Source organism: Pongo pygmaeus, chromosome 10 (assembly GCF_028885625.2).
Source record: "Pongo pygmaeus isolate AG05252 chromosome 10, NHGRI_mPonPyg2-v2.0_pri, whole genome shotgun sequence".
In the NCBI taxonomy this organism is placed as follows: domain Eukaryota; kingdom Metazoa; phylum Chordata; class Mammalia; order Primates; family Hominidae; genus Pongo; species Pongo pygmaeus.
In genome coordinates, this window is record NC_072383.2 from 3,633,527 (window position 1) to 3,921,884 (window position 288,358).

The window sequence follows — 288,358 nt, forward strand, 5'->3', positions numbered from 1 at the left end:
AGATTCCCCATGGTGTCCTAGACTAAGGACCCAGAATGACCTGAGATAAGAATAAGCACAGGACCCTGGAGCCGGAGGAGCATATTCAAACCCTGATTCTCCCACTTCTGGCTGCGTAACCTTGAGCAAGTCATTCAGCCTCTCTCTGCCTCAGTTTCCTTTCCTACAAATGGTGGTAACCGTATTATCTACCCTGTGGCATTGTGGTAAGAGTTAAATGAGAAGCATGCCGGGTATGTGATGAATAGGTATAGAATAGCTGCTCCTCCTAGGAATTATTATACCTCCTCCAGGTATGGAATAGCTGCTCCTCCCAGGAATTATGCCAGGCTTTGCACACCTCCAGGACTTGGGCACATTGACCCTTCTGAGCCCCACAACCTGGCTCCCAGGCTCTCTGGAGGTGAGCAAAGCCCACCGTCTGTGCTCCACACTCGCCATGCTGCATTTTCAGCATCTGTTTTTGTGTCTGTCTCCCCAGCAGACTGTGATCTCCTTGAGGGCAGGCTCTGCATCCCACTTATGCTGCATGTCAGTGGCAAGTACAAGTCCCTAGCCCATCCTAGGTGCTTAATAAATCTTTGCTAAATGAGCGAATGCTGACTTGATGCCATGGCACCCATGGCAGTCTCCAACCTGCCTGCTGCTCCTAATCTCCGAACCTACTCTCTCCCCTACCCTGGGCCTCGGTGTTCTCATTTATGGGAGGAAGCTATTCACCTAGAATTAACTTCAGGTCCCCACCCAACTTAAAGAAACTGTGATTTTTGTGATTCTACAGCTCTTATTTTGTGACCCTGGGCTCAGAGCTTTCTAAGAAGATCCCGCCTCCAACTGTGTAGTGGAGGAGAGTAGAATGGCTTATTTTTGGTGGAAGTTGGGGGTAGGAGTGAGAAGTAAATGCTCGAGGAGGAAAAGAAGTTCCTGCCCGGGCTGCAGAAAGATACCGTGGAGGCTTTGCCGGTGAGGAGCCGGAGGAATGGAGGCTTAAACCGCCAAGATGTGGGGTTTCTCAGTTGCTTGATGGCCGTTCATGAGTGTGCGACTCTACAGAGATGGGCCATTCCTTGGAAAACCGTTTTAATAACTGAGAGCAAATGGGATTAAGGATGCTGGCTGACATCTGGCCAGGACCGCGTGGCTCTCATCCACACGGGGAGTTAATTTGTCTCTGCTAATGTTGCCTATTGATTGTCTCTGATAAGATTTTCTTTCAGGTGTTTCTCTGCAAAGTGTTTCTATTGAGTGGGCCTCTGGAAATGTGGCTTCTGGGGGCTCTGTGAGGGGAGAGGAGTGGGGAGCAGAGCTGGGTAGTGTCTAGGATCAAGGGAGGCCTGGGGAGCGATGGCCAGTCGAGAAGGCAAACCTCGTGCCGAGTCTGCACAAAGTGACTATGGCCCTGAATCCAGGGGTCCTGGGTCCAGATAAGCCCTGGCCCTGCCATCCCCAACCTTGCCCTGGTCGTCAGTCTCCCTTGGTCTGTTTCCACAGGGCGTGCTGCAGAAGTGACTTGTGAACTCTACACAGCTGTACACACGTAGCTTTTTGTGTTATTCCTTCCCAGTCCACAAGCCACGGCTGGCTTTGAATATTCACATTCATGGAGAAAACTATGACCTGGAGAATTTCAAGTAATGGATAATCCAAAAATTTAATTTGACTTGAAGCTTGTAGTGTGCAATCCCCATGCCCTCACCTCATTCTGAGAAATCCTATTTTCAGAAATCAGAGGCTGTCTGGATTTAAGTTTTAAAAACTCAGTGTTTGAGATTTAATGACTTGAAGTCTGGGATGGGGGAAGTACAACTGGGCAGCCTGGAAGCACGCCGGACTGTGGGAAGACTGAGATTAAAGGTATGGCCTGGCTGGTAGAATAAACACGTAACGCATTAGAGCTGAGGTTGTTGCTTATGCGGTTTCTTGCTTTACCTCCATCCTCACGCACACTGGCCGCCCCCACTACTCTGTGCTGGCCTGAGGAAGCTGGCCAGAGGGTGATGCTCGAAGTGCCTCCAGCCTTCCATCCCGCCCCATCCTTACACTCCTTTTTCTTCAGGCACAACTGCAAATCTGCTCCTGTCACTCTCCTGTTTAAATGCCACCCCACCCCCACCACCACCGGTGGTTCCTTGTGACCCACAGGCTGATACTGAAACTCCTGCTTGCCCAGGGTAGGCTGTCTGGCTCTGATCTCCCATCTCCCATTCACTGTCGAAGCCCCAGCTCTGTCCCCCACCCCCGGAGTCCTCATCCTATGCACTGCCCTGGCCATACAAGCCGTGTGTCCCACACGCCTGGGCCCTGTCAGCTTTCACCATCCTGCTTCCCTGGTTTCCTTCTGTTATTTCCCCCCACCAATCATGAACCCCTTTGTTGGAACTAGGAGTCCCCCCCACCCCCGTTCCTCCACCCAGAGGCAACTGGGTGTCCAGTTCTCAATGTCCATAGCACAGGGTGAATATTCCTGATCGAAAATGCTTGCAACCAGAAGCATTTTAGGTTTTGGATTTTTTTGGATTTTGGATTTTTTTGGATTTTGGAATATTTGCGTACACATAATGAGATATCTTGGGGATGGGACCTAAGTCTAAAAATGAAATTTATTTATGTTTCCTATACACCTTCCACACAGAGCAGGAAGGTGATTTTATATAGATTGATAATTGTGTGCATGAAACAAATTTTTGGCTGTGTTTTGACTGTGGCTCATCACACGATGTCAGGTGTGGAATTTCCACCTGTGGCGTCATGCCAATGCTCAAAACGTTTCAGACTTTGGAGGATTATGGATTTTCCAACTAGGGATGCTCATCCTGTATTCTGCATCATCCCTCTCTTATTGTTTTCTATGTGTTTGCTGATATAGATCCTTCACCAACTTGGAGCTCCTTGATTCTTGATTTCTTTATTTTCATATTCTAAGAGCATAGGGTATGGCATGGCACCTCAGCACATATTGAAACTTGGGTGGAAAGTATTTAAGGCCATTAACAGAAGGACTAAAGAGGAGAGAGTCAGGGATGAAATCAGAATGGGTAGTGTGCGTGGTTTCATCTGTGTGTGTGTGTGTGTGTGTGTGTGTGTGTTGTACACCCACAGACACAGGATGAGTCAGTGTAGCCCCTAAGCCCACCTCCTTCCTGGGTGTAGACAATCAGCACTGACCACTGTCCCGGCCACTGAGAGGGTCTGGCAGTACTCTGGAGGCCTCAGCACCCTGTTGGGACCTCTGCTTTACTAATAACCTGCCGTGTGGCACTAAGCAAGTCATCAACATTATCTTAAAGAATTCAGAGAGTGCAGGCAGTGTGGTCAAAGAGGAAGAGGCATCAAAGAGCTGATCTAAGGTCAAGAAAATTCTTGCGAGCTTGTGAGATTTTTCGCTATTATTCCATTCCATTACTATTGGTGCTAATAATAGTGATGTTAAACAATTGAAAAATAAAGGTCTTCCAGCTTCTAATTAAATCAGAATTTCCAGCGGCAGTTGGGGGTGGGGGGCAAGAGTTGATATTATTATTTTTAGGGACAGGATCTTGCTCTGTCACCCAGGCTGGAGTGCAATGGTGCAATCATAGCTTACTGCAGCCTTGAACTCCTGGCCTCAAGTGATCCTCCCACCTGGGCCAGGAATTACAAGTGTGAGCCACTGCACCTGACCTATTTTTAAAAAATAAAATAAACTGCCAAAAATAAAGAAAAGCCCCCCAGGTGATTTGAACCTGCATCCACGGTTGAGAACCCGAAGTAGCCCCTTCACCTAGGTTCATGTGGGCTGGGACACAGTGCAGTCAGGCCAGGGCAGTACTGCCACATCTAGGGGGCTGCTCTCCTGATTCCAGCGACTGCAGTGCTGGCCAGGCAGCCGGCCACCTGCCAGGAGATGGGGCATATGAAAGACCACTTAGCAAGTCTCAAAGGGATGATGCTCAGGGATTAGAGGGAATGTGGCTTAATTTACAGCAGGAGAAGATTGGGTTAGATCAAAGCCCCAGAAGGGTTCCCAGTGAATATCCGTCCTTTGTGATGTGGGGAACCCTGCTGCCATGGAATCTGTGAGACTCTCACAAATGCCTTACTGGAGTTGTAGGGTTCTGGGTGCAGTGAACCCCCTTCCCAGCACTGAGTGGGAAGAAGTTGCAAGGCTTGTGTGGAGCCAGCTGTGGACAGCAAGGGCAATGAGCCAGGGACCAGCTTGGCTGCTCACTGACCTCAAACCCTGGGTGCATCCCTCCTCCTGCCGGGGCCACAGTCTCCTTACTGTGTGTGATTTGAGGAGGGAGCGTAGTGAGCATAGTGAGCCAATTCGCAGCCAGCCTGGTGCTTGTTTGTACACACTAGTCAATGCAGAAGACCCTGTTGGCTGGGGTGGGGGTAAGGGGAGCATTGGCTAGAGTGAGGGTGCCCAGCATTCACCCTGGGGGGTGGAGCAGAGGTTAGGGGTACTTACTGGTCTCTGGCAGAGTTGAGGGAACCCAGACCCCTGTGCTCCCAGCCGCTGCTCAGACTAAAGGCTTCCTGTGCCACTGAGTGGGCTGGAGGGAAGGGGAGAGCAGAGGAGATGGGCCTTATGAATGAAAGTTGCTTTGGGAGGGGGAAGGAGAGAGGGGGAAGGAAGGGGAGAGGGAGTGGGGAGGGCACAGAGGAAGGAAAAATGCAGCTTCATCTGCTTGTTTGTGTTTCTTGTATTTAAGATGCCGACTCCTAGCATATTTTTAAATCCATCAGACATGAAAGGCTGATTTAAATAGACCCGCAGTGTGAAGCTGATGATTTCACTTGCCACAATAGGGAAGCTGGCAGGGCTCTGGCCAGGATCCAGCACCTCCCTCCTCGCCAGGGAAGCTGCGGAGCAAATCGCTCTGGGCTAGATAGACTTCCAAGCCAGGTGCTTTCCCCTCCCTGATGGGGACGTAGAGCGAGGAGGAGGGATGGAGGGAGCAAATCACTCTGGGCTACATAGACTTCCAAGCCAGGTGCTTTCCCCTCCCTGATGGGGACGTAGAGCGAGGAGGAGGGATGGAGGGAGCAAATCGCTCTGGGCTAGATAGACTTCCAAGCCAGGTGCTTTCCCCTCCCTGATGGGGACGTAGAGCGAGGAGGAGGGATGGAGGGAGCAAATCGCTCTGGGCTAGATAGACTTCCAAGCCAGGTGCTTTCCCCTCCCTGATGGGGACGTAGAGCGAGGAGGAGGGATGGCGGGGAAGAGGAGGAAGAAGTAGGGCAGGGAGGAAAGTGAAGAAGAGACGGGTTAAAGGAGGGAAACTGAACTTGAGAAATGAACTAGCTCCCCGTCCTCCTGGGCCTGGAAAGCTTCCTAGCTCAGGTCATCCTGACTCCCCATACCACCTGTGCTATATCCTCTCATTTCGCCCTCAGATCCAGGGCTGTGGGTGTAGACGGGGGCCTTGTAATCCTTTGTACCTAATTTCCCACCTGCATTTCTAAGACCAGAGCTTCAGAAAGTTCACCCTGTGAGGCAGCCTGTTTCCTTGCTGGACAGCACTGTTGGAGATAAACTCCTCCATTGGGATAAATTGAAATCCTTTCGCTCTGCCATCACCAGTTCTAATCCGGCCCTCCTGAGTCCCTCAGAATAAGCTTCAAGCCAAAGTCAGCCCTTCATCCCTGAACTGCATACTCAGGCTCCCTCTTCAGCGCCAATCCTTCTATGCTGATTTCTAGTCTTTACTGTAAATTATTACAATGCAAATTTCTGCAAAACCAACATATTTCTGGGTGTTAATTAATGTATCTCCTGCTATAGTCAATGCAACAAAACTCCAGGAACCACATAAGATTTTTGCCACTTGTTTTTGTTGTTGTTGTTGTCATTCAACATACTCTGACGATCTACTCTGGGGCTAGGCGAGGGGCTCCTGTTGGCATACAGGATGTGAAGGTCTGTCGACCAGAAGCTTGTCTACAGGTGGTGGGGCCACACTCACAGAGAAACGTGTTCATGGGCAGGGGCAGAAGGTTCAGGAGCACTGAGCACCCTCCTGCTGCGGAGCTGAGAGTCGGGTGAGGTGGGGTGAGGCCCTCAGGGGAAGGAAGGTGGGAGTTATGGTAGAGGCATTTGTACGGCATGTTAATTTATGCTTGTGCATTTCTAGCTGTTTCCTCCCCTCAAGCACAGTGAAGCACCAAAGGCTGTACGTGAGCTTGTCTTCCTTTCCAGCTCTCTCATCTCTTAATATAACTTGAGACAAACACTGAGTGTCTTACAGCTTCAGTTGCTGGGGATCAAAGAGAATTGAATCCTTCCTTCATTCATGGAACATAAATGTTTGTGACAGTGTTTCTTCTTAAAATTTTTTATTGTGGTAAAATATACATAACATAAAATTTACAATTTTAACCATCTAAAAACGTACAATTCAACGTCATTAAGTATATTCCCAATAGTGTGTGCAACCATCACCACCATCCATCTCCAGAACTCTGTCATCATCCCAGTGTGAAAATGTTTTAGAAACCATATATGTAAAGGCAGGTCAATTAGGAATGTGCTAGCTGAAGTCTTGACTGGACAACAAATTCATCCATCCACCTACCTACTGTGTTTATGTACCAGGCTTGATAGATACAAAAACGAATGAGACCAGAACTACAAGGTAAGAACCTTGTAGTCTGTGATGCTGGGCCCCCTGTCCTACTTCAAAACAGAGTGGGAAGATAGAAAGTGTTCTTAGATGAGTCTCTAATTGAAGGAATTCAAGTTTTACTTATTCTCCTTTCCCAGGGAAATGGGGGGTGCTGTCACCCATGGCCTCAGCCTTTCCAGTTACCAAGAAGTGTGGGATTTTCTCTCTCTTTTGCATATTGTTTTGTTTTGGTCTCTTGCATGGGGAGAGAGAGGACAATGTAATAACTATCATTTGTTTAGAGCCTTTCAGCTGACTAAGCTCTTTCCCAGGAGTTCTCTTTTGACCTTCACACTAGCCTGTGAGGGAGTAAGGCAGAGAGCACTATTTTGCAGATTTGAAAGCAGGCTCAGAACATCAAGCAGCTCCAGGTTTTGCCCAGGGCCACACAACTTGTGTGCAGGTCCTTATTCTGAGCAGGCCTTTGGGGCTAGAGGAAGCGGTTGAGAGAGCCACAGCTGGGTAAGGGCAAGGAAGGCTGCTTTCACAACAGGAAGGAGAAGAACAGGGCAGGGAAGCATCTTTTGTTTAGGGGCGTGGAGCCCAAGTCAAATTGAGTTGTTGAGCTGCCTGCGGGTAATGGATTGCTACTAGTGGCAGCTGGGGAGGCCGCGGGGTGTTGAGACGGATGCTTTGTTGGGCACCACACTGTCTGAAAGGCAATTGAATCGCAGCAGCTGGAACATGCCAACACTTTGTTTCAAAAGCAAGCAGCAGCAACTCATTTGCATCAGTGAGGCAAATCCTAAGGTCTACCTAGGCCACAGGTTAGGGACCTACGACTCCAGTGGAGCGGCTCACCAGGGGGTGGGCCTTGTTCCTGAGAAAGGATGCTCTGCTCTCACGTGTTCCTACAAGGTAAATGTTATTTGTCAGACACTGTACCAAACATGTGGCTACAGAGATGAATGCTCCTGCCCTCAGGAGCTCAGTCCAGTGCCTCTAAATCATTAGAGCCCTGTGGGCCGTATGTATGACTAAACACCATACAGAATGGCGCAATTTGCTTCAGTGCAGAGTGGCCTGGAGAGCCCATGCACCTGATGTTGGGCCACACCCTGACACTCTGCCCTTGACCTAGTGCGACACGTGCTCAGTGAATCCCAGTTCCAATCATGTTTCCCAAATTCATTCTGAGCTTCACGTTTTGATTTCTATTTATAAATTTTTCTTTAAAAATCCCATTCTCTCTGTCTATGTTCTTCAGGCATTTTTGCTTAGCACTGCAGTGTTGTTTATCGGTGGTATTTGTTTTTATAGTTCAGATGGATCCACTCATAATTCATTATGATAGCACAGACCTCACTGGTCCTAGGAGTCCTTATTTGCTGGGAGAGGAGTCTCCTGGTGCAACAAGAGCCTGCAAGTACCACGTTCGAACCAGAGCCAAAGCCTTGATGAAGTCCCAGCTCTGAGAGGGGGTCAGTTCTTGGACCTGACTCAGCCCTAGCCCCAGAATGATAAATGACACACTTTGCCCAAGCTCCTCAGTGTCTGCATTGATTTCGGGTCCTCTGCCAAGCACCATATGGTTTCCCAATCCCTGTCATTTCTAGCAATGTTCTCCCTAAGTAGGGCACTTTGATTAAATTGGTTCCACTGAATTGTGTAAAAGGTGGAGTTATGATGTTCTTTGTCACTGCTATTGTTAGTAATTAATATGTCTATTAATAGAAACATCAACAGAGTTAGGAAGTGGGGCAGGAGGTTTAGAAGGTGGTTGTATCCTGTTAACCCTCTCCTCTGCCAGATAAGAAGGGACAGAATAACCAATAAAGTAAAAATCCTATGGCTTTTGACTAAACTTTGTTGGAATTTGTGCAGCCTCTTTCTGCTCCCCGGAGGAAGGGAGGGGAGGTGGCAGTGCTCCTAGGGCCAGCTCAGAAACCAAGCTCGGGCTTTGATCACAACCAGCAACAACAGGCTACTTAAGTCTTGGGTTTTGTATGCATGTGTGCCCATAATTTCATTATTTTGAAGTAATTAAGCTGGCTTTTTTAAAGAAAAGCTTCAGATTTGCCGTGATTTGCAGTCTTCCCCCGCAATCCCTTTTGAGTAAAGCTTTGCAGGATGACTGAATTCTTAGAAGGACAGGGAAGATTGTCTGAGCATGTCTGGCCTCTCTTTACTTCCCCTGAGAGACTGGGTAACTCCTTGGGCAGCTTACCTCCTCCAGAAGGGCAATAGAAGCTCAGGAAGAGGGGAGGCGTTCTCAGACCTGAAGGGCCTCCTCCTTAGAATCCAGAAGAAAGGAGAGACCTTAGAGAGGAGGGTAAAGGTCAAGCTAAAGAAAAAGGCCAGAGTCCTAGCTGGGTTGTGTGAAGTATGAGAAAGAAAGCAGAGATTGGCAAGCAGAATTTGGTTTGTGCACAGGACAGGTGGCTACCAATGTAAGCTCTTTGAGACTTTAAGCTATTTTAAATATGTTTAAAGACCTAAAGTAAATCATGTCTAAAGAACTAAAGGAAAGTGTGAGGATAATGTCTCACCAAATAGAGAATACTGATGAAGACAGAGAAATTATAATAAGGAACCAGACAAATTCTGGAAATGAAAAGTACAATAATGGAAAAGAAAAATTCACTAGACAGGCCCAACAGCATATTTGAACAGGCAGAAGAAAGAACTAGTGAGCCTAAAGATCAGTCAACTGAGATTACCCAATCTGAGGAACATAAAGAAAAAAGAATGAATAATAATAAACAGAGCCTCGGAAACCTGTGAGACACCATCAAGCGTGTCAAACGCACATAATGGGAACCCCAGAAGGAAAGGAGAGAAAGAAGTAGAGAGAATATTTGAAGAAATAAGGACCAAAATCTCCCCCAATTTCATGAAAACTATTAATCTGCACATTCAAGAAGCTCAGCAATCTCCAAGTGGGATAAACTTAAAAAGATCCATAGCTGCACACGTCAAAATGAAACCATTGAAAAACAAAGACAATTTTGAAAGCACAAAGAGAGAAACAATTCATCAAATGCAAGCGTTCCTCAATGATACCAACAGCTAATTTTACATCAGAAACCATGAAGGCTGGAAACAGTGGGATGGTACAGTCAAAGTTCTTCAAAAAAAAAAAAAAAAAGCTGTCAATCAAAAATTCTATATCTGGCAAAACTATCCTTCAAAAATGAAGGATAAATTAAGACATTTCCAGATAAACTGAGAAAATTTGTCTCTAACAAGAGAGTTTGTCTATGACAAGCCTGCCCCACAAAAAATAGTAAAAGTAATCCTTCAGGCTGAAATGAAAAGGCACAAGATAGTAATGTGAATCAACATGAAGAAATAAAGAGCACTAGTAAAAGAAATTATGAAGTCAGATATAAAACAATACAAATTTATTTTTTGTTGGTAACTTTTTTCTGATTTAAATAAAAAACTGAATATGGCAATAATTATAAATGCATGTTGATGGGCACAAAATGTATAAAGATGAAATCTGTGACAATAATAGCATAAGGGAGGGGAAAATGGGACCACTTTAGAGCAACATTTTTGTATACTTGAAATTAAGCTGGTATTAACACGGACAGATGGTTATAAATTCAGATATTAATGGTAATCCCCAGGGCAACTACCAAGAGAATAATTCAAAAATATATAGTAAATGAAACAAGAGAATGAAAGAAAATATCTATTTAACATAAAAGAAGGCAGTAATGAAAGAACACAAGATTTAAAAAGACATATGATGTATAGAAAATAAATAGCAAAGTGGCAGACAAATCTTACTTTTTCAATTATATTAAATGCAAATAAATTAAACTTTCCAATTAAGAGATTGGAAGAACAGATTTAAAAAACATGATCCAACTATACGCTGTCTCCAAGAGACTCACTTTAGATTTAAAAGGACAACTAGATTGAAATTAAAAGGATGTAAAAGATAAAGATATACAATGCAAACAGCAATAAAAAGAGAGCTGAAGTGGCTACACTAATATCAGACAAAATTGGCTCGGTGGCTCACACCTGTAATCCCAGCACTTTGGGAGGCCAAGGCAGGCAGATCACCTGAGGTCAAGAGTTCAAGACCAGCCTGGCCAACACGGTGAAACCCCATCTCTACTAAAAATACAAAAAAATTAGCCAGGTATGGTGGTGGGTGCCTGTAGTCCCAGCTACTCGGGAGGCTGAGGCAGGAGAATGGCGTGAACCCGGGAGGCACAGGTTGTGGTGAGCCGAGATCACGCCACTGCACTCCAGCCTGGGCAACAAGAGGGAAATTGCATCTCAAAAATAAAATAAAATAAAATAAATCAAGTTTGAGACAAAAATTGTTACTAAAGACAAACAAGGACACTTTATAATGATAAAGGGTCAATCCATCCAGAAGAAATCACTATTATAAATATATTTCAACCTAGAGATAAAGCCCCAAAATACATGAAGCAAACTGAGGTCTTTGAGAATAGAGAAGGCAGCTTTGTCCTAAATATTTGACTTCCATAACCCATTATAGTGGTTAATATCCGATCACTAGGGACTCATTCCTTTGAGTTAAAGGTTTGCCTCCCCTACAGTTCTCTGTTAAAGTATAAATATGTCCCTGGAAGCCACCAATTGTGTTGCAATTCCATTTAGCTGAAGTCGGTTTAAGCTCCGTTGGAGCAGTGACTGCTAGTGACAGAGACAAACGGTTGAGCCATTTTTGATAGACTATATAGGTATGGCCTGGCCTGGGCCCAGGAGGAAAGCAGGGAGAAGAAGCATCTCAGAGTGGGTAGAAGTATTAAGAGTAGAGAAAGAGTATAAGATGAGGAGCAGGGAGAAAGCTAAGGCATTACAGGGGAACAAAAGAAGTCCCACAGAGAGTGTGGGGTGAAACAAATGCTAGACAAGGAGCAAAGCAACTGGGGCATTGCGTTGTGATGAGGTTCTTGGTTTGGCAATTCAGCGCTGAGGGCAGCATCAGCCCCTAGAAGAAGCAAAAGGTATAAGAACAGGGGAGCAGGCAAGAGCCAGGGATGGCAATGAGCACAGGCCATTCATTGGTAAATACCCAGGAGTTGTGACCAGGTCTGAGCTGCCGAGTGATTCCTGGACCACCACAGAGACGGAGGGAGAGAGGACTGGGTGCTGAGATCAGGCAACAGGCACTGGAATGCATAGGCACTGATAGGAAAACCAGGAAACTAGGAAACTCAGGAACAAAGAACAGCAAGAGGCAAGTCAGATATGAGCTCAGAACTCAGGCAAACGGGCTGGGCAAACAGATGCTCAAACGAGGTTGTGTTTGTGAAAGTGCCCAGTTCTGGGCAGATGCTTAGTAACTGTTAGCTGGTTCTAAATATAAAACTGAAGCAAGGCAAGTGGCCAGGACAGCAACTCAATGTTGACAACAAAAATAGCCCCTACTTATTAACACCTCTTATATTCTGGGCACGTTGCTAGGTACTTTACATACATTACCTCATCTAATACTAAAATGACCCTGTGAGGTACACATCGAAAATTCCAGTCTATAGATGAATGTGGATCCTGGTTAAGTGACTTGCTCAAGGCCATTACAACGATGTGAATGACACAGAGCCAGAAGTTTTCTCTGGCAGCCTCTGGGCCAGAGTGACAGCCCAGGGTGGCTCTGATCAACATGGTGACTTAAAAGGAATGGGAGGAGGGGAGCTGAGAGCTGGGGACAAGGAACTTCTTAGAGTTCCTCTGGAGTCCCAATCCTCCACTTTTTTTAAAGACAGAATCTCACTCTGTCCCTCAGGCTGGAGTGCAGTGGCACCATCATAGCTCACTTTAACCTCAAACTCCTGGGCTCAAGTGATCCTCTTGGCTCAGCCTCCTGAGTAGCTAAATAAAGCTACAGGCTCATGCCACCATGCTCTGCTAATTTTCAATTTTTTTTTTTTTTTTTTTTTTTTTTTTGTAGTGGTAGGGTCTTGGTATGTTACTCAGGCTGGTGTCAAACTTCTGGTCTCAAATGATCCTCTGGCTCAGCTGGGATTACAGGTGTGAGCCACCACACTTGGCCCTCTCCTCTTTTTAAAAGGGGGGTTGGGGAAGAGAGCATCAGAGGCCTGAAGACCCTCCCTGCTCCTTTCTCTCTCCTTTGAAGAATCATGGTGATTTACCCCACATGCCAGAAGGCCAGGCACTAGGTCACTAGGGCCACCCTTCCCTGCCTTAAACCTTGCATGGCCTGTTTCTAAATGGAAGAATGCAGCGGAAAGCAGGGGCAAGGAATTAGGAATAAAGACATTTGTGGGGTTAGGGAACCCCAGGAATGGTCTGCTTGCCCCATAAATCCCAATAGCTATATCTGCTTTTTGTCAAAAGCAGAAGAGTGAGTTGACTTCCTCCATGGCCACCATGATCTTCTATCCTTCCTTTCCCTTCCCGTACATGACACACACAACACACATGTGCGTGCACGCACACACACACACACACAATTGGAGGGCCACCTCTGGGTGACCCATGCATCCCCTCTCCCTGCCTCATCCTATTAATGGGACCACCACCACTCCCCTTCCCTAGGGGAAGGGAGTTTCCTGCGAATTCTCTTTAACCTTGGACTGGGGTCCAGGGCCAGCCTATGATGGAAAATAAATATGTCATCCTGTGCATCTGAGCAAGAGCTCAAAGCATCAAATATCCCACCCCCTCATTTTACTGATGTGGTGGGGGCCAAGGAGGGAGCAGGCTTGCTTAGGATCATGGAGCACCTCCTGGTACCCAGTCCTCATTTTTGTTCAGCACCCTCAATGGGCTCTCTGGTTCCTGCAAGTGCTCAATGAAAGAGAGGAGTCTGCAAAAAAGAGGTAGGTACTTGCCTGGTGACCCAGAGAGCCTCTGACTGTTTTGGGAGTCTGGAAGGAGGCTATTGGAATGCCTTGAGAACTCTGGCCAGTACCCTCTCCCCCATCCATGTGGCTGTGTGGGGTTGTCTTCAACTATCTTGTTGGAACCTGTGGACACTTTCTGCCCCTGTCCCTCTCTGTGTGCCCCACTTGGGTGTGGACCACCCACTTTCCTGTGGGGGCCTGGGTCTGCAGGCCCAGTGATTGGCAGTTGTCTTTGTAATAACTTTCATTCGACTTCCTACTCCGGGCAAGAGTGCTGTAACAGCTGGCTAGTGATGCCGGAGCTGGCTGGGAACTCACCACCACCCAGCTGCAGGAATCCCACGGGACCCAGATCATTCCCCCAGTCCAAATGCCCTGTGCTATTGCAATCGGGGGTGCTGAAGCCAGCAGCTACATTCTGTTCACTTCTCAAACGCCAGCAAAATGTCAACATCACAGCCACACTGAAAAAAAAATACAGTGTTCTGAAATAAAGTAAAAGAAAATAAAATGAAGTCAGTAACTATGGCCCTCGCACTGAGCCCCATGGCCTGCATGCCACTCCACCCTGTTAATCATCACGTATGATTTTTCAAAGAGCTATTTTGAGAAACATTTAGAAAATGGCTTTTATATAGCTATATATACCTCATTTATACCCTCCAGAAATGGTCACTCTGTTTAGCAGCAGATGGCTTTTTTCCACTAGTTTTCTTTTCATTTCTCAGTCAAAGTTAAGTAGGAAGTCAACCTACTCCCTAACCCCAGGCATACACTTATCACCCACAGTCCACCCCGGAGTCAGGGTTGTAGGTGGGGGGTGAGAAGGAAAGGCTGTGGGTTCTCCCTAAGGCACTGTTCCACAACAGCCAAGGGGACAAAGGCAGCAGGCATGGTGCTGAGAGGGAAGGCTCAAAGCTGGGATTAAGGAAACAGCAGAGACCCGGGCAGGGGTTAGAATAGAATGTGGCTGCCCTGGTTTGCTGCAGTCAACAACTCGGGTATCTCAAGGTCCACGAAGCACGTATAAGACTCTCCCTCTGGCCGCCGCAGAACAGTGGCCAAGTAAGATTAACTACCCTGTCGGCACCTGAGTGCTGTACCTTTGGCCTGCAGGAAGCCGCAAGTCGGGCCCTGCGTGGTTGCCATGGCAACAGCAGTGCCGAGGCTCCTAAGGGCAAGGGGAGGAGAAGGGGGGTGGAGAAGGCACGTGGTGGCTTTTCTGGAAAAGCCCATCTGTTTCTTTCCCCTAGGAAACTAAGTCGGGGAAAACAACAACAACAACAACAAAGGAGGCACGGGCATCTGGGGTCTAGAAAGAGAAAGGAGAGAAAACACTCTGAGATGCTCCAAGAGCAGCTCTCCTGATGGGATGTGCTTTCCTTCCTTTTGGGGGAGGCAAGTGACTGACAAAGAAAAGGACTGGGCGGGCCCCGGTGGGCGGCATCTGTGCAGGAGCTGTGTGCAGGATCAGGGCAGGCTCTGTGACCTCAGGTTTGCTGGGGGCAATCCTTGTAGGACCCTATCAGCCACAGCAGGATTTCTTCTTAGCAGGGTGGCCGACCTGAATGGTGTCCTCTCTCACTGTGTCTTCTTGCTCCTTGAGGAACCTGGGAGAGGGGAATAGATCGTGTCAGTGATGGGGAAGTTGATAGGCCCAGGGGCTGGCAACCTGGACAAGTCACCCTCAGGTTACAGGTCATCTGGGCCATATGGAGAGAACCCACCCTCACCACGGCATCAGAGAGAGTCCTGAACATCTCTCACTGGACAGTACAGGTGCACAGCTGTAATTGTAAAGCCAGAGAGTTTAGTTGACATGGACCCTTCAAGACACCTCCTCCAGGAAGCCTCTCCTGATCCTCTAGGTAAGCCTAAGTGCCCCTGACAGCATCTGACCCTTCCTCCGTTATGACCCCATCACCCAGCGTCACAATGCGTGGCTTCCCTGACTGTCTCCCACGGCAGAAAATGAGTTGCTTGGGACCGAGACTTATCTTTTGTCTCTGTGCCTCTGCAGCCTATCACAGTAACCAGCACACAGGTGAGGCTCCAAAATATACTGATGGGTTGTGACCTCTGCAGTAGGGCTGTGCCATGTGGCCACAGCTCCAGATTAACTGTAGGAGGTGAGGAATTAAAAATAATGGTAAACACCTTGTCTCTGCTTTATACTTTCAAAACGCTTTTGCATTACGCACCTCCTTTGATTCTCTCAACAACCTGTGTTGAGAGTGGGCGGGGACGGAAGGTGTGATTGATGTTCCCACCTTCCTGACAAAGTTGAGAGAGGCAGGGCATTTGCCCAGGGAGTCAGGGGCAGAGAAAAGCCTAGAATGTTTCCTTGTGATACTCCATAACCCCATAACCTCACCAATACATAGAGGAGTTGTTCTGGGCTCTTAATTACTCAAAGAAAAATATTTTTAAATGCCCCAGAATGAGTGCTGAGCACAAAATGGGCTCTGTTAAGTATTTGCTGGATGGATGAATAGATGGAATGAAATGAAGGCCTAGATGGATGAATGAATGAGTGAATGCTTAAGTATTGGAAATGAGTCCCAGCATGGTTTTGTTGTTTAAATTTTTGGTGTAGGCAGGGCCTTCAGAAACCAGTCTTTTCATGCTACCAGCACCATTACCTTGGTTACCTCCCATTGATTTCCCATCACAGCCCCTCTTCTTTCTGGTTTCTACACCCACTCCTTCCTCCCACACCCAGGAACTCATATTATAAACCATTCTTGCCTCCAGCTGGCTTCCAGCTAGTCCCTGCTAAGACATCAGCCAGTGCTGAGGGGCCTCTGATCTGACCTTTCCCAGAAGGATTTGCATTTAAAAAGAGCATCCCTAGGAAAAGGCAGCCTTTAAGACTCAGAAGAAGACTGCAATGGGGGTGACAGGCAGGGATACCTTCTTTCCCAACATCATTGTTTCAGAAAGCTGCTCCTGATGTTGCAATCCCATACAAAGGCCTAGGACCCCGTTGCCTATACTCAGAGGGCTCTGGCCAATGGGGAGGAAGGGGGGGTCAGAGGTGTGGCCTGGGTGGAGGGAAACACGGTGCCTCCCTGAAGGCAGACACAGCTGGACACAGCAGTTACTGCACCTGGGAAGCACATCTCTTTACCTGGCCAGATGGAGCAGGGATTCTTTGGTGTTGTGACCAGAGTAGGCGCTGCATTCATAGAAGATCAGATTGTTCTCCTAGAATCATAAAACAGAGCGAATACAAGAGTAATGGAGTGAGAGGGGATTGTGGGGGGTGGCGGGAGAGCCCCCTTATGCATCTACCTACAGCCTTCGCATCCTCTCGCAGGCCCCTTGACCTCCTCATAATCCTTCCCCACTCTGTACGTGGCTGATTTCTGTCTCCACAGGCTCCCTGACTGATGCAAGCTCTGTAACCATCTCCCAGGTGAGCTATAACAACTGCAAAACAACGAAACCATACGCTGTCTTAGTGTCTCTTTACACTTTCCCAAATTACTCTCGAGTACACACATGCTCATTCCAGGTTACACCAGCCCTGTGATTCAGGCAAAGACACAAAGGCCAGGGCGGGCAATATTCTTCCCCCTTTCACAGGCAGATAAGCTGCAGTGAGAGAGGGCACTTGGCTGGCTTGTTCAGTCCCACATTGAGTTAATGGCAGAGCTCCTTGCAGCATGCTTTTCCCAAGACAGTGGCATTCCACAGGCCTTGGGGACAGGTGTCATGAGGCACTCCAGTAGGAATTCTCTTTGGCACCAGTTAATTAGTACTCTAGCTGCCCTGGCTGTCAGCACTGGTGCACCAGACCAGCCGTCAGCTCATTAGGATGAGGTTGTTCTGCCTGCGTGGTGCAGGAGCCCTTGGTTAAGGCTCATCATATTCCATTGATCACTCCCATTAATAGATTACTGGTGTCATTATGACAATGCTGATGGCACAGGGCCCTGGCTTTTAGATGGCCTGTTCTTGGAGGCTGATGCCCTGAGGGGATGCAGGCCAGTTGAGTGAGGACAGTTCTGTGACTGTAGCTCAGGAGGCTCTGCCATGCTCCCAGTGCAGCTTTCCCCACCTACACCCACAGGCCAGCTCCACCCTCTGCCCTTTTCACCAAGCCCCATGGGCTCTGTCTCTCCCTGTCTGTATTTCTCTCAGATCTGCAATCTCTTGGGTCAGTCTGTCAAACAGTAGAAGTTCCATGGGGTGGAAATAGTGGGGAGAGAAGGACATAGGACTTAGAACTGGAAGACATGATTTGCCTTCCTGCTTTGAGTTCTGACCCCACCTCGGGTAAGCTGTGATAATACGAATGTATCACTTAACTCCTGAGTCTTAGTTTTTTTTTCACTAACACAAAAAAGAAAAAAAGAAAAGAAAATGGATAGAATCTTTGGGTCCAGGTATATTTCGAAATCCAGAATTTTCTGAATCTTAGAAAGGTAATACATGTATATACCATATATTATATAATACCCTCAATGGATTTCAGACAGCACTCTATAATCAAACATATTACTATTTCTTCAGTGAAACCTTTGAATATTCACTCAAAGTGAGGTTACAACCATGAATAGCCTCATGTCATTTCTGGTCAGATTTTTCTGCCAGATAAAATACAAAACAACCCTTTCTGTTTTCAGAGCTTTTTGGATTTTGGAATTGTGGACATGTAACTGTCTAGTGACCCTCCATGAAGACACCTGCCAGGCCCTTCCTCCTCCTTTTCCCTTGAGTCGTACCATCTGTGCTCGTTCTCCCAGGCTCTGAAATCATGAAACACTGTTTAGGACGAGCAAGCGAAGAATTACAGAATCATGGGGCTGGTAAGCACCCCATCCTCCCAGACACACAGTTCCATGAAAACCAAACTCTGAGGCAGTAGAATAAGCCAAGGAACCACGTTTTGTTGCCTGATTTCCATTAAGCCCCATTGATTCCATTTTTGAGCAAGGGGCTCCATGCTTATTTTAACGGTAGGTTTTCCAGTGTGTCTCCTGAGTTTATCCTGAGTTCACGACTTTGAGGCTCAATCCTGACAGAAAGGATGAACTCTCTAACACAGTGGTCTGCAGAAGAACACACTGCTTTGCAGAGTGTGAGTTTTTCATCCCTGGGGGTGATCAAGTGGAAATGCAGATTGGAGGGGGATTGAAATAAGTAAACTATTGCTATCTTTGAATTTATAATTCTGAGTTACAAGGAAGGGACTTTAGGATAATTCCCCATACCCTAGTGGTCCCTAACCAGCTCCATCTTGCAACCTGTGGCTTTCTATGCAAAGTTCTACATGCACATGAGCTGGGCCATTCCCAGGATACCAAGACACCCATCTTTTCCAGTTGACTCCTTCCCATGGCACTTCCAGAGAAAGTCCCCACCAAGGCTTTTGGGCATTTGCCCGACTTCCCTCGGGGTCACACTCTGTCCAGAGAGATGGAAATGCTTGCTCTTTACCTTGGCAAGCTGCTCTCCGAGGCCCCGGGGGACTTCCCGCTCCTTCTCGTTGTCAAGCTTATTACCCAGCAGAAGAACAGGAACCCGGTCTCCCACAGCTTCCTGCAGAACAGAAAATGTTCTCAACTGAGAGGAGTGTCATAGGATTGCCCAGAGGGCAGGCTGACAATGTCGGCTGGACAGATGGGACCTGGCTTGAGAATCCCTTGCTGCCATAAAAGGTGAGGCCGTAACAGAGTCATCCTGAAAGCAGAAAACAGCCGCCTTCTCCAAGAGCCTCAGTTTATCATGCTTCCGCAAGGTGCCTGAGGCCTGCCTGTGGTGTCTCCTAGTCCCTGTGTGTGCCATGACCACTCCCCCTTCACGATGCTCCTTGGATCTTAGATGGAACAGCAGGCCCCCCAAGGTGTGCTGGATGAGGGGACAGTTGATGCCAACAGGCCACATGCCCCCTTCCAGAGCTTACCGTGCCCTGAGGGCGTTCCTAACTGGCCAGGCTTAGCCCGTTGGACCAAGGCCAGGAATGCCCCATGGTTCGGAGTTGTTCTGGAGGCTGCTTTGACTAGAAACTGCATCACCAGAGGCCTCCTGATAGCACATAAGCTTCCGAGGGTTGGATCCAAATCTGCCTCATGGTCTTGAGCCCACAAGGCTCCATAAATGACTACCATGTGCCTCGCTGGAGGCGGGCACCACAGACCCCTGTCACTGGGTGCTTTGGCTCTGAAGAAAGCCCTGTGTAAGAAGGAACATTGTGGCCATAGCAGCTGCACTGCTTGGGCCAGAAGTCACAGGTTCATTCAAGGTATCACATTGTTCACTTCCCCAATGGCTGTGGCTTCCCAGCCAGGGGCCTGCTTCCCGGGTCTCCACCTCCTCCCTGGGGAAAGGGGCACTGTATGTGTCTCTCCTGAGGGCGCCCAAAGGGCCCGGGACCACCGACTGCCATTCAGTGAGTAAATGTGGTAATGTGCACATTGAAGAAGGTTGTTATTTTTACTTAAATATTTAATTAGGGGCTTTTAATCACAATTTAGTAACAAATAGTTATTCATTGTAGCTAAATGTTTTACTAAATAGAGGGACCTGTGGGATAACAGAAGCTAATAAGCAGTTACAGTTTTGCTGATACTTTAGCGGCTTTACTTGAGCATTTCAAATAAATGTCCAAAGTCCATCTTACAGGTATACCAATTTTAATTTTAAATGCTATTATGTTTGAAATTAAGCCTCAATGTTTCCTTAATCTGTGCATTCGTTTTTACTGCAGTTTAATAGGGGAAAAAAAATTCTTATTTACCAAATGAGAAAGTTAAGGCTCAGAGAATCAAAAAGAACATTCAACACCATAAGCACTGAATTATGAGAACTCTTTAGTATATGGGTCCTCACTTCTCCAACCTTTTCCTCTAGATTCTTATTTCCAATCAAGTCTCTGCTACTTAGTGTCTTATTAACTGGAACTCTCTAAAAATGGTATCTATTGGTGAGATGGTAACTTGTGTTTGCAATGATGACTCAAAGGCACTACAAGATCTTACAGTGTCTTCTGACCCATCAAAAATAGATTAAATTCTGGACACTGCAGTTGATGTGCTAAGTGGATTGTACATATTCCAACCACTTGAAAGTGAGAAAGCCACTGATGGCATATATGGAATCCTGTGGCCCCCATTAGCTAGAGCGTTTGCTAATGGGAACACCCCCTCCTCCGACCGTGCTGTGCCACAGGATACTTGTGCGAAGAGCTTTTCACGGAAAGGGAAGAAAGGAGGAGGAAGCAGGGAAATGGGCCAAGCAGCTTGCTGTTTAGAGCACATGGGAGAGAGATATTTGTAGATTTATGTGTGAGGAATGATTAAGGCTTGTGGGATTTCTTGACATAGAAACTCTGAAAATATGAGCATCAGACTTGAAATCCCAGGGCAGAATTCTACCCCAGGTTTTGCTATTATTTGGAATGGGCGATGACTTCTGTTTCCTCGCTTGCAGAGGGGATGATGGATGCTGAATGACCCAATGGAATGAGGCAGGGAATGGTTCATAAGCCCAACATCTGGGTCCTATGCACCATAAACAGCAATGGTGCCTCTGGCCTCCTGGGAAAAGAAAGGGAGGGTTTCTTCTTCTTTTTTTTTTGGGAGGCTGAGGTGGGTGGATCACGAGGTCAGGAGTTCAAGACCAGGCTGGCCAAGATGGTGAAACCCTGTCTCTACTAAAAATACAAAATTTTGCCAGGTGTGGTGGCGGGCGCCTGTAGTCCCAGCTACTTGGGAGGCTGAGGCAGATAATTGCTTGAACCCGGGAGGCGGAGCTTGCAGTGAGCCAAGATTGTGCCACTGCACTCCAGCCTCGGTGACAGAGAGAGACTCTGTCTCAAAACAAAACAAAACAAAACAAACAAACAAACCAAAGCAATTCCTGGATATAAAAATAAAGGAGCTTAGAAGGAGCAGAAAAAAAAATTTAAAAGCAAAGCACCCAGCAGGAGCTGCGGTTTCTGTTCTTTGTATTGTTCCTCTCTTACACAGCCACTCTGGACAACTCGCTTCCCTCCAGGGACCCTGGCCTGTCACCGATAAAGGAGAAACAGACTCATCTCCAAATATTTGGCAAAAATAAATGAGAATACCCATAAGACCTGGGAGTGTGCTAACTATCACAGTCAGTCACCATCACCACGGCCCAAGATCATCAGTCTCTGGCACAGGGGCAGGGAGAGGAGCTGGTATTGGGGTAGGTATCTCATGGTCCTCTCTGACTTTGACCCCAAAAGTCTTGAACTATCTATCTAAACTTTATACCTTTCTCATACCTAACTAGGTTTTCAGCCTGCATACCACTTAGCACGAGATGTTCAAAATTACCTCCTAGATGAAGCAACACCTCCTTCAAGCCCCTAGGGCTTTGGTGAACAGGTCTCAGGTCTACTCAAACTCTGTTGTCTTGAGACTGTGAGAGATGTTGGTAAAAATCCCATCAGCGTGACAGGTTGGAGTGAAGTCATCTTAGCTCCTTCATCAGGCACACAATCTCTCTTTAGGAGACGTGGGTTCTGCCCTAGCTCTGTCACCACCTCTCCATGTGACTCATCTGAGTCTCTCCTCTTTTCTGTGTCTCTCTGTTCTAAAGCCAGGTTCTGTTCTATGACCCTCTAACAGAGAGCCTTCCCTCCACCTTCAGTTATTTCAGCTGCCTTTCTGTGAACTTGAGCTTGTTGGAAGACAGACTTGTTGAAATTCAAAAGATCACCCATCTCTGACTTTAAATAACAAGAGCTGTCAACTTGGAGCAGTGGATTGGCATTCAGCTCAGAATGTGCAGCTGTTGGGTTTGGTTGGTTGTTGCCTATGTGCATGTGTGTGTGTGCGTGTGTGTATGTTTTAATATCTATTTGCTTTGCTAGGAGGCATGAAAAAGCACTTAGCTGGGATAGTGCTGCTATTTCTCTGGAGCCAGAGCAAAAATTTTTTCAGCACATTAAAGCATGCAGTTATGCTAAGAAAAAAAATGACTGCAAAATTATATCTTGGGGGTTTCCATATTTATCCATCCCCTGGACTATGAGTCAAAACAAGATTTATTTGTGTGGTTCATTTTAAACTGCCAGCACTTCAAGCTCAACTTGGAACGTGGAGAAAAAAAATCAAACTGCTATTTTTTGCACCATGCTGTACATTGTCACCAACGACAAAGATTGCAGAATGAGGTTTAGCGAGCAGCCCAGGAAGGGAGAGGGAAGTGGGCCAGGACCCCTTGAGCTGAAGAACTGTTCTGCTTTGAGAGAGAAGCAAGAAGGACTGAAAAGTAAATGAACACCTGCTTTTCAGGAGCAGATTTCAGCCATGGACCACAGGACGAGAGAGAAGCAGTGCAGTGTGGCAAAGCCCTCGCTTCTAGATCGGGCGGTGCTGCTGGCAAGTGTGGGCGCCTTTGGGAAAGTCACTTCCTCTTTTTGGATCATAGTTTTTCTTACTTATAAAACAAGAGGTTGCATTAGATTAATCTCCACGTTTTTTTCCAGCTCAGAAACACTGGTCTATTCGGCTGAACTCCGCCAATTCTATTTAACTTCCTCGACTTTTATGCCTAACAATCTAGTGCTATCAGAACGGCAAGAGGCTCTAAACAAGAAGCTCAGCATCCCAGGACTGCAGACACTGGAGGCCAGCAATCTGGCTCTGGGGGAAATACCAGCCCATTCAGGCTTGTACAGGCTGGCGTTCTAAATTCTATTTTCTCTACCCGAAACAGGCCCCACAGTCTTCTGATGTCCAGTTTGTCCCATGGTCACACATGGGGCCTTAGAGCCTGACTAGTTTCTTTTCCAGATTGGAATGGTTAAACCAATTCTACCCAATGGAGATAAGAAATTGGGGGTGGGTAGGAAATGCCGCGTTGGCTGAAAGACTGCCTGCGGTGACTTCCTATGAGGCACTCAGGAGAATCGGCACACAGTGCATCTGTTTGGGCCTCTTCTGCAGAAGGCCTGCAGGCAAGGTAAAGTTGCCTAGACTAGGTGAAATAGCAGAACAAGGGCAAGGCCACAGCCTTCCCACCTCATCAAGCAGTGCTGGTGCTCTCTTGCACCAAAGGATTTTGGTTCCCTCTGGGCTGGAAGGACCCTCCAGAATCTTCTCATCCACACACATTCCTGCTCCGTCTTGGCCTCCCAGAGACAGAGTCAAATGCCATCATACACTGTAGAATTTGGGGGCCAGGAGGGAGCATTTGGTCTGCTCCCTCGCGGAATGATTTGCCAAAGTCTCACGGCCAGGAAGTGACCAAGATGGGATAGTAAGAACTTCCTTTCAGGGAGCTCCACTACCTCCCCCGAGCATCTGTTCCCACCCCACACAACCTCTTCCAAGAGTCTTTCCCATGCAGGCACGTACAGCAACTGAAGCCCTTTTTTCTTGTATGCTTTTCAGGTTGAGGGAGGAAGGGGGACTGTGAACAGCTGGCCACCATTCACTTACTAATAAGGCTTCAGAACCTTGAAGACTGTTATTAAAGCTCCCCCTCCACCCTCCCTTCTCCAGGCGAGGGAGTTGGTAAAGTGCTTGGAGCTCTTTGGAAAAATAAGGTGCTCCACAAATATAAGGTACTTATTATTTTCAGTTCCCCTCAGATCAAATTAGGTGTCAAGTTTTAATCTATCACCTGACACCTCTGATTGCTGGTTGCCAAGGCAGAATGACTTAGCTTTTCAAGAATCTAGAGAATAATTGCATTTATGATGCCACCGTTCCACACCTTCAACACACACTCTGCCATTTGACACAGCCTCCTGCACTTGTTTCTGAAACTCTGTGCTGCTGAACTGAATGTGTTGCCTGGTCTATCATACTGAGTCCCAGAGCTCCTAGTATGTGCTGGACATGCTGTAGATGCGTAGTAAATTCTTGGTGAGGGGTCACAGGCATCTTTGGAAATGATTCAGAGCTCTTCTACTCACAGGGTCATCCCTGGACCACCAGCATCAGCCTCACATGAGAACTTGCTAGAAACACAGAATCTCAGACCCCAGCCCCGACTTGCTGAAGCAGAGACTGCATTTTAAGAAGGTCCCCAGGAGAGTCCTATATATGCTAGGGTTCAAGGAGCACTTGTGTAGGCCGGGAACAGTGGTGGCTGAGAATCAAAATTCCCTGGGGAGCTGTTCGTTTTATTTTTTATTTTTTATTTGCAGGCCCTGAATCACTCTGGGAGAGAAGGCCCTGGCCTCTGTTCCCTTTAAAAGCTCCACATGTGATCCTGATGTTCACCCAGGTTTAGAATAATCAATTAGAGCTTAAATGTATCTTTGGCTAATATCCAAAAAAAGGAAAAACTCAAACTACAAATCATATAGAAAAGCCCTGTTTACACATAAGCAATTCTGATTTAACTATGTATAGATTTGCCATCTCAGCCGGGCTTCCCGAGCCCACAGATACACCAAGGCTTCTGTGGGCCTCTTAGCAGCCACACACCGCTGATGCATTTCAGCCCCGTCCCACAAAGCAACGTTTCTGGAGGATGACTAAACTGATGCTTCAAGCTGTGATGATGACCTTCTGAGATTTCTTCACCTCCACCACCAAACTGTTCCATCTCTTCTTCTAGATCCCAGGCTCTGTGCAAAACAGGAGCCTTAGAAACGACACCCCCTAATGACAGCAGAGAGCATAGTTCCACGAATTTGTCACCATCCATTCCCATTAATCCCAGACCACCTGGAGGCTTAGCCCTAGCACACACCAAAATTTAGATATGGGGGGACAACTAAATGTCGGTGAAAAGGACAGGTGACCCTGGAAAAGTTAGGCCTTCCCTTTCTTCACTTTTGAATGAGATGGCCATACTAGATGGGATATTTTCAAAGGGAAACTCTTTTGTCTAACAAAATTGTACCTGACTTCCAATATGCTGAAAAAGGCAAGGCAGCTGTGACGGAGATGGGAGATGAGGGACCCGGATCCATGACCACTAAACCTTCCCCTGCCGCTCCCCAATCTCTGGGGAATGTCAGTCTGATTCCAGGGCTCCAAGGAAGAAAGTCTGGAAACCCCTGGATTAGGTAATCCCTAACATCCCTCCTGGTGCTTAACTTCTGCAAAGAAGATAAATCTGCTTGGTGCTGCCAACAACAACAACAGAAGTAAAAAAAGAAAAGAAGAGAAAGATCGTGTCATGAACTCCAAAGTTTAGAAAGGAATTACTGCCGGATTCACCCATACCATTTGCTTCCATTATTAGTTTGGTGTACAGGCAATCCACTACCTACATTTCAAACTTGCATTTTCTCATTTGTGTGTTCAGCACAGTAATTTTGAGAAATAATAGGTATTAGGCAAATTCTTGAGAAACCCTTGAATCTGGCTTCCATTTTATTCCTTATTTTTCTTGGTAATCAGAAGGATACAGATTAACAAAAGACAGACGGGTGACCCAGACATGCAAAACTACAGAGAAACAGGCAAAACTACAGAGAAACTACAGGCAAAACTACAGAGAAACAGACTGGGTGAAAGGGATCATGGATCTTAGGGCCAAAAGGGTCAAAGAAATGGACAACTCCAAGAGTCTGCCTTCATAGCAATGTGGTATCCATTCATTCATCCAGGAGTTGTTGGTCTCATGCAAAGCATCCAGGTTATAGCAACGAAGATGCAGCTTCTGTTCTTAGGCAGCACGGAGTCCAGTGGGAGACACAGGCCGGTAAATAAGCGATTTGTAGCAGCATGATAAGTATGTGATGGGATATGCAAAGTTTTACGGGCTTGGAGCAGAGAGCTGAACATAAGCTTCATGAGGGCAGGAGCTTTGTCTTTTATTCACTGCTAGGATTCCCAGGCCCTAGAATAGTGCCTGCCAGTGTTTTGAACAAATAAATGAACAAACCCTGAATCCTGCTGGTGGAAGGGGTGGGACATCCTACTTGGCTGTTCTGTGAAGGAATCAGCCGAGTCCTGGCAAAAAGCAATTTGTAGCTTGTCCACACTGGCACCGGCCTTCAGAAGCCTGCATTGGAGTGGTGGAAACACTAAAAAAAAGCATGTACAAAAAGACATATTGCCAGTAGGAATCATAAACGTAGAGTCCCCAGATAATTCAGAATGCAAAGATAACACAGTTGCTCTTGGGCCCTGCCAAGACTCTTGATTTTGAGGTGAGCCTGGAGCCCTCACATTCTGGATCAACCTCCCCTTGCGTGAAGAGCTGTGACAGAGGCCCCCAAACATTGCATGGTGTGGCTCCTGGGCAGGGCATAGCTGGGCCTACTGGAGCTGGAAAGACTCAGGGGGTAGGGAGAGGTGCTGGTGAGAATGAGGGAAGAATCTGATTGTGACTCAAACACTGATTTCTCCAGGACCCTTCCTTGACACTCCACTGTGTCCCCTCCCCCAGTCCAGTCCCACTCAATCATGGCCCAGCAATGACACAGCTGCTGGCATAATCTGGATTTTCCGTGTCCCTCTCTCCATGAGGGCAGGGACTGTGTTTGTCTTGTTCACTTCTGGGTCCCCAGTAACTAGTCTGGTACTGGGAACCCAGATGAACAGAGGAACAAATGCCTGCATCAGTTTGTTCCTGGAAAAGGCAAGTTCCGAATCAGATTTTGAAAATGCAGAGGCCCGCATGGGAGATGGACGGAGAAGAAAAGAGAAGCCACGATCAAGCCTAAATGCTCCTAGGAAGGTCGCCAGCTCACCTCCACGCTGCTCAGCCACCGCCGGACCGACAGGAACGACTGCTTGTCTGTGAGATCGTACATGACGATGACACCATCGGCCTTTCTGAAGAACTGCTGGGTGATGCACCGGTACCTGCCACAGAAGGGCCACGGGTCAGGCACACATGGCCTTCCCTCTGGAGCCCAGAACTTCGGGCAGCTCCTCACCTCTCCTGCCCAGCCGTGTCCCACAGCTGCAGGGCCACCTGAGAGTCGTCCACATTCAACGTCTTCACACGGTAATCAATGCCTGCAGGGTGAAACGGGCCTGTCAGGGCTGCCCTGGGCCAGGGGCACCTCACTTCCAAATCAGGAAACCATGCTTCCAATGTCTGAAATCACATCAGGCCCAAGGTGACAACCCTCCCTGTGCAGCTTATGGAAGGCAAAATGGAGAAAAGAACAGAGCACTGGACGGGGAGGCATGGGACCTCAGCTCTGGTCCTGTCTCTGCCACTTATTAGCTGTGGAACATTGATCATATCACTTAACCACTCTGAACTGCGGGCTCTTCACTGTAATACAAGCCATACGCTCTTTCTTTCCCTCCCTCCCTCCCTCTCTCCTTCCCTCCCTCTCTCCTTCCTTCTCTCTTTCCCTCCCTCCCTCCGTTCTTTCCTTCCCCCTTCCTCCCTCCCTCTCCAACTCTCTCTTTCTTTCTTTCTCTCTCTTTCTCTCTTTCTGTCTTTCTTTCTTTCTTTCTCACCTAAAATTCTTTCAGAGGCCCCCTAGTAAAATTCAAATGTCCTAGGGGTATGGCCTCCATCAACCAACCCAAAGGTATGTGGAGGAGCAGGAAGAAGGAGGGGAGGAGGAATAGGAGGAGGAGGGTAGGAACTGGCAGGTAGAGGAAAGGACAGAACAGAAGGGGTAAGAGAAAAAATCACAGGCAATGTTCACCCTTGAAATGGGTTAGAGCTCCTAATCTTACCACTGGGCTGTTCACAACCATCTCTCCAGGGGTGTGACCCTACCTGGGGTCCTCAACCCCAGAGAGAGGGGGCAAGGTCAGTGAAGTGCATTTTGCACCCCACAGCAGCCCTCAGAGGTCAGGACCTCAACACAGATATTTTGATACAGGTATTCCCCACTCCTGCATCCTGTAAGAATGTTTGCAAAGGCATAAAGAGGTTCGAAAGTACAACCCCCCACCACCACCATAAGTTCCAGATCTTAGAACTTTAGGGCATCTCCCACAACCTTCAGAAAGGCCTCTGGAGGGCTCAGGAAGACAAACAGCAACAGCAGCTTGGACAGATAGAGACAGAAGAGACCAAACAGATAACAAAGAGGCAGTAAATGGAAAAAGTCATCCCAGCCACTGCTGCTGGGCAAAGGCTAGTGCATTAAGGACCCACGAGTGAGGAGACGTGGGAGGATCATCCACTTCCAGAATGTCAGGGGCAGCAGGGAGTCTAGAGGCCCTCTGCTTCACAGATGAGGGCCAGAGAGCAGTGCAATCGTCTGGGCTGAGAAAGAGTGATTTCTCCCATTAATAGAATGCTTTCTATTTCCAGAGTTTCTATGTGCTGCCTCTCCACCTTCACAGAGTCCCACTGTGACATCCATGTGAGTTATCTGCACACACATGCGCACATATGCATATGTACTCATACATACACATTCACACACACACCGAGAGATGAAGCAGGAGTCACGAGACGTCGTGCCTTGCCTGAGCTGGTCGGTAGCAAGGTGAGCTGCAATCCCAGCTCTGAGGTTCACTGCTCCTCCTGTAGCCAGACTCAGGGCACAGGACACAGGCAGCTTTGTTTCACCTAGAAGGCCCAGGGCTAAGTGCTCCCAGCAAAACAGATTACAGTGGCTGGGAGGTGAATCCAAGGGTGAGTTTTCTTCCTGGCTAGAAGTAGAGGGGCTGTCCCAGTCTGTGCTCTGGGAGACAGAAGGGGCTGCCTGTTTTCTGGTAACAACTCAGGGGAAAGGCATCCATGGTCATACAGCTTCGGGCCAGATCCGAAACCAGCCAGTGCTGCCTGAGGACAGAGGCCTCTGCCTGCTGGTAAGGCTCGCAGGTAGACGGGCAGGGAGTTGGCTGGGGCAGCTGGGTCCCAGCTGCCCTCAGCTCCTGCTCCACCTCACGGGCTAGGTGCTTTGCTGGAGGACAGGCAGCTGTCTCTGGCAGGGAGTGAGACGGGCAAAAGAGTGTGCTGGAAAAATGTGTTCTGTGCGTGGTGAGCTTGGTGAGACTCCCTGCTGGACACGCGATGTGTTTCTGTCTGCAGCCTCAGACGGGCAGGCCAAGGAAGCAGATAAACAGGCTCTTGGGGGCTGGGTGTGAAGGACACAAGGAGAAGACAAGGGGGGTGGGGATGAAGAGGTGGCATGTGCAAACAGGAGGCCAGAGAACACAAGTCCAACAGGATAGGCAACACGGAATAACTGGGGACCAGAGGGCCTGGATTAAACTGATTTTAAGACTACTACCAGTTCTGAAATCCCGGGAGTCAGGAGACCCGTGTGGTGCATTCCTGTCTCAGCTCTGCCACTGACCAGCAACGTGACCTTGATGGCATTGCTGCAGCTCATTTTGGGAGGTTCTCTCTCCTCATCGGTAGACAGCAGTGAGATGGAGGTATGAAGGGATGAAGGGGCTAAGTTGGATGCTCACAATCTTTAAGTGCAGCTGGAGCATTCAACCCTCACATCGAGGTGACCCGTTGGCAAACGAATTGCTTCCCAAAGGATGGCTCAAGTCAGGAGCCTCCTGGCACCTTGAAAGGTGCTATGGAGATGGTGTGGGTTAGCGCTGGGCTGATGGTTGCCAGGAGGGTGACCTTAACCTTTCTCGAGGTGACAGCCCTGAGCTGTCATAAGGCAGGAGCGATGGGGAGCAGTGGCAGCAAGTTGCTCTGGAGAAATACCCTAGGGGGCTGCTGCAGGGATTTCTCTGTACAGATGTGCAGTGGGACAGACACTGGACTGGTGACCAAGAAAGGGCAGGGGCATTCTTCCAGAAACAGCTTCTGGAAGAAACACCTTGGATTCTGGCCTGTGATTTAATGCAGGGAGGTTGTGAACCAAAGTGGAGAAGTGGGAAGAACGCTGGACTCGGAGTCCTGGGTTCCAGGGAGTTTGGCTAACTCAAATGATCACTCTATGGTGGAACTCAATTTTCTCACTTACAACACGAGAGGATGTAATTAGACCATTCCCAAGGTTCCTTCCAGACCTAGCATTCTGCTAAAACCATCAGTGCTGTCTCCAGGATGCCTGCAGGGCTCAAGCACCTGCTCTTGAAGAAGCAGGCCGGGCCCTAGGTGGGGCAGGCAGGATGCCCCAGTCACCAGTTGCACTGGAGCAACTGGCATTTCACGCAAGCCACTGGTCCAGTACAAAACATGCTCTTATGAGGGAGTAGGAGACCAGGAAGTTGGAGGACCCCTTGGAGGATGGAGGTGAGCTGGAAGAACAGCCAAAGCCCTGCCACTGTGCTGTAGCTGCTGCCCTTGACAGGAGATGGGCCGGAGCCCTGTTCTGGGGTTAGATAGCTTTGGCCCGAGAGGCTGTGACTCTGTGGCTGTTATATCTCTTTAAAGGGGGCAGCCTGCAGGTGGCTGGTGTGACATCTGCTTCCTGACATGTGTCCCAGAGCAGGGCCTGCAGTGTGGCAGGGAAACTAATTTGAGCTGCTGCTCGAGCATGTGTGGAGCGGTGTGATGAAGGGCATCCTGATTTGGAACCTTTGATATTTTTTCCCCTTCCTAAACTGTAGGGTGTTTCCATAATTGGCCTCCCGGGAAGTGCAAATGAGTCTGATTTTCTATTTTTCACAGCCTTCCATCTCAGGGCCACAAGTTGAAAATGTAAACGGACCCTGATTTTGTTGTCAGGAGAGGCAGACCACATGCACACTGCTCAGGGGACATGGCTCTGAGGCCTGCAGGCTGGGCACCCTCTCCCTGCCTCCCCCAGGCCTGTGCCAGAGCCGACACTGTAGGGCCTCCCCAACGGAATGCCCTCAGGGAGGGCAAGTCCACCTCCCGGGCGCCATCTCCTATGTTACCACGCTCGGCACACTCCCAGCTGCCCCTCCCTCAAGGCCAGACAAGGCCAGGCTCTTCTGGGCTTGGTTTGCAGGCTCCACGCTTCTTCCCATCTGGGTCCCAATTTTTGTCTTGGGATGCTCTCAGTCTCTGGGTGAAGCTGAGCAGAAGGAAAGGCTTGGGAAGATATTCCAGCTGTGATAACAGTTTAAGAAAAGGCCCAGCAATAAGGATGAGACACCTGAAGCAAGGACAGGACACCTGAAGCACATAGGCAGAGAGCCCTCTCTGGGAGAAATGTTAGAAGGGCCAGTTTAGGGTAAGAGAAAGAAAATGGAGTCTCCCCAGGCAGGACTCTGGGCCACTCAGAGTTGGTCTTGTAGAACCAGCTTGTCACACAGCCAAAGGTCGAAGATGGTTGAGTCAGAGACCCAGGCTTGGAGGCAGTCTTAGGATGCTGATATAGTTTGGATTTGTGTCCCCACCCAGACCTCATGCTCAATTATAATCCCCAATGTTTGAGGTGGGGCCTGGGCGGAGGTGATTGGATCATGGGGGTGGATCCTTCATGAATGGTTTAGCACCATCCCTTTGGTGCTGTCCTCATGATAGAGTTCTCATGAGATCTGGTTGTTTAAAAGTTTGTAGCACCTCCCCTGTTCTCTCTTCCTCCTGCTCTGGCCATGTAAGATGTGCCTGCTTTCCCTTTACCTTCCGCCGTAACTGTAAGTTTCCCGAGGCCTCCCCAGCCATGCTTCCTGTACAGCCTGCAGAACCATGAGCCAATTAAACCTCTTTTCTTTATAAATTACCCAGTCTCAGGTATTTCTTTATAGCAGTGCAAGAATAGACTAATACAGGTACCCAGTTACAACCTCTCATTTTTCAAATGAGAGAAAACTGAAGCCCTAAGAGGCACCACATCCTCTTGAGGTCACACAGCTTGTCAGTGGCAGGGCCCAGATGAGGACTCAGGACTTCTGATGTCTCACTGAACCTCCGCAGCCCCTCCTGCCTGCACCAACCTCTGCCCACCTCCAGAGGCAGAAAAGCATCCTCACCTCTCATGGGGTGCTAACTGCATACAACTCAATTTAGGGACACTATGGCATGGAAGAGAAGGTAGTTGAGGGGAAGGTATCAGCACCAACCAACTGAAGGGAATGTGAACAAGCCTCTAACCTCTCTGGACCTCAGTTTCCTGATCTGTTGACTGTGCTGAACAGTACCTGTCCCCCAGGGTTGTTGTGGACATAGATGGAAAGGATGACTATAAAAGCTTCTGGTAAATATTCAGGTCATACAAATACATTTTCAAGTACAGTTGACTTATCAGCTCAGTGAAATAGGCATGCAATGTATTTGTTTTTGTTGAGTGATTCACCTTTCTGTTGAGTGACTCAAGCTGAAAGGTCCGTATGCCCTTGGGTCTCACCACATATTCCAATGCAACCCTCAACTGTGGGTGAAGGGATTAAAGGCCTCTATTTAAATAAAATATCACCCAGAGTGGGAATACATTAAGCCATGATCATCCATTAATAGCTGAGCCTAATGAGCTTCTACATTTAAGTCCAGCTGTCACCCAGCAGGCTGGGGACTTAGGGCAGATACAATGTGATGGGTAAAAGAAGCCATCCAGGAGCAAGGCCAGGATGTAGCAGGCCCTCAGGAAGGCAGGGGGAGGTGTGGCAGGATGTGGGTCTCGGGAGCAGTCCCGGTCAGTTCAGGTGGGGCAGGAAGACCCAGGGCCCTGCTGACAGTGGGGAGGAGTGGTCAAAAGGAGGGGGTACTCATTGAAGGGGGGAAGGGGATCCAAATCTACCTTTACCAAATTTAGTTCCATAAACCCAGGGTTGGACTTACGGAGTACTCAGGGGTCCCATCACACACAGGATGAGCTTAACAGCTAGCAGCATGAGGGGAGGTGGCATCATCTTGCCCCTCCCAGCCTCTCTGTTGAACAGAGCAGACACCAGTATCCCTACTGGCCAATCCCCCATGGCCCTTCCCATGGGCTTCTAATGCCTCCTGCCCTGGGTCCCCTTCTCACAAACTCCCTTCCCAGAGATGGGCCTAGGACCCACCTCAGGGATGAGAACTCACCCACAGTGGCCGCCATGCCTGGGGAGAACCGGTCCTCACAGAATCTCCTCAAGAAGGATGTCTTCCCCACTGCGGAATTGCCCACGAACACAATCTTGAAGAGCCGGTCAGGGGCAGAGGGAGAACTTTCCTCCTGTGGATGGCACACAGTCTGACCAACTGCAGGGAATGGTCTTGCCAGCCCCTGCCCCAGCCACCAGAGGCCCTTTACCCATCCCTACAGTGGCCCTCAGGGGGTGCAGACTGGCCTCCAGACCTGCACCAGGAGGCTGCCACAGCCTCAGAATGCAGTGAGCATAGTCGGTCTTGGGGCATGGAGGCTTTTTCCAGCATCCACAGGAGGGAGGAGAAACAGCCACCCAAGCGACATTTGCTGTCCACCTCCCGTGGCAGGGAGGCAGAGGCCAACCCTGGATTCCGGTGGGGTGGAGGAGGCAGCACGCTCACGGATAAGGACAACTCGGTGCTCCAAGTGTGACAGGGCACAGAGGAGGGGATCTGAGCGGGGGCTTCAAGAGGGGGCAGGAATTCTTTCTGTGGGGAAGGACAAGGTGGGGCGTTTGCACGGAGAAGGAGAGAAGGATGAAAGAAGGCTTATCCACATCACAGGGACAGAGACGTCCCAGGTTGGGACAGGGAGCTGCTTATTTCTGCCCTATCCTTGGAAGCCTGGACTAAATGGAGGATGCTCTTGCCTCCCTGAATATTGCTCTCCGTCCATCTCATCAGCTCCCATCGAGGCATTGCCATCTTCCTTGGGTAACCGAGGCACGAGGGTCTCCACTTAGGAAGCTGGGAAATGCTAGGCTGCTGGGCAAAGTTTCCCAGAGTCAGCCAGTCACTGCTGCCCTGTCTCTTGGGCCCAGCAGAGGGAAAGGGCTGGGACAGGAAAGCCCAGAGGGGAGCGAATTTGCTCTAGGACAAAAAGCAAGTAGGAAGTAGAGTAAGGAGCCACCTTCCAGCACAGCATCCTTCTGAGGAATGATCATTCATTCCAGGGAGCTGCCGCTCAACTGCAGGCATCTTGCCTTCAGGTCCAGCTCAGCATTGCCTGGTCACATGGGGAGGCTCTTTTGAATCTATTTAAAAGTGAATTTGGGGGAATTAGCTCCTCTCATTGAGCAAATACTATAATGTAGTGGCAGTTGTATTAGCAGTACTTGAGTTTCAGATAAAAAGCCATTAACTGCCTTTTGGAGAGAAATCAATTCCATGCAGTATTTAGGAGAGAATTCAAGGTCATCCACAAAAATTTAAACTAAAAGTTAAAAAAAAAAATAACAACCAACGTGCACTCAAAAACTATGCCTCCTGCCCCATTTTCTTTATTCATGCAATGCACAAGGGCACCAACTCTCTGCTGGTCCCTGTACTTTTAATTGTTATTTGTTTGAGACTAAAACTCAGTGTATCTATCTAACATACCCAAGCACAGTACAGGATAGGGAAGGTGAAACCCAGGATGGCAGGAAATGGTCCTGGTGGTAGAGGTGTTGCCTGATCCTTAGCCCTGTGGCCACCGCCCCTCCCCAGGCAGAGCACTTTTATTTTGAAAGGCAAAAGTACATAGACACATCAATGGCTCAGCGTCAGGCAGGACTCACCTCACAGGGGCAGCAAATTCTCAGGTATGTTCATGCACTTAACCCGCTGTCCCCTCTGGGGGACAGGCCACTTGCCACAGGACAATAAGATGGCTGGATTGCGGGAGGGGGCTGGAGAAGGAGTACCTGGCTGGCAAGTCAGAAGATCTCTTCTCACCCTCCCTCCCTTCATGCTTTTTAATTTAAAAAATAAGGCTTTAAGAAATAAAATGTATGCTAATTTTTAAAATTAGGAAATACACAAAAGTAGAGAGGAAATTAATTCTTCATAGTCTACCATCCTGAAACAGTCACTATTCATATCTTTTTATTTTTATTTTTTAAGAGGCAGGGCCACACTCTGTTGCCCAGGCTGGAGTGCAGTGGTGTAATCATAGCTCACTGCAGCTTTGAACTCCTGGGCTCAGAACTCCTCCTGCCTCAGCCCCTGGAGTAGCTATGACTACAGGTATGCATCAACACGCCTGGCTAATTTTCTTATTTTTTGTAAAGACTGGGTCTTGCCACTTAGGCTTAGGCTGGTCTTGAACTCCTGGCCTCAAGCTATCCACCCAACGTGGCCTCCCAAAGTGCTGGGATTACCACCATTTTACCAATTCATATCTTGATGCATTCCTTCCAACTTTTCTTTATATCATCTTTGTTTTATTTACAGAAATTTGAGATATATAAAATTTTATCCTACTTTATCATATATTATTAACTTACAAATTGTTTTAGTCACTAAAGAGTTTTGAAAATACTTTTAACAGCTGTATAATATTCTAGTGAATTAACATACTATGCCTTATGTCCCTATTATTGGACATTTTTTTTTTCAACTGTTTGCTATTATAAATAACTCTTGCATTCTTGAGTTAAATCTTTGTCTGATTTTGGTTATTTCCTTACGAAGAATTCCCAGCAGAAGTGCTGGTTCAAAGGATATGGTATTTTTCAGTTTTTGATTCATATTACCAAATGGGTTTCCAGAAGGGTTATACCAATTTACACCTCACCAGCCTTGTATGGGAGGACCTGCCTTGCAGTAGCCTTCAAACGAGCGTACCTTCTCTCCCTGGAGCTGTTATGTGGCTGCTAGTAAATCATACTTCTTCCCTGCTGCAGTTTCTGTTCCCAGCAAAACGGCAGCAGGAGCTCGTGGAGTGGGCACAGACATGAGAGAGATCGGTGAGGAGGGCTGGGCTCCCCATCACGGTGGGGCTGGCCTCTCCCCTCTGAGCTCCGACTTTCCCATCTGTCAATGGGGAGAATACATTTCTGACCTGACTCATCAGATAGCGGTGAGGATAAGATGCCATAGCAGATGTTTGAGCAGATGCTTAAGCCTTTTTCTTCAACCCCAGCTCCTACGGACCTCATGATACTTCTTTCACATTTCAGGGGGACATCTTGGAGTTATATAAGACCCCGTTTGTACCCACTGCCAGCAAGTGTAGGTCTGTGCATTGAAGGGGTTGTGGAAGGACATGCAGGAGGGAGGGGGACCCCGCATTGGTACCACCCAGCTCTCCGCTCTCCCCTGCACCAGGGCCCTTGAGGAGTGATCTGCAGGCATGAGTCTTAATCCTGGCCTGAGAATGGTAACCTATGCCAGGAAGTCCATTAGACAGCTCACACCCTAATGCAGCCACTGGGAAAAGTTCAAGGCGGCAAAGGCTCAGTTCTCAACGGCTGCCTCGGCATGCAGGGCGGAGCCTCTTTCACACTGTTGTAGATCGTTCTGAACTGTTTCAGAAGGCTGAGCGCAGGACGAGGGCTCAAGGGGCCTATTCCGAGGCCTGAGTCTCAAAAGAGGCAAAGAACATCTATCACCATGAGCCAGGGGAGCCGCTTTTCATGTGGTCTCCCTTTTCCTACAGAATTTAGCAGGAAGACCTGATGGGAAGTACAGGGTCACACTGAAGGGAGGAGCAGGCAGGGAATGTCGGAATGAAAGTGTGATTAGCTGATTAAGAATCAAGAGAAAAATGATGGTATGCAAACTTTCTAAAGCAGGGCCTGGTTCTGCTAAGAGCAGTTACAAAGCATGCAACTTTAAAAGCACATGAAATTGTACGCTAGGAGCTTAGCATACAGTCTTAAGTAGGTGCTCAATTAATGCCTTTGAATCTGAATCAGAAGAGAGAGCACAGGGTCGGGAAGGGGGCAAACAACTGTGGGATATGATGAGATTTCCCTTCAAATAATCTGATCAATCTTTTATTCTTTAATTCAATTTTCTCAATCCCCAATTTTCTCCTTTTCTTCCTTCTTGCCTTTGTTAAATGCCCAGGCATGCCACAGTACCAAGCGTTAGCAGTACCAGCTCACATTTCTTTCCTTATTTGGAAAGGGGACTAACTTTCTGGCTCATTACAGACACCCCTTCCCCTTTCCCTCCACTTTCTTTTACGTGCCCACCCTATCTGAAAAAATCAAATGTTTAGCCAGCCAGGATTAGTTTAGATTGTATGACCCGACCCCGGCCAGTGGGGAAGGACTTGCATCGGAAATAAAGGCTGCGTGCCCCTTTGTTGAGGGGTGCTCTCATGGCAACTGGCCAAGAAGGCACCCTTCTGCGCAGAAGTAAAATTGCTTTGCTAAGAATCCTTTGTTCAAATGTTCAGTCTCCTTAGGATTTTGAGCGTTATTACAAACACAACAGAGGTTTAAGGAGAATTTATCAGGACCCCTGAGTCTCCCTCCATGACACTCAGCTAAGCAGGGGAAAGTGGTATTTGGAGGACACATATGTGGTGAATCACAAGACCTGCAGCATCTGACCTCCTGAGCTGCCTCTCTGGGCGCTTGGCCTCAAATGCAAGAGACAGATCATAGAAGTGATGTCCATGAACCAAGGTAGGCTGCGCCCTTACCTTATATAGGGCTTCTTTTCCAACAGGCTGCTCTCGGGGGGATGTGGGGGTGAGTTTCAAGGGTGGGGCCTCCGGGATTTTTCCCTGTACCCCCTGGTCAGAGACCTCTTCCTCTTCTGGGCATTTGCTCAGGGGTTGCTCAAAGCCACCATCCAGGAGCTGGGGCAGAGGGTCTTCTTCAATGGAGATGATTCTGCGGAGCGGCCGGGGGTATGGACCCCCCGGCCCTGGCTCCCCGGTTCCTGGCTCCTCTTCTGTTAGGGGATATCCACTCAGGCCCAGGGAGCTTCTCCTTCGGATGCCAAACACCTCCTCCTCCTCCTCTGACTGGCTACTGAGGCGGGGAAGAGAGAAGAGTTGGGAGGATTTCACAAAATATTTCAATACGGGCTGCATAACAGATTTTGTGACAAACAGATGACCAAGGAGCATCACACCTTTGGAGAGGGAAAAACAAACCAGCCAGCATTCTGCAGCTCATTCATTCAACATGCTTCCACTAAGTGCCTGCTGCCACTGCTGCAACAGATGATGACAAAGATGATGATGATGATGATGACCAAGTATTAAGATGCCATTTACAGATGGACATAATCCCTGTCCTCACGGAATACTTGATTTAGTGGGGGACTAAAGCAATAATGACACAAATAAATACATCGTTTACAAATTGTGAGACTGCTATGAAGGAGAAGGAAAGGTTGTGAAGAAAGATGTCTCAGACTCAGATATAAAGCACCCCGATTAACATTAGCAGGTGGCCTTGGCTCTGTTCCCAGAGCCAACCCTTACTGTGTGTCCTTAGGTAAGACACTTCAACTCTTCAGGCCTTGCTGTAAAATGTGGCCCATCTGCTCTATTCCCAAGTAAGTCAATGCATAAAAACAGACATGTGTGCAAAACATCCTCAGCAGTGGGAGGGGTGCTGTTGCTTTGCGAGGGCCCCCCACCTCCAGACATAGCAGGTCTACTGGCTCACAGGCAGCTGCCCCCGGACAAGAGGCTCTGGGTCAGAAGAAAGCCAGGCAGAGCATCTCCATCCACCTCTCCTTCCTCTCTCTTTCTCTTCCCCTTTCTGTATCCCTAGAAGTCAGAATCAGGAGTAAGTGGCTTAGAGGCCTAAATGTCTTCTAGAAGCATTTGAGCACTAAGGGCAAGGAGAAGCTGTAGGCAGTGCAGGGAATCGGGGAACTGGATGTGGCGGTCAATGCAGAGTCTGTATTTTCAGTAGGTTTTGAGAGCAAAGGCCTCACAGAAATTGTCTTAAAGGAAGTTTGACAGGGAGGACCTTAAGTCCAGAATTGAAACACACACACACGCACGCAGACTAGAAAAGACAATGGAATAGGGATGAAGCAATGGGGTGATAGGGCCAAAGGAGAAAGGAACTAAATGAAGGACACATAATATGCAGAACAGAGAAATACATTTTCTTTTGCTCCCTGATTTAAAATATGTATTACTCTTAAAGATCAACAGTAGAAAGGAAAAAGAAAAAAAAATGCAGGTATCACCATCCTGAAATTAACTGCGATTCTGCAAGATAAATTACGATATAGTGCTTGCTTGAAGAAAGGGTGAATTAGCTTGGATTCCTTGATATAAAAAATAAAGGATTTGCAGCAATTAAAGCACCTTTCCCTTGACTTATAAAAACAGTTTTAAAAAAGCCAAATGTCTTCTTTCCAGCAAACTTCCTATATATTGCATCAAGCTTATTAAGTGCTTATTTGTTTAAGAACACAATTGGTATTCCCACCTACTTTTACTCTGCTTACACACACACAAGTGAATATTTGTACGTACACATGAGCAACTATGTATACACAAACACAGAGCATGTTTTTTCAAAGGCTTTGCAAGCAGAAAAGAAATAGTCACTTAAACAGGCCTTAAAACAAAGCATTTCTTGGAAAAAGCTTTCTATCTGGGAAATTCTCAAGCACTACTGCCATTCTGTAACACCTGCATTACGGCATGACTGAGTTCATTTTTGGTATTACCACCAAGTGCTCTCTGCCATCAGTAGGGACAGCAGCTACTTTTGTCAAAGTCTGCATTAGAATTCAGGGCTCACAATTTGTTGCTTACTTGATTGTTGTCTGCTTCTTCCACTCAACCAGAAATTCAATGACACAGAGGTAGGTCCATTTGGCTCAATACTGTATATCCAGCAAAGAGCACAGCACCTCACACATAGTAGACACTCAATAAATATTTATTAAGTGAGCATTTAATAATGGAGATTAATGGTAGGACCCATGTCTAATTTATTTTTGGAGGCTTTACAGAACTCAAAAGAATGTCTGGTACACAGTAGGTAATCAGTAAACGTCTGTTGAATCAATCAATCAATCCATTCCATTCTGAGGAACCAACAGGCCAACCACTATTGCAGAGATTTGGCTCCCAAATTGTATCTCATTATTCAGCTATTTAGAACAAGAATTCATGATGATCAGGCCCAAAGGTTTTACTGATGAGCTGATTTACATCTCCAGAGTCACTTCCCCTTTGCATATCTTTTTCATTTCATGCTTGCAGTCTTCAAGTTCTCTCTGGATCTGATACTGAAGGGTCGGGATGCCTCTGTCTCTCTGTGGCCATCTATGGGCACACAGCACATGCCAAAATGAAGAGTGGGCAGGGGACTGGTTTGTCTCTGAATGAGCTATGAGCCAACCCTTGGGTACTCAAGCTCAATCATGTGCTGCCCGAGAGCAACAAAATGCGTTATGTTTGAGTTAATTAAATATAAGTCATTGAAACGATCTGTCAAGCACAGGACCCAGCCTTGTCTGTAAAAGGAGTTAACTATTGGAGATTCTATTTGACAGTTTAATTAACCTTCATAGCCAATATAGTCATGTTCCTAAAAAACCAAGTGCATCGGCCGGGCACGGTGGCTCACGCCTGTAATCCTAGCACTTTGAGAGGCTAAGGCGGGCAGATCACAAGGTCAGGAGTTCAAGACCAGCCTGGCCAACATGGAGAAATCCCGTCTTTACTAAAAATACAAAAATTAGATGGGCGTGGTGGTGCACCTCTGTAATCCCAGCTACTTGGGAGGCTGAGGCAGGAGAATCACTTGAACCTGGGAGGCAGAGGTTGCAGTGAGCTGAGAGTGCACCACTGCACTCCAGCCTGGGCGACAGAGCAAGACTCTGTCTCAAAAAACAACAACAACAAAAACCCCAAAACTGAGTGCATCCATTCTGCTCAGCAGACAACAGTGTAGTGTTACCCAGCTACACACTCCATCCCTCTCCCTTGACCCTTCTCCTCTGCTGCTGTGCAGTCCCTCTCTGCAAACACACAGTAGGGTGGGGCAGCCTCAGAAGACAATGGTCTGTCCTGTGGGGTTTGCTCTGCACAGCTTGGATGTCAGAACAGGGAGGGGCATGTGTTCCAAGATTTGAGGGGAATGAGTGCAGCTGACCTCAGTTTCCTCACCTCTCAAGGGGTCAGCAGGCACTGAGTGTGGGCCCAGAGCCAGCTCCCAATGAGCCTGAGAGGAATGAAGGGATGAGCAAGTGGAGATGACTTACCTCCTAAGAATCCCTCTGCTGTCCACATATTTGCCTATCACGGAGCCAGATCTCTTTTTCCAACTTGCCCCGGAAGAAGCTGTGTTTGCCTTGGCTGCCTTATTTTTCTGTAGAAACACAAAATGTCCTCAGATCCATGCCTATTTGCACAGAATGTTTGAACAGAAAAGGGCTCATGGTTCCCACCTCATAGACTAGGCTCTACACAAAACTCTGAAGGAAGTAGGCAGTGTTCTGGTCTCCCTGTTGGCATTTAGCCACTCTTCCCTTTTGCCATCATCCCTTACCAGAATCCCTCCATCTCCTTTCCAGTTATCTAATCAAATGAACAAGTACACAATTTACAGCCTGGGGTCCATCATGCTATTCACAGGAGCACTGATGATTTGTAAAAGGAAAAGAAGATATAAGTGTTTAATGCATATTTTCTATACATATTTCTAATGCATATAGAAAATATAAACACTCATCTCTTCTGAAAAAATATATCTATATTTTTGAAACAGGGTCTTGCTCTGTCTCCCAGGTCAGAGTGCAATGGCATGATCACAGCTCACTGCAGCCTCAAACTCCTGCACTCAAGCAATCCTCTAGCCTCAGCCTCTTGGGTAGCTAGGATTATAGGCGCCCTACCATGCCTGGCTAATTTTCTCATTTTTTGTGGAGATGGAATCTTGCTATGTTGTCCAGGCTGGTCTTGAATTCTTGGCCTTAAGTGATCCTCCTGTCTTACTCTCCCAAAGTGTTGGGATTACAGGAGTGAGCCACCATGCCTGGTCAGGCAGAAAAAAGAAAAAATATTTACAGGCATAAAAATCTCTGTGAATCTTTAATTCACACTCTTCCGTCTGGCTCCAATCCCTTTTTATTTCTAAAGCCTCAGATGTAATGAGAAAGTAACTAGCCAGGAGGGTCAATTAACTCAGTGTTCTGTCCATATAGCTGCTGAGCTAGCATAAGGTAGTTCAGCTCTTTGGTGGAAGTAGGCTGGGTGTAGATAAATTACTAACATCTGTAACACAGAACCTGGGTGGAGCAGGGGTTTACAACCCCCTTTGCCTATGCTCCCTGACAGATGTCTTCCAGGAGATGAGGAGGGGGAGTTAGACTGCAGGAAATCTCTCTCGTTAATTGCCATCCCATGATTCCCAATGATCCTTAATGAGAGGAGGGGCTGCAATGCTCCCAGAGCCCCTGAAGGTACGGCTATGCTGATTCCAAATCAACCTTCAATTCTTATTGAATTTGTCCCTCTTTCTTTGATTCCCCACGGAAGTTCTTAATTCCATGCCCCTTTCAAAGCAGAATGAGTTTGGCGGGTAAAGGGAAGGGAGGTGAAGGGATTCGGGTGACATTTGGTTGGAAGTTTTAAAATAAATTCAATGATACTTCTAAAACAATTATAACCATTATCATTATCAAACAAACATGTGTAGGCTTAAGTCTTGCTCTAATAGTACACATAGGTGGGTGGCAGAGATGTTTGCTGCCAGTCAGCAATGGAAAAGAAACTGTGGCGTAATGCAGTCCCTCAGGGATTTGCAATTATAAAGCAGGTCAGATCTAATTTAGGGCAAACCAGCTGCCTTCTGCTGACCATATCTAGGTCACCGTTCAGCTAAGGGTCCAATCCACATCATCCCCTTTCCAAGAATCTTTCTCAAAGATTCCTATCGTATGGAGGGGGGATGGGAATTCACTTTCCTCGTGTGACAGCAGAGGTCATGGTCCAAAGTGGTAAATGACTTGCCCAGGGACACACATGAAATTCATAGGATGGTAACCCTGATAATTAGGAAGTCACATCAATCAATTTGGCCTTCATTTTTCTTCCTTTCAGAGCACCCAGTGGCTCCTGTCTAAAGGGGAAGATGAGTAAGAACATGGAATCCTAGGTTTTGGCCAACGTGGTCCACAGTGAAGACTTTTAAATAAATACAGGATTTCATGTCGTTTAGGAAAGTGTGTGTATATATACACATATGTATGTACATGCATATACACACACATATACACATACATATATACACATGCATATATATACACACACTATATATATATATATATATATATATATATATATATATATACACATGCACTACATATAGAGAAAGAGAGAGAGAGAGAGAGAGAGAGAGACATGGTACTCAGGTATGGAAGAGTAGGGGTCCCTACAGGATAGAGAAAAACTGTTCATAAAATCAACTATGAAAACAGTGAAATACACATTTCTAATGTGGTCTATGACAGTATAAAATGCAAAATTTTCATCGAGATAAAAATTTAAATGAAGAAGAAAGCTGTGAGCATTTTGGTTTAGAAGTGATAACGACATTTCAACTGCGCCATCTCATGGATAGAACTATCATTTCTGCATCCAAGAAATGTGCGACCCTCCCAAATATTTTAGTCTTGTTGTGCCAAGAAGAAACTGCGTTACTCTGTGGAAAATTAACACATTGATACCCAGTAGGCCACCCTGAATTTTTATTATTTGCAAAACGTTTTCATGCCATCATCCTGCCAAATAGATCCCAAGTGTCAGGACATTGCTGGGCCAGTCTCGACATGGATCTGGCTGTCCAGTGGACCACAGCCCTTAGTCCCCCACAGGTAAGGGAGAACTGGCCAATTACCTGAAAACATATGTCCCGTTCATCCCGAAGGTGCTTGTTCCTTTCCCTGTGGATGGTAAAGGGGAATCTATTCAAACATGGAGTTTGCAGTTGACAGATCCAACGGCAGCCAATTCGCTAGTCAGATGGGTGCAGGGGAAGGTGTGGTATGGAAGACCAGGGAGTCTGTGGAATCTCCTTCCGTAGGGATGTGATTAATGGTAAAGGATAGTTTGTGTATACAGATAGGTACACACAGATGTGGGGGATAGACTGAATGCCCTTGAGACACCCGTGGCCCATCAGGATTATGCATGGCCTCTCCTATTATTAGGGGCACCGCCTACAGAGGGGACCCCAGCATTCCAGCTCCACCTGGGAGCTTCCTGTTGGGCTCCCTCTTTCTCTCTGTGCACCATTCATTCATTCATTCATTCACGCATGCACGCATTCACTCCAATGTCTCCTGAGCACCCACTGCACGTCAGGCACTCTTCTAGCCAATGAAGAGTTTGGTCACACCAATGACCAAAACAAAAAGTTCCTGCCTCACAGAACTTGTATTTTAGCGGAGGGATAACTGTTATTGAGAAACTAAAGCAGGAAAGTAGAGTAAAAGAAGCCAGAGTGTGGAGCAGTATTTCAACTACAGTGGTCAGTGACGCCCTCACTGATAAGACGGCATTTGCGCAGAGCCTTGAAGGAGCGGCAGAAGCATTCCAGGCAGAGGACAGGATAGGGCAAAGCCTTGTGCTGGGATACACCTAGTGTGAGCAAGAAATAGAAAGGAGGAAGTGGAGTGCCCAAAGGGAAAGTAGTTAGGAGATGAAGCCAGAGAAAAAGTGGATGGTGGTCAGGACCTGTCTCTTCACAGCCCTGTGGGACACTGTACGAACTTTGATTTTTACTCCAAATGAGATATGAAGCCAAGGGGCTGGGGGTGGTGGGGGTGAAGCAGATGGCAAAGGAGTGTCAAGATCTGGCTCCAGGTTTCAAAGGATCCCTCTGGATGGGTGCTAAGAACAGATTGCTGGGGGCAAGGTTGGGGCCCTGACACTTGACGAATATTTTTAGCAATATGGAGGTCATTGGCGACCTGGGTAAGAACAGTTTTTTTGGAACAGTGGGGGGAAAAGGCCTGATTGGTGGGTTGAGAATGTGAAGAAAAGGAGTGGAGACAGTGAATGTGAACAACTCTTCTGAAAGTTTTGTTGTAAAGGGGTTGAAGAAATGGCAAGGCAAGTATCTGGGTGGGGAAGTGAGGACAAGAGATGTTACATGAGAAACATTAGAGTACATTTGTAGGTATCTTCAAAAGAGATAAAACTGACAATGGAGGAGAGAAAGAACAAATGCTGGACTAGTCCTTGAGGAGCCAGGAAGGGATAGGCTCTAATTCTAGAGTGTGAGTTGGGCACGGGGGTCGGGGGTGGCCTCTGTGACGAGTATGGGGAGTACATCCACCATAACAGAGAAGGCAGAGACACGGGCCTGGGAGGAAGCTCTTATTGAATGGCTCCAGCTGTGAAACAGGAGCAAGCATGAGGATGGAAAAGGAGGAGTCTTTTTTCCAGGACTTAAAGTAGGAGCAGTTGGGAAAGTGAGTTGACTGGGTCTGCAGCGCGACTGCAGAATGCACTTGGGGATCACAGTGGGGAATTTCATCCATTAACACAAGAGGTGGAGAGAGCAGGCCAGATGACCTCAAAGTGCTCAGCAGTTTTGTGATTCTATGACTCTTCTGGCCGGCGGCCTCTGAACAAACCCACACTTTTGAAGGGGAAGGGAGGGCACAGCCATGGTTAGGCCCTGATCATCATAATGCAGCCATTTATGGGGCACTCACTGTGGGCCAGGCACTCTGCTAAGTGTGTTGTACACTATAGAAAGAGATTTTAGGTGGGGCCTGAGAAGTCACCACCTGGGCAACTGACTTCCAATTCCACCAGTCTTGCAGAAAACATTAGGAATGTGCCAGGGTTGTTTTCAGTTACCTGCATGAGGTGAGCAGGCAGGCACACAGCCAGGGCCTTCAGAACAAGTCAGGAGGGACATGGAGGTTATTTCACAACTCCTGAGAATGGCAAAGTGAGCTGCTCATGCCAGAGGGACCCTCGCTCCGCGCGGAGCTGTGAGTTAGCACCCTTGAACATGAGCAAGGACCTTGGGAGACCTGGAAAGTCCCACCATTTTTTGGAAAGCAGGCTGCGTTGTTTCCTGCTTTGTGGCTTCCTGCTTTATGGGTGTGTGGCCATCCCCATACAGAAGCCTCAGTATTTAAAGAAACATATCTGCTTTTGTTCGCATCGCTGCTCTACTGTGATTCCTACTGACATGTATCATCTAATTCTCAAAAGAAGCCTGTAAGCTAGGCATGGGAAAATTAAGACTCGGATTGGTTAAGTCAACTGCTCAAGGTCACACAAGCTAATGAGAGGAAGTGCTGGGTTTTGAATCAGATCCAGCTTCAAAGTGCATGTTCCTAATCAAGTGCCCTGAAATTGCTTGCGTTTGTACCCACTGTCCTTCGGATGGCAGCCCTTCTCACCCCATCACACCCCAGCTGTTGTCCTGATTCCACCACCATCCCACCCCTACCCTCCCCCGACATTCTCGCTGTCCTCCACCCCCACCTCAGCATTATCTCTCCCTTGATTCCTGGTGGTTTCACTGTGAAGGAGAGATATGCCATGAGGCCTTCTCTCCACCTCTCAGCTTTCATTAGCCATTGGGGCTTAAGCTTGGTAACCCTGGATCAATGGCACAGAAAGGCCTCAGGCCTTTTGTGATTCTGCACAAATGCTAGCCTCCATTAAAAAGACCCATAAGTATTTGTAGAGAGCTGCCTTGTCATTCTCCCCTGCTCATTCTCTTTGAATCTACCCTTTCATTTTTTTCTAAATGCAATAGAAAAAAAAGACCCCAAACTTGTCCTTACATGTTTTGTTCTCTTCGTTTTACTAAAGCCTTCCTAAGAATCAAGACCTTCTCGCAAATGGATTATAGCTTGGTCACCTAAGAACCCCTTTACATGTTCCCTGGCTCTGGAGGCCTGACTGAATCATGTACCGAGCACAATCAATCTGAAACACATTCAGGTTGAAGCACTTTTCCATTTGGTAGCATCATAGATGCCAGACACAGTGAGCCTCCCTTGCTTTCACAAAAACAAAAACCTTCATAACATAACTGGGAAGTGATTCAAAACCACTTGCACTTCAAAAATCAGAACCCAAAGTCCTTCTGTTTCCTCACCATTCCCCAAGAGGTGCTCAGCAGGCAGTGACTTAGAAACTTCATGGGCAACATTAAAAATTCCATCTTTCCCCACATGGGTTTGTTTTTCTGAGGAGGGGAGGGTGGTGCATATTCCAGACCAGTAAACTTTGAATTTATTGCTGGGGGTCTTTGAAGCCTGAGAAAGCTTTTTCTTGGTGCTCTGTTTGCGATTCATTTACTCATTCAACAAACATGAACAGAACACAGCTGAGTTATGGATTTCCATTCTGGCTCTACCAGCAAGTAGCTGCGTCGCCTGTGGTAAATTACTTCATTCCTCTAATATCAACTTCCCCATCAGTTAATTCCTGTGAATCAACCGCCCTACTCACCTAACAGTTTTGCTGACAATGAACGAGATAATATTTCTAGCATAGATTAAATGCTCATTAAACCCAGCTCTGCTCACTTGTGATCAAGTGCCAAGCACAGTCCTGTGAGGGACTCAGAGGAGTGGGGCAGAGCCTCCCCACCAGGAGGAATAAACTGGATGTGGGCGCGTGTGTAAATGGACCAAACATAATATAGTGGCTACTCAGTGGTCCAAACACTGCGTTGGGGACCAAGGGAATGAGGGCGCTTTCTCAGCAGGCACGTTTTTCCAGCACGTAGGCAAGGATGACCCTCAGACTGGTCCTTCTGACCCCAGGCTTCTGAGAGTTGCTCTCAGCACAGGCCAGTGCCCACCGACGCACCTTAGGAAATCCAGCTGCTTGAGGAGCCCGGCCTTCTCGCGCTGTAGACTCTCTGTCACGCGGTACACTTCCCTGAGGAGGAGGCAAACACATTGCAGTGAGCTCCCAGGTGGAAGCCGGATGCCCGGACCCCTCATGCTGGAGACCAGCAGGTGATGCCATGCTGGGGACGGAGGGCATTGGAGGAAGGTGGCCTCCTCCTGGAGAGCTCCTATGGTATGCAAGTGCTTTGGGCATCGCACATGGCCAATTTGGGTGGTGAACTTATCCTCATTTCACCAACTCTGACCATCAAAGAAGTCTGCTAAGTCTTTCCAGTTCACACATACAATCCGCGACTGAACCAGGTCCCCTCCTAACCCCAGACCCAGCTCTTTCCACAGCCACTTCACATGCCACCTGTGAATAGGCTGGATGGTCACTAAAGAGTTTGTCCAGGCTCAAAAACCAAACACCGCATGTTCTCACTCATAGGTGGGAATTGAACAATGAGAACACATGGACACAGGAAGGGGAACATCACACTCTAGGGACTGTTGTGGGGTGGGGGGAGTGGGGAGGGATAGCATTAGAAGATATACCTAATGCTAAATGATGAGTTAATGGGTGCAGCACACCAACATGGCACATGTATACGTACGTAACAAACCTGCACATTGTGCACATGTACCCTAAAACTTAAAGTATAATAATAATAAAATTAAAAAATAAATAAATGAATTAATTAATTAAATTAAATTTTAAAAAAAAAGAGTTTGTCCAGGCTCCAAACTGCCCTATCCTATCCAGACTTCAGGGAATTAGATCACTATTCTTTTCCAGCCAGATCTTGAAGGGTGAGAGCAGAATTTGTATTACCTTCCCTCCCATTCTCGCCCCACCCAGAGGCTGGTTCAGTATGTTTTTAGGAGCTCTGGAAGAATCACCTTCTCTTTCCCTTCCAAAAGTCTCCTTCCTCCCAAAGTCTCCAGATATTTGCACTTTTTACTATTGGGCACTCATTTCTCTGACTTATGATCCAGCTGTAATGCAGAGATTGAATGTATCTATTATAATCATTGATATCACTGTGCAAACATGTTAATTATAACAGGAGTTGTGAGGAAAGGAAGAGAGAGGCAGGGAGGCTGTGAATCAGGGCAACTAGAGGGCAACTCAGGTGGGGAGGTAAGGGCTGTGTCTGGTTTGTTTACATTGATACCCTCGACACAGTGCCTGGCATGGAGGTGTAATCAGCAAATAGTTGTAGGAAGAAAGAAGAGAGAGAGAGAGTAAAAGAGGTGAGGGGGAGCAAAGAAGGAAGAAAGGGAGGGAAGGAGGAAGGAGGAAAAGAAGGAAGAAAAGAGGAAGGAAAGATGGGGTAATTGGGGAGGTCTTCAGCATCACTCAGGGAAGAAAGGAAAGGAAAAAAATAAGAAATTAGGTAATACTGGGAAACTGGCTTAACTTCACAATTCTGTCTTCATTTTTCCTTCTGTGTTACATACCATGCTGTAGACATTTTTTAATCACCCTCCGATCTTACTACAAGGGTCCATAGTTTCACATTTCCAAACTGCAGCACAGCTTTTCATGTAGGGAGCATCTTGCAAGTTGATACAGGCGTCACTTTCCATGGGCTGTCAGGGCTGCCAGGCTGTGCACACACTGGGCTGGGCAAGGACCCCTCTGCCACCCCATCAGTATCATTACTGAGCTGGCAAAAACTGCACCAACATGCTGGCCCACAGGACTCTCCTGCCAAGCTCCTATTAACCTGATTCCTTAAGCACAATGTTTCTTTTTTTCCCCCACTTTATAGAATAATTGTAAAGTCAATTTACAGCAATAACAGGCTGAATGAAATTCTAAGTTCAACTCAGACAATTCCAATTAAGCAACAAACCTTCTCTGGCTCCTGCAGAGATGCAAATTCCTGACATTTTATTACCAATTATATTTAATTTCAATTTGAAGAAAAACAATGTATTTCCCATTATCCAAAATGGGTCTGTAAACCCCTGTCTGGGACTCTGCTCTGATGAGTTCTCTGTGAGCAGAGCTGCCTGCTCCCGACTCTGGGCCCTGGTTGCTGAGGATCCTGGTGCTATGCTTTAGGGTCCCCCCACCCCACCCTGTGTCCTGCCTCTCTCCAGGGGTGGCCAGGAGCTCACAGCTTTACCTCTGCTCAGGAAAATCATTCACCAGGGACTTAAGGTCCGGGTTCTCACGGACTGTTTTACCAAATAGCCAGTTCCCAAATTCTAAGTCTTCTCTGGCTCTGCATACACAGCACCAGTGACCACTGGAGCTATATATCCATACATATGTATTAGAAATACATGTGAATACAGGTACTGTTCTATTTGTCTAGTAAACATACATCTGCTTGGATATTTGTACATCCATATATACACACATATATTCAGAAATACATTTTTGTGTCAACAAAAGAAAGGCACTCTGAAAAAAAAAGACACTTAGATATTTAACTAAATGACCTCTAAAATCCTTCTAACCCAGAGGTTCTAAAAGTGTATACATGGGTAATATGTAAACTGAAAGGGAAAGAACCTGTGTTTGTTTGGAGTGGTCACTGGTGAGGCGTTTATGGTTACCCTTAGGGAACTGCTGTCGGCTTTGTTTTAGGGGAGGGATGAGCTATGGAGCACAAGACATACTGTCAAGTGAAAAATGTAATGCAAATGCAGAACAGTATGCTTAGTATGCTACTGTTTTATAAAGGAAAAGTGTGTGTGTATGCATGCGTGTGCACGTGTATGCATGCGTGTGCACGTGTATGCATGCGTGTGCACGTGTGTGCATGCACATATATGTGTCTGTGCCTGCATATACACACCATACTCTCAAAGGATCCACAAGAAACCATGACCAGTGGCTCTGATGACTGCAGATCGGGGCCACGTGGGGGACACAGACTTCTTTTTGAGCGTATAACCTTTTGTGCCTTTTGAATTTCCTGCCTTGTCATAACTACTTACTCAAAATAAAAGTTAATTAAAAAACAGAGTTGCTGCTTCTCAGCTGACCTTCATCTTTACATTATCTCTCTGCTTGATAGTTCTTTCTTTATCTCATTTTAAAATCTACTTCTGCTACCTTGAGCATCTTCAGAGATCAGGAAAATTAATTTTGCCTGTTCAGAATTCTTGCTGATCAGTGACTAAGCCTGTTTACCTCCCAGCTTCACCCTTTCCTCTCCCAGCTGCATGGGGGTAGCAAGACCCTGTCGGAGAGCATGGGACTATCAGGAGAACTGGGCTCCATCCCTGTCATCCGGCACTAGCTAGCTGAATGGCTTTGGGCCGGTCACTACACCTCTCTGAGCCTCAGTCTCTTCATGTATAAAATGAAGGAGGTGACCCAGAGCATCAAAGTCCTCTCCATCTGCCGGTCTGCAACCCCACTCTGTGGAGAACAAGCTAAGCCTCTCGCTGCACTGCTCTCCCGGCTCCCGGCCTCCCTGGATGGGACACGCTCTCCGGGCCCCAGCATGCTCCCTGGCTGCACAAGAAACTGCAAGCTTCTTGAAAACCAGTTTGTGAAGGTTCTGGAGTCATATTTCTCTCTTCCTCCCAACCCTCCCTCCCTCCCTCCCTCTTTTTCAATTCCCAGCCTCCAGAGATTGTGTCTCTGGCTTGGTTAATTAAGATAAGACTTCAGAAAGCTTTGAATCCTCACGCTGTGATTTGATGCTCCAGCACCGGGTGTTTATTTCCATTTGCTGTTCTAATGCTTGTGCCTTCAGATGTTTGTTGCTTTTAGAGCTTGATTGAATTTCAAGAGCCTGCATCCTTAATTCTGTTTATAAAGCTAAATGCCTGTACCTTGTTGACCTGTTCTCAATGAGGAGGAACTGATTTTGCTTGTTCACAATGAAATATGTTGTCCTTCCACAATTGGTCATCCAAGAATTGGAATGGAGGGGCTTATTTTAAGTCAGCTACTTGGGAGTTTTTTTGTTTTTGCTTTTTTTTTAACTAGGGATATCTTACTAGGGTGAAATTCCCAGCTCAAACACGTCTCCTTCCTTTTATTCCAGGCAATTAGTGCCAAATGGTACAGGATTCCGCACATAAGTCAAACCAGCAGAGCAGTTTTATTTAGGCCTATGGACCAAAATCCTGCCAGCAGTCAGACAGAGTGAGCACCTTCACTTTTGAACAAGGGGAGTTAACATCTATAAAACAAGTTCTGGTAAGTAGCAACCGCCCTTTTCCCTAAAATCAGACTTTCAGTACTACCTGGTACCTTTCAGGATCAGACACACAATTACTTTTTTCAGAATAAATGAATGAATGAAGAGTGCATGAACGAATGCATGAGTAAATGATAGCCAGTCCAACTCTTGTAAGAATATTTTCCGCAGGCTTGTTATTCTCTAGGGAAAATCGGCAAGACGTGCCTAACTCTTAGCATCTTGGGATAGTTACTTAAACCTCTGAACCTCAGTTTCCTCCTTGATAATAGCAGAACCTGCCATACCAGGATAATTTTTTTTTTTTTTGAGATGGAATCTCACTCTGTCACCCAGGCTGGAGTGCAGTGGCATGATATGGGCTCACTGTAACCTCTGCCTCCCAGGTTCAAGCCATTCTCCTGCCTCAGCCTCCCAAGTAGCTGAGATTACAGGCATGCGCCATCATGCCTGGCTAAGTTTCATATTTTTAGTAGAGACGGGGTTTCACCATGTTGGTCCGGCTGGTCTTGAACTCCTGACCTCGTGATCTGCCCGCCTCGGCTTCCCAAAGTGCTGGGATTACAGGCGTGAGCCACTGCGCCTGGCCCAGGATGATTTAAAGATCAAATGAGAGGATGTCATATTATCGACGTAAGTGAGATATATTGAATGCCCAGCACGGTACCTAGCACAGAATAAATGTTTGCCAAATGAATAAGTCATTGACTATATGGATACATGAATATACAAATAAACAAATGAGAGTCCTCTGCCCTGAGCCTCAGAGTACATTTGTTCTAAAACCTAATACTCCCAAGACAAGATAAATGACTGACTCTTCAGGGACTCCTCCAGTTTAAGGTGCAGACCCAGGCTTGATTCTGCCTCAGGTGTGCCTCTGCCTAGTAAATTAACCCCCATGGCTGGACGCCATTGGCAGGTCGGGCCCTGAGAGATGTGGGGTTTCCTGCTACTGGGACCACCCAGTTGAATCTGAGGAACATGGTGAAAAAAATGGGCAGAGATGGAGAGGCGAGTCCAGGACAGTAACACATGCTCCGTCAGATCATATGCTGATCCTGGAAGCCTTCCTGCTTCCCTCTGGTCCCTGTTGGCCTCCCAGGTCTCTACATGACAACAGTCACTTAGGGTCTGTCTGTTCACTCAGCATTTGCCCACAGACTCCCTCATATTTGTTTGTGGAATAACATGTCTTTCTAATCACAGAATGCATTTTCTGAGAACAGGGCTGTACATTTCTTGTCAATCCTAGGCAATGCTGGACATAGAACTGGTCTGCTAAATAGTGTCAGAATCCTAGAAGAGTGTTAGAAGAGCCTCAGGGAGCAACAAGCCCAAATCCACATTTCACAGGCAAGGAGACAGGGTCTCTGAGTGGTGAGGGGACATGCCCATAGTGGGGGGTGGTGCTGGAGGAGAGCAGAGGAGTGGACAAAGGCTGGACTCACATCTCCTTCTCCTGGTGGAGTTTGCAGGCCTCTTGCTGGAGGCTTTCCAACTGCTGCTGAGCATCCTGGAGCTCCCAGGAGGTCCGCTCCAGCTCCCGGGCCAGCTCCTGGTTAGTGAGTTTCAGCTTGGTATTCTCAGCCTTGGTCTCATGCTTGTCATGATGCAGGGCTGTGCACTGACCTTCCAGCTGCAAAGGAATGGGGAGCAGAAGGGAATGAGGAGTGACCACCATTTTCAGGAGGGCCTGCCCTGGCCTCACCTTGTTTTCTCCGCTTGGCAGGCAGGAACCATCACTGCCACCCCTCACTGGCCTCAAGCCTAAATCAGCAGTGTCCTCTCCTCAGTTCACACATATACACTCCTCTGGGCAAGAAGGAGCTTTCAGAGCACATCTTGTCTCTCTGCTGTCTCCACATAGGACCATTAAATAGTCCAGGAGGAGCTGCTCCACTCGAAAAGGAACTGCCACAATCCGTCTGTGTGAATGGCCTTGAGATCTAACCTAAATCCATCTTGTTGTCTTTTAAGCCAATTTCTTTTCCTTGGTCCTTGATGGAGAAGGGGAACAGCTAAATGGCCTGCTTCATAAAACCATCCTTCCCAATTTTGCATGCTGATAGCAAATCTATATATTCCCTTTTCTCCTCTCAACTCCAACTCCATTAATCTAGAGAAGCTTTTAAGGGTAGCCAGAAGCCCTGAAAATTCTTAGGAAATAATTAAAACAGTTCAAACAGAACATAGACCTTTTCTATGTCCCTAAAGCAACTAAAAACCCTGCATTTTTATAGCTTCAGCTTTTCTTGGCTGTTGATTCTGCTTTGCAGAGCTTCCAATCCTCTCACCAGAGGAAGAATCAAACCAAGGTACATATATCATAATAAATTTAGTTTAATGAATGTGGCCAGTAAGGGGAGGAAGAAGTAACAACAAGGAATTTGGTGTGATTCTCAAGAGGCTCCTGTGTAATCAGGCAAGCATGCAGTAATTAAATCGAGTGGCAATCATTCATTTGAGGGATAAATCTAATTGCTAGGAACTTAATGCATAATAGAGAGGAAGAGAAAGAGTAGGAGAAGCAAGGTACAACTGTGGATGGGGAAATGGGGAGGCAGCTGGCAGTTCCCGGAGTAGAAATCATCTTGCTGCAGAAGGAAAGAGACCTAAATTCATAGCTTGGGTAGCAGCAGCAGTGGAATAGTCTCTAGTCTTAGCAGTGCTGTCTTCAAGTAGATTTTAATGTGCTGCTAAAAATAGCCCCTCTATTGAAATGGAAGCAATGTGTCTTGGTCTGTCCAGAGCTGGATTCCTTCCAGCACCAGGCACAACAAAACAGGAGGCCAGTGGCACCCTAGCCTGTCTCCCTCAGGAGCCCTTGCTAAGCAGTGGAGGCCACTAAGTAGGAGACTTGCCTAGGTAGTCAGTCTTTCTGGGGTCGTTAGCCAGGTACTCCCAGCCATATAGACACTGCCCTGCAGAGGGCACCACCCAGCCTGCCTCCTGGAGGCTCAGGTACATCAGAGAGGAGTGTCTGGTGTCTGCATCCTTCCTGCAGGGATGGGAGCAGCCACAAAAGATGCCAATGAACCTGTCCAGGCACCACACAGCCAGAGAAGAGACAGGCTGAGCTTGGAAGAGCCTGTTCCAGCAGAGGTATCCATGGCCATTCTAGAGGGAAGAAACTTATCTGCAGCCTCCCCCCAGATATCGTGGTAGACAATGTCTCTTGTACCTCAGCATTCCCCTCTTTTCTTATACAGGAGGCAGGAAACAAATTCAAGTTTTGACATTCTCGTGGCTCCTGGGTATAATTATAGGAACATGTCTGCAGATACCTCGTGGGGGAACGCTTGGCAACTTTTCCAAGTTAAACACCTGGTGTTGGAGAAGTAAAGGCTTTATCTTGGGATCACCTGTGATTTTAAATGCTATCTTTTGCATGACTAAATGGTTCTTCTCAGGTTAAAAACTCAAAAGTCCTTAAGTGAATGGCAGGGAAAGTGGGCAAGAGGCAGAGAAAAGGAGAGAGTGAAGAGCCAGGTACTCTGGGGCCACGGATGGCAACATACCCTTTTCTGCTTCTGGGTGAGCTGCTCCAGCTCCTGCTCCTTACATAACAGTTTCTGCTCCAGCTCTTGACTGCGGGCTTGAAACCTCTCTGTGTCCTGCCAAGCCGGAAAGAGGGACACACAGGACCCAAATGTAGCACACCTGGGTTATAGATTTGTTTTTTCCCACCTTGAACCTACTCAACATCAGGGCCCATCCTATTAGACCATGGGGCTTTTTCCACAGCACTGCAGGGCTCTGGTAACCTGCCTGCCCCATCAGGGAGGACCAAATGAGACAGAGATAGTGCAAGCACTTAGTGAGGCAGGATGCAAACTCCAGCAAGCGTGGCCATGTCCAATGACTGTGTACCACCACCCTTCTCTCCGCCAAAAAAGGGGCAGTGTCAGCCAGTGGTGGAGTACTGAACGGGGAGAATTGGGGCTGAGTTCAAACGTCAGGCTTTGGTCTCCTCATGTGCAAATTGGGGGTGACTGGGGGAGGCAGATGACCCCTCAGACGCCTTCCGACCTGGATATTCTGTTCCAGGTTGGGCATTGGCATCGGATCTCTTAAATTGACCTCACTCTGGAAACACAGGGCCTTCCTCTTCCTCTTGAGGGTCTAAGTGTTCATATTTTCCCACTGTGATTGAAGTCTCCCGAGCCCTGCTCCTCAGGATGTTTTAATATCTGCTCCTTCCCTAGGCTGGGCTTCCCCCACAGAGAGGTACTGAAGCAGGTGAGAAGGGGCCTGGCTATGGGATGAGGAGGAAAGTGTGTGGGCTGTCAGGTGCCTGATGCTGTCAACAGAGCCAGATCTGTGGTGTAAGGCCCCTGAGCCGAGCGGGACACAACTTGGGTTCCAGCCCTGGCTTCATCCAACCAACTTGCTTCATTCTTCTGGATCACTGTTTGTTCACAGAATAGAAACAAAAATACCCAAGCCATCTGCAGCACTCCACTTGCCTGAAGGCGGAATGGAGGTACAAAATGTGCAGGAAGAGAAGAAACCATTGTAACTGCCATATAACTCACTACCGGAGCCCCCTGGGGTTCCTGTGATACGGAAGGACTCTTTCCCAAGGAGGACAGCGTGGGATGCTGCACTAGACGGGTGTCCTGGCATGACAGCAGCAGCAGCGCGGTGGGGGAACATGGCCCCCTCGGGCCAGAGGCCTTTGGACACCTCCATTCAAAGGCTCAGGATGCTTCCTTGCGCATCCTCTATCAATGTTACCAGGTTCTTCTGCTCATTTTTAGGCGGGTAAGTGGGCAGAAGAACCACTGGGACAGCCTGTGATTATCCTCATGTTAACCACACAAATGGCAGAGGTACGATCTGACCAGACAGCACCTGCTCCCAACATTTGCTTCCAGAGAATCAGCCCCAGGGAATCTGCCTCCTTCAGCTTGGCTGCTGCTCTCTGTGAAAAACGCTGGGAGCAGCGAGCGGCTCCAGAATCCCCATGATGATGTGGCTGTACCCACAATAGGCCTACAGAGCATCCTCACAATGCGCCAGGACAGGGCGTTGAGGGGGTCTAGCATCAATCCTGGGGTTGGAAGGTGCAAGTGATTAGGTACTTCCTTCACGGTCAAACAAACTGGTAAGTGTCAAGCCAGGATCCAAATTCTGGTCCGAGGGTCCAGCCTTTTCCATGATGTCAGAAACTGTAGCGCCACTATCCTTGATCTATCTCCAGGCAAAAGCCTTTGTATCTAATGGCTTAATAGTGCTGCGAAAACATCTGAGCAGTTGCCATGTCCACGCAGAAGGCATAAATCTAAGCACTGAGCTTTAAAGGGATTTGGTGTCAAGAAGCGAGAAGGAGGGAGCAGAGGGGGACAGGGAGGCTGGATCACCTGCAGTGATGCAAACTTATCCTTGAATTTTTTTCCTTTGACCTCTGCCCTCACCCATTCCCCATGCCCTGGCCCAGCATTTACTTCTGAAATCACGTCTTTTCCTTTAGCTAGGACCTCTGACCTGTAGTCATGGCCCAGGCAGAGGGGACAAGACGCCCTATGGAGCTCAGCCTCTCTGCAGGTTGTCATTTGGGATAAAGGGGGTGGCTGTCCGATGGCGGGGAGGTGGGGTGGGGAGCTGCTGTTCTCAGAAACTATTTTGGGATCTGCTGGTGAGAAGTGTGTGAGTTCTGTCTGCTGTCAACTAGGTTGAGGGGCAGGAGCAGCCAGAACGCTTTCAGGCTCTACAAGAGGGAGGAGGCCTGGAAATGCTTACAAGCCTCCAGAGGGCGCTAATTGGAGGACATGACCAGATTTTCTTGAAAAGCACTCCGATTCCCTCTCAGTTTGAATGACTTCGGTGATAATAAATGCAGCAGTGGTGTTGATAATCTGAGGCAGCATAAAACTTAAAATTGGTTCAAGAGAAGGGGTTGTGATAATAGCCAGGCTTAGTGCTGAGCAGCAAGGGAGACTGCCATCTAAGATCAAAGCCTTTTCTACTGAGAACCCACCAAGTAGATAGTCCAAAAATGGGTACTAGAGAGTTCTCTGAAGCTTTTTTCTTTTTAATTTAGTTTTATGAACATGTTTCCAGAAGGATCCTGCTTACCTTGGCAAAGAAGAGGATTTCGCCAATCCTGACCTCTTGAGACAAATGGCAGGGCTTGGGAAGGGGCTGATAAGGGTCAGACCAGGAAGAGGGAAGGGAGTTACCACTACCTCCATGGTATCTGTGGAAGGTGGGATTTGTTTTTTCTTGGATGTTAAATTTTCCATGTGTCTAAGGGTAAAGGATGGGTAGCACAGGCTCTGATGCTTGTCCACTTAGGGGAGCTGCTGGGCACAGGGTGAACTGGGCTGGTGCATTTGGGTGCATTTGCCATATAAAATCTAGGAAGTCAATGTCAGATCCAATTTAACAGGGAAAGCATGAACCTCCATCCTTTCATTCATTCACTCATTCACTTGTTCATTCATTCATTCATTTAACAAATACTTGTTGAGCAGCTAGTATGTTCCAGGCATTGTCTACGTGCTGAGGATACCTTAGTTAATAAAAGATAAAATCTCTGCTCTTTTGCAACTTACATGCTAGCGGGAGGAGATAGACACTCAATAAAAATAAACAAGGATATTACATGTCCTCTATGAAGGTGATAAATGCCTTGAAAAAAATTACAGCAGAGAAAGAGGGAATCAATAGTGCATGGATGGGGGGACCAAAATCTTAAACTTGGGGAAGACAGAGCAGATACATCAAGCTGGCCTCAGAGCCAAGCCTGGGGAGTGCACACTTACCTTCAGGAGAAACTGCTCCTTCTCACTTTTGATTTGTTGTTCCATCTCCTCATAGAGATGCTGGATTTCTTCATCATAAGCAGCAATTTTCCTACAGAGGTGGCAAAAGGAGAGTCTGCATTGAGGTTCCCCTATTCCACAGTGGTAGCTCCTGGAGCTCAGACACCAGTCCCCCACTCTGGAGCTGTGGGTGTGGGGGTGACAGCACAGGTCAGGTCAGCCAAGGCTACAAGATCAGTCCCTCAGGATCAGCTAACCCGACAAGGAATGCAGACCACAGAGGCCTTGCGGGACCTGCCCCTGCAACTGGTAGATTTCACGTGGACTCTCCTCCTCCCGTCCCCCAGCCATCACTCCTAGATGATCCCTATGCTCCTCGGTGAGGCTTCCCTGGACCATCTCCCTTTATTTTGCTTTATTTCAACACAAGCCCACAGGCCTCTGCCGGACATATCATCCCTGTTCCCGCTGATCCCCACGCTCATAGACTACATGAAGTTGCACTGTGTAGGTTTCTTTCCTGTTCCGTTTCCTGGTTTATCTTGTCCCTGTTTGCATGCTTTCTCTCCACCTGTCCACATCAGGACCGTCTGACCCTGCACTCTCAGAGGACTCTCCCTGTAGGCTTGAGTTTGTGTGATCCATGTTTCTCATGAGATTCTCAAGAGATTCCATGATGATGACAACAAGAGCTACCACACCCCCCACCACAAAGCAAAAGGCACACTGTCTAGTGCCCGTGCCATCTCAGGCTCCAGGGCACAGGCAGACAGTGTGAGACAGGTGAGGCTGGTTGGAGGATGGCGATGACAATGAGATGTCCTCATCTCCACTCTCCTCCTCAGCATCCTCTCCCCACTCTTTCCTCTCCCCACTCAGAAAGTGAGTACCTAAGCATTCTGCTCCTATAGAGAGATGAAGACAAACACACAGCCATGGGGACAAGGTTTGTAGGTCATCCCCAGGGATGACCCTTTTCTGTTTCCCCCCTCTCCCCATGATACATCCAACTTCAATGCCCCTCCAAATTCAAACAGGAAAGATCTGGTATTAGCACTGGAACTGAAACTGGGAGTTACCACACCGAATTATTAACATTCCCAGGTAGTTGCATTTTCATATCTTTTTTGCTGACCAGGCAGTGAAAGACCCTTTTTGTGGCCCCTACTCCCTATCCTCTCCCCATCCTGTTAAGGAAACTCCAGGCTCTGTGAACAGGCTAATGTGGCTGTCAAGGCCTGTTTTGAACATGCAACACACATACACACACACACACACACACACACACAATTTTGGCCCCTGCCATTCTAAACTTAAACGATGGCAAGCCCACCACGCCTTTTATTTAAGAGACTTCAATAATTGAGGAAACACTCCTGGTTCTCAGTTTTAAGAGGTACTAGGAAGATTTCTGAACTGAACATAAAGGATGGGAATATATTTATTCCCCTGAGCCCTCCATCATTTTAACCCCTACCTCCCATGTCCACTTGGGCCTCCAATCCAGGACCAGACCTTCTCTGCTGTCCAAGGCTTTGCCACAGCCCAATTTCTGTCCCTTTCTCACCTGCTACCTGTTGGGAGAGCATTTTCACCATGTGCACAGGCGAACAATTAACAGGAGTCGTTTTGATTGGCATCCTTCCAGCTTTACAGAAACCACAGATCTGACCCAGAAAAAGGAACAGTGTGTGAGACTCCATGGTCAGGGACATTCATCACAGAGCACAGCCTTGGAGTTCCCTTGCTTGGCTGCACCCCCAAGACCAGAAACTTGATCTTGAGTGACTGTACAATAACAGCCCAGGGTAGGCTCAGCAAGAGATGACAGTCCTCCCAGACCTCCACAAGCCAGGACCTTGTCTTTATGGATACGTCCTGCATCCCTTACTCTTTTTGGCTAAGAGTAAGAAATCTCCTTTTTAAATGACCAATGTTTGGGATTGTTACTTTTGCTCTGAGCTAACTCGTAAGAATTAAAATAAAATCTTGGAGGGAAAGTAAGGAAAAAGGCTCATGCTATTGACCCTGATACTTCAGTGACAGAAGCAGATACTGTTTGAAAGAACTTTCAGAAAGCAAGATGTTTTCTCTTGGTCCCTGGAATTACCTTCCTGTGTTTGAAGAAACTCAGATGCTAGATGGTAAATGATACCAAGGAAAACTTTAGACAGAGATTCCAGCTATATAAATACTGTAAAACTAATAAAGTAAGATGAGAGAAACTTAAACATTGATTTGGCTCTGCTAAAGCCATTCACATAAAGTTATTCCTATAAACGGCTTACCATGTATTTCTAATAACCATGCAGGGTATCAATTCTATAATATAATTAAATGTGCTATATTAACTTTGATCTACTTTTTATTTGATTAAATTAACACACTCTTAAGTTTTTCATGCTCACATACTAGCTTGCTGGTATGTGAATTAGTTTACAAACCACTAAAAAATAACTGGCAGGAAGATAGATAAGGGTTTGAAGAGTGCCTCCTCCTAGCCCTCACTCACAAAGGCTAGGCCTACCACACAGAAGCCCTAGGATTCCAGGTGGGCATCAGAGATCCTGGGCCCAACCAGACTCACATATGGAACCAAGCTTTTGGAAAGCTGGTCTGCTGTGAGAATCTCCAGGCTCGAATGACGATGACAAGCCTGGGTTAGAACACACTAATCCCAGGAATGGGGAAGATTAAGGTGCTGTGCATACCGGTCATGTCACTAAACCAGTGCAGGGACGAGAAGACTTGCATTCTGATCCCAGAACCAGCTCCTTTCCTCAGTGTGACCTTGGGTAAGTGTTCTGACCTGTGAGGTGGTACCTGCCCTATGTTCCTCCCCACATTGTCATAAAGAACAAATGAGAGTGGATGTGAAAAGTGTCAGAACCACAGAGCCCTCAGTAAATGTAAGGGATCATTTACTGTTGTCATTTTAATCATGGACTGTGGAGGGCAAAGGGCAGTGGTCCCCAAGGGGAAGAGAGTCTTGGTTTCAAGGATAAAAGACCTGCTGGGTTTGGAAAGGCTGATGCAATTGGGAAGATGAAGAAGAAATAGCTCAGTCAATAAAAGTGCCTGACAGACCAATCCATTAGAGACCCAGGCTGTGTGTGAGCAGGAGCCGCAGAGCCAGGAGTCTGTGTCTGCAGGAGCCCCGCAGTGGCTGCGCGGGCAGTGGCGGCAAGAGACACTAAAAAGATGTGCACATATGGTGAGTCACATTCAGCAAGGCTCGCCATATTCTGCCATCAGGGGAAAGAGATAACTCATCATGTTTGCTTATCATATACATCCTTGTTGCCACAATTTCTAAAACCACTTCTATTGCCTAATGCATATAAATGGACTTTGAAGTCTTCTCTGTGAAGATTTTGCCATCTATTCCAACCCTCATGACCCCTTCTCTGAACTCTGATGACAGCATATGTCTTCATTTGATCATTTAACAATTAATCTTAAATAGTCCTGAACAACTGTTTCATTTGGGTTCATGTTGTCTCAATTAGGTTATAAACACGCAGGCATTTATGTCACCCACAGGGCCTGAACTCAAAATGTTAATGCCAAAAACCTGTAAAAACTCAATTTACAATTTTGGGTACCAAACTCAGAAGCTCATGGACCATTTCGAGGGAATACTAGATACCATGGGAGTTAAAGAACTTCAGAGTTGGAAGGTTTGTCTGATCTAACTACCTGTTTGTCCAGTGTTAAAATTCTTGCGACAATACCACGTCAAGGGCTCACCCAGACTAGGTTAGAATACCCCCAGTGACAGGGAACTTGCTGTTTCTCTAAGTAGTTATTTCATCTTTGGGATATTCTTGCTCACAGAAATCTGTCTTTCCATGACTTTACTCTTCTTCTGCATAAAAGCCTTTCATGTATTTCAGAACGGCATCAAGACTTCAAGGAGTTGCCTTGGGTTCAGGTCAAGCCTCTCCACTTCCTCCAACTGTGTCTCACATGGATTTTTTACAAATCCCTTTACAATTCCCTTCATGCTTCTTCAGATGGGCTGTAATGATCTTTCTCAAGCTATGGCAGTGCCAAACTGAATGCCCAGTGTATGAGTCTGACTTGTGCACATTAGAGCTGACTATTGCCTCTCTTGTTCTAGATGCTGCATATCTATTCATACAGCCTAAAACCTCATTAACTTTTCTTGGCAGCCACATTATAGTTGATGTATGCAGAACCCATTTGTCAACTAAAATCTCTAAATCTTACGTCTGTGTGATCATTTTTGTTTTAAAGATGGTACTACTGAATCATATCTCCTCCACTTTGTGCTTCTGCCATTGGCGTTTTGAACACAGAGCAACATCTCAAATGTAATTCTGTTAGATTTTGTGTTTGCTATTTCTAGTCCATCTTTCCAGCCTGTCACTATGCTAATAGGTCTCAGTTGGTCATGCGGTGTTTTCAATGACCTTCCAAGTTTTGTTGACATTTTAAATCTTCAATCAGGATGTAGGCTAAATAATCTATAATGTTAGTTTTTATAATTTAATGTATCTGAGAGTTATTTAAAAGACAGTTTATTAAAAGGTACAAACTATTGGTTTCTAGTTTTATTATATTATAGTAAGAAATGGTTTTGAAATCTATTGGTTATCTTTCCTCTGTAGCCACAAACATGATCAATTTTTGTACAACTTCTATGAGAGGGGTATATATTCTATTAGTAAGACACACAATTCTATATTCATCTCTAAAGTGTATTCATTGATGGCTTCAAATACTTTATATCCTTCTTGTACTTTTGCCTGACTAATGTGTCAAATCTGAAGCAAATTTGTTAAAGTCTAAAGTCTTTTTTTTATTAAGTTTTCTTTATTTTTTCTAAAAGCTACTGCCTTATGTATCTTGCTGTTGTGTTGTTTGGTGCATAAAGCTTAATATATGTTGTATCTTCTTTATGGATGGAACTTTTTTTATTACTTCAAAACATTCCCCGTTTATCTTCCTTTACTCTTGCTATTGGAAAAATGTTAGACAAAATGAGGACAACAACCTGTAGCAGAGATCTCTGAGATGTTAATTAGTGACATGTAGGCATAGCTATTCAACCTATCTTATCTTAGCCATTCTCAAAACACTCCTTCTGGCCGGGCACAGTGGCTCACGCTTGTAATCCCAGCACTTTGGGAGGCCAAGGTGGGCAGACCACCTGAGGTCAGGAGTTCAAAACCAGCCTGACCAACATGGCGAAACCCCCTCTCTGATAAAAATACAAAAAGTAGCCAGGTGTGGTGGTACATGTCTGTAGCCCCAGCTACTCAGGAGGCTGAAGCAGGAGAATCACTTGAGCCCAGAAGGTGGAGGTTGCAGTGTGCCAAGATCAGGCCACTGCACTCCAACCCTGGGTAACAACCTGGGAAAATAAACAAACAAACACTTCTTCACCTGGCTCCCAGAACTCAAGTGGTATCTATTTAATTATTTCATTTTCTACCATCTGACCCTAATCATTTTGAGTCACATAACGCAGAAGAGACGAAGAAGAGGTAGACGAAAGAAGAGTGAGGGCAAGAGACATGAGTTCTCAGTGGAACAGAAAGACAAAGATGTGGAGGAGCCAGAGTTAGCAACAGTCATGAGCACTAATATTTATCCTCCCCATCCTTTTCTTTCCCCATGATAGCTGGGTAGTTCTTCTGGCATGTTTCAGGGTAGCCTAGGTCACAGACCGTTTGCTGACACAGGTATGGTTGCCTCAAAGTTCATTAGATCCAGAAACAGAAGGTCTGGGTTCAAGTCTTGGTTCTGACATTTACAATCTTTCTGGCCTTGGATAAGTCACATTACCTCAGTAAGCCTGAAGTGTTCTATATCTGAAAAATCAGTTGGTAATACCTACTTTAGATAGAAGTTGTGAAGATTAAAAAAGATAATGCATGTGGAAGTGTCTAGCACAATAAGATGCATTTAACAAATTCTAATTAAATAAGTTTTCTGATTCTCCAGAGGCCAAGGACCCCATTCTGAGAGCCACTGCTCTATAGCTCCTTCAGATGTCAGCCAAGGGTCAAGTAGGAACTGGGGGGTGGAGGATCAAGTGGCAGCTTGTTGTATGTGGTGTGAAGAAATGTGTGCAGGAATGGTGAAGGAGTTGGGGACAGAAGACACAGGGGTGGATAAAACCTGACGAGGCTCAATAGAGAAGACTAAATGTAGAAAGAGAAGTCCATACATCCTACCAACATTGAAAAGTGTTGATTAAGCCCTTCTTACAGTATGACTCTGGGCAAAATAGTTTAGATTGAAGTTATACTCTCTGTGTAATTTAGCATCTAAGAATATTGAGCCCAATGCTATAGTGACAGGGAGGAAAGGAACAGACAGAAGAAGCCATGCACCATGAGGCAGACCCAAAAGAACCCTCCTAGGTTCTGGCTGATGGTCATCCTGTGACCTCAGAGCCCTGCTAGGGGGAAGTGAAGGAAGCTACCTGCTCTGGTGGTAGGGAGGATGGGGGAGTTATCAGGGGAAAAGCTAAGAAGAGGTGAGTTCAGAATAGGGAGATTTTCAACAGCAGAGGGGAGAGAGTACCAGTGAGATACTGCGGATGCCATAAGGGCAGTGGTGGATTAGAAAGAATGAGTCCTACTGAAAACCCAGGTACAGCTCAGGGCATTAAACATCTTCACCCCAAGATATCTGGTTCTGGCAAATGTCCCTCTCTAAAGGATGGCTGTGTGTGTGTGTGTGTGTGTGTGTGTGTATGTGTGTGTGCGTGCGCACATGTTCATGTGTATGTCTGGTGCTGGGTTACTGGGGAGCTAAGGATGGGAGGAGGATGGGATATGTGAGAAGGATATAGGGGTGAAGAATTCATTATTCTAGTGTAAATACAAAGCGTAGCTTCTGAGAGGCCTTTACAGATAATTTGCAGGGAACTAGAAGGTGAGATGTAGTTAGCATTAACTTATCCTGCCAGCCTCCCACAGGAACTGTGAAAATTAATTAACCTTCACAAAGTGCTTTGCACACGGCGAGTTAAGGTGCTACGCCGGAGCGAAGCATTAATACTCAACATCACTGGAGCTCCAGCTAACAGCACATAGGCCAAGGCCTTCCTGCTGTGGAATACTGCTTGGTCAAAAGATTTTTTTCCTGCTCTTTCTCTCCTTTGTCCTCCCTTTTAAATAAAATCTGTTGGGATGTCAGAGGGTCTTAGAAAGTCATCCATTCCCCTGCCTAGGTTGTAGGCAGGAGTGTGCTGAAATCATTCCAAGAAAAATGTAGCTTCTGCCTTTTGTAAATGAAAGTGTAGGCTTGGCCTTGGAGAGAGGAAATGGCATTTCTCTACAATTTAGGTACATTTCAGGAGCTTGAACTCAAGGCAGAGTTTCAGAAATGGCCACTGGCCTTGGAGAGTAGCCACTCTGATTGCAAGTGTCTTTGGGGCTGTGGTTTGATCAATTATGTCTCCTGGTCTGCAAAGTTAGATGCAAAGAGAAGGAGAATCCCTCCTCCCCATCATAGAATGAAGGCTTATAAAGCTCATGTATTTCTTATGCCTCTGTTTTTCAAATGAAGAAAATGAGGGTCAAAACAGTGAAGTAACTAAATTTCCAAGGGTCAGAGCAGCAGGCAGAACCCAGGCCTTGACTCGGGTCCCATGGTTCCATTCACATCACTACAACATCTGGCCCAGCAGCCTAGGTTGTAAAATAGATAACTCCCTACATTTGCATTTAGAACTGTCAGTCTTCCAAATTACACCTGGAATCTGTCAACTGGGGAGTGAGCACGAACTGGAGCAAGGTATGGGGCCAACAGTCCGCACTGCCACGGCCAAAGAGAGGCAACATTATGGGAGGGGCTTGACTCCCATTCCCCCATGTTACCCACATTCCCTCCCACTCCCCGCCCCAATATGCTGATCACAGAATGAAGACCCTCGACTGCAGAAGTCTCAAGAAGTCTGCTCTTTGCAAGAGAAGAACATGGAAGCAAATTCAGCCTCAGCCAGTTTTGTGCTTGGGAAGGGAATGGTAAACAGGGTTTTAGACTCCCCACTGCCCTCTGCCACCTTCTTCAGGAAGCTGCAGTCCTCTGACAGCTAAGAAGCTCTCAATAGAAAAATCCTGTTTAGAGTTTTGTTCCCCTGAAATCAGTCTCTCTCAGTCTCTGTAATTATCTGCTTATCTCTGTCTCTCTCCATCTCCATCTCTCTCACACACACACGTGGGCGCATGCACGTGCACACACATACATGCATGATTAGAGTAGAGCTGAATGAAAGGAAAACGTAAGAGTCTGTAGAAAATTCTGCAAAGGCTGTGAAATTGCTGATTGGATTTTCAAGATGGATGGTTTCTTCCAAATTAGATTCTGCTGCCTGTATAAACCAACTTTGCAGCTTTATCCTATTCTATAAAGCAAATCATTTTTTATTAGTCACGTTTACAAAGCATGCCCATGGTGTACACAGAGCATAAACAGTCCTCACTTTTCAATTTGCTCTCAGGGCAATGTTAACAATATGCTCAACATAATAATATACCCACAGAAGACATGCATTCGATTAAGTCACAACCTCGTCACCTAGAGTCCTCGCCGAGAACTTCACCCTAAGAATAGGACTAGCATTCCAGATTGGAAGGGCACCACGGGATATACCTTTTGCTGGCTGACTGATTCTGGAAGAACTGGCTAAAGCAGCATTTCTCAAAGTGTGGTCTGCAGCCTGCCTGTATCAGAACCGCCTGGGATGTGTGTGTTATGGTGCGCGTTCCTGGGCCCCTTCCCTGAGATGCACTGATTTAGACTCTCTAGGGGAGGGGGAACTACCTTTTAATTTAAAAATCCTCTGGTAAATCTAAGCAACCTACCATTCAAGAACTATGCAGCTGAGGCCTTCCCCAAGGTCACTAAGAACTCTGTGGAATGTAAGGGCCACCTGCCAGGAATATGAGACTTTATTTGCTGCCCTATCTGGAGGCAGGGCCAGTGATGTGATGACATCTCTTCCCTGAAAAGCTTTGGGGACAGTTTTCTTGTCCTCGAGGCACCACAACACAGGCTGCCAATCCTTAGGCTTGTGTGGGGGTGCAGGCCATCATAGCTGAGGCTGCCTGTCAGTCTGTAAGGTGCACTCCCTCCTGGTCTGGACACCTTCCCAGAGCACAGGGAATCACTGTGGACAGGAAGTGGCTGAATAGCAGCTGGTAGGGGCTGCAACTTAAGGGCCTGTGAGCTCCTAAGAAACTGCCTGAGGTCTGATTCAGATGGACCAGGGAACACTGTGCAGATGAGGAGCTGATTCCAAAGAGGGCATGGGGACTGCTGCTAAGCTTGTCAAGGCTGATGCCAAACAGGCAACAACCAATGATGCCAAACAGGCAGCCAGCTGGTATTCCCAGGCTACAGAGCTGCAGAGTAGTGAGCCGGAGCCCTCGCAGAGCACAGCCTAGGGCTGGCCTTTGATCTAGAAAACACTTTCATTCAGAGCTCAAAGCACCCCACTCAGATGCTGCCTAATTTATCCTTGCCCCCATACATTACAAATACAGACGTTAAGCCCCCACCTCAGACAAGTGAACTGGCCCCCCTGGGGTGGGACCTCTGGCATCCCAAAGCGGTTCTGGTGAAAAGTCTGTATCTACTGCTGCCTCCAGACAGCACTGCTCTACGTCCCCTGGAAATCTCAAGCTTTTGTTCCAGAAAAAGGTAAATGCAGGGGATGCTTTCCATGGCAAAGAAATTCCCAATTCTAAGTTCTCCCCAATGTCTACACTATATCCCTCATGCTAAATTGTGAAGACCTCCGCACATCTGCACTGTGAATGCAGAAGGGACTTGCTCAGTGGAAGTCTCACCTCCCTTCCTTGGAGAGAAGTAGAGGCCCAGAAGGGGCTTGAATCCGAAATTTCTTCAACCTCTGTGCAAAAGGACAAGGGTGTGGGAGACTGAATGCTCCCAGACTCCTTTCCTGCTCCTATTTCTGATATGCAGATTAAAAAAAATTCATGGCTGTGAGTGATGAGGACTCTGGGTTGTTTCTAACAATGCTCCAGGACACTCTGAGGGGTTCTCCTGGCCTCAGCTATCAAGGGCTTGCCTAGCACTCAGCCACCTCAGTTGCCACCTCCTCCCTCCCAGGAAGTGGGGTAAATGTGAGGAGGAAGCTGGGATGGGCCTTTTCCACTCACAGCCACAGTGCGACCTGGGGGATATGGCCCAGCCTGGGAGGCTGGGGACAGGGAGTGTGTGTCCTGCCTAACCTGCATAAGGCCGGACTCCCCCAGAGGTCAGCCTCATTTTCTCTGGCCCTGTGGGAGAAAGGTGTGTGGTCTGCACAAGGAGAAAAAGTAGGGGCTGTTCTGCCCATGGCAATGCTGTCTAATGTTTCATTTGCAGGAGGATTTTCTGGTCTGTCTTGTGCAGAATTTCCATGCATCTAAGCGCTGTCTCCTTGGTGTGATCATGAACTCCTCAAGGAGAGGGACTCTATGTTCCCTTTGCTTAACTCAGAGCCTGACAAGAGGGAGTGCTGGTTCGATGCTAGCTACTGGTTACACACAGACTGTGTTCCCCCTGGTGCCTGGCCTGGAGTGGACATGCAGCAGGCATGACCTGAGCTGTCATCCCCAGCTTCCAGGATAGGCACTCATTGAAATGTCATCCACTACAATGAAAAGTGAGTGTGTGGAGGCGCCTGGGAGATATTCTCACAGCTCACCAGAACCCGCTCTTCTTGGGATTCCTCTAGGCTCCCTCCCAAATCAGGCCATCCCCAAGAGACTCCTCCCACTTCCTCTCTAAAACCTGAAAATGTCCCTCCCACAAACAACCTCACACCTCCAAACTCACTTTCTAGATGTCTCAGAATCACTTAACCTCACCCCGAGTCATTTGCAAAGAATCCCATTTTCATATCCTATACCCTATTGGGATTTCCAGTCTCTTGTTTGACATCTGAGTTACAAGTGCCTTTATACATAGGTCCACCAGCAAGGTGTGACCCACCTTTTTTTTAAAAAATAGAAGAGACTAAAAGAGGCTCTAGTAGAAAACATCTGATGTTGCCAATAAGGAAACTGATGCACAGAGAGGTAATGCAAGTTGCCTGAGGTTACACAGCTGGTAAGTGCCAGTAGCTGGGCAAGAGCTCCAGTCCTTCCTGCCTCCTATTTCAGTGCCCTGCTCAAAACAGTCTGCAGTTCTCTGGTTCTGCATCCAGAGCATACCTCTGGAATGAGACTGGCCAAAGAGTTCAGTGAGTCCCCAATCCCAACACAGTTCCCTAGCAGGGAGTGGGCCTTGATCAGCTGACCCCAGAGCAGGCATGGCTGGCAGGGATACTGACTGAGGATGGACATGGAGAGGCTGGAACCTTTGGCTGAGCTGGTTTTGCACATGCAGCCAAGAGTGGCTCGACTTTCATCTCAAAACGTTTCGAGCACAATTACTAAATGAGGACAAACCACTAATACAGGCCCTTAAAGATGGATGCCAGGGCTAAGCAGCTCTCCAGCAAGTCAGGGGTACTTGTTTCTTCCTGCAGAAATGCAGGCCAGCAGAGGAGGTCCTGCAGATGAGATGCCAGGCTAAGGCTGGGTAATTGCCCACTGTTTCAGACTGCAATTATCTCCTTAGAGAACAGAAGAATGCCTTCCTGTCTGGGAGAGACCACTTAACTTTTGCTGTGGCTCCTCCAGGTGATCAGTGCTGGGGTCAGAGGGGAGAAAGGGTGAAGTGGGGTCAGCAACTAATCTAGCTGCCTCATTTTATAGATAGGAAAACCAAGGCTCAAGAGAAAACAAAAAATTTGAGCAGCGTCACAGAGCTAGCTGGTTGCAAAGCCATACATGACTCAAACCCAGAAACTCCTGATTCTCAGCCTCCTACTTCCCAAAGTTACATGCTAAGCACCTGGACACCGTGCTAAAATGCAGATTCACTGGGGCTGGGGGCGAGACTCTGCATTCCTAAGATGTTTCCAAGTGACGCCAATGTTGCTGGACCATGGATTACACTGTCAACAGCAAGTCTCTACACTGTCGTCTGGAAGGATACAGGGATCCTTAAACTTAGCCTCTGATTACAGTGAGGCTCAAATTCTCCACTTCAGCCAGACAAATCCTCTAAGACTAACAAAGATACTTATTTAAAATACTAATAATAATTATTTTGACATTCATTGAATACTTATGTGCCAGCACTGTTCCAAATACTTACATGCATTATCTCATTTAATACTGAAAACTCTGTGAGATGGATACTGTCCCTATCTTACAGATAAGGAAGCTGAGACTCAGAGAGGTTAGGTAACTTGTCCTAAGTTGCATAGCTAGTAAATGGCAGACTCAAGAATCCAACTCAGTTCCGTCTGATTCTTAATTAGGTAATGGCTACATAAAAATATACCTTTTAATCCTTCCCTTCTCTGAGCTTTGGGAGCCTCTCCCCAGAATGTTCTTAACAGTTCTCCAGCCAAACTATGTTTCCTCCAGTGATACTTGTCCTCAGCTTCCTCATAATGCAGAGTCCTAAAAGTCCTTTCTCCCCAGATCTGTGTATACCCAATGGACCTCAGCAAGTTATTTTTAGAGTTAAGGTCGGGGAGACACAAGATGAAAAGGAGCCGGGACTCAGAATAATGTGTAAATAGATGATCTACACAGCGACACATGGTGATCTCTTCTTGTTCAATTAGAGGCTGCATGTTTGCTCTAAGACTATTTCAGCACAAACTCTGAAACTGCCTTCCAGACTTTGCTGGAAGTATCTGAATGGAGGAGCAGGTGGTCTGTGGAACTGCATAGCCAAGGGATTGTTGAGGCTTCCTACAGAATATGAGCAAATCTCTGGGTGTGTACAAGATTTCATGGCAGAAGCATGGGGTAGGGCCTCCTCTGTATGCTTCCAAGCTCTACTCAAACCCAGCCCTGTGTTGTGGCCTCACCTTCAGGGTTATGAACCATCCCTAGTCATACCACATCTAAGTCCACGTTCACAAAATGCGAGCTCATGGCTGTAAATGTGTGTTAAAGGACTATGAACAGCACAGTGCCCATAACCATGCATTCTCATGAAGGGACTGGTACCTAGCAGGCTTGCCCCAGTTTTGTGATATACCTGCCTGTTCTGACACTGGTTCAGTTCTTCAGCAGCTTCTTCAGATTCATGGCTGTGAGGGAGGAGGACTCTGGGTTGTTTCTAACAATGCTTGGTCCTGTCTCCTGAAGAGGTCTTGGAGGCAAATAGGGCAGACGAAGAGACATGAGGCCGTGAGTGGGGAGAGCGGCCAGGAGGAGGGACATTCAGCAGGGCTATAGGTCACCTTACCAAACACGCCACCTCTGCAAAGTGGGCTGATCTGGCCCTGGGGGATGGCCCAGTATGCTGGGATCTTACTGCCTGGAGGCAAGCAGAGTGATTTTTCTTCTGGTCACGGGCACCTGGCTAGCTCACTCCCAGTCCTGGCTCTACTGTTTACAAGCTGTGCCTTCTGGGGCGTACTACTTAACCTTTCTGGGTTTCCAACCCTCTGCCTGCAAAATGTGCAGATAATGAATGTGCAAAATGATAACCAGTCCCTACTTCAAAGGGTTGTGGTGAGAACTAAATAAGCTAGTGTATAAAAAGTATTTAGAATAGTGCCTACCATATAGCTTAAAAAGGTGACGGAGAGCTTAAAAATACATATATCGTGACAGACACAGGGCCCACTCCCCACTTTGGCAGACAGCGATAAGGAGGCATTGCACAATGTTTTGGCAGAAGATCTAAGAGAAAGTGCACTGTGTGTCTCTCTTTTTCACATATGGTTACAGAAAGCGGCTGACATTGGGGTACCCACCTTTTTAGGGCACACTCCAGTTCATTCTTCTCCTCGTGGGCTTCTTGGAGCTGGGAGATGATTCTGGTCAGGAAATCTTCAAAGTTGGATAGTAAATGAGGTTCCTCCTTCTTCAGCTGCAGCCAGAGCTGCTTGACATCACTTTCACTGCAAGAGAAGGGACGCTCATGTGGAAGTGTGGAAATGAGGCTCCATGGGAAATACAGAGATTCCCAGATAGGAAACTGACAGCCAGAAACAGTACCGTCAGAATCATTATAAAGATGACAGTAGCTAACACGGACCGAATGCTTGCTGCATGCGAGGAGCTTCAAGGATATCAGCTCATTTTGTCCTCACAATAACCCTACGAGGCAGGAGCTGCAATTACCCCATTTACAGATGAGGAAGCAGGTGAAGAGAGGTGGAGTGAGCTGTCTAAGATCACCCAGCAGTAACTGATGGAGTCAGGGGTCCAGCTCAGGGCTGTCTGACTCCGGTGTTGGCCTCCTTTCCCACCTCGCTCTGCTGCTTCTGTTCTCCTGTGGCCTTTACGATGAGCTCATGGGGCTGAGCGTGCACAGCGATGAGCTCATGGGGCTGAGCGTGCAGAGCGATGAGCTCATGGGGCTGAGCGTGCAGAGCAATGAGCTCATGGGGCTGAGCGTGCACAGCGATGAGCTCATGGGGCTGAGCGTGCACAGCGATGAGCTCATGGGGCTGAGCGTGCACAGCGATGAGCTCATGGGGCTGAGCGTGCACAGCGATGAGCTCATGGGGCTGAGTGTGCACAGCAACGTGCTCAGGTGCATCTCCAAATGCCAGGAAGAAGAGAGGACAGGAGCCCAGTGCGTGTGAGGACACACACTATGGAGCTAAAGCAGAGAGCTTGTTGCCCCCAGGAAGGATGGTCCTCACTGCTGAGAGGTAAAGACGTGCCATGTGAGGGATGGCAGAAAGCAATTGTCACTGCAGGAAGGGAAGAGAATATGCAGCATCCCACTGTGGCCTGGTGGCACTAAGGATGACTGACAGGCAAAAAGAAGGGAAGAAGCAAGTCTGAAAGATGTGCGCACACAGAAAGACAAGGCGAGAGAGACTTGGGAGACCCGGAGGCCAATAGACAAGGGCACAGAGGCACGTGTGTACACAGCTCAGTGACAGAGATACAGGGGCTCAGGCTGACACCCAGGGAGGGAATGAGGAGGAGACACACATGGTGGACCCTGTTCTCCCTTTCTGGAGAAACTAAAAAATCTGTGGCCGATGATCAAGCTAAGTTAAACATAAATCTGAAAGAGGATAGGTTTTGATTCAATAAAAGTTAACAATTTCTCACAGCTAGCAGGCAATAGAGTGTTATAGCATCAAGTTTGAAAGTTATATAACAATAAACAGTAGGGTTCAAGTGTAATTTCACAGGCTAGTTTATTACAAATTATCGATTCAACTTTATTCTAGCAAAGTAGAGAATAAACATAAATCTTATCCCCCAAACAATCAGGCTTTTGATTTTTTAAATTAATGGGTACATATGTATTTTCCAACACTTTTTTCACATCTATATAACAAGATGTAATAACTAGTTCAGTTCATTGTCTTCTCAAAGTCTTTTGCTACTTAAATATTCACTCTGTCTTCTCAGTCTTTTGTTACTTAAATATTCACTCTGTGTCTTAATCTTTCAAGTTTCCAGCTATTGAAAATATAAGTCCTTCACCTCCTTCCATCCTTTCAACACAATTACATTTTGATTTTTTACTCTGTGAAACTTTGAGACTTTATGTAATGTATATTTCACATTTAATTAATTTAACCTAATTATGGAAAATCACTTATGACCCTCGTTTTATGAGGATAAAGTTATCTGTATGCCTATACTTCTCTTGAGCTCTTTCCAAAATTTGCTTGTCCATTACAGTCACCTGCACCTTGACAATCTGCCACCAACAGATTTCTGTTGGCTCCCCAGGAATCCTCAGGATAAAGAATAAAATTATCTGTGCTTGTATAACAAGCATTATATTTTAGAAATTTTCTTCGGAAGTGATATTTGATAGTGCCATGCTAGCAATGCCCCTGTGGTATAGACATTACTCTCTGCACCCTGCAGAGAAGAGGCCCACTGAGAAATGGGTGGTGACCTCCCATCCCTGTGGCAGGTTGTTCCCTGCTGTGGTCTGAATGTTTATATCTCCAGAAATTCATATGTTTAAATCCTAACCCCCAACATGATGGTATCAGGAGGTGAGGTCTTTGAGAGGTGACTAGATCATGAAGGCAGAGCCCTCAGGAATGGGACTAGTGCCATTGACACTGTGTTCTATAATTAGTATTGTTTTAAAACTCTGTATGCTAACTCCAAAATATGATATTAAATAAATGTTTACAGTATTATGACTACATAAATAATACCCCTGGAGAACCAGGACTCTTCCTAAAATTACGCCATTATTTGTTTTACTTCCTTTCCCTGTCCCACTTCCCCAAATCCCTTACCAGTTTCTTCTGGGAGTACCTCCCTAATAAATCACTTTAAGACAAAAACCACAAAAACAGAAACATAAATGTGACTTGTCTCCCATTAAATTCCAAAAACAGAAGATCTGAGGATAGCTGTGACCAGGAACCCTCAGGAGAACGAATAAAATCCTTTGTGCTTGTGTATTAAGCATTATATTTCAGAAACCTTATTCTGAAGTGATATTCAATAGTGCCATGATAGCAACACTCTTGGGGAATGGACATTACTCTCTGCACCCAGCAGAGAAGAGGACCACTGAGAAATAGGCCCACCTCTGATCAGTTATCTGGTCATCTCTAACACTTCATCCCTCTCTTCCTCCTTTCCTTGCTCCATTACTTCCATAAATTCTTTCTTCTATCGCATCCAAACATCCGCCTACTTATTTAGACCATCCATCCATCCATCCATCCATCCATCCATCCACCCACCCATTTCCTTATTAACTCAACAAGTATTTATTATGATCTGTTGTAAACCTTGCACTGTACTGGATGTCATGGGTGAATTTGGGAAATGGGAGAAGAGGAGGTAAGGAGCCTCTCTGTTTCTCAGAACGAGTTCCATTCCTCCAAGCCCCACAACACACACACAGCATGTTGTGGGGGGTCTCATTTCATCCGATAGGTAAAATTTAGATGTGGCAAAGGGTTCAGAGATAAGAGGGTCTCAGAAAGACACCATGGTGACCTCCCATCCCTGTGGCAGGTTGTTCCCTGCTGTGGTGTGAATGTTTATATCTCCTACAAATTCATATGTTTAAATCCTAACCCCAATGTGATGGTACCAAAAGGTGAGGACTTTGAGAGGTGATTAGATCATGAAGGCAGAGCCCTCACGAATGGCACTAGTGCCCTTATAAAAGAGGCCAGAGGAAGCTCATTCACCCTTCCTGCCATATGAGGACACAGTGAGAAGACAACTGTCTGTGAATGAGGAAATGTGACCTCATCAGACAGCAAATCTGCTGGCACCTTGATCTTGAACTTCCTAGCTTCCAGAACTGCCAGAAATAAATTTTGGTTATTTATATAAAGTACCACATCTATGGCAGTGTATTACAGCAAACCAAATAGACTGAGACACGCCATCATGAAGTAAATGCATCATAAAATCAAGGCTCACCTTGCCAGCCTAGGTCTGTCTGTCCACACCTGCCAGGTTCCTGTTGGAGCCAACTGAGCTAAAGTCCCCAGTGAGATTTGCAGACCCACCTGCTCCTCTTCCAACACTCTTTGAACTACTTAGTCATGGCAACAACATCTTGCCCCAGATTTCTGGAAAAGGGACAAGTCTTTCAACTTTTGATGAAAAACAAGCCAAAGCTCACTAAGCTGTCAAATCACTCAGCCAATTGGACCACTAAGAAAAGTCAAAGAGCAGATGTGCAGTCTCGAACTTCTAGAACACACCAAGGCCACCCCTCCTGGGAGGATATAGGAGTATAGGCTAGAAGGGCTTCTGGGAGGTTTATCAATCCATTTCACTGCTTCCAGAACAACACACAAATCATTTTGGTGAGCAAAATCTTTAAAGAGCCCTCAAATCTTCATAGCCTTTTCTATTTCCCTATCTGAAGTCTTACAGCTGTGAATGTTTCCCTCATGCTGCAACCTAAGGCCACTTCAGTGAGGACGAAAGTGGCTGGCCGCCATCTTCTGTGTATCAGTTTTTACAGACCAGTCTTGAAACCTCCACAAAACCTCCTCTTCTTCGGGACATCTCATTTTGGCTCAGTTCTGCACTGGCCTTTACTATAGGTCCTCCAATTCATGTCTGGTGGACTCTAATTGAGAACCCTGCCAGGAAGGCTGCTATCCTGCAGTGAGGGCTGGGCAGAGAGGCCCCTTCCTTCCATTACAGTGCCTCAGCTCACCTGCACTGCCTTCTCCTTCCCCCTTCTCCAGGAGGAGGTGTCACACTGTCACCAGGAATGGTCGCTGTGCTCTGGCCTCTTGTCCTTGGAGAAGCTGGGTCAGGTGTATGACTAATGAACTTCCCACCCACCTGTGCCCCCTCCACCTGCCCAGCCGCACCTTCTGTGATCACCTGTTGCAGCCCCTTCTAGGCCTTCAGCAAAGCTGCTACTGCTGCTGGTCTTGAGTTCTACTTCCTGTATAGCGCCCCCACCAGGATCTTTCCTAGGCCCTTGCCTATCCCTTTCTTGCCTGGAACACACTTTTGCCAGCCTTTCCCAATTCTGCCACAGTCTACCAAATTGTTTGCTGAAAAATTCACAGAGCTTCAGCCCGCAAATCATATATAGGCCTCTTCTCTCTTGCCTCCTCTTTATCATTTTCCACCATAGCCCCTTCTCTTCCCAAGCTCAGGAAACGTCAACTGTAATCAGTAGGGCATTCCCACACTACAGGAAACACACACCTAACCCAAGACCTAGAGACCCCAAAACAAAAAGGCCAAAGGCAAAGGCTAAAGGGGCAGAAGGTGTTACATGCTTTTCAGTCCCTCTGTTTGGTTTCTACTAGCTGTAACACCACATTTCACTTATTTTATTTTACTTTACTTCAATGTCAGGGCTTAGATCCATGTGTCTATTCCAAAGCACTTTTTAGGAAAAAAAATGGTGGAGGGGTAATTATGTTTTGTTTGAGATCCCAGCCATCTAAAATTTTCCAAGTAGTGGCCTGCTAAAAACTGCTTCATTTCCCACCTCGGCTTCCTGCACAAGCCTGGTTTGCCAGGGACACCATGTGCAAATGCTTCCACATGACGGGTTTTGGCCAGGAAGGCGCCCACAGCTGGGGCCGCTGGGAGGCAGCGTAGCTCTAGAGAACCAGGAGAAGTAAATATGCTGGGGAGCTGACGGTGATAGAAAGCCTTAGGGAGAACTCCATGAAAGACCCTGAGAGCATGGTACAGACCTCTGATGTGTGAGTGCCCCATGGGGAGCAAGGCTGAGCCGAGGACTGGGGGATAACGCATGGCCAGGAGTGAGGAAGGTAGAGGGGGTGGGAGAGAAGGAGAATAGGAATGTCCCCTAAAGAAAAAAAACGTAAACAGCAGAGACAGAGCCCAACACACAGCCAGGTCATCACAAAGGACAGGCCCCCACTGGCAGAACCAATGGGCCTTTCCCTGCACTGCATTCCAGTGCAGGGACCGGCACCACATGGTTAGCAAATGTTAATTGTTGAATGGACACAGGAAGAGGTTCCTACCAGGCTGGTCTCCGTTCTACAAATCACTGTCACCACTTACTCTTCCAACACCTTTTGGGCTCCAAGTCTGTCCATCAGCATCTGGAACTGGGCTTCCTCGTCTTCGCCCATGTCTCCCAGATCCTCGTCCCCTCTGGACTGATACACCTTCTCTTCATGGCGCTGGGCCACCTGTTCACCTGCATCTTCCTGACTTGGGTTATTCTGGCTGAAGAAGAAGTGACCTGGGGGGTGCAGGGCACAAGGATCCGAATTAGACCATACCCACCCAGGAAGAGCTCAGCTCTCTCACCTGCCAGGAATCACTGAAGGTTCATCTGAGAGAAGAAAAGGGTAGTGAAAGCCCCTCCAGCAAAGATCCATGGACATGGGTCCGTGGACACGTTCCAGATTCTGTGTCTTTTCCACTTCCACAAACACCCCACCAGTGACACTAGAATCTAGGAATGGCAGAATGCAAGACAGATACGGTGTCTCCTTTGTGGTTCTCAGTTGCTTAACATCTGGCTTAGAATGCATCTCTGTTGATTTCTTCTTTAAGCAACAAGGCCTTTCCCTGCACTGCATTCTAGCACCCTGACTGCAAAGGCTCCTATTGTCTTCCTAGTCATCCTCCCGCTAGCATCACTAGGCTTTACATCTACAAGCTCCTTAACAGTTTCCAGTGTACTTCCTCCATACTCATGCTGTCCAGTGTTACAGCAGTCTGTCTTATCCTCCCAAGTCAATTAGAAGCTCCTGAAGGTCAGGAAAGGCATCAGATACTTACAAGAAAATTATATGGCCCCACACATGAGGCAGATGTATGGCAAAATTTGCCTTTGCTGTATCTGATAGGATAGTGTGTCTGGTTTCTTTATATTGTTCATAGATCTCAATTCTTCTTCCTCCTGGTTACCTTGAGAATGGCTAGTCTGTTCAAACCTTCTAGAAATTCCTCTGATAGCTGTTATCCCTCAACCTGGAAGATCCAGCCAGACTTGGGTTGGAACGAGCCATCCAGTTGTCCCACCTTTTGGCCATTTTTCTATGAAGGCAGAAAAGGAGAGGCTGCAAATCTCATCACAGCTCCCTCTTTTATGCTATGCCTTCTGCAGAGCTTCCGTCCATCTCCCTTGCCAGTACCAGTGGGAGGGAGCCTGGTAATGGCAGTGCAGCGGGCATTGAGCAAGTGGCAATGTAAGCAGCTGAGACGGGCATGTGAGGAGGCCCAAGCAATCCAGAGCCTGGAGACCTGGAGCTCCAGGTCCCTGAAAGGAGGGCAGGAAAGCTTTACTACCTGCCCCCAGGTCTACAAGGAACAGGAATGCACCTTATACAGCGTTAGGTAGACCCATAACCCTGAGGTCTCCAGCACCCATCAGAACTTACTAAATCCAGTAGTGAACTCCTGTGGGGTCAGATAGCCATTGCCATCAGCATCCAGGGCATCAAACACATCCTCCAGTTCCTCCAGGCTGAGCGGTAGCTCCTTATGCAGCCTCTGAAAACAACCCAGAGTGTACTGGTTAACACTGACACTCACTGGTGGGGGAGGTGACCTGGGACTGCAGAGCCTTCTGCCAGAAAGTGTCTAGAGTTCGGCCCAGTCCTACAAAAGCCAGTAGCAAGCTTCTGCATCCAGACTGCTTCACCATCCCTCTCCTCCTTTGCATGTTAGCACAACTACCATTGATTGGGTGCCTACTAATGTACTAGGCCATTTGCTAGGTAATTTATAAATAAATAAATATGTAAATATGCATTTATTTATCTATCTGCATTTAATTCCCATGACAACACTTTGAGCTAGGCACTATTATCTCAGTTGTACAGATGAAGTTTGAGGTGAAATTACCGCCTCCAAAGTCACATGGCTAGTAACGACATAGCCAGGAGTCAAATCCAGCTCTGATTCCAAAGCCAGCACTCTTAACATCTGTAAAGGACTCAAACTGTACAGGACCAAATACTTTCAGGATAATACTCACACAGCGTGGTTTTGTGAAGTTAAATGCAATCATGAATGTAAAGCATATAACAGTGCCTGCATACAGAAAGCATTCAATATAAAGTAGTAGGGAGGCAGAGAGAGAGACAGAGAGAGAGACTCATGGCCCACTGAGGCCCCTCAAGGAAGTACATGGCACAGCCAGGCTTCAAACCCTGTCTTCCCTGCTCTCCCTAAGCCCCCTTCCCTCTCCCATACCATGATGCGGGTGTGGGTCATTTACTCTTAGAGGCCTCTCCTGCTGGAGGCCCCTGGTGTCCCAGTGCCTCAGCACTGCATTTGTAAGTGTCTGTGGACACACATTTTGGTCCTTGAGCTCTGAGGGGATATGGGATAATCCCCCTTCCTACCTCTGAGTGACCCACACCCAGGCCCCGAGTCCAGGTTCCACTCCAGCTCCCTGCTGACTGGTAAGGAATTCCTAATAAGATCTCAACTGCCATTGGCTTAAGGTATCAAGCCCCGAAGAGTATTTGTGTGTTAAATGGGGACTGGACAAGATAGTGTGAGGAGGTCATCGCTGGATTTGAGTCTAGAACAGACTCAGACCTCACAAGGAGGGAAGGGCAGAGACCAACTAATAGGCCCAAGAGCAAAGTAGCTGAGCTGTTGCTGCTCCCTTCTGGCCTTCGGCCTGATGTGCAATGGCCCCCAGCCAAGGGTAATTTGCATAGTTGAAGCAAGTGTCTCCTCATACCCAAATAATCTAGGTCTCCAAATGAGAACTCCCCAGAGAGTTCATTATGTCTCAGCCAACCATCTCCCTTCCTCCCAGTTACCTAAGCGGTAACTGTGCGAAATTGTCAGTCAGCGACTGACAGCTGAAGACAATGAATACAGGGCTTTGTAAGAAGAAAGGTATATACCAATCTCAACGATAAAAAAGAGCTGGCAGGTGTGAAAGCCCATAACATAACTGGCAAGAATACTTGGCTTGATCCCATGGCGGTTCTAGCTAATAAGCCATAAAGCTTAATTTGGCAGGTACATGCATTAAGGGAGACTATGATGCATTATAAAGTGGGAAGACAGGCTGATGTGGAAGCCATTTAGAAGAATTGAATTAAATATGAATGGGCTTTTCAGAAAAGGAAGGAGAGTGAGAGAGAGTGTGCAAAGATTCTGGAAGTACATCTGCTTAGCATTCAGCAGAATCTCTGACTTATCAACAATCCATAAACCAGCTGTCTCAAAAGCTACAGTAGGAGAACATGGGGTGAGGAGAGGGTCAAATTTGCAAGCAGGGATTTTATTAGCATCATTGGAAATAAGAAGCATCACACCTGAGGGAGGGTAAAAGCGCAAGCTCCTGTCACGCTCACATTCCAGTCCTTCCTTGGGATAATCCTTCCTCCTTCCCCACCCTCAGCCTAGGATTGCTGGATCTGATTCAAAATGTGGTCTCTCACACTGGGCTGGAGCAAGAAATGAGCTGCAAGAAAATTCCAGAGATCAACGGGACCCTCAACATGCCTTTCACCCAAACACCCCACACACTTTTCTCATGTTAGCATAAACCAGGAGAGGCTAGTTCACAGCTCACCTTAGGCACCATTCCTGAATCCAGCAGCACTTCCAACCCCAAATCCCCGTTGTCTAATCCCAGTCCTTCTTGTCTACATCTCAAGCCAGTTTCCTTCTCCCATTGTCAGCAAAGATGGGGAAAGCAATATTATAGGTTCCAAGTAATTCTTACTATTCAAGTCCTGGCAAATCAGCGCTGAGTGCTTCTTCAGCCTTCTCTGCAACTGCACTACACCTGATTCTTTCACCTTGTTTTGTTGGCCCTCCTTGAAAAATCTTTTAGTATTAATAACCATAATTACCTCTTATTTATCGCTCTGCTCAGGGCCTGCAAAGCCACAGAAAACCAGCTTATTCTGGTATGGTCCCCTGGTACTGTTTACATCATCATCATTATTATTATTGTTATTATTATTATTATTATTATTATTATTATTTTGAGACGGAATCTTGCTCTGTCACCCAGGCTGGAGTAGAGTGGTGCAATCTCGGCTCACTGCAACCTCCGCCTCCCGGGTTCAAGCTATTCTCCTGCCTCAGCCTCCCGGGTAGCTGGGACTACAAGTGCTCACCACCACACCCAGCTAATTTTTGTATTTTTAGTAGAGACAGAGTTTCACCATCTTGGCAAGGCTGGTCTTGAACTTCTGACCTTGTGATCCACCTGCCTTGGCCTCGCCTCCCAAAGTGCTGGGATTACAGGCTTGAGCCACTGGACCTGGCCTACATTTTTAACTAAGTGAGATAAGCAGGGTGGAGGGGAGCAAGATTATTTATTCCACCGTGCAATAGGCCTGAGAGGCTCTGAGATTAGCCTAAAGTCACAGTGCAGACCACAGCTGGGAAAAGAACTGATTTTCCATCCAGGGCTTGAGCAACTGTCTCATAGTTCTCCAATGCATTCATTCTGTTATTCCCTCACCTTCATTACCTCCCACACCTACCCATCTACCAGCACCACCAAAATCAGAACACAAAGTCTCTTTTGCCAGCACCAAGACCCAACCTTCCAGAGATCCTGTGGCATGCACAGCTTTTCACACACCTGGAAGGGCGGGCCAGGGAAAAAGAGAGGCATATGAGGAGGAACTCAGCTTCCTATTCGTACTGCCCATGGCCCTAGGAGCTCTTGAGAACTCCGTGGCTCCTTTAAACCCCAGCCTCACTCTTTCTTCACACTTAGCTCCTGCATCACTTCCTCCGTAAGGCCTTTGCACCTCCCCAGGTTAGGTCAGGTTATATAAGCTCCCCAAACTACCTTTCTCTCATTCATAAGTCTTTCTCGATTAGCATTTGATATACTGATATATGTGATTCGTTGATGAATGTCTGCTCCCTCAGTGCTCTGAGAACAGGGACCTCATTCGTTAGGCACTGTTGTGTCCCCAGGATCTAGCCCAATGCTGACAAACATGGACTATTCAGATAAGTGTTGAAGGAAGGCATAGATAAGCGCTTGACTAAGAGCAATGGCAGGAGACCCTGAGCGCCTATGTACAGAATGCTGGTCTAGACCTCACACACTCCAGATCCTGACCAGCCCAACTGCTAATTCTCAGCAAGGCTCATAGTGACTGGCAGCCTTCCAGAACGTAGAACATGAGGCATCTACAGCAGCAGTCCTGAGAGTACATGCCCCAGAGCCACAGGAAAGTGATGTCTTTTGTTGCACTCCAGCCAGACTCCTTTACCTTCCTGGTCACCAGCCCAGTAACATACCCCATGTAGCTTAAAGCGTACGGTTGCACAGCTTCAAACATGCTTCCATGACATTTTTATTAAGGAGAAAATCAGAGGATATCCATTTTTTATGTCCAGAGTTACACTGTCCCTCCTTTTGGGGCAGTCATGGCATTCTTTTCAGACCCCCCATTCCAGCACCAACCACCCTCTTCCCTGTGGTACAGCTCAGCTATACCAAATCTCTTTAGGACGAGAGTGGGAGGTGGGAAGGCAGGATCAACTTTATCCTGCTTTGCACCTTGATGTGCTTGGCTTGGGCTGATTACGTGGTATAGGCCAGAGTTTCTCAACCTTGGCACTACCGACATTTTGGAATGGACAATTTTTGGTTAAGGGGGTAATGGAGGGGAAGGCAGGGGAGGGACCATCCTGTGTATTACAGGATATGTAGCAGCATCCCTAGCCTTTGCCTGCTAAACGCCGGCAGCACTTCCCTCACCAGTCGTTTCAGTAAAAAATGCCTCCATACACTGTGTAAGGAACATGGCTGTGCTTTGGTCAAGGACAGACCGAGGTACAATGTTTACATTCTGCGTGACTCAGCGAGTTTAGAGCGCAGGCGTATAATTCCACTTGTTATCACAGCCAGGTAGCCATAACACGAGAAGGCCATCACTTGGCTGTACACCACTATTGTCTGTAAAAGGTATAATTGTCCTGTTGACACTGTGCAGGCATGCTTGCGCTTGTGCCCAGAGAAAGAGAGAGAGTCAGAGCTGTCTGTCATTGCAGACAGACTGCAGGGAGCCAGGACACATGCCCAAAGAAAGAATTAAGCTGCTGACCCTGAAGGCAAGGGAGAGCGGGCCATGCAGCTGTGTGTGGGGGCCACCAGATTAAGTAGCCATGACAGGGCGGACAGTGTGAGAAAGCTGTTGATGAAAGCTGCTGCTGAATAAAACCACATTCACCTGCCTACAGCCCCCTGAGTGTTGTTTCTGCTCATCCACCCACTCCCTCCCGACCTCAGCATGGGCTGGAACCTATCCCCAAGCATGGCAATTGGCGTAGTCGTGAACATGACACATCGCCATACGTCCTCCAGGGGGGCAAAATTGCCGCTGCTCATGTAGATTGGACACAAAGAATAACAGCGGCTGGATACGAGTAGAAGGTTCCCTTTTCAGCAGAAATGCCCGTTTCTTTTCTCTAAGACAGGACAGACAACTTGCACCTTAAAATTACAATGTGATGGCGCAGCTATTGTATAAAATGGTATGGTGTCTCCTCAAAAAATTTACAAAATAGAATTATCCTATAATCCAGCAATTCCACTTCTGGGTATATACACCAAACAATAAAAAGCAAGGACTTGCACAGATATTTGCCCATCCATGTCCATATCAGCATTATTCACATATAGCCAACAGGTGGAAGCTACCCAAGTATCTACTGACAAAGGAATGGAGAAACAAAAATGTGGTATATACATACAATGGAATATTATTCAGCCTTTAAAAATATTCTGACACATGCTACGATACAGATGAACCTTGAGGACATTATACTAAGTGAAATAAGCCAGTCACAAAAGGACAAATATTATATAAATCCACCTATATACGATACCTTGAGTAGTCCAATTCAGAGAGACAGAAAATAGAATGGTGGTTGCCAGGTGCTGGGAGTAGGCGAAATGAGGACACTGTTTTATGGGTACAGAGTTTCTGTTTTGCATGATAAAAAGAGTTCTGGAGATAAATGATAACGGTGGTTGCAGAAGAAAGTGAATGTACTTAATGTCACTGAACTGCACACATAAAAAATGGTTACAATGGTAAATTGTGTGTTATCTGTATCTTACCACAATTAAACACAATCACAGTGCAGAGGACATCAGGGACTGGGCTAAGGGACTGGGCTAAGACATGGCACATACACAGTGCATTTCCAGGGATTTCCAGATCCCAGTCTCAGGGCTGAGTGTGCTACATGCTTAAGCTCATTCAATTCTCTTGTAATTCTGGGAGGTAGCTATAAATAATTCACAGCTGAGAAACTGTAGCCTAGAGGGGTTAAGAGACTCACACAAATTCGTATTACTAGCAAGTTGCAGATTGAGGATTAAAACCCAAGTTAATTTACTATAAAAATCTTTTAAAGTTTTCTAGTTAACCTAAATCAGGAGTTAGCTGGCTTTTTCTGAAAACAGCCAGGGAGTGCATATTTTAGGCTTTGTGGGCCATTCGGTCTTTGTCACAACTACTTCACTCTGCCACTGCAGCATGAAAGTAGCCATGGAAAACAAAAGAATGAGCACATCTGTGTTCCAAGAAAACTTTACTTACAAAAACAGGTAGTGGCCAAGATTTGGTTACTTTGCCAACTCCTAAACGACTCTTGAGTTTGGCATAGCCAAGAATTCTGGGCAGTGTTGGGGAGGCAGGTGCTTTGTGTTGTTAGACAATCCTTTTGCTCCTGCCAAAAATCAGGGAAACAGGGCTTTTGAGGCTCTAGGTTTTCTCAGAGACATCTCCTGCCTATCCTCTCTCCCCCTCCCTCTCCCAGCTGATGGAGTCTCTTCATGCTCTCTGTAGCCTTTTCCTCTCTGTCCTTTCCTCTGAGGCAGGACTGACTCAGCCCCCCATGAAGCTTCTAGGGTACTGCACCAGACCTAACCCTGCAAAGCAACATCTACCCCAATTCTGTCTGGAGAGATCCCCAGGAAACCCAGAGAGGTTCCTCATGAAGGACAGTATGACATCTGAGGAGTCATGAGGGAGGCTGAGGACTCTCTAAACTCTGTTCATGCAGGTCAAGGACCATCATCTGCTACCCCTAGAGCAGAACATATGCATTTCACATGCCCGAGCAGAGGGCAGCTTGTGCTCCTAGCGCGAGTGTAGCACACACTGGGCTCCTCCTGGGTTTCTGCAGGTTTCTCAGGGACCCCGATTAAAAACAGCTTAAGCACCCTGCCCTTTCTCCCTGTGGTCCCTGCTCTATCTGGGTGAGCTGGCTACTTACTGCTGGGCTCAGATCACATGGCAGTCTCCCCACCCCTTGACAATTGTGAAGCCAATCTCACAGTCCATTTTTAATAAGAAGAAAGAAGAAAAACAGCCCTAGAGGAGGGGCTTGCTCCTCTCATACCATTTTCTTTCTTTCTTTCTTTTTTAACTTTTAAGTTCAAGGGTATATGTGCAGGTTTGTTATATAGGTAAACTTGTGTCATGGGGGTTTGTTGTACATATTATTTCATCACCCAGGTATTAAGACTAGTACCCATTAGTTATTTTTCTGGATCCTCTCCCTGCTTCCACCCTCCACTGTCCAACTAGCCCCAGTGTGTGTTGTCCCCCTCCACTATGTGTCCATGTGTTCTCATCTTTTAGCTCCCACTTATAAGTAAGAACATGTGGTACTTGATTTTCTGTTCCTGAATTAGTTTGCTACGGATAATGGCCTCCAGCTCCATCCAAGTTGCTGCAAAAGATATGATCTTGTTCTTTTTTTATGGCTGCATAGTATTCCATGGTGTATATGTATCACATTTTCTTTATCCAGTCTACCATTGATGGGCATTTAGGTTGATTCCGTGTCTTTGCTATTGTGAATGGTGCTACAATGAACACATATATGTGTCTTTGTGTCACAATGATTTCTATTCCTTTGGGTATATACCCAGTAATGGGATTGCTGGGTCCATGGTAGTTCTGTTTCTAGGTTTTTGAGGAATTGCTACACTGCTTTCCACAATGGTTGAACTAATTTACACTCCCACCAACAGTGTGTAAGTGTTCTTTTATCTCCGCAACCTTACCAGCACCTGTTATTTTTTGACTTTTTAATAATAGCCATTCTGACTGTGTGAGATGGTATCTCATTGTGGTTTTGATTTGCATTTCTCTAATGATCAGTGATGAACTTTTTTTCATGTGCTTGTTTGACACATGTATGTCTTCTTTTGAAAAGTGTCTATTCATGTCTTTTGCCCACTTTTTTATGGGATTGCTTGTTTCTTTCTTATAAATTTGTGTAAGTTCCTTATAGATACTGTATATTAGACCTTTGTCAGTGCATAGTTTGCAAAACTTTTCTCCCATTCTGTAGGTTGTCTGTTTACCCTGTTGATAGTTTCTTTTGCTGTGAAGAAGCTCTTTAGTTTAATTAGATTCCATTTGTCAATTTTTGCTTTTGTTGCAATTGCTTTTGGCATCTTCATCATGAAATCCTTGCCCATTCTGATGTCCAGAATTGTATTGCCTAGGTTGTCTTCCAGGGTTTTTACAGTTTTGGGCTTTACATTTAAGTCTGTAATCCATTTTGAGTTTTGTTTTGTATATTGTAAGGAAGGGGTCCAGTTTCGATATCTTCTGCATATGACTAGCCAGTTATCCCAGCACCATTTATTGAATAGGGAGTCCTTTCCCTGTTGCTTGTTTTTGTTAGCTTTGTCAAAGATCAGATGGTTGTGGGTGTGCAGCCTTATTTCTGGGCTCTCTATTCTGTTCCATTGGTCTATGTGTCTGTTTTTGTGTCAGTACCATGCTGTTTTGGTTACTATAGCCCTGTTGCATAGTTTGAAGTCGGGTAATGTTATGCCTCCAGCTTTGTTCTTTCTGCTTAGGATTGTCGTGGCTATTTGAGCTCTTTTGGTTCCATATGAATTTTTAAAAAGTTTTTTCTAGTTCTGTGAATAATGTCCTTGGTAGTTTGACATGAATGGCATTGAATGTATAAATTGCTTTAGGCAGTATGGCCATTTTAGTGATATTGATCCTTCTGATGCATGAGCATAGAATGTTTTCCCCTTTGTTTGTGTCATCTCTGATTTCTCTGAGCAGTGTTTTTTAGTTCTCCTTGTAGAGATCTTTCGCCTTCCTGGTTAGCTGTATTCCTTAGCTGTATTTTATTGTTTTTGTGGCAATTGTGAATGGGAATATCTTCCTGATTTGGCCCTCAGCTTGGCTGTTTTTAGTGTGTAGGAATGCTAGTGATTTTGTACAAAGTACTGAGACTTTTTTGAAGCTGTTTATCAGCTTACGGAGCTTTTGGGCTAAGACCATGGGGTTTTTTAGATATAGAATCATGTCTTCTGCAAACAGGGATAGCTTGACTTCCTCTCTTCCTAAATGGATGTCCTTTATTTCTTTCTTTTGCCTGATTGCTCTAGCCAGGACTTCCTATAGTATGTTGAATAGGAGTGGTGAGAGAGGGCATCCTTGTCTTGTACTGGTTTTCAAGGGGAATGCTTCCAGCTTTTGACCATTCAGTATGATGTTGGCTGTTGGTTTGCCATAGATGGCTCTTATTATTTTGAGGTATGTTCCTTCAATACCTAGTTTGTTGAGTTTTTAACATGAAGTGCTGTTGAATCTTATCAAAAGTCTTTTCTGCATCTATTGAGATAATCATATGGTTTTTGTCTTTAGTTTTGTTTATGTGATGAATTACATTTATTGATTTGTGTATGTTGAACCAATCTTGCATCCCAGGGATAAAGCTTACTTGATCATGGTGGGTAAGCTTTTTGGTGTGCTGTTGGATTTGGTTTGCCAGTATTTTGTTGAGGAATTTTGCATCAATGTTCATCAAGGATATTGGCCTGAAGTTTTCTTTTTTTGTTGTGTCTCTGCCAGGTTTTGATATCAGGGTGATGCTGGCCTCATAGAGTGAGTTAGAGAGGAATCCCTCCTCCTCAATTTTTTTTGAATAGTTTCAGTAGGAACGGTACCAGCTTTTCTTTGTACATCTGGTAGAATTCAGCTGTGAATCTGTCTGGTCCTTGGCTTTTTTTTTGGTTGGTAGGCTATTTATTACTGATTCAGTTTCAGAGCTCGTAATTTGTCTGTTCAGGGATTCAATTTCTTCCTGGCTCAGTCTTGGAAGGGTGTATGTGTCCAGGAATTTATCAACTTCTTCTAGATTTTCTAATTTGTGTGCATAGAAGTGTTCATAATATTCTTTGATGGTTATTTGTATTTTTGTGTAGTTAGTAGTAATATTGCCTTTGCCATTGCTAATTGTGTTTATTTAGAGCTTCTTTCTTTTCTTCTTTATTAGTTTTTCTAATGGTCTATCTATTTTATTAACTTTTTTTTTTTCAAAAAAAAAAAAAAACACCTCCTGGATTCATTGATCTTTTGAATGGTTTTTCGTGTTCCAATCTCCTTGAGTTCAGCTCTGATTATGGTTATTTCTTGTCTTCTGCCAGCTTTAGGATTGGTTTGCTCTTGGTTCTCTAGTTCTTTTAATTGTGATGTTAGGTTGCTAAATTGAGATCTTTCTAACTTTTTAATGTGGGCATTTAGTGCTATAAATTTACCTCTTAACACTGCCTTAGGTGTGTCCCAGAGATTCTGGTATGTTGTATCTTTGTTTAAATTAGCTTCAAAGAACTTCTTGATTTCTGCCTTAGTTGCTTTAATTACCCCAAAGTCATTCATGAGCAGGTTATTCAATTTCCATGTAATTATATGGTTTTTAGTAAATTTCTTAGTCTTGATTTCTAATCTGATTGTGCTGTGGTCTGAGAGAGTGGTTGTTATGATTTCAGTTCTTTTGCATTTGCTGAGGAGTGTTTTATGTCCAATTATGTGGCCAAATTAAGAGTATGTGCCATGTGGTGATGAGAAGAATATATGTTCTGTTGTTTGGGGGTGAAGAGTTCTGTAGGTGTCTATCAGGTCCATTTGGTCCATTGCTGGGTTCAGGTCCTGAATATCCTTGTTAATTTTCTGCCTCATTGATCTGTCTAATACTGTCAGTGGGGTGTTGAAGTCTTCCACTATTATAGTGTGGGAGTCTAAGTCTCTTTGAAGGTCTCTAAGAACTTGTTTTATGAATCTGGGTGCTCCTGTGTTGGGTACATATATATTGAAGATAGTTAGGTCTTCTTATTGAATTGAATCCTTTACCATAATGTAATGCCCTTCTTTGTCTTTCTTGGTTTAAAGTCTGTTTGGTCTGAAATTAGGATTGCAACCCCTGCTTTTTTCTGTTTTCCATTTGCTTGGTAGATTTTTCTCCATCCCTTTATTTTGAGCCTGTGGGTGTCACTGCAAGTGAGATGGGTCTCTTGAAGATAGCATACCAATGGGTCTTGGTTCTTTATCCAGCTTGTCACTCTCTGCCTTTTAATTGGGGGCATTTAGCCTGTTTATATTCAAGGTTGTTATTAACATGTGTGGATTTGATCCTGTCATGATGTTAGCTGGTTATGCAGACTTGTTTGTGTGGTTGCTGTATAGTGTCACTGGTCTGCATACTTAAGTGTGTTTTTGCAGTGGCTGGTAACAGCCTCTCCTTTCCGTATTTAGTGCTTCCTTCAGGATCTCTTGTAAAGCAGGTCAGTGGTAACAAATTCCCTCAGCATTTGCTTGTCTGAAAGGTATCTTAATTCTCCTTCACTTATGAAGCTTAGTTTGACTGGATATGAAATTCTGGGTTGAAGTTTCTTTTATTTATGTATGTTGAATATTGGTCCCCAATCTCTTCTGGCTTGTAGGGTTTCTACTGAGAAGTCTGCTGTTAGTCTGATGGGCTTCTCTTTGTAGGTGACCTGACCTTTATAGCTGCCTCTAACATTTTTTCTTTCATTTCAATCTTGGAGAATCTGATTATTATGTGTTTTGAGGATTGAGGATGATCTTCTTGTGAAGTATCTTACTGGGGTTCTCTGCATTTCCTGAATTTGAATGTTGGCCTCTCTAGCTAGGTTGGGGAAGTTCTCATGGATGATATCCTGAAATATGTTTTCCAAAGTGCTTACACTCTCCCTGTCTCTTTCAGCGACACCAGTAAGTCATAGATTTTATCTCTTTACATAATCCCATATTTCTCAGAGGTTTTATTGATTCATTTTCATTCTTTTTTCCCTATTCTTGTCTGACTGTCTTATTTCATAAAGCCAGTCTTCAAGCTCTGAGATTCTTTCCTCTGCTTGGTCTATTCTGCTATTAATACTTTGTGATTGAATTATGAAATTCTCGTAGTGTAGTTTTTCAGATCTATCTGGTCAGTTACATTGTTTTCTATACTGGCTATTTTGTCTGTCAGCTGCTATATCATTTTATTGTGATTCTTAGCTCTCTTGGGTTGGGTTTCAATGTATGCCTGCATCTCAATGATCCTCATTCCTACTTATATGCTGAATTTTCTTTTTGTCACGTCAGCCATCTCAGCCCAGTTCAGAACCCTTTCTGGAGAGGTAGTGCTATTGAAGGCACCCTGGCTTTTTGAGTTGTCAGAGTTCTTGCACTGATCCTTTCTCATCTTTGTGGGCTGATATTTCTTTAGTCTTTGAAGTTGCTGACCTTTGGATTTTTTTTTTTCTTTTATCCTATTCGATGACCTGGAGGGTTTGATTGTGGTATGAGGTGGGTTCAGCTGACTGGCTTCATTTCTGGAAGATTTTAGGGGGCCAATGCTCAGCTCCCAACTCCTGGACTGTGTGCTCTAACTCTAGGGGACCTGTATCAGGCCCTGTTTTTTTTTCTCTGGCTCCTCAAGGTTAGGAATCCATGCTGGGGGTGGGGGTGGGGTTGGGGGTGAGGTGCTTCTGGACCACTGGTCACTGTGTTCCAATGGGTAGTCTCAGACAGCCAAAGCATTTTGTAGTGTGGTGGCAGTGGGATCTGTCCTTCTTTGTACGTGCCAACAGCAGCAGTGGCAGCAGCATGGTGGGGTGTACACTTATTGGCTGCTGCAGGGTGCTAGTGGGTGCTAGAGTGCCTGCCCCTGTGTGGGTGTTCACTACAGTAATGAAGGCAACATGGCTTGGGGGGCTAGAGGCTCCTGTGGGCAACTATGTGCATAGTTGTGCAGGTGGTGGTGTTAGCATGGGGGTGGGGCACTGGCTAGTGCAGGTCTGTGTGCACTATCTCCATCATCACAGTCATGGGTGATCACTCAGGGCAGGTGAAGGGTTTGCTGTTCTCTGTGCCTAGTTTCACTTCTGTGGCAGTGTTGGCATCAGAGTGGGGCACTGGTGAGGGTGTGGCTGACTGGCTCTGTGCCCCCCAACGCTCCAACTGCAATGGTGGTCCAGCAGAGGAGGGAGGCACAGTGCACTCTGGCCACAGCAATGGCAGAGCAGGGTGCATGCACACGTGCGTGCTGGCAGGGCAAGGAAGGCAAAACCTGCCTGCACACACATGCACTGGCAAAGCAATGTGGGGGTTGCCGTGGGCCTCGGGGAAGCTGCAATGTGAGGAGGGAGCAGGCAGGCTGGTGCATGGCCTTAGGGGCTGCCCTACTGGAGCTCTCTGCCAGTCAGCCACAAGTCTACCAGCACAGGAGCTATGATGCGGGGCCCCAGGACACCTGCGGCTGCTCCACAAGCAAGCGCATCCAGGCTGGGTCCCTGGGAGAGGCCAGCAGACCAAGGGGTGCTCAGGTCAGACCGGCCCTGTCTGATGGACAAGACCACCCTGCAGAGTTCAGGTCTGACAGTTCCCATAGGACTAAAGTCTCCTACGGGAGTAAGTCGAGCCTAGGGAGATGGGTTTCTTGTAAAACAGGTCAGTGCTAACAAATTCCCTCAGCATTTGCTTGCCTAAAAAGGATCTTATTTCTCTGCTTATGAAGCTCAGTTTGGCTGGATATGAAATTCTGGGTTGGAATTTCTTCTCTTACGGTATGTTGAATATTGGCCCCCAATCTCTTCTGGCTTGTAGGGTTTCTACTGAGAAGTCTGCTGTTAGTCTGATGGGCTTCCCTTCGTAGGTGACCTGACCTTTCTCTATAGCTGCCTTTAACATTTTTTCTTTCATTTAAATCTTGGAGAATCTGATTATTATGTGTCTTGAGGATGATCTTCTTGTGAAGTATCTTACTGGGGTTCTTTGCATCTGGCCATGTTCTCCTACAGACGTTCCCACATCAAACCCTCTGGGCTCTGCATCAGCTGGCGTGACGCTTCTACTTCTCTAAGCACTTCTCCCTGCCAAATCGAGTGTCCATGGTGGTTGAGGGGTCTCCTCCTGCTGGGTTCCAGGGGCCCGTGGAAAGAGTGGGTTGCTCATTGCCAGTTCAACTCAGCCATTCCCCTGGAGTTGTTGGGGGCTGGGAATGAGTCCCCGTGCATAGTAGCCCCATGCAGGATTCCCAGCTTCCTCCCCTTTCAGCCCAGATTCTGTGTCTTCCCTCCATCCACTCTCAGTGCCTTCCCTCTGAAGATCTGTTAGGAGTGCACCAGTCGTCTTGTTCCTTTGGTGGCAGCTGTTCCACCTGGCTGCGTCTAGTTGGCCATGTTGGCCAGCACCCCATTCCATTTTCAAAACAAATGCAAGCTGTCTGTGACTTTCTTCCCAATTGGTTTCTCTACTAGCTCCTCAGCCTCCTGTGTTCTCCCTCCAACATGGCCTGCAGCCTCTCCTTCCTTGAAGACCACTCTCTGTCGTCAAGGACCTTTCCTGCTTTCTGAATTTGTGTGTATATGAAAAATGTGAGCTCTTTCCCTTCCAGTTCCCATGAGGCTGTGCTGGGAGCCTAAAGTAAAAAAGCCTGGTGGTGGTGGCCAGGCCCAGGAAGCTGGACACCAACCAAAGGGGGTGACCGTATGCACACCGCAGCCCCACGTGGAAGTGACAAGCCAACAACGCAGATGCCTGGAGGACCTGCTCCAGGAGAACCAGGCGGCATGGGAGCTTTCTGCAGAGAGCCACAGCTGACCATGAGAAGCCTGTTGTTCTTCTTCATGCATCTCCCCCAGCCCATCTTCCTTCAGAGGTGGCCAGCCGAAGCAGCCAGAGATGGTGCTTAAATGACATGCTCAGTTCCCTCTCTTGATAGCACTTGCCAACCTGAAGAACTAAGCATTTCAAATGCTTCATTGGCCATAGGTTCAAAAAAACTTCAGAAAATTAAGTAGACAGCAGAAATAAATGCCATGGATGCCAAGTTATCGGCTTGGTGGCTTGTTGGTTCAGGTGTCCTCCTGCCTGGATTGGGAGTGAGGATTGGGGAGGAAGGTTGAGTCAGTATTTCTGGGACTTAATGTTTCTGACTACATTTCAAGTCAAATACAAGTGATTTCTTTAAAACTTTATACCTAGTTTCAATTCTCTATGCCTCCTCATCCCTTCATTAAAGAGTGGGGCTCAATGAGAGTTAATCAGGTTATATACAGCAAGAGTGCTGAGTTGCACAGTACATGTGGCCCAGAGTTGACCCTCCATAAATATGAATTTCCTTTTCTTTCTGTCTAGAGGGAATAATCAAAAGTTAAGCCTGATTTTGAAACCACTACCACCAACCACCACTACTGCAGACCTGTGAATGCCAATTATGAAGTTCACAGACAGCGGTTTGTCAAAGGTTTCCTCAAAACACACTGAATCTGGCCTTCCACGTGGAGTGAGCCTTTGGGGACTGGGTTTTGGTGACAGAAACTTATTGGGGGAGTCATCACTGCAAAGAAGGGTGGGCTGGGCTCAATTGTGGGCTGAGCTGGTGTTGTTCCTCAGGTCTTTTCCCTCAATTCGTGCAACAGTTAGAGAGTGGAATAGCTCCAGGAGAAGCATAGAGAGTGGAATAGCTCCAGGAGAAGCATAGAGAGTGGAATAGCTCCAGGAGAAGCATAGAGAGTGGAATAGCTCCAGGAGAAGCATAGAGAGTGGAATAGCTCCAGGAGAAGCATAGAGAGTGGAATAGCTCCAGGAGAAGCATAGAGTGGAATAGCTCCAGGAGAAGCATAAGAACACCATCACGTGGGACCAGGGAGAGAAAGAACTGCCACACTTCACCTTGGGTCACACGGCTCCTTTCACAGCCTCCACACCTCAGAGCTCACATGCATGAGCAGAGATGGGGCTGAGCCTAATGAGGTTCTACATTTCATTGCCCAACTTTGGTATATTCTGAAAAACTAGACTTAAAGAAAGAGAGCCTAGCCATTGTGCTTCCTCCAACAGCACAGGGATGCGTCCCTTCAAAAATTACTCTGATGGAGTGAGTGACACAAAGACTGAGGGGAAAAGAGCTGCTTTCACAATACTCTAGTGGAGTCTGTATTTTATTCACCCATGTTCAAGTGAAATCCTGACTGCAGCATAAGAGACTTCAGTCAGACACTGAGAAGTTTTTGAAACTAAAGAAAGAAAGGTACCAAACCAGGAGTGGGCAAACTCTGCCCCTGGGCTAACCCAGCAATCCCCTATTTTGGTGTGGCTAGTGAGCTAAGCCTGGTTTTTACATTTTTAAATGGCCAAAAAGAAATATCAAAAGAATAACAGTACTTGGCGACACATGGAAATTATATAAAATTCAAACTTCCTTGTCCATAAATAAAGTTTTATTGGAACACGGCACCCTCATTTGTTCACATATTGCCTATGGATGCTTTTGTGTTGCAACAGCAGAGATGAGTAGTTGTGATAGAGACTGTAAGGTCCACAAAGTGGAAAATATTTATTCTCTGGACCTTTATGAAAAGGCTGCCGGGCCCTGCACTAGGCAATGGTGTGCACTGATGCTCTGCACACCATCTCTCTGGAGAATCTCTTCAGGAGATTGCAGTGTGTTTGGGTTTGAAGGTGAGAGACAGGTAAAACGACCTCAGAAATGCCTTCCTCCCATGTTGTGGGAGAGACTGTACCTATTCCTAAGGCACAGACAGCAGGAATGACTTTGTTATAACTCAAGTTGGTGCCTTTCTACTTTTAGTTTCAGAAGGTTCTTCTCGTGTCTTACTTAAGTCCCTTATGTTACTGTTATCATTTCCCACAATCCTGGAGAGCTACCAAGGCAGAGAGGAAATAGCCCTGGAGTCTGACAGCAAGTAAAGGCCAGAAATAGAATGAACCCAGGAGGTCCGGCTCCTAGTAGAGTTTGGTCAGACCCTTCCTTCCAAGACAGAACTGATAGCATCTTTTCTGTTAAGGATGTCACCTCCCACAGGGCAAGCTCTAACCCAAGACAGGAAGACATTTGGCATTCTCGGTAGGCAGGCCTACCTGGGACCCCACTTACCTGCATATCCTTCCTGGCGATGAAGCCCTTGCCTTCAGCATCACAGGTCTGAAAGAACTCCTGTGCCTTCCTCAGCATGACTAGCTGGCCCGACGTTTGCTCCTGAGTCTCCTTTTGCTCCAGGCTGTCCAGGGGATGCAGGCAGGCTCCATTCCCCTTTGGCCCCTGGCCAGACCCCTGACCAAGTCTCTGAGGTCGGGAGACTACCCTCCCGTCAGGTGCAGCCATCGAGATTAGTCAGTTTCTTGAAGTCTTTTTCAGAACCTGAACATGGAAAATGGGAGAGAGAAGTGGGTGTGGTGGGTTGGAGTGAGGCTGAAAAAGAACAAGAAGGGATGAGAAGGAAGCACAGAGCCACCCACCAGTGTGTCCAGGAATCTCTTAGCAACCACCTCTTAATTAGCAAAAGCTCAGGACAAGGGGAAAATATTCCATGATCACTAATAGATCAGCAAGCCCATCAAAGGGAGGAGGGAAGAGTGCGGAAAGAAGACAGACATCTCCAGATTGAAAGGAGATGGAATAGGGGAAGCCCAAAAATAATTTCTTCTAATTTAAACAACCAAACAACAACAAAACAGATCCTGATAGACCAGCTGCCATTTATAGAGCGTTTACTTAGACACCATGCCATGGCCTCTATATACATTTTTTTCGTGTAATTCTCACATCTCTCTGACATAGCCATTATCATCTTCATTTTAGCAATGTGAAAACTGAGGCTCAGAGAGGTTGAGTGACTTGCCCAATATCACACAGCAAATTACTACAAAAGCTGAGATTGAAATCCAAGCTTGTATAACTTGTATGATCTCAATCCCACCCTGTCCTGACTCCTCAGCATTGCCGAGGGTGGAAAGCTCTCCTCAGGTGGATGCACTTGCTCCTACATCATTCACAGTCAACAAGTTCTTGGTGAGCTCTTACCCAATGTCATAGACCTCTGCCACAGCTGTGAGCTCTGCAGTTTATTTACGTAGGAGAACATGTGCCCCATTCTCAAGGAGCTTCATGTTGCACAGGACTTGCCAGGCCTGGTTTGGTGACACCCAAGGCTGTTTTCAGCCCAAACCGAATCACAAATCATACACCTCAATCAGACTTTTAAAGACCCTGCAGGAGTGTTTTCAGAGGGTGTCTTGCAATGTGATGTGGAAGAGGGCATACAGAAACCTGGCTTCTAGTCTGGACTCTGCTGCTGCTTATATGACCTTGAACAAGTCGGTACCTGTCTGGGCCTCAGTTTCCTTACCTGTATGAGGAAATTGGACCTGTTTGTCTTTAAGGTCCCTTCTAGTTCTGAGCATCTGTAAGTCTGTGAAATCCCCACATCATAAAATGTTATGAATTATGTTATTAATACAAAACTAAGTTCATGGGATAAAAGGAAATAATAACATCCTTGGATTTTTTTCCATCTGCAGACTTTTTGGAAGTAGAATAGGTCCAAATTTTAAATACATGATGACATTTGGATTTAAAAATAGAGATATGCACTGTCATGCATTTTGTGGCGAGCTGGAGAACGTGATGCCCTGGATCATATTTCCTGTGTCCATGTGAGTAGGAAAGGAGGAAAATAAGTGAATCACCAGGCAGGTTTCTCTGATTACCAGGTGCTGGGCCTCTGGCTCAGCTATACCATGTCCAAAGCAATCTAAAATCTGTTGATTTCAGTGACCATCTTCCACTTACCAGATTTGTCAAGAGCTGTGGGCCAGGGCTGGAAGAGCTCCTGGCCTCAGGAATGAACTTCATGTAATAAGGCCTTGACAGGGCCAATCAGGCTACACCTCTTGCTCCGTGTGGCTGAACACGTAATTCCCACACTGACCCATCTGACCAGCCCCATCCTCAGGAAATGTTCTTTCTTGTCATCTCTGTGTGTGAACTGACCATCACCTAATCCTAAGCAGATTTAACATTTTTATTCTGTCTTCCCCAGAGGGAGCTGCCTTGGATGTAAGCCTGAGGGGGCAGGGCTGTGTCTCCATGGCTTTTATGTGCATTGCTCAGCCCACTTGCATGCAGTGCTGGCTTTGGAAGGGCTTTTGGATAATGATGGTGGTAACGTGAGCTTCTGTAAATATACCACATGAGCAGAACAGGCTGTTGTCTTCCTGGTACCTTGCCGGGACTCTGTCTGCAAGGTCTCTGCACCCAATAGGTCCCACCCTACTCCCACCTGCTGCTCCCAGGAAACGAGGTTAATAATATGTGTCATTCCTTGAGTGCTTTCTCTTGCCAGGCTCCTAGCATACTTCATCCTATTGAACCTGACATCCTCCCATATGGTAAGTATAATTAGGATTCCCATCATACAGATGAGGAAACTGAATTTTGGCGAGGTTAATTTGTATCAGGGTCTAGCATAGTCAGAGACATCTTCTGCTATACACATTGCCTTCCTGAGACCCAGTTGTGGGCTTGCTCTTAACAGTGTACTCATCCCCAACTGATCTAAATCACCTCCCAGAGGCATATTCATCATTTTAACGGGAATGTCTTTAATTCATTCATTCATTCATTCATTCATCCATTCATTTATTTCCATCTACTGATTACCATGCAGCAAGCTCTGAGCTAACACTGTGAAATAGTGTTAGGTGAAATAGTGAACAGGACATGGTCCCTGCCCTTAAAGAATGAGTCTCTGAGAGTCCCTAATGGTGGGATTTCAATAATGGTGACTGATAGTTGGGGAAGATGTTTTAGATTGAGTCCTATATAGACTCTGTAGCAATCAACTACTATTAAATAGCTGTGTGACCTTAAGTGAGCCCTCAAGTCACTCTAGGCCTGAGAAATAGTAGAGAGGATTTCTTAGTTCCAGATCTGATGTTTGCTAGCTTTCTAACTTCCCTAGACCATTTTCCCTCTACCTCTGCCCACCTGGTAACAGGTGATGCATGACATGAAAGAGTCAACTAGTAGTTCTAGAGAAGTCAGCTATGAGCAACCAGTAGACAGGCACCATGTCTTATTTGATTTTACTGCCAGTTTCCAGCCTAGAATATGGTATATAGTAGTACTCACTGATCATTGCATGAAGGAAGACCAATCTTTTGCTGAAGTCTTCAGAGGAGGGCCTGCAAGCATTTTTATTTCAGGCAGGTAGCTCTATATGTGGAATTTTTATCTTATAATGAGTAAGTCTAGACTTCTGTTTCCAGAAAAGATGTAGTATCAGAGGCTGGATTTACCCTCCCAATTGAAATAACCAAAATTCCAGAGAGAATATAACTTTAAAAATGGTTTTCAAGACACTAGACACCAGGAATGAAGGATGGTGATCCTTAAGCAGGGGCAGGACTATATTGAGCTGAGTGAAGCCCCTACAGAACAGAATTTAAAAAGACATTTACTCTCAGGAGCTAACCCTGCACTTACACAACCCTGAGAATTAGTATCTTCCTAAGAGTCAGCTGCTTAGGGTACAAAAATCTAAGGAGGCTTTCACTTACAAAATTGTGCATCTGACAGTGATTTCTGCCTTAAATTTTTTTTATCATAGGGACTTCACTCATCTTACTCTAGTTCAAGCTCTGTTCCTGAGACATAGGAAAGAAATAAAATGAGCCCCAAGTGTGCCCTGTCTTATTGTCTAAAGAGTTTTTAGGTCATGGCAAGGGGAGGGGAAACACAGGCACAGCTTGGTAGACTACCTATGTTGAGGAAACCCAACTATATCCTGCCTACAAGAAATGTGCTTTGCACATAAAGACACAAACTGTTAAAAGTAAAAGGCTGGAAAAAGATATAACACATTAACATTAGTTAAGAGAATACTGCATATTAATATCAGGCAAAATGGATTACAGAAGGAAGGATATTAGCGGGAATTAAAAAGTCATTTCATATTGATAAAAGGTCAATCCATCAATATGCTATAATAATGCTAAACATTTATGTGTCTAATAGCAGAGCTTCAAAATACACAAAGCAAAAACTGATTGAACTGCAAGGAAAAATAGCAAAGTCACAATGATATCCAAAGATTTCAATAACTTTCTCAATAATTTATAAAACAAGTAGACAGAAATCCATAAGGATACAGATGATTTGAATACTATCAACCATCTTGATTTAATTGACATTTATAGAACACTCCACCCAATGACAGCTAAATATACTTTTCAAATATACATGGAATACTGACCAAGATAATCCATATTCTGGGTCATAAAATGAGTCTTAATAAATTTAAAAGGATTCAGTTTGTACAAAGCATGTACTCTGACCACAGTGGAATTACATTAGAAACCAATAACAGAGAGACCTCTGGAAAATGTCCAAGTATTTGGAAAGAGAGTAACACACTTCTAAACAACTCATGGGCCAAAGAAAAAAAGGAAAGGGGAAATGAAAAAATATATTTAACTAAATGAAAAAAAAAAAAGCACAATATATCAAATGTTGTGGGATACTGCTAAAGCAGTACTAAGGAAAAAATTTATAGCGCTAATCATATATACTTGGAAAGAAGAAAGGGCTCATATCAATGACCTCATATCATACCTTGAGAAACAAGAAAAATAAATACAAATTAAACCCAAAGTAAGGAGAAAAAAATAATAAGGATCAGAGAAGAAAAAATGAAATAGAAAACAGAAAAGCAATGGAGAAAATCAACAAAACTAAAAACTGGTTCCTTGAGAAGATCAATAAAGAGACAAGATACAAATTACAATATCAGCAATGTGAGGTGATATCATTACAGATACTATAGACATTAAAAGGCTAAGAAGAGAATATTATGAATAACTTTATGCCAACAAATTTGACAATTTAGATTAGATAAACAGATTCCTTGAAAAACACTAAATACCAAAGCTCACTCAAGGAGAGATAGATTACATGAATAATTCTATATCTGCCAAAGAAATTGACCTGATAGTTAAACAAAAAATCTTCCCACAAGAAAACTTCAGGTCCGCATAGCTAAATTGATGAATTCTATCAAATATTTAAAGAATAAGTAACACCAATTCTACACAGACTCTTTCAGAAAATTGAAAAGTAGGAAATACTTCCTAACATATTATATGAGGCTAGCATTATCCTGATACCAAAACTGAATGAAGATATTACAGAAAAAAAAAGGCCAATATCCCTTATGAATACAGATGTAAACATTCTTTAGGAAATTGTAACAGATTGAGTTCAACACCATATAAAAAGATGATAATCCTGACCAACCAGGGTTTATCTGAGAAATGCAAGAATGGTTTAACATTTGAAAATCAATAATGTAATTACCATATTAACAAATTTTAAAAGATAAACCTTTTGATCATCTCAATAGATATAGAAAACGCATCTGACAAAATCTACTCCTGATAAAAACTAAGAGAACTAGGAATAGGAAGGAACTGGCTCAACATGAAAATGGGCATCTACAAAAACAACAGTTAACATCATACTTAAGGGTGAAAGACCAAATGTTTTGCCCCTGGGGTCAAGAAAAAGACAAGAATATCTGTTCTTACCACTTCTATTCAACATTGTGTTGGAGATTTTAGCTAGTTCAATGGAGCAAGAAAAAGAAATAAAATACATTCAGATTGGAAAGGAAGAAGTTAAATTATCTTTATTCCCAGACAGCAGGAGTGCTTATATAAAAATAATCTGATGAAATTCACAAAAACTACTGATAAAATAAGTAAATTTGACAAGATTGCAGGACACACACTCAGTATATGATAATCAATTGTATTTATCTATACTAGCAATAAAAAATTAAAATTGAAATAAAAATATCATTTGCAATGGTATAAAAATATGAGATATGAATATATCTGACAAAGGATGTGTAATACTTATACACTGAAAGCTATAAAATATCAGTGAGAATACAAAGAAGACCTAAAACAAATGGAGAGATATGCCACGTTCATGGGATTGACAGACTCAATATTATTAGGATGTTATTTCTTCCTAAGCCCAATAGATTCATCTCAATTCCTGTCAAAATCCCACCAGGCTTATTTGTAGAAATCGATAACCTGATCTAAAATTCACACAAAAATGAGAAAAACCTAGAATAGCCAAAACAACTTTGAAAAAGAAGAACAAAATTAGTAGACAAACACTACCTGATTTTAAGACTTATTATAAAGCTATAGTAGTCAAGACAGTGATACTGGCATAAAGACACACAAACAGATAAATGGAACAGAATATAGAACAGAGAAGCCAAAAATAGACCCATGTATATACATGATTTTTGGCAAAGATGCAAGGCAATTCAGAGGATAAAGCATAGTTTTTTCCAGCAAATGATACTGAAACAATTGAATATCTATTTGCAAAAAGAGTTTTGTTTTTGTTTTTTGTTTTTTGTTTTGAGATGGAGTCTTGCTCAGGCTGGAGTGCAGTGGCATGATCTCTGGCTTACTGCAAGCTCCACCTCCCAGGTTATGCCATTCTACTGCCTCAGCCTCTCGAGTAGCTGGGACTACAGGCGCCCACCACCACGCCCAGCTAATTTTTTATATTTTTAGTAGAGACGGGGTTTCACTGTAGCCAGGATGGTCTTGATCTCCTGACTTCATGATCCGGCCGCCTTGGCCTCCCAAAGTGTTGGGATTACAGGCAAGAGCCACCGCGCCTGGCCACAAAAAGAATTTTAATTCACGCCTTGTACCATATACAAAAAATAACTTACAACGTATCATAGACCTAAATGTAAAACCTATAAACACAAAACTTCAAGAGGGAAACATCTTTGTGACCTTAGCTTAGGCAAAAGTTTCTTGAGTATAATAACAAAAGTGCAATTCATTTGAAAAAAATACGACAAGTTGTTCTTCATCAAAATTTGAAACATCTGCTCTTTGAAAGATATAATTTAAGTGAATGAAAAGCAAGCCACAGACTGAGATAAAGTATTTACAAAACACATATCTAATACAGGGTTTTTATCTAGAACGCATAAAGAACTTTCAAAATTCATTAATAAGAAAACAAACAACCCACTTTTTAAAATGGGCAAAACATTTGAACAGGTACTTCACCAAACAAGATATAGGGATATCAAACAACTACATAAAAAGATGTTCACCCTCATTAGTTATAAGAGACATGCAACTGAAAACCACATTGAAATACCACTACACACCTATTGGAATGACTAACATTACAAAGATTGACTGTATCAACTCTTGGCAAAGATGTGGAGCACCTGGAACTCTCATATATTGCTAGTAAAAACGTAAAGCAGTACCATTCCTTTGGAAAACATTTGACAGTTTCTTAGAAAGTCAAACAAATGTTTAATTCAGCTGTCCTCATCCTAAATATTTACTCAAGAGAAGAAAAGCATGTGTACATACAAAGACTTGTACATGACTGTTCATAGCACTTTTATTTGTAATAGCCGAAAACAATGACCCAAATGTTCGTTGACAGGTAAATGGATAAACAAATTATGGAATGCCATTCTTAATTAAAGGGAATGAACTGTTGATCCTAAGCAACAAAATGAACAAATCTCAAAATAATCATGTGAGTGACAGAAGCCAGACAAAAAAGGCACATACTATATGATTTCATTTATATAAAACTCTAAAAAATGAAAACATTTGTTAGAAGAAAAGAAGTGAGAGTAGGCAGGAGTTAGAAGGAGGGATTACCAAGGGGCAAGAGGAAATTTTGGGGGGTGTGGATATGTCTGCTCCCTTAAGTTCAAGAATATGATATATGATTCCATGATAGTTTCCTGGAATTATTTATTCATACACACACACATATACATATATACAAATATATATTAAAATTTATCAAATGGTACACTTTACATATAATGCAATCTATTATATGTCAATAGCTCAACACATCTATTAAAAAATAGAAAAGAAGAATGGGTCTGGGTCAGAACCTTCTTCTGTCTCCCAGGCCTTGCAAATCTAGTCCAGTCCATTGTACTTATCCCAGGAGCCTGATTCTGCCTTTTACATTCAACTCTGGCAAGCAGGAAATGGCTGAAAATTAAGCAATTTCCCTGTGAAAACTTTCAGTCTATTTGTGGAGGGAGCTAAATAAACCCTACAAATAAAGAAGCAGGCAGAGCCCCTAGTGAAGACCACTGATCTAACATGACTTCAGCCTCTTCTCTCTTACCCTATGTCCCCTGGCTAGACCTGCAGTCTTTGCTGAGCGTCTGTGGCTTTCTCAACACCAGTGGAAAACAAAACAGCAGAAGTGCTTCTACTTTCATTTCCAAATAAAGTGAAAGCCCTGCATGAGCTCGGCTGTCTCCCATTTGGATGAAGCCCAAGGATGCCTTAATCTCAGGGCTAGATACAGCTTTTTGTCTCAGAGATTTTCCATTAGACCAACAGACAGTAAGTACATCCATAAAGGAGGAAATGGTGGAGTATATTCTAAAAGCAAAGGGAAAAGACCACCACAAGGAGAAAAGAGAAAATACTTTTTCTCGGCCTGACTCTGTGAGAGTTTCCAGGCCACTCTCCTCTCTCCAGAATGGTTCCATAAAAGCTGTTATAAACAGATGGGAATTATCCAGTCCTTAAATATATCCAGGAAGATTTCCCAGACATTCAAGGTAATTCTAGCAGCTTAGTAACTGCTGCAATCAGAAAGTTCGTAGATCAAACCTAAATCCCTCCTAAGGGTTCGAAGCTAATTTTCCCCTTAATCTAGAGAACAGCTGGTATCTCCTTCCACACCACACCAGTGGCTAACCTGAAAGCAGCCGCTAAGTCATCCAGATTTCCCTTGAATGTCTCCTGCAGCACACAGTTAGGAAACTGAAAGGCCAAAAAGCATCTCCAGGATCCATTGACATCTCTTTAATCACCGAGGCTTCAGTGGGAGGAATCCTCCATATGCAGCAGTACCTGGAAGCCCCAATGATTAACTCGGAGCTGGTGATGTCTGATAAAGGCAAAGAGATAGGTGGGTCTCTTCAAACTGCAGAGAGGCAGGAGGACTTGGGATTAATATCTGATGTGAGTGCAGTCTTGTGGAACCAGACCCCTTAAACCGTGGGGTCTGCACTAACTCTGGATAATGTCAGAATTGAATTGACTTATAGGATAAACATTTGGTGTCAGAAAAAAAGACACTACAATATTTAACAATCAATTTTCTGGGTTGGTGTAGGGGGCAGCCCTAATTTGTAGCATCTGCCTATCCCGGTGGTGTCAATATTCCCATTATGACCAATTTCAACCTACCAACAGTCTATTGGCTCTCACCAAGAAGGAGACTGAGTGGCTGATGTTTCTGGAAAAGGGAATCAGCATCCCTAGTACTGTTTGCACAGGTGATAGTAGCTGATACCTCTTTAGAATGTATCCCCTCAACCCTAAACTTATAGGGCAGGACCCATCATTAAATGTCTTAGTGCTTGGGGGGAAATGTGGGGTTTCACGGGGGATCACCAGTTCCTCATGCCTGTGCCTCTTCTATACATCCCATGACCTGGGCAGCCCCTTGAGTGGGGGCAGGAGACAAGGCAGATGCAGGGACCCTGATGGTGAGGAACAGAGATGCTGAGCTGCGTCTCACAGGGTTCCTCTCACCACCTCCTGCGCAGGAGGAAAGCACTTAGCACAGGAGCCAAACCCAGCCAGAAATGAGACTTGTCCCTGTTCCATATGAGAGTGTTATTTATTTCTTTGACACATAGTGAAGTAGGGGGCTTTGGACAAATACCACCCCTTCTCTGATAGGCCTCCTGCTGTGGTGGATAAGAACATAAATTCCAAGGCCAGAGTGCCTGAGTTAGCTGCATGACTGGCAAGTTTCTTAAGCTCTCTGAACTTCATTTTCCTCATCTGTGAAAATGAAGGGTGAGGGCAGCAACTTACACGTGTCAGCTATTACTTATTTATTTAGAGTCGGAGTCTCACTCTGTTGCCCAGGCTGAAGTGCAGTGGCATGATCTCAGCTCACGGCAACCTCCGGCCGCTGGATTCAAGCAAGTCTCCTGCCTCAGTTTCCCAAGTAGCTGTCATTACAGGTGTGTGCCACCATGCCCAGCTAATTTTTTAATTATTTTTAGTAGAGTCGGGGTCTCACCACATTGGCCAGGCTGGTCTTGAACTCCTGACCTCAAGTGGTCCACCTGCCTCAACCTCCCAAAGTGCTGGGATTACAGGCATGAGCCACCACACCCAGCCTGTCAGCCATTATTACTATATTGAAATCAAATTGGCTTCCTCCACCCCAGATTATATTACAATAAAACGAAGTAATAAAAAAGCAAAAAACAAAACAAAACAAAATTACATGAAGACAAACAACCAAGAGGTCCAAAAATCTACCCTTGACTCCCCCAGCTGGACAGAATTTCCTGGTGTGATTTTCCCTACCCCAGGCCACCAAGAAGGTGAATATGCCCCACCAGCCATATAAAGGGGCAGGTGGATGGATGTGCATTTGGATGCCTTTGAAATGAGCAGTCTTTCCACTCTGCAGCCTGCTGTAGCTTCTGCCATGCTCCATCCAGCATCCCTTCTCCTCAAATTAGGTCCAATTTTCTTGTTCTAGTCTCAAGGGAGACAGGGAACAGCTGTCTCCTACCTCTGTAAAATACTCTTCCAGGTCTGGACAACTATTATTAAACAGCCCCCTTCACACTTCTCTTGCTCTATTATAAGATACATTAAAAGCCTTGATAATGATTTGAGGTCTCTGTGAGATGGTTGCTGTTCACCCTAATTCCTTCAATAATTAGTGGTTGTAAACCACTTTGAAGATAAAAGGCATTTTATAAGAACTAAGCCCTATTATGATTAGCTTTCCAATATTTCCTTGCTAAAGCCAATGAGAACATCAAAGCCAAACATAGCCACAGCATGATATCTGGTGGTTAATTAGATGTATTTCAAGGCGTCTGGCATATATTAAAGAAACTGCTGCAAAATTTATCAACATTAAAAAAGTGTCTGCTTTCTTCCCATGAACAAGCTTTTTTCAAAGGCTGTCAGTGCTGATGCCTGCAAGACAAGTGCCTGAAGAGGACAAATTGCTCATGTATCCCCTGGGCCTGGAAGAGAGAGATGTAATAATAACACCTGGCTTGGTATAACATCCTTTCTTATCGTCTATACAATTCTATATATACCAGATCTCCTTTTGTTTTGTTTTTGCAATTATGCTGTAATATAAGCAAGTAAAGTAACACTATCCCCTCTTTATAGATAAGGAAGTTGCATACGATGATGAATTTTAGAAGCAGATCAGTGTGGTGTACCTGGACAAAGTCAGGGCTGCAGATCTGTTATCAAGGTGGTATTATCGATGCTCCATTCAGATACCCTTGAATACTTTTTGTGGACCCTCCCTCAGCATCCGTGTGCTTTTGCTTCTATCTCTCTGAACCTGTAACTCTTAGAAGGTGGACCCTTGAGCTGTTGACCCACTTTGTCCACAGGGACAGAGCCAGAAGTGTCTGGAAGTTTCCCCTACCCCTCTAAAGAGCCCTTATCCAACGACTGACAGGCATGGAATTATGAAAGCCCAGTACTCCTGCCTCCAGTGGGGACAAACTCTAGTTGTGATTTACACTTTAGAACACTTTTGTGGGAACAGAGGCTGGAACTTTGCTGAGATCTCACTATGTGTGGCTTCCTCCTCTCTCCCATCCTGCTTCCCCATCCCTTATCAGATTCCCCTGGAAGCATTTTCTTTTCTTTTCTTCTTTTTTTTTTTTTTTGAGATGGAGTCTTGCTCAGTCGCCCAGGCTGGAGTGCAGTGGCGCGATCTCGGCTCACTGCAAGCTCTGCCTCCCGGGTTCACGCCATTCTTCTGCCTCAGCCTCCTGAGTAGCTGGGACTACAGGCGCCCGCCACCACGCCCGGCTAAGTTTTTGTATTTTTTAGTAGAGACAGGGTTTCACCGTGTTAGCCAGGATGGTCTCTATCTCCTGACCTCGTGATCTGCCGGCCTCGGCCTCCCAAAGTGCTGGGATTACAGGCGTGAGCCATTACGCCCGGCCAGCATTTTCTTAATAAATCACCTGAATATGAATCTTCCTCTCAGGGTTGGCTTCTGGGAGCCCAATCTAAGATAATTCTCTTGACCCAACATTAATGACAACATTTTGTATATTTTCTATGCGATACATTCTCCCAGTTCCAAACCTTCCTTTTCAAGTCTCCAGACCTAAATATCTATGTTTTCTGTGTCTGCTCCTATGCCCTTAACTCTTAGCACTCTATTCTCAAAGCCTCTCTTTCTCTTGGATTATGATGTTCCAACTCTTTCTGGAAAAATGGTTGCAATTTCTCCAGCTATGTGGAAGGCACTGAACCAGGCAGCTGATGTGGGAGATACAGAGATGTATTGTCTTTCACAATGCACTGACAATCTAGCAGGGGACAACATACAAACAGCAGAGGTAGAGGAGGTGAGAAGAGCCATGTGTGTGTGCAATAAAAACTGTAGGCACAAACTCTCAGAGTGGTCCCCAAAAATAAAACTACTCTCCCGTAATTCTCTACACCATACAATTCTGACTCATTTTACTTAATTTTTGAAGCAGAAGCTTCTCTCAAATGTTTAAGAAAATGAAAGTCAGCTATGGTAGAGATAATCCAAATGAGTGGATAATCCAATAAAGAGGAGGTTTTATTTAAATCTGCTTTGCATTATTCTTTATAGTAGCACCACAGGAAGCTGTTTCAGAAAAGTTAAGTAATTTATTGCAGGAAAACAGCTAATTCATGAATTCAATCTTAAGTCTGCCTGACTCTTTACAACCTCAGTTTCTGGCCGGGCGCAGTGGCTCATGCCTGTAATCCCAGCACTTTGGGAGGCTGAGATGGATGGATCACTCAAGGTCAGGAGTTCACGACCAGCCTGGCCAACATGGTGAAACCCCATCTCTACTAAAAATACAAAATTAGCCGGGCATGGTGGCACATGCCTATAATTCCAGTTACTCGGGAGGCTGAGGCAGGAGAATCGCTTCAACCCGGGAGGTGGAGGTTGCAGTGAGCCAAGACTGTGCTACTGCACTCTGGCCTGGGCGACACAGCGAGACTCTGTCTCAAAAAAAAAAAAAAAAAAATAGAAAGTAAATAAAACCTTGGTTTCTTTATCTGTAAAATGAGGCTAATGATTCTTACTTGCAGAATTGTTGTAAGGATTAAACAAAAATAATGCACCCAGCATATCGAAAATACCTGATACAATATGGACTACATGGTAGGTGATTGTTACTATTATCATTCCCAGATATAATATGATTGAACCAGAGGTATTTTGTATGCACATATTAAAGGCTCCTAATGTGTATTACTAAACTGCTTTCCAGAAAACAGTTACACACAAAGCCCTAAGAACACTGCTAGGAAGACCTATCTAAAATGCAGACCTGATCATGCCTCCCCATTGTTTTCAGTATCAATCTTAAACACACAGGACCACTACTACTTCTTTAGAGTCATCTCCCTCTTCTCCTACCACCTTCACTTCCTTCCAAAGTATTTCCTGTTCTCTCAGCTTTTTTGTGCCTCGGCATCTTCAAATATATAGCTCAGTCATCTGGCATGCACTTTCTCTTTGTCTGTGCTAAGTCTTACCAATATTTAATATCTCACTGTATTCCAGCTGATATAACAAAATACCATAGACTGGATGGCCTATAAACAATAGACATTTATTTCTCCCAGTTCTGGAGGCTGAAATTCTGAGATCAGGTGCCAGCATGGTTGGGTTCTGGTGAGGGCCCTCTTCTGAGTTGCAGACTGCAACTTCTCACAGTGTTCTCTCATGGTAAGAAAGGTGGGAAGTTGGCTGGGCACAGTGGCTCAAGCCTATAATGGCAGCACTTTGGGAGGCCAAGGTGGGTGGATCACAGGGTCAAGAGATGGAGAACATCCTGGCCTACATGGTGAAATCCCGTCTCTACTAAAAATACAAAAATGAGCTGGGCATGGTGATACGTGCCTGTAATCCCAGCTACTCAGGAGGCTGAGGCAGGAGAATCGCTTGAATCCGGGAGGTGGAGGTTGCAGTGAGCCAAGATTGTGCCTCTGCACTCCAGCCTGGCGACAGAGCGAGGCTCCACCTCAAAAAACAAAAAAAAGAAAGATGGGAAGTTTACTAGGGCCTCTTTTATCAGGGCACTAATCCCATTAGAGTCCTCCAAGGCCCCATTTCCTACTATCATCCACTTGGGAGGTTAAGTTTCAACATAATGAGTTTTAAAGTGACACAGTTATTCAGTCCGTAGCATTCCAACCCTGATTTCCCCAGCTCATGTCCTTGTCACATGCAAAATACATTCGTTCCATTCCAACAGCCTCAAAAGTCTCAACTCATTCTAGCATGAACTCAAAGGCAGAAAGTCCAAAATCTCATGTAAATATCATGTAAATCAGATATGGCTGAGACTCAGTATTATTCATTCTAAGACAAATTCCTCACCAGCTGTGAACCTGTGAAATCAAACAAGTTATGTGCCTCCAAAAACAATGATGGGATGGGGCACGACAGATGTTCCATCTCTAAAGGGATAGGCTGAGAATGTTCCAAATCTTTAAGTTCTCTGCTTTTGGCTCACAATTTCATCTTAAGTCATAGTCCTCCTCTCAAATTTTACTTTAAGCAGTCAAGAGAAACTAGGCCACTCCTTCAAACTTTGCTTAGATATTTCCTCAGTGAAATATCTAATATCATCACTTGCAGGTTCTACCTTCTACAAAACACTGATGTGAGCACAACTAGACCGGCCTTTCCTCTTGTGTCTAATAACATGTTCTTCATTTTCATCTGAGACCTCATCAGAATGGCTTTTATCATCCATATTCCTACCAATGTTCTGTTCAGGATGACTTACGTCTTCTTTAAGATTGAGGCCTTCTCTACAGCTCTTCTCTTCTCCTTCTGAGCCCTCACCAGACCACCTTTAAATGTCAGGTCATGGCAATGTAGGCTTTTTCTAGGATGTACCTCAAAATTCTTTCAGCCTCTACCTATTACCCATTCCACAGCCACATCCACATTTTTAGGTATTTATTACAGTGGCACCCCACTCTTGGTAACAAATTCAGTATTAGTTAGAGTTTAACATACAAGATGCTATACTGAGGTGGAATAAAAGGCCATCCAAAGGGCTAAATTTTGACATTTTCTCCAAACCATAGTCTTTCTTGTATGAATCACTATGAGTTTGGATAGCATATTATTATCATGGATTTTAGTGGCTGGTAGAAAATGAGAGGAAAACAAAGACAACAATGAATCTAACCTGCAGAGATAACCCCACTTGGTATCTTAGCCAACAGTTCCCAATTATTTCCCCATCAAACCTCTAGTCTTTGTTCCCTCTCCCTTCTCTATTCTTGTCCTGTCTCAACCCCATCTGTCAAGAGGCTAGCAGGAGCATAGTATCATAGAAAGGTTCAGGCATCAAAAATAAAGTTCAAGTGTGAACCTTGCCACCCTGTGACCTTGGGAAGTTGGCCATTTTTTTTTTTTTTTAAGTGGGGATAACAGTTTCCTCCCTGCCTATCTGTATTAGGTCATTCTTGCATTGCTATAAAGAAATACCTGAGACTGGATAATTTAAGAAGAAAAGAAGTTTAATTGGTTTACGGTTCTGCAAGCTATGCAAGCATGGTGCCAACATCTGCTTGGTTACTGGGGAGGCCCCAGGGAGCTCTTACTGATGGCAGAAGGTGAAGCAGGAGCTTGCATGTCACATGGCAAAGCAGGAGCAACAGAGAGAGAGACAGTTGGGGGTGAGGTACCACACACTTTTAAGTGACCAGATATCATGAGAACTCACTCACTATGGTAAGTACAGCACCAGGCCATGAGGGATAGTGCTAAGCAATTCATGAGGATTCACCCCCATAATCCAATCACCTCCCACCAGGCCCACCTTCAAAACTAGGGATTACAATTTAACATGAGATTTGGGCAGTGACAAATATCCAAACTATTGCTATATCACTATCCCATGTGAAGTGGCTCAAGTGAGACAGCAGATGTGAAAGTGAACAGTGATGCTGTACACCAATGCAAGCACACCCTCCTCATTGCCAAGGGAGGCTGGACAGCAGGGAAATCAGGATTGGACAGGCTCCACAGTGGAACTGGCTCTTTGAGTGACCAGTGGCTGAGGAGCGGCTCTTTGCAGAGAGAGGCTAGCAGACCCTCTCTGGAGGCTTCCAGACCCTTGTGCCCACATGTAAAAGAGCTGGGCAAGGTGACAAACCCCCTCTCCCAGAGGCCTCCCTTAAATGAACTTAAGTGATACCCCAACAAGGTAGAATAGACCCTCTGTCATCTAGTATTTTTAAAACTGTCCTCAAGAAGGCTGATGAACTGTTTCTCAAATCTAAGGGCCCACTGCTGATCCTCATGAATATTAAAAAACAGCTATAATAGTGCTAACAAGGCAGGGCCTGAAGTTGGGGTTTGGGGTAGGGGCAGATCTAGTACTCTGCAACCTGTCGCTTTTTGTTCGCTCACTCACCTTGCAGCTCCCAGCTCCTCGGAGGACCTGCAACTCTTCACACCTGGAGGGTACTTTGGCCACTGGTGACTTGAATTCCACCTAGGAAACATACAAGAGGTGAATCACACCTTGTTTTCCACTGACGGTTACAACAGAAGTGACTTTATAGCAATTTAGGAAAAACTTGGGAGGAAACATTGCTCCTACCTCATTGCAGTGTTCTGGAACAAAACAGGCCTAATTCATCCTCTTCCAGGTTTTGGAGAAGAGGAGGGAAGATGAAGGAATAGCAGTGATAAGTCTGCTTAGTGACCCTGAATCCAGAGATTATGTCCAGCCTGATGGGAGCAGGCCCTTGTGCACGAGAAGTGGGTAGCCTCAAGGTTAATTGGACACTGCCCCCACGCCCCCAACAGAGCTCCAGCTCTCAGCAAGCGCTCTTGAAATTCTTTCCATCCAATCCACAGATGCCATCTACACCATAGGAGCTCACCTTTGAAGATAGCGATGTAAGCATTGTGGCAAGAATCACTGCCTTCCCTAAGAAAGAAATGCAGTAGGATGTACAAGAAAGCCTAGGGGCTACATAAGGAGGGAAAGCTGAAAAATGATGGAGGAGGGACAGGCTTAGGGACAGGGAGAGGATGGGCTTCCTTGCACAGGACAGTTTGGGAGTGTTACGACTGAACCTGGAGAGCAATTTTACAGAATGCTTTGGCCACATGCTAAGTAGCATGGTCTGAGAGCATGCTTGAAATGACTGAAGGGAGCAGTAGTGATTACAAAAAGGGGATTGGGATTATCTATTGTATAATGCCAAAGCTCAAACCACAGCTAGACCTGAAGTCCAGATGTATATCACCAAGGAATCTGGCCTTTGTTCCTCTCATATGCACAATTCATGGGAGGCAAATATTCATCAGGTGTTTCCTGTTCTATACGAGGTAACACAGCGCTCATGTTCATTCATTTGTTCAATGAATATTCACTCTGTGCAGGCACTTTTTTTAGGTGCCAAAGGCAGCAACAGGCAAATACAGCAAGGTATTGTCCTTGTGGAGCTTATATTCCAGTGGGGAGAGACAAATAAAAATACACAGACCAAATAAGCACTTTTAGATAATGAAAAGTGCTGGAGCAAGATAACCCCCTCTCTAAGCCACCTGTTGGCACCCCTGTCCCCTGCTCCACTGGCATTGCTACGAGGATGCTGGAAGCAAACAAATGGGGAGACTTCACTCTCTGGTATTTTCCCAGGCAGCAGCCCTCAGCAAAGCCAGCGCAGTGGGATAACAGGAGAGGAAAGCTGCCCTGTCTTGCCCCCACTGCTGACACCTGGGAAACTCATTTAGAAAACAATTGTTTAGACTATAAATAAGATGTGAACAGTGTTATTTCTAGATGGTAACCTTAAGAGATGATTTTTATTTTCTTCTGAATTTTCTGATATTTTTGTTATTACAATGCATTATTTTGCAATAAGGAGAGAAAAATATTTTTTAATGAGAAGATTGGCCTAGCTACATTAAATAAATAAGAAATACATTTGGACAAACAGGCAGGGGCCAGATCTTAGGGTGATGAACAACATCTTACCATATCACTTTATGGTTTACAAAGCAATTTCACAAAAACATCTCCTTCAACCCTTATAAGACTTTCTTGAGGTAACATAGAAAATGCAGTAGAATGCCTGACCCTCAGGTCCCTGACTTCTAGGCCAATGTATTTTCCATTATTCCACTGCCCATCTGTAGCAGACCTTACTGCTCTTTACAGCTGAGGGATTCAGAAAGCCACTGAGCCCCAGATCTGAACTCTTTTGTCCCAACCCTTGCCATCTCCTAGAGTGACCATGCTAATTAATTCATGTATTTATTGATCTAGTCTTTACAGACCCTCTACCAGGTTCCAGGCACTGGGTGCACGGGATATTGTGAAGAAGCAAATAGGTCTCCCAGTGGATTGGGGGAAAGGCTTTAACAAATGAGTGAATATATGATATAAATCATGGTAACTGCGGTAAAAGGAAAGTAAAGAGTATTATGTGAGTGGCTAGCATGAGAGGGAGCTAATTTGGACGGTGGCACTAGCCCTTCACTCAATATCCCAGCAATATGCTGTCACTGAGTACAACCAAAGTAAGTAAGACAGCTATTCTAAGATGGAGGCTGAGATTACAAGAGACCAACCTGACTCTCAAAGGGTGTATGTTTGGGATGCCTAGACAGCTTGCAAAGCCACATGAAAAGTTAATTAAGAACATCACACGTACTTATAATAATGAAACAGCGCCCTTAAACCCAGTCTGAAACAAGGTACAGTTTACCAACCAGAGAGGTCATCAGAGATGTCCCAAGTCCTCATATGGTTGTCACTGGGAGAGGTCACAGAAGGCCAGGAATGTGAAAGTAAAGGTTAACCCAGACAAAAATATGTAGCTAACAATAAAAGGGGACTTCGAAAAGTTCATAAAAATGGAATTAAAAGATGAAAATTACAAATGTAAACTTGATTTCCCAACATAAGTTCCATCATGTTTGATACACTTTTTTAAACAATGACAACAGCCATATAGTCCATCCCTAAAGAAATGAGGGTCCTGGGAACTTAATCATGTCAATGCAGTCTTTTTTGCACTAGTAACTGAAGAAAAATGAGTGCCCTTTAAAGATTTAAGAACAGAAAACAAAAAGAAGTCAGAAGGAGCCAAATCAGGTCTGTAAAGTGGATGCCTAATGATTTCCTACAAAACCTCTCTTGAAATTGCCCTTGTCTGAAGAGAAGAATGAGCGGGAGCATCATCCTGGTGGAGGACTCTCTGGTGACGCTCTCCCAGGTTTTTTTTTTGTTTTTTGTTTTTTGTTTTTAGGTGTTTTTCTTCTAATGCTTTGGCTTTCTCATAATGAATGCTCTCATAATAAGCAGATGTTATTGTTCTTTGGCTCTCCAGAAAGTCAACAAGCAAAATGCCTTAAGCATTCCAAAAGACCATTGCCATGACCTCTGCTCTTGACTGGTCCACATTTGCTTTAACTGGACCACTTCCACCTCTTGGTTTGTTTGTGCTTTGTTTTCAGGATCATACTGAAAAAGCCCTGTTTCATCTCCTGTTACAGTTCTTCAAAGAAGTCCTTCAAGGTCTTGATCCCACTTGTTCGAAAGTTCCATTGAAAGCTCTGCTCTTGTCTGCAGCTGATCTGGGCACAAAGGTTTTGTCACCTATTGGTGGAAAGTTTGCTCAATTTTAATTTTTCAGTCAATATCATGTAAGCTAAACCAGTTGAGATGTCTACAGTGTTGGCCATCATTATTTCTGTTAAACATTGGTCCTTTTTAGTTAGGTCACAAACAAGATGTATCTTTTCCTTGCAAATTGATGTGGATGGTCTGCCACTATGGGCTTCATCTTCAATATCATCTCATCCCTTCTTAAAATGAGCTGTCCATTTGTAAATGCTGATTTTTGGGGGGCATTGTCCCCATGAACTTCTTGTAAAGCATCAATAATTTCACAATTCTCCTGCCCGAGCTTCTCTACAAATTTGTTGTTTGTTTTTGTTTCAATTTTAGCAGAATTTGTGTTGCTTTGATGGTGCTCTTTTCAAACTGATGTCTTATCCTTCTTAGTGACTCAAACTAGATCCTGTTCAGATGTTTTTTTTTTTTTTTTTTTTTTTTTTTTTTTTTTTTGAGACAGAGTCTCGCTCTGTTGCCCAGGCCGGAGTGCAGTGGCGTGATCTCGGCTCACTGCAAGCTCCGCCTCCCGGGTTCACACCATTCTCCTGCCTCAGCCTCCCGAGTAGCTGGGACTACAGGCGCCTGCCACCATGCCCGGCTAATTTTTTTGTATTTTTAGTAGAGATGGGGTTTCACCGTGTTAGCCAGGATGGTCTCGATCTCCTGACCTCGTGATCCACCTGCCTTGGCCTCCCACAGTGCTGGGATTACAGGCGTGAGCCACCGCGCCCGGCCCTGTTCAGATGTTATACCAAGTTAGTATGAGTTTATTTTGGTGCTAAAACAATTTTGAAATTCTTGTATTTTTTTAATAATATGCATTTTCCATGAACTTTTAGAAGACCCTTTGTACAAGCCAGGACACTTCAGTGTCTAAGTGGATGGCACAGGCGTTCAATACCACAGGACTTTAGATGGGGAGAGGACAGGAGCTGAAATGTCAGGAAAGGCTTCGGTGGAGCGAGTGGGATTTAAACTGGGCTTAGAGAGTGAATGGGATTTGGATGCTCTTCAGGATAATCCCATTTAGCAAGGTCACGAGAAATGCCCAGGAAACCCGCAGCAGTCGGTGGGCTTTCTCTTCCAGATGCTAGTGGCTGGCTTCCTGGCCTCTAGCCTGTCTTGGGACTTGAGAGTGAGCCTGTACTCCCTCCATCATATCTGCTGATTTCTAAGTGTCTCTCTAACAATGCTCTGAAGAGCCAGGAGTGCTGCTGGCCACCAAAGCTGAACATGAAGACTGATTTCAGCACCGGACAAGCTGGCAAATGCTGAAAACACCTGGCTAATTAGCTCGTCTGCACATTGGGCTTTTACTGCAATATATCCACACGCAAAACTCAAATACTTCCAGGTGCTGGGACCCAGTGGCGACAGAACATTCTAGTCAGGTTATGTTCTCAGCTGCCATTTGATATTGCAGGCCTACCACTGAGATCCCGGCTAGGGTAAGCTCCCTGGACACACCACCGACTGAACGATAACAACAGCAATAACCATAAAATGATGAGAGCACACTTTTATATGGTGCTTCAGAGTATACAAAGGATTTTGTCACTTATGCCTCTCATTTATGAGTCACTATCTTATTTGTAATACACCTACATTATTATATGGCTTTCAAAGATTACGCTATCTTATTTATAATAAGAACATGCCAGCAGTTATGGATCCTGGTTGACAGCTGTGGAGAGCTGGGCCTGGGGATGCCAGATGTCTCCCATATACTCCTCCATGTGACACTTAGTCATCTTCAATGACACCTCCATCTCCAAAGCATTCCAACTCGGTGGTGTGGCCTTTGAATGGATGAAGAGAGCCTTAGATGAGGCTCAGGATCCTGTGCTCAGTTCCCATGTGACCCTAGGTGGATCTCACTCTGTCTTAAGAACACCAGGCTTTGGTTTCAGACAGCCCTGGGTTCAAGTCCCAGCTCTGCCACTTCCTACCTGTGATCCTCAGGAAGTTATCTTCTCTGAGCCAATTTCTCCTGTGTTAAACATGGATGATAAAAGCACCTCTCTCATAAAGTTGTTGTGAAGATAATAAGATACACAGCACTTATAAAGTGCTTAACACAGTATGACCCGTACTTAGTGCTTTAAGTGCTAATTATATTATTACTATTATCATTATAGAGAAGATAGTACAGTGTTGTTCCCTTGCCTGAACCCACAGACTAGGTCAGCAACTGGGGGTGTGGGCATCCTTCCTCTTTCTGCACGAGCTCAGCATGCTCCAGTGGGTGGAACCAAGGGCCTTGGGTGAAGACACCTTTGTGGAGCAGGCAGCATTCTCTCTCAAGCAGCTGGGCTTGCAGGGATGCTCTTCTCCCAGTTTCCATGCCTTGGGGGGATGGCGGAGTCTTGATCCCAAGCCATAGACCTGTACTGTCCAATACAGTAGCCACAAGCCACATATGAAGGTGAACACTTGAACTGTGGACAGTCTAAAGTGAGATGTAAGAGCAAAAGAGATTTCAAAGACTGAGTTCAAAAGAAAGGAATGTAAAAGATCTCGTTAATAATTTTTAGAGTGACTGCATGCTGAAATGATTATATGTTGCGTGTATTAGGTTAAACATAATGTTATTACAATGAATTTCATCTGTTTCTTTTACTTTTTTTAAAAAAATGTGGCCAAAATGGAAAATTATACAAGTGGCTCATGTTGTATTTCTAATGTGCAGCGCTGGTCTGGAGCGTAAGCTCCATGAAGGCAGGTGTCTCTTTGGTTCACAGCTGTATCCCTGGCATCCAGAACAGCACCTGAATGAATGAGTGAGCCAGTGAGTGTGTGAGGCTGGAGAAGAGTTTACAAGAAGCTGGAGGTCCTACTTGAGCAGACAGGAACAACTCCTGGACTCCTTGAGTTAGGGTGGAAAGTAGGAATAACACAGGCTTCTTTCCAAAAAGTTCAGGGTGGGGAGACTGGGACCAGGTCAGGAGGGGAATTTGCTCAGGAGGCCACAGGTTAAAGCAAAATAGAGCACCCAAGAGAGAATGTTTTGGGGAATTAACACAGCAGATGTTATGATTAACACAGCCTTGGTTATGTGCAGATGAGGAAATGGAGGCTAGATTCCAACCAAGCACATCTCAAACCCATGCTCTTTCTACTGAATCCCTTACCTCCCACAGGCAATGTAGAGATGCAGAAAGAAAACCAGACTTGGGATTTTTTTTTAAAAAAAAAATCCCCCATGTCACCGCTGATGTCCTAACCTCAGGCAAGTCACTTGGCCTCATTGGGCCTCGGGCTCCTCGGGCCTCGGGCTCCTCTTGTCTTCCTCCATAGTAGGTAAACCACCAGATCCCGTGCATTTCATTTCTTCCTAATGGTGTGCAGAGATAGGAAATCCTATCCCAGAATGTAGTCTCAAAGGCTGCATAGTTCCTCTCCTCTCTTTCATGCTCCAAAAGAGGCTCTCTGACTGAGGTTTCTTTGCATCACCCAAATCAATGATTTGTTTAAGGGTTCTCTTTGATTTAACTTGGTTTTAGATGCTTTTCATCAGAAGCCAAAACCGTGCCCACTCTTTCCTTGATCTTGTAATGAAATTCCCTCTGAAATATTTAATACTAGAAACAGCCTCTGCTATACCATATTCTCTTTCAAGAAAAAAGACATCTAAATAACAAAAATCCTGCCATATCCAAATAAAAATCTCAGATTGTGAATGGACTTGTCTCTCTTATATCTGCTTTCATTGTCCTGTTGTCATCCATACCAATGAATTTCCTACATTTTGTATAAAAATGGAAGGTGGCCAGGTGCAGTGGCTCACGCCTATAATCCCAGCACTTTGGGAGGCTGAGGTCAGGAGTTCAAGACCAGCCTGGCCAACATGGTGAAACCCCGTCTCTACTAAAAATACAAAACATTAGCCGGGCGTGGTGGCAGGCGCCTGTAATCCCAGTTACTGGGGAAGCTGAGGCAGGAGAATCGCTTGAACCCAGGAGGCAGAAGTTGCAGTGAGCCAAGATTGTGCCATTGCAATCCAGTTTGGGCAACAAGAGCGAAACTCTATCTCAAAAAAAAAAAAAAAAGAAAAGAAAAGAAAAGAAGAAAAGAAAGAAAAGCAAAAGACAAAAAGAAACAAATAAAAATGGAAGGTACTTAATACACCACCAGGCTCTTGTGCCTGCCACAAGTCTCGACGGGATCCTGATGCTATAACGTTTTCTGCTGCGTTAATCCCTCAAAACATTCTCTCTTGTGCTCTGCTTTGCATTGACCTGTGGCGTGCTGAATGACTTCTCCTCCTGACCTGGTCCCAGCCTCCCCACCCTGAGCTTTTTGGAAAAGAGCTTGTGTTATTCCCACTTCCAATCCTCGCTCAAGAGCCTCTTACATTTTAATCTAACCAGAGTATTTTAGAGCCAAAACTGACTTCTCGGAGAAGAAAATCTCACCCACTCCCACCCAGGTGAAACGCCAACATTATTTTTTATCAGAAGGGATAAAGAAAGATGTGCCAGTATCAACTGTGTCATTCTGAAGCAAGACAAAGTCGAATCACAGTGGGCAGAGCTGCTTTCCAACACAATCCCATGCAGGATGCAGAACTCACTTTATTACCCACCTCTGGCTCAGCCACTTGTTGAATTATTATGGATTTTTAGTCCCTTCCCTCACCCACTCAGCAGAGTGGTTGACCGGCCAGCACTTTCTAGTGCTCATGAGAATGCCTGAGTTTTAAATAAGCAGCACGTACCAGCACAGCAAAGCTGCTTTCTCAAAAATGATTACACGCAGAATTCCAAAGCCAAACAAATTCACCTAGTGGCTCTATTCAGCTAACATTTACAGAGTGACTCCTAGTACAAGATGCTGTGTTAGGAATGGGGTAAAAAGCAAGTGAGGCCAGGCATGATGACTCACACCTGTAATCCCAGCACTTTGGGAGGCCGAGGCAAGAGGATCGCTTGAGCCCAGGAATTTGAGACCAGCCTGGGCAACATAGCAAGACCCTGTCTCTACAAAAAAAAAAAAAAGAAAGAAAGAAAAAGAGAGAGAGAGAGTGAAAAGAAAAAACTAGCCGAGTGCAGTGGTACATGCCTATAGTCCCAGCTACTTGGGAGGCTCTCTTGAACCTAGGAGTTTGAGGTTGCAGTAAGTGAGCCATGATCACACCACTGTACTCCAGTCTGGGCAACAGAGTCTCAATCATGTCTCAAAATAAAAAAAAAAAAAAGTGAGTGAAACGTTATTCTTCTCCTCAAATAGCTTATAGTCTAGTGGAGATAAATGCATGTGAAAAACTAAAATGTAAGGCAGAATGAGAAAAGGGCAATAAGAAAAGACATGTACACTGAAAAAAGACTAGAAGGAAATGTACCACAATATCAACAGTGGTTATCTTGTTTATTGGGTTTATGGGTGATTTTTATGAGGTTCTTTAGTATTTCCTATATTCTCTGTGTTTATGTTAACCCCCAGGGCTGTGGGGAGGGGAAGGGAGATGGAAGAGGTCCAGCACATGTTTGGAAAAATGTGAGTAGGGAACAGGGTGCACTGGCACAAGGACAGAGTAAGAGATAGGACAGGAGGGCTAGAAAGCCTTGAATGCCATGCCAAATTGACTCAGTTGCTCACTGTCAGTGTTTCCATGGCCTTTTGTGATTGTTGCTGATGCATTACCCATCACCCTGGATTAGACTTGTGTACACGTCTACCCCCATACATTTTTAGCTCCCTGAGGTCAGGGATCATGGCTCATTCATTCTGTAACCATACTACCCAGCACAATGACTAGCACATAACAGGAGTCAACAAAATCTTCTTGGATGTATTGGATTCTAACAGGGTTATTCCTTATTTTGCAGGTTATAAGGAGTCATCAAGGGTTCCAGGACCTGACATATTTTAGGGAGTTCATATGGAATATATACCAGGCACTATGCTGGGAGCCTTAATTGTCTTAATTGACCCTACCTATAACCCTCATTGTCCACATTCATTTACACATGAGATTCAGAAAGTTTAGGTAACCCGCCTAAGGTCATACAGTCTGAAAACAGTGTGGGGGCTAAAGTCAAACAGAAAGAAGTAAGGAGACTAGACCTATGAGAGGCTGTGGGGACCTGGAATGGCACAGCCACTCGAGAATGAAGTGTGAAGCGAGGCTGGCATCTGGGAGGCCGTATGGAGGTAGCACTTACAGCTGAGGGGTAATGAGCTCCGTGGCTCCTGCATCAGGCACATTTATCATTTCTGATGTCAGCACAGGACACACAGTACCAACAGGGACTCACCCTTGCCTTATTAGAATAGCTACCAGAAGTAGGATTTGTGCAAAGAGCCCCTACCCATGCTGTGAATAGTCCCCCTCCATTCTCTCATCCACTGGCTTTTTCATGAAACTCCTAGACCCAGACACTTTCATGAAAATGTTGATACAACTGGCTCTGACTACAAATGTAAATCAATTTCCCTAGCCTAAACAAAAACAGAATTGGGAATCAGAAATGCTTTCTCATCCCATCTCAGTCACTGACTAAATAGGTACTCTTCATCTATTTCCTTCCCCTCTCTGAGCCTCAGTTTCCTTATCTATGGATTGATTGGGCTGGACAAGATGATCTTTAAGATCCTTCAGACTACATCCAAAACTGTATGTTCTCAGGAACTTTGTACTCCTCCTTAGCATTTATGACCATTGTAACTAAACAGTTCCTGCTGTAACATTGAACATCTATTACTCCTGCTGGACTCTGAGCTCCTTGAGGCCAGGGACTATCTGCCTTGTTCCCAGTAATACTTGCAGCCTTGACTAGAGTGCTGAGCATGGAGTAGCATGCCATGTCTGCAGCACAGACACATGGCTGCTCCCTGGCATGCCCTTTCTCTGGGTTGGAGCTGTATGTGGACAGCAACCAGCCTTAGGCCTTCTCACTATGATAGGGCTTCTCTAATGGTGCTTGCTCTCTGGAGGACACTGTTTCTCTCCATGGTTCAGGTGGCCAGTTAGTGTCAGATTTATCCACCCTTCCAGCCAACCCTGGAAAACGCTTTTGGATTTTCTAATAAATAAGAGAAGGTCAGTGGTCAGGGGTTTGGAAACTGTGTGTGTTTGCGTTCAAAATACCCTACTGCTCAATTGGAAACGTTTTCACATGTCCTCTGACTCAGTGGCACAGAGAGACACCTAGGGATGCCCCTAGGTGTCCCTAGGGGCAGCTCAGTGCCCCGGTGAGACTTAGCAACTCCAGCCATGGTCCTCCATCCTGTTCCCTAACCTCAGCCCCACATCTCACGTTAAGAGGCCAGGCCTTTCTCCCTCAAGCCCATAGTAGGCAAGGATGCTGGGGTTCTTGTAGGCAGGAAGATGCCTGGAATGACCTCCACCAGGGCCTCTTATCCAAGGGATCCCAAAGCTGCTCCTTGGAGCCAACAGCTGCATTTTGGCCTGTGCTTACCATTCTGCAGTGTCTCTCTCAACATTAAATCAGTAGCCACTGACATTACAGTGTCAGTCATATGATGGTGTCCATAGAAGGAAGAGATCTCCTTCCTTTAAAGATGTTTATTTCCAGAAAATGAAATGAAGGCATCCCTATGTCCTTCCTTCATTTCTAGGACAATGGGTAATGTCAAATCCCCAATAGAGCTGACAATCAAAGACTAATAATAATTATGCAACAGTTGTTCCCCTCTGTTTCCTCCTGTCTCCTTCCAATCCAGGCCCCCACCACCCGGCCCCAGTGCTCAGTGCATCACAGTCCCTAGATTCTTCTTGTCAGGTGGCGTTTAATTGCTTTTCTCTACCCTTAAGGCCATATTATACTCAGGGTGACCTCTCTGCTCCCAGAGTATTGGCCCTTTCTGAGTTCACTGTTCAAAACAACACCTGGGAAATGCACACACAGGATCCAGTAATGAGATTAGTGCGTTCTTGTACAAGCCCTCTCACACCCTCTCAGCTCCTGCTGAGCCAGCCAGAAAAATCAGCGAGGGCTCTGCTTTCATGGGCATTGTTAATGAAAGTTTTGCTTGCTTAAGTTTGCAGAAAGTAGGGCATGGATCTGCGCTTCATCATGCAGTGCCCCGCGAGATGTCTCCCCAAGATAGCTGGCTGGTTATTAACTAAGCACAGCTGGCATTGTGTGTGCTCCGAGGCTGGCTGCTCTCATTCCAGCTTGGTGGTCTGAGCGTAGGAGAAAATGGTCTCTTAGGAGAAGTTTGTCAGAAGTGATGTGACTTAGTTTAGATATCTTCAGGTGGGACTGACTTCTAAGACATTGGCAGGGCCATCCAATGATGTCAGCAATATCACCCGGACCGTCTAGGGCTGCAAAACAAATAGCTCTGCTGGGATTCATAAAGCCACCACCGTAAAGTAGAACTGCTGGTGTTGGGGAGGGGTGGAGTGCACCCTGGAGGGAGTGACCCTTACATTGATGGACTTAGTGAGAACCTCACCCTTCACTCGTTCCCACTGCTATGGAATGGAGTGTGAACTCGCTTCCTGGGCTGCTTGGGCTCTTCTGGTCTAAGGAGGCGCAGCAAGCACTATTTTCCAAAATAGGACAGGACAAAATGGAGAAGAAGAATGGAGAAGAATTCATCTTTCCTAGAAAAAGGAAATATTCTCTGGTGGGTTCTCCACAGAATTAGTGCCCGCTCCCCCTGGACAGTCGCTGTTCTATAATAGTGGTCCTGCCTCCCATTTTCCCTCCAGCCAGGCCTCCCTGCTTTCACTCACTTTGCTTCCATATGAGAAAGGCTCTCCCACATCTCTTCCATCTCACCAAATCTCCTCCACCCGTTAGGCAGGGTTTTAATCTATAAGGGTTGCCAATGAATTATCAAAAACCAGGTGTCTTAAAACAACAGATTCCTTGTCTCACAGTTCTGGAGGCCAGAAGTCCTAAATCAAGGTGACTGCAGCGCTGTGTCCCCTCTAAAGGCTCCTGGAGAGAATCTGCTCCTTGCTTCTTCCAGCTCTGGTACCTCCAGGTGTTCCTTGGCTGGAGGCTATATCACTCCAACTCTGCCTCTATCCTCATTTGGCCTTTTTCTCTCTGTGTCCCTCCTCTGTGTGTCTCTTTATGAAGACACTTGCCACCGAATTGAGGGCCCACCCAGATAACCCAGGATGATCTCATCTGAAGATCTGTAACTTCATTACATCTGCAAAGACTCCTTTTTCCAAATAAGGTCATATTCACCAGTTCTGGCACTTAGGACATGGGCCTATCTTTTTACCATTCACCCCTCTGCATGCACTAATTCTCAACCCTCAGAGTACATCAGATCATCTGGGGATATTTTTAAACATTCCAGATGTGTGGGCCTCACTCCAGAAATTTGTTTTCACATGATCCTGGATGGGAAATTAAATAAGTATTTTCTTTTCTTCAATTCCCCAGTTTCTCAAGTGCAGCCAGGATGGTGGGGCAGGAGCGAGGACAGCCACATCTCCCGGACAGTACTTCATTGAAGAAGACATTATAAATAAAGAATACCAGCTTTCACTGATCACTTTCTCCTCCAGGATTTTTTTTTTTCTGACTGAGTCACGAATCAGGCTGTCATCCGTTATTTTGTAAATGTTGCACAAAAAATGTCAGAGACCTTGGAGATCATTTAATCCGGTGGTGCTCCACCCTATCCAATCAATGCCCCATTTTTGTAACAAATATTTAGAAACACCCTCTTTACCACCTGAAATAAAATTCCTAGAAAAGTCAGTCAACCCAAATGCATAAAGTAGCCCTAGTTTTAATAAAAGGAGAAAAAGGTAATGCGATTAATATATATAAATATATATTATATATGTATTTTATATATATATATATATATATATATATATATATACACACACACAGAGAGAGAGAGAGAGAGAGTGAGCACACACTTGGCATGTCATCCTGTGCAGGAGCCATGATAATCTCTGTATCATTCCAATTTTAGTATACGTGCTGCCAAAGTGAGCACAGAAATGTGATTCTTAATAAAATAATATGTCTTTCAATATGTACATGCTCATGCATGCCTGCACTGGAACACATAATGAAGTAGTCAACACTTCCACCTACCTATAATGGATAAGTTTAGATTTAACAGAAGACAAATAGAAGCCACTTCATATAAGAAGTACAAGGAAATAAAAGAGCAGAGGGATATAGGAGGACAATAGAATAAAGAAGTGTTACGATGAGTTACCCCCCTTTCCTGGCTGTATATGATAACAGGAAGAAGGAAACAACCTTCACTGAGGTACAGATAACAAGCCAAATCAAATTACAAATGTACAAGCAGAGAAAACAAGGAAGCACAGGATCCTGTCTCATGAGCTCAGTCTTACATATAAGTGTAGTGTCATGATAATTTATCACGCTGTGACATGGGGCAGGATAATGACGAAGTGTCACAGAAAACATATTTCCAGTCTGGAAATCCCACCCACTGTGTTGAGGTATATATTCAGTCTTTAGCAGTAAAGAAAAAGAAAGAAAGAAAGAGAGAGAGAGACAGAGAGAGAGAAAGAAAGAAAGAAAGAAAGAAAGAAAGAAAGAAAGAAAGCAAGAAAAAGAGAGAGGCTGGGCGCGGTAGCTCACGCTTGTAATCCCAGCACTTTGGGAGGCCGAGATGGGCGGATCACAAGGTCAAGAGATTGAGACCATCCTGGCCAACATGGTGAAACCCCATCTCTACTAAAAATACAAAAATTAGCCGGGCGTGGTGGCACACCCTGTAGTCCCAGCTACTCAGAAGGCTAAGGCGGGAGAATCGCTTGAACCCGGGAGGCAGAGGTTGCAGTGAGCCAAGATCGCGCCACTGCACTTCAGCCGGGCAACAGAATGAAACTCTGTCTCAAAAAAAAAAAAAAAAAAAAAAAAAGCCTTTACAATGACATCCTTACAGTATGGGTGGTGAGAAAAAGAGGATGGATTGGGAAAAGTTGTTGGGTAAATCTTGAAGGAGAATATCAGAGTAAGAGGGAAGAACAAAAGGCAACCCCAAAGAAGTAACCATGATAGCTAATTTTTGCAAGAGATTTCTTATCATTGTACTACAAATATAAATATATGTGATAAGAATATTATTTTTAAAACAGCTTTTATAAACAAGTTTGAGGCGCCTCTGCTAATTTAAACTAGTATCTAATTCTACATCTGCTCGATGAAGTCTCAGATTTCCTGTTACAGACCTGCGCGTGGGTTCCTTGCTTTGCGGTAACTGCGTATTGCACTGTGCCCTTTTCAGTTAAGTGTATATTTGGAAATGCTCTGATCTAGACAGAATGCATGAAGCAGGGAGATCATCTCATCATTTCAAGGTTTTGTCTTTATTCCATTTAGGCTTCTCTTCCTAAAACAACCATTTCCTAAACACTGGGCTTTTGGCTTAACTTTGTTGAAAGTGTGAGAGGCGTTACTCTAGGGGACAGCACTGACCCCATTAGAAACACTCGCCAAACAAGGGCTGAAAAACTATCTATTGCATACTATGTTCGTTATTTGGGTGATGGGTTAATTAGAACCCCAAACCTCAGCATTATGCAATATCTCCATGTAACAGACTTGCAGGTGTACCTCCTGAATCTAAAAAAAATAAAAAATAAAAAATAAGGAATACTGATCAAGTGTAACCTCATTCATTTCTGTAATGAGGAAACAGGCCCAAGAGGGTAGGCCAACTGTAAATTTTGCTCCCCTTCCTGTCACTAAGTTCCTTGAGGGCAAGGAGGGTATGGGATACTTCTCTTGTATCTGCACACAGCTGCCAGCACAGAGCAGCACACATAACTGTCTGTGGCCCTAGATGTGCCTGCTGTCTGTATTCCATCAGGACTCTGGATTCTCCTTTTCAACCTGAAAACCACTCGTTTCTAATTACTCATCCATAGGAAACACAGGCAACGGATCCCCAGAAGTCACTTGGGACTGAGTTTCAACACTTTCGTTTCACACAGTTTCAGCACTGGCACCAGCTGCAGCTGAAGACCATAGCATTTCAATGAAAAGCAACTGGCTCCCTCCCCAACCCCTCTGCCCCTAGGCTGCTGTGGTTAGCACTGCACTCAGAGAAAGAATGAATAAAAAGAAAAAGCCCCAGTTGTTCTAAGATAACCACAGAGATGACAGATGCTGTTGCATGCAAACTTGCGGGAGAAGAGAGATAAACAACATTACAAATCCAACAAAGCATGGTGACGAGAAGCCTTGGTGGGCAAGTCCTATTGCTGAGGTGTGATTTCAGAGATCAGGTGGAATGTGCCCTCTTGGTCCCATCCTCCCCTCACCCCTGCACTCTTCCTCTTTCAGCTGGCTGGGTTTAGAATTTCTTCAGCAGGGAAGAGGATTTTGCCCCGCTGGAAGAATGCTAACTCTCAGGGTGAGTGATCTTTTGGGAGACCCCCAGCCCCCAGCTTACAGGATAAACAAATGGCCAGGAATGAGAAAAGCTGAGGTGGAGCAGCAAAGGGAGGCAGGGTTCCTTTGGCCCACCTTTCAACCCCAAGTGGCCTCCAGAGAGCTGCCAGTTGTGGTCATGTTCATGCTGGGCTGCGGGCAGAAGGATGGCTCAATACCTTAGCTCATAGCCACCACTTCTGGGCCCCACTTCCTTCCTTCATCAAGTAGTGTAAAATGACAACGACCCAAGACAGCTAGAAGCCACTCCCCTTGTTGTCCATGGTTGCTCCATGGTGTATTTGTCTCTTTTGTCACATTCTGGACTCAACCCAATGCATCCATGTCACCAATACCACATATAGCTGGTGGCACTGCAGCTTTCTGTTGACCTGCCTGAACTGGCCTCCAGGCACCAGGCTTATCACTCACACCGAGCGCAGTGCATTCAGAAGGTGCTCAATACATGTTCTCAGATTGAAAGAGCAAAAGGGCAGGGGAGCCAATTCCACTCTATGAAATGGGAAAAGCTGTCAAGGAACAGCCGTCATGTTAGTTAGGAGACCACAGACGGCACTGTCACCCACCTTTTTTGCAGCATGTAGCCATCTCACCCATTTTCAGAGCTGCTCTTATCTTTGTCATGACTGTCATCTCCACAGCATCAGTAATGACAAACTTAGAAGGTGAGAGGCTTAACTGTAAACCACACCTTATTTAAAAAGACTTTGGGGCCGGGTGAGCTGGCTTATGCATGTAGTCCCAACACTTTGGGAGGACAAGGCAGGCAGGTCACGAGGTCAAGAGAGCGAGACCATCCTGGCCAACATGGTGAAACCCCATCTCTACTAAAAATACAAAAATTAGCTGGATGTGATGGTGCGCACCTGTAGTCCCAGCTACCCCGGAGGCTGAGGCAGGAGAATCACCTGAACCCGGGAGGCAGAGGTTGTGGTGAGCCAAAATTGCATCACTGCATTCCAGCCTGGGTGACAGAGCGAGACTCCATCTCAAGAAAAAAAAAAAAACACTTTGGAAGCAGCGTGATAGATTGGCTAAAATGTCAGGTTCTAGTGACAGAAAAACCTGGGTTCTGATCCTAGTTCTTCTGTGTACGAGTTATGAGTCTTGGTGAAGCCACTTCACTCTGCTACTGTTTCCTTGTCTGGAAAAGGGAGCTAGTGCTACCACTGCCTTGGGGGGTCTGATGAGATAATCCATGTAATGGAACAACACTTCTGACTGTCTTATATTTCATTTTTATTGCTGGTCTCCATGCAGTTACTCAGACAGTGCGCAAAAGCAGGAAGAGAGCAGAGTTCTTTCCCTTCCACTTTTCAGCTCCTGAGATGAAAGCCTGGACGTAGCAAGGCAGGGGCTGCAATCTCAAGCATACAGAAGAGTAACAGAAATGGGCCGAGTGCTCAGGAGCCGATGAAGCAGAATCGCTTTCATATCGAGTCTGCCCTCCTCCCTCTGCTGGAAAAAGACAGCCTCCTTGGTTTTCAGTTTCCCCCTTGAAGAGACATGAGTACATGAGTGATTTCCCTTCCTCCTTAATACTCTATGAGAGAAACAGCACAATGTTGCTAGATGCCAGTCAATGCTCAGGCTAAACACAAGAGAGTCAGCAAGAGGTGGTGGGGAAGATGCCAGGCGGGGCAGGGAGGTCTCTTTAAAAGGACAGCTGCTACCCAACCCAACCAGTTGTCCACATACTAGAACCAAGTGTTTCCCAGTTCTGTTGATTATTCAAAGATTTTTCAGAATTTTTAAATGTTACACGCGTTCAGGGTCAACATGAAATGGCAGGTCTATTCCGTGCAGTGTTTCCTGTAATATTAACAGCAAATGACTAAAAACAACCCGTGTTCATCAGTAGGGGATTGCTGAATTATGGTAAATCCATACAATGGGATACTATGCCCCTGTAAAAAAAGAATGAGGAAGCTCTCCACATACGGATACGGAAAGATCACCAAGATAAACTGAGTGAAAAAGGCAAGGTTAAAAATAGTGTGTAGAGTCTGCTATAATTACGTAAGAAGTAGAGGGATGAGGCAGATATGTATCTGTACTGACTTTTATCTGCAAAAGAAATCCTGGAAGGTTGTATAGGAAACCAATAAAAGTGGTTACAGGGGAGGGGCAGGGCAGGACTGGCCAATGGAGGCAGGGATAAGATTTCACCAAATACCTTTCTATAGCGCTTTAATTTTTGAACCACACAAATGTATTTCTTATTTGAAAAATAATACAGAAACACTGTGTACACCAGCTACTGGGAAGAAAACACATCTACAGGCTATGAAAGCCTGCAGGCTTCTGGGTTGCACCTTCACATTAAGGGCTCCAAAACTGGAGAGGCAGAAAAGTTGGCAGCATTGGGTCCAAGCTTTACTAGGTTTGGAGACAAGTAGGTTGTTCAGTATCTGGTGTCTGGAACTCTCTCTGGGTTGCCTGGCAATAAGCTAGTTGGGCCCAGCAGCCTCCGCCGCCTCTAGGGGGAAAGTGATGTACTCCCAGCCTCTCTGGGAGAGACTGCTCCAAAACTCAACTTCCCAGGAAACTGAGGAGCTCCAGGGTCACCAGGTGCTGGGCAGATAGAATTTCCTGGCATTCCTCGAAGTTAAGGCTGCCTGGAACCCCAGTGATGTGTTCCCCCAGTCAAGGCTCTGTCCCACTTGTCCCATACAAAGGAGAGCGATAGGTGAGTGCAGTTCCTCCTCTGGAGCACAGCATCCAATGTGTCCAGCTGGGCCCCAGCTCAGCACACCTCCCTAGGGAATGCTGAGAACAGAGGACATGCTCCCCTGATGACACTGCTGCCAGTCACTTTCAGGCAGCACCACAGAACACCATTCATATTCACCCCGGCCCTTTGTATGTCCCTAGTCTTGTCACTGTGAATGAGCTCACTTAGTGTAGCAGCTTGAACTGTGATCTCCACATCAAAGTCCTAACCCCCAGTACCTCAGAATGTGACCTTCTTTGGAAACGGGGTTGCTGAAGATGTAATGAGTTAAGATGAGGTCATACTGGAGTAGGGTGGTTCCTAATATGGCTGATGTCCTTATAAAAATGGGAACATTGGAAACACATACACACAGGGAGAATGCCATGTGATGATAAAGGCAGGGATTGGAGTGACGCAGCTGCAAGCCAAGGAAGACCAAAGTCGGCCGGCAAATTATCAGAAGCCAGAGCGAGGCAAGGAGGGGCCTCATATATACCACAGAGGGATCAGGCCCTGCTGATACCTTGGTTGTAGACCTCTAGCCTCTAGAACTGGGAGACCTGACATTTCTGTTAATCATCCAGTTGGTGGCACTTTGTTAAGGCAGCCCTAGGAAACTCATACACTCAGCAACCTCAGGCCAACTCGGGTGGCAAAAGTACCTGCCACCGCTCCTTCTCAGCAGGTGCCCAACAGATACTGGTGACAACACTGCTCCCATGAATGAAGATTCTAGGACCTGGCCTGGTCAAGTTTATTGTGTCGGAATACATCAAATACTCAACCAATAAACAGTGGCTGAGTACCCAACCTTGTGAAGAATGCAAAAGAAATAAAATATTCCATTACTACCCTCAAAGAGTTGACAATCTGATTGAAGATTCAAGGAAGACACATGTAATAATGGCCAAATTAGTATTATCTTCCCACAGCCCTCACCCACGACCAGCAGATGCCACAGAAGTCACTCTTAACTAAATTGCACTGTGCTCCCAGCTGGATTCAACCTTCTACTGCATCTCATTTCGCTGCTCCCTGCATGTGTCTGGAAGAACTGCTTTTCCAGCTCTTCGGGACATTCTTTAGGATGTCAGGCTATTAGACAATTTCTAGAAGCTGTTGCCACTGCTCCTGGCATGGAGCCCACACTTCTTGCCCACTGTGGACACCCACTCCTGGCCAGAATTGTCTGCCACCCCCGGTGAAGCTGCTCCCATCAGTTTCTTATGAGCGCTTTTGTCCCAGTCAGAGAAGCAGACCCTGCGGGATGTTGAGCCTATTCTGCAGCTGTCAAGGAATCTGACAAGCAAAAAACATGAGATCCAGGTGGTTTGAGAGTCCACTTTGCTAAGCTGACAGTTTTCAAGCCAGGGGCAGGCTACAGAAAATCAGAGACCCTCGGCAGAAACGCTGTTTTCTTATCCTCATTCAGAACATTTGTTTGTTTGGCCCAGCCTTCTCACAGGCGGCTGCTCCCAGTACCCCCTGAATCCAGGAACTCCGATTCTTACCATCAGCAAGACTCCTGTGCAGCCACACGCCTGGCAGGAGAGGAGGAAGCACACCTGTGTTGAATTCTCCTGGCACTCCTGCTGAATCCCAGCGCTCTGGATCTGGCTCCTGCAGGGGTTTTTTTGTGCTAAGGGCCCAGTGGAGGCTCTGGCTGGGCTCATGGAGGAAGAGTGGCAAGTTGCTGGCGCCCCACCCTTGCCAAACAGCCCAACAGCCCTAGGTGGCTCCGTGCCAGCCTCCTGAAGGGCAGCTGTGGTCAGGGCATGACCTGTGGGTAGAACAGAGAGAGGAAAGGGTTCCTCGCTTTGACTTCAAGCAATTCATTTTAGATTATCTGGGTTGGGCTTTGAGGCAGACACTGTGGCTTGCTGAAGCAGCATCCATTTATCCTTTCCTCCTTTCTAGCAGAACTCCAGTTCTGTACACTCAGGACAGTGACCTCCTCCCCAGCTCAGAGGCCTCATCCAGCCAAAACAATGCAAGCTTCTTGCCAGTGGATAGGTTGGGGTGGACTCTACTACGTCTCTGGTTGTTAAGACATGAGAGGAGCCCTGCTAGGGGTGCTCGGGGAAGTGTTTTCCTGGCTCTTTTCCTCTGCTGGATGCTGTGCCATCTAATGTGTTGACTAGAACTTCCGCAGCCACTTTGTGACCATGAGGAGGAAGCCTGAGGCAGAACAGAAAGAATGAATCCGGGCCCTTGAAGACATTGTTGACCACCGGATCAGACAACACCAATGTCACCCTTCCTCCAGACTTCTTATTACACGTGCAATAAATATCCTTGTTTAAATCCATCGAGTTGTGGGTTTTTGCTACTCATAGCTAAGATTATCCGAGGTGATGTGCACTGAGATGTTCCTGAGACCACAAGACCACATTCTTGAATCCAATCCCACTGTCCTAACCACAACATTCCCAAACTTTCAGGACACACACACACACACACACACAAACACACACACACACACTTTTCTCTCCACCTTTTCTTGGTATTCAGTCCTTTTCCTGGACTGGACACATTCTGCTATATTTTCTTTCTTTTTTTTTTTTTTTTTGAGATGGAGTCTCACTCTGTCGCCCAGGCTGGAGTGCAGTAGCGTGATCTCTGCTCACTGCAAGCTCCACCTCCCGGGTTCACGCCATTCTCCTGCCTCAGCCTCCCAAGTAGCTGGGACTATAGGCGCCCGCCACCACGCCCAGCTAATTTTTTTTTTAATATTTTTAGTAGAGACGGGGTTTCACCGTGTTAGCCAGGATGGTCTCGATCTCCTGACCTCATGATCTGCCCGCCTCAGCCTCCCAAAGTGCTGGGATTACAGGCGTGAGCCACCCCACCCAGCCTGTATTTTCAATAAATTCTGCAACATATGCCAATTCCATCATTTAATTAAGAAACATTTTTTACCCCCACTGATGTACCAGACACTTTGCTGGGCTCCCAGGACTCAAAATTGAAGTCAGGGACTAAACACTGAAAATGGCAAGGAAGTTCCTCAAAAAACTAAGAATAGAACTAGCATATGATCCAACAATCCCACTTCTAGGTATATGTCTGAAGGAAACACGATCAGTAGCTCAAAGTCATCTCTGCACTCCCGTGTTCACAGCAGCAGTATTCACAATCACCAAGACATGGAAACAACCTAAGTGTCCCTCAACAGATGAATGGATAAAGAAACTGTGGGGAGAGTGTGTGTGTGTGTGTGTGTGTGTGTGTGTGTGCATATACATAATAGAATATAATTTATCCATAAAAAGAAGGAAACCCTACCATTTGCGACAACAGGGGTGAACCTCGAACCTTGAGGGCATTATGCTAAGTGAGGTAAGCCAGACAGAGAAAGGCAAATTTATGATCTCACTTATATGTGGAATCTAAAACAATTGAACTCAGAGAAACAGAGAGTAGAATGGTGGTTGCAAGGGGCTGTAGGTGGGGAGAGAGGGGAAATGTTGATCCAAGGGTACAAAATTGCAGTTATAATGTGGATAAGCGGATAAGTTCTAGAGATCTAACGTACAGCATGATGACTTAATACTGTATTGTATACTTGAAATTTGCTAAGAGGGTAGATTTTAAATGCTCCTACCACATACACAAAAATGGTAACTAGGTGGGGTGATGAATGTATTAACTAACTTTATAAAAAATTTTTTCTCTTTGAATTCTATGTTAACCAACTTGATTGGGGTATCATTTCGTAATACACACATATATCAAATCATCATGTTGTACACCTTAAATTTATAGAATTTTATCTTTCAGTTACACCTCAATAAAGCTGGAAGAAAATGAAGCCTTGCGGAGATAGAGCAAGTGAGCCCCATTCCTGGAAAAGAGTTGAGTGCAGGGAGGCAGAGGCTGGGACGGGGTGCACGCAGGCCTGTGTGAGCACAAAGAAGGGTGCAGGGAGATCTGGGGCTGGGAGAGTGTTAGCAAAATGCTCCTCAGAAAAGAAATGAATTCTTGAAGGGAGACAAGAAAACTGCAAGCAATAAAGAGAGGGAGGCAGACATTCACAACCAATTATGTAAATAATAATAAAATAACAACCAACAATCGTGGCAACTAACAGTTCCTGACACTTACAATGGCCCAGGCAGTGTTTGAAAGTTTTCTGGGTACTAACCCATTTAATCCTCCTCCAAAGCCTGTAAGGTAGTTCAAGGATTAGCCCCATTTTACGGATAAGTAAACTGAGGCATGGAGAGGTTAAGTGATACAGGAAGTGGGTAGCAGAGGCAGGACTTGGACCCAGGCAGTGGAGCTCTGAGGCTCGCATGCTTTATAGGCTACACTGGTGGTTCTCACAGTGGCCGCCAGGAAAGAAGCCCCCGCAGTCCCTGGAAACTTGTTACCAATTCAGATCTTGGGCCTCATCTCAGACCCACAGAGTTAGAACCTCCGCAGATGAGGCCCAGCATGCCATGTTTTTGCAGCAGGCCTTCCTTGTGATTCTGATGTTGGAGAACCCTGCTTGACACTATAAGCCTGTACTGAGAAGGGATGGCATGCTCAGAGGACCATGAATGCTGCAAAGAGAACCAAAAGCCAGAGGGAAAGACAAGTAAGCTGTGAAGAAGCCCATCAGGAGAATGGGCTTTACTGTATGGGCATGAGGAAGAAAGGTGTGGGGTGAGGCAGGAAGGTGGCTTGATTGGGCTTTGTTCTCTGTGACAAGCTCTCTGGCATGAGTGCTAGTAATAGACTAGATGGGAAAGAAGATGGAAGGAGGGGGCCAAGGTAAGAGGCTGATGCTATGACCCCAATAAGTACAGCAGGGGCTGCACCAGGGTGGTGGCAGTGCAGAGAGAGGAGGGATAGGGACAGATTCAAGAGACAGAGTGTGATGACAGCTGAACATGGGTACTAAGCTGGCAGAGGTATCTAGGATGACTCCATGACATCTAGCTTCAGAGGTTAGGTAGATGGCTGACATTATTTAGCCAGATTGGAAATTCTACAGGAAGAACAAGCTTGGCAAGGAAGAGAATTAGTTCCACTTGGAAATGTTAAGCTTGAGGCTTCCATAGGACATCGGGGTGGAGGCATTTAGGATGCAGTGAGACAAAGATCTGGTGCGCAGGAGTGGGGACAGGGCTAGACATGTAGGTGTGGGATTTGCCAGTTGAAATATATGAGGGTTGAAGCCACAGACATGATGAAGGCTGCTCACAGACTGTGCAGAGGGAGCAGAAAAAACTGAGGGCTGGAATCACGCAGGACACTAACATTTAAGGGACACTCAGAGCACATCAGCCAAGGAGGCTCAGAAGCAGTGCTTAGAGAGAAAGCAAAGGAAATAATGTCTCAAAACCAAAGGATGAGAAAAGATGGAGAACGTTTAACGAACTAGAGGTTGACAGCAGGTTCAAATGTTGTAGACATGTCAGACATTCCAGAGAAGAAACCCTGGACTTATCAATGAGGAGGCCACGGGTGAACTCAGTAATAGCAGTCCCAGTGGAAGGATGGAAGCAGAAGCCAGATTCATTCACAGATGCATTCTCCAATAAGCAACAGCTACCATGTGCCAGGCTTTTGTGCTTTGTGCTGGGATAGGGTGATGAACTCAGCCCTTACCAGGTAGTGGATAGGGAAGAAAGTGGACAGAAATTACAACAATGATTACAGGATCACAGCTGGGGTAAATGCTCTGATGAAGACATGAAGACATACAAAGGGCTTGCTATAGGGAGCCCAAAGCAACAAGACCAACACAGAAGACGAAAGGAAATTACATTTCTGTTGGGTCCACGGGATGAATAGGAGCAACCCCAGGAAAGGTGGGTGGGAAGTGTGTTAAGGAGGGAGGACAGCGGGCATAAATACCCTCAGGTAGAACAAGCTTTTTGTGTGTTCAAGAAATAGAAGGAAACCCGGGTGGCTAGAACAATCCTAATGTGGAAGACAGTGGTAGGAGATGAGGCTGAAGAGTAGGACTTGATGGGCCAGGTTAGAGATTTGGGACTTTATCCCAACAAGCCAGAGGAAATCATTAAAGTTAAAATCTAAAAGGTTGGGAGAGACATGATCTGATCTGCATTTTTAAAAAGACGACTTTGGCTGCTTGTGGGGAATGAAATTGGAAGAAGGGGGATATGGAGTGGATACACGGAGGCTGGTTGGGGGAATCACTACAGCCCAGGCAAGAGATGGCAACATCTTGGACCAGGGCGATGGCAGCAGAAGTAGGCGCAGGTGAAGAGATTCTAGAGCTATTCAGAGGTGGAATCAAGAGGACTAGGTGGCCAATGGGATGTAGTAAGTGGGGGGAAGGAGCAGTTGAGGCCAGCATGGACTCTGTGGTCCCATCTACATCTATTCTCGGATACTCCCACAAGGCCACTGGGATGGAAGAACACATATCCTTTGAATTCCAAGGCATCAAGTCCTACTGGCTTTTGTAGGGCTCAGATCAGAACTAGAGGACAAGTCCTACCAAGGCTTCCTCTCCTAAAGGAGCCTCTCATTGATAAAATGATGTCTTCTAAATAGGCCTCCTCAAAATCTCCTCACCTTGTTTGGTGACACTCTTTCTGGTGTCATGTCCTGTGGGGTGGGGTGCCAGGCTGGCCAAGCCCCATGGTGAGTGGCTTCTAATCACAACACCCTATGCACTCTTCAGGGCATTCATAAAGTGCATTCAGTACATGTGGGCAATTCTAGGCTCCTAATGCCAATCTCCATCTGATCAGTTTTCCCTCTCCTAATTTTGTCAATTTTCCAACAACATGCTAGATTTCTATTTTCATCATTATGGCAGGCTAAGTACCTAGATGGACCTTGCCACTAGAAACTACTAAAAAGTCTTATATAATTTTTTTTTTAATTTCCAAAAGCATTGATGGATTGACAAGAAAGGAAGGAATTCACTGGCCAGGGGCTTCTTTAGATAATATATATCCAGATGCTGACTATAAAAATGACTGTAATGTATTCAAAGAAGTTAAAGCCAAGCTTGAAGATTATGTGCAGGAGACAAAAAGTCATGAGGAATAACCAAGAAGTTCTGAAGAATGAACCAAAGATAATGTTTAGAAATAAAAAAATAAATAATTGAAATTTCAAACTGTGGATAGACTTAAGAGCAGATTAGATACAGTTTGAGAAAGAGACAGTAAACTGGAAGCTGGGTCAATAATAAATTAACCAAAATACAGCACAAAAAGACAAAGACACTGAAAATATGAAGGAGAACTTAGACATGAAAAAGAGTCTAACATACATCTGTTTGGAGTTTCAGAAGGAGGAAGAGAATATTTAAACAGGTAATGACTAAGAATTTTCTAAAGTGATGAAAGATACCAAGACACATATTCAAGAATCCCAAGAAGAATAAATAAAAAGAAATCCATAAGCAGACACATGTCAGTGAGGTTTTAGACCACCAAAGACAAAGAGAGTGTCTTAAAAGCAGCACAGAGAAGAGAAATTACCTTCAAGGGATTAACAGTTAGACAGGTTATTTCTCATCAGTGACAAACAAGACAGAAGGCAGTGGTAAAATACTTTCAACATGCTAAAAGTGGGTGACTGTCTTCTGAGAATTCTATACTTAAAAAGATATCCTTTAAGAACAAGAGAAATAAAGATATTATCTGACAAAAAAAAAAAAAAACCTGGGAGTCGGCCACATGGAGACTCTCACTGAACATGAAAATTTTAAAAGATGGACATCAAACAGAAAAAGACAGAATCTAGGTGAAAGATCTGAGATTAAGGAAGAAATGAAAAACAAAGAAACTGAAAATGGATTTTCTCAGTGTGTTGTTGAAAAAATTACAGATTGGTAGTCAGACATGCTTATACTGGGATCTTGCTGCCATCTCTTGCTATCTGAGAAACTTAAATCAAATTACTTAATCTCTCAGAGTCTTGATTTCTTCATCTTAAAAATTCATCTAACAGTGTCACTTATACGAGCATTTTTTTGAGGAATAAATGAGCAAATACCTACGAATGCTCCCAGCATAGCTTCTGTATCTGGAAGGTGTAAAATAAATGTTAATTTCTTATCCCTTTTAAAATTAATGAATACATTTTAAAAATAAGACATTGCTAGCAACAAAGAATGACTCCCTTTGCTTCAGTTCTAAGATAAAATTCTGGCACTGTTTCAAATTGTACAAATATGAACTGGTGCTCAGCAGTTATTTTCATCTTTCCAGTATCAAGCCTAAGATATTTTGAACAAAATATTTATGATCTCTTTATTTAAGAAATACTGGCCGGGCGTGGTGGCTCATGCCTGTAATCCCAGCACTTTGGGAGGCCGAGGCGGGCAGATCACGAAGTCAGGAGATTGAGACCAGCCTGGTCAACACGGTGAAACCCCGTTTCTACTAAAAATACAAAAATTAGCCAGACGTAGTGCTGTGCACCTGTAATCCCAGCTACTCAGGAGGCTGAGGCAGGAGAATCGCTTGAACCAGGGAGTTGGAGGTTGCAGTGAACCGAGATCACACCACAGCACTCCAGCCTGGCGACAGAGTGACTCCGTCTCAAAAAAAAAAAAAAAAAAATTATTGCATGCGTACACACAAGCCCCAGGGATATACCCCAGATTCTAGATGAACTCACAGTTTTAAAATAATTTGTGGTCACAGTGTTATGAGGTTATAAAATAGATGCTGGTCCATCCGTAGTGCAAAACGACATATCCTGCCCATTCTCTTTCCTCACATCCTTGCCCAGGGCTCTCCTTTCAACTAGGAGATGGGGACACACAAATGATCCCTCTGCAACTTCTGCTACCCCATCCCCCATGCTGGAGAATCCCCAGCTTCTTCCATGACCCTACTCTCAGTTTGATTAGGGAATGAAAAAGGAGAGGAAAGCTAAAGTTAATAAAAGGTAGCTAAGAAAAGTTAGCTTATTCTTTTTTAGGGTCTCTGCCCAATTTTTATTTGGCAACACTTCAGGCGAAACAGATAAAGTCAGAGTGAATCTTTCCTGGATGGTGTCAAGGAAACAAAAAGCACTGGTCCTGAAGTTCTAAGTTCTACGTCCTGGGGTGGTGTCCTTACTCGGCATTTGCAACTTACATGTCCTTGGTCAAGCCACTTAACCCCTCCTATTTTATTTATGAGACAATAATTATATCATATTTGTAGAGCATTTTACAATGTATTAAGTGCCTCCACAGTCATAATTTTATTTAATATGCTTAGCCAAGTGTATAATACTCAGTACTCATACCTTACTGCATTGCTGTACACATTTGAAAGCAGAGTCTGTGGGTTGCTGTGTGAATTGCAAACATCTTCATCAACAGAGAGATCATCTCCGTGTACATAATTTAACCCATTATGGTTATTGAGTGGGCTCTGCAGTCAAGTGCCTGGATTTGAATTCTGGTTTTACACTTACTAGCCATGTGACCTCGAGCAAGTTGCTTAGCTACTTTATAAGCCTCAGTTTCCTCACCTTTAAGTTAAGGAAAATAATAATTGTACTAGCTTATAGGGCAGAGCTTTGCACATGGTGGGCTCTCAGTGAGAGGTGACTTGAATTTATACCAAGTTGAGTCGGCAGCTATCTGACCACACATATGTACTCAAAAACACCCACCCTCCTTCTTCCTTTCTTCTCCATGGTTGCCTCCACCCTCTACATCCCTAGGCAAATATTTGCAAAAGGAGGGCAGAAGCTCCAGATAGCAGGACACACCCAGAATGACTTTCTTAAAAGTAACAAAGCCTCATTTTTCCATTTTCCATTTTCTGTAGGCTTTAGTTCCCACTCTGTTTCAGGGGGATCGCCATGCTGTTTTGGTTGGAAACATAGCCCAGACTTCCGAGGGTCCCAGTCAGCCTGGACCCCTTCCTACTTCCTCCTGAGGGTCTTGATGTGACAGGCTGGAGAGTTCCGGACTATGGGGCACCGGCTGAGCCTCAATCACCTAACTGAATTGTGCAGTTCACCTGTTTGATAAAAATCACTGATGACCGAGCCAACGCTAAATGGATCTATTATAATGATATAAGAAGCAAAGGTTAATTTCAGCCAAACTGATGAATGAATGGAAAATACTTTGCTGCACAAAAATAAGCAACCTCTATTTAAAAGGCTTTGTGTTCATAAAGGACTTCCATATTTTCACTGTTTAATTCCATCCTTATAAATTCCCTAAGGAACATGAAGGGCAGCTCTTTTATAGATGAGGCAACTGAGGCCCACAGAGAGCGAGTGGCGAAGCTGAGCATAAAACACGCTCTTCCTCCCTCACACCCGATGCTGCAGCCTAGCACAGCTTCCCCACCTGAGCTTTCTGACTTTCCTGTCTGCCCACTTCCAGCTTCTGTGGACCAGGTCCTAAAGGAACAGCATTAGGGGTCACATCACATTGGCATTTGCATTCAGAATGGGACAGGGCAGGAGGATAGGAGACATGGCTTAGTTGCTCAAATTACATCTTAGTCCACAAAAAGAAAACACACCCTCAAGAGCTCCAATTAGGCCCAATCAGCCTGGAGTTCACAGGCTAACTGCCTGCAGCAATGAAGTGGGCGCACGTGTCCTCTCAGTGAGGGCAAGACAGTCACCCGTGACTGTCACACTGCTAGTTAACATTTCTCTCCAAAGCACCTCTGAGACAGCCCAGCCATTTCACAGGTTGCAGACAGAGGCTGTGTGGCTGCTGGGGTTGAATGCACATGTGAGGCTGGGACAGGGAGGGCTGGACTAACCACTGTTACCCAGGTCTAGGACATGGCCAAATTGTGAACAGCTGCCTTTGGCTCTATAACCGGACTGAAAAGAAATCAGGCAGCAGGCATGAAAGAATTCAATAGTGGGCCTGTTGGTGAAAGAGTTACCATCTGGGCATCGCTCATTCTGTTTTGGTTGGCTTCTCCTGGTGGATAACTGTATAAGGAGAGGGTGAGTCTCTGAGGGTGGTCCCATCTTCTTCCACTCTATAGCTCTCTGGCACCTTCTACAGGGTTCCGAATACCATCTCCATCCTAATGGGACACAGTCCACGTCATACATGCCCAAATCCGTGCTGATTCTAGAAACCATCCAGAGCACATGCAGAGGCAGGGCCAGCTGTGCTAGGTTCTATTTGACAACATCCCCGTCTAGATGAAGGAGGAAGGATCAAAAAGTCCAGAACTGAATCCTGGCTCCCTGCTGGGAGAAATCTCACTTCCTTCTAGATTATAAACTAGTCAGTGAAGGCCAGCAGGAGGAGAGTGTGACTCTTACAAATATTGGTAGGCACATTCTACAGCCTGGCCAGAACGTCACTGGTTTAATTTCCATAAGAATGGCCCTCAGACACTGTCTATTAAGATGGACAGAAGGACACTCATGGAACAGTCCTCCCAGGACTTCCTGCCACCACTTACCTGCTGAATTCTACCATCTTTGAAGACAAAGCTCAGTTCCCACCTACTTGGCTAGGGTTTCTTTCTAGAGCACATTCATTCTGTCCCATCTCCTTGGCAAAAGTTATACATGCTATCTGGGGAGGTCAGCTCTTTCTGCACTTGTGTCTGGTCAAAAGAAATATTGTGTCCCTTTTTCTTTTTCCTAGTACAAAGCACTTCATACAGTAGGTGTTCAACAAGTACATATTAATCCATTTTATTTTTTGTTTTATTGGCATTAAATCACTACAATGTAACCCCTAAAGTGTCAGAAAATTCAGATGTGGTGTGTGTTATAGACTAACTGCTCTTGAGTGCAAATTAGAACTTTTCATTCTATTTCAAACTTCTGTAAGTAGGGCTTGTACATTTTTTAAAAAAATACGTTTAGTTTGCGATCAGTGACTATGTAATGGAAGCCGAGTAATTTTTCTTTTTTCATTGACACTCATTTTACCTGGCAGTTCCTTTTTGTGTCTCTGGTTCTGGTTCAAGCTGCAGTTCAATGTACTAAAATTGCATTCCTTAAAAAGAAGTACTACAACAGACTTTTGAACTGGCCTTTTCCATCCCTATATCTCTGGATGACCTGTGCCTGGGGCAGCTCACCTGGTATGGATTCGGCAGCTTCTGGCTCCCATTTTACAGGCGTGTGGAGAGAGTTCTGTTATGAAGCAGACCCTGCAACCCAAGGGGTCGGCCCTTTGTAGGAAGCCAGTCAGGCACAGGGGGATCAACAGCCTGGGGGAGGTGTCCATGGTGCAGGTATCTATACCAGGACTAGGTGTCTGGTGTGAACCCACACAAGTTGTTGAACCTGTCTGAGCCTCAGTTTCCTCAACTGTAAAAAGGACATGGTAAGACCTATATCAGAAAATGCCTGGCACATGGCAGGCATTTGACAAATTATCTTATTATGAAGCATGCGGCCCATGCAGAAGTTTGTTGAATGCCTTGCTGTTTCCCCAGCTGACTTCATTCCCAGAGTTAAGCCACATCAGAACCCTGTGCCCCAAAGAAAGTTCAACCCAAAAATCTGAGTTCTGAGACACACAGTAGGGGCTTGCAGTTCATGGGGAGGGTAATGATGAGCAATAGGAAATGTGCCAGAGGGCACGTCACAGAAGATGCGTCAGATGCCAGAAAGAATGCTCGCTGGGGAAATAGCAAATACACTCTGTAGTATTTGTGGCCAGGACAACCATGGCCTAGGAACAAACTGTGTCCTGAGTAAATGCAGGATCAAGCTGTGATGAGATACCAAGAGGGGACAGAAAAGCAAAACAGATCATGACCAAGAACAGGAGCTGAGACAGTGGCCAAACCCCTGCTAGCCAGAGAACGTGCACCAATTCTCCGCCTTGGGAGGAATCCACGGTCAAAGCTAAACTCACACTTTTACACTATGTGTGTAATTAGTTGAAAAGCTTAATTTAACAGTTTGGTAAATTCCATTAGCAGTTTATCTGTGGTATGTAATGAAGCTATTTTTAAGTGAGTCCTTTTTGGCTAAAGGCCCCAGTGAAGAATCCTAATGGAACATGGTTCACATAATACAAACCCAGATCTGTGCAGATTCTAGAAACCTTCTCGAGTAGACACTAATGTGCCCAGGCAGGGAAGCTGTGCTTGACTCTGTACAATGACACCCCTGTCTAGATGAAGCAGGAAGAATCAGAGAGTCCAGAATCGAGTCCCAGCTCTGAAATTACACCACCTCGGGTATGTTACTTACATCTGTGGTGCTCACTTTCCTCACCTGGAAAGGGTGGGTGATCACACTACCTTATAGGACCCTGGGGAGAAATAGACAAGGTTCTGTACAAAGTACTTAGCCCACAGGAGGGCAGTCTTACAGAAGCGCTTTTGATTGAAGCAGATAAATTTTTAAACCCAAACAAACAGAAAGGAATAAGAGAGAAACGGCAGGAGAAAGATTACCCAAGTTGACAGGACATCTGATGATGAGGACATTGTGCAGAGAGGGAACTGAGACAGTATCACTGTACGACTTCCTGGAGCCACAGTTAAAACCAAACCTTCTCAAACCCTATCAGTTTGAGAAGAAGAAACAATTCGCAATGTGAATATACTTACTGCCACTGCGCAGTATACTTAAAATGGTTAAAATGATACATTTTATGTTATGTATATTTTATCACAATGAAACAGTGAAGATCCAAAAACAAACAAACAAAAAACCCTAAACCTCAACTCTCTGTCCACTGAAGACAGTATAATAAAAATAACATAAAGAGTTGGATGGCCTTCCCTCTGAGGGATTCTGTAGGGAAGGCAGCGTCCATGAACCCAGATGCCACACCAAAGGCCTTGTGAGTCAAGATCTCCATCCTGTGGATGATCTGTATCCGGGGTGTCTATTCAATCCAAACTCCCAGAAGACCCAAAAACCAAAAAGCCACCGCAGGCCATGGCACCACTGAAACATCTAGAGGTTCTCCTGCTGAACAATGTGTTATTCCTGATGGTATCTCCCCAATGGCAATTTCTGACCATGATTCAGATGACACTACCCACAGAAATGAACTTCCAAGAACTCCTCCTCCCTCACTCCCACCGTGTCCTCCTCTGGGGATGGTGGTGCTGCTGCTATCTTGCTCAGAAAACTTGCCTTGGGAAGAAAGCCTCTAAAATTTCAGCCCTGCTCAGGTTAAGAAATAGTAGCTTTGGGAAAGGAGCGGTGGCTCACACCTGTAATCCCAGCACTTTGGGAGGCCAAGGTGGGCAGATCATTTGAGGTCGGGAGTTTGAGACCATCTTGGCCAAGATGGAGAAACCCTGTCTCTACTAAAAATACAAAAATTAGCCAGGCGTGGTGGTGCGTGCCTGTAATCCCAGCTACTTGGGAGGCTGAGGCAGGAGAATCGCTTGAACCCAGGAGGTGTAGGTAGGTTGCAGTGAGCCAAGATCATGCCATTGCACTCCAGCCTGGGCAACAAGAACAAAACTTCGTCTCAAAATAAATAAATAAATAAATAAATAAAGGAAAGAAAAGAGAAGAGAAAAGAAAAAAGAAATAGTATCTTTGACAAACCATCTCCTTCCCCACAGAAAAACAAAACCTGGCTGAAGGCAGGAAGTGTCTCTCTGGCAAGTGTCTCTCATCTCCCTCCCCCTGACCTCCCTGACCCCATTCATGTCTTCAGAAGGGCATGGCCCTGTCGAGGGGGTGAAGGGCTGTTCCTGTGCCTCAGGGCCCTGCACTATAAATGCTTCCTAGCCTGGGCTGTACTTCTGGGTTCAGCTCAAATCCTACCTCCTCTCTAAAGCCATGAGAAATATACTTTACTTACTTGCCTATAAACACTAACATCATTGGTTATTTTTTGTATCATCTCCTGCCATGAGCTAAATTATATCCCCCTGACAATTCATATGTTGAAGCCCTAACTCTCAATGTGACGGTATTTGGAGGTGAGGACTTTAGAAGGTGATTAGGTTTAGATGAGGTCATGAGGGTGGGGCCCTCATGATGGGATTAGTGCCCTTATAAGAAGAGACACCAAAGAGCTCTCTCTCTCTCTCTCCCCCATCTCTCTCTCTTCCCTCTTCCCTGCCCTTCTCCCTCCACCCTCCCTCTCCCTTCTTCCTCTCCCATTCTCTCCCTCTCCGTGCCATGTGAGGACACAAAAAGAAAGTGGCTTTCTGCATGCCAAGAAGAGAACCTTCACCCACCAAACTGGCACCATGATCTTAGACTTCCAGCCTCCAGAACTGTGAGAAAATAAATTTCGGTTGTCCAAGCCACTCAGTCTGTGATATTTTGTTCTGTCCGCCAGAAAAAAGACATCCCCTCAAAGGAGTATGTATGCCTGCTACAGGGACCCCCCTCTCTTCTTAGACCAGACCTCCTGCAGGACCCTTTGCTGGCACAGCAGGGACTTAGCATGCATGCAAGCTAATTAGGTGAGAGACTCTGCCTCTGCCTTCTGGAGAATTTCAATCCAAGACAAGCACAACAAGTTGTGAAGGACCAACAAGGGGAGGAGTACATCTCAACAAGTTGGTTGAGAAGGACCAACAAGGGGAGGAGTACACCCTTAGCATGGAACTCAACCACAAGCTCTCAAAACAGGTAATGTCACCATGACCCAGGGGATCACCTGTGCATGGACCACATGCTTCCTCACATCCCTTAATTCACCTGACATGGATCAACAGGTAACTCCTGTATTCTCACTTCAACAAAGAGAAAAGAAACTCAGGTTTAGAGGGCTAATCCCAAAGACACATGACTGGTTAGAGTCAGAACCCAGGCTCTGCACTAAGCATGCAGAGGCGGCAGGCTGTGGAATGCTTGAGGACTTGGCCCTAGAGCCAGACTGCCTGGGTTCAAATCCCAGCTCGGCCTCTTATCAGTTGTGTGACCCTGGAAAAGTTACTCAGCCTCTTGAAACAGATGAGGAAGATGGCTTCCTCATTTGTAAAATGGGAAGAATGATGATAACAGTGCCTATTTCATAAAACTGTTACACAGATGAGTTCATTTATGCCAAACTCTCAGCCATGCCCGGTGTATTTCTGTGCATCAACCTTGAGGTGCAGTGGAAAGAGAGTCCCTGGAGTTCCGTCTTTGGTCAAGGTGAGTCTGCGAGAAGTTGGCCTCCCTCCCGCATCAGCACCAATCCAACCCTCTATCCCAGTGGGTAAGGTACGTGGTTATGTGCAGTGGACAATGTGGCAAAGCTCCATCTATTTACCAAGAGAACTCTGACAGACTGCAAATCCCAGAGCTCAATGCTGAGCAATCTGTAAAGTAAATAAAGTGAAAATAAACCAATCACCCAGGTAATAGGAGATTTCCCTCTTGTCTGCACTGGTAATTGGGTCATTGTAGCCAACCTCCCACATCCCCTGGTGCTGCTGTGAGTTAAAAAGGGAGTAAAGGAAGCTGTCTGGCCAGCTGAGTGCAGGTTCCGGGAGGAGGGCAGCCACACCCGCTGGTTCCAGCTTCTCCTGGTGCACCTGTAGCACGTGTGCTACGTCTCACCCTTCTCACCTTTCCTGTAACTAAGCCCAGAAGGGCACAGAGTTCCACAGGCTCAGGGGTACACTATGAGCACAGGGCTGGGTGTTAAGCCTATCCAACCTCACTGCTGGAACTTGCTTGGGTAAAACACGGTTTCCACTTTCCCACAAGTTCTCAGGCCCAGCCTCACGTTTTCCCACCCCCAGGCAGAGCAGCTCTATTGTGTGAATAAGGGATCTTCAGCACAGATGGGGTAGGGACAGAGGTCCTTGGAATCTGAACCACAGGGGAAGCTTGCCTGCTCCTACCTCCCTGCATCTTCTAGAAACACCTGGAGCATCACCTAGAGTCAGACTCCACCCACCATGGAGCCTGCTGCCCCATAAATGCCTTTCTTGGCCAGCCCCATCCGGGATGTGTCAACAAAAAGACAAGGGAAGAAAGTGTCCCTCTGGCATTCTGAGAAAGCCAGGGCTGGGAGCCAAAACACACTGACAAGGGGGATACACTGTCTCCTGAAGAATCTGTCACAAAAGAAAATTCTATAGCCCTCAAGCTGGAAGAGGCCCTGGAGATAACTTTGTCATCACAGGGTGCCACCCTCTAGTTGCCCCAGGCAGAGGAGGTCCTAGAGGAACCTGTCTCTAACATTGAACTTCAAGAGATCCTTCCTGTATCTAACTCAGCCTTCAGGGAAAGGGCAGAGCAGTTACAAGGCAAGGATGACTGAGAACTCCAAGACCTGAGGCCAAGACTCAGCACTGTGTACAAGGTGTGGAGCCTGTAGAGGACAAACCTGACTGAGGGTTGTCCTCCCCCTCGCCTCAGCCTGCCTGCAAATTTGTTTATGTCATCTGGATGATGTCATACTAACTTGACCAGTTGGAGCAGCTGTGAGGGGAAATAGACCACAAAGGTCCCTCTGCTGAGTCCTGTGAGGGGAAGGGGGTGTCTTTGTGTGGATGCTGTTGGTGAGTAGAGAGCCAATGGAGCATAACGCTTACAGTGCAGGCTCTGAAATAGCCAAGCTGCCTGAGTTCAAATCCTGCCTCTACCATGTATTGGCTATGTGACCGTAGACATGATACTGTGCCTCTCTCTTCCTCAGTTAACTTTTCTATAAAATGGGCATGATGGCAGTGCCTAGCCAATTGGGTTGTAGTGAGGCTTCCATAAGGGAATACATGAACAGCCCCTGGGCCATGCCTGGCACTTTCTTTGCATTGCTGTTGTGAAGGTGACCAGTTTGCCTAGGACATCCTGGTTATGCTTGTGGTCCCAGCATTGCTATGAATATTCCCCCTTTCACTCCCAGCAGTGCCCGAGGTTGGATGATGTATTATAAGAGTGACTCCCTTCGGCTTCTTCATGTCCACCTGGTTATCTCCCTGCTTCATGCTGCCTCTGAGTACTGGGGAGCCAGGTTCCCAAAATATAGGTCCCCAAAGTAGGTTCTGCCCATGCCATTGAGGTGTCCGCTCCACAAACTCAGCTTTTCCTCTTTTCCTTTTTCTCTGCACTTCGTCTCTCCTCCTTCCTTGATCCTTACAGCCATCCTCTCCTTTCCTGCTTCCCTGTGCATGCCTTAGGATTCTGCCGGTGCACACAGGTACCATCGGGCTTTATTGGGACCTCCCGCTGACCCTGTACTTGGACGGAACCCCTTATGGCTCTAACTAAACTGTGCCTTATCAAATTTCTCTCAGAGGAAAGGAAGCAATTTGAAAAAGCAAAGAAATGACCAATAGATGGATGAGTGGAACAATGTGCTGGTTTTTGCTGTTGCTGTTGTTGTTGTTGTTGTTGCTGTTTCTTTGTGTGTGTGTGTGTGTGTGTGTTGTGTTGGTAGGAACAAAAAGTGTACCAGTTTGAAATGGTCCATCGAATGCTAGACCTGTCTATAAAATTGTCCCCAGGGCTATTTTTTTTTTTATTTTTATTTTTGAGACAGAGAGTATCGCTCTTGTCACTCAGGCTAGAGTGCAATGGCGCAATCTCAGCTCACTGCAACCTCCGCCTCCTGGGTTCAACCAATTCTCCTGCTTGGCCTCCTGAATAGCTGGGATTACAGGTACCTGCCACCATGCCCAGCTAATTTTTGTATTTTTAGTAGAAATGAGGTTTTGCCATGTTGGCCAGGCTGGTCTTGAACTTCTGACCTCAGGTGATCCACCCGCCTCGGCCTCCAAAGTGATAGGATTTCAGGTGTGAGCCACCACGCCTGGCCCCCAGGGCTATTTTATAGGAAACCCTGGAGGCTCCTCTGCAAGACAGCGGCCTCCCTGTATGTCAGTGGAGAAAGCAAAACCTCTGGAGCCCAAGGGCCTGGACCTATTTCTGCCACTCACTAACAGCTGACAAAGGACCATGATCTTGCAAAGACTCAGTTTCTCCATCCATAAAATAGGGCAGACTTGTCTCTAGAACACCGTGATTCTATGACATTGTAAGAGGCCCTGGACCTGCTCTTAGGATCCTGAATTCTGCAATATTCTGCAATATTTGGCAATTACATCTTTTAGCTCTTCTCTAGGGGAAACATAGGCCTTCCTTGGAAAATATAAAATCTGAACTAATTCTCACCTAAGGAATCATGGCAAGTGCCTGAGTCCTCTGTGCATTGCAACAGAATAGACACTATTTTGTGTGGAAGAAAAGCAAGAGAGAGATGTGAACTTAGCGGGTGATTAGCCAGTCCCTGAGGAATCCCTCACTAGCTCTCCCCCAGCCTAGCTTCTCTCAGCTGCATTGCCAGTACCCAGGCAGCCTGCAGATTCAACCCTCCCTCCCCACAACAGGTTCAGCAAACCATTGCGACAAGGAGCCCCAAGGCAGAATGGATGGCTACTGCAGCCACTGTCCCAGTGCTGGGGTCTGCCTTCTGCAGGCTCACCACAGGCTGACGCATCTCCAATCACCCCCCACACCTGGGGTTCCATCTCTATCAGTGGCATCACCAGCCACTCCAACTCTGGAATCCAAATCGCCATCATCTTGGTCTCTTCTGCTCTAGTCCCTGACATTTATTCAGTTGCCAGATTACATCTGCTCCACTGTTCTCTGGGTTAAAATCCCCATCCCACCACTTATTTTCTGTATGACCTTGGATAAACCACTTAACCTCTCTCTCAGTTTCCTCCTCTACAATATGGAACAATCATAGCAATCTCCTCATGAGGTTGTCAGGAGGATTAAATGAGATTAAACATGAAAATCTCCTACCACAGGCCCTGGCACATAGCAGATGACTTTTCCCCCACCCCCAAGCCTTTTAGCCCCTTCCTGTCTATTCCCACCAGCCCTGTTCAACCCCTCATGGTGACTGCAATGGGCTTCTTCCCAGGTTCTCTTCCCACAGCTTCCTCCACTGCAATACATCCCATACCCAGCTGCAGATGACATGTTCTTCAAATCCAGCTCCAGGAACATCAATTCCCTTCTTAGAAACCATCAAAATATCCCTAGGCTTAATAATGAAGTTTCTAGACTCGTAACACTCCAAGCCTCTGCCATCTCTCCCAGGCAGCACTCCTCACTGGATTGTCCACTACATTATTCCTTGCTCGTCAGGTACATCCCACCTTCCCCAAGATGCCCAGACCCAGCCTCCTATTCAAGGCCCGGCCTCAGTGCCACATCCAGGATGCCCTCTGCAAGTCACTCCTTCCAGAAGTAACCTCCCTCCTCCAAACTCCCTCTACACGCTTTATAGTATAGAACGGAGAGGTGACAGGGCCTCGGAATCCATACATGAAGCCTCTCACTTATCACTCAAAAACTGTGCATAAAGTAGCTCTTATGGGCAAATACTAGACCATGAGGTTGTGCATGTTAATTTCACCTGAAAAGGGGCATGAACCTTGGACCCTCCAACAAAAATGCTGATTCCATGTGGAGCTAGCTGCCCTGATTTCATATCCCTATGTGCACATCCTTGATAAAAAGACTCTTCGGTACAAGTTGCTTTCTTCCAGAGACAAGGAACCCATCACCTCAGGAGTTAGGTTCTTCCTCCTGACCCTCTGACCACTCTGGGGAGTCCCACGGATTGGCCCTTTCTGTCCTCTTGAGTCACACAGAACGAATTCCTTTGAGACTCCTGGTGTCCTCCACAGAGCCAAACAGGGCAGGTTCCCAAGCACGCTGTGTAAACAGATAAATGAACTCCGAGGGCTTTCCCACGTGGCAGGGTACATTCGCTGCATCCCGTGCCTGCATGGGTGCACAGACACACAGTCGCACACACACACACACGGACACACACACACGGACAGAGTCAGCACAAGGCCTCTGAGCCACACAGCCAGACCAGCACACGCTGGGGCCAGGGCGGAAGCCAAGCCCCAGCAGCCGCCCACTTCCTGACCTCCTTCCTTTGCTCTGGGAGGTTCTCTCTCTGTGTCTTTCTGGCCGTCTGTCTCGGTTCTTTGTTTCTAGGCATGGCAGCAGCTGTGGATGCTGCCTGCGTGCCCCGGGCTCCTAGTAGCACTGAACAGCAAGGTAGGAGTTTTGGTTCTTAGACTTGAGACCTTGGGCAAGTCACTGGACCATTCTGAGCCTCAGTTTCCCCATCTGTGAAATGAAGAGGCTGGATGAGGCTGGAGGGTTCCTAAGGTCCCTTCCTGACCAAAACCCTAGTGCTTCTCGGCTCTCCTCCAGTCCCGTTACCGAGTGACAGGGAGGGGAGCAAGGGCCAGGCCAGGCCTGGGGATGGCAGGGGAGCCAGCTGTTCCCACCCAAGGGCACACAGCCTCCATCCAGGCCCTCTGCGAATTCCATGTGCTGCACACACGCGCTCACACTTCGCAGCCGGAGAAGCAGGCAGGAAGCGCCGCCCCCCGGCTGCCCCGGGCGCCCACCCTCAACCTTCCTCCACATTACCTTGGGCGTGTAGGCTTCCCGTGGACCTGCCCGCGCCGCCCGCTGGGCTCTCAGCCGTCAAGCAGCCGCCTGCTCCGCCCGACTCTTTCCGCTCCGATCCGCGCAGGCTGGACCAGCCTCCCCAGCGGAGCTGAGCGGGAAGCGGCGCCCCCTGGGCGCCCTCCGGGACGTGCGCGCGCCAAGCGGTGGGGTCCGGGCCTGCAGGCGCGACCTGAGACTGCCGGGGAGCCTGGGTGGCGGGGGCGGGGCCGCTGCCGACTTAGCCTGCCTGCCTGGTCGGGCTTCCTGGGTCCCTCTGCTCCCTAGGCCCCCTAGGCCCCTTGCCCCGATTCAGGTTCCCAAGGTGGGGCATCAGTCCGGCCCTTGCTGGCTCACTGGAGAGATGGTGTCTGGGAGTGCACCCCCGAAAACCCGGCAACAGCCCGGCGTCACTCCAGCTGTTATCTCTGGGAATAGAAACTAAAGGGGATTCTTCTTCTTTATACTTTTCTGACTCTGCTATATATTCTACTGTGGGCATGAATCGTTAAAAACAAAACAAAACAAAACACCAAAAACCCAATACATATTTGTTAATAAAGCACTAAGTAAATCTTCAAAGGCCTCCCAAGGTATTCAGGCTGCAGGATAACCTCTCAGCCTAGCGCACAAGCCAGGGCCCACCGTGCCCACTCTGGCCACAACCTAATTTTCCAGCCTCACACTCTCTCCCTCACACACACACAACACTTTTGCTCTGGACACACTGGCTGTTGCCAAACACCAGCTGTTCCTCATGGCTGCTGGGAGTTCTTTTTGCCTGGAACACCCTCCCCTTTCATCTCTGCCTGTTGAAATCCTACTCATCCATCCAGGCCCCTCTGAAATGTCACCTTTTTGGAGAACCCTTCCCCAGACACCGCCCCTGCAGAGTGCCCCAGTTCTTTCCCGGTAAGCCCATCTTTCTGGTACTGGTTTATGTAGTAGCATCCCCCTCTCACACGCGCTAAGCCCTATTCCATGGTGGAGAGAAACAAATTAGCCCTTACTGAGCAGCTGTTATAAATTACTCTGTGGAGTCCTTTCTTCTCCTTGCAGCCCAGCCAGCCACTAGCCCACAACCTCCCTCCACCCTGCCAGAGTTTCAGAAGGCTGTAAGGGGCTCTGAGGCCTGCCCTCTGGTGTGTCCCTACTGTGTGCCTTGGCATTTCTGGCTCTGTCTTGGGTATGCTTCCCTGTGTCATCTCCCAAGGTCTGCAAGCTGGTGGCTTGCCCTTCTCTCAGCCCTACGTGAGGAAAGAAGGACCTTTCATTATCAGAATCTGAGAAGTGGAAGGGGCCTCAGAGATTATCCAATGTAAAGCCTGCCCACCCATTTTACAAAGCAGAAAACTGTGACCAGAGAGATAAAGTCAGAGGCATCGGAGGTACCTACCATTGTTATTGTTGTTTTTAATAGTGTTAATACTTGCATGTTTAGATCGCCTTTCACTTCTAAAGCAATGTGTTGTCACTCATTTGCCCCTTACAGTCTCAGAGGTAGTATAGTGGTTAGTGCACAGACTCTGGAGGCCAAAGCCCTGGGTTTGAATCTCGATGCTCCAACTTGCCAGCTACGTCCTTGGCAAGTTACTGGAACTTTCTCCATCAGTACAATGTGGATAGTAACAGCTCCTGCATCATGGGGTGTTCTACGAATTGAAATAAATGTGTATCTTTAAAGGGCTTAGAATAGTAGTAGGTGCATTAAAAATGCCAAATGTATTTGCTCTTATCAAATTTTTGTTATTGTTAATTGTATCACTTCACAGTTGGAATAACGGAGGCTCAGAAAGGCTGAGACTCATCCAAAAAATTGCTGCTTTGGGGATGGTTTCTCACCAAACTCCACGCAGTCGTCTTTGTCTCTGATACCATGCTGCTTCCCATTCCCTTGTGTCTGAGTCTAACCACCTATTTAATAGGGAAGAAAAGCAACTGTCCTTTAGCCCACCTCAGAACACCTAGACATTTCATGGTACAAACATTAACCACATCTTCTGGCTTCTATGGGGATGTCTCTGATTTGCTGGCATTTTCTTTAACAGAACACCACACCTCATGGTGTCCTTCAGAATCACAGAGACATCACATTAACTGCTGCAAGTTCAGCTTGTACATTTGTGCCTCTTTTACTCTTGGCGCATGGCAGAAAAGTGATGGGGAAAAGATGGTTCTTCCAGTGTATGGATGTAGGAAACTGAGGCACAGTTGATATTCACTGATTGGCTCCAGGCTACAGAGCTAGCCTGGACCGCGGGAAGGATGAGGATCTCCACTTCCTCTTTCCCCATGGCTACATGATTCAGTGTTGCAGGAGAAACCCAAATTCATTTATTCAATGAGGATTTATTGAGCACTCTCTAGGTGATGAATAAGACCTAGGCAAGGCTGGCTTCCTGGGCATATGACGTATGAAGTCACATAGGCCAGAGGTCCCCAACCTTTTTGGAACCAGGAACCTGTTTCATGGAAGACAATTTTTCCACGGACCAGCAGTGGGAGTGGGGGGTGGGAATGGTTTCAGGATAAAACTGTTCCACCTCAGATCATCAGGCATTAGTTAGATTCTCATAAGGAGTGTGCAAACTAGATCCCTCACATGCACAGTTCACAATAGGGTTCATGGACCAGTACCCCATTACCGGTTAGTGGCCTGCAGTTGGGGACCCCTGACATAGACCACTCACTTAGAAGGGCTTCATACATAGTTTAATGCTCTCCTGTCACCTTCTTGAAATTCTTAACAATTTTTGAACAAGGGGCCATATAAGTTGTATTTTACACTGGACCATTCAAGTTGTACAGCTGGTCTGGACCTAGGCTCTTCCCTAGGAGCTCTGTTTCACAGGAAATCAGCCAGGGAGTTGACAATCGCAGTTCAGTACGATGGGGGTTGTGACAGAGGCAGGGTAGCCATGAAAGAAGGACAGGACCTCGGCCAGTATTCAGCTCACGTGGGTCATCCTCCCCAGCTGTGCAGCCTGCCCAGCCGCCAGTGACGTACCACTGTGCTGCTTGCTGGGAGGATGGCCTTGGTTTAGCACCAGGGCCTGCAGCCCCAGACAGCAGCTGCAAACCCTGCCACCCTAAGAGGCCACTGCTAGGTCATGTCAACACCAGGAAATGTGTGTCATTGGAGCCCTAAGCTGTTCTCATGTCCTCCAACCCATACTCCCTGATCACCAGACTGCCAGTGGACTCTACTTTCCTCTGCCTGCCCGGACCCAGTCAACTTCCAGAAAAGGGCACATAAAGTGATCCACACTGAAAAGCAGTTGGCAGACAAAACCTAATGGGCTATTCATCCAAAGGACACTTGGGTTTTATTAGAGGTATTTTGGTGTCCTCCTGGCCTGCATTCTGACATGTAATAAGCATCTAAGTGATGATAGTTGAGTGAACATACAAAAGGTAAATACATATGGCAAAGCCTGAAATTGGAATTGGCAGTTTGAAGGTCATTGGCCCAAGAACAGGGTATTTTCAGTTGTGTTCTGTTTTCTTTTTTCTTTTCTTTTTTTTTTTTTTTTTTTTGGATGAGTGCTGGAAGCCCCAACACAATGGTTTGGGAATAAATGGAAGTGAGGAGGAATGGAGAAGTAAGGAGGTACCACTCTCAAGGAGGCTGCCAGTAGAGGGGACAAATAGTGTGAGAGAGGAACAGAAGAACCAAGCAGGAGACTGGAAGAGGTTTGTAGACTGAGGTTAAGAGTCTGATGAAGAGAGAAAGGATGAAAAGTGAGGAGGGGTCAATGGCCCTGGTATAAGAAGAGGCAGGAAGGACTGGCGAGCACAAGGGCTTAGGAGGAGCCCATAAGTCTCAGAAGCAGGAGGAGGAGGTAAAGATGAGGGAGGATGGGAGCAAGGTGGTGGGAGGAAAGTGGATGCAGAGCTCCCAGATCATGGTCCCTGTTTCCTCTATGAACCAAGAAAATAGGTAACGGCTGGAGGGTCTGGGCTGATGGGTGGGGTAAGTCACATTTATATGCCTGTGCTGTGAGTTGCTGCCTCCTCTGGGGTGGGGCAAGGAAGAGCCAGTGTCAGGGGTTGGGGGAGTAGGAAATTGGCTTGAAGGGCACAGGGACACTTCCAATGAGGTGTGCTACCCTCTTCCAGAGTCACCTTGATGCTCTATGGCATCCTTCCTCCTGGCATCTGTAACTTCTTTGTTTTTTCTTGTTCACTTGCTGCTTTCAACTCTAACTTAAGCCCAGTTCCTATTATTGGTCCCCTTAGAGGAACAATGAAAACATTCATTGTTCTAATACAGGAATCCCTCTGCTGTTCCTTCTTCCTTATTATGAATGGCAACAATTACAGAGTTTCCAACAGGTAGAGGCCAAAAACCAAACAGATTTTTCAATGTTGACTGTCTCAGGCTGCATACAGAATGGCAGCACCTGCCCCACCTCCCAGAGCTTCGCCAGCAAAGGCCAAATCAAACAGCGGCCCGGAGCAGAGGGCTGGCCAGCTCTACAGAGCCAGCAAACACTAGAGGGAAATCACCCTGGATCCATATCTTCCATCCTTTGCCTCTGTGAGCATGTTTGGGAAAGAGACATCTATGAGACTGCAGGAGCCAATTCAGGCTACATGCTTATAGCTGCAATTGAAAAATTAGGCTAGAATGCAGGGCCTCCCTGAAGATATTTCTGAAAATCATGTACTTCCTTTAAGGGATTTACAAATCTGGAGTCCTTCCAAAACAGGACAAGTAAGACATGAGCAGTGACTTTCCACTCTCCATCCAGCAGCCAACAATAGACTTCATCATTCAGATGGAGCTGCAGAGGTACAGACCTGAGAGAGCTGGAAGTCACAGAGCCAATCCCATGTATTACCGATGAGGTAACTATGGCTCAGGGTGACATGACCTATAAGCCACAAGCTTGTGGGTGACCACTCCGGGCCCTGAATGAAGGATTTCATTCCATCCCCCTGCCCCACAAGTGGCCTCTGAGAGACAGAATACCTGATGCTGCCTTATGTGGGATATTGTTTTTGCTGTCACAAATTTCTGAATCCCCTCTTTGTGGAATAGAGAAATCAAAGCCACCATACATTCAAGGGTATCCACTAAAGAAGCCACATGGTTACTTCAGCTAAAAATAACTTAAAGACCTAACAATGAATTATCATTTATCTAATCATCTGGGAATGATGAAATTAATGTTTCGTATCTACTATTTTACAGTTATAAATTGCTTAGAAAGTATAGATATTTTTCCCTCATAATTCTGCCTTCCCATGAGTGCACATGCATACACACAAGACCCAACCACAGTATCTTGACCATGAATATAATAAATAAGGAAATAACAAATGTAGTAAGGTGAAGCAGGCGGTTCTGTTAGGCCAAGAATGTTCTAGGCCTAGTGTTTGGTGGAGCCAACCAGCTCCTACAAGCCAGTGAAAACAAAGAAAAGTGCCTGGCCATTTCACTACGGAGTGCTTCCCAATAATCTAATTCCTCCACCATCAAAGTTGGTCAGGGAACATCATCATTTTTAGAAAGATGCTTTGTTTTGATAAAACAACCCTTCTGTATTAGTCTCTTCTCATGCTGCTGATAAAGACTTACCTGAGACTGGGTAATTTATAAACGAAAAGTGGTTTAGTGGACTCACAGTTCCATGTGGCTGGGGAGGCCTCACAATCATGGTGGAGGGCAAAAGGCACATCTTACATGGTGGCAGACAAGAGAAAGCCACCTTTGGGCATGGAAACTCCCCTTTGTCAAACCATCAAATCTCGTGAGACATATTCACTATCACAAGAAGAGCACAGGAAAGACCCACCCCTATGATTCAATTACCTCCCACCAGGTCCCTCCCATGACAGATGGGAATTGTGGGAGCTACAATTCAAGATGAGATTTGAGTGGGGACACAGCCAAACCATATCACCTTCTAAGCTTATGTCTCACTACTCACCCACGAATAGGCTGTAAAGAGCCCAGCATTTGCTTTCTAGCAACGGTGTCATACTAGCATTGCTTTCCCTGCCTGCAGGGCCCTCCATGCATCTCTGTTTAAAGTCTAAAGCCAGATCCAGCTCTCATGCTGCCTCCTGCAGAAAGACATCTCTGGTGTTTCTCAGCCAGAGGAGCCTCCCCACTTCTCAATTCTGGACCACTTCTCTTAAAAACATGACCAATGATGCCAAAAGTCTAATTTATGTGTAGAGTTGGTGTTGCAGTGTAGAAGGGGATTGAGAGGTTGAGACTAAATAACTACTTAGCTTTGAACATGTCAGGAAGTTTCTCTGTTCTTCAGCTTCCTAATCCATAAAATGTAGTTAGGGACAGGACCTACCTGATGAGGTTGTTGTGAGAAGTAAATGAAATAATTCACGTAAAAAGCAACTAGTACAGTGCCTGGTACATAGTCAAGGCTTACAATGTCAGGAAAGGAAAAAGGAAGGGAGGGAGGGAGGGAGGGAGGAAGGAGAGGAAGAGGGAAAAGCAAAGCAAAGAGAATGAGACCAGCCTAGGCAACACAGTGACACCCCATCTCTACAAAAAATTATAAATTAAAAAAAAATTAGCCAGGCATGGTGGCTGATATGGTTTGGATTTGCGTCCCCGCCCAAATCTCATGTCGAATTGTAATCCCCAGTGTTGGAGGAGGAGCCTGGTAGGAGGTGACTGGAACATGGGGGAGGATTTTCCCCCTTGCTGTTCTTGTGATAATGAGTGAGTTCTCACAAGATCTGGTTGTTTAAAAGTTGATATGGTTTGGCTGTGTCCCCACTCAAATCTCAACTTGAACTGTATCTCCCAGAATTCCCACATGTTATGGGAGGGACCCAGGGGGAGGTAGTTGAATCATGAGGGCCAGTGTTTACCGTGCTATTATCATGATAGTAAGTCTTACAAGATCTGATGGGTTTATCAGGAGTTTCTGCTTTTGCTTCTCTCTCATTTTCTCCTGCCCACCATGTAAGAAGTGCCTTTCACCTCCCACCATGATTCTGAGGCCTCCCTAGCCATGTGGAACTGTAAGTCCAATTAAACCTCTTTCTTTTCCCAGTCTCGGGTATGTCTTATCAGCAGCATGAAAAGGGACTAATGAAACGTGTATAGCACTTCCCTTTTTGCTCTCTTCCTCAAGCTCCAGCCATGTAGGATGTGCCTATTCCACCTTCACCTTCCACCATGATTGTAAATTTCCTGAGGTCTCCCCAGACATGCTTCCTGGAACCATGAGCCAATTAAATCTCTTTTCTTTATAAATTACCCAGTCTCAGGTAGTTCTTTATAACCATGTGAGAGTGCACTAATACAGTGGCACACACTTGTAGTGAGCTATGATAATGCCACTGCACTCCAACCTAGGCAACAGAGCAAGACCCTGTCTCTGAAAACAAAGAAAGAAAAGAAAAAGAGAGAGAGAGAGAGAGAGAGAAAGAAAGAAAGAAAAAGAAAGAAAGAAAGGAAGGAAGGAAGGAAGAAAGAAAGAGAAAGGAGTGAGGAAGGGAGGGGGAGGGGAGGGAAAAGAAAAGAAAAGAAGCAAGCAAGAAGAGGAGGAAGAAGGAAGGAAGGAAAGAAGAAAGGGGGGGGGGGAATATCCTTCTCTCTACTGAAGTCAAAAGCACCATTGCCTCTTCTTAGATGAAATACATATATGACCTCCTTAGAGACACAATTTTATCTAACAAGGACACCAAAGATCATGGAAAGGGTGAGATCTTTTAATTTTTTAGATCTCCTATGTAAAGATATTGGCTGAATTCTGAATTCCATTAGAAACTTAATATTTTCAGGATGGAAGGCAATGCAGAAATCACCCTGTCCAATGCCCATTGATTTTCAGCTAAGGGAACTGAGATCTGCAAAGGGTAAGAGCCAGTGTGCAGCTGAGTCCAGATTGGAAAACTTCCAGCCTAGAGCTCCTCCCCTCCTGCACATCCCCTCTCCCAGCTGGGGAGAGTCACCATAAAAACCTGATGTCCAGAGAAGAACTTCTGGCATAAGAGTGTGAAGAGGTCGATAATCTATTTCCTCAAAAAGCAACTATAGTCCCCACTCAAAACTGTCAAAAACAACCATTTCATTTCTCAAAAATGACTAGAGGCATGCAACAAACTGAGAAGTGCTTATATTCATGAAAACTACTAAACTTACAGCAACATCAGCGTGAATCTGTGGTGATTTGTACTGATCCCTGCACCCCTGCCCCACCACCAGAGTTCTGTTGTTTGATAGTTCAATGAGGGCAAGCCAAATCTTACAAACTAGCATTTTTTTGTCACTACCAGAGGGGTTTCCCTTGACTTTAAGCAGTATTATTTAAGTGATGATCTCAGAGGCAAGTAATCAGAAAGGACCAGAAGCTCTTCTGGCCTGAAATTGCAGAGCAAGCAATGGGCTAGTGACTAGCTGGGTACTTAACGGGGAGTTCCAGGAGGTAAAGCAGATATGAGGGGATTAGTAAACTCTCCCCATATTATGAGTTAAACAAAGGTCGTATGCATATGCTGCAGAGATGGGAGCATCCTAAGCCGCCCACACATTCCTGGCCAATGGAGTCTTCCCCATGTACAGTGGAGATGCAAGGTCTCAGGGGAAAACAGAAGCCTCGGCAGACTTGGGCGAAAATGCCTGAAATTTTGATGCACTCTCCAGCTTACTCACAAATCTGCCAGCAGAAAGTAGAAATCTTACTGGCTCGAGATATTTGAGCATAACCTCTGACCAATCTTTGGCTGAGTGCTAATCTAGGCAGACACATGGGCAACTCTAGGAAGCCAGGCTTAAGAACAAGAAACAAGGCCAGCTGGCCGGGCACGGTGGCTCACGCCTGTAATCCCAGCACTTTGGGAGGCCGAGGCGAGCAGATCACGAGGTCAGGAGTTCGAGACCAGCCTGACCAACATGGTGAAACCCCGTCTCTACTAAAAATACAAAAATTAACTGGGCGTGGTGGCGCGCACCTGTAATCCCAGTTACTCAGGAGGCTGAGGCAGGAGAACTGCTTGAACCTGGGAGGTGGAGGTTGCAGTGAGCCGAAATTACGCCACAGCACTCCAGCCTGGGTGATAGAGCGAGACTCGGTCTCAAAAAAAAAAAGAAAAAAAAAAGAAACAAGGCCGGGTGTGGTGGCTCACGCCTGTAATCCCAGCACTTTGGGAGGCTGAGGCAGGTGGATCATGAGGTCAAGAGATTGAGACCATCCTGGCTTACACAGTGAAACCCTGTCTCTACTAAAAATACACACACACAAAAAATTAGCAGGGCGTGATGGCATGCTCTTGTAGTCCCAGCTACTCAGGAGGCTGAGGCAGGAGAATCGTTTGAACCCGGGAGGCAGAGCTTGCAGTGAGCTGAGATCACACCACTGCACTCCAGCCTGGGCAACAGAGCAAGACTCTGTCTCAAAAACAAACAAACAAACAAAAAAAGAATAACAAACAAGAAAAACAGCAGCAGAGACAGTCATAGATGTACACTGCAGAAGAGGCAAACTTCACAGATTCCAGACAAGTTATTAAATAAACATGCAAAACAATAACAATAACAACGCTCAAAATTAAAATCCAAAGTTGCTACAATATACTATGTAAAATATCCAGTTTTCAACAAAAAAATTATAAGGCAGGCAAAGCAACACAAAGGTATGACCATATTCAGGAAAAAAAAAAAGAGGAGTCAATTGAAATTGTCTCTGAATGTCCCTGGATGTTGGGTCTAGCAGACAGTTTTTAAAGCAGTTATTAGAAATATGTTCAAGGAACTCCAGGAAACCATGTTTAAAATTTTAAAGAAAGTATGACAACAATAAATAAACAATATCAACAAAAGAAATTACACGAATGAATCAATTCTAAAACAATGGATGTCACAAGGCAGTGAAATGACATATTCGAAATGGTGAAAAATATCTGTCAACAAATTACTTACATCCATCAAAACTATCCTTCACAAATGAAGGCAAAGTAAAGACATTCCCAGGTAACCAAAGAGTGAGAGAATGTTTTGCTAGCAAATGTACCTCACGATAAATACTAAAGGAAGTCCTTTAGGCTTAAAGAAAGTAACACCATAAGATACTCAAATCCACAGAAAGAAAGGAAGCAGTTCAGAAATTATAAATATGTGGGTAAATATAAAAGACTCCATAAATATATTTTTTCCAATTTTTTTCTCTTAACTTCTTTAAAAGACATAAAATTGTATAAAACAAAACTTATAACACTGTATTGTTGGGTATATAACACACATAGAATTTGATATGATAATGATGGAACAAAGGAGGGTAGAGAAAAGAAATAAATATTTTTAGAATTAATTTAGTATTATTCTGAATTAGATTGCAAGAAGTTGAGATGCACATTGTAATTCCTAAAACACCTAAGAATATAACTCAAAAATACAGCAGAAAAATCAACAGAGGAATTAAAATGCTACACTAAAAATATTCATTGAACATGAAAGACGGAAGTAAAAGAGGAGCAAAGGAATAATAACAAAAAGATGAGAAAAATAGAAAACACACAGAAAAATAACAAATATAAATCCATACCAATAATTACATAAAATATAAATGGACTAAATGCCCTACTCAAAAGGAACAGGTTTTCAGACTGGATAAAAAAGAACAAGACCAAATTTTTGTATGTTTGTATATGCTGTCTACGAGAAACATAGCTTAGCTTCAAAGAAACAAGAAACATAGCTTAGCTTCAAAGAAACAAAGAAAATTAAATGTAAAAGGATGGAGGACTTCCAGTTTCAGCTATGACGGGTGAAGAGCTTAGAAGTTGTCACTTCCATTCTTACAAGATAAAAGCTGCACAAATGGAAAACATACTTTTCTTACAGCCATCAGAAAATTGACATCTCAGGGCAAAGAAGCACCCTGAAATCTAGACAGATGAGTGAATACAGAGAACCACAGCCTAGGTCAGCTCTTGTAAAGCAGAAGCCACGACAGCCGTAAATGGACAGAAACACTTACATAGTAATTCTGATGGATTGCTGGGGGTCGAGTATGGATTTGCTTGAGTAATTCCTGGAGATGCAGTGTTAGTGTGCCTCCCCCACTACACTTGGATGGATTTTACCTTCAGGAGCCCCACCAGATTCTCACAATGAAGATCCAACAAAAAAATCCCTTATGTTTCAGGCAGGGGTGAGGGGAAAAGTAACCATTTAAAATATGCCAAAGCATTCTCCATTTCAAGGGCCTGCTCTCCGAGGGAACCAACTTTACCAGAGCCTTATGTACCTGAGGAAAGGATGATTAGCCAACTTCAGCTCCTTCTAGCCTTTCTGTCTCACTTGAAGGAAGGGAAAAACAAAACGAAACAAAAAACGTCTGAAGGTTATAGCCCAGAGACTCAGGAAAAAAAAAAAAATTGACATTGTCTCTGAATGTCCCTGGATGTTGGGTCTAGGAGACAGTTTTTAAAGCAGTTATTAGAAATATGTTCTACTAAAATAAAATAAGCCTACTAAAAGACTGAGATTTAATCATAAAATTATAGATCATTTCACCTCACCAACACCTTATGTATTAGGGTTCTCTAGAGGGACAGGACTGATAGGATACATACATATATGAAAGAGAGTTTATTAAGGAGTGTGGATTCACCAGATCACAAGATGAAGTCCCACAACAGACCGTCTGGAAGCCAGGGAGCAAGGAAACCAGTCTGAATCCCAAAACCTCAAAAGTAGAGAACCCTACAGGGCAGTCTTCAGTTTGTGGCCAAAGGCCCAATAACCCCTGGCAAACCACTGGTGGAGGTCCAAGAGTCCAAAAGCTGAAGAATTTAGAGTCCACTGTTCCAGGGCAGGAAGCATCCAGCACAGGAGAAAGATGGAGGCCAGAAGACTTAGCTAGTCTAGTCCTTACACTTTCCTCTGCTTGCTTTTATGCTAGCCACTCTGGCAGCTGATTCAATAGTAACTACCCAGATTGAGGATGGGTCTGCCTCTCCCAGTCCACTGACTCAAATGTTAATCTCCTTTGGCAACACCCTCACAGACATACCCAGCAACAATACTTTTCATCCTTCAATCCAATCAAATTGACACTTGGTATTAACCATCACACCTTATATCAACAGAGCTCTAGTATAACAGATTACATCTGAAAGACCTGAAAAACACAAGTTCTATTTAAGAAAGGGTTCTGGCCAGACGCGGTGGCTCACACCTGTAATCCCAGCACTTTGGGAGGCCGAGGCGGGCGGATCACGAGGTCAGGAGATCGAGGCCATCCTGGCTAACACGGTGAAACCCCGTCTCTACTAAAAATATAAAAAATTAGCCAAGCGTGGTGGCAGGTGCCTGTAGTCCCAGCTACTAGGGAGGCTGAGGCAGGAGAATGGTGTGAACCTGGGAGGCGGAGCTTGCAGTGAGCCAAGAGCACCCCACTGCACTCCAGCCTGGGCGACAGAGCGAGACTCCGACTCAAAAAAAAAAAAAAAAAAAAAGAAGGGATTCTTATGGGAACCCAATGACAACAGGACAGAGGGAGGAAATCAAGGATGCTGGAGGTAACTAAATTATCTGGCACCTATAGCTATGGTAAACATTAAACATAGCCCAGCTTGTAGCCAGATTAACAGAAAACCTCACACAATGGCATCTTTATCTTAGTTTCTACTACCCAATACACCATGTCTGCTTTCAATAGAAAATTACAAAGCATGCTAAAAGGCAAGAAAAAACAAACTGAGGAGACAAGCATTAGAACCGGATTCACATATAACACAGACTATGGAATTATCAGGTAAGAAAATTAAAAAGAATTATGATTAACATATTAAGGGCTGTAATGGAAGAAGTAGACAATATGTAAGAACAGATGGATCATGAGCAGAGAGGTGGAAATTCTAAGAAATAATCGAAAGAAAGTGCTAGAAATCAAATATACTGTAGAACAAATAATGTCTTTGACAGGCTCATCAATAGACTGGAAACAGCTAAGGAAAGAGTCAGTGAGGCTGAAGATATGCCAGTAGAAACTTCCCAAACTGAAATGCAAAGAGGAAAAAAAAAAAGAAAAAACAGAATATCCAAGAACTGTGGGATGATCACAAAAGGTAAAACATATGTGTAATGGGACTATCAAAAGGAAAAGAAAGAGAGAAAGAAGCAGGAGAAATTTGAGTAACAAACGCTGAGAATTTTCCAAAATTAATAATAGAAACCAAACTTCAGGAAGCTCAGAGAACATCAATCAGGATAAAATTTAAAAATCTACAACTAGGCATATCATATTCAAACTTCAGAAAACCAAAGACGAAGAAAATCCTGAAAGAAGTCATGAGGGGTGGAGGTGAGGGGCGGACATCTCGCCTATAGAGGAACAGAGATAAAAATTACAGTGAACTTTTTATTAGTCTGGGTTCTCCAGGGAAACAGAACCAACAGAATACACACACACACACACACACACACACACACACACACACACACGTGTGCCACATCTCTCTCTCTCGCTCTTTCTCTCTCTCTCTTTTTCACACACACACACACACACATCACATCTCTCTCTCTCTCTTTCATGCATACACACACACACACACATCACATCACATCTCTCTTTACACAAACACACACATATGTGTGTATGGGTGGGGAGAGAGAGGCGGGAAGGATAAGGAATTAGCTCATGCAACTATGGAGGCTAAGTCCCAAGATCTGCCATCAGCAAGCTGGAGAACCAGGAGAGTTCATGGTATACTTGCAGCCTGAGTCTGAAGAACTGAGAACAAGGAGAGCCAATAGCATAACTTCTAGCCTCAGTCCAAGTTTAAAGGCAGTAGAAGAAAAACGTCCCAACTCTAAGACAGGCAGAGAGAGGGAATTCTCTTACTCCAACTCTTTGTTCTATTTAGGCCTTCAATGGATTGGATGAAGTCCACCCATACTGGGGAGGGCAATCTGCTTTACTCAGTCTACCAATTCAGATGTTAACCTCATCAGAAGCACTCTCACGGACACACTCAGAACAATGTTTAACAAAATATATGAACACCCTATGGCCCAGTCAACATATCAAATTAACCATCACAGACTTCTCGTCAGAGAGTTAAGTGAAACATTTGAAGTGTTGAAAGGAAAACCCTCTAACCTAGAATTCTATACTCAGCAAAATTATCTTTTAAAAGTGAAGGCACAATAAACAAAACAAACAAAAACAAAAACTAAGAAAACTCTGACAAACAAAAACTGAGAAAACTCATCATCAGTAGATCTGCCCTACAAGAAATGTTAAAAGAAATTCTTTAGAGAGAAGGAAATATGATAGGAAGAGTATTGAAGAAGGAATAATTAAAATAAAATACAATTCTTTACTTTTCTTATTCTTAATTGATGTAATGGATAATAACTTGTTCAAAGAAATAATATAACAATGTATTAGGTGATTATAACATATAGATAAATGAGTGACAGCAATGCAATAAGGAACAAGAGGGAGAAATTAAGAATATATAATTATAGATAAATATTTGAAAGTGGACTTAGGTTAGTTGTAAACACACATTATACACACTATGGCAACCACTCAATATTTTTTTAAAATGTAATTGATATGCAGAAAGGAAAGAAAATGGAATCATACAAAATGCTCAATAAAAATCAGAGAAGGTGGGAAAAGGGGAAAATTTGAAAAGGAAACAAAGAATAAGTACAGAAAAAAGAAGATAGTTAGAAGTGTGATAGATAGTAATCCAACTATATCAAAAATCACTTTAAATGTGTGTTCTAGGCCGGGAAGCCTAGGAAGCCAGGCTTAAGAAGAAGAAACAAGGCCAAGTGTGGTGGATCACACCTATAATCCCAGCACTTTGGGAGGCCGAGGCGGGCGGATCACCCAAGGTCGGGAGTTTGAGACCAGCCTCATCAACATGGAGAAACCTCGTCTCTACTAAAAATACAAAATTAGCCGGGTGTAGTGGTGCATGCCTGTAATCCCAGCACTTTGGGAGGCCGAGAAGGGCAGATCACCCAAGGTCGGGAGTTCAAGACCAGCCTAACCAACATGGAGAAACCTTGACTCTACTAAAAATACAAAATTAGCCAGGCGTAGTGGTGCATGCCTGTAATCCCAGCTACTCAGGAGGCTGAGGCAGGAGAATCACTTGAGCCTGGGAGGCGGAGGTTGCGATGAGCCAAGATCGTACCATTGCACTCCAGCCTGGGCAACAAGAGTAAAACTCCGTCTCAAAAAAAAAAAAAAAAAAAAAAAAAGTGTGGTCTAAGTAAACAAAAGACAGAGATTGTCACAATGGATTTAAAAAACAAGACTGAACTAAATCCTGTTTATAAGAAACTCACTTTAAATAAAAAGACACAGATAGAATAAATTAAAGGGGTGGAGGAAAAGATGCCATGATGACATTAATCAAAAGAAATCTATAATAACCATATTAATTTCAGACAAAGCAGAGACTTCAGAACAAGAAAAACTGACAGGGATAAAGAGAGGCATTACATAGTGGTAAAGGAACCAGTTCTCAAAGAGGACTACCATAGCTGACATGTATGCATCTAACAAGAGAGAGTCAAAATGTGTGAGGCAAAAACTGATAGAACTGCAAGGAGAAATAGGCAAATCCACTAACATAGCTGGAGATTTCAACACCCTCTTTCAGTGACTGATAGATTCAGCAGGCAGAAAATCAATAAGCATAGACTTGAACGGGATAGCACCACTAAACAACTGGATCTAACAGGGATTTATAGAATGTTTCATCCAACAAAAGTAAAGTACACATTCCTATCAAGCTCACATGAACATTCACCAAGATAGACCACATTCTAGGCCATTAAGCAAACCTTAACAAATTTAGAAGAACAGAAATCATTCTAAGTATGTTCTCACCACAATGGAGTTAAATGAGGAATCAATAACAGAAGACAGCTAGAAAATCTCAAAATATGTTTCTAAAAAATACATGGGTCAAAGAAGTTCAAGAGAAATTTAAAAATAGTTTGAACTAAGTGAAAATTAAATAAAACATCAAAATTTGTGGGATGCAGTGAAACTAGTGCTTAGAGAGAAATTTATAGCATTGAATGAATGTATTAGAAAAGGAGAAGATCTAAAACCAACAACCTAAGTTTCCACCTTAGGAAACTAGAAAAAGAAAGAGAATAGCAAACTTACTCCAAACTGAGATCTTTATAAATGAAGATGAAATGTTTCTGGACTGGAAGATGCAATATTGTTAAGATATCAATTCTCCTTAAATTGATCCATAGAATCAACATAGTAGAATCCCATCAGGATTTTTCGTAGAAATTGACAAGTTGATCCTAAAATTTATATGAAAATGCAAAAGACCTAGAATAGCCAAGACAATTGTATAAAAGAAGAAAAAAGTTGGACGATTTGCAATACCCAAAACTTATTCTGTAATAAAGGCAATGTGGTATTGGCATAAAGACAAGCATACAGATTTTTTAAATGGAATTTAGAATCCAGAAACAAAAGCTTACATTTATGGTCCATTGATTTTTAATGAAGGACAAGACAATTCGATGTGGAAAGGATAGTCTGTTCCACAGTAGAGGCTTGGGTAGGGACATCCATATGAAATCAAATGAACTTAGACCCTTCTCTTACATTCTACTTAAACTCAAATGGGTCACAGTCTTAAGTAGAAGAGCTACAACTATAAAGCTTTTAAATGAAAATATAGGAGAAAAATCTTTTTGAGAAATCTTCTGCAAATCTTTATGACTCCAGAACAGGATCCATAGAAGAAAAAATTGGTAAATTGCACCTTATTAAATTTAAAAACCTTTGTGCTTCAAAACATAACCCTAATAAAATTAAAAGACCAGCACAAACTGGGATGAAATATTTGCAAAACATATATCTAATAAAGGTCTAGCATCCAGAATATAAAAGGTACTTTTACAACTCAATAATTGTAGTAATTTTAATTACAACTGATTAAAAAATGATAGAAGACTTGAATAAATATTTCACCAAAGAAGGCATATTAATAGCAAATAAACACATGAAAAGGCACCCAGCATCATTAGTCATAAGGAAATGCAAACTAAAATCATAGTGTGGGTTGGGTGCAGCGGCACACGCCTGTAATCCCAGCACTTTGGGAGGTCGAGGCAGGTGGATCATGAGGTCAGGAGATCGAGACCATCCTGGCTAACACGGTGAAACCCCGTCTCTACTAAAAATACAAAAAATTAGCCGGGTGTGGTGGCGAGTGCCTGTAGTCCCAGCTACTCGGGAGGCTAAGGCAGGAGAATGGCGTGAGCCCGGGAGGCAGAGCTTGCAGTGAGCTGAGATCACGCCACTGCACTCCAGCCTGGGGGAGAGAATGAGACTCCGTCTCAAAAAAAAAAAAAAAAATCGTAATGTGATACTCATATGCTCAGTAGAGTGCTATATTCAAAGACAGGTAATACTAAGTATTAGTGAGGGTGTGGAGAAACTGGAATGCTCGCATGTTCCTGGAAGAAATGAAAATGGTACAGCTACTTTGGAAAATTATTTGGTTCTTTCTTAAGTTAAATAAAAACTTACCCAAGACTCAGTGGCTTCACTCTGAGGAATCTATCCAAGAGAAATGAAAACATCTCCATACAATGACTCATAATTGAATGTGCATAGCAGTATTATTTGTACTAGCCAAAACCTGGAAAAAATCCAAATGTCTACCAGCTGGTGAGTGGATAAACCCAATATGGTATACCCATTCAATGGAATACTACTCAGCAATAGGAAGGAGTAAAATACTGGTACATATTACAACATGAATGAACCTAATTAAAAGTATGCCTAAAGAAGACAGATGCAGGCCGGGCGTGGTGGCTCACGCCTGTAATCTCAGCACTTTGGGAGGCTGAGGCAGGCGGATCGCGAGGTCATGAGATCAAGACCATCCTGGCTAACACAGTGAAAGCCGGTCTCTACTAAAAAAAATACAAAAAAATTAGCCAGGCTTGGTGGCAGGCGCCTGCAGTCCCAGCTACTCCGGAGGCTGAGGCAGGAGAATGGTGTAAATCCGGGAGGTGGGGCTTGCAGTGAGCCGAGATTGCGCCACTGCACTCCAGCCTGGGCGACAGAGCGAAACTCTGCCTCAAAAAAAAAAAATAAAAAGGAAGACAGATGCGAAGAGTATATATTAGATGATTTCATTTATAGTAAGTGTCCAGAAGAGGGAAATTATAGAGACAGAAAGCAGATTGATTATCCTGGGGAGGTGGGGTAGAAGTTGGTTTGGGCTGCAAATGAGCTTAATAAAATGTTTAGGATGATGACAATGTAAAAAAACTGGATTGTGATGATGGTCATACAACTCTATACCTTTATTAAAAATCATTAAGTTGTATACTTGCAATGGGTATAAGGTATACAAATGACACCTCAATAAGGCTGTGAAAAAAAAAATGCAAAAACAAGACAAAACAAAGTAACCTGACTCTCAATACTGACTCAGCAATGGAGGTGTGAACTCTGGACATATAATGACAAGCTCCTCAACTGTGTAGGTGACATCTTGTTGTGACATAAATTCTCTCTCCTTCCTCCTGACCTACACTGATTGCATGTGGCCCCAGTCAAAGCCAGCCCTGCTCAGGCCATGCCCTGTCTAGCTATCCGTTGTCCCTGTGCACTCTCAGAGTTTGCTGCCAGGATCTCTGGGACAGTGTGCCAGGTTTCCAGCCACCTGCTCAGTACTTTTCAGCATCACTAAAATGGAGATATTTTTGATACCAGTAATGGCAGAAATCCAACTAAAATGAATTTTTATCTACAGTCTTGGCCTTTACCAAAAGAGAACTGAAACACTGCACACATATATTGCTATCCCCATTTCCCCAGCATATAGTACCTGAAGAGAGAATTCTGGACGACACTTTCTGCCCTACCAAGAATACTTACCAAAATTCTAAAACATATTTGATGTCTGTCCCCTAGGCATGAGTGTATGTGTTTTGAGAAAGCTAGGTGGAGGATGAGGGGTGAAGATGTAGTAATTTGGTGTTTGAGCTATGGAGTTTAATTGAGTGATATATCTGTGCAGAACGGAATGTTGACGTCATCACTTCCTCTGCCAACTTTGTTTGCTGTTTTTGTTTTTTTAAACAGAATAGATTTCTTTGGAGCTGCAGCTGGCTGCCTCCAAAGAGAGATCAAACCAGCTCACTTCCTGCTCCTGCTCTTCTCTTTTACCCGGGACCCAGTCACCAGCTGAGTTTTTCAGGATTCTAAAATTCGTTAACTACTCATTTCATATGTGATTCTCATTCATTTCCCAACAGATGTTTATTGAGCTCCTATTAAGTGCAAAAGGCTGTCTTAGAGGCTGTGGCGGATACAGAGATTAAAAAGAATGACCCTGTCCTCAAAGAGTTTACAGTCTAACTAAAGCAGAAGGTAGGGAAGGTGAGTATACAATAACTAAGCTACAAGGTAAGGTGATAACAGACATACAAACTGAGATATCAGAGTTTCGAGGAAGGAGAGAGGCCTTTTAGCTAGAACGATCAGGAAAGCCTTCCTGGAGAAAGTGTTATTTGAATCAGATCTTAGGGATGGATATAATTTTGACTGACAGAATTGCAGGAATGTGAGAAATATAGATGGAAGGAAATAACATGTGCCTGGAGAAAGTTTTTAGAAATGGAAACGCACAAGGTGAATTTGAGAGAAAAATAATATTATTTTGCTAAAATACAGAAATTGGATTGAGAAGCAGAAGCAGATAAGTCTATAAATATAAGCTGGAGTAAATTATGTAGACATTGAATGCCAGTTATAACTTTGACTTACTTATCTCCAGACAGCCAGTGTTAACCTTCCCTTGACTCAAAAGGCATTTAAATAATAGGAACACAGACTCAGGCTCTATCTTGGCAAGATCCATAAGTTACACATGGAGAACTTTCCAGTGTGATCACAAGAATATAAATGGTTGTACTGCATGACCTTTGGGCCCCATTCTGTCCTGAGACTAAAGTTTAGAGGCTGTGAACAGAAAATGAACTCTCTCTTTTGGTGTCCTGGGTGGCCAGAGCTATGTATGGGTTATTAGGGAAAGATCTGTCCACCTGCAGAGGTGCCAAGGGCATGCCTTGCTCAGAAGGCAGTTTCTTTGGAAGCTTAGAGAATGAGGATGGCTTTTTGTACAATGCATGGTCCCTTCAGATGGGTGGTTCTGCCTAGTGTTTTAAATACTGGGTGGGCTGGTTCTGCTGTTAGCACAATGATAGACAAACAGGGGGTGTGCACCTGTGCTGCATTAGGATCTGTCTCATCACTGCTTACTCCGCTGTATAGACAAAGATTCTTAAGTAATACCCCATGAAGGAACAATGAAGCCCCAGGCAGACTGTCAGAAGAGCTTGAGAAGGCTGACAAATATGCAAAATCTTTATCAGCTTTTCCTTCCCTAGACTACTTGGGCTGGCTGGTGCAATGAATACAAACACCCACTTGGGCCAAAAGTCCTTCAATGGAAGCAGAAAAGAAAAGGAGAGAGAGGTGTGTATTTCAGAAAGAAGAACGCAGAGATGGGGATAAATATAATAAGTCAGACTTAAGAGTGTCATTTAAAAAAAACACATATTTTGCTAAAGGCAGTCATTTCTCCATAAATCCAAAGGCAGCAGCTGGAACAGCTCTGCAATGGAAAAGGATGAGGTTTGGTGCTGCCTGTGACAGTCAGAAATGTCAACTGAACTGGGCCAGGCACGGTGGTTTATGCCTGTAATCCCAGCACTTTGTGAGGCCATAGCAGGCAGATCACAAGGTCAGAGATCGAGACCATCCTGGCTAACACAGTGAAACCCCATCTCTACTAAAAATACAGAAAAAAAAAAAAACTTAGCTGGGCATGGTGGTGGACACCTGTAGTCCCAGCTATTCAGTAGGCTGAGGCAGGAGAATGGCATGAACCCGGGAGGCAGAGCTTGCAGTGAGCTGAGATTGTGGCACTGCACCAGCCTGGGCGACAGAGTGAGACTCCGTCTCAAAAAAATGTCAACTGAACTAATGTGTGGAGAAAAGAGCAGCACAAACATACCACCAGCGTTCTGAAGACTTCTTCCATTGCAATCAGGAGCTGAGGTTCAAATTCAGTGCTGCTCAGTGGATTTGATGAAATATCCCTTGAGTTCTTTTCCTAGTTCAGCCACTTGGCAAGCTATATTTAACTTGGGACTTTTCTTCTCCTCAGCTGAACTAAATGACCTCTTGATATGGTTTGGCTCTGTGTTCCCACCCAAATCTCATCTGGAATCCTAGTCCCCATGTGTCGAGGGAGGGACCTGGCGGGAGGTGATTGGATCATGGGTGCAGTTTCCCCCATGTTGTTCTCATGATAGTGAGGGAGTTCTCACTATCATGATGGTTTTAAGTGTGATGGTTTAAGCTGATGGTTTTAAGTGTGGCACCTCTTTGCTCTTTTGCTCTCTCTCTCTCTCTCCTGCTGACTTGTGAAGAAGGTGCCCGCTTCCTCTTCACCTTCCACCATGATTGTAAGTTTTCTAAGGCCCCCCAGGCAAGCAGAACTGTGAGTCAATTAAATGTCTTTTCTTTATAAATTACCCAGTCTCAGGTATTCTTTATAGCAGTGTGGGAACTGACTAATATACCTCTGAAGCCCATCCACCTCCAATACTCTCCATTTCTTTGATTCGGTGAATTTCACTAGCTGGGCTCAAAGTATGTTTAGGATGTGAAAAGTCAAGTGGTTCAGGAGACTTTAAATATTTCAAACAACTTTATATTAGAAATATGGGGAAAATGCAAAATCTTGATCAGACCATTAAACCGTGATATTGACTTTATGGCATTTTATTTGATTGTATCAGATCAAACACTTTTCTAAAGGTAAGAGAGGAGACAGAGAATTGGAAATAGAATTAGAGAAAGCAACTAGACTCAGAAATAATTCCTTAACATATGACTAAATTTCAAAAACATAGATTTCAAATGAAAATGTCTACAATCTAATTCTACTTGCAAAATGTTCTTAGAACCCTAGCCAGCTCTACAGATCAAGTTATCGTCATGCTTAACTCTCCCTAGCCTCATTGCTCTTGCACTCCCCCTTGCTTTTTCCTGCTCCTCTCCCTGAATGTTGCATCACATCAATGGCATGCTTATGCATCTAGCCAAGAAATACCTTTTACTGCTTTTCCTCGCCCTCACACTCATTCAGTCACCAGGTCCTACTGACTCAATCTTCTACATGTTCATGGAAACCTCCTCTGCTTCCCATCCTGACATCGTTTCACTGAAGCCCTCATAATTGCTCATTTGAACTGCCATCACAGCCCCTACATGAACTATGTCATCCATGACATGTATTTTGTACCATGGTCTCTTTCAGGTTCTAAGGACACTGTAGTGAGTGAGAGAGAAGTTGCTCGTGTCATGGAGCTTATACTGTAGTAGGAGAGCCAGAAAATAAAACAACTAAGATGATTATAAATTGTCATGTTTTCTAGGAAGAAAATAAGCAGAGTGATGTGAGAAAGAGTAACTGAGCACAGAGGGCCCACAGAGACAGGGTGGTTCTAGAGCTCTAGAGGAGGGAGCTGAGGTCTGAAGGAGGAGAAGCAAGCATCCAGCCTTGCCCAGAGCATGCCACGAAGAGGGAAGGATTAGTGCACAGTGATGGAGGGACTGAAAGAACAATGAGGCTGGAGTGTAATGAGCAAGAGAGGGCGATCCAGGTGAGGATGGGTAGACCAAATAATGGAGAACCTTTTGGTTCTCAGATTGGAGTTGGGAACTTTTTAAAGTGCAATGGGTACTAACTGATAGGCTGTAGGCAAGGGAGTGATATAATCCAAGTTATGTTTAAGAAATCACTCTGATTGGTGTATGGTCAAAAGGAAAGTAGGGATCACAGTTACAAAGCTACTGCAATAGTGCAAATCAAAGATCATGGTGGCTTGGGCTAAGGTAATAGTGGAGATGAGAAGTGGATGGAGTCAGGATATGTTTTAGAGACAACCCAGATGTGATGGATTGGTGTGGGGCATGAAGAAAAAAGAGGATGTCTAATGGGGAGTGGTTTGGGTAACTAAGGGATGGATGATGGTGACACTTACTATGCTGGAAAAGACAAGGGAAAGAACAAGTTTTAGACAGCCAAATGAAGACTGAGAAGGCTTTTAAATATAGGATGCAGTGGGTCAGAGGGGAGGTCTGGGTTGGAGATATAAAATTGGGAGTCATCACTCAACAGATCCTGTTTAAAGCAGCAGGACTAGGTGACATCACCTCTCATAGCAGCACAAGGGGATATAGCTAGAAAAGGAAAGAGAAGAGAAAGGGAGAGAAGAGGTCAGGAAAACAGAGAGTCGGCAAAGGAGGCTCTAGTCTTCACAACTCTAATCCATCCTTCATATTGAGGCCAGAGTGATGTCTCCAACACTCAGCTCTGATCATGACTCCTCCCTGCCCAAAGCACTCCAAGGTTCTCTATTGCCCTCTCAAGAAAGTCCAAACCCTTAGCATAATATACAAACCCCTTCATGATCTAGACCTAACTTAACTTTGCAAGTTCACCTTCCTTGCCCTTTATCATAGCACTTTAACATTGTGTTATGATTATCTGAGTACATATCTGCTTGTGTTGTTAGATGTAACTTAAGAAAGACTATGTCATTATTACCTTTACATTTCCAATGCCTGGAATAGAGTAGATAGTAACATTTGTAGGAATGGAGGGAGGGAAGAAGGTAGGGAGGGAGGGAAAGGGCAGAGGGAAGGAAGGAGGGAAGGAAGGGACTATTTGTCATGTGAGAACCTTCATAAAAAGAAGAAAGCATGACAATTAGCACCTGTGCCATCTTCTTCCCTGGCATTTTTGGAGACTGCGAAATCAGGATGAAATGAGAAGAGCCCCATCTAGAGGTAGAAAGGTGCAGGAATGGACTCATGCATCTGAAGATTTTCTAGAAACAAACCGCTGACCAGGCAAAGCTGGAACTTACCTAAGCCAAACTAAACTTTTGTAGAAGCCAATTAATGGTAACAATATCTAGAAATCAATTCACAATAAAAGCTATTTCTCAAATTCTCTATGGAGAAATCAGAACCAAAAAACACTGAGTGATCTGATCAATGAACATACAATCTGCCGTTCCTCTTTGACAGTAAAGCCCTTACATTTGTGACTTCATACAACTGGATGTTATGAACTTACTAGGAGGTTCTAGCTATTTCAAATCACAGTGTTTCCATGATAAAATGATGCTTCTGTGCTTGAGGAAATCAACTGCTTCCACTATGACTGCACTTTTAGGAGAAACATCCATTAGAAAGGAAGAAGACCCTGAGTGCACTAACACTCCTGCAGTAATGGGTGACTGATGTCTCAGACAAAACAGCTTCACATCTATCTGAACTTCATAACAAACTCACATGGACAACAACTCTGCTGATTAATTGTAAGTTGTCAACCAGAATTGCTGTTATTGAGTGGTTTTCCTTTACAGTTTAACATAGGGTGGTGTAAATGATGGGACATGGATTGCAATTTAAACACCGTGCCATGCCCATGTGAGATATCACTGCAGAGGATATTTTTATGTTCCTGTTTTTATTTGGGTTCCACTGCTTCAGAAAACATACAGGTTTGCTGTGGCTATAGAACATCACATTCCATTCACTTATTTACAAAAGACCACATATATTGTGTTCATGGTTCAGTTTAAACCACTAAATAGTACATTAAATAGAAAGAAGAGTGGAACAGGAGTAAAAGACTGAATTCTTATCCCCGCTGTGTAATCTCAGGCAAGTCATATAATTGATTCAAACACTGGATCTCTGAAAGGTGAAACGGGGAGAGTTTTTGCTGCATTCCTCTCTTTCAAGTTACTGTGACAAACAAAATGGTGCATATGAAAGCATTTATTTAAATTTTAAATAAAATTTTATTGAGGTATAAATTCACAGGTCTTAAGTGAAAATTCACAGATTTCATAATGAAATTCACGGATCTTGAGTTACAGTTCAATGAGTCTTGGCAAATGCATATACCTGTGTAACTCACGCTCCAGTCAGTATAAAGAATATTACCACCATCCCAGAAAATTACCACAGGCCTCTTCTCAGCCAATACTCCCCACTTCTGCTTCAGATGCAACTGTATCTCTGATTTTTTCAATGCAGATTAATTTTTTTTTGCTTCTTTTAGAAATTCAAATAAACAGAAGAATAAGAGTATGTATTCTTGTGTCTGGCTTCATTCACTCAACATGTCTGTGAGATTTATTCACATTGTTACATGTATCAGTAGTTTGTACCTTTTTGTTGTTGTCAATATTCCATTTTTTATCCATTCTGCATTTTAAGAGTGAAGTTTGATGAGTTTTGACAAATGTATACACTTTGTAACCACGACAAAGCAAGATAGTAGATTTTCATTACCCCAGAAGTCTCTTGTACCCCTTTACCATCAGTCCCTCCTCTCACCCATGACTCCAGGCACTACTGATCTCCTTTTTATCACGATAGTCTTGCCTCTTCTAGAATTCCATGCGAATGGAAACATACACTTTTGTGTCTGCTTCTCCCTAGCATAATATTTCTGAATTCACCCACGCTGTAATATGATTGAATGAATAGTATTCCAATGAATAAATATTATCCATTATATTTATTATTATGTATCCATTAACTAGTTTGTGGTACTTCGGTTGTTTCCAGCTTGAAGCTATTATAAATAAAACTGCTAAGAAAACTCAGGCATGTTATTCTGTAGACACACATTTTCATTTCTGTTGGGTAAATCTCCAAGAATGGGACTGTTCAGTCATAAAGCAACTATATGAGAAACTACCAAACTGTTTTCCAAAGTGGCTGTATCATATTTGCATTCCTCCCAGCAATGAATTAAAGTTCCAGCTGCTCCACATCATTGTCAACATTTGGTATTGCCAGTCTTTATAATTTTGGCCATTCCAGTGGGTATGTAATGGCATCTCACTGCAGCTTTAATTTGCGTTTCCCTAAAAACTAAATAATGTTGAGCATCTTTTCATGTGCTTATTTGTTATTTGTATATTTTCTTTACTAAGTATCTGTTTAGATCATTTGCACTTAAAAACATCAGGTTGGGCTGGGCGCAGTGGCTCATGCCTATAATCCCAGCACTTTGGGAGGCCGAGGCGGGTGAATCACGAGGTCAGGAGTTCGAGACCAGCCTGGCCAACATGACCATAACATTGAACAAAATATTTATGTTTTCTTTATTTAAGAAATATTGGCTGGGTGCAGTGGCTCATGCCTGTAATCCCAGAACTTGGGGAGGCCAAGGCGGGTGAATCACAAGGTCAGGAGTTTGAGACCAGTCTGACCAACATGGTGAAATCCCATCTCTACTAAAAATATAAAAAATTAGTTGGGCATGGTGGCAGGCGCCTGTAATCCCAGCTACTCAGGAGGCCAAGGCAGGAGAATCGCTTGAATCTGGGAGGCAGAAGTTGCAGTGAGCCGAGATCATGCCACTGTACTCCAGCCCAGGCCAAAGCGTGAGACTCCGTCTCAAAAAAAATAAATAAATAAAAATCAGGTCATTTTTCTTACTGAGTTGTAAGAGTCCTTTTTATATTCTGGATACAAGTCCTTTCTCAGATACATATTTTGCCAATCCTCTTACCTGGGCTATAACTGCATTTTTATTTTCTTTTGCACTGTCTTTTGAAAAGCAAAAATCTTTAATTTTAATAGTTTAATTCATCAGTACTTTGGGTTTGTACTTTTTGTGTCATATACACGAAATCTTTGCCTAATCCAAAGTCATAAAATTTTTCTCCAAAAGTTTATTCTAGAGTTTTACAATTTTAACTCTATGTTTGGGTATATCATCTATTTTGTGGTTTTGTTTTTTTTTTTATGAAAAGTGTGACATAAGGGTTAAAGTTCATTTTTTTCTATATGGCTATCCAATTGTTCCAATACTATTTGCTTAAAAGACTATCACTTCTCCCATTGAACTGGCACCTTTGACCCAAATCGACTCCATATGTAAAAATCTATTTCTCAATTTGCTTGTCCATCTTTATTCCAATATGATATTGTCTCGATTACCGTAGTTTTTAATATGTCTTGAAAACAAGTAGCATAAGCCCATCTAAATTTTCTTCTTTTTCAACACTGTCCTGTCTGTTCTAAGAACTTTGAGTTTCCATATAATGTAAGAATCAGCTTATTATGTGATTCTATAGAACAATTTGAGGACAACTGACACCTTAACAATATTGAGTCTTATGATTCATAAGCATAGTTTTTCACATAAAGGTCTTACATGTATCTTGGTAAACTTACTCCTTTTATTTATTTATTTTTTTGAAACAGAGTCTTGCTGTCTCATCTAGGCTGGAGTGTAGTGGCGATCTTGGCTCACTGCAACCTCTGCCTCCTGGGCTCAAGTGATCCTCTCACCTCAGCCTCCCGAGTAGCTGGGATTACAAGCTCGTGCCACCACATCCATCTAATTTTTGTAGTTTTTGTATTTTTCACCATATTGCTAAGGCTAGTAAACTTATTCCTAAGTATTTCATGTTGTTTAACACTATTGTAAATGATATTGCGTTATTTAAATTTCTAATTATTTGTTGCTGGTATATAGAAATACAATTGCTTTTTTTGGTATATTGGCTTTATATTGTGCAGTTTTGAAAAACTCTGATTAGTTCTATTCACTTTTTTGTAGGTCCTTTAAGATTTTCTACAGATGAGATCATGGTGACTGTAAAGACCATTTTACTTCTTCCTTTCCATTATTTCCTTTTCTTTCTTTTTCTTTCTTTACTGCATTGCCAAGAACCTCCAGTATAATGCTGAGTAGAAGGGGAGGGAACAGACATCTTTGCTTTCTTTCCAATCGTAAGGAGAAAGCATACAGTTTTCACTAATAAGTATGATGTTAGTTGTTGGTTCCTCAGATTCCATTTATTTAGCTTGAAAAAGTTCCACTCTGTTCCAAGTTGGCTAATAGTTTTTATCATGAATGAGTTTTTTTTCTAATGCTTTTTCTTCATCTATTGAGGTGATCATATAGTTTGTCTTTTTGTCTATTAGTGTGGTGAATTACATTACTTGATTTTCAAAAGTTAAATTAATATTGCACTCCTGAAATAAACCCCACTTTGTCATGAAGTTTATTCTTTTATATATTGCTGGGTTTAATTTCCTAATATTTTTGTCAATGATTTTTGCATCTATCATCATAAGGGACTGATATGGTTTGGCTCTGTGTCCCCACTCAGACCTCATATTGAACTATGATCCCCAGTGTTGGACGTGGGGCCTGGTGGGAGGTAACTGGATCATTGGAGTGGTTTGTAATGGTTTAGTACCATCCCCCAAGGGCTGTCTTGTGATAAGAGTTCTCACGAGATCTGGCTGTTTGAAAGTGTGTAGCACCTCCCCCTTCTCTCTCTCTCTGACTCCTGCTGGCCATGTGAAATGTGCCTGCTTCTCCTTCATCTTCCACCATGACTGTAAGTTTCCTGAGGCCTCCCCAAACATGCCTCCTGTACAGCCTGCAGAACCATGAGCCAATTAAATCTCCCTTATTTATAAATTACTAGTCTCAGATAGTTCTTTATAGCATTGTGAGAATGGACTGATACAGGACACTGATAAATTTCCAGTAATACTTCTCTTTGGTTTGGGTATTAGGCAAATGCTGGATTCATAAAATGTGTTAGAAAGCATCATTTCTCTTCTACTTTATAAAAACATATGTAGAATCAGTATTATTTCTTCCTTAAAAATTTGATAGAATTCACCAGTGGTCTTTTGGGTCTGAAGTTTGTTGGTAGGTTTTAAATTACAGATTTGATTTTTTTTTTTTTTTTTTTTTTTGAGATGGAGTCTTGCTCTGTCACCAGGCTAGAGTGCAGTGGTGCCATCTCGGCTCACTGAAACCTCCACCTCCCAGGTTCAAGCGATTCTCCTGCTTCAGCCTCCCGAGTAGCTGGGATTACAGGTGCCCGCCACCACACACAGCTAATTTTATTTTGTATTTTTAGTAGAGACAGAGTTTCACCATGTTGGCCAGGCTGGTCTTGAACTCCTGACTTCAAGTGATCGGCCCACCTTGGCCTCCCAAAGCGCTGGGATTACAGGCGTGAGCCACCACACCTGGCCCAGATTTGAAATTTTAAATAGATATAGGGCTCTTCAGTTTATGTATTCTTGTTTGGGCTTTTTTAGTTTGTGATTTTCAAGGAATTTTTCATTTTATTTGTCAAATGTATTGGCATAAAATTCTTCATAATATTTCCTGATTTTTTTTTAATGTCTGTAGAATCTGTAGTGATGTCCCCTTTTTCACTCCTGATATTGGTAATTCGTGTCTTCGGTCCCTTCACCATATCAGGCTACCTAGAGGCATATCAATTTTATTGATTTATTTAGCAAATCTGCTCTTGGTTTCATTGGTTTTTCTCTACTACTTTTCTGTTTCCTGCATCTTTGGCTTATACTCTTATCTTTATTATTTCCTTCCTTCTGCTTACTTCAGGTTTAATTTGCTCTTCTTTTTGTGGTTTTGTAAGGTGAAAAATAAGATTATTAACTTAAAGTTTTTTTCTTTCCTTTTTTTTCTTTTTGAGACAGAGTTTTCCTCTTGTTGCCCAGGCTGGAGTGCAATGGCACGATCTTGGCTCACTGCAGCCTCTGCCTCCCAGGTTCAAGCAATTTTCCTGCCTCAGCCTCCTGAGTAGCTGGGATTACAGGCGTGCGCACCACCATGCCCAGCTAATTTTTTTGTGTTTTTAGTAGAGACAGGGTTTCACCATGTTGGCCAGGCTGGTCTTGAACTCCTGGCCTCAGGTGATCCACCTGCTTCAGCCTCCCAAAGTTCTGGGATTACAGGCGTGAGCCACCACACCCAGCCAAAATATTTTTTATTTTCTATTATGATAATTCAAGGCAACAAATTTTTCTCTAAGCACTATTTTAGCTGCATCTTAAAATGATTTTTTGTGTGTGGGGGGGAGGGAGCAGGTTCTCACTATGTTGCCCAGACTGAACTCAAACTCCTGGGCCCAGGTGATCTTCCTGCCTCAGTCTCCTGAGTAGCTAGGACTATAGACACTCATCACCATGCCCGGCTTGCATCTCACAGATTTTAACATGTGCATTTTCATTTTAATTCCATTCAAAGTATTTTTATTTTTTTTAAATTTCTTTTTGACCATGAGCCATTTAACAGTGTGATAATTTCCAACTATTTGGGGATTTTCTGGATATATTTATGTTATTATTTCTGTTGTAGACAAAGAACATATTCTGTACGATTTAAATATTTTAAATGTATTGCAACTAATTTTATGGCCTGGTATATGGTCTATCTTGGTGTATGTTCTATGCAGACATGAATAAAATGTGTATTATGCTCTTGCTCTACGGAATGTTCTATAAATATCAATGAGGTCATGCTGGTTGATAGTGTTCTTTGAGTCTTCTATTGCACTATGGTTGTTTTCTATTTGATTCATCAGTTATTGGGGAGAAGAATAATGAGGTTTCCAACTCTAATTGTGTATTTGCCTATTTCTCCTCTCAGTTCTATCAAATACTGCTTCATGTATTGCATTCTTTTGTCTTCTTGATGAATTCACCCCTTTATCACTATAAAATGTCCCTCTTTATCTCTGCAAATAGTCCTGGTTCTGAATCTACATTGTCTATCACGAATATAGCCATTCTAGCTTTCTTCTAATAAGTGTTTGTGTGGTATTTCTTTTTCCACCATTTTTAACCTATCGGTATCATTCAATAAATCATATATACATATATATGTGTACACATATGGTTACATATATATGTGTACACATATGGTTACATATATATGTGTACACATATGGTTACATATATATGTGTACACATATGGTTACATATATATGTGTACACATATGGTTACATATATATGTGTACACATATGGTTACATATATATGTGTACACATATGGTTACATATATATGTGTACACATATGGTTACATATATATGTGTACACATATGGTTACATATATATGTGTACACATATGGTTACATATATATGTGTATACATATGGTTACATATATGTGTATACATATGGTTACATATATGTGTATACATATGGTTACATATGTGTGTATACATATGGTTACATATGTGTGTATATATGGTTACATATATGTGTGTATATATGGTTACATATATGTGTGTATATATGGTTACATATATATGTGTGTATATATGGTTACATATATATGTGTGTATATATGGTTACATTATATATGGTTACATATATATGTGTGTGTATATATAGAGTTTCTTGAATATAGCTTATAGTTAAGGCTTGCTTTTTTTAATCCAATCTTACAATTTCTGGCTTTTAATTGGGTTCCTTAGTTTAAATTTGCCATCTTACTACCAGTTTCTATTTGTCCCATCTATTCTTTGCTCCCTTTTTGCTCTTTTCTAGCCTTTGAGTTAACTGAATATTTTTTATAATTCCATTTGATTTCCGTCATTGGATTATTATTTCTCTTTCTCTTAAGGAGTTGCTCTAGGGTTTACAGTATCTATCTTTAGTTTTTCACAGTCTACCTTCCCACAGTATCATTCCTCTTCCTCTGTAACATAAGAAACATACAACACTATACCTCCATCCATGCCTTCTGTCCTCTGTTATTGTTGTCATATATTTTACTGCTACATATTTTATAAACTTCATGATACATTGTTTTTATTTTTGCTTTAAACAGTCAGTAGTCTTTATTAGAATTTTTTTTTTTTTTTTTTTGAGACGGAGTCTCACTCTGTCGCCCAGGCTGGAGTACAGTGGTGTAATCTTGGCTCACTGCAAGCTCTGCCTCCCAGGTTCACGCCATTCTCCTGCCTCAGCCTCCCGAGTAGCTTGAGACTACAGGTGCCTGCCACCACGCCTAATTTTTTTGTATTTTTAGTAGAGACGGGCTTTCACCGTATTAGCCAGGATGGTCTCGATCTCCTGACCTCGTAATCCACCCACCTTGGCCTCCCAAAGTGCTGGGATTACAGGCATAAGCCACTGCGCCTGGCCTTTAAGAAATTTTAAAATATGAGAAAAGATATCTTTTTTAGCCCCCATGTTTTCTATCTTCGGCATTCTTCACTTCTTTTTATAGATCCAGATTTCCATTTCCTATCACTTTCCTCACTTTCCTTTTGCCTGAGGAATTTAAATATTTATTTTAGTGCAGGTCTACTGGCAATGGGTTCTTTTTGATTTTTAATCATCTGAAAAATATTTTTTTTTGGTAACAACACTTAACATAAGATCTACCCTCTTAACCAATTTCAAATGCACAATACAGTATTAACTGTAGACACAATGTTGTGAAGATCTTTCAAACTTAACCATCTTGCATAACTGAAACTTTATGCTCACTGAATAGCAAGTTTCCATTTCCCCTCCCACAGCCCTTGGCAACCACTATTCTGCTGTCTGCTTCCATGTGTTTATTTTATACACCTTATGTATGAATTAACAGGTAGTAGTTGCCTTTCTGTGACTATGCTACATTTCACTTAGCATAATTTCTTCAAGGTCCATTAACATTGTCACATATGGTAGGATGTTCTCCTTTTTTATGGCTGAATAATATTCCATTGTATGTATATAGCACATTTTCTTTATCCACTCATCTGTCAATGGACATTTAGGTTGTTTCCACATCTTAGCTATTGAACACGAGAGTGTTAATATATCTGAGACCCAGATTTCAACTCTTGGCAAATACCCAGAAGTGGGAATGCTGGATCACATGTTATTTATAGATTTATTTTTTTGAGGAACCTCTATATTGTTTTCATAATGGCTGCACTATTTTACATTCCCAACAATAGTGTACAAGGGACTCAATGTCTCCATTTCTTCACCAACACTTATCTTTTTGTTTTTGATAACAGTCATCCTAACAAGTGTGAAGTAATATCTCATTGTGATTTTGATTTGCATTTCCCTGATGATTAGTGATGTTAAACATCTTTTCATATACTTGTTGGTGATTTGTATGTCTTTTTGGAGAAATTTCTATTCAATTCCTTTGCCTAAATTTTGTTATTTGTTTTGTTCTTGAGTCAAATGAGTTACTTATTATTTTTGGATATTAACCACTTATCACATATATTATTTGCAAATATGTTCTTCCATTTCATAGGCTGCCTTTTCACTTTGTTTCCTTGCTGTACAGAGGCTCTTTAGTTTGTAGTCCAACTTGCCTATTTTTGCTTTTGTTGCCACTGCTTTTGACGCTATATTCAAGAAATCATTGCCAGATGGATAGATTGCAAAATTTTTCTCCCATTCTGTAGGTTGCCTGTTCACTCTGATGATACTTTCTTTTGCTGTGCAGAAGCTCTTTAGTCAGATCCAATTTGTCTATTTTGGCTTTTTTGCCATTGTTTTTGGTGTTTTAGTCATGAAGTCTTTGCCCATGCCTATGTCCTGAATAGTATTGCCTAGGTTTTCTTCTAGGGTTTTTATGGTTTTAGGTCTTACATTTATGTCTTTAATCCATCTTGAGTAAATTTTTGTATAAGGTGTAAGGAAGGGATCCAGTTTCAGCTTTCCACATATGGCTAGCCAGTTTTCCCAACACTGTTTATTAAATAGGGAATCCTTTCCCCATTGCTTGTTTTTGTCAGGTTTGTCAAAGATCAGATGGTGGTAGATGTGTGGCATTATTTCTGAGGCCTCTGTTCTGTTCCATATATATCTGTTTTGGTACCAGTACTATTATAGTTTGAAGTCAGGTAGCATGATGCCTCCAGCTTTGTTCTTTTTGCTTAGGATTGTCTTGGCTATGTGGGCTCTTTTTTGGTTCCATATGAAATTTAAAGTAGTTTTTTCCAATTCTGTGAAGAAAGTCAATGGTAGCTTGATTGGGATAGCATTGAATCTATAAATTACTTTGGGCAGTATGGCCATTTTGATATTGATTCTTCCTATCCAGGAGCATGGAATGTTTTTTCCATCTGTTTGTGTCCTCTCTTATTTCCTTGAGCAGTGGTTTGTAGGTCTCCTTGAAGAGGTCTCCTTGTAAGTTGTATTCCTAGATATTTTATTCTCTTAGTAGCAATTGTGAATGGGAGTTCACTCATGATTTGCCTCTCTGTTTGTCTGTTATTGGTGTATAGGAATGCTTGTGATTTTTGCACATTGATTTTGTATCCTGAGACTTTGCTGAAGTTGCTTACCAGCTTAAGGAGATTTTGGGCCGAGACCATGGGGTTTTCTAAAATACAATCATGTCATCTGCAAACAGAGACAATTTGACTTCCTCTTTTCCTAACTGAATACGCTTTTTTTCTCTTGCCTGATTGCCCTGGCCAGAACTTCCAGTACTATGTTGAATAGGAGTGGTGAGAGAGGGCATCCTTGCCTTGTGCCGGTTTTCAAAGGAAGTGCTTCCAGTTTTTGCCCATTCAGTATGATATTGGCTGTGGGTTTGTCATAAATAGCTCTTATTATTTTGAAATATGTTCCATCAATGCCTCCAGAATCTACAAAGAGCTTTACAAGGAAACAAATCTTTAAACAAATTTACAAGAAAAAAACAAACAACCCCATCAATAAGTGGGCAAAGGATATGAACAGACACTTCTTCAAAAAAAGACATTTATGCAGCCAACAAACATATGAAAAAAAAGCTCATCCTCACTGGCCATTAGAGAAATGCAAATCAAAACCACAATGAGACACCATCTCACTCTAGTTAGAATGGCAATCATTAAAAAGTCAGGAAACAAGAGGTGCTGGAGAGGATGTGGAGAAATAGGAATGCTTTTACACTGTTGGTGGGAGTGTAAATTAGTTCAACCATTGTGGAAGACAGTGTGGCGATTCCTCAAGGATCTAGAACTAGAAATACCATTTGACCCAGCAATCCCATTACTGGGTATATACCCAAAGGATTATAAATCATTCTACTATAAAGACACATGCACATGTATGTTTATTGTGGCACTGTTCACAATAGCAGACTTGGAACCAACTGAAATGCCCATCAATGATAGACTGGATAAAGAAAATGTGGCACATATACATCATGGAATACTATGCAGCCATAAAAAAGGATGAGTTTATGTCCTTTTGCAGGGACATGGATGACACTGGAAACCATCATTCTCAGCAAACTAACACAAGAACATAAAACCAAACACCACATGTTCCCACTTATAGGTAGGAGTTGAACAATGAGAACACATGGACACAGGGAGGGGAACATCACACACTGGGGCTTGTCGGGGGGTGGGGGTCTAAGGGAGGGATAGCATTAGGAGAAATACCTAATGTAGATGATGGCTGATGGGTGCATAAAACCACCATGGCATGTGTATGCCTATGTAACAAACCTGCATATTCTGCACATGTACCCCAGAACTTAAAGTATATATATTAAAAAAAGAAAGAAATCATTGCCAAGATCAATTTCATAAAGCTCTCACCCTATGTTTTCTTCTACAAAGTTTCAGGTCTTATGTTTAAGTCTTTAATCCCTTTTTGAATTGATTTTTTTGTATGGTGTAAGGTAGCAGCCCAATTTATTTTCTTGCATGTGGATATCCAGTTTTCCCAACACCATTTGTTGAAGTGACTATCCTTTCCCCATTGTATATTCTTGGTACCCTTGTCAAAGATTAGTTGACTGTATATGCTTGGGTTTATGCTGGCCTCTCTATTCTGTTCCATTAGTCTACATGTCTGTCTTTATGCCAATAGCATACTGTTCTAATTAATGTAGCTTTGTGATATATTTTAAAACCAGAAGTATGGTGCCCCCCAACTTTCTTTCTCAAGATTGTTTTAGCTATTCAGGGTACTTTGTAACTCCAAGTGAATTTGGGGGTTGTTATATTTTTGTAAAAAAAATGCCACTGGTATTTTGATAAGCATTGTATTTAATCTGTACATTGCTTTGGGTAGTGTGGACATTTTAACAACATTAAGTCCTCCGATCCATGAACACATGATGTCTTTCCATTTATTTGTATCTCCTTTAATTCTTTTCATCAGTGTTTTAGTTTTCAGTGTGTAATGATTTCACTTCCTTAGTTTTTTCCTAAGTATTTTATTCTTTTTGATGTTTTTATAAATGAGTTATTTTCTTAGCTTCTTTTTAGAAAAGCTCTTTTTCTAAGATGCAACTGATTTTTGTTTGCTGATTTTGTATCCTGCAACTTTATTAAATTTATTAGTTCTAACAGTGTATGTGTGTGTGCACACGTGTGCACGTGTGTAGAATTCTGGCACAAAGCTCATTGTCAGCTTTCAGGCCAGATATTTGTTGGTTTTGATGGGTCTCTAAATGACCCACTGGTGTGAGAGAATTCCATTCCTAGCTCCTTCTAAATGCCTGTCTGCAAACTTCTCTTTGTGTTAACATCTTCCTTTCTTTGAAATAAAACCATCCATCATCAAGAGTCCTAGCAAAAATCTTGCTGTCAGTTTTCAGGACTGGATATTTGTAGGTTTTGCTGGGTTCCTAAAAGGGCCACTGTTGAGAGATAATTCCCTCCTCACTCTTTCTAAATCCCAGCCTGCAAATGTCTCTTGGTTCCCTTTGGATTTCCTTGCCCTGCACTGCAGTCTATAAACTGCCTCCAGTCAGTAAGCTGAGAAAATCATAGGGCTCACCTAGTTTGTTTCTCATCTTTCAAGGGATCAAGGTCCTATACTGCCTGTTGTCCGATGTCTTCTAATTCTGTGATATAGGAGGGCAACTGCCAAAGTAGTTGATCCTATTCTAGGTCTCTTATGTGCACACTAATTCTCATTATAGCCCATCAAAATGGAAGCTTATGGTCATGGCAGAAGGCAAAGGGGAGCCAGTGTGTCATACAGCAAGAGAGGAAGCAAGAGAGATGCCAGGCTCTTTTAAACAACTAGCTCTCACATGAACTGATAGAGTGAAAACTCACTTATTACCATGGGGTGGGCACCAAGCCATTCTTGAGGAATCCACTCCCCTGACCCAAACACCTCCTACCAGGCCCCACCTCCAACACTGGGGATCACATTTCAACATGAGATTCAGAAGGGACAAATATCCAAACCATATCACCTGGGGATCTGAATGCAGGAAGTCTGGCCCATGGTTTTAATCACTCTACTGTATGGACTCTCAAGGAAGTATCAGAAATATAAAAATATCTAAAGCATACTAAGATACTTAAAAATCTCTAAAGATACTAAGATATTTAAGATATTTAGGAGTAAGATGTAGCCCTGATCTCAAATTTAAGTAAGAGGATGAATGCAAAGCTCTGGGCTGTAGATAGGAGTTATTTTCATGCCTGCAGAATGGTCTGGGCTTTTACTCAACCAATGCAGAATAGGTGCAGGGTGGGGGGTAGGTATTCCATAAATACTAAGAGACATCACTGATAGCGGAGGCAGGAGGGTGAAACATGCTTCCAATAAAAAGAAGAGTGCCCCTTGAATTAACCTTGACAACATCAATATTCCAAAGAGTGATGTGTTCAATTTGCCCAGCAAGGCTGAGAGTCAGCAGTTTGCAGGACAGACCTGATTGTCTAGAGAGCAAATCAGAGAGGATACTTTGCAATTAGAGAAGCTGCTATGAAGGCAGGAAAGTCAGGGTTCTATAGAAAAATAAGTAACTGCTGACTGTATAGAATGGCTACTGTCTCACAACGAAAAGTAACAGACCTGATGTCTGACTTATTCTTCACACTGAAAAAACTGTCTCTATTAATCGTCCTCTTAGAATTATTCCCTCTGGCAGTAAATGGGGTCTTCACAGTTCATTGAATCTATGCACTTGCCTGAAAAACATCAGTCTTAGATGCTCCAGAAATGTCAAGAGTTCAGGGGGTAAATGCTATTTTACATTGTAAATGTTTATCGCTATCCTTTTGAAAAGTAATAACTAAGGAGGCTCCATAAAGGGTGACTTATCCTTTTGTGGTTGGTTGTTGTCTTTTTTTTTTCTTTTTGACTCAGCTTCTTACAGGATGAATTTCTCAGCTATATTAACACTGTACCAGGCATTTATTTATTCAGTTGAAAACCTCTCAGTCTTCTGTATATATTTACACAATAGGCTTTATAACACCTTGTCTTGCTTATCCAATACCTTGGAGGCAGGCTGCTCTATTCCAAGAGATGTGTCCCTGTAAACCTTCAGCATTTTTTTTTTTTAATGTAAATGCCTCTCTCAGCCAATCTGTCTTCCTTTTGTGTGATGATGTTTGGGGCTTCTTTCTATCCTTGGGTTGAAAAATGTACTTTTTCCATCTGTATCAGTTATTAATTTATTGTCTTTCAGCTCCAATCCCAATTTCTTCATCCTGCTTTGTAATACTGGGGCTGAACTCTACAGGCCACATTTTTCCTTTGCCAGCTGGCTCCATGTTAGGCTTTGACAATAAGGAGTGTGGAAGGAACAACGCATGGCTGGAAGACAGAGGCCTTTTTCTTCTTTATCTAGTTTTCTGTTTTCCCATGCAGTGGCAGGCAGATCGGCATGCAGTTATCCCGGTCAGGGTTTACAGCAGTGGCAGGCTGCCCTATGCAGTTTAACAGCAAGTACCCTTCAGCAAGTTTCCTTGGCACCAGGACTACAGGCAGCATGTTCCTCTAACAACCAGGAACTCTCCTCAGAGGTCTGAATCCAGCCTTGCAGGGACCTTTTCTAATAGTTTGTAAGTTCCTTCCTTGTTCATTTTTCCCTTAGTCTTAGGTGTAGTAGCCACTTTCTGCAGTTAACTGCCTTACTGCTTCTTAGAGTTCTTTTTCCCCTTTTAGTAGTTAACAGAACTTTACGTAGTCAACAATTCTTTATATTAAATTTTCCCTGTCCAAATTTCTGCTGTGATTTCTGTCCCTTGCTTGAACTCTGAAACAACATCTAAGGACACTTTGGTCTTTGATTCTTATTTTTGAAAGATGATGACAAGGATAAATGAGGTGTGTGTGTGTGTGTGTGTGTGTGTGTGTGTGTGCGCGTGCATGCACATGCTTGCCGTTAATATGGATTTAAAAGCAGCAGAATAGCACAGTGGATAGTACAGGGTACTAAAGCCAAATTGGCTTTGCCACTTCCTAGCTATGTGCCCTGGGGTGAGGTGAGTTGCCTCAGTGTCCTTATCTGTAAAATGGAGTGTAGCTAGAATATACCCTGTTAAGTTTGAATTTCAGAAAAATCACAAATAATTTCTTAATATAAGTATATCCCAAATATTGTACGGGTATCCTTCCTGTATTCTTATTTGTGAAATCTGACAAGACTAGTATTACATCATAAAAGGTTAAATTAAGGCTGGGCGCAGTGGCTCATGCCTGTCATCCCAGCACCTTGGGAGGCCGAGGTAGGTGGATCACCTGAGGTCAAGAGTTCGAGACCAGCCTGGACAACATGGTGAAACCCTGTCTCTACTAAAAATACAAAAATTAGCTGGGCGTGATGGCAGGCGCCTGTAATCCCAGCTACTCAGGAGGCTGAGACAGAAGAATAGCATGAACCCAGGAGGCTGAGGTTGCAGTGAGCCAAGATCACACCATTGCACTCCAGCCTGGGTGACAGAGCAAGACTCCACGCACCCCCTCCTCACCACCAAAAAAAAAAAAAAAAAAAAAGTTTAAATTAGTTAATATATGTGAAGGGCTTGGTAACAATCACCCAGTAGTAGCCCTTTTGTTTCTTTGCTACAGTGTACTAGCACCGTTTTTTTTCAGGGACACTCTGCCATGAATTATAATGCTCTTGCATCATCTACTGATCCCTCTAACTGCATTTCCCACAGCTCCCCGCCAACCCCCATCCTTTAAAGCAGCAAGGCCAGGCAGTCTTTTCGGGCAGGAGTGGTTACTGATTAGACTGGAATATGCATCCGACCCAAGGTAGCTCAATCATAGACTGGGATTCAACCCATGAGGCAGCCCAATAAGAAGGATGTTGTCCAATAAATGTAGTAGGATTCTACATTAAGCAGTCAGAATTTAGGTTGGGGAACACAGAGGGAATGGATCAATGAGTACTGAAGGAAAGAAGGGCAGATATGCAGAGATGAGAAGATTTGTCACATGAGATAGTTCCAAAGGGAGAAAAAGAGGGCAGGTTAAAAACTGCTGAAATCCTGATTTTTTTTGCAGCTCCAGTTCTTATGTAGTCCTGCAATAAACTCCTTTTTCTGCTCTTTGCAAACAAAACACATACACACACACAAACACACAATCGAGTAAATAAGCATTCCAACTTCATCTACCAAATTGTGTGGTGGGCACTATTAGAGAAGGTGGGGATAGACTTGAGAAGCAGCACCTCTCTCTGAAGATCTTGGAGTCCAGACACTGGGGAATGCAAGGAAGACTTGTGTATAATAAGGGACAATATAAATGTTCTCATGCTAGGAAACTATGAAATGGGAGCAAATCTCTCCTTTTCTTGCTCTGACTTCTAGGCATTGAACTACACCTAACATTTGGTGTCATGTGAATATTCCGAGATTATAATTATGGAATAGTAGAAGGAACATAGGAAGCAGAAAGCCTTCAGTACTAGGAAAAGCAAGATATGTTATAGCTTAGGGCCACCTGAGTACAAACACCATATTTTTTTAATGTATAGATGTGTAATTTGATGTATGTGTGTATGTGCACATGTATACATGCACACAAACATATATATTATAGATATAGTAAAGCCAAATGGATCTGCCACATCTGTAATGTTTATGAGACAACCAGACAATGCTCCTCTGCTGGATCACACTCATGTTTTCTATGATCTCTAAGTATTGCGAATGGCTGAATTATTCTTAACCAAAGGCCTGGGGGGGTCACATAAAAGAGGACAAAGAAGGATGGGGAGAGGTGGCACTGATGGTGTAAGAAGCAGGCACCAGGAGGTAAAAATGCAACAGAGGCCAAGAATCATACTTGGGAGACTCAGCTAGAAGATTGCCTAGAAGTGGGTGAAGCTAGCAAACCTACTGGAAAGGTTTTGCGTATTCTTTAGCTCAGGATATGTCAATCTCAGTGCCAACAAATAAGCAGAAACTTAGCTGTGCCCCTAGTGGAACTCAGTGGCATATTTACAAAATAGATCGGCACACTGCAAATCTATGTGCCATGATGTACGATCTATGTGAGCAGAGGACAACTGTTTTCTCTTGTTTGAAGAATTTGCAGCGCCATTTCTCTAGAGGCCTCCAAGTCCTTGTTAATCTGCAGGACTATACATGGGAACCCTGACTGAGGACAGTCAGTATGTCCTTAAGAACCTCCCCCCAAATATTTCACTCCCTCCTTGGTCAATCATTCCAACTATCTACAATGTTTTTTCCTCCAGAAATTTATCCCTACCTTTTTGATCTAGTAGTGATGATACCATGAAGAGATTATTACAGGTGAATGATGGAATGCTGCTATTCATTCACAGACACTTATTAAGCCTACTCAGTGCCAGACTATACAGTTAGATATACAGTACTTATTACAGCCCAGGCTGCGTCCTGTGCCCTCTACATAGGTTAACTCACTTCACCATCACAACAGCTCTGAGAGATAGGTACTTTTACTGATGAGGAAATTGAAGTACAGAGAGCTCACACAGCCAGCTAGTGCTCGAGGCAGGATTGAAACCCAGGCTGTCTGCTTCAGAGTCTATACTGCTAATCATTATGCCACGCTACCTTGAATACAAATATCTAGCATCGGTCTCATCCTCTAAGAATTTAAAAGTCTAGTGGGTGTAGGCTGGGTGTGGTGGCTCACGCCTGTAATCCCAGCACTTTGGGAGGCTGAGGCAGATGGATCACGAGGTCAGGAGATGGAGACCATCCTGGTTAACACGGTGAAACCCTGTCTCTACTAAAAATACAAAAAATTAGCCAGGCGTGGTGGCGGGCACCTGTAGTCCCAGCTACTCAGGAGGCTGAGGCAGAAGAATGGTGTGAACCCAGGAGGCAGAGCTTGCAGTGAGCTGAGATCGCGCCAATGCACCCCAGCCTGGGCGACAGAGTGAGACTTCGTTTCAAAAAACAAAACAAAAAAATGTCTAGTGGATGTATCTCTAGAGTCTGTCATCCTTTCAAAATGAGAGTTCCAAGTTAGAGCTCCTCCTGCTCTCTTTAAGCATGGATGATGGCAGTGGTTGGACACCAAGATAAGGGCCACTGAAAATAAGCCTGTATTTCCTTTTCAGCTTCCCACTGTAGAACAGGCTGATAACCACTCTAAATGATAATTGGACGATCTTCTCAGGCTTTGTAATAACAAAACTTCAACTGAAGATTGCTTTAGGGTGATTTATTTGATCCAAGAAACTGATGCACAAATTAAACCACACTTTCCCAGTGAATTACACTATAATTGCAGGGAGGGAATTTATTACTTTCTTTAAAAGGAGTCTGGGCAGATGAACACATTTGTTAGAAAAACAACTCAATGCAGACAGCCCATGGGCAGTGTGCATTACAGGTTTAAGTATTTGCTATTACTGAAATAGCAGCTAAATACACCACAGTGTTGGTTCTCTAGGATCCAAGTTTGATCAAAATTTCCACACAGTGGGTTAATGATCCAAGCTGAGAACAAAATGCAACTGGAGAAGTGGAAAATAAACAGTCAAAGGCACTGTTGACAGAGAGATCCTATTTCCAGTGGTTCAGAGGCCAGAAAGGGAGGGATGAAAATTAACTCTGCAGATGGATGAAATGCTAGAGTCCCCAGGTTGCAGAGCAGTAACATAAGCTCAGATATCCAGGCCCTAAGTGCCTCTATAGATTCTGGCACCTGACAACCTCCTCACCCTAACAGACAACCTGGGGAACTGCCTGCGTTTTGCAGGCACTAAGCAGTAGTTGGGATCGAGGCAGGGAGGACTAACTAGCTGGGATGCCAGGGCTCATCTTACATGTAGCTGAGGTTTTCAGTTCCTCATACAATCCAATTTATGTTTCACTCAATCCAGTAACAGGGCTTGCTATTCTCTTTTTGGATACTAAGATCTTTGGGCTCTCCTCCTTAGAATCTTTTTTAAGTTTTGTATTTTCCTGAGTGAGAAAACCCACTGTGTCTAGGTGCTGGGCTTTGGGGTCAGATAGATGTGAGTTTATATCCTTCTTTGCTATTTAAGCTTGGACAGGTCACAATCTTAGCTTTAGACTGCTTATTTGCAAACTTCGGTTGATGATGCCCAGTCCACTGAACTGTGTTAATTGAAATAATGTATATAATTAGAAATCATTATTCTGTTATTAAGGAACATTCATGTGTGACTCATAAGACCTATGTTTCTAAAGAAAGGTAAAAATGGTATACTAACAACATAAGTAAACCCAGACTACTAAAATTTCTGAGTTGGAAGAGACTTTGGAGATCCACCTGGGATAGAAAGGGTGCTGAATAAAAAAGAGGGTGGAAAAGAGGAAGGTGAGGAATTGAGGTATTTCAAAGACAAATATCATCTTAATTCATTCTCACACATGCAAAAAATCTTTCTTGAACGTCAACTGTGTGCAAGGCACCATGCTAGACATTGTCATTGCCTAAAGATTGCTAGAGTCTAGTAGGGCAGATAAGGTACAAACCCATCTTGTGCTAAGACTTATGAGAGAGTGGTTCTAAGGACAAGCACATGTACTCCTGGAGGGAGATCAAAAAGGTAGTTTCTATGTCACACCTACCCTGGCAGGTTGCCTCGTCCATCTGCCAGTCTTTCTTTCATTAAAGGTCCCCAAGAAAAGCAGTTTCATAGCTGTCCCTGGTCACCAATTCCATGCCTCAAACTGTGACAGGCAATTCTTTCTAATGTCTAACTGACACATCTTGTGCCATGGTTTAAATCCAATTCCTCTTGTCTGTTCTCAAAGAAGATGGAGAGCAGCTGGCCCCCAACTTCTGCATAATAACCCTCTCAGGGGTTGGACACTGTCATTAAGTTGCCCTTGAGGTCTGGATTCATTATCCATTGTGGGCTGACTGAAAAAAACAAAAGATGCAGACATTGTATTTCATTTTCCCGGCAATTGGGTTCCTGTGGGAATGTGGTGACACAGAGGACCGTGCAAGTTGCCTTTGGCCATGGACAAGATGCGGGGGTAGGCAGCTGCAAGGCGGTCAGTGATTTTCTCCCAAGGACAGTAAATAGACTATGATGCATCCTGGGAACACTACATCACTACCGTCACCCACAGATGTTCATCCCAAAACTTCAGTTGTAGAAGACAAGGGAAATTTGTGCCCTATCCAGACAGTCATCTTCTTAGGGAGAATCAGGCGGCAAAATGAGGAGTAAAGAGAGAAATAAAGACCGTATTTTAGTTCAGTCCTAACTAATTTTATCTCATTTTGTCAGTTATTTAAAAAGATACACTTATTTATGTATTAATCATACTTTTTATTTTCTAAATTTTATAGTGCCCTGTTGGCCAGGGACGGACTGGCCCTCCCAGGGCTGGCTAATTCCCAGAGAGCAAAGGACTCTGTTGAGGGTGTCTTTCATATGCACACCAAACAATCCAAAGGCCGTATCTCCAACCACAACTTTATCTAACTCCCATACAGCAAGCCAGTATTTCCCCTGACCTAAATCACGCCAGGACCAGGTGTCAAACAACCAGAGATCACCTTTATAATCCAGGGCCTGCTGAAATTACCAAAACTACTATCCAACCCCCAAACTTGCTCATATTTGCCTTCCTTGTCTCATCCATTACTTCCCTGGAAAACCACAATAAATGCTCTGGGCCATGCTTTCCCCTCTCACCTCCTTCTGCCTCCTGACTGACCCTGATACTTCCTCCACGTGGCCCTGCATGGCATGGCATGGACCCTTCTCTTAAGTATAAGAAAGAAAACTTCTTTCAAACTCTGTGTCTGTCACCTTATCATACCTGATTAAAACAAATCCTGAGTATCTTAGCCTGTTTTGTGCTGCTATTAAAAACAAAACAAAACAACCAACAACAACAAAAAACCTGACAGTTCTCTCACAGTTCTGGAAGCTGCAAATTCCAAGATCAAGGTGCCAGCATCTGGTAAGGGCCTTCTTGCTGTGTCCTCACATAGCAGAAGGTAGAAGAACAAGAGAGAGCAAACCCACTACCTAGAGTGCTTTTTATAGCAGTATTAATCCTGAACACCTTCTGAAAGGTCCTACCTCCCAACTGTTGTATTGATGATGAAGTTTCCAACATGTGAATTTTGGAGGGCACAGAAACATTCAAACCACAGCGCTGGGTAAAAATCTGCAAACAATTAATCACATCTTAAATCATTTAGATAATATGCCTCAAATTGTAGTAATATTAAACCACAAAGTACTTAATATTGTTGGGGTAATATTGCCCATTGCTGAGGTAGTAACTTCCAATCTAAGGAGTACTTTGTTATTTGCAAATATCGACCATTAAGCTTCCTTGTATTTTGTTATACTTCTCTCCCAGAAGTTCAACATTTGACAGACATCAGCTTTCAAGAGGTATTCAGCGGTAACTCATTCATCATTTACCTGTCTAATGGTGTTCAGACAGATATATATTTTCTGTCCTTTAGGAACTCTATGAAAGGAAACTAGATTTTTGTTAAGTACAAACAATACTTACATAGTATGCAAATATATCATTCTTTTGCTATCATCAAAACAAAAAACATCCATAGACATGCATCTTAATTTCCTTGTCAGAATTTTCATCTTCCTTTTTTTCTTTTCTCTTATTTTCCACATCGTGCTGTCAGTACTCCTTGATTTCCATCAGAGGTTCTTTCCATACACTTAACCTTTAAGATTAAAAAGGCCTTTGTTCTAATCTACCTTCACATACAGCAAATCCCATTTTTGTTTGTATTGTAGCTTGTCTCCTCAGACCAGACTGACATGGGGACCTTCATGTACAGCAAATCTCATTTTGCTGACAGGGAAAGCAAGAGTCTTGGCTAAGTGTCTTGGTCAAAATCATATACCAAGGTACACAATGAATTCAGGACTTTTGACTTTTGGCAACCGATGGGAATCTTGGGCAATAACATTTGTTATAGGTTAAATGCCCCCAAATTCCTATGTTGAAATCTTCCACGTGACAGTATTTGGAGGTGAAACTTTTGGGAGGTAATCACATCTGCAGGCACCTTGATTTTGGACTTCCCAGCCTCCAGGTCTGTGAGAAATAACTTTCCATTTAAGCTGCCCAGTCTGTGGTATTCTGTTACAGTAGCCCAAACTAGGACAATGTTCTTCCTAAAAAAATATAATACCAAATCTGAATAGAGGTGTAGAGATGGGATGAAATGATCTTTTAAGAAGCCTTTCAGTCTGAATGTATTTTCTAATATCCTGCTAAAGAGTAATCTAGTGATTAAATAATATATCCAGGTATGGTTACTGTAACCCAAAATTCAAGTGCATCCCTGAATATTTACTGCAGACCTCTACACTTGCCCAATAGTATAAACACTTTTATGTCCTATTTGGTAGACCAATTTTTGGACAGCACAAAGGAGAGAGGGATGACTAATAGGTAATAGAATTAAGATAAAAAAATTTTTTTGAAGCTGGAATAACGGGTTAATACCAATAAGATAAAATTTAACAGGGACGTTGCTTCTGTTATGTCTGAATCACAGTCCCTTTCTCGGTGAAAAGACTTGCCATTTATTACATATGGTTTAAACCCTGCATCTTCCTTAACATTATACCCTAAGCACTTTCTCATGTCACTAAATATTCTTCAGAAAGATAATTTTCACAGACACATGATATTCCATCTTGTGTTTATATTTAATATTACCCTATTTTTGGCCAGGTATGTTGCTTCTAATTATTTACACACATATGAGGCTACAGTAATTATCCTTTTGTATAAAAAATAATTTAACAGGGACAAATGTAAAGGCCTTTGTTTAGGCTCAAAACCTCAATCATATAATTATAGATTCTATTTTTCTGGGCTTCTAGAAATTTTTAGAAAAAAATCTGTGATTTTTTTTTGTACTGACAAGTGCAATATTCCTCAATAGTGCAACCAGTATGAGGTTAGTATCAGGAAGACACATTAGTTCCACTGTACTCTGTGATAGTCACATTGCAGCTCAAATACAGTATCTGTTTCAGATGTCACCCTTCATAAGCAACATGGAGAGATATTTAAAAGACATCAACACAATTTGACAATTTATCAGACGAGGGATGGCTGAAAGAAGGGAGGGATTTAATACTGAAGAAGAGAAGACATTAGGTTATAAGATCTTAGATTTCAAATACAGGAAGGAATATGTTGGGGAAGCTTATATTTACTCCAAAGACTGAGAGCTATATGAGGCAGATTTCAGATGTGGCCTAGAACAGTTAAAAAAACAACAACAAAAAACAACTCCAAAAGCTAGGGACACCATAATGAATTCTAATAGACTACCTTCTTCCCACTGAGAACTGTAAGACTGGAAGAGCTGGCTAAAATCAGAAATGGTATGAGTTAGAAACAGCTGGTTCCTCCTCTTCTGCGTATTCTTGGATGTTAGCATTCTTCAAGGTTCCATCCTTGGCCTCTCAACACTTTCCACACTTATCTTGGGTGAACTCAGCCACTTCTATAGCTTTAACAACCACTTATCTAAAGGTGGCTTTTACATCTATATTTCTAGCCCTGATTTTTCTCTTGAGTTCCTTACCATCTAGAGAAGTCTTTACAAATGTAATATATCAAAATCAGAGTTAATTATCTTCCTGTTGTCATTAGTCAGGACTAATGTGTCAGAAACACTAGCCAGCAAAGGCAAAAAGAGTAATTTATTGGCTTATGTTAACCAAACCATGGCAGGAATTAAGCCAGCTTCAGAATGCTTGAAATCAGAAACCAAAAGCCCACCAGAACTCTCCTGTCTCTCATATTTGCTGCTGTCTGTGTTAGTTTCAGTTTTCCCTACTGAATACCAGCTTCTTACACATATAAAAGACAAAACCACTAGCATCTCTGGAGTTGCAACTTCCCAGATCCATCACCAGATTTCCCTTAGTGACAATTCAAAATTCAAAAATACCAGGGAAGGGGTCAGACTGGGTCACGCACCCCTACTTAGGCCAAACACTGTGGACCAGCGTAGAGTACAAGACACTATGACTGAACCAGCTTGCATCTGGTATCCACCCCTAGAACAATCACTACAGACAAGGAGACAGCGTCCTGTATTCTAAAAGGTGGGAACAGAGGCAGGGGTAGAAAGCAGCTCTTCTTAGGTTCACATATACAAGTTGAAGCAGGGGAGAAGAACAGGTTACCACTGCTGTTCCAGGAAAAAGAAGCAGTGCCCACCACACTCTCCAACCATGTTCTGTCTTCCACATTGTTAATCTCCACTAATGACATCTCTATGTACCCAGTCTTACAAACTGTGCCCCAACTTCTTAAAAACTCTGGTTAGTTCCTCAAACAAAACCCAAACTCCTTAACTTAAAATACAAATCCCTTTCCAACCATGCTTAACATTTTTTTTTGTCTCCCCAAATTATTCTGTTCCATTCCCACTCCCTGCTTTCCCCACACGACCATGTGTTGCTGCTGCACACGCTTCAGACACGCAGGGCCCTTTCCTAGCTCTACACACTGGTCCGTGATTTGTAGGGATTGGATTGTCCTTTTTCACTTCTGCCACAGGCCATTTTCCTACAAAATTCAGGTAAAATGTTGCCTTATTACCCTTAGGTTACACCTACCCTACTCTCTAGGAATAGCTGATCCCTTGGCTTTCTGCATTTCCCATGATAGGGAATTCATGTCTCTGACCAGCACTTAGCACATGGAATTATTTCTTTGATTACATAACTGTCTCCTCAGTAGGCCAAGAGCTTCTGGAAGGTAAGGACCACCTTGTTCATCTTTGATGTTAATCCAGCACAGGGCCTGGCATATAACTGCTGGCACATAGTGGATAGTGAATAAATATTTAATGACTAAAGCAACAATTTAAAACTTCTAATTTTAAGATTCGTTTGGTAGTTTTAATACCTGCAACCACATAATAACGAAACTAAGACTTTCTTCCTCTCTCTTTCTTCCTTCCTTTCAGAAATGAGAGTGAATTAATGTATAATGAATGTTTCCTTTGTTTTCATTATTTCTATCCAAAATATTTCAAATTTATCCAATTCTATTGCAGCACCCACCACCAGTATTGTCATCAACTTCTGAACCATTTTCCCAATCATTAGTCCAAAATGGAGATATATTTTTATTTTCCTTGGGTTTGAAAATATACAGTAAATCTATGACAATCTAGGTATTATAAAAGTATCAGGTGACTATTGCTGCTTCTGTTGAAGGTGGCAGTGAAAAGTATAAGAGATATACAAAATCATACTATCCTTATCCATAACCTTGTCCGGCCCCCTGGCCCACTAACGGTTTTCTGGAATGGATGAGAAACAGATATGTCTGGAAGCCAAGGGAAATGGACATTAAGAACTCAAAATCACAGATTTGTTCTCGTTTATGTTGCCTGGCCTTTCTGCGGCTTGTTTTTTCTCCCCTGCATATGCCAATTCCTTACTTCTGTTTCTTGAGAAGCGAAGGACAGGGTGAGATCTGACACCATCACTGCAGTATGACTTCTCCCAGACGAGCAGGGCTTTACTCATGGCCCCACAGAGGCCCTTCTCCTGGAACACGACAGCCAGCAGTGATTATTGTATCTAAGTCTTGAGCAACTAGCATATGTCAGACACTGTGCTAAGTGCTCCATATACTTACACAGCCTCAGGTAATTCTCACGACAGCATTAAAATGTGAGGAAACAGCAGTTCTGAGAAGCTGGTCAACTTCTCCCAGGCTACATGGCTAGAAAGTAGCAAATCTGGGTCTGTTGCTAGGATCACCTGACTCTAAAACCTGTTTTTTATTAGAACACATTGCTTTTCAAACACAAAATCCTGACACATACCTTTCACGATGCTACTCTCTTGCTACAAAAATTCTTTAGATGAACAATATCAGTGCTAAGATCTTGCATATATGGCGGCAGCACAACACAATTACACTGGAAGATAGATCACTAGACTGGGAATCACACTGCCTGGGGTCTCTGCCTGGTTCTGACACGGAAACATGATTGCAGGCATTCAGTTCTTCCTGTCTTCCACAGTCACAAATTATTTGGCCTCACCTCAATTTTGTAAGAAGAGTATAAATATTATACCTTTAAAATATTTGTGGTATACCAGTTCAACTCCTAAGACTTTGAGAGAAGGATTTCAGAAACATCTGGAGTTGATATGTCCTCTGTTTCAATTTGAAGCTAAGTTTATGGCCTATCTTTTCTGACACACATTTTTTTAAAAAGAGCATAGAATATCATATCTCAGAGGGCATATTGTGTTCTGAGGTGTTAACTTTACAATGTTAAGAACCTGAGTTTTTATTTGTGCCAAGAAGGCAGGCAAAACTTGGGGGCTCCATAACTTCAGCATGATGGAGAACACAGCCAGGAGGCAGTGCCAGAGGTAAATAAGAAGCTGGGGAGTACAAGCAGAAAAACGTTAGGGGATTAAGAATCTTTCTGGCAAGGTGAGGGGTGGGTGGGCTGAAGAAGTAAGGTTGACAGGGAACTCACTGGTAACAGTCTTTTTGTGTACGGCTTCAGAAAATGGCCAACGATCTTTTTCTAAATTAAATTAATGCGACTTCATCTGAAGAAAGAAGGAAAACAGATTAAATGACAGTATGTGGTATGGTTATTTAGGAAGAATTTTTACCAGGCAAAATTCTAAAATATTAGACTAGGTTCCTATTGGGAAGATGTGCCCTTTTCCTAGCAGTTATTATAAACGCGATAAATACCTGTGTCGGTGGATTTGACCAGGGGTTGTCCCACCTGGTGGCAGGGACTAGATAACTTCTGGAAGGTCCTTTGACCCTGGCTCTCTAAAATGCAGCTATGAACTCAGCGACCAGTTCGTTGTGCCAGTTCCGAAGCAAGATGCTGCCACCTAGCGTCTGCTGTTCCCACACGCAGTAGCACCTAACTGCCTACATACACTTTCATTAGAAAAGCCCTGATAATGTAGCTTGTCCTTCAGTCGGACAAAATAGGCCTAAACACTAAATCCATGTGGAAAATGGAATCAACATTAAATTATTTCTTAAACTAAAATACTCTTTTGAGAAGAATGTAAGAGCAGTCAGCATAGCACGGAATCATGAAAATCCAGAGTTCACCCACACTGCCCGTGGGTTGACTATGTAAACAGATAGAGAACATGCAGGGAACTCGTTCTGAGTGTCTTTAACGTATAGATATAGACCCAAGCAGTGGAATATACGAGGAAAGAAATTATAGATCAAGGCCGGGCGCGGTGGCTCACGCCTGTAATCCCAGCACTTTGGGAGGCCCAGGTGGGCGGATCATGAAGTCAGGAGATAGAGACCATCCTGGCTAACACGGTGAAACCCCGTCTCTACTAAAAATACAAAAAAATTAGCCGGGTGGTGACAGGCGCCTGTAGTCCCAGCTACTCGGGAGGCTGAGGCAGGAGAATGGCGTGAACCCAGGAGGCAAAGGGCGAAGGTTGCAGTGAGCCGAGATCGCACCACTGCACTCCGGCCTGGGTGACAGAGCAAGACTCCATTTCACAAAAAAAAAAAAAAAAAAAAAAGAAAGAAAGAAAAAGAAATTATATAGATCAAGGTAAGAACCAATTTTCTAGCATTCAGAATGGTCTACAGTATGTAGGATTTCCTAATCATTGGAAGTATCCAGTACAAGCTGGAATACTTGTGGGAAAGCTGAAGAAGGCATTTAAACTAGCAAAATGGTTAACTGAAACACAATTTCATTCAAGACTTCTTATCCAAGACTTGGAGAACCTTGAAGGCAGAGATTTCACTACTGTGTCCTGTGTTTAGGATCGTGCCTCGTATGGAGTACAAGTACTCACCTGGTGGTTTGCTGAATGAGTAAATACATTCTCTTACAATTTCCCAGGAGGAAGAAAAGTAGCCCGAACAAAAGTTAGACAAGTTGAGAACAAAAAGAACAGCCTCTGACATTTAGCAACTGGCCTGGTACTCACGGCTAAGGCATGTTATTCTGATGAACCTAAACTATCTCACAGAAAACCAACCTCTGACAAGATTATTCGGAGACCACAATAAAATGAGACAAAACAAGGTCATTTCATAATTGTGTCTAAGAACAGAAAAAATAAGGTCACCGTGCCACCCACAGAATACCAACCACTTCTCTCAGCCAGATGAGCAACTGCTTCTGCTTTGCTAATTACAGCTTATCCTCAGCTAGACTTCCCTCTCTATAGATAAGATTTATGAACATGCCAAATCACAGAATTGCCCCTGCTTTCTGACAGCATCCAATTAGAGTGAAATCCTAACTCCTCAGACCCTCCCCCAAATCCCCAAAGCCCAAATCCTACAAAAGCTTTTCTTGCACCCTCCTACCGGGACACCCCATAGTTCCTCAGGGTGTGTGTGCTCTCTGGCTGCCATGAGTAATAAACCTAATTTGTTTAACTTACAGGGTTGCTCCTGGTGGTCTTTGGCCAAAGGGCACTGATCAAGTAAATGCTAAGAAAAAAAAGTTATGTCCCTACCTCCAAATACACTATAAATACCGTATGAATCCTAGCTTGTGAGGGTTGTATTAGGTATAGAAGACTTCTTGAAAGACAAGGGGCCTTACATATTAATACCCACCAGCATTTACTGAGGCTTCATGCCAGGCATCATCCCAAACACTTCACAAGTATTACTTCATCCAGTTCTCACAACAACCCTCTAGAGTAGACACTATTATTATCACCATTTTATAGATGAGGAAACAGCAGCACAGAGAGCTTAAGCAACCTGCTCAAGTGAAACAGGTGGTAAATGGTGGCGCCAGGAATCAACCTGGACATCTGACTCCAGAGCCCATGCTTCAAATAGAGTTTTCAAGAGGGAGGAATACGAGTGTGTGTTCTAGGGAGAGGCAGAAAGGCATAAGCAAAGGCATGGGGGCCAAGAAGGAACTCCTTTACCCAACAAGCTTCTTGATTCCCTTAAACTGTATAAAATCTTCACAATCCCTTCTCCACATACCCCTTAATGCTGGGTCCTGGTTCCCTTAAGGTTGACCCCAGGACCAGGTGCAGGGGTTTGGGGCAACACAATTTGAATGGCTTTGATTCTGTCATCTCTGTTTTAATGATAAAAACAATGTTCCAACTTTGCTTCTACCCATACCTGGTTTTTCTCATCTCTCCAAAGCCTGATATGGCACAGATGGGTGTGGCTGGGGGACATAAAATCCTCCTTCCCTTAATTAACATCTACTTATCTTTCTATCTTCACATTCAAATGTCACTCGCCAGGAAAGCCTTCCCTAATTCCCGAGGGCAGGTGAAATCCCTCTGCCAGAGCCTCACAGTGGCCTGAACTTCCCCTTCAGGAAAGTTCATCACTCTTGTCATTACAGTTCATTATGTCTTCCCTGCTAGACTTTAAGTTCCATGAGAGCAGAGGCCATGTCTGACTTGTTCAGTCCCTGGCACGCCACAAGAATTCAGAGCTGTGAACTAGAGGGGGAGTGGGGAAACTAATTAGTGGCAGAGTTTCAGGGACAACCAGGTCCATTCTTTTTCCTTCCTACTGCAAGCCCTTGCTTCTTCTCAATGCATCATGATCCCTGCTATTGTATTTTCCCGACCCAAACTCAAAAATCATCTTCAGTCAGGTCAGATGTTGCCTAGAAAAATCTAGCTGTGCTCCATCAGGTCTTTTTCTTTCAATGAGAGTCTGATTGGTCTTTCATAAACTTCACCTTCTGAAAAGTGAACCTTCCCTCTCTGGTGAGTTATCCAAGGTCACACTGAATCAAACAGCAAGGCCAGGAATAAAATTCAGATCAGCTGGCTCCCAAGCTGAGGCTTGATCTTCTTCTTATAGGAATAAAGTGGAGGAAATGAGCTTGCACGCTGATTCTCTGAGACTGTTCATCAAACGTGGGCTTATAAGGCCTACAGCTTCCACATGTTATCTAGGAGACATTAAAGCGTAATGAGCCCTTCAGGAAAAGGTATTTTTAAAAAGGAAAACACAAGTGCAGTCTGGATGGATAATCAATATTGCAAAGATGATTTAATTAAATTCTGGATGGTGACTCTCCTTAAGCTGGTTTATAATCATGAAGTCAGCATAAGCCACAGCAGAATCAGAATCAGCTTACCGTATAACCTCTTGGTAGAGGGTCCAGCAATGCTAAGAAGCTGCAGAAAACACAAATGTCTTTGGCATAAAACCTATGCTCCAATCTTATGAAAAGCCACTTAAAAATAAGTAAGACGTGCTAAATTCTTAGATACACAGCCACACAGTGAGAGAATTCAAATAGCCAGGTTCTTAGCCTGTAGTGCTGAAAAATGGAAGCCAAGCAATTAAAGCTGAGAAAATGGATTACAAAATCTTACAGCAGGAGACTCAGATCAGTTACGAGGAATTTACTGTTTGGGTTTGGAAATAACTGAGACATCCTTTTACCTCAGATGGATCAAGTAGAGCTCAATATAGGAAGGAGACAGGAGGAAAGAGAGAGACGTGAGTTCCCAAACCGCCTTCCATCCTAGAGTTTCTGAAGACATGAGAAGTAAACTACCACTGCTAAAAAGTGAAGGTTAAAAGATGAACTTTCAACTTCTCTCCTGGATATTTAGGGCTCACCTCTCCCAGCATATATTACTCACACTAATCAGGCAGCCCGCAAATAATTATGTATTTCATAGTTCTTTGAAACGTTCATTTCTTCCATCTGTGTTGCCCCGAGTAACATCATGAAATGATTCATAAGAAAGTGTGGCAGACTATCTCGTATCACCAAAACTCTTCCTGCATAGAGTGCAAAGGGATAAAAATAACTAAAATCACTTTGTTAAAGTTTCTAATCAACACTAATTTTTGACAAGGGTCTTTTTTTTCCTTTCCTTGCTATTTTTCATTACCTTTTATCTCTTTTACAAGTACAGAGTGTATAATTTCATCTAGAAATTGACTGTCTCTTTGTTTTAAGCAAAAGAAAATATTTTAAAATAAACAAATAATCCTTAAGGAGAGTGGAAAATCTGGAGGGGACACAACTAGGATCACCATAAGATTGTTTCTCGTGTTATTCCTAGCAATTTGGAAGGTAATCACAAACACTCGAATGGCTAGGGAACAGAATTTGGAAGGATGTGCAACTTCTAGATCAACAGTCAAAGCTCAATTGAATTTTTATCATAATGAGTTAATCATTCTGCCCCTCATTTCTCTCAGTTCTAACATGAGGATAGCCTTTGATACCATCCTTTCTTGCCAAAGGTTGAACGGAATGTTTAACTCAGTTCAACAGGAATGACGGTAGACACAGTGCGAGTGGCTGGAGGTTAGATGGGCTGTAGGAAGGATACTCCTTGGGTGAAGGCAGACACAGCCTACAGAGCTGATCCTCTGAGCCAGGGGAGCACACCAAGAATAAAAAATGCTGCAGATGCCAACTCTTGGCCTGTTTGGGGACTTTTTTTTTTATAATAGCACACACTAAATGATTTTTCCCATAGGTTATTTGATTAGCTATTGCTCATGATGATTCAAACTAAGAACAAGAGACTTCCCCCATCTGCAAGTGGGATACATATGAGTTACAGGCAACAAACTCCTTGGGTCCACTAAGATTGAGCTGAAAACTTAGGTTTAAATAATACAAGGTGGAGATGAGATACATAAATCACAGAAACAAATATATGATATACATAGACAACCAAGAACTGCTAATGGAGAGCTTTAATCATCACATGTAAAAGCAATACATTCATATATCAAAATTGGCTCCAAATTCTTTATCATCATCACCATCAACAGTCTAGAAATGAAATGACACACTAATATAAAACTTTCCTGTTTATAACTAAAAGATTTATGAAACTGTTTTTTATAAACACATTTTTTTTACCCTGAGGCTGATATCACCAAAGTGAAAAAGAAAAGTCATTATCAGCTGGAATGTATTCAATATAGAGTTTTAAAAACCATTTATCATTATTCTAGATTTATTTCTATTCATTCTCCCCACCCACTCTATGGGATGATAACAGGAAAAGATGGCAAATGGTTGTGTCCAGTATTATTATATACTGGTTATATCATTCTCAAATGTGCTGATCATACGATTCGTGATTTAATCTACTTACCAAAACAAAGAAATAAAATTTTAACATCCATTAACTCTATACTATCATATTTTAAAATATGTATCAAAATCAGTTCTCTCTTATAAAAGAGGGGTTGGCAGTACATTCTCAGACCAAACAAGAACAACAAGCCCCAAAAAACCGGTACAGTACCTTCTTACAATGGCTACTGCAGTGCATTCTACATATTTCATATAAACCAACTAGGTAATTTCAGCGTTCGCAGAGATTGCCTCACAAATACTTAACTCTGGGCTCCTAGTCACCTTGAGATCAGATCTGCAAATGTCTAAAAGAAAAATAACTCCCAAATGCTGTAACAGTTTTTCCATTCAAGTGCTGAGAGAGGTATGCATATCAAACTTGAAAAAAGATAGCCATGTTGAAGGGAGGACTATTTTAATGTGGTTTTTTGGTATGTAAATAACAAATAAATAGAAAAAACGATTTTCAAAACCTGAATTCCTAATGTCTCTAACATTGTTTTTTGTGAACGAGTTTAGAGCCACGGTATGCTGCCTCTCACAAGGCAGCCTGGTGACTCTGTCTCCAATTATTTTCATGATAATCTCTTAGATGCTTTTTAAAGTGCTTTTTCTAAATATTCTCAGCACTTCATCTAAACCAGCAGTTGGGGTGCATACCTGAGCCAGGAAATCTTTGTTGCCACTTTGTTTCAAAGTATTGTACGTGCAATGTCCTGGGTACTACTTACCTCCCACTGCACAATTACACATATGCTGGTCTATAGTGCAAATCTGGGATAGATGGCACTTGAAGAATTACTATCCCTAATCTGTCTATACTCTTTGCTTTTATTATTTGTAGATGCCTTTCTAATTCAAATGATTTAAGTGAGCAATATAAGCACAGACACTGGAATTTTTTTAAGAAGTTAAATTGTGTACAAAATTGGATGAGGATAATAGAGAGAAAATTCAGCATTGGAAAGAGTTAAGAGAAGAGTTTTCCGAAAAAGGCTTGGTACACGTGCTGTCTTTTAAAGGCAGAATCATAGAAAATCAGGCCGGGCACAGTGGCTCATGCCTGTAATCTCAGCACTTTGGGAGGCTGAGGCAGGCGGATCACCTGAGGTCAGGAGTTTGAGATCAGCCTGCCCAACATGACAAAACCCCGTCTCTACTAAAAATACAAAAATTAGCCAGGCATGGTGGTATGCACCTGTAGTCCCAGTAACTGGAGAAGCTGAGGCAAGAGAATTGCTTGAACCCGGGAGGTGGAGGTTGCAATGAGCCGAGATCACGCCACTGCACTGCAGCCTGGGCAACAGAGCAAGACTCTGCCAAACAAAAAAAAAGAAAAAAAGAAAGAAAAAGAAAAAGAGAGGGAGGAGGGAGGGAAAGAAGGAAGGAAGGAAGGAAGGAGAAGAGAAGAGAAGAAGGAGAAAGAGAAAGAAAAAGAGAAAGAGGAGAGGAAGAGAAGAGGAAGACAAAGAGAAGAGAAGAGAGGAGAGGAGAGAAGAGAGAGAGAAGAGAGGAGAGGAGAGGAGAGAAGAGAAGAGAAGAGAAGGAGGAGAGAAGAGGAGAGAAGGAGGAGAGAAGAGGAGAAAAGAAAGAAAATCAGTGTGAGAGTCTCTTCACCGTCACATGGGCAATTCCCCATCTGGTACTTAACTCCTATGCAACACGCCTGCCAAGTTGCTGTCTCGCCTCTGCTAGAATACCTTTAGGGGAAGGAAGCTGTTCCAGCACTTCTCATCTTCCTTACAATGGAAGAGCAAAACAGATGGAACAGGTAAACAAATTTCCACTAAACATGATTAAGAATTATATCTAACTTTTCAAGAGAGTAGGTTGTCAATAGCTACTTCAAAGGAGAAACCAGATTTGTCTCAAGCATCCCATGCTTTCTATAATGTTTCAAAATGGAGAGATACAAATTTGAAATATGAATTTTAGAAATCATTGTTGAATAGCTGTGTGTGCTGCAGAGGGGAAGGTAAAAAAAAATCCTAGAAGTGATCATTGTAGGGACTCTTTTTAAAACAAAAGGAAAATAAATGTTTGAATAATAATTTAAAGTTTCACTTTGAAGATGCAATAAACACCTTGCGCAGCAAGTCGTGGTGTAAGAATCCAAGAGCCCTGACGGATGAAGTGTAGGCTAATGATATTTTGCAGCAATTATCAATTCAGATGTAGGAGACAGAGGAGAATGACAGGAGCAAGTCTGAGGCTGCAGCCTGCTATCCTAAGGCAACTGGAAAGCAGGACACTCTACCTTGATTTTCTCCTTCTGGCTTGTTTGACAGCACTGCAAATAACTGTCTTGTTTCTGATTTCTCTCAACGTGCTCAGACTGTTTCAGAGTTTTAAATCCCCCCTTCAGAAGACCAACAAAGCAACAAATGGATTGGTGGATGATACTACTACCTGAATTCAATTTACAAAGGATCAGTTCCTCTAAAGGGACACATTTATGTCTATATTTTTTTCAACATTTATACGAATAAGTCTATTTAAACTAAAATCATTTATCCTGATAACACACATGTAAACTTTAAAGATCTCAATGACCACATTAGTTGAGACTCAGCTGATTCCATTTTGAATGGTATCTTTCACCCCTATGTGTTAAAACGTCAATGATATCAACTTTTAACAAACAAGACTACAAGAAACAGGCAAAAACAAAACAACAAAAACCAACCTTAAAGTCAGTATGTCTTTTTATATGGAGGCCACTTTTTTTTTCATATCTGTTTCAAAAGTATCAGATAATTAACATTTAGTGGCTAGATGACTGAAGAGCAAATCTTCCTGCAAAAAAGAATAAAGCTTCCTTGACCACTGAGATTTGGAAGTGAAATCAATGAAAGTCTATCAAGTACTCAGGATAGATTTGGTTGGCATCAAAAACCACAAAGATCTTTGGGTTCCAGGTATCATCCACACAGCTGTCATATAAATTCACATAGCTCCCGTCTTTGGAAGGAGGTCGCATGTATTTGGAGTCTCCGTTTATGTAATCTCCAATTAGCACTCGAGCAAGAAACATAGATTTATATGTTCTAAACAGATGCCGCTGTTGCAAGCTGACACCATGAATTTGGAATGTGTTCCCATGCTTTATGTCATCTTTGCAGAAACGACTGGAATAAGCAGCATCTCTAGCAAAATAGGTTCCTTAAACAAAGAGGACCAAGAAAAGCCAAGATTACTCCGAAGAATATATTAAAAACAAGCAAAAACATTTTGTCAGGAGAATAGATGCATAGAATTGTATAATAAAAATAGATGTGGAATTTCCTCATCTGCAGATCTTTAAGAGAAGAATAGAAATCCATCTGTTATGGACAGCTGTGGTATAAACTGCCATAGGAATAGATTTGTTGGTACAGACCAGTCCTCACCACCAACACCATCCGCTGCCCCCACCAAAATATAGCTACCAGACTTCTGTTTTTAGAACAAATCTTACAAAGAAACCAATTAATAAAACAGATAAAACTGGTTCAATGATTAAAAGTGTGGCTGGACCTGAGTTTTGTTTTGTTCTGTTTTTTTGAGATGGAGTCTTGCTCTGTCTCCCAAGCTGGAGTGCAGTGGCGTGATCTCAGCTCACTGCAACCTCCGCCTCCCAGGTTCAAGCGATTTCCCTCCCTCAGCCTCCTGAGTAGCTGGGATTACAGGCGTGTGCCACCACGCCCAACTAATTTTTATATTTTTTTAGTACAGACGGTTTCACCATGTTGGCCAGGCTGATCTTGAACTCTTGACCTGAGGTGATCCGCCTGCCTCGGCCTCCCAAAGTGCTGGGATTACAGGCGTGAGCCACCACGCCCAGCCCCGAGTTTTACTGCTTGGCCCTCCCTCCCGTTTCTATTTCTTTCCACCACTTCCTCACCCTGCTCCCTTGTCAACATCCAGCAAAGCTCTAGAGAGCAGTGGAAACCGATGGCCTACAGGGATTCTTTTAAACCCCAAGAAACCATATTTCTATGATACGGGATAACAATTCAGTAATATTTCTGGAAACAATAGAATCCCATATCCATGAAAAGATTTCTGAGAGAGTATAATGCTATTCATATCTGAGCATTCCAAAACAAAAATGATTTTACTGGCTCACTGCCTACACATGAAAACTCGATAAAGCAGCCAAGTCTTCTGAAATGGTAGACACAAGAGACAGACATCATTAAGGGCATTCTTACTCTAAAAAAATGTGGAAATGAATTGCAAAGTCTCCTATTTACCTAACACTGATGAGATTTATGTAACACCTTCTGACCTCCTTACAGTTAAATAAGTGGAATGGCCTTTTTAGTAGTTATTTTTAAAATTAATTTACATTTTCAAAATGCAGCATATCCTGATCCTAAATAGTCGTCAGTTTTCTTGCTGGAGGTAAGGTACAAAGTAAGGACCAGAAAATTAAATGTACATCCCATACCTTTTCCCCTCACCTGTCTCCTTAATTTGCCTGAGTACCAGACATAAATTAAAAACCTGGATTTTCACAACGTTATAAATAACGTGAAGTTTTCCCCCACTATTCCTTATTGCTCACTAATATTCTTACCTATCATTTTCTTGAAAACAAAATAAAACAAAAACACTAGTACCTATTCTGGTACACAATGCAATTATAATCCATTTGGTTTATCATTCTCTATATATTTGCCATAAAGCAGTTCATATTTATATTTATATTTATATTCCTCTAAAAAGAGGAAACTCTCTCCTAGGACTCAAATTGGACCTGGAATTCTGATAATTACCTTTTCCAAAGACAGCACCATGTATACCATTTATTCTCCAATCAAAGTTATGAATGCAGATTGCTTCCACAAATTCACTGCTGGTACCATGAAATAGCATTTGTTCATTAATCTGAGGCACACCTCTTTTTTTCTTGAGCTGAGCCTTTTTCCTAAAAACACAATATACACAGACACAAAAGCACACAGAAATATACCATAAGTAGCATTTATTAATCTTAATGAGCAAGGTTCAATAGAAAGTGTAAAACAGAAAATACTTTAATATAAATAACAAGTGGACAAAGCAAGTCTAGAAAAGAAATAATTTCAAACGTTCTTGGACACATAAATCATCTCATCAAAAAGTATTAGTTAACACTGAAACTTAAGGTTGAAAATTATGCCAAAAACTATAGTTATCCCATGCTATGCCCCAACATCATAAAGGTAATTGATTGTCTAAACCAGCTAAGTTTTATAGATGCCTAAAAATGAGACAACAAACAAGTAATACAAAGTTCGCAGAGACTTTAGACAGTGAATTCCTTGAGCAGGGATCATATCATCTGCTTTTTATCCTCAGAAACTAGAAAATGTTGGTTCAATTGACTAAATTTTGCACCATAGGGTTGGGAGGGACATTAAGCCATCCAGTTTAATCCTCTTCCCAAGGATAAATCTATCCTAACACATAAAAGCATATTTAATGTAGGCCTGATTGTAACAGAAAACAAAAACTGAAAACAGCCTAAAATTATTTCACAGAGAAATGAATATATAGTCATGTATTTACATACAAAAGTTAAAAGTAATGAAGTAGATCTATGTGCATTAACATAGTAAATCTTGAAAAATAATATTGAATGTAAAAAGAATTTTGCAAAAAGAGATAGAGAACTCAAAATAATACTGTGTATTCTGTAGGTATACATACACAGGTAGTAAAAAATACAAAATACAAACAATAAGGCACCATACCAATCTCAGGAGGAAAGAAGGAGAGGAGGACAGGGATGGAGTAAACACTTCACCTGTATCTGTGTGAAGAGGAAGGAAATGTGACAAGTATCAGAATGTTAAATCTGATTGGTAGATACATGGAAGTCTGTAAACTATCTGCTGCATTTTCATTCTTGAAACATTTCATAAAAATCATATTTTAAAAATTAAAAAGAATCCCCTCCCCTGACTTCTGATAGCTATTTAATGCCTGCTTCAATTCATCCCGTGTCAAGTACTCACAGCATCACGTGCTCACCTTGCAAAACAGCACAATCTATTTGTGATCAGCTGTAATAGTTGGAAAGTACATCCATCCCAACGCCAAACAAAATCTGCCTTCCGTTACTTCTACTGATTGGTCTTAGTTATTCTCTTATGAACACTAACAATTCAAATCACTCTTACACAAAACAACATTGCAAATATCCAAAAATAACTATGAACACCTACCTAGGCTTTCTTTTCTTGGTTAAATATACACCATCCCTTCAACCACTCCTGACACAGCATAGCTTCTAGGTCTTTCTTTATCCCAACAGTCTTTAGTTAGCAAGAATCTGCTGGACACTTTCTAGTTTATAAATGTTGGCATGAAACAGAAACAGTCCAGATATCATCAGACAGCACTGACTCCACCGACACCACTGAATGCATTTTGGTAACAGGGCAGCAAACTGCATCCATAATCAAGTGTGTAGTCAGTTAAAACTCCCAGGACTTTTTCAAACCAGACCTCTCTTAGCTTGCTAAATTTGTACAACTGATTTATAAACTGAATGCAATAGATTTATTTCAGTTAAGCTTTACTTGATATAGTAATTTAAACAGTAAAAATTAAATAACAGTAAAATATCCATATCTCAGACTGAGTTCTATAAATGATATGCAGCTCAATGAATATGTTCGGGAATGGATACTTGCATTTAAATGGCGACAGAGATGAAAATGCATACAGCCTTTCTCAAGAGTCACTTGGCAGTATGTATCAAAATTTAAATGTATATGCTTTGATCTATTTGTGATAGTCTTTTCAGACCATTAAGTATGACTTAGAAGGTTGTGCATTTAACCAATGTTTACTTTACAAAAAGTCAGCATGCTTTCACTAAGAACTTCCTTTTTCAGAACTTGACGTTCTCACTTTTTTTAAACAATGCGCATTTGTTCCCTTTATAAAAACAAAGGAAAAAAAGTTTTTTAAATTAAAAAAAGAAGATAATACTTGTTTTTACCCACTGTTTCAATCTTCCAAGGTCTTTCTGACTGCTGATTCACTCACTCAACAAATAAGCTACCCCTTCTAGTTTTGAATCTCTCACAAGTGTGATAAGCAAGCCCTCTACATTTTCATCCGTTTCTGAAAAAAATTTTGAAGGACCCAAGAAGAAAGCATGCCTGCCTTCTGAGTTACTCTTTGCGTAAGACTTTTTGTCTACTAGTTTTTCTCTTTGAAATACCCACCAGCACATATTTCTCCATCTTGTCTTCATGAAAAGAAACTTTCTCAACAACTATAAAGTGAGAAACCAAGCTAGACTATCCATCTACCACTATGATAATCCTATTAGTTTGGCATTAGTGAATCCATACTGGTTTTCTCAAAGAAACATTAGTATCATACACAATGCCAGGCTTCGTGGTCTGTAATGTCAAACTTGTCAATGTTGTGCTTCATGATCTGCAATGACTAGAATCCACTCTAAGGAAATTCTGTCTCTACTAAAAAATACAAAAATTAGCTGGGTGTGGTGGCACACACCTGTAATCCCAGCTACTCGGGAGGCTGAGGCAGGAGAATTACTTGAATCCAGGAGGCGGAGGTTGTAATGAGCCAAGATTGTGCCACTGCACTGCACCCTGGGCAACAGAGCAAGACTCCATCTCAAAAAGAAGGCCGGGTGCAGAGGCTCACGCCTGTAATCCCAGCACTTCGGGAGGCCGAGGCAGGCAGATCACGAGGTCAGGAGATCCAGACCATCCTAGCTAACACGGTGAAACCCCGTCTCTACTAAAAATACAAAAAATTAGTTGGGCGTGGTGGCGGGCGCCTGTAGTCCCAGCTACTCAGGAGGCTGAGGCAGGAGAATGGCATGAACCCGGGAGGCGGAACTTGCAGTGAGCTGAGATCGCGCCACTGCACTTCAGCTTGGGTGTCAGAAAGAGATTCTGTCTCAAAAAAACAAAAATTCATTTATCACTACTTTTCAAGCACAAATTCGATTGAATTTCAGTTTGAAAATTCACTGGAGTTTCTCTTAGATATTATAAATAAACTGTGGGTTAAAGGGCATGGAGTATGGGCATAGGTAGGCATGGAAAACAATGCCCACTTACTAGATTAGATGGTGCATATACACCAGTTGAAGGCAGAGAGCAGGGGCATGGTGGTTAAAGCTTTGTATCCCCACAGCACAGTTTGTTCTAGTGCCCACTCCTCCCACTACTAAGGCAGCCATGAAATGCGGACATTCACAGACTATGACCTTGGTGTTCCAGAAAGGCTAAAGGTGATTTCCAGGGCCTCATGAACTTTAGTTACATCTGCAAGGAAAGTCACAGAACTACACTAAGTTCTTCACAACCCTGCCTACCTTTGCCCAGATCCACAATCATTCCTGAACTTACTGAAAATACTGCCGCACCCACTTCTCAAAGATGTCTCAAAATCATCCACCTCTTAGGGACTAGAGTACCAAACTGGCTAAAGTGTGTATGCCACGTGCTCTGCACTGGAGCAAGAATACTTCCACGCTCTGGATTAAAATAAATTTGCCTAGATTTAGAACACATGTCATCCTGCTGAACATCAGAACCACTTATGGAATTTTTTAAGGTAAAAATGTCAGAACCCAGAGGTTCTGATTCAGTAGATCTGTGGTGGGTGACAGGTATCTCTACTTGCTAGTAAATTCCACTGGCGATTCTGACCTGCAACTAGGTTTGAGAATCTCTGATCTACATTCACATTATTAACAAGATGCTCTTATTTCCTTGCTGCCTTATACTTCCCAGCTCTGGATCAATCCAACCATCTCCACTATCTGCCCTTACATTTGTACTGCTGAAGTACATTACATAACATGGTTTGCCCTATAAATTCACATACTTTAGCTAAGCCCTCAACGCTGACAGAAATCCTATTGTTCCCAAGACAGCTCGTTCTACCCCATTTTCCACAGTGGCCATTTCAAATCTCCTCTTCCCCCTTTTCTTTCCCTCTTATCAACACCTCCCTACACTTCATTCTCTGTAGGTGACCTCCCTTCTTCCTTCACAAAAGAAATGGAAGGTATCAGGAAGGAACTCCTTAACCTAACTCCTCTTTTCATCCTCTACCTCTACTTATCTGTAAACATAACTGGACCACCCTTCTCTATCTCCTTTCTGACATATGTTCTCAGAATTTCATCTCACCACACTTCTTCAGGAGCTGGAATCCATCAGCTGCCCTTCCACTCTTTCTCTGAGAGTCTTTTAAATTCTCCTTCTCCATAGGTCCTTTCCAATTACAATGTTCAGTTCTCTCCCATGATTAAATTTTAAAAACATAACAATAATCCCACATTAGCTGTCTTCTCACATCTCTCATCCTCCTCACTGCAAGCTTCTTGAAAAAGTTGTCAACATTTGCTGTATACACAATATGATGTCTACCAACATTGCTTTCATCTAAGTTACCAATGGCCTTCTTAGTGAAAAATGCAAAGGAACTTTTCAAATGTATCCTACTTGACATCTTTTCAGTATGTAATCGTACAGATGGCACCTACTTGTGTAAACCACATTCTCCCTCCAGCTTCCGTGATTACATCTTCTATTGGTTTTCTCCCACTTTCTGTGGTTGTCAGTTTCCTCCTTGGGTTTTCTCTTCATCTGTTCATCCCTTCCAGAATTTGACCCCTGGCCCTCTTCTTTTCTTAATGTACATACGCTCCCTGGTCATCTTCTTCATTCCTATAGTTTCTATTACCCTACATTTTCTAACAACTCCAAAACCTTTGTCTCTAGTCTACACCACTCTTCTGAACGCCTGACCCATATGTCAACTGCCGTATATCAGCTAACACTCCCTTTCCATCATCCCTAAAGATGTTCCTACTGATAATCCCTTAGTCAAGTAAAACAAGCCAAAAACTTGGGAGTTATCTTTCTCATCTCCCTTATTCACTCCATCACGTACAATAAGTGAGGCACCAAGCCCTACCATTCTATAACCTTAATACCTCAAAACTCCTTCTTTGCTCCAACACAGCAGATACCACTTTGGGGCAGGCAACCCAACGTGTCTCAGTTTAATTACCAAAACAATTTCCTAAATTGGTCTCTCTGCTATGAACTGTGATTTAAATTACTGAGATTTTGTGTTGGACACTTCTTTTGTTGTGGAAGGCTTCTTCTTTGTTGTGTCATGCATTGTAGGATGTTTAGCATCCTGGCTTCTATCCAGTAGATGCCAGTAGCACCCCCACCCTGCCACATTAACAATCAACAATGACTCTAGTCATTACCAAATGTCCCCCCAGCAGGTGAAATCACTCCCAGTTGAGAACCACTGCTTTAAATCCCTTCTCCACCGCACAGCCTAATTATTTTTCTAAAATGCAAATCAGATCCATCACTCTCTTGCTTAAAGTTCTACAATGGCATTCTACTGTCCCAGGAAAAAATCCAAACCTCTTAGTTTAGCTTATAAGGCCCCACGTGGTCTAGCCCCCGCTAACTCTCTGACTTCCACTCTGGTTCAATCCAACTCAACTAAGGCTACTAAAGACGATCACACAACCACCCCAGTGGTGCTACTACAAACTCCTGCATGCTCTGCCTCTTGATACCATTCTAGCCTCCTCTCTCATCATTCTACCCAATTTCTGTTCAATCTGAAGCTGCTTCAATGTTCTGTGCTCCCTCTTATATCCAGACTTTGGCTCTTACTGCCCCTGATGCCTGAGATGCCCTTCTCCTATCCAACTGGTGTCTGGGGCTCTCTAATGCTACCCACTCCACTCCACATCCCCTACTTTTGTTGGCAAAGGTGGATGGATCCCCTCACTTTGTGCTCCCATGATGCCCTGTGCTGACCCCTACATTTCTGTGTTACAATGGTCTGGCTCTCCAAGCTATGGTTCTCTGTACCATTATATCCCAAGTGCCCAGAACAGTGCTTGTCATAAAGTAGGTACTAAGACATTTTTGTTAGAAGAAGTGGGGGAAGTAAGAGAGGCCCAGGCAATGTGAAAACTATTGCTGGATGGACTCATGTGGGCCTGACTACCTACATGGTGAGTCATAGGTTATGTGACAGTGAGACAGACAAAGTTATTTTAGTTCTTCAGGATGATGTCAAAATGACATGCTGCCCTTATAATGAGACTCAGTATTTTGTACTGTCATGGCAGGTGGCAGGTTCACTTACCATCACAGATTTCTATGTCATTATGTAATTTATGTCATTACATAAAACCATGAAGGGCACCACCAGAGTAAAACTGTTTCCAGTGAAATTCTTAGTATAAAATGTTCTAGGGAATCACTGGTACATTTTTACCACTATGATTTAATTGGGGACTCAAGTTATGGGGGAGACCAATTTGATCTCCACTTCAGAGGGCTGATGAAGAATAATGAATTAAATTTTCATCAGACTATTTTAGAAAAACTTACTTTATTCACTGAGAGAATAAAGTCGAAGGAGGCAGAGGCTTCTGTCTTCCTCTATAAAAGAATCATCTAAACAAGAACTAAATTAAACTGTCTAAACTCAGTTAAACTCAGTTATTGTCAGAAATAAAAGTTGGTTTGGCCAGTAGACCCAAGACTATAAAGAACACAAGCTGAATGCCTCTTATTACCATAAACTATTATGAGAATAAAACCTGAAATGTACACAGGCCATATTAACTAGTCAGAACCATCAAAGAATTCCATGTATCATTACCAAACAAAAGTCAGCCTAATTCTCAGGTATATAGAAATGAAATGAGTTATGGTCTGGGATTTGCTTAAAAATACTTTAGCAACAACAATAATAACAAAAAAGGAGATAGTTTATGTGTGGTAAATCTTGATAGATGTTGAATCAGGATGACGGATACATGAGGTTCATTATATTAGACTCTACTTTTGTGTTTATTTGCAATTTCTCTGAATAAAAAGTTAAAAGTCAGCTTATATATTTAAAAATATTAGACAGCAAATCTCATCTACAAATGTTAATTGAAAATATTTCAGAGAACCGCTTATTTTAATTTTTTACATGTCATAAAAAATACGGCAGAACAGGCTAATTTGGCTAATACCTTTAATAGCTTTAAGTTTTTTGTAATGGACTTTACTTTTGGTTAAGTGAACACTGAGTCACCCAACTTAATGGGCCATTTCCCACTTAAATCCAGGAAGGAACTGAGATTTTAAATCTACAAAATAAACTTTAGGCTAAGCAGGAAATTTGAAGTTATGTTTTAAAGTGTTCTTTAAAATAAAACAGACAGAAGACTATTGGCAAGATAGTATGATTTAAAAACAAAACAGTGTCTGCAGAGACTTCTAATAAAAGGCTTAGCCAAGGAAGTCATATCAACAAAGCTAAACAGCTCTGACACTCCTCTGTAATGCTGATTTCAGCCAAGATGCATAGCTCTAAACCTTGAAAGGAAGGAGCTTCTCACATTGCAATGCTACAAGCAAAGTTTACAGAGCAACTCTTTCACTCCCTGAGAATGCTGAAGAGCCCTGAGACCACGTCAAAATATGGCAAGAGAAAAACAGCATGTCTACACCACTGAAAATTAATACAATTCAGTATTTATGTTTTAACCATAAAAGACATAGTGGTAAGGAGAAGTTTCAGATTAGAAATCATCTCACCTGCAAAAGAACTCCCACAAATCTAGGTTTTGAATTCTCTGAATTCTTTTAATTCGGTTGCGATCCATCGTCTTCCCAAAGAGATTAGCAACTTCATTATATTCGTGTGTTTGATTGTGCAGAGGAATCAGCTGGAAGAATAAATTTGCATAGATGTACTGCAGTCCTTTCTGGTGTCTTTCGTGGGTATATTCAGTCAATTCTGCTCTTACCTGATATGGTACTTGAGTATTCACATTTTCCCAGTGCGGCGGCATAGGGATGGCCTCGTTGTCACAGATGTAACTTCAAACAGCCAAAGACAAAACAAAATATCAGAAGCTGATTATATGACTGTCAAGAACTTAGCCTTTCTTCAAAGCTTAATTTTCATTTTCAGGGTATTGTGACAAATGCAATTAAATATAGCCTTTGGTTTCTTTATTTAAAAATTACTGAATGTCTATGTGTGCTACTTTTTAGGTGTTGAATAGTGAACTTTTGACGGAAAATATCCAACCCTCTATATCATAAAAATGTCAAAAACAGTTGCTTAGTTCTGTCTTGTTTTTTTGGAATTCCCAAAATTTCTTTAAAATGTAAAGAAGATTTTAGGCAAAGAAATTAAAAATAAAATCAAGCTCCTGATGAAAACAAAAGGCTGAAACTCGTATTCATATTGTCTATTGAATAAAACCAAAACTCCTCAACCATTCATTCGATATTCTCCAAGATCTAACTCAAACCTAAACCTTTCTCTGTTAATTGCCCACTATTCTCTCCAACAGTCCATTAACTTTAAGGGTTACTAGCACAGTCAGTCAGTAAATCTTAAAAACTATCAAACATGTTCAAGCCACCAGATGTGAATACAGAAAAACACAGTGATGTTGAGGGATTTAACAGCAAAAGGCTGAACATGACACACCAATCGCCTCCAGTGATTGGAGGTTACTAAATAAATTAATAAATTTCAAACTGATCTTTAGTTTACTTTTTTCAAACTTATTTTAATGAAAAAAATCAAATATGTGATTTAAAAATTAATATGTATAAAGAAATATACAGTGAGAAGTTTTCCTCCCACTCCAGTCTCCGGTATGTCCAAGTCTCACTTTTTGCCCCATCTCCTGGTAATTATTATTTTAGTCTCTTGGGTATTCTTCCAGAGCTTCTTTAGGTTAATACAAGCCAAGCTTTTTGCTCACACAGATGGTAGCATAAAGCATACATTTATTGCATCTGTTTTTTTGTTTTTTACTTCATAGATTCTTAGAGATCTTTCTGTAACAGTGCATAGAGAGTATCATTACTCCTAGTGCTTACAACAGAGCCTGGTACATAGTATACACTCAATAAGTACTGGACGAATGAATGAATGAATGAATGAATGCATTCTACTTTACAGACGCACAGAATTCCACTGTATGGATATAACCTAATAATATTTAGCTTGTCTCCAACTTTTTGCTACTGTATTAAGAATGCTGGCTGGGCGCGGTGGCTCATGACTGTAATCTCAACACTTTGGGAGGCCGAGGCAGATGGATTGCCTGAGCTTAGGAGTTCAAGACCAGCCTGGGCAACACAGTGAAACCCCGTCTCTACTAAAATACAAAAAAGTAGCCAGGCATAGCAGCGTGCGGCTGTAATCTCAGCTACTCGGGAGGCTGAGACAGGAGAATCACTTGAACCCGGGAGGTGGAGGCTGCAGTGAGCTGAGATGGCACCACTGCACTACAGCCTGGGCAACAGAGTGAGACTCTGTCTCCAAAAAAAAAAAAAAATGCTGCAGGAACACATTTGTTCATCTGTCATGTTACATGTCCACTTGTCTATCTGTAAAATAACATATTTGCAATAGAATTTCTGAGTCATAGAATATATTTTTTCATGATTTTAACAGACACTAACCAAATGGTGTCTTTGAACATACCTACTGACATTCTCACCGGAAATACAGAAATCGCCTATTTTCCCACAACCACTCCAAAAAGGTGTGTGATCAAACTTTTGAATTTTAGTCAATCTGATAGTAAAAATTAGTCTGGTATTAATTTGTTTTTCTCCTATTATGAGTGAGGTTGTATGAACTGTTCAAATTGTTTGCCCATGTTGATCTTCTATTTAGAGAGTCCTAAAAGTACTTCATATAATATGGAGAATATCCCTTCAACTACAACAATGAATAAAAATATTTTCCCAATTTTCTGTGAGAAAAAAAAAATGCCTAAAACATACTTGGCCTAAAGTATCTTTTAGCTATGACCAAAACATTTTTTTAGTTTTTATGTAGTCAACAGCCTTAAAGAACTCCTTGCCAATAGGAAGCATGTATTACTTACCTTGCATGTGATAAATGCTCAATGTATTCCCACAGTAAATAAATATTTCTATATCAGCACCTACTGACCTTCAACACCCTATTGTATCTTACCTAAACAGTCCTCTCCTTTTATTATTATCTTGCTTATTGTCCTCCATTCTGCTTAGTTCTCTCCTTGTGCTGTCTTTGTTCTACGGTTTGCACAGTCTGTGACAGAACAAAGTGTTTGATCCCATCACAGTGCTTCTTGCCTCCACCAAAGCACAGCAGATACAATGTACAATGACAACAACAGCTTCCATTATTATGTCTCATTTTTCATTTTTCTCCCAGATTAAATACTTTCTGAAGATAAGTGATTCTTTTATTATATTATTTGTACTAAAGAATGTGGATATGATGTAGCTAGTAAGGAAATACCATTCTCTATAGTCCACAGAAGTACTAGAGCATTCATTTTATAAGTACTTGGAATAACTTTTATATCGTGATGCTAAAATAAAACCAAAATAAATGCTAAAATAAAACCAGAAGTCTTGAGAAACAAACTGACAGAAACTTAAAATGTTTCTTTCTTTAATCTTTTCAAAAATCTCCTTGGAAGGAGCAAATAGGCATTCCCTGCAATTAACATGCTACCTTTTTTTTTTCCAGTTTCATTTTAAATTATTTGAACAAAAAAGAATTTCAATACTTGCTTGAAGAGTCATTTTAGAAAATAGGAGACATGCTTTAAGATTTTTTCCTTCAAGTCCATTCACATGAATAATAAATATTTATTGTCTTCTGACATTTATACCTCCTTTTTCAGACTTCTTATGGCCAGAGCAAGCAAAAAAGAAAATTTGTAACCAAGTTCCAGAGAACAGAAAGCAATACTGTTGTCCACTGTTCTGCCATCTTCCTTAGGGCTCCCTTAGTCTCTATAAATTTGAAATTACTTCTAGGAGTTGACCAGTGGAGATCAATGTAGGTGGAAACAAAGTGAACAACTACCTAGTTCTTACGGCCCCAATAATTGTATGGCTCTGAGAGAGTATTTCCAAGTTAACAATTTAAACTTACCTCAGTGAGTTATTTTATGAGTTTACAGCAGAGACCATAAGGCATTTTGTAACTGCAAACTGTTCTAAAGAATTAAAAAATGTAAATACACAAGAAGGAAGAGGATAACATGAAAGGAAGCACTTAGAGTAAATAATAATGTTGCTATTTTGTCAACAAATGAGAGATTTGATATTTTTTTTTATTAATAAATTAATTTTTTTGAGATGGAGTCTCACTCTGTCGCCCAGGTTGGAGTGGCGCAGTGGCGCCATCTCGGCTCACCTCAAGCTCCGCCTCATGGGGTCACACCATTCTCCTGACTCAGCCTCCCGAGTAGCTGGGATCACAGGCACCTGCCACCACATCCGGCTAATTTTTTTGTATTTTTAGTAGAGACGGGGTTTCACTGTGTGTTAGCCAAGATGGTCTCAATCTCCTGACTCGTGATCTGCCTGCCTTGGACTCCCAAAGTGCTGGGATTACAGGCGTGAGCCACCGTGCCTGGCCCAAGATTTGATATTTAAAAGATCAATATTATTAAATGACCTACCAAAATATTTCCAGTCTATTTGTTTTTCTGTCCAATACTAAGAAAAAAAAAACCCCACTCTTTCCACCCCTACTTTCTTTACCATACCTGAAAGCACTGATAGAAAAGGGGGCTCTTTTTATTAAGCGCTGCTTTCCAGTGGTGAGATTCATTTGCTTCATTTCTGTATACAAAGACAAGATATTAGATAAGTCATAAAAACACACTGTACTATAAAGTGTCATGAAGATTAATAGCCACGCTACGCGATGATCAGGAATCACGGAGCTTTGGGAGTAGCTGGCAAGCACAGTATATTATGGGTACTTTACCATACAGCTATGTGTCATGTTGTGAAGGTGCTATTCAAGGAAGCACAGCTTCATTGCTTGATGGAAGCTCACACATAAAGATGCTAATTTCATCCACTGCTCAGTATGCACGGTCTATTCCCCTTCTGTATCACACTTAGGTTAAACAGACACTAAACTAGGAGAGTTCTAAACTTAGGAAAGCTAAGAGTACTAGAAAGAGAGAAATTACAGTATTAAATGTGGTTGGTTTATTAAGAAGAAAAATGTACTTTCATCTCTCCAAAAATTTTGGAAATGATTATAAAACTTGTACAACTCACAGAATTTCAAAAATTTCTACATTTCCTGATTTCTCTGTAATAAAAAATAGAAAACCTGGCTAGACCCAGTACAAACTTACATAAAAAGATTCTAGTGATAAGAGACTAAGTACTTAAAGGTATCATTTTCTGCTTTCATCCATGCCTCAGTCATACCAATATTTACCGGGTCCATTTCTTCATTCCTCAAAGTTAAGTAGTGATTCTTAGTGTAAGATTCTAGCCAGTTTATCTCATCTAATTGACATCATTCCATTTCAAAATGATTAGGTTTACCCACCCAGGCCAAGGCTACTATAAAGTGTGTTCTGTCCTTTCTGTGTTCTCCTAGACTCTACACATACTGGATTTACCACTGTTCAGGGAAAAAGCAAGATCATCTCAGCATGTGGAGCAAGACCTGTGATGCCATCTTCTTGGACCAACTCATTTTGAGTTTACTTTTCACCATTTTTATAGAGAAAACCTGAGTTGGCTAGTGGCAGAATGGTTGGAGCTGATAACTGCAAAGAGTACATGTGAAATGCTAATATCCACGCCTCTGAAACAGGATCATTACATAGAGAGTTGGAGAACTCGAGTTATTAGTGTATGTAAGTCCTATTCCTTAATAATGATATTTTTAATAAACTCTGTTTTCTGAGAGCAAGTTTCCAAAAAGTATAGTCTACTAAAAAATATTCTTTCAGAAACAAGTGAATTGCTGAATTATCTACCAAATGCTTTGATACAGTTCATCCTCTACATGAGGTCTGGTGTCTGTGCATATCATTCGGTTTCAGTTCTTCCTCAAAAATACTTGTACACATGACTAAAAATGCCCACCAGACACCTTCTGCCTAGACTGCAACAGAGGGACAAATGTCAGGGCCTCTTAAATCCTGCTTATTTGCCTTATGGCATTACAAAATTATGGCTTGTCATGTGTAAGGATCTAATGGTTTTTAACTCTTGATAATTAAAAAAAAAAAAAGCAAGAAAAACAACTTTGGTGTGATAATAATTATTGCATATTTGCTTCCATCAATCCCTTACTGGACAAATCCCCTTCACTGTTTCTGAGCCTTGGTTCATCCAAGGGGATTTCCTAACGTTTCACCACCCTACCCAGCCACAATACACTACTAACACTGTCATAAAGACACTACTCACAGCAATTGAGAAACAACAGCTAAAGGACTAAGCTGTGTAGCAAACAAAATATACTTTTATTAAGAAACCCTCCCATTCAGGTCTTGTTTGCCTCTAAGCAATAAATAGCTGAAACTAACAGCTTGAAACTTGAGGAGCTCCGTTCATCAGGTTTTTCATGGGATACCCCAAAACATGCCCATATATCACAGATGAAATCCAAAGTGGGGCTGATTTCCAGATTATCTGGCTAATCTGTGGAAGAGCCAAATCAATCAGAAAATGACAGAAGGCAATGTCCATTAAAGAAATCGTTTTCTGACAAAGACATCAAGAGAAAGGTCATTCAGCTAAAAGTTGTTTTTCAAACTACTGCCAGCTACCTATGGCTTTCTCACTTAACATCTGTTTGATCCTTAAAGTAAAAAAGTTCTGGCCAGGCAAGGTGGCTCACGCCTGTAATCCCAGCACTTTGGGAGGTAGAGGCGGGTGGATCAGGAGGTCAGGAGTTCAAGACCAGCCTGGCCAACATGATGAAACGCTGTCTCTACTAAAAATACAAAAAAATTAGCCAGGTGTGGGGGCGGGTGCCTGCAATCCCAGCTACTCGGGAGGCTGAGGCAGAGAATTGCTTGAATCCGGGTGGTGGAGGCTGCAGTGAGCTGAGATCATGCCACTGCACACCAGCCTGGGCGACAGAGCGAGACGTCTCAAAAAAAAAAAAAAAAGTAAAAATGTTCTTATCTATTTCAAAAGACTGATGGGATGAATAAAACAACTGATACAGTGTTTTGTGTTCCTTAGAAGACAAATATTAAATGCACTTAATATATAAGACAATCTTCACATACATTAATATATACAAACATATAAACACACCTTTTATAAAAGGCAATGTTGCTCAAGATTTTAAAACTTGAATTTTTATAGAGGTATTTTTGTATATAACAAAAAAGATATACTTCACTGTTTGCAAATATATCAACTAATCCTGACCTTCAGAGCTGTAGATTTTATCATATCAATATACTAAAAACACACAACTATTAGGGAAAAAAACATACCTGCAAAGTCTATCTTGTAGCTGAATTTGGAAGTAGTAAAAGAAATGGAGCCACAAGGGTTTGTTTTGAAGCTTTTTTCGATATCTTCACTGCTAACTGAACACTGACTGTTGGTATCCGGCTTTAAGACAAACCAGAAAGTTTCATTTACCAGCTGTTCACATTAATGACTTGGCCACAGAGGTGGCACTGCGGTCACGGAGACACGGAATGGAGGGACAAGGGAAACTTACTAATCACCTGTTCTAGTTCCCAACACACAGGGAGAATCACAACTAAGCCAGCATACTGAAAATGGTTTAAGGATCTCCAGTGAAGAAACAACTGGTTACAGTCCCCTTCAATAACTAGATATATATAGAAATATAGTTATTTTTCCAGATAATTACAAGTTTTACAGATTATTCCAATAATTATACTTTCTAAGTGGCTCAAATTAAATCTTCTTTATATAGTTTAGTAGAGCAAAAAAAAGACTACAGGTTTTGAGTGCGGATTCAAATCTCAGTTTAACTAGCTGTGGGACCCTTGACAAATTATGTCAACTTTTTTGAGTTTCACTTTCCTTGACTGTAAGAATGTTAACATCTGCTTCCAAGTTACTGTGAGGATAAGGGAGAAAATCAATGTACAACACTGAACATAATACCTGGCATACAGAAGTGTTTAATATGGATTTGTTCTTCCCTTTCTCTTTGTCCACCAAACCAAACTTGGAGTTGCTCAGATGTACTGACACCATGCAACTCTCAGTCACATTCGCCCTCTATTGTTTCTTCTAAATAAATGAGTGTGAAAACTTGGGGAAAAGAAAAGGGAAAGGACTAGAAGAATTTCTAACTCTTCTTTTAGTTAAACAATTTTACTTCCTTAAGGTTTGACTTCAAGTTCTATATTTATACTCATTTTACATACATCAGCAAGGTGATGCTAAGTGAATCGAAAACACTTCTGCTAAATTAAAGGAAAGGAGGTACCTGAAACATGTGCCACTTCCCACATTCTGCCAAGTAAAACCAGCCCCACTGGGTATCTGATGTGTCCATGTCATCCACTTCATTGTTTGTGGTTTTAGAAAATAATTCTTCTGCTTTGTGAAACATCTCCTGAAAAGCCAGAAGGAGGTGGAGAAAGAAATAATTCTATTAATAACAAGTATACTTTTTACAGATCATTTTACTTCTTTACAAAGAGTGGTATTCAAGTGTCTTTCCTCCCATGACACTTTAAAAACAGCTTTCTATCTTTCATATTGGCTCTGAAGATAAACATTTAAAGTGTTGGACATCATTGCTTAACAATTTAGGCAAGTAATAATAATCTTAGGTAGAATATGCCGGTGTCTAGTCAACCATTTAAGTAAGCTATATCAACATCAATAAGCACTTCAGGTTTCAGCATAGCCCCAAGCATTTTCAATTTTATCTTATGCTCATGTATTTGGTCAAAAGGACCCATGCTATCACACTGGTTAAGATAAAATGCATCTAATTTTTATTTTAAACAGTCATTTCATTTAATGGCATGGAAAGATTTTTATATGGTGTTGAGTGTAAAAGATTACAAAAAAATAGAAATAGTATAATCCAATTTTAATAAAAATATACTTACTCCTGTGAATGTGTGTGTCTGTATCTGTATAAGTGTATGTAAATGTTTACACACATATATAGAAAAAAGTCTGGATGTATACATAACAATCTACCACCAGTTTTTCTAAGTGTCAGGATAAAATAACAATAATAGTAACCTTTATATGACCTACTATGTGCCAGCTACTGTTCTAAGTACTACACAGATGATAACTCATTTAGGTCTCACAACAACCTAGAGACAGGTACTATCAGTACCCCAAATTTATAAATGAGGAAACTAAGGCATAGAGAGGTCATACAATGAGGAAGTCAAGATTCAACCCCAACATCCTGGTTTCAGGGTCTATGCATTTAGCCACCGTCATATACTGTCTTATACTTCATTATCAATGATTTCACAATTTTAGCTATACCAATTAACTCACATATGCATTATCTTTGAAAAGTTTTAAACATTCTTGGTTGGGTATTGTAATGAAGAAATCTCTAGAAAGGAGACAAAGAGGCTGGTCAAAGAAAATTAAACTCAATCTGGAATTTGGCTTCCTGTCCTCATTCTTTGAGGGTTTTTAAATTATTAAGTTTATACAACTACTACATAAAAAATATTCTTCTTGCAAAAAATCAGAACATTCAAAATAAATCTAAAGACTTTTTTAACCATCACTTCCATTCCTGGTACCTTCTCACCTTTCTTCTCCAGGGTTAGCCAATGCTATAATTTCACTGCATATCTTTCAGATCTCTCTCTCTCTCTCACTCTGTATTTGTGTGTGTATAATTATACACATATAAAAACATATAGAGTTATTGATGATTTGTTAAAAATTTGATTTCCTGTATCATTGATTTTTTTTAACAAAGAATATGTACTACTGGGTAATTTAGAAAATATTTGCCTTTTAATTTCATCATTTAAAATGTCCATCCTATTTTTAGAAGCTGTAGTAACCTGGAATAAGTTTCTATTACCTTGTCTAGGCCATAGTTGGCTCTTCACAAAATGAAAAATGATAGACTCCTTCCTCATTGGGTTGTTGTTATAAATGAATGAGACAATGTTATAAATGAATAAGACAAGCACAGTGCCTGACCTCAATGAAGGGGGTTTGTTATTTTTTATATATGTTTGGAAACTCAAGCAATGCTTTATGATTATTTCCCATTTTTTTCTTCATGTTTTAAATTTGGTTGGCTTCTAAGAAATGAAAAATAGAACACCCTAGGATCAAAGCCTTCTGGTTTAGGACCCACTATTTACCTTATATATTTTAACCACATAATAAAGACAATGATTTAAAGTTTAAGATCAAACTGTCCAGTAAACTATTCACAATTCCTACCGCTTTTTTTTAATTAATGTTCATTTCATTGGGCCATTTAACTGTGAGAAAGAGAGAAGGAAAGAAAGTGTGACCTAAATTTAGTTTTTCTTCTGAAAATAACCAGAAAAATTTGGAAGAATGAGATTGGAGCTAATAGTTAAGAAAAATATTTGCCTTATAAGTTCTATCTTTTCTCTATTAGAAAAGAGAATAGAGAATAGGAAAGTTCCCTTTATACAGCATACATATAACATGTGTGCTCTGCTATAAAACACCTTACCTAAGACTTCGCTTTAGGCCAGGTTATAAATGCAAGTGTTTCAGCAACATCCTTTCAGAGCTTTCTGTTATAAACAGCTTTGGGTGGGACAGGTACCATTGTATTGAACATTCCTAAAGCACTTCAAATCTTATAAAACTCCTTATCAAATTACACTATTTTTTTCTTCCACAATTCAATGTGCAGGAGAGATAAGTGATTATTTTCCAATTAAAGTCAGGAAAAAAAACAAAGCAGAGAACAATACAATTTTCCGTCTAGATTCACAGCTAGCAGTACAGAGAATATTAAAGAAACACCTAAGGCCTCCTGAACATCACTTCTTCCCCTAAGTTACCAAGCCCCACTGTCTCCTTTTCACACATGGACAGTTATTTCTCCTCTCCTATGTTGCTAACATTTAGTTTAATTGCTTTGCTTCACAGATGCTCTGGGTTTCTTTCAAAAGATGCATTTTATAAGATTAAACATTTCAATTTTCTACAGTAAGTTTTCTCTCCAAAGAAATGACTATTTTGCATAATTATGCTCAAAGAGTTAAGTCAAATTTAAATTAATAACTTTAAAATACCGCAACCATAGTAAGAATGGCTCTAGGCTAGGACACATTTATAGGTAATAAAAAGAATATTCACCAGTTATCGGTTATGAAGTAGGTACTTAATAATGTTAGATGAATGAACCTGTTCAGTCACAATGCCATATCCTGTCTGATTTTCCTGTTTGTAATTAGAAGCAGGCTGGGAAGAAGAAAAAGGTAGTACAAAGCAGCAAAGCATTTTGTAAAGTTTCAAGGGCAATGGGTATGCTGGTAGAGCCTGTCTGTAATGTTATCTGTTACAAAGAGAATCTTTATTTACAGAGCCTGGGAACAGTCAGTCTGAATTATCAAATTGAAAAGCTGTGTGGAAAATGAGTTTAAAGTCAAAATCCTGGTCTATATAAGGAAAACAAGGCTGCCTTCCAGACTGGTTTCAAGTTTTCTAATATAAATTTTAGTTTACTACAACAAAGTATAATTTATTTTGTTAGCATGAGTATAGTATCTTCAGGAAATCATATTTGGTAATAATAACTTCCTTGCCTCTACATATAAAGAAGATCTCAAACCTGATCTTAAAAGCTTAAAAATGAATGAGAACTTCCAGAATGACACAATAAGGAGCTCAGTGGAACTGGCAAAACTACATTTTAAAAACTAGTAGGCCGGGCATGGTGGCTCACACCTGTAATCCCAGGGCTTTGGTGAGGCTGAGAAGGGAGGTTTGCACGAGGCCAGGAGTTTGAGGCAAGCCTGGCAACATAGTGAGACTCTCTCTACAAAAAAATAAAATAAAAATTACTCAGGCATGCTGATGCATGCTTGTAGTCCTAGCCACTTGAGAGGCTGAGATGGAAGGATTACTTGAGCCTAGGAGTTTGAGGCTGCAGTGAGCTAACATCACGCCACTGCACTCCAGCTTGACACAGCAGAACCCTGCCTCACAAAAATTAATTAATTAAAAATTAAAAACTGCTGAAAATTATTTTAAAAAACAAACATTTAAAGTCTCTGGAAACTGCACTAAGGGCATACAAAAAGTGGAGAAACATTCATTCAAGAAAATTTACTCAATCTCAGAACAAGTCAGAGTCTGTGGCGTTTGAGTTACAAACTGCACCATTCCCCACATCCTACCAGGTCTGTATTATGAAGGCTCTACCTGTGGTACATGTAGCCAAAAGACAGGCAGAGGACTCCCTCTCCCTCAGGCTTCCAGACTGTGGCTAGTTTTACCCAGGGAAGGGCAGGCTGCTGGTGTTTCTCCTCTCCTTCAGCCCAGAGTTGTAGAAGCTCTGTTCTGGAGAGGTGACACAGAGGACCCGTCTCTCTTTCCCTACACAGCCCCCATTCAAAAGGTAGAACTTCTATTCCAGGTACAGCAGGCTGCAAATACCGGGCCCTGACTGCCACCGCCCCAACTTGCTCCCAGAGTAGAGGTTTTGTGCCAGGAGCAATCAGCTAAGAAGACCAAGGGCTGCTACCACCACTCCACTGCCCACTCTAAGAATGGAGTGTTACTCTGGGGAAAAAAGGCTCTCACCTTCAGCCCCAGGAGCAGTGGCACGGAGATTTTGCTCAGGGGGAAAGACGGGCCATAAGGACAAAGAGCTCTACATTTCCACCTGAGAGGATTGACTTTATTTGGAACAGAAAGGAGAACCCCATGCCTAAGGGCATTATCAAAAACAGTGGGCCGGGTGTGGTGGTTCATGCCTGTAATCTCAGCACTTTGGGAGGCCAAGATGGGCAGATCACCTGAGGCCAGGAGTTTGAGACCAGCCTGGCCAACATGGTGAAACCCCAACTCTACTAAAAATACAAAAAATTAGCCAGATGTGGTGGCGTGCACCTGTAGTTCCAGCTACTCAGGAGGCCAAGACAGGAGAACTGATTGAACCCAGGAGGCAAAGGTTTCAGTGAGCCGAGATCACACCATTGCACTCCAGCCCGGGCGACAAGAGCGACACTCCATCTCAAAAAAAAAAAAAGAAAGAAAGACAGAAAACAGCGGAAATCTTAATGAAAAACAATTAAGAAAGGCTAGGAGCTCCAATACAAGCAGAAAGGCAGAGCAGGCAGAAGTTTAATGCAGAGAACCTGAGACAGCCAAGAAGAGCCCTCTTAGATCATAGAGGAGTCAGAAACGCAGTATAAAAACACTAGGCTGTATCTACCCAGGAATGATCAGGGCAGAACATGGGGCAGTCTTGAAAACATTCTCTAAGCTATACACATACCCATCTACAGAGGGCAGAAACTTCACTGGCACAAGGGTCTTAACCACAACCTCTGGCCAAACACAACTTAACAGAAGCTACTCTGACCCAGGGGTAATTCCTATGAAGCCAGGGTTAAATGAAACAGCACTATTATCCCTGACAGTCTGGAATACTGTGTACATGCTCAAGGTTGGGCCCTCTCAGGAATTAACTTCCAAGCTACTAGCACCTGGCTAAATGTAGGACAAAAAAAAAAAAAAGTAAACTCCCTGAACTATAATAGCAGCCACCAAGCCACACACCCATTTAACACTTAAGGGTAAAAATCTAACTACCTAAGGGAATGTAAGCACAACCTGTGACCAGTACATAGTCTATGCCAATCCAGAAATGCCACATAAGTAGTCAGGTTAAGAGATTAAGAACAATGGGGAAAAATCTGAGCTGGGATATCAGAAGCTACACACTGTGAGGAAAATGGACTTTACAGAATTTGTTCAGCTATATCACTAAACACATAAACAAATAACCAAACAAACAACCACAATAGGGATCAGTATCCAGAGTTGCTATGTTACTTAAAATATCCAGTTTTCAACAAAAAAATTATGAGACATAAAAAAACTTCATAAAGATGTGATCAATACACAGAAAACCAAAAGAAGCTGCCTCTAGATGAGGCACAGGTGGTAGACTGGGCAAACAAACACTTCAAAGCAATTATTACAAATACGTTCAAAGACATAAATGAAACTTTGCTTAACAGATTAAGGGAAATTATGATGACAATGTCTCATCAAATAAATAATATCAATAAAGAGAGAAATAATTTAAAATAATCAAATGGAAATTCTGGAGTTGAAAAGTATAGTAACTAAAATGAAAAACTCTAGAAAGGCTCAGTGGTAGATTTGTGAACAAGAAAATATCAGCAAACTTGAACATAAATTAATAGACATTATGTGATAGATGAAATGTAAGAAAGGAAAGAAAAAATTTCAGAAAAATAAACAGAGCGTTAGAGAAATGTGGGATACCATTAAGTGCACCAACATATAAATAACTACAGTATCAGAAGCAGAGGAGAGAGACAAAGGCACAGGAAAAACTTTAAAGAAAGTAAAACTATCCAAATTTGTAAATTTTATATATATATACACACACACATATATATGTGTGTGAGTGTGTGTATAGATATAAATCTACACATTCAAGAAGCTCAATAAATTCCAAAAGGGAAAAACACAGAGCTCCAAATGCAGACACATCAAAGTCAAAATTTCGAAAGACAAAGACAAACAGAAAATCTTAAAATCAGCAAGAGAAAAACAACTGATCACATATAAGAGAATCCTAATGAGATTAACAGCTGACTTCTCATCAGAAATCCTAGAAGCCAAAAGTTAGGAGACAACATTCTCAAAATACATAAAGTAAAAAACAAACAAACAAAAAGCGCCTATCAACCAAGAATCTGATACCAGCAAAACTATCTTTCAAAAATGAAGGTGAAATAAAGATATTGCCACAATTACAAAAACTGAGAGAATTCACTGCTAGCAAACCTGCTTTACAAGAAATAATAAAGGAAGTTTATCAGGCTGAAATGATACTAGGCGTTAATAATAATCCATGGGGGATAAAAAAGAACAAAAGAGCACTGGTAAAAGGTATAATTGCTGATTTCTCCTTTCATCTCTTGACTGATTTAAAAGTAACTACATTAAACCAATATATGAACTGCCAGTTCCAAGATGGTGGCACAGAAGAAAGCTGGCTTTGCTCCCTGCCCCCACAGAAAACCAAAAACAAATACACAGCACCAAGATTATCGCCAGCAATATCCCAGAATGCAAATATTACGTAGGGAGAGACAGTTCCCACGGACACAGAGGAATGAAAAAACTCTGAGCAGACAGTAACGGAATTGGATTTCCTTACCCATGATGCCTCACCACAAAATCAGCCCAGCATCAAGCATACAGAAAACTTTCCCCTGATTCATGATTTCTACACTGGAAAAAGTGAGATTAAGGTGGCCAACCAGCTTTCCCACTATCTTGGGTTCCCTGACAGAAGACCTGTCCCTACCTCAATCTACACGAAGCACTGGGAGTACCTGAAGGGAGAACTATGCCTGAAAACAGCCAGAGACAAAGGAGTCAAGTAGGACTACAATCCCTAACCCTGGAAACTGCTCTGTAACTCAATCAAAGGAGACACCAAATCAGAGGGGCTATTCAGCAACACCACATTGTAGGAGCTTCACTCAACAGGTTTCCCAGGCACATACTCCAAGTCAGCCTTCCCGCGCTGCCAGGATAACCTCTTTGGTACCTCTCCCACTCAGCATGGGCAATGTTCTAATTATTTACTAGAGCTGAGAAAAACCTGAGTGTAAGGCACCATCTAGTGCTTAAAAGGAGGCAGGCCTAGTGGGTAAAAAAAGATACTCAACAGCTAAATTACAAAGATCTCTCATCTCTCTATAGTACAACTTGTTGAATCTATAAGATGTTTTGGTAAGTCTTGCGGTAACCATAATGCAAAAACCTATAATAGACCCACTAAAAATAAAAAGCAATGAGTTAAAACATACGACCAGAGAAAATCACTTAACCAGAAAGGAAGATGTAAGAAAGGAAGACAGCAGTTACAAAACAACCAGAAAATAAGCAACAAAATGAACTAGTAAGGATGACTTTATAAATAATAACCCTGAATGCAAATGGCCTCACTTCTCGAATTAAAGAGCACAGAGTGGCTGAATGGGGAAGAAAAAAACAAAACAAAACCAAGATCCAAATATATGCTACCTACAAGAAACCGACCTCGCCCATAAAGACACACATGAGGATGAAAGTGAAGAGATAAAGATATTCCACGCAACTGGAAAACAAAGAAGAGCAAAGAGTAGCTATATTTATAAAGAGATAAAATAGACTACGAACAAGGCCTGTAAAAAGAGATAAAGAAGGTCAATAAATAATGATAATGGGGTCAACTAAGCAAGTGGACATAATAATTATAAATATCTATGCACTCAACACCCAAGATCTTAAGTATATAAAACAAACATTAATAGACTTAAAGTGAGGGGTAGACTGCAATACAGCAAAAGTAAGAAACTTAAAAAAATAATAATAAAAAGTAAGGGACTTCCAGAGAGAAAATCAACAACAACAAAAACAAAAAACACATCAGATTTAAACTACATACTAGATCAAATAGGCCTGTCATTTACAGAACATTTCACCCAATTGCTGGAGAATACACATTCTTTTCATCAACACATGAAATATTCTTCAGAATAGGCCATATCTTAGGCCACAAAAAGTCTCAACAATTTCAAAAAAGCAGAAATCATATCAATTATCTTTTCTGACCACAATGAAACTAGAAACCAAAGAAAGGAGGAACTTTGGAAACTACACAAAAACATGGAAATTAAACAACATGCTCCAAAATGACCAACTAGCCAATGAAAAAATTAAGAAGGAAATTTAAAATTTCTTAAAGCAAATCAAAGTGGAGATACAAAATACCAAAATCTATGGGATACAACAAAAGCAGTATTAAAAGAGAAGTTTATAGCAATAAACAGCTGTATCAAAAAAGTACACTTTTAGAAAAAAACAACAATCTAACAATGCACACCTTAAGGAACTAGAAAAGCAAAAATAAACCAAATCCAAAATTAACAAGGAAAGAAATAATAAATACCAGAGCATAAATAAATAAAATTGAGACTTAAAAAGCAATATAAAAGATCAATGGTGCAAAAAGCCACATTTTTCAAAAGATCAACAAAAATTGACAATTCTTAGTCTTAACAAGACTAAGAAAAAAAGAGAAGATCCGGGGGCGCCCCCACCCGCTCCCCGCCCCTCCGGCGCCCTCCAGCGAGGCGGGGAAAGGAAAGGCCTCGTCTTTCCTTTTTGGTTTCCTCGGCTCCCGGCCTGGGGAGTGCGCGGGGGACGCAGGCCCCGCTTCACCTGAGCCGGCCCAGCGTGCGCGCCAGGGGCGGGGTTTTCTCGCTTCACGCCGGTATGGACGAGGAAACTTGTGGGGGCGGCGACCCCCAGCCTGGGTCCTGGGTCGGGCAGCGAGGCCGTCGGGAAGTGACTACTCACTCTCGGGGTTTTCCTTAATCCCGCTCGCCCCGTTTGTCGTGGGCGCGTGTTCGCTCCGAGGCGGCGGCGGCGTGCGGACAGCCATGCATTAGGCAGGGCCCCCCTACCGCCGCCGCCCGCCGCCGCTCGCGGAGCCCGAGCCCCAGCCCGAGTTGCCGCCTGCCCCAGGCCGGGGCGTCGAGCAGCCGGCGGCCTGGCCATGTGGGGCTAGCCCTCGCCGCGCCTGGCCTGCAGCAGGACCAGCAACGTGGAGGCGGCCGTCGGCGTTCCCGACGGCGGGGACCAGGGCAGCGCGGGGCCCCGCGAGGACGCGACGCCCGTGGACGCCTATCTGCGGAAACTGGGCTTGTATCGGAAACTGGTCGCCAAGGACGGGTGGTGGCTGTTCCGGGCCGCGGCAGAGCAGGTATTGCACTCTCGGTCTCGCTATGTTGAAGTCACAATGGCCTGTATTCACTGTCTTCGAGAGAACAGAGAGAAATTTGAAGCGTTTGTAGAAGGATCATTTGAAGAATATTTAAGGCGCTTGGAAAACCCACAGGAATGGGTAGGACAAATGGAAATCAGTGCCCTTTCTCTTATGTACAGGAAAGATTTTATAATTTATCGGGAACCAAATGTTTCTCCTTCACAAGTAACTGAAAATAATTTTCCTGAAAAGGTGTTACTGTGTTTTTCAAATGGAAATCATAATGATATTGTGTATCCCATAAAGTATAAAGAAAGCTCTGCTGTGTGTCAGTCTCTCCTTTATGAATTGCTGTATGAGAAGGTATTTAAAACTGATGTTAGTAAAACTGATGGAACTAGACACGTTGGAAGTAGCTGATGAAGACAACAGTGAAATATCAAATTCAGAGGATGACAGTTGCAAGAGTAAAACTGCTGCTGCTGCTGCTGATGTGAATGGATTTAAACCTTTGTCAGGCAATGAGCAGCTGAAGAACAATGGGAACTCTACTAGCCTGCCTTTGTCTAGAAAGGTTCTTAAGTCACTCAATCCTGCAGTCTATAGAAATGTGGAATATGAAATTTGGCTGAAGTCTAAACAAGCTCAGCAAAAAGGTGATTATTCCATTGCTGCTGGCTTACAATATGAAGTTGGAGACAAATGTCAAGTTAGGTTGGATCACAATGGAAAATTTTTGAATGCAGATGTTCAAGGAGTTCATTCTGAGAATGGACCAGTTTTGGTTGAAGAACTGGGAAAGAAGCACACATCAAAGAACCTCAAGGCACCTCCCCCAGAAAGCTGGAACACAGTGTCAGGGAAGAAGATGAAAAAAATCTTCCACTTCTGGACAAAATTTCCATTCTGATATGGATTACAGAGGGCCAAAGAATCCAAGCAAGCCAATAAAAGCCCCATCAGCACTACTTCCTCAACTGCAGCATCCTTCAAGAGTAAGACAACGTGCGTTCTCTAGTCATTCTTCAGGGTCACAGTCTCAGAAATTCTCCAGTGAGCACAAAAATCTTAGCCGGACACCTTCACAGATCATAAGAAAACCTGATCATGAAAGAGTTGAGGATTTTGATCACACAAGTGGAGAATCTAACTATTTCAGCCTTTCCCCAGAAGAGCGCAGAGAGAAGCAAGTTATAGAAGAATCCCGTTTATGAGATTCAGAACAGAGATGAACAGGCTTTCCCAGCCCTTTCCAGCTCATCAGTCAGTCAGTCAGCTTCTCAGAGTAGCAATCCATGTGTCCAGAGAAAATCATCACATGTAAGTGATAGAAAAGGAAGCAGGCGGAGAATGGAAACAGAACGAAAAGACAAAGACTCTATTCATGGACATAGTTGGATAAAAGACCCGAACCAAGCACATTGGAGAATATTACTGTTGATAAATATGCAACAGTTTCGTCACCATCAAAGTCAAAGAAGTTAGAGTGCCCTTCTCCTGCAGAACAAAAGCCAGCAGAACATGTGTCTTTGTCAAATCCAGCTCCCCTTCTAGTTTCTCCAGAGGTATATCCAACTCCTGTGGTGCCTTCTTTACCAGCCACTGTGCCAGCCTGGCCAAGTGAACCTACAACTTTTGGACCAACAAGTGTCCCTGCTCCAATTCCCGTTTTGTCAGTGACAGACTTTGACCATTGGACCTAATTCTGCCGTATCCCAAGCTTATTTAACACCCTCTCCAGTTCCTCTGTCAATACAGGCAGTAACCAGCCCTTGATGCCTTTGCCTCAGACATTGAGCCTTTATCAAGACCCACTCTATCCTGGGTTTCCTTGTAACGAAAAGGGAGATCGAGCCATTGTACCACCTTATTCACTGTGTCAGACTGGGGAGGACCTACCTAAAGGTAAGAATATTCTTTGATTCTTCTTCAATCTTGGTGTGAAGGCATACAGTTGTCCTATGTGGGCCCCACATTCTTACCTGTACCCTCTGCACCAGGCCTACCTGGCAGCCTGCAGGATGTACCCAAAGGTCCCTGTCCCTGTTTATCCTCATAATCCCTGGTTCCAAGAGGCTCCTGCTGCTCAGAATGAAAGTGATTGTACCTGTACTGATGCCCACTTTCCTATGCAGACTGAGGCCAGTGTTAATGGTCAAATGCCACAGCCAGAGATTGGACTGCCAACATTTTCTTCACCTCTGGTTATCCCTGCATCTCAGGTGTCCGAAAGTCACGGACAATTGTCTTACCAGGCCGATCTTGAATCTGAGACCCCTGGGCAGCTTCTGCACGCTGATTATGAAGAGTCACTAAGTGGCAAGAGTATGCTCCCCCAACCATCTTTTGGACCCAGTCCATTCTTAGGCCCAGTTCCTATTGCACCTCCTTTCTCTCCTCATGTTTGGTATGGGTACCTTTTCAGGGATTCAAAGAAAATCCAGTAATGAGGCAGAATATTGTCCTGCCCTCTGATGAGAAAGGAGAATTGGATCTGTCTCTGGAAAATCTGGATGTATCTAAAGATTGTGGTTCAGTTTCAACAGTAGACGAGTTTCCAGATGCCAGGGGTGAACATGTACATTCTCTCCCTGAAGCAAGTGTGAGCAGTAAGCCAGATGAAGGCCGGACAGAGCAATCTTCCCAGACACGAAACGCAGGTATGGCATTGGCTTCCATCCCTCCTGTAGCAGAGGGAAAGGCTCATCCTCCCACTCAGATTCTAAACAGAGAGAAAGAAACTGTGCCTGTTGAACTTGAACCTAAAAGGACCATTCAAAGTCTGAAAGAAAAAAACAGAAAAAGTAAAAGATCCTAAGACTGCTGCTGATGTGGTCAGCCCTGGGGCCAACTCTGTGGATAGCAGAGTGCAAAGACCAAAAGAAGAAAGTTCAGAAGATGAAAATGAAGTGTCTAATATTTTGAGAAGTGATAGATCCAAGCAGTTCTATAATCAAACTTATGAAAGCAGGAAGTACAAAAGTGATTGGGGCTATTTTGGTAGGGGCGGATATCAACATGTGAGAAGTGAGGAGTCCTGGAAAGGACAGCCAAGCAGAAGTCAGGATGAAGGTTATCAGTACCATCGAAATGTCAGAGGACGACCATTTAGGGGAGATAGGAGGAGATCAGGGATGGGAGATGGCCATAGGGGACAGCACACTTGATGGTTGTTGCCGAAGTATTTTCTAACAGAAACTCTTAGGTGGAATGTTTCTGAAGCCTTTAAAAAAATACAATAAAGTAAAAACCCCAGTTAGAACTCTTTCCTCTCCCCAGCCCCCTTTCCTTCACTCCCATACTGGACAAGACATTTTTGACATGAGTTCAAGGGGGCAGGTTAATTCCTGGCATTGCCAGTTTTCTTCATTCAGAATCTGTTTATTTATCAAGTGACTGTCCCCGTAAAAAGTAGAAGATGTTTGTTAAAGTATTTTTTATAAACAGCTTAATATAAAACATTATAGATTTAGTATTTGGCTTTTTTCCTTATAAGTTTGATTTCAAATGTTGGAAATGTGTGCTTTATAGTGTTTACGAAAGTGACAAGAAAATATACCATTTGACACACTATAGATTCCAAATATAACGTTGCACCAAATAGAAATGTATATTTTATTATGCAATGCCTTAGTCATAAACTGGGCTCAAACAATTCTCAGCCTAAAACACTGTTGTCTTTTAAAATGCTTCCAACCCAAAGGCCTTTCATCTCAATATCTGTCAAGCTTGAATAATGTCTTCTCTTTAATAATCACATAAGGCAGCCTATTAACTGTGTCTTAGCAATGTTGTATATAGTTCTTTTAATATTCATAAGGTATATTTTTGAATTTTGGTATTTGTTGAGATTGCATAGAAGAATAGGAGGAAATCCAATGAAATGGCTGTTTCCACCAAAAATTCTTAGCACTGGTGTAAATATCATGGTGCCTACTCGAAAGAAATGTAGATGCTATGCATTTTGAAAATAATATGCATCAGTTAGAACTGCAGAAGTTTTTTTAATGCCACTTTAACACTAATGCACTGACAGATTCTAAATATTTTGTGAGAAGAAATGTTAAAAATTTTTAGCTTGACAGGTTTCTAGAGTTACTGTGTGTGTTTTTTTTTCCCCCTTGCACCATTGGTTGTGTATCACTTTCACTTTACACTTGCATATTCTACTTGTCAGGGCTGGAACTATTGTATAGAAGATAATATGATTGTGACTTCTAGTTCTTTTCTAGAGGATGCTGCTAGAAAATGGTTTTGCTTTGTATTTTATAGCTTATTACCCTTAGGTAGGTAACATCTTCCATTCTGCTTTCTTCCAGTCTTTGCAGTATTCACTAGAGGTTCCCTTTGCATGTTGTACTCTGTTCTCATTTGGAGATTGAACTCTGAATTAACACAGTATTCATTCATCTGTGTTATTTTGTAAAAATAACTGTAGCTTATATTCCTTATTTGTACATACCAATGTGAAAATCCACTCTTTTATTATGTTATCTTCTGATCAGGAAGTTTGAGTGCTATGCAAATAACATAGTAGTAATTTCTCTTTGCATGCCATGTGTAATATACCTAGCCAAAACCAGATGCGGTGACTTTCTTTTTTTGTAAAGCAAATTACTTAAGAAAATACAATTCACTTGAATTTGACAAACTGAAACAGATGAGTTTTCTGGGTTCTCTGATAACTTATGGGAATGTTTGGTTGCCAGCTGGGCTCAGTGAATCGCCACTGTACTGTAACAATGGTTATTTACCTCTGTGCTGTTTTAATCACCTAACGTCTGTGTAACTGCTGATTTGAGTAGTGATTAGCATTTAGATAATGTAACAGGATTTTAGACAGCACTTTGAAAGATAACATTTTATTATGATGGTGCTAGGTAAAAAATTGTAAAGACTGGGATGGTTGTGTGGAAAACATTTTTTGAGAGAACCTATTGAAAGGAATTTGTTGTCACCTTCCAAACTAGAATAGTTGTTGAAGGTACCGCTTAAGCCATTTTTTTCTTAACATTGGTGGCTCACTTAAAGAATGAGAAGATAGAGGGTCCTCCACTTTCAGCTTATGCTTTGTTATGTAGCACTAGCTTACCTGATTTTAATGAAAATCACATTTTGATATAAACACCAGATTTGAAAGTTCAATGTGTTTGATCTCAGGAGTCCAAAATAAGTTGTTGCTTCTGGTGTCCTGCATTTTATTGACTGGGGTTTGATCTCAGCTTCTGAAAATGTTTAAAAATTGGAAGGAAATACTATTCATATCTTCATTGTCACTTTGTCTTACCTCAATTGAGTAACAGAATATATAGCTCCTGAAGGAAACACTGATTTGCTTTCTGTTTCCCATATCTCACCTCTGGGATATGATGGAAGAAGTGCTTGAAAGAGAATTTTAGCAGATGGTACTTTTCTCAGTGACCTCTGGAATAAAAGAACTGACTTTTGATAGTTTTAAAATTAATCTTTGCATGAAGGTTGGTTTTGCTTTTTTCCTTTAAGTTTGTTTTTAAATGTATTAATTAGTCCAGGGGATTTTGCCTTATGCTGAGGTCAAACTAAGGCTAAGCAAGCTTTTGTCCTTCATTTTAACTGTTTATGTCATACTGTATGTTGACATATTTCTTTATAAGAGAATAGAGGCAAAAGTATAGAACTGAGGATCATTTGTATTTTTGAGTTGGAAATTATGAAACTTCACCACATTATGTTCATACATATTTTGAAGAACAGACTGACCAAAGCTCACCTGTTTTTTGTGTTAGGTGCTTTGGCTGAACTTGATTCCAGCCCCCTTTTCCCTTTGGTGGTGTTGTGTATGTCTCTTCATTTCCTCTCAAACAAATCTTCAACTCTTGCCCCATGTCTCCTTGGCAGCAGGATGCTGGCATCTGTGTAGTCCTCATATTTTTTTACTGATAACCCACAAATTCATTTTCATGGCAGACCTAAGCTCAGACCCTGCCTTGTCCTGGCAAGAGTAGGTTTTCCCAGACCACAATGCTGATATATCTTACTTAATGCAGACTGTATTCTTGCAGTGTGTTGTTTCCTTTGTGACTCAAGGTTGAATTAAAATGCCTGTGAACTGCAAACTTGCTTATGATTGACTTGGTGCAATAAAGTTCCTTTCTAACCATTTCTGGTTTAGAAAACATTCAGCCACCCTACAAACTAGCAATATTTATTTTGGCCTCTTTTGTTTTACCTTCATTTTTAGATGAGGTAAATGTTTTGTCTTTTACTTAAGGGTACTAAGCAAGGTCCACTCTAGTGTAGCTGAAGAGAATGCGTATTTGGCTACACTATTTCTGTTTACTGTGTTTTGCTTCCTACTTTATGTCTAAATGCTATTGTTTTTGTTTAAAATCCTAATAATGTCTCATTTCCAATATGTTATTTTCAAATAACTAAGGTTTTGCTACTAGTGTCAGCCATTTACTCTCCCACTAATTGGGATTATTTTTTAAAAGAGGTCTTTCTCCCCGAAATACAAGTTTTAGAAAATCTTAGAAGAGGGGTGGGTGCATGTCTTAATGCTGGGAAGCAGCAACTTTGGGGTTGAACTTACTTGAATGGATTAAAAATTGCACTGTGTTACAGAGCTAGAAAATTTTGTGTATGAAAAACAATAATAGCCTTACACTGAGTACAAATAATACTTTAAGAGCATGTGAAGATGTGATCATTTGTGATGTTACTTGTAAAAAAAGTATATATACGTACCTTTTGAAGTGTTAAAAGGAAACTAGTACTTTATATTCTTTATCATATCACTTTTTGTAAGTGTTGAATATATTCCTGTTTATTTTTCTATGTTCTGTTTTGTAGCCTTAAGAAGTGTTTCAAACATATCTGAATGTATAAAATAAGAGTAAATGCCCTACATGGTGTGATGCTGCATTATATATAAAACTGTGTGCATATATTAAAAAAAAAAAGAAAAACAGAGAAGATCCAAATAAATAAAATCAGAAATGAAAAAGGTGACAACTGAGACCACAAGAAATACAAAGAATTATTAGAGACTATTATGAACAACATGCCAACAAATTGGAAAACTTAGAAAAAATGGATAAATTCCTGGACATATACAATCTACTATGATTAAATCATAAAGAAATAGAAAACTTGGATTGGGCGCAGTGGCTCATGCCTGTAATCCCAGCACTTTGGGAGGCCGAGGTGGGCAGACCGCAAGGTCGGGAGATCGAGACCCTCCCAGCTAACAGGGTGAAACCCCGTCTCTACTAAAAATACAAAAAAATTAGCCAGGTGAGGTGGTGGGTGCCTGTAGTCCCAGCTACTCGGGAGGCTGAATCAGGAAAATGGCGTGAACCCAGAAGGCGGAGCTTGCAGTGAGCCAAGATTGCGCCACTGCACTCCAGCTTGGGCAACAGAGTGAGACTCCATCTCAAAAAAAAAAAAAAAAAAAAAAAAGAAATAGAAAACTTGAATAGGCTGGGTGCAGTGGCTCATGCCTGTAATCCCAGCACTTTGGGAGGCTGAGGTAGGAGGATCATTTGTGGCCAGGAGTTCAAGACCAGTCTAGGCAACATAGCAAAACTCTGTCTCTGCACAAAATTTAAAAATTAGCTGGGCATGTGCCTGTGGTCCCAAATACTTGGGAGGCTGAGCTGGGAGTATCACTTGAGCTCCGGCAGTTAAAGCTACAGTGAGCTATGACTGCACCACTGCACTCCAGCCTGGTCAACAGAGAGAGATCCTATAGGAAGAAAGAAAAAGTAAAAAGAAGAAGAGAAAGAAAAGAAGAGGAAAAATAAAGAAAATTAAACCTAAACAAACCAATAATAAGTAACAAGATTGAAGCTGTAATTATGTCTCCCATCAAAGAAAAGCTCAGGACCTGATGGCTTCACTGCTGAATTCTACCAAACATTTAAAGAACTAATGCTAATTCTACTTAAACTCTTCAAAAAAATTGAAAAGGAGGAAATACTTCAAACTCAATTCTACGAGACAGCATTATCCTGATATCAAAACCCAAAAAGGACACAACAAACAAAGAAAACCATAGGCCAATATCACCCATGAACATAGATGCAAAAATCCTCAATAAAGTACTAGAAAATTGAATTCAACAATACATTAAAAAAATCATTCACCATGATCAAGTGGGATTCACATCCCAAGGATGCAAGGATGGTTCAACATATGCAAATCAATCAACATGACAGATCACAACAACAGAGAACCAAGAAGAAAAACCATATAATCATTTTAATAGATGCTTTAAAAGCATTTGATAAAATTCAACATCTTCTTATAATAAAAACCCTCGACAAACTGGATATAGAAGAAACATATCTTAAAATAATAAAGGCCAGATGACAAACCCACAGCTAATATCACACTAAATGGGAAAAAATTAAAAGCCTTTCCTCTAAGATCTGGAACAACACAAAGATGTCCAGTTTCACTACTGTTACTCAACATGATATTGGAAGTCCTGGCAAGAGTTAGGCAAGAAAGAGAAATAAATGGCAACCAAATTGGAGAGAAACAAGTTAAATTTCCTTTGTTGACAGAAGACATAATCCTATTCTTAAAGAAACCTACAAACTCCACGAAAAATTATTAGAACTGATAAATTCAGTAAAACTGCAGGATACAAAATCAACATACAAAAATTAGTAGCATTTATATATGCCAAGAGCAAACAATCTAAAAAAGAAATCAAGAAAGCAATTCAATTTACAATAGCTACAAAGAATATAAAATACATACAAGTCAATTTAACTAAAATGAAAGATCTATACAGGAAAAACTATAAAATGCTTATGAAAGAAATTAAAGACTAAAAAATGGAAAGATATTCCATGCTCATGAATTGAAACAATTAATATTGTTAAAATGACAATACTGCCCAAAGCAATTTACACGTTCAACATAATCCCTATCAAAATACCAATGACATTCTTCACAGAAATGAACAAACAAACAAAAAATCCTAAAATTTATATAGAACCACAAAAGACCCTGAATAGCCAAAGCAATCTTGAGCAAAAATAAGGCTGGAGGCCTCACATTACCTGACTTCAAAATATACTACAAAGCTATAGTAATCAAATCAGCATGATACTTGCATAAAAACAGACACATAGACCAATGCAACAGAATAGACAACCCAGATATAAATCCACACATTTACAGCTAACTCACTTCAACAAAGTCACCATGAACATAGAATGGGAACAGTCTCTTCAATAAATGGTGCTGGGAAAACTGAATAAAGACTATCCAATTCGCAGAAGAATAAAACTATACCACTATCTCTAACCACATTAAAAAATCAAATCGAAATGAATTAAAGACTTAAATCTAAGATCTGAAACTGTGAAACTACTAGAAGAAAACACTGGGGAAATCAGAACATTGGTCTGGGCAAGATATTTTGTGTGAGACCTCAAAAGCACTGCAACCAAAGCAAAAATGGATCACTGGAATTACATCAAACTAAAAAGAGTCTACACAACAAAGGAAACAATCAACAAAGTGAAGAAACAAGTCACAGAATGGGAGAAAATATGTGCAAACTATCAATGTAACAATGGATTAATAATAAGAATATATGAAGAGCCCAAACAATTCAACAGCAAAAGAAAAATAACACACAAATAATCCAATTTAAAAATGGGCAAAAGACCTGAATAGATATTTCTCAAAAGACATACAAATTGCCAACAGGTATATGAGAGAATGATCAAAATCACTAATTTTCAGAGAAATGCAAACCAAAACCACAATGAGACATCATCTCACCTCAGTTAAAATAGCTTTTATAAAAAGACAAAGAATAACGAATGCTAGCGAGGATGTGGAGAAAATGGAACCCTCGTTCACTGTTGGTGGGAATGTAAATAAGAACAGTCAGCATGGAAAACTATAGAGCTACCTCAAAAAAAAAAAAATAGAACTACCATATTATCCAGCAACTCCACTACTGAGTATATACCTAAAGGAAAAAAAATCAATATACTGAAGGGATATCTGCACTCCCATGTTTATTGCAGAATGATTCATAATAACCAAGATAGGGAATCAACCTAAGTATCCATCCATGGATGCATGGATACAGAAAATGTGGTTTATATACACAATGGATTATCCAGCTGTAAAAAAGAATGGAGTCATGACATTGGCAGCAACATGGATGGAATGAGAATTCATTATGTCAAGTAAAATAAGCCGAGCACAGAAAGACAAATATCACCTGTTCTCATTCATATGTAGGAGCTAAGTAAGTGGAACTCATGAAAAGACAAACTAGATTGGTGGTTACCAGAGGCTGGGAAGGGCAGGGGGAGAGAGTGATTAGAAGAGGTTGATTAATGGGTATAAATATACAGTTAGATATAAGAAATAAGACCTAGAAGTGATAAGACCTAGTGTTCAATAGATCAGTAGGGTGACTGTAGTTTACAATAATCTATTGTACATTTCAAAATAGCTAGAAGGGAATAGTTTGAATGGTTTCTAGCAAAAAGAAGACAAGTATTTAAGGTGATAGATATCCCATTACCCTGATTTCATATGTAAATTTTATGTGAATTTATTAAATTATCACATGTCCTGAAAATATGTATATCAATTATGTATCAACTTTTTAAATACGTATTTAATTTTAAATATGGATTTAATTAAATACATATCATTATGCCTATAATATACAGAATTGTTAAATATACAATAGCAGCATCAAGAAGGCAGGTGGGAACAAAGCTATATTGGAGAAGGAAATAACACCATATGGTAACTCAAATCCACAAGAAGAATCACAGTAAATAAGATGGTATATGTAATAAATTAAATATATAAATGCTACATACTTGTTCTCCCCTTTTTTCTATCAGCTTCCTTAAAAGACATAAAATTATGTAAAGTAATAATAAAAATGTATAGTTGGGTTGGTAACATATATAGACATAATATATATAGCATAATATATATCAGTTGAACACCCCTAATCCAAAAATCTGAAATCAGAAATCCTCCAAAATCCGAAACTTTTTGAGACTTTACATAAGGCCACAAGTGGAAAATTCTACTCCTGACCTCATGTGATGGGTCACAGTCAAAATAAGAGAGTATAATATACAGTTTATTCAAGGGAAAAAAGACTTTCCCAGGCCCTTTCAGCTGTAATATATATTTTCCTCACATGTCCAGATTCCCCCACACAAGCATGTCCACAAAGGGTAATAAAATGGTATATGTGCAGGCTGGATGTGCAAATGGCAGGTTCCTCACAATGCCCCACAAGAGGCCAATATCTATGTGCATTACTGTGTTTTTTTTTCTTTTTCTCTGCTCTGCAGTATAAAGATACTGTTGACAAGGTCAGAAAGGCCTGCAGATATCACTGTGGATAATAGTGATAAGAAAAAAAGGAAAGCATTTATATTTATCTACAGAACAGAAAGTCAAGCTGTTATAGCAACTGGGCAGCAATGTTAAGTCTGAAATATCTTACAGAAGAATATGGTGTTGAAATGACCACTATATATATATGATCTGAAGAAAGAGAAGGACCAACTATAAAAGTTCTATGTTGAAAGTAATGAACAGAAGTTAATAAAAATGGAAAAATCCTGCATAAATCTAAAAACGAAATCTTGTTCATGTATTGAAAGGATAGTCCATCAGCATCACAGAGAATCCATGCCACTTAATAGTATGCTGATCATAAAATAATCAAAGATCATGATGAACTGAAAATCGAAAAGAATACTGAATATTCAACAGGCATGTTGCAGAAATTTAAGAAAAGATACAGCATTGGGGGTCCATTCCAAGATGGCCGAATAGGAACAGCTCTGGTCCACAGCTCCCAGCGTGACTGACCCAGAAGACAGGTGATTTTTGCATTTCCAACTGACGTACCTGGTTCATCTCATTGGGACTGGTTGGACAGTGGGTGCGGCCCACAGAGGGCAAGCCGGAGGAAGGGCAGGGCATCGCCTCACTCAGGAAGCACAAGGGGTTGGGGGATTTCCCTTTCCTAGCCAAGGGAAGCCATGACAGATTGTACCAGGAAAACTGGGACACTGCTACCCAAATACTGTGCTTTACCAACAGTCTTAGCAAATGGCACACCAGGAGATTACATCCCGCGCCTGGCTCAGCGGGTCCCACGCCCACGGAGCCTTGCTCACTGCTAGCGCAGCAGTCCGAGATCGAACTGCAAGGCAGCAGCCTGGCTTGGGGTGGGGTTTCCACCATTGCTGAGGCTTGAGTAGGTAAACAAAGTGGCTAGGAAGCTCGAACTGGGTGGAGCCCACTGCAGCTCAACGAGGCCTGCCTACCTCTGTAGACTCCACCTCTGGGGGCAGGGCATAGCTGAACAAAAGGCAGCAGAAACTTCTGCAGACTTAAATGTCCCTGTCTGACAGCTCAGAAGAGAGCAGTGGTTCTCCCAGCACGGTGTTTGAGCTCCAAGAATGGACAGACTGCCTCCTCAAGTGGGTCCCTGACCCCCGTGTAGCCTAACTGGGAGACACCTCCCAGTAGGGGCCGACTGACACCTCATACAGCCGGGTGTCCCTCTGAGATGAAGCTTCCTGAGGAAGGATCAGGCAGCAATATTTGCTGTTCTGCAATATTTGCTGTTCTGCAGCCTCCGCTGGGATACCCAGGCAAACAGGGTCTGGAGTGGACCTCCAGCAAACTCCAACGGACATGCAGCAGAGGGACCTGACTGTTAGAAGGAAAACTAACAAACAGAAAGGAATAGCATCAACACCAACAAAAAGGATATTCACACCAAAACCCCATCTGTAGGTCACCATCATCAAAGACCAAAGGTAGATAAAACCACAAAGATGGGGAAAAACCAGAGCAGAAAAGCTGAAAATTCTAAAAACCAGAGCACCTCTTCTCCTCCAAAGGAACGCAGCTCCTCACGAGCAACGGAACAAAGCTGGATGGAGAATGACTTTGACGAGTTGACAGAAGTTGGCTTCAGAAGGTTGGTAATAACAAACTTCTCTGAGCTAAAGGAGGATGTTTGAACCCATCGCAAGGAAGCTAAAAACCTTGAAAAAAGATTAGACGAATGGCTAACTAGAATAAACAGTGTAAGAAGACCTTAAATGACCTGATGGAGCTGAAAACCATGGCACAAGAACTATGTGATGCATGCACAAGCTTCAGTAGCCGATTCAATCAAGTGGAAGAAAGGGTATCAGTGACTGAAGAGCAAATGAATGAAATGAAGCAAGAAGTTTAGAGAAAAAAGAGTAAAAAGAAATGACCAAAGCCTCCAAGAAATATGGGACTATGTGAAAAGACCAAATCTATGTTTGATTGGTGTACCTGAAAGTGACGGGGAGAATGGAACCAAGCTGGAAACACTCTTCAGGATATTATCCAGGAGAACTTCCCCAACCTAGCAAGGCAGGCCAACATTCAAATTCAGGAAATACAGAGAACACTACAAAGATACTCCTTGAGACGAGCAACCCAAGATACATAATTGCCAGATTCACCAAGGCTGAAATGAGGAAAAAAATGTTAAGGGCAGCCAGAGAGAAAGGTCGGGTCACCCACAAAGGGAAGCCCATCAGACTAACAGTGGATCTCTCGGCAGAAACTCTATGAGCCAGAAGAGAGTGGGGGCCAATATTCAGCATTCTTAAAGAAAAGAATTTTCAACCCAGAATTTCATATCCAGCCGAACTAAGCTTCATAAGTGAAGGAGAAATAAAATCCTTTACAGACAAGCAAATGCTGAGAGATTTTCGTCACCACCAGGCCTGCCTTACAAGAGCTCCTGAAGGAAGCACTAAACATGGAAAGGAACAACCCATACCGGCCACTGCAAAAACGTGCCAAACTGTAAAGACCATTGATGCTAGGAAGAAACTGCATCAACTAATGGGCAAAATAACCAACTAACATCATAATGACAGAATCAGATTCACACATAACAGTATTAACCTTAAATATAAATGAGCTAAATACCCCAATTAAAAGACACAGACTGGCAAATTGGATAAAGAGTCAAGACCCGTCAGTGTGCTGCATTCAGGAGACCCATCTCACGTGCAGAGACACACACAGGCTCAAAATAAAGGGATGGAGGAAGATCTACCAAGCAAATGGAAAGCAAAATAAAAGCAGGGGTTGCAATCCTAGTCTCTGATAAAACAGACTTTAAACCAACAAAGATCAAAAGAGACAAAGGCGGCCATTACATAATGGTAAAGGGATCAATTCAACAAGGAGAGCTAACTGTCCTAAATATATATGCACCCAATACAGGAGCACCCAGATTCATAAACCAAGTCCTTAGAGACCTACAAAGAGACTTAGATTTCCACACAATAATAATGGAAGACTTTAACACCCCACTGTCAATATTAGATAGATCAATGAGACAGAAGGTTAACAAAGATATCCAGGACTTGAACTCGGCTCTGCACCAAGCAGACCTAATAGACATCTACAGAACTCTCCACCCTAAATCAACAGAATACATATTCTTCTCAGCATCACATTGTACTTATTCCAAAATTGACCACATAGTTGGAAGTAAAGCACTCCTCAGCAAATGTAAAAGAACAGAAATCATAACAAACAAACTGTCTCTCAGACCACAGTGCAATCAAATTAGAACTCAGGATTAAGAAACTCACTCAAAACCGCACAACTGCATGGAAACTGAACAATCTGCTCCTAAATGACTACTAGGTAAATAACTAAATGAAGGTAGAAATAAAGATGTTCTTTGAAACCAATGAGAACAAAGACACAACGTACCAGAATCTCTGGGACACATTTAAAGTAGTGTGTGGAGGGAAATTTATAGCACTAAATGCCCACAAGAGAAAGCAGGAAAGATCTAAAATCGACACCCTGACATCACAATTAAAAGAACTAGAGAAGCAAGAGCAAGCAAATTCAAAAGCTAGCAGAAGGCAAGAAATAACTAAGATCAGAGCAGAACTGAAGGAGATAGAGACATAAAAAACTCTTCAAAAAAATAAATGACTCCAGGAGCTGGTTTTTTGAAAAGATCAACAAAATTGATAGACCGCTAGCAAGACTAATAAAGAAAAAAGAGAGAAGAATCAAATAGACACAATAAAAAATGATAAAGGGGATATAACCACTGATCCCATAGAAATACAAATTACCATCAGAGAATACTATAAACACTTCTACGCAAATAAACTAGAAAATCTAGAAGAAATAGATAAATTCCTGGACACATACACCCTCCCAAGACTAAACCAGGAAGAACGTGAATCCCTGAATAGACCAGTAACAGGCTCTGAAATTCAGGCAATAATTAATAGCCTACCAACCAGAAAAAGTCCAGGACCAGACGATCCTGAATTCTACTAGAGGTACAAAGAGGAGCTGGTACCATTCCTTCTGAAACGATTCCAATCAATAGAAAAAGAGGGAATCCTCCCTAACTCATTTTATGAGGCCAGTATCACCCTGATACCAAAGCCTGGCAGAGAAACAACAAAAAAAAGAGAATTTTAGACCAATATCCCTGATGAACATCCATGCAAAAATCCTCAATAAAATACTGGCAAACCAAATCCAGTAGCACATCAAAAAGCTTATCCACCACAATCAAGTTGGCTTCATCCCTGGGATGCAAGGCTGGTTCAACATATGCAAATCAATAAACATAATCCATCACATAAACAGAACCAAACACAAAAACCACATGATTATCTCAATAGATGCAGAAAAGGCCTTAGACAAAATTCAACAGCCCTTCATGCTAAAAACTCTCAATAAACTAGGTATTGATGGAACATATCTCAAAATAATAAGAGCTATTTATCACAAACCCACAGCCAATATCAAACTGAATGAGCAAAAACTGGAAGCATTCCCTTTGAAAACTGGCACAAGACAGGGATGCCCTCTCTCACCACTCCTATTCAACATAGTGTTGAAAGTTCTGGCCAGGGCAATCAGGCAAGAGAAAAAAATAAAGGGTATCCAATTAGGAAAAGAGGAAGTCAAATTGTCCCTGTTTGCAGATGACATGATTGTATATTTAGAAAACCCCATTGTCTCAGCCCAAAATCTCCTTAAGCTGATAAGCAACTTCAGCAAAGTCTCAGGATACAAAATCAATGTGCAAAAATCACAAGCATTCCTACACACCAATAACAGACAGAGAGCCAAATGATGAGTGAACTCCCATTCACAATTGCTACAAAGAGAATAAAATACCTAGGAATTCAACTTACAAGGGATGTGAAGGACCTCTTCAAGGAGAACTACAAACCACTGCTCAACGAAATAAAAGAGGACACAAATGAATGGAAGAACATTCCATGCTCATGGATAGGAAGAATCAATATCGTGAAAATGGCCATACTGCCCAAGGTAATTTATAGATTCAATGCCATCCCCATCAAGCTACCAAGGACTTTCTTCACAGAATTGGAAAAAACTACTTTAAAGTTGATATGGAAACAAAAAAGAGCCCGCATTGCCAAGACAATCCTAAGCAAAAAGAACAAAGCTAGAGGCGTCACGCTACCTGATTTCAAACTATACTGCAAGGCTACAGTAACCAAAACAGCATGGCACTGGTACCAAAACAGAGATATAGACCAATGGAACTGAACAGAACAGAGGCCTCAGAAATAACACCACACATCTACAACCATCTGATCTTTGACAAACCTGACAAAAACAAGAAATGGGGAAAGGATTCCCTATTTAATAAATGGTGCTGGGAAAACTGGCTAGCCATATATAGAAAGCTGAAACTGGATCCCTTCCTTACACCCTTATACAAAAATTAATTCAAGATGGATTCAAGACTTAAATGTTAGACCTAAAACCGTAAGAATGCTAGAAGAAAACCTAGCTAATACCATTCAGGACATAGGCATGGGCATGACTAAACACCAAAAGCAGTGGCAACAAAAGCCAAAATAGACAAATGGGATCTAATTAAAGAGTTTCTGCACAGCACAAGAAACTACCATCAGAGGGAACAGGCAACTAGAGAATGGGAGAAAATTTTTGCTATCTACCCATCTAGCAAAGGGTGAATATCCAGAATCTACAAAGAACTTAAACAAGTTTACAAGAAAAAAATCAACCCCATCAAAAAGTGGGCAAAGGATATGAATAGACACTTTTCAAAAGAAGACATTTATGCAGACAACAGACACATGAAAAAATGCTCATCATCACTGGTCATCAGAGAAATGCAAAACAAAACCACAATGAGATACCATCTCACACCAGTTAGAATGGCAATCATTAAAAAGTCAGGAAACAACAGGTGCTGGAGAGGATGTGGAGAAACAGGAATGCTTTTACACTGTTGGTGGGAGTGTAAACTAGTTCAACCATTGTGGAAGATGGAAGACAGTATGGCGATTCCTCAAGGATCTAGAACTAGAAATACTATTTGACCCGGCGATTGCATTACTGGGTATATACCCAAAGGATTATAAATCATGCTACTTATAAAGACACATGCACACATATGTTTACTGTGGCACTATTCACAATAGAAAAGACTTGGAAGCAACCCAAATGTCCATCAATGATAGACTGGATTAAGAAAATGTGGCACATATACACCACGGAATACTATGCAGCCATAAAAAAGGATAAGTTCAAGTCCATTGCAGGGATATGCATGAAGCTGGAAACCATCATTCTGAGCAAACTATTTCAAGGAAAGAAAACCAAACACTGCATGTTCTCACTCATAGGTGGGATTGAACAATGAGAACACTTGGACAAAGGGCGGGGAACATCACACACCAGGGCCTGTCAGGGGGTGGGGGGCTGGGGGAGGGATAGCATTAGGAGAAATACCTAATGTAAATGACGAGTTAATGGGGGCAGCAAACCAACATGGCACATGTATACATATGAAACAAACCTGCATGTTGTGCCCATGTACCCTAGAACTTAAAGTATAATAATGAAAAAAAAAAAAAGATACAGCATTAAATTTTTAAAGACATGTCGGGATAAAACACGATGATCATGAAGCAACAGAGAAATTCATTGATGAGTTTGCCAAGGTCATGGCTGATAAACATCTGACACTAGAACAAATCTATAATGCCGATGAAACATCACTGTTTTGACATTATTATCCCAGAAAGACACCAATTACAGCTGCTGAGACAGCCTTTGCAGGAATTAAGGATGCCAAGGACAGAATAACTGTGCTGGGATGTGCTAATACACATATAAGTGTAAACTTGCTTTGACAGGCAAAACCTCATGTCCTCACTGTATTCAAGGAGTGAATTTCTTACCAGTCCATTATTATGCTAAAAAAAAAAAAGGAAAAGAAAAGGCATATATCACCAGAAACCTCTTTTCTGACTAGTTTCACATTTTGTACTAGTGGCTCATGCTTACTGCAGTGAAGCTAGACTGTAAGATTTTGTTATTCCTTGACAACTGTTCTGCTCATCCTCCAGCTGAAATTCCCATAAAAAATAATGTTTATAACATGTACTTTCCCCGAAATGTCACTTCATTAATTAAGCCATGTGACCAGGATATCCTTAGATCAATAAAGAGTAAATATAAAAATATATTCTTGAATAGCATGCTAGCAACAGTGAACAGACATAAGGGTGTAGAAAGTTTTCAAAACTAGTTTAGCATGGAGGATGCCATAAATGCAGTTGCCAACACTCGGAAAACAATGACTGAAGACATAGTCATGCCTGACACAACCTCTGGCCTAAGACTATGTTCAGTGTTGATGATGAACAATTGGTGATTTCGAAGGACTCTGTATATCATCCGAGGGAAAAAAAAAAGATATATAACCTCCTGACATATGCAAAAAATGCACCTCCAGAGTCTATCAGTAAGCTGGAAGAAGTGAATATCAAAGATGTTTCTAATATTGATAATGAGACTCCAGTTGTTCATTCAGTATCAATGATGAAATAATTAAAATGGTTCTGAATCAAGGTGATTTGATAACAGCGATGAAGACAACATTAACAATGCAGAGAAAGTGGCTGTAGATAACATGATGAAAACATGTGATGAGATTACTAAAGGTCTGGAGCAGTGTGCATTCATACCAAACAAGAATTCATGTCAATTTATAACATCAAAGAAAGATTTCTAAGACGAAAACCATTGGTTAATGAGGTAGATGACTCTAAAGGAAACATTTTTAAAAGCCATCCAGCAAAATGCTTCCTTACCCCTATAGGACCCACTACTTGGTCCCTCAATCGCTTCTGATGTTTTACCTAAAGTCAAAAAATACAGTGTACAGGAACATTTTAATCAAAACACAGCATCATAGGTGGAGACAAAGCTTGCCACTGTTTGCTGTTGCTGTTGTTTAACATCTGATAAAGGTATTTTGGTGATGCTATTGCACTGCTTAGTTATCCTGAACACATTATTTCTTCACTGTATTAAATGTATGTCATACTTTTTACTGTTAAGAATTTATGTATGAATATTCAGGCTGGGTGCATTGGTGGCTCACGCCTGTAATCCCAGCACCCTGGGAGGCCCAGGTGTGTGGATCACTTGAGGTCAGGAGTTCAAGACCAGCCTGGCCAACATGCGCCTGTAATCCCAGTTACTTGGGAGGCTGAGGCAGGAGGATCATTTGAACCCAGGAGGTGGGGGGTCACAGTGAGCCGAGATCATGTCATTGCACTCGAGCCTGGGCGACAGAGCAAGACTCCCATCTCAAAAAAAAAAAAAAAAGAAAAATATTATATAAAATTACCTTTGAACTATGTGTAAAAGGCATATATGAAACAAATAAATTCATGTTTAGACTTGGGTACTATCTCCAAGATACATTATTATATAGATGTGAATATTCCAACATTTGAAAATAATTAAATCGAAAACAAAAAGTAAAATGGCAGATGTAGGCCGGAGCGGTGGCTCACGCCTGTAATCCCAGCACGTTGGGAGGCCGAGGAGGGCGGATCACAAGGTCAGGAGATCGAGACCATCCTGACCAACACGGTGAAACCCCGTCTCTACTAAAATACAAAAAATTAGCCAGGCGTGGTGGCACATGCCTGTACTCCCAGCTACTTGGGAGGCTGAGGCAGGGGAATCGCTTGAACCAGGAGGCAGAGGTTGCAGTGAGCTGAGATTGCGCCACTGCCCTCCAGCCTGGGTGACAAGAGTGAGACTCTGCTAAAAAAAAAAAAAAAAAAAGGCAGATGTAAATAATAATATAACATGCAATTAAATAATACTATTAAATGTGAGTAAACTAATCCAATCAAAAGGTAGATTTTTCAGATTAGATTTTTTTGAAATCCAACTATATGCTGTCCACAGAAATACACTTTAGATTCAAAGATACAAATAGGTGGAAAGTAGAAGGATAAATAAAAAAATACCATGCAAACAACAGTCATAAAAAAGCTGGAGTGGCTATACTAATGCCAGGCAAAATAGACTTCAAATCAAAAAGGTTACTATAAAAAGTAGGGTCATTTCATCATGATAAAAGGGTTACTCCAACATGAAGATATAACAGTTATAAAGATATATGCATTTGCAAGTGATGAAATTGGATATTTGTCTGAGGAAACCTCTACACAATTTGCTGAAGGAGTGGCCTGGGTCCTCCTGACTGCTTAAATAAAATGCAAGAAGAGAGAATGACTTAAAGACAGAATTGTTAAGCAAAAAAGAACCAGTACTTAAAGATGCAGAAAATTCTCAACCTACCCATATTGAAAAGAACGAGTAAGTCTGTTCAGAGGACAACACTAAGGTTGTGGCCAAATGATCATTTGATAAGATTAGTATGGATGTGGACCACCCCAGCAGGAAAACTGCCAATTTGAAATGAAAAAATAGTAGATGGGAAGAAATGAAGGAGGGTTGGTAGACTTCCTGGATTTTTCAGGATAGGACCATAGAGCAATTCAGCTGCAAATGTGTGCTCTTCTTTAAGACAAGGAAGGACCCTAAAAGCAATTCAGAGATCATCTGGGATGCTTCCTTGGTTCAACAAAAGAAGGGACCACTGCCTTACTTTCAATAGGCCAGATGGCTCATAAGGGCTGGACCTCTCAAAGCCCAGGGATTGTGACCAACCCCATCAGAGGGTCCAGAAGGCAGCACTTCCACATCTCTGGAAGGCAGAGCATCAAGCCAATCATTCATTTTGTAGCCTTAAGATTTCATGGAACTTGCTCGGGACCTGTCACCCCTTTCTTCCTTCCTTTTTCTCCCTTTCGGAATGGAATGTCTACCCTATGACTAGCACACCACTATATTTTTTAACTTTTTAATTTTTTTAGAGACAGGGTCTTGCTCTGTTGTCCAGGCTAAAGTGCAGTGACACATCATAGCTCACTGCAACCTCGAACTCCTAGTATCAAGTGATTCTTGTGCTTCAGCTTCCTGAGGAGCTGGGACTACAAGCACGACACCACGCCTGGCTAATTAATTTTTCAATTTTTTCAGAGACAGAGTCTTGCCATGTTGCTCAGGCTGGTCTTCAACTCCTGGCCTCAAGTGATCCTCCCACCTCAGCTTGCCAAGTAGCTGGGATTACAGGCACAAGCCACCAAACTCAGACCACCATTGCATTTTGGAAGCACATATTTGGTTTCACAGGGTCACAGCTGGAGGAGAATTTGCCTCAGGATGAATCATACCTTGGGCTCAACTGCACCTGATTTAGATAACATTTAGAGAGATGTTGGACTTTAAAGTTGATGCTGGTATCAGTTAAGACTTTGGGGTGATTGGGATAAAATGAATGTAATTTGTATGCAAGGAAGACACAGAATTTTTGTGGAGGGAAGGGCCAGGGCCAGAATGTTATAGACTAAACGTTTGTGTCCTTGCCAAATTATGATGTTGAAATTCTAACTCCTAATGTGATATGAAAATGGGGCCTTTGGGAGGTGATTAGATCATGAAGGCAAAGTCATCATAAATGGCATTAAGGCTTTTTTAAATTTTTGCCAATCTGATAGATGGGCAGTATTGTGGTTCTATTTTCCATTTCCCTAAAGAATAATGATGTTGAACATCTTTTCATGTTGTTATTTTCCTTCTGCTTATCTTCTTTGGTGCAGTGTCTATTCATATCTTTAGCTCACTTTAAAAAATTGAGTTCCTTCTCTTGAGATTTCAGAGTTCTTAATATATTCTAGGTATAAGTCATTTATCAGATATATGCATTTTAAATACTTTCTCCAGTCTGTGGCTTATCTTTTCATTCTCCTAGAAGCATGTTTTCAACAGCAGAAGTTTTTAATTTTGATAAAGTCTGTTTTATCACTTTTTTCTTTCATCAATCATAGTTCTGGTATTGTAGCTAAAAAGAATCTTTGTGGCCAGGCGTGGTGGCTCACGCCTGTAATCCCAGTACTCTGGGAGGCCGAGGCGGACGGATCATGAGGTCAGGAGATTGAGACCATCCTGGCTAACATGGTGAAACCCCGTCTCTACCAAAAATACAAAAAAATTAGCCAGGCATGGTGGAGGGTGCCTATAGTCCCAGCTACTCAGGAGGCTGAGGCAGGAGAATGGCGTGAACCCAGGAGGCGGAGCTTGCAGTGAGACGAGACAGCACCACTGCACTCCAACCTGGACGATGGTGCGAGACTCCGTGTCTAACCAATGCTAGCAGAAACCACACCAAAGAAAACAAGCAGATGGAAAATACATGAAAAGATGTTCAACATCATTAGTCATTAGAAAAACACAAATTTTAAAATTTGAAAAAGATTTTTCTCAGCCAGGCGTAGTGGTTCATCCCTGTAATCACAGCACTTTGGGAGGCTGCACCCAGAAGATTGAGACCAGGAGTTTTAGACTAGATCACTTGAAGTCAATAGTTTGAGACTAGCCTGGGGAACATAGCAAAACCCCATCTCTACAAAAAATTTAAAAATTAACTGGGCATCGTAGCATGCACCTGTAGTCCCAGCTACTTGGGAGACAGGCAAGAGGATTGCTTGAGCCCAGGAGTTCAATGTTACAATGAGCTATGATCACACCACTGCACTACAAGCCTAGGCAACCGAGCATGACTCTCTCAAAAAAATAAATATATGTATTCTTTTTTTCTATTTTTTTCGCCTGGAAATTTGTAGTTTTAGATTGTGCATTTAGGTCTATGATCCATTTTTAGTAAATTTTATAGTTTATAAATTTTTCTATACTATATATTTTATATTAGCATATTTTATATACTATATAAATATATAATTTTTATAGTATAGCAAAGTATGGAGTGACGTTCATTTTTCTGCATATGGGTATCCAATTGTTTCAGCATCATTAGTTAAAACAACTGTCCTTTTCCCACTGAATCGTACCTTTATTAAAAAATTATTTGTTTGTGGCCCTATTTTTTATTCTATTCCATTCCATTAATTAACTTCCCTAACTTGATGCCAGTACTACACTGTTTTGATTATTGTTGCTTCACATTGAATCATTAAATCAGGTGGCATTAGCTCTCCAAATTTGTTCTTCTTTTTCAGAATTGCTTGGCTATTCTAGGTCCTTTGATTTTTTTACTGGGATTGCATTGAATTATCAATCTGTCTGGAGAAAATTGGCTCTTAACAATACTGAGTATTCCAACCCATGAATAAATTATATCTCTCGACTTATTTAGGTCTTAATTTTTTCAAGAATGTTTTTTAGGTTTCAATGTACAGATCTTGCAAATCTTTTACGCTACTTTCAGGCTTATTTCATATTTTTGATAGTATTGTAAGTGGAATTGCATTTTAAGAGTCAATTTCTGATTATATGTTGCTACTATATAGAGATACATTGATTTCTGTATATGAATTCCATATCTAGCAACCTTATGAAACTCATTTATTAGTTCTAAGAGCTTTTTAAAGATTCCATTAGATTTTTACATAGACATCATATCATCTGAATAAAGACAGCTTTACTTCTTGCTTCTAAGATTTAGATGCCTCTTTTTTCCTTTCTTGCCTTTTTCCTTAGAACCTCTAGTAGAATACTGAATAAAGAATGGACATCATTGCCTTGTTCTTGATCTTAGGGAGAAAGTAGTCAGTCTTTCACCATTAAGTTGTTAGATAAAGGCATTCTGAAGATGCCCTTTGTGTCAGGGGTCCCTAAGACAACTCTCAGGGTTGATGATTTGCTAGGACTCAGAAGACTCAAAAGTTGCTCTACTAATGGTTACACTCTATTACCGTGAAAGAACATAGAGTAAAATCAGCAAAGGGGAAAAGCACATGGGGTGAAGTCTAGAAGAAACCACATACAAGGTTCCAAGTGTCCCTTCCCAGTGTAGTCACATGGAACACACTTCATTCTCCCAACTATGTGTGACAATATGTGCAAAGTGTTACCAACCAAGGAAGTTCACTTGAGCCAAAGTGTACAGGGCTTTTACTGGGTATCAGTCATGTAAACATAACAGCACCTGTGTGACTGACCTGTTACTGAAGCTCCAGACTCCCAGAGGGAAGGCAGGTCTTCACCATCAACTGCATTGCTAGTATAAACAATCTGGACAAACTGGTATAGCACGGCTCAAAGACTCAGGCATGCAAATATACTATTAAGACAAAAAATTTCAAGAGCTTAGTTCCCTGGAAGTGAGCAAAGGACAGTCATGGAAACAAGCTTAAGAATGGGCAAGGTTTGAACAACACCAGCCTGCTGAGTTAACCCCCTTCCACATACCTTCCATCAGGTTGAGCAAGTTCCTTTCTATTCCTAGGTTGCTGAGAATTTTAATCAGGAATCGATATTCGATTTTGTCAAAGGCTTTTTCTGCATGTATTGGAATCACCATATAGTTTTTCATTTTAGTTTGTTTACCTGGTGAATGACATTGATTGCTGTTCAAATATTAAACCTTGCATTCTTGGAATAAACACCAGTTGGTCATGATGTATTAATCCTTTTATATATGTTAGATTTGAGTTGCTAAATTCTGTTTAAAATTGTGCATGTATGTTCATGCAGGATATTGGTCTGTAGTTTTCTATGATGGGTCTTGAAATAAGGGTCTCACAGCCTTATGAAATGAGTTGTGAAGTATTACCTCCTCTTCCATTTTCTAAAACGGTGTTAATTAGTATTATTTCTTCCTTAAATATTTGGTAGAATTCAACACTGAAACCATCTGGACCTAGAATTTTCTTTTAGAATGATTTTTTTCTGCAAATTCAAATTATTTAACAGATGTTAGACTATTTGTGTTATCTGTTTCTTCAGTGAGCTTTAGCAGTTTGTATCTCTCTAGGAATATGTCCATTTGATCTAAGTTGTCATATTGCTTGATATAAAGTTGTTCATAACATTCCTTTATTATCCTTTTAATGTCTTTAGAATATGTAGTGATGTTACCTCTCTCATTCTTAATATTGGTAATTTGTGTCTTCTTTTTCTCCTGATCTGCTGGGCTAGAAATTTATTAATAGTATTGATGTTCTCAAAGAACTAGCTTTCGGTTTCATTGATCTTCACTGTTGTTTTCTGTTGTAGTGATTTCCACTCTAACCTTTATTTCCTTGCTCCTGTTTAACTTCTTTTTCCAGTTTCTTAGAAAGCTGTGATTATTGATTTGTAACATTTCTTCTTTTCCAATACAGCCATTAATTTAGCTACAAATTTCCCTCTAAGTACTGCTTTGGCACCATCCTACAAATTTGATATGTTGTTTTCATACTTTCTATCTTCTCTTTTCATTTCTTTAACCCATGGGTTACCTTAAAGTGTTATTTATTTACCAAATGTTTGGGAATTTTATAATCTTTCTGTTACTGGTTTCTAACTTAATTCCATTTAGGTCAGAAAGTACATCTTGCTTGACTTCAATTCTTTCAAATGTACTGAGATATGTTTTATGGGCCAGAATATGGTATATATTTTTACACGTTCTCTATGTAATTGGAAAAAAATAAAACCCATGTATTCAGCTGTTGATGGGTGAATTCTTCCATAAATGCCAAGCAGATCAAGTTAGTTGATAGTGGTGTTAAAGTTTTTTATACTGTTGCTCATTTTCTATCTGCTCATTCCATCAATTATTTGGAGAAAACTACTGAAATCTCCAGTTAACTGGGTATCTTTCTATTTTTTATTGCTGGTCTATTAATTTTGTTTCATGTATTTTAAAGCTCTAATATTGGATGTCTAAAATATCTAGGATTGTTTCTGGTTAACTGATCTCTTTATCATTAAGAAATGACATTCTTTATCCTTGACAATATCATTATCTCTGAAATCTACCTTAACAATAATAAACCACTCACACTTTCTCTTCATTAGTGTTAGCACTGTGTATCTTTCTCTATTTAGTTTTATTCTATTCGTGTCTTTATATTCAAAGTGTATTTCTTACAGACAACTTATACTTGGGTCTTGTTTTTTTAATCCAATCTGAAAATCTCTGTATTTTAATTGGGGTATTTGATCCATTTATATGTAGTATGATTATTGATATGGTTAGCTTTAAGTTTACCATCTTGTTATTTGCTTTTTTTTTTTTTTTGGTCCCACCTGTTCTTTGTTCTGTTTTTCTTTTTTTTTCTATCTTCTTTCAGATTGAGTGCTTTTAGGATTTCATCTTGTCTCCTTTGGTGGCTTATTAACTGTAACTCTTTGTCTACACGCTATGTTTATTTCTGCAGTTTCTATGCTAACACCCACTCCAATTTAACTTTTCTAGCTTCTGATCCAATCTTTCCCACCCATCATCACTTAAAAACAAACAAACAAACAAAAGACACTTCCTAGGATGTCTAATGAGCTTCACATTACTAAATCCTACGCTCTTTTCAGTCCTCATCTTACTTATCTCACAGTAACATTTCACAGTTTATCCTCTGTACTGAATAACTCTTCTCTTGGTTTCTATGACATGACACTCTCCAGATCATCTTATTTTTTTGTCCATAAATTCTCAATCTCCTTTGCACTTTGACTTCTCCTCAGCTTGTAACTTTTAGAGTTTCTTATGGCTCAGTCCTAGCCCTTCTTGTTTTCTCTCAGAATCTTCAAAAGACGGTCCTGAGGGATTATGAGATATTTCACAGGCATTTTCAGGGGCAAAGTAATGAAATAAATTTGTCTACATACATTTTGAAAAGTTGAAATGTAAGATTAATGATAATTTGCATGAAAATCACTTTATTTTCTTTAAAGTTACCATTCACTATAATATCCCATTATATTCACTCTCTGTTGATACATTCATATCAGCCATAGTTAGCATTTACTTAAATATAGTAGTATAAAACTCAAGTAAACTTTCAGATTATTTTCACACAAAGCACAAAGTCCATTTGCTTTGTTGATAAGGACAAAGAAGAAACCAAGAGAAAAGACGCATTTGTCAGCTAAAACAGGTAAAAATTATTGATACTGCTGAGAAGCTAGTCAATTCAAATTTAATGCCTGAGAAGAAACAAGCTATTGACCAAAATTCTTTATTAAATGATTCTACTGGATGTCATATATTATCATGCAACACAATATAGAAGAGCAATTACTGCCATGTGAGTGTTTTAGCATACATTTTGTTTTACAATTGGACAAACTACCTGTGGAGAAAATATAAATCAGTCCTTGACACATATACAGTATATAAGGTAAAAGTACTCAACAACTTTTTGTTCTACATATCAGTGAAAACTTATAGTACAGGAAAGACAGTTTTTATTTAGACAATGATACTTTTGTGAGCTATGACATAAGTTGAAAAAGGTGCAACACATTCAAAATTGACAGAGCATGAAGTATACAAATAGCAAAAACATACACTGTTATATTACTAAAAGATTCTTTATATGAAACAGGAATCAACAATATGCCTCCTGATTATAACTGAGTGTTGAAGGAAATAATGGAAATTAAACATCATCAAATATTGACTATTCAGAGTATGCGCTCTCAGATGTTGCAGAAGGAAATGGCAGCGTTTGCAAGATTATTCTTCCCACGCAAGTTTGCTGGCTGTCAAGGAAAAAGGTGCTGACAAGTTTCTGAAATGAGGGATGAGATTTTAAAAAACAAAAAAATTCTTCATAATGCTGACAATACCAAAAAGTAATTCTATGTTTTCTAGAGGCCTGCTTAAGTGGAGTATAGCAGAGATATATCTAGAATTTTAAATAGTGTGAACCTACTACTTCAGGGCCAAAATACTCTGATTTTTAATGCTGAGAATAAGATACCATATTTTTCAAAGTCACCAAGCTATGCTGCAAATGGCTCAATTGCTAGGATGTGATTCCTTCCCAAAACCTGATGGTTTTCTTCACTTCTCAGAGTGAGACTGATTACACTATTGTGTGTATAAAGAACATGACTAAATGTTAAAACAAAACATGGGAAAATACTTTCCAGATACTGAAGAAGTCAAAAAATGACTTAAGAATCCATTTGTTACTATCTTCCAAACATTCAGGCTGGTTGAAACATTCACCCTAATATTATAGGCTTCTCAATAAGGCAACTGAAAGAGCACAAGATATAATCTTCAGGGAGAAATCTTCCGATAATTTATCAGCCTGTATTTGACCTTGATATTCCAAAACATCTGACAGCGCCAGCAAACACAAGTTGCAATTCCTGACAATCTATAATTGTGGCACAACATTTCCTAATTTAGTAGACATACAGAGTAATCAAAGTGTGGTCTAACCTACATCTCAAACTATCTATCATCAAATTAGATATAAGTACTTTGTAAGAAGCTGCAAAAAAAAAATCATCCTTCTCAATGATAATAAAAACATTAATTTCTAAAATACTGCTTTATTGGGGGCCGGGCACGGTGGTTCACGCCTGTAATCCCACAACTTTGGGAGGCCTAGGCGGGTGGATCACTTGAGGTCAGGAGCTTAAGACCAGCCTGGCCAACACAGTGAAACCTTGTCTCTACTAAAATACAAAAATTAGCCAGGTGTGGTGGTGCACACCTGTAGTTCTAGCTACTCAGGAGGCTGAGGCACGAGAATCACTTGAACCCAGGAGGCAGAGGTTGCAGTTAGCCAAGATCATGCCACTGCACTCCAGCTTGGGTAACAGACTATCTATAGACACTGAGGCTCAAATTTCAATTTCCAGCCCAGCCTTCTTCTCTGAGCTCCAGACTTACCTACCTAACCAACTGCCTTCCAAACTTTACTACTTGATGCCTCATAAGCACATTAAACATAGTGGGTCCAAAACCAAACTCCTGTTATCTTCCATATGGCTTTCCCTTTTCCAAGCTCGGTGAAAACATCTTATTCCTGGCTGCCCGTGCCAGAAAGCTAAGTCATCATCTAAGATGCAGCTTGAATTGATCTTCTCTCTCCCCACTTAGTAGTCACCTTCATAGGTGACTTCACAGTTTCCCCACATAGTCCAAGTCACCTTCGTCTCTACCCTGGACTACACTATAACCTCCTAATTCGTCTTCCTACAGCCCCTTATCCCCCTCAGTATTTTCTTTTGCTGCTAGAACAAATTACCACAAACGCAGTGGCTTAAACACAACACTGATTTATTTTCTTACATTTCTGTAGAAATCTTACATGCGTCTCAATGGGCTAAAATCAAGGTGAGTTTGATTCCCTTCTAAAGGTTGCAGGAGAGAATCTATTTCTGTGGTTTTTCAAGCTTCTAGAAGCTACCCACATACCTTGGCTTGCGACCTCCTTCCTTCATCTCCAAAGCCAGCCATGTTGTAACTCTCTGACCATTCTTCCATAGTCACTCCATGTCTTTTGTCCCCATGTTCTACTTTTAAAGACCCTTGCGATTACTTTGGGGCCCCCCTGGATAATCCAAGATAATCTCTTTATCTTAAGGTCAGCCGATTAGCTAATTACCTCCCCTTTGCCATGTAACAAAATATTCACAGATTCTGGGTATTAGTATGTGGATATCTTTAGAAGGCCATTATTATGTCTACCATATTTTCTAATACATAAACTCATTTTCCACACAGCAGCCAGAGTAATCTTTTTAAAAACATAAATATGTTCATGACACTTCCTTCAATGTGTTACCACTCCTCTAAGGATAAAGTTCAAAATCCTAAACATGTGCCACAAATCCATGCATGGCCTGGTTCCTACCTCCTGGGCTTGTCTTCTGGTGCACTGTGTCCCAGCCACATAGGCTTCTCTCTTTTTCTCAAGCACCAAGCTCCTTTCTGTCTCAGAATCTTTGCTCACACTATCTCTGCTGTCTGAACAGCTCTCCCCACCTTCTAGCCAACCTTTACTTGGCTAACGCTTGCTCAATCCTTCAGATCTCTATAAAAGCTACTTTCACAGGGTGGCCTTTCCTGATTGCCCAGTCTAGTATTAGCTGTCACAGTACTCTTTTTCTTTCATATCTTTTTATCACAATTTGAATTAAATGTTATTTGCATAATTATTTGTTTAATATCTGCCTGCCTGCACCAGACTGCAAACCCATAAAGGCTGGGGCCTAGTCTGTTCTGTTCACCACTGTAAACCCTGGGACTTCGTGCTAACTAGCTTATAATAGGTGCTTAATAAATAAGTGAGTGACATTACATGTTGTTATATGACCAGTAGGCAGGTAGAGTATATGCAGTGTGGATATGCTGGACAAAGGGATGATTCGTGGCCCCAGGCAGGATGGAGCACAATGGCATGAGATTTTATCACACTACACAGTACAGTATGCAACTTAAAAGTTATTAATTGTTCATTTCTGGAATTTTCCATTTCGTATTTTCAGACCGCAGCTGACTTCTGGTAAGTGAAATTGTGGTAAGTGAAACCAGGAAAGCGAAACTAAAATAAACTAACAAATTACTAGAGAAACCCACACGTAGAATGTTGATTTTTAAAACCAAATTGTGCTTACTGATATCATTCATATGCTCATACGAAGAAAAACTATTAGTAGTAATAAAATACAGTAGCAACAAGACAAATATGTCTTATTTGGGTGGCAAAAGAAGAATGTGGGATGATCTGTGGAGGGTTCCCCACTTTTAACAAAAGTCAGCCTGCTCTGCTGAAATTAGCAAAATCACACAGGTGATTTCAAAGAAAACCCATTTCTTACAAAGAAATGAGATAATGATATAACAAACCAAGTATATAAGACATTCATTAATGCCTTTATAATTCTCACAAACACACAAATAATCCAACAGCAAATTCTGATGTATGTGTGACGCAGGAGGGAAAATTCATAGTAGGAGCAAAGAATTATCTTTAGTCCATGCTGGTGCAACCACCATCATGAATTCAACAAATATTTATTGAGTGCCTACTATGTGTCAGGCTCTGTTCTCTAGTTGAAGATACTATAGGAAAAATAACAGAGAAAAACCCCTGTCCTTGTGGATCTTACAATATAGTGAAAGATTTAAAACCTTGAGTAAGACATATACTTGGGTGGCTAAAGGGTTTGTTATGGAAAAATTAAGAAGGACTGATAACAAAAATGGAATAATAGCTACATAAAGATATAAATACAAAATGAAGGTTGTTGATGACAGATAGTGAAACTGAATATATAAGTAGAGAGCACATTCTCATTATTCTAAATTATTTTTGCTAAAATCAAATACAAGTAATTACTTTCCTCTAATGCAGCTTGAAGACAGTATTATACGTATGAATCGAAAATACTGATGATGACTATTGTTATATGATGCACAAGAAGGAACCATAATGTGCAACTACCAAATCCAGACCAACAGACTAGTTTCTACTGGATAAAAACTTAACTTAAAACCATAGGGAAACGTACTGATAAACTTTCTAACTTATCTGGAAATATATTCCAGAAATGAGAGAGGAAGAATACTGATTATAGGAAATTATTGCAAATATGGAAATTAGGGGTTATTAAATTTACGCAGTTATCTCAGCATAGGAGTAGTTTTTCATATGTTTCATATACAATTATGCATTGCATAAAAGCTTTCAGTCAACCATGGATCGCATATACAACAGTGGTCCCAAAGATTATAACACTTTATTTTACTGTATCTTTTCTATGTTTAGATACATAAATACTTTCCATTGTGTTACAAATGCCTACAGTATTCAGTACAATACTATGCCGTACAGATTTCTAGGTTAATAGCAATAGGCTATTCCATATAGCCTTAGGTATGTAGCAGGCTTATGAAAGTACACTCTATGTTGGCACAATGAAAAAAATCACCCAACAACGAATTTCTCAGAACATATCCCCATTGTTAAGAGGCACACGACTGTATTTAGTCCAACAACTTGCTGAAATGTGATTCTGCCATTTTTCCAGTCAACTCCTAAGTTGTAAATATCATACATCTGCCACCTTACCAGGCAGTTTCAACCATAACAACAGAAGAATACTCTTGGCAAATAGATCCCACTCTCTGAGGGTTGATTTGGGGCTCAGAAAATACTACCCCGAAGTATGACACTTTGGCATACTGAATACTTCTAAAAGAGATTGGAAGGCCTCAGAAGCAGCCTCGGAAGCAGTCTCTCCCTCTGATCTTCTCTTGCCCTTCTGTCTCCTGCCCATCTTTCGTCCCCGAAGTGAGTCACAGAAACCAGAATTCTTCTTCCCCAAGGTGAGTGATAGAAATTAGGATCCCTCTCCTACAAAGCAAGCCATAAAAACTGGAACTATCACTGTAACCTTTCCCTGCAGGAACTGGCCATAAAGAAATTCTCTAACCTACCTTGCCTGATAGTAGGTCGCTAAGACCCTCATTCCAGAAGGGTCCTTCCTCCTCCATAGGCGGAAGAAATGATACACAGAGAGGCCAAGAAGAATCTGAACAAACAGACCTTGCTGGGTTTCCTCCCTCAGTTTATTAACATTAGAGTATATCCTTCGTCCAATCACATTTTTACACAGTTGTCTATTCTTCATGGGTCCTACGCATAAAAATAGAGATCTCCCTGGTCTCAGAAGTGCCTGGTGGCGTAAAACTTTGATTAGATTTGCTATGCTTTTACCTTGTTAACCTATCTTCTGTTTTAAGGAGTGGTGGCTGTGATCCTTACAATGGGTGGTGAGGAAAGGTACTAAACTTTTCCGCCCCTACGTTGCACTTTAAATACATAAATGCATAAAAGCAAAGTAGACAAAAACACATGAAGTCATAATGAAAATACCAGAGTCAACCAAGGAAGGCAGACTTGCAGCTGAAATGCTCCAGATCATCACTTTGTCCACCGAACGAAAACATCTAAGAACATACAGTCCATACTCCAAGTTTTAAACGACTGTCCACCAAGAAGGGAAAAGGAGAACTGATGGCTCCTCTTAGGCCCACTCAAGACAAGGGGGTCCCAATTCCCTTGCTTTAGACTGGTGGGACTGGCAGGTAAACCTGAGGCAAATGACTGACTACAGGTTCCAAGGCCAGTTACTCCAATTAGAAAGCAAAACACAAAGTTTCAAAAAACAGTGAAGGGAGTCGGGAGGCTGAAGCACGAGAATCGCTTTAACCCGGGAGACGGAGGTTGCGGTGAGCCGAGATCACGCCACTGCACTCCAGCCTGGGCGACAGTGCGAGACTCCGTCTCAAAAACAACAACAACAACAACAACAAATGGTGAAGGGATGAGGCTGAAACATCACAGGAAGTAAAATAAATAATTGTAACAAGAAAACAATAAAGCACTGGAGAATCCACCCAGGCACTTCCACTGCTTAAAAAGGTACAGACTGCAGAAGCCAAAAGGCCTGGGAACTCCGGTCCCGGAACTCAACAGCCAGACTGAAGCGAGCGCGGGGAAGCAGTTCCGGTGACCCCCTCCCGCCCCTCTCTCATCAACTCCGCCCCCTGGGCCTGCCCCGTCCCGCCCGGCTACTCACTGGATTCGCTTCCCACATAACGGTGACAAAATCGAGCGGAGAGAGCCTGTGGGAAGGGGCTAGCCGCGGGGCCTGGGTGTTGGATTTTTTTTTCCCGCGGGTCCCCGGGAGCGAAGGGACGGAGAGGCAACCCTTACGAAGGCCTTCCTTCTCCCCCTCCCTGTCACAAGCCAGCGTTTACAGACCACCCAACCTCCCGACTTCCGCCCGACGCTGGCCAGTCAGATCTGTCTCCGCCCCACTCCCACAAGCTCGCCCCGCCCCTGCACGCTTATCCGTACGCGCGCGGGCGGTCGTCCTGGGCGGGGCTTGCGAGTGTCTGTCTGACGAAGGAGTTTAAAGGGTTTCTGGTCCAACTCTATCGCCCAGTGATCTTAAAGCCACGGCTGGCTGTATTTGTTTCCTATGAAACAAATTTTTATTGATCACCGTGTAACGGCCAAAGAGTCACACAGGCCTGGAATGGCATTTGGGAGAAACTTGATAATCTTTCAATATCTTCATCCTCAAAATGGAGATGGTAGTAATATCTCCCTAAGAGTGAGATTATTGAAAACATTCAGCACAGTATTTGGCACACAGAGTTCAATAAGTGACGGTTATTTGCTCACAAGGGAACCTTTCCATACTGTCCCTGCCCTCACGAATTTTATAATCTAGAAAAGAAAGCAAAAAGTAATTTAGAAAAGTTAAAAAGTGCAATATGATTTATAGGTAATATGGTGAATAGAGAGTGCTATGCGAGCATGTTTACCTAGGGTAGAGTGTCAGGAAAGCTCCCTCAAGAAGTTTAAGACCATGAGGATGTATTCCTACTGATGTAAAGAGAGCTAACAGAGTGAAATAATCTTCCACGCAACGAAGGATCTACCCCACAGAAAATGAAAATTAAACAGCTCATTATAGATCCTTCTGGACTTTTCTATGCCTCTACACATTGAAAAAAGAAATGTAATCAAAGAATACCTGTAGATTTAGAACCTGATTTTTTTTTTCACTTTAAAGATTGTGTGGATATCCTTCCATTCCATTAAGTTTAAATCTGTTTCATCATTTTATTTATTTATTTAGGCAGAACCTCGCTCTGTCGCCCAGGCTGGAGTGCAGTGGCGCCATTTTGGCTCACTGCAACCTCTGCCTCCCGAGTTCAAGCGATTCCCGTGCCTCAGGCTCCTGAGTAGCTGGGATTACAGATGTGCACCACCACGTCCAGCTAATTTTTGTATTTTTAGTAGAGACGGGTTTTCGCCGTGTTGGCCAGGCCAGTCTCGAACTCCTGACCCCAGGTGATCCACCTGCCTTGGCCTCCCAAAGTGCTGGGATTACAGGTGTGAGCCATCTTGCACCCGGCCATATTTTAAAGTAGACTCATGGCATTCCATAACTTATGTGTATACTACGTACACACAAATAGACACACACATTTGAAATAATCTACTGAATAGACATTTGAGTGGTTTTCTATTTTTCACTATTCCAAAAAAAGGCTTCAACAGGCATTTCTTCACATTTGTCCATTTACTTCTTGGAATTAATTCTTGGAAATAAAATTGTTCAATAAGATATTATTTTTGCCAAATGGTTAACCAGTTGCCCCCATGTCGTTTAGTGAATACTCTTTCCTCACTACTTTGAAGTGCCACGGTTAATTACAACCTAAATTTGCATATACATATACATAGGTATACATACACGTATATATCTGTTTCTGAACATTCTCCTCTATTAATTATCTGCTTATTCCTAAAATATGCCACTGTTATAATCATTACATCTTTAACATATTTGCCTTTTCATAAAGGAACCTCTCCTAATTCTCTTCTTTTTCAAAATTTTCAATATCATGGGTCTTTCCATTCAGAAATACTTGTTTTCTGTATCTTTAGATGCATTAACAATTTTTTTTCAGATCTGCATCAGAATCTGTAAAAAAAAAAAAAAATCACATAGGTTTGCATAATCCTCGGGAAGTTTGTTCCTAGATATTTTATAGTTTTTTTGTAAGTGAGATATTTCTCATTGCTGTAATTTAGGAAAGCTATTGATTTTTGTTTATTTACCTTGTATGTTACCACACTATGAAAAAATGTCTTATTAGTTCTAATAGCTTGACAGCTCATCTCTATGAATTTGTACACAGGCAATCATTATCACCTGCAAATAATGCATTTCTTTCTTCCTATTGCATTGGTCAAAACCTCAGAAAAATGTTTAAGACTACAGGACAAGATAATGGGTATCCAGCTTTAATGCAGTAAGGCAAGCATGTGCCCATTTGGTGCTAGTTGGTATTCTTTTTTTTTTTTTTTTTTTTTTTGAGATGGAGTCTCACTGTGTCTCCCAGGCTGGAATACAGTGGCACAATCTGGGCTTACTGCCACCTCTGCCTCCTGGGTTCCAGCAATTCTCCTGCCTCAGCCTCCCGGGTAGCTGGGACTACAGGCACATGCCATCATGCCTGGCTAATTTTGTATTTTTAGTGGAGATGGAGTTTCACTATGTTGGCCAGGTTGGTCTCGAACTCCTGACCTCAGGTGATCCACCCGCCTCAGCCTCCCAAAGTGCTGGGATTACAGACGTGAGCCATTGCCTGTAACTAGCCTGCCTGCTAGTTGGTGTTCTGAAAATAGGCTATCATCTTTAAAGAAATTTTCTTCTATCCTGTTTTACTACATGCTGTTAAATCAGGAAAGAGTGCAAAATTTTACCAACTGTCTCTTAGCCTCTATCACTATATTTGTTTTTTACTCTGACTCTTTTATATAATGAATTATCCTCATTGATTTCCTAGTGTTCAACACATGCTTACATTTCTGAAATAAACTCTGCTTTGTCATGTTCTATTATTTTTTGATCAAATGAAAGCCATGCTGGGTTTGATTTGTTAATCTTTTATTTAGGATTAAAATGTATTTATAATTAATAAAATTGGTCCATTGTTACTGATTTTTGTGCTTGTCTGTAACAAGTTTTGGTATCAGAGTAATGCTAGCCTTGAAGAATGAACAGTAGCAGTTTAAGTGATTTAGGAACTAGCTCTTCCTTGAAGTTGGAAGTGAATTTTTACAAAGCAGATTTAACTAGAAAGGTTAGAGCCAGGTCCTCAATCTTTTGTGAGATTGGAGCTATACTTTGTTTTCTTGAAGATGTGGAGTTGCCTGAGCTGGTGGTAGGAGAGTGGGATGGAGAGAACACAATTGGCTTGAGTACATACTGAGTGAACAATTCCTTAAAATATACTGCTCTATACCTAAGTAACATGAAGGGAAGTGAAAACGGCTATACGAATTTTAGTGATTTTTTTGCTTATTTTTACTGCTTTAGAACCACTGAGTTAAACAGCAAGTATTGGAAGAGTCCTTAATGATTATTTAGCACACACAAAGTATTTAAACTTTTTTAAATAAATGGCCACTATTTTAAAACTGGGAAGTTTCAACTTTAATAATATGGGCCTCCAGTTTTGCTTTCACACTGTATTCCCATATGTCAACAACTGACTGAAGCCATGTTGTCTCCCTTAGACTGGGAATGGGCTGTCAGTCTCATTTAAATTACCTCCCTAGGCCCTTTTAGGTATTTGGGCTTACACCTAATGAGACACCTCTTATCTTGCTGAGGCAACGTAATAGATCTAGGACTTTCTAAAATATCCTCACAGAGAACAACTTTACCGAACTCTCCCATAACTTACTCAAGAGTGAGCTCCATCATTGTAGCCCAAACTCTTGTGGTCTTTAGCAGATGATGGCAGTTCCCCCTTATCTGCAGGAGATACATTCCAAGACCCTCAGCGGCTGCATGAAACCACAGAAAGTACCAAACTTAGTATACACTTTTTTTTCCAACCTGATAACCAAGACAGCTACCAAGAAACTAATGGGCCGGTAACATACAGGCATAGCTCAGAGATATTTCCAGTCCACTTCCAGACTATCACAATAAACCAAATATTATTATAAACCAAGTCATATAAATTTTTTGCTTTCCAGATGCATATAAATCTTATGTTTATACTATACTATAGTCCAGTAAGTGTGCAATACCATTATGTCTATAAAAAATGCTCATACCTTAATTTAAAAATACTTTATTGCTAAAAAATGCTAACATTTTTACAGGCATGGTGGCTCACGCCTGTAATCCCAGCACTTTGGGAGGCCAAGGTGGGCAGATCACCTGAGGTGAGGAGTTCAAGACCAGCCTGGCCAATATGGTGAAACTCCATCTCTACTAAAAATACAAAAACTAGCCAGGCGTGGTGGCAGGCACCTATAATCCTAGCTACTTGAGAGGCTGAGGCACAAGAATCGCTTGAACCTGGGAGGCAAAGGTTGCAGTGAGCCAAGATCACGCCACTGCACTCCAGCCTGGGCAACAGAGTGAGACTCCTTCTCAAAAAAAAAATGCTAACAATCATCTGAGCCTTCAGCAAGTGATAATCTTTTTGCTGATGGAGTTTCTTGCCTTGATCTTGATGGCTGCTAACTGATCAGGATGGTGGTTGCTGAAGGCTGGGGTGGCTACAGTAATTTCTTAAAATAAGACAACCCCAAAGTTTGCCACCATCAACTGACTCTTTCTTTCATGAAAGATTTCTCCGTAGCATGTGATTTGGTTTGATAGCATTTTACCCACAGTAGAACATCTTTCAAAATTGGACTCAATCCTCTCCTCTCAAACTCTGTTGCTGCTATATCAACTAAGTTTGTGAAATATTTTCAATCCTATGCTGACATTTCAGCAATGTTCACAGCATCATCGCCAGAAGTAGATTCTATCTCAGGAAACTTTCTTTGCTCATCCATAAGAAGCAACTCCTCATTGGTTCAAGTTTCATCATGAGATTACAGCAATTCAATCACATCTTCAGGCTCCACTTCTAATTCTAGTTCTCTTGCTATTTCCATCACATCTGTAGTGACTGCCCTCCATTGAAGTCTTAAATCCCTCAAAGTCATCCATAAGGACTGCAATCAACTTCTTTCAAACTCCTGTTAATGTTGGTATTTTAATCTTCTCCCATGAATCATGAATATTCCTAATATTATTTACAATGGTAAATTATATACAAAAGGTTTTAAAATTATTTGTTCAAATCCATCAAAGAAATCACTATATATGGCAGCTATACCTTTACAAAATGTATTCCTTAAATAATAAGACTGGATAGTCAAAATAACTCCTTGATCTATGGGCTACAGAGTGGATGATGTGTTAGCAGGCATGAAAACAACATTAATTTCCTTGTACATCCTTATCTGAGCTCTTGGGTAACCAGGCACATTGTTAATGAGCAATAATATTTTGAAATAAATCTTTTTTTCTGATGAGTAGATCTCAACAATGGGCTAAAAATATTTAGTAAACCATGCTGTCAACAGAGGTGCTGTCATCTGGAGTTTGTTGTTCCATTTCGAGAGCACAGACAGAGTAGATTTAACATCATTCTTAAGGGCTCTAAGGTTTTCAGAAATGGTAAACGAACATTGCCTTCAACTTAGTCATCAGCTGCATTTGCTCCTAAAAAGAGAGTCAGCTTTTTCTTTGAAGCTTTGAGGCCAGGCATTGACTTTTACTCTCTAGCTATGAAAGTGCTAGATGGCATGTTCTTCCAATAGAAGGCTGTTTCACTTACATTGAAAATCTGTTGTTCAGTGGAGCCAACTTCATCAATAATTTCAACTAGATCTTTTGGATCACATGCTGCAGCTTCTCCACCAGCCCTGTTGCTTCACCTTGCACTTTTATGTTATGGAGATGGCTTCTTTCTTTTTTTTTTTTCTGTTTTGAGATGGAGTCTCACTCTGTCACCCAGGTTGGAGTGCAGTGGCACCATCTCGGCTCACTGCAAGCTCTGCCTCCTGGGTTCACGCCATTCTCCTGCCTCAGCCTCCTGAGTAGCTGGGACTACAGGCGCCCGCCACCACACCCAGCTAATGTTTTTGTATTTTTTTAGTAGAGACAGGGTTTCACCAAGTTAGCCAGGATGGTCTCGATCTCCTGACCTCGTGATCTGCCCGCCTCGGCCCCCCAAAGTGCTGGGATTACAGGCATGAGCCACTGTGCCCGGCCTATGGAGATCTCTTCTTTCTTAAACCTCATTAACCAAACTCTGATAGCTTCAAGCGTCTTCTGCAGCTTCTTCACTTCTCTCAGCCTTCATAGAATTGAAGAGAGTTAGGGCCTTGCTCTGGATTAGGCTGTGTGTGGCTGGTTTGATCTTCTATCCAGACCACTGAAACTTTCTCCATAGCAGCAATACAGTTTTTTCGCTTTCTTATCACTGTGTGTTTACTGGAGTAGCACTTTTAAGAACTTTCCCTTTGCCTTCACAACTTGGCTAACTGTTTGGTACACCAGACCTAGATGTTGGCCTGTCTTGGCTTTTGACACACTTTCCTCACTAAGCTTAATCATTTCTAGCTTTTGATTTAAAGTGAGAGATGTGTGTTCTTCCCTTTGCTTAAACACTTAGAGGCCATTGTAGGGTTATTAATTGGCCTACTTTCAATATTGTTGTGTCTCAGGGAATAAGGAGGCCTGAGGAGAGAGAGAGAGACAGGGAAAGGGCTGGTTGATGGAGCAGTCAGAACACACACACATTTATCAGTTAAGTTTGCTATCTTATATGAGTGCGGTTCATAACATCTTGAAACAATTCTAATAGTAACACCAAAAATCACTGATCCCAGATTACCATGACACATAGAATGATAAAGAAAAATTTGGATTATTGTGAGAATTACCAAAATATGACACAGAAACATAAAGAGAGCACATGCTGTTAGAAAATCAGAACTGATAGACTTGCTTGAGCAGGGTGCCACAAACTTTCAATTTGTTGAAAAAAAAGCAACATCTGTGAAACATGATAAAGCAAAGCACAATAAATAAAAGAAGGTGTGCCTACAGACATCATGGAAATAGTGACTAAGGGGAGGATTCACATCTTGGGGAAAACGGGAAGGGAATGGCATGAGATTTCAACATGCTACTCAGAATGGCATGCAATTTTAAACATGAATTATTTATCTCTTGAATCTTATACTGAATATTTTCAGGTGATGGTTGACAGCGGACAACTGAAATCCCAGGAAGTGAAATTGGGGCTGGGGGAATACCATTGTATAGTTGGATACCCATGGGTTACATAATCTTGCATTCAACGAACCACGGATCAGAAATATTGAGAAACAAAATAGATGGTTGTGTCTGCACTGACCATGGACAGACATTTTTTTTCTTGCCGTTATTCCCTGAACAATACAGTATAACAACTATTTACATAGCATCTGTACTGTTGTTAGGTTATTTAAAGTATACAGGAAGATATGTGTAGGTTATATGCAAATATGGGTAAGTTATATGCATCATTGTATATCAGGGACTTGAGCATCCCAGGATTTTGGTATCCGAGGAAGGTTCTGGAAGCAACTCCCCATGGATGTCAAGAGATGACTGTACTCTCTGCGTGCAAGGCCTGCAGTTTCCCCTGATACGTAGTCTAACACAGGGTATGTATCATCATAGTTCCTTCTGCTTCATAGTTCCAGGCAAAGAGCCAGTGCAGTAGAAACTATGCATACTGACCACGGTCACCAGTTTTCTCAGGAAAACTAAACATTTTACTTTATCTTTCATATTTTCTACATGTGTTCTGGGTGGAAATATCTTAAGCCATGCTAAACCCGGCCCAGGAACCATGAGTGATGGCAGCCCTCCCTGGAACCCCATGAAGTTTGTTAGATTTTCAAATGCTGAGAGAGTTAGGAGGAAATTCCCAAGGGGAAATGAAAATCATCAGACGGAGAAAACAGGTAGATGGATGAAGAGAGCAGCAAGGTGAATTCGCAAGAAAAAAAAAATCAATCTCCTCTAAGACAATAGAAGGAGGAAAGAGAACGGAGTAAGTGGTGAGATGCAGGATACAGTATTACCTATCATTTTGGTGTTATTATCATAACTGTTTGTATCCATAAAGGCCACATTTACACCCAGAATTTCGGGAGCTTTAGGAAAGGATATGGGAGACAGGCTGGATTCGACAGAAAGGAAGAAGGCGCAAAAGGAAAGCCAAGGGGGCCAGCAGAGGGTGAGGGAGGAAGGGGAGAAAAAGCTGCATTTGTGCCCATCCGCCTTGAATATAAAGACCCAGCCTCCGTCTGAAAAAGAGCCAACAATGAGGCAGCCCCAGAATCAGCCCTGCTGTTGAAGTCTGACACGTTAACAACCCCAGCAGGAATTAAGAGGTGAAATAAGCAGATGAAACATTCACCGAAGCCGAGATAAGCATTCCTGGAAAGGAATTTTTCAAAAAATCAAAACGAATCTCACAAATCTTCCTAATTAGGAAACACGACAAGGAATTAAATTCAACCTAAAAAAAAATGAAGTGCTAAATAACTCACCCACACTAAATGGAAAGGCTCTATTGAGAATACCACTGATTATTAGTTTTCGCTGCTCCGGGAAATTATCTACGCACAATGATGGACATCAGCATTCAGCTCACAGCGGCAGTCAAAAGCAGCAGCTGAGATGTGTGGCCATCCTAATTAGAGGATGGAGAATTCTGAAAAGACTCTGGAGCTGTGACATTCCTGGCTGGGGCTTTCCTTCCAGGAATGCCACATTAGGGTTTTGGTCATCACGTTGTTAAAAAAAAAAAGGACTTAATAGGAATGATCCGGAAAGGGACAACAGAAATGACTTAAAAAAGAGCGTGAGAAGCTTTGAGGTTCAGAACAGAAAACAGGAAAAGACCTCCATAAGAAATAATTTTTAAAATTAGGAGAGAGGGAGGTAAATAAAAGCCTCGGGTGGTGGAAAGGGCAGCCAAAAGGTATACTGCCTGGACTTGGGTCACTCCAGACATGTGAGGGTTTAGCCTGTTTCTAATGAGCACACCCAGGGGTGTCAAGAAATTACAACAGATTATCTAATATGAATTAGCCTTCAATTCTTCATTCAATAAATATTTAGCAAGCACCCTCCATGTTCCAGGCACTGTCTGTAGCCTCTTCAATAGATCAGGGAAGAAAATAGATTTTAAAAGCCTCTGCCTTTATGGGATTTACATGCTAGTGGGTGGGCAGGCCTTGGGGTAGGGACATGTGGAGATAGACAATAATAGATAATAAATAAGTACAGTGTATAGTGTGTTCTAAAGTGATAAGAACTATAGAAAAACATAGATCAGGATAAGGAATGTTGGGAGTACTCAGGATGCCACTCATTGAGAAGAGAACATTTAAGGAAAAACTTGGAGGAAGTAAGGAAGTAAAAGTAATAGATATCTAGACAAAAGGTATTCCATGCAGAGGGAGCAGCTGGTACAAGCTTCCCAAGCAGCAATATGCCTGATGTGCTAAGGAAGAGTGAGGGGAGAGAGAGAGAGTGTGTGTGTGTGTGTGTGTGTGTCTATGTGTGTCTATGTGTGTTTGGGAAATTAGGAGTGGGGGGATGACATGCAGATTGAACAGGGCGTGGTATAATAATTAACAAGTACATTTAGTAAGCGGTGTTACAAGTGACACTTATAACAATGTCAGGCGGTTAGTATGTGCCTGACACTGTTATAAGCTCTGTTAACAAATATAATTCGCACAAGCACCCCCACGGAAGCAGCTACTCTTATTACCCTCATTTTACCTGTAAGGGATCTGAGACACAAAGAGATCAGTTAGCTTTTCCAAGGTCAAGCATTGGAGCCTTAGTGCGTGGATTTAGAGCCCACGCTTCTAGGTGCTGCCTTATGCCATCTCTCAATGTGGTTTTAAGCGATCTACTTCTGATTCCAGTTCTGGTTACTTAACCTCGATTGGATTCAAGTGTACTCCCTAGAATAAATTTATGTTTCTCTTTTAAAAAAAAGAAAAAGCAGTGTGGCTCACTGCTTTATCACTCATGACCTTTCCTGGCCCTTTATTTCTTTCCCCTACCAATTCAGGAGCCGCTATTTTCTGCTAGTTTATCCCTGCAGTCCATTATTTCTGCCCAGAAAATAAAGCAAATGTCTATGGATAGAACTTCAGTTCAGTTTGCGAGGGAGTAGGGGTGGTGCTTCTCTGGTTTAATAACGCCCTACAGATAACTAAGAGGCAGGACAGGGCACACACTGAGTTAAAAGCTAGGTGTCACTATTTCTTCTACTCCAAAAGGCACGTGTGGAGGGGTGTGTTTTAACACAACCATCACCAGCTCCAGCTTCTCAAGATCTCCGTCCTGTTTTTTCAAGACACAGCACTTTTATGCTGAAAACCCTTGAACTGTAAAGCCATTGAATTTTAAATGGATGAGTTATACATGAATTACACCTCAACAAAGCTGTTAAAACAATTAAATAATTTTTGCAAATGACAAGATCTTGGCTTTTACCTCTCCTGCTGACCTCCCTGCCTGACTTCCATCCTCCCTCACATACCTTCAGGGGGCACAGAACCATACTCAGAAAGAGGATCACCATTCTGGAACCCCAAGCACTCCACCCAACATTTCAACTTTGTTTTAACTTCAGGGATTACAGCAGTATGCCAAGGAAAATAAATGACTCTTTACCATTAGATCTTCAGTACCAATTTTCCTTATTAGAAAAAAAAAAATCTAACTGTTTTTTTTTTCTTTTTTTGAGACAGAGTCTCGCTCTGTCGCCCAGGCTGGAGTGCAGTGGCCCGATCTCGGCTCACTGCAACCTCCACCTCCCGGGTTCACGCCATTCTCCTGCCTCAGCCTCCCGAGTAGCTGGGACTACAGGCACCCGCCACCACGCCTGTCTAACTTTTTTGTATTTTTAGTACAGACGGGGTTTCACTGTGTTAGCCAGGATGGCTTCGATCTCCTGACCTCGTGATCCGCCTGCCTCAGCCTCCCAAAGTGCTGGGATTACAGGTGTGAGCCACCATGCCCAGCTTCTAACATTATTTTTAATGTTAAAGCAAATGTGTATATTATGAAGCAGAAGGCAATATTCACTTACATAGGGCTTTAAAAAAATTTTTCATACAGAGCCTCCCTCTGTCACCCAGGCTGGAGTGCAATGGCGTGATCTCGGCTCACTGCAACCTCCACCTCCCGGGTTTGAAGCAGGTTCTTTTGTGTGGTTAGCTGCTTTAAGCTGGAGTGGGAACAGTGTATGTCCTCTGCCGTTGTGGAGACAGAGAGATTGAGATACATTGTTAGTGGCTAAAACAGGAGACGCAGGGACTGATCCAAGCTCAGTACCACTAAATTATGTGATATTGTGCATAACATCCCATTTTGGGGCCTCAGTTTCCCAACTAAAAAATGAGATGATTGAACCAGGTGATCTCCAAGGTTGCTGCCGTCTCTCAAAGTCCATGATTTGGTGTCATACTGACACAAATCAGATTCTGGGCTCAGATTTATCAGCACCAAGATGCCCAGAGATGTAGGAAGCAAAAGATACAGTCCCTGTCTTTGTGGAATTTTTCATCTACTGAGGGAGACTATGAAGTGAATTTACAAACCATGCAAAGGACACAAGAGGCAAGAAGCAGCTGAGAATCATGAATGATCAGAAATCTGGTGCAGATCACTTGCTTTGAATCAACTGTGCAGCTAAATGACAAGGAGACTCTTGCCCTGCCAACGCCTGGGCCCTTTGGGCCAGGACACCTTGACACAAAGGCACTTGCTGTTGATCTTGTGGGTGGCCCCAAATCACAGAGTAAGAAACTCTCAGAGCAGAAAAGAGATGTTAGCTATAATCCAATCCAAAACCCTCCATCTGCATTCAGGATTTGGGATAATGTATGCATCGCACTTACAGCATTTTTATTTGATAGAAGGTTCTTAACATTAACTCAAATCTTAAATAATCCTAAAATTGGAAGAGAAATATAATATCCTTCTCTTCAAAGCCCAATGAATTAAATATGGAATGATTTTAAGACAAGTCTTATTATGACACAGGGTTGAACAAGATCTGCCTGGCAGCCACTTATTGAAAAGCATTGCTCTGAAAAAAATTAACTTCTACCTTTCATTTAGGGTATTTATGCGTTTTCTTATGTCATCATTTCAGATCCATTCCTGCTCCCGAAGCTACGGCAGAGCATTTCCGTAGGTCTCCAGTCACAAGTCTTTGCTTTTCTTAATATACCAGGAGATCTATGAAAGTGAAACTAAAAGGAAATAGAAAGGAAAAACTGCTTGTGATCTCTTTCATTCAACTATTTCATTTTCATTTGTTCTAGGAGAATTTCTTTCAGCCTCCTGGATTTATGCTTATTCTGGGGACTAGACTAAAAACCTCTACCCCTGCAGGCATCTTGGGGAAGTCTTGCCTAGGTGATATTTGACCTTTGGGGTTTCTTCCAATCCAGATATTCTAGGGTGCAGAAAGGAGTAGTGGTCCCTCACAGATCGCCCAAAATGGGTTTTTTCCACCCCGATTGGAAAATATGCTCATTTCTAACACAAGATGGCGCTGGGACACAGGCAAGAACATTTCTGATTAAAACAAAACAAAATGAAACAAAGCAAAACACAAAGCAAAACAATCCATGAGCACAAAAGTTCTAATAAGCCAGAGAATTATTTTGTTTCTGGACAAGACCAGCTTTTGTCGAGCACATTTTAGAACAGCTTTCTGGAGTAGCAATAATCTAATTGAGCTGCTTTACCCTAAATCAACCAAATGGTCAGGACTGAATTAAAGTAGTACAATGTATCCTTAGGAATAAAGTATTTAAAAAGAACTCTAAATCCCTTAAGTATGCAGGGTCAAACCAGAGATAAGTGGTCAGGGGACTTAGTTGAGCACTATCATCAAAAGTGATGTCTTAAATTCTTATATGGATTTTTACCAGTTGAATAATTCTGATATGAATTCAGTTGCCTTAATAAAATTATCTTTTTTTTTTTTTTTTTTTTCCTTAGAGACAGGGTCTCACTTTGTTACCCAGGCTGGTCTCAAACTCCTGGCCTCCCAAAGTGCTGGGATTACAGGTGTAAGCCACCATGCCCAGCCTCATTTAAAATTAAATGAGCTCTTCTACTTCATAATAGAGCAGATTGTTTTAACTTGTTTGCACTTATTTGAGGATTATTTGATGACGCATTGGAGGAATAATTCACAATTTGAACTCTTTTGTTTTGTTTTGTTTTTGAGACAGAGTATGGTTGTATCACCAAGGCTGGAGTGCAGTGGCGTGGCTCACTGCAGCCTCAACGTCTGTGTTCAAGTGATCCTCCTGCCTTAGCCTCCTGAGTAGCTGGGACTATAGGTGTGCATCACCATGCCCAGCTAATTTTTTATTTTTTGCAGAGAAGGGGTATCATTGTGTTACCCAGGCTAGTCTCAATCTCCTGGGCTCAAGCGATCCACCTGCCTCATCCTCCCAAAGTGAGAATTTATTGGGAAAGTAACTTATTATCTGTCTTCCTCCTAACCCCCACAATAATCTCCTCCACATGAACAAGTGGTTGGCCAGTCTTTTTAGAATGTTGTAGTAATGGCAAACTGACCACTTGGGAGAAGCAGCCCACTCTATCTCTAGACGGTTCTAAGGTTAGAATAGTCTTCCTTAGATTAAGCCAAAGCACGGCTCTTTATAATTTGTGCTCATATATCTCCATTCTTCCTTTTAGAGGAATGCAGTATAAACTTCTTTTGTAATATGACTGCTCCTCAAATACGTGATGATTTAGGCCTTCTCAGTCAAAAACAGCATCCATTTCTGCAGTAATTTTTCATATGACATCTTTTCTAGATCTATCTTGGATATCTTTCTTTGATTTATCTTAAAATGTGTTCTGATCTCACAGCCAGTGGGCCTATGTTAGTTGCCTGGATTTAAGTACTATGCTTCTATGAATGCAGCTGAAATTTGGTTAATTTTCTGCACAGTTATGTCACACCGTTTTCCCTTTAAAGCCCCTGGTCAACTAAAACTCCCAAGCCACTAATGTGGATGTAGCAAAATCTACCCGCCCTTACATACGCAGTTGACGTTTAGAATTAAAATGCAGACGTTCCGCCCTGTGATACCATGAGGATTTCGGTTCATAGCTGTGGGCTGTGAAAATTACTTAGAGTAATTTCATTCAGACTCTGGTGCCAGACATACCTGGATCCAAAAGTTTGTTCCTCCCTCATAAGCTATGTCATCTTGGACAATTGACTTGATCTCTTAAAACATCAGCTTTCTCATCTCTAAAAAGCAGATAATATTGCTACTTTTCTCATAGGGTGGTACAATTTATATGTGATGATTTTGTGCAAAAAGTATATTTAACACAATTCATGGCACGAAGTAAGTTCTCAATAAGTGTTTATTGTTACTATTATTAGTATTAGCCCATCATTCTTCAAATCAACTATCCCTCCTTGTCCATGTCATAGGAATATCTGACAAGCATGTCCTCTAAGGCAGAGAAAAAAATTGCTGTTAGGGAAATTTTAAAAGACAGAATCTCCATGACTCGCCACCATAGTTTCCCTCAGGCTGGTCTACGAACTAATCAGCACCATGTAGGTATAATTCCTACCCTAGCCATGATTGCACCCACTGGCTATCAGCCAGTTCATGTCTTATGGCAAGGTAATTATAAAAGTTCTTGTCAAAGGCCATGCTGAAAGAAAGTATGGTTTTGATGCCTCTTCTTTCTACCAATCTAATATCCTTATCAAAAAAGGAATAAATGAAGACATGTTTTGTTTCTGAGGTTTTGGGTTGGCTCTGAGTGATCTCTGCTTTTCTAAAGACTTACAAAGAGTCTATTTAATAATCTGTTCAGTTGATGGGTTAAAGTGGTGAAATTGTGGGTTATTTCCCCCTTCTTTCTATTATTATAATAATGTTTGTGGAGTAAATAGCCTTTTAAAATTCTGTTCTAGAATTCTGCCAGGGATAATTGTCAAGCTGACTGGCTTATAGTTTTTATAATATGCCCCTTTCCCCCTTTTTGAAAATGGGGACAACTCTGTCCTTCTCTTGTCTGTTAACAGTTCTCCTATTCTCCATGCTTTTTCAAGGATTATTGACAATGGTTCTGGGAGTTCTTTGAGTAACCTGGGACGTGATTTGTCTAAGTCTGGAGATTTGAATTTATTAAGGGGGGTGAAAAGAACACCACACTCGTTTCTAGCTCTGGCTTTGCCATTTACTAGCTGAGTGAGCGTGGGCAGGTTTTGATTTTGTTTTAGCCTAAATATCCCCATCTGTGAAAGAAAGCATTTGTATCAGATGAAGTTGAAGGTCCCTTCAAGGTCTAACGGCCTATGTTCTATGTCTCAAGTAATCTGACATTTTCTTACTAAGTTTTCTCATTTATCCTGGCTTTTAGTTTCCCCTAAATAAAATGTGTTCTACCTTTTTTTATTTTGAAATGCATTTTGACTTAGAATTCTGATACCTCAGTGTGACGCTCAGGGTGCAACACTCTCGGTCCCCACTTTTTAGTCCAATCTTATCTCCTACTCCTCCCAGGTTCAAACCTGCTCTGCATGCGGATGGACTCAGCCACTCTTTCTGAATATGCACGTGTGTGTCCCTCCCAGTCCTTCTGCTAAGGTTACTTCCCTAAAGTAGAATATCTCCCAGTCACCTCTCTCAGTCAGGTTCTACCCCTCCTTTAAAGCCCCGTTTACTTACCAATTCTCTTTTGGGAAGTGTTTCCTAACTACTCCATGTCATGATACACTCCTTTCTCTAAATTTCTTTCTTTCTTTTTCTGTTTTTTAATTTTTTTGTGACAGAGTCTCGCTCTGTCCCCCAGGCTGGAGTGTGAGATTAAATTTATGTTAGGCTAACATGAGCTTTTATTTATTTATTTATTGTAAGACAGAGTCTCACACTTTCACCCAGGCTGCAGCGCGTGGCGTGGTCTCGGCTCACTGCAAGCTCTGCCTCTCAGGTTCCTGCCATTCTCCTGCCTCAGCCTCCCAAGTAGCTGGGACTACAGGCACCCTCCACCATGCCTGGTTAATTTTTTGTATTTTTAGTAGAGACGGGGTTTCATCATGTTAGCCAGAATGGTCTCAATCTCCCGACCCCATGATCTGCCCTC

General features: G+C 42.8%; 2 protein-coding genes, 1 non-coding gene and 1 pseudogene across 17 annotated transcripts; 1 reads left to right on the plus strand and 3 right to left on the minus strand.

The window, feature by feature from the left end:
* Positions 1 to 9,701: 9,701 nt before the first annotated feature.
* Positions 9,702 to 152,656, minus strand: CRACR2A (calcium release activated channel regulator 2A). 5 transcript variants are annotated; one of them, XM_054445469.1, is made up of 21 exons: positions 152,505 to 152,656; positions 132,755 to 133,023; positions 112,923 to 113,003; positions 96,464 to 96,727; positions 79,663 to 79,774; positions 78,332 to 78,515; positions 72,610 to 72,756; positions 58,791 to 58,881; positions 55,542 to 55,637; positions 53,472 to 53,659; positions 47,823 to 47,894; positions 43,870 to 43,915; positions 41,234 to 41,340; positions 37,686 to 38,019; positions 33,224 to 33,356; positions 27,282 to 27,363; positions 27,093 to 27,207; positions 18,896 to 18,997; positions 16,581 to 16,657; positions 15,015 to 15,060; positions 9,702 to 13,914 (listed from the first exon to the last, which is right to left on the minus strand). In XM_054445469.1, the coding sequence occupies exons 4-21, from the start codon at positions 96,689 to 96,691 to the stop codon at positions 13,873 to 13,875; spliced, it is 2,202 nt and encodes a 733-aa protein (XP_054301444.1). In that variant the 5' UTR covers positions 96,692 to 96,727; positions 112,923 to 113,003; positions 132,755 to 133,023; positions 152,505 to 152,656; the 3' UTR covers positions 9,702 to 13,872. The 5 variants fall into 5 exon arrangements, with proteins under 5 accessions (XP_054301444.1, XP_054301445.1, XP_054301446.1 ...); XM_054445470.1 differs by lacking the exon at positions 132,755 to 133,023; XM_054445471.1 differs by having other exon boundaries at positions 9,702 to 15,060; positions 37,686 to 38,016.
* LOC129011024 (U6 spliceosomal RNA) lies at positions 125,983 to 126,086 on the minus strand. The gene has a single exon (XR_008493162.1). It is a non-coding gene; the product is annotated as a U6 spliceosomal RNA (small nuclear RNA).
* A 55,622-nt stretch (positions 152,657 to 208,278) lies between the features above and the next one.
* Positions 208,279 to 272,538, minus strand: PARP11 (poly(ADP-ribose) polymerase family member 11). Of its 11 annotated transcripts, none has more exons than XM_054445478.2 (9): positions 272,324 to 272,345; positions 262,948 to 263,069; positions 228,983 to 229,111; positions 228,006 to 228,126; positions 225,285 to 225,360; positions 221,508 to 221,580; positions 221,296 to 221,426; positions 213,448 to 213,599; positions 208,279 to 211,849 (listed from the first exon to the last, which is right to left on the minus strand). In XM_054445478.2, the coding sequence occupies exons 3-9, from the start codon at positions 229,106 to 229,108 to the stop codon at positions 211,533 to 211,535; spliced, it is 996 nt and encodes a 331-aa protein (XP_054301453.1). In that variant the 5' UTR covers positions 229,109 to 229,111; positions 262,948 to 263,069; positions 272,324 to 272,345; the 3' UTR covers positions 208,279 to 211,532. The 11 variants fall into 11 exon arrangements, with proteins under 11 accessions (XP_054301453.1, XP_063528406.1, XP_054301454.1 ...); XM_063672336.1 differs by lacking the exon at positions 272,324 to 272,345 and adding an exon at positions 271,618 to 272,245; XM_054445479.2 differs by lacking the exon at positions 272,324 to 272,345 and adding an exon at positions 271,459 to 272,245.
* On the plus strand, positions 238,529 to 241,677 carry LOC129010877 (OTU domain-containing protein 4-like; annotated as a pseudogene).
* Positions 272,539 to 288,358: the final 15,820 nt, after the last annotated feature.

Excerpts from the sequence above, each read along its gene's own strand:
- CRACR2A (XM_054445470.1), bottom strand. The coding sequence starts at position 96,691 with ATGGCTGCACCTGACGGGAGGGTAGTCTCCCGACCTCAGAGACTTGGT. Across the intron at positions 79,775-96,463 it reads TCGCCAGGAAGGATATGCAG|AGGCTGCATAAGGAGCTACC; the intron begins GTAAGTGGGGTC and ends GGTTGTTTTCAG. Across the intron at positions 58,882-72,609 it reads CTGGAGTGTGCCCTAAAAAG|GAAAATTGCTGCTTATGATG; the intron begins GTGGGTACCCCA and ends CCACCTCTGTAG.
- PARP11 (XM_054445473.2), bottom strand. The coding sequence starts at position 238,302 with ATGGCCAGGCCGCCGGCTGCTCGACGCCCCGGCCTGGGGCAGGCGGCA. Across the intron at positions 228,127-228,982 it reads GGAAGTGGCACATGTTTCAG|CCGGATACCAACAGTCAGTG; the intron begins GTACCTCCTTTC and ends TTTGTCTTAAAG. Across the intron at positions 213,600-221,295 it reads TTGTGGGAGTTCTTTTGCAG|GAAAAAGGCTCAGCTCAAGA; the intron begins GTGAGATGATTT and ends TTGTGTTTTTAG.